This window comes from Gopherus evgoodei, chromosome 16, assembly GCF_007399415.2.
Source record: "Gopherus evgoodei ecotype Sinaloan lineage chromosome 16, rGopEvg1_v1.p, whole genome shotgun sequence".
Classification (NCBI taxonomy): Eukaryota; Metazoa; Chordata; order Testudines; family Testudinidae; genus Gopherus; species Gopherus evgoodei.
In genome coordinates, this window is record NC_044337.1 from 9,117,410 (window position 1) to 9,405,767 (window position 288,358).

A 288,358-nucleotide genomic window follows, 5' to 3' on the forward strand; every position below is an offset into this window, starting at 1 on the left:
CAAACACATTGCTTTGTTTGTACTTTGCACCCAGACAGGCCCGTTTAAGACACTCCTTGCCCCTCCTGTCCCTTTGAAATGTCTTCTCTCACCACCAGGATAATTCCTCTCCATCACATTGAGAGCACTGATCTTAGTACAGGTCCGACCCGACTCACATTGAATTTGCTCAGGCCATATGTGAGAGGTGTGTTAAAACAGGAACAAAAACTGTAGAAGGGGGTTTTACACAGGGAAAGGAGGGTGCGGGGGTGTTTCCTTTTGATGAAATAGGAGAGGGGCACAGAAAAGATGAAGATCCCCAAACTAAAGCCATTGGGATAAGAAGGAGAAATGACAACCTGTCTCCTTCTAGTGCCTGATGTCCCCTTACCTCCACCCCAACCCCACTATACTCTATCCTTACGCACAGTCCCAAGTCTGTTCAAATGACCTTGCAAGGAATCCGTAACCCCTGCAATGCTCATCAAATTTGCTGCTCTGAGCCTTAGGCTTTGTCTACACTATGCAACTTTTAGCGACACGGCTGTGCCACTACAGCCATGGTGCTAAAGGCCCCAGTGTAGCCGCTGTTTGTTGTTAGGAGAGAGCACTGCCACCTACAAAAGATTCCACCCCCAACAAGAGGCGGTAGCTTTGTTGGCAGGAGAGCACTCCCCGACAAAGTGCCGTTCACTCCAGCACTTATGGTCGACAAAATTTGTCTTGTGTGTGTGTGCGCGCGTGTGTAACACCTCTGAATGACAAAAGTTTTGTCTTTTACTTGCCAGTGTAGACAAAGTCTAAATCATACCGGAGGGAAGGTTTGCTCGATTTGTCTGACTCTCTTCAGCTCCCTTCCTTTCTTTCATTCTTTCTTCAATGCAAAATCAGTTTTCGACAAGAACCGAAATGATCCACAGAGTGATCTAATAGCTTCTGGGTTGGATGAAAATGGTCTCATATACCTAATTCAAACAGCTGGAATATATATCTTCTCAATGAGCTCTCAGTTGGAGGAGGAGGAAAATGGAGAACACACACACACACACACACACACACACACTCTCTCTCTCTCTTTCCCAAAATGTTCAGCAGGCAAGGACCGGGTATAGAATGTCAGATGGGAGCTGGGGGTAGTGGGAGGAAATATATTCCCCCGAGGAAGAGGCATGAATGGGGGTTGGACACACACAGACCTGCATTTTTAGGGGTGGTCAACAGAAGAAAATGTTAAAATATACAAAGAAAAGAAAAGCCCCACTCAAGAGGAGACAGCATCAATTAGGGTCTGCCCTTCTCTGGCAGTCTGCAATCAGGCATTGGCAGAGGGGGCTTTACATAGTACGTTCTTTGTAGAGGTCACTAGATTTCTATTCTTCCTGGGACTGGCAGTACCAGAAATGGGGGGGAGGGGAGAATTGCAGAGATCTGTGGGTTGGAGGGGAATAAGAAACAGCTCAAGCATAGATTTCCCCTTAGACCTTGGCAATAGACATGCATGCTGTCGGGTTGACTAAAGGTCTTTTGTCAGGGCCGGGGGAGGTGAATTTAAATCCCACATTTCAAGGCAAGATAACATATTCTCTAAGGAGTGCAGATTGTTTGCATTCCCTTTATCAGTGCAGGCTGGTTGGGAATGGGATGGATAACCTTATGCCCTGGGCAGCCCCTCCATCTTCTGCTGTTGACACACATTGGAGATGCACTAGGGATGAATCTGCGCTGTTTTGCTTTCCCCAAGCAGCTGGCTCTGTTGTGGTGAGGGTTTTTGCAGGGAAATTACACAGAAGGTTTTCTTAGGCATAAAACCCCACTTGAACCAAGCTTTGAAGGCCTGATTCTCCAATCCATAACACTAGTTTTAGACTGGTATAATTCCATTCTTTTCAGACCCCCAAATCAATGAATCTGGAACAAATCTTACAGGATATAACAGAACATAAGAACCTTCATATTATTTATTTTTTTTTTTAGCATATAACAAAGAACGGTATCCCTGCTCTAGAATTCTAGAAGGTTAAAGAAAAAAAAGCTACAGAAAGAACATCTCTCAAATTCCATAGTTTTTAAAAATAAATTTCTGCAAGATCCTATTCTTGCCATCCTTATTAAATTCAATAGTTTTCTATAAGGGGCATCCAGTATGCACCAGCAGCCAGCTAGGACCCTTTTCTATGCTTCAGCACCTCCTTCCAAAAGACCATCCCGATAGAACGTGAAAGTAGTGAATTTTGCACAGCCCTGGTTAGTAGCAGATTCAGCAAGACAATCCAAGAGCCCTGACTCCTAGCCCCCTGCTCTCACAGCTGGACAACAGCAGTTCTCTTACTGTTTATATTTCATCACATCATGCAAACTTTTAGTCCACTTCGAACCTGTGAATGTGAGAGTAACCTCAGTGGAATAATGTTCGCAAAGCCAGATCTTCAGCTGGTATTGCTCCATTGACTTCAACAACCCCATCCTGAAAAGCTGGTCTTGAGGGGACTGCAGCAGAGAAACAGAAGTTTCTGATTATTATTCATCCCTTCTCTCCTCATCCCCTTATTTTGCAGAGACAACAACCGCTCCTCCCAGATTACTCCCCCCAGTAAGCAGGTACTCTAATGAAACATTGCCTAAGTATCAGCGGTGGCTCCAGGCATCAGCGCTCCAAGCGCATGCCTCGGGCAGCAAACCGCAGGGGACACCCTGCCAGTCCCTGCGAGGGTGGCAGGCAGGCAGCGTTTGGTGGCTTGCCTGCAGGAGGTCCACTAGTCCCATGGATTTGGCGGCAATTCGGCGGCGACTACGCCAAAGCCACGGGACCGGCGGACCTCCCGCAGGCATGTCGCCGAAGGCGGCCTGACTGCAGTGCTTGGGGCGGCAAAAAAGCTGGAGCTGCCCCTTCTCAATATGAGACTGAAAGCCTCTGCACATTTATTTCTGTTTTCCTACCAAAGTGTCTTCTTCCACTGTCTCCCATTTGGAAGCATCTTTCTGCCAAATACCCCCCTTTCTCAAGGTTCTGGAGGTGGAACATGAATGCAGGTAGCTCCATCTCCATATAAAAATGTGTCCTCCCCAAACTGGAATCAGCAAAGCACTATCATGAGCACCTCATTCCCCTCCCTGCCTGCAGCCAAACTCTTCTTTCCAGTTAGCCCCATCCACAAGATGGACTCCTGCTTTCCTTCCACTCTTGAATCCTTCCTCTTCCTCCCCACCAAGGTGGCCCAGGCTGTGTCAGCCAGCAGTAACTGGCTATGCCTTGCAGCGCAGCCAGCTACGCTGTGTTCATTCTATCGGAGCCCGATATAACCATGGGATCCTTGTCCCAAGGATCTCCCCAGGCTTCTGTGCTCTACTTCTGCCTCAGGCAAAGCTTCAGGGCTTTATCTAGTCACATTGCTCTCATGCCTACTTGGAGCAAGGCAGGAAATAAGCAGCAGGCATCTCCAGTTTTACTAGATGCTGTGACACTTTTACAGGAATGAATATCAGTTTAAACTCATGATGACTGGAAAGAAGATATTTATATCCTGAGAATAGCCAAAGCTGTTTCCTCCGCTTAGTTATTAGGTCTTCAAATTGAGATAATCCATGTGTTGCATAAAAAGACTTTATTCCCCTTGGATTTGGTCCTTCCTGTTGGACAATGACAGCAGATTGCACCAAAAGGCGTTCTAGAACCCCTGGTGCAGTGGCAACCACCACTCCGTGACAAATGGATCATGTGCAGTTGAAGCAAAGTCCAGTAGGGTTAAACCTTGACAGTTCACATAATGGAAAGAGACATAACAATCTCAGACTCAATCTCCTGCAGTTCAGGAGGGTGACAGTTCTCGGAGATGGGAGAGCCACTCTGGATACAAGAAAAATCAATCTGAACTTCACCCAAAGCTAGAATCCGGTCGTTTTCGGAAAAGTTAGGTTAGCATTTGCCTCTAATTTTTTTCCGCATTTTTATGTTCTTCTTCAGCTCTGGCTGGAAGTGGAAAAATCCACTTAACTTGTATTTGTAGCTCATCATTGGCCTGCTGATTGTCCTTGAGCGAGTCATTTCATCTCTATGCCTCTGTTTCCCTATCTGTAAAATGAGGATAATGATACTGACATCCTTGGCAAAGTGCTTTGAGTGCTACAGATGAAAAATGCTATACAAGAGCTAGGTGATATTATATTAATTAATGGAATTTGAGCTCTTTTGTAAGTCTAGCCCCAGTAATGTTTCAGGCCCCTAGTTTTCAGTTTGATCCAGGATGAAAATCATTCCAGAAGCTAACTCTTCTCCCATTTAGTGAGCATAAACACAATGACATGTAATAAGCCACACTGACTATGACTCTCTTTCCCCCCCACGTCACCAGGGACCTATGGTTTCTAAAATTTCCATCAGAAAACATTCCCTACTCTCCCTGTTGCATCACATTCCCAAACAGCCTTCATGCCTAAGTTATTAGAGCAACAAATTTATCACAGGCCATCCTCCACTCTTGGTGAAAGGGGAATAATTCCCTGGTTCATTTCAAATGCGTGAGGCATCTTTAGTGTGTTTTTGTTTAGAGGAAATACCTCCTGGACTGAGGACATGCAAAATAAGATACAGCTAAATCTTTCGTGAAGACATGGAAGGAAGAATTCCAGCCATTTGTTTTGGCTACATAACAGGGGCATTGTTTTAGAATCATAATAATGGACATTTATTTGCATATAGCAGCACCTTTTATCTGAAGGTCTCATGATGTTTTAGGTTATGTCTACACTAGCACTTATTGTGATAAAAACATATGTTGCTCAGGGGTGTGAAAGAGTCACCCCCCGAGTGACATAAGTCACACCAACCTAAGTGCTGGTCTGGACTTAGCTATGTTGGCAGGAGAGCTTCTCCCATCAACACAGCAACTGCCACTTGTAGGGCTGAAGTAGTTAAGCCGACGGGCGAGAGTTCACCCATCGGCTTAGGGTGGTTACATTAGAATAGAGAGTTTACAGCAGCACAACTGCATGACTGTAGCTCCAATGCTATAAACTCTTGTGTAGCCGTCGCCTTACCAACAACCTGTTAAAGCCTCAAGGCATGGTAAGGGTAAGTGGTTAGTAGTCGAATATTTTGCATCCAACATTTTCCATCAAAACTTTTGAAAGAAAACGTGGTGTCTGCTTTTCTCAATCATTTTCATATTTCCATTGGAACCCCCCCCCCCAATCTTTAGTGGGAAACCAAAATTTTGCTGAGTTTCAGCAGAACATTTTTTAGTTTTTAGCAATTTTCAGTATTTTGGTAAAAAGTTGAAATTTTCAGTGGCAATAATAAGTAAATAAATAACTTCTAACCAGCTCTAGTGTTTAAATAAGCAGTGATTAGCCAAGAAGCCATCACTTGACAGAACCTTGTCAACTATGACCCTGTCTTCAACTTTCCCTTGATAGGAAAAGTTGTTTTGACATTTGTGGTGGCACAACTCTTACTTCCTCTGACTTTGGGCTTCCCTACCATTCTGGTTTCCAGCCCAAGACTGATACGGAGAATGTATGAGCACAGAATATAGAGATAGATATGTAGCATAGTGTCTTGGCCAATGCCCTAGAGATGGACAAAGTGAATGTGTCCATATTAATTTTCCCAGATCTATCAGAAGCTTTTGATACTGTTTTGCTGACACACCTGCAGACATTGGCTGTGGTGGACAAAGTAATTCTTTGATGTCTAACAACTTTTTTTAAAGAAGCAATTTCATAGAGTGATGCTGGAAATCATCTTTCTTTATACCACCACCTTTATCTACATATACACTAGAAACGCAACTTACTCCTTGTCTAACTTCTACCCACAAATGAGAACAACCATCATAGCTGGATGGATCCCACTTCTAATTTTATGCAAAACCAAGTGAACTTAGACAATGCAGAATTTTGCCTGAACCATTTTAAGCTCAAGGAATATAGGATACTATGCAGACCATAACTTTAAAAAAATTGCAATCCCAGTAGAATGTGAAACTGATGAGTCTTGAATAGCTCTACTTACGTAACAGATTCTGGAATGGAACCCAGGAGTCCTGACTCCCCCTCTCCCCCCCTCTCTACTGACTAGAACTACACTGAAACTCTTATTGCTCACTTGGTATAACAACTTCCTGCAATCTTTTAGACAACTCCAGAGCTGTGAGCACTAGGGTAAGTCCAGTGGGAAAACATCAGAAAAACCATAGGGCCAGATTCTCAGCTGGCATCTAACAGTGCCACTACACTGACTTAATTTAATTGACACCCTCCATTTACACCAGCTAAGGAGCTGGCCTAAAAGGACATTCCCCCCCCCCCCATGTTGTTCTGCAGCACAAATTCCATTAGCTCCATATCATGAGAACTTATAGTGAAACAGCCGTGCTATAAGAATCAGAGCAAATTAGTGCAAGAGAGAGAAGAACGGCTGCCAAAACAATCTTTGCAATGCGCCTGTTATGTGATTTTTGGTGGTGAGATGAGGACTGTTGTACCACTGCTCACAGCTTCACATGGTGTCAAGAGAAAAGATTAGCTCTTCTTTCAGTGACAGACAGGAGCTTGGCCCATGTTTTTTTTCACAAACATCACCTTTCCCCAGGGAGAGAGAAATTAAACCCTTTTCTGTCTGAACCAATAAGTGTCAGTCATCAAATGCAAATTCTCTGCCTTCTAGTCAGCACTTCTCTAGAATGACAAGCAGCTGGAGTGAGAGCAGCACAATAACCCATTGAGTGTAAGAGGGGAGAAAGTTCATTGCCACAGGGCAATGTTACAGGTCATGCTAAAGTTTAGGAAAGGTAATTAGAGGCCTCATATAATCTGTTCCTGTCACGTCTAGGGTGTAATGGAAAACGGGCCTGCATAGCCAAAGAAAAACACTTGCTATAGGAGTTTAATATACTCTCAGAGACCCTTGTTACTTCAGAACAGGAGACATTTCCAATGTAATCACCCGATCATGAAGGCTGTGAGAAATGTTCACAGTTCAAAACCTGTTCAGCATGCAGACTTGTGCCATTTCCATTGCATAACAAACCTGTGAAATGTAATGGGGTTTTTTTTTGGGGGGGGGGGTAAGGGAGGCATAAAAAACAACCCATTTTGGAGAAAAAATGGACTCGTGTTCACTTTGAAGCAATCCTGTTTCCAAGCAAAGTAAAAACTCGACTTTAAACATATTCAGAGATTGATTTTTGCGCTAAAGAAATAAGACTGGTACATTTGGCTGTCGGTGTGCTGGAGGAAAATGTTGTGGATCTAATATTTCCAGGAGCAAAACTGTGAATATTTTGGCAAAAAAATATTTGCCAAAAATAAATAAATAAATAAAACAGTTAAAAAATTTCACACACCCCTTATGCTCAATCCTGCAAGTCCTTCCTGGGAGTCAGAACTCTGCACCCCTGAGTCGACAGACATGGGTTGAAATCTTCCAAATTTGTCATTTTGATGACTTTTTTTCAAAATCTTTTTGTGTGTGGCATGTTCAAGTTTTGAAACAGTCAAAATTCTCATAAGTGTCTTTTGTGTTTTTTTTTCTGGACCAGGTTGAAAAAATTAGAAGTTTTGATGTCATTTTTGGTTAAGATTTCAAAGTTTGACCAAAAAATAGATAAAATGTTCATGAAAACATTGATCCATTTTCCAACCAGCTCTGCCCATTGATTTCAATGGTATTCCACACAGGTATAGGGACCCTCAGACATGGAGTTCATTGCAGGATCAGGGCCATAGTTCATAGTTGAAGGCCCAAAGGTACCTCCAGATCATTTACTCTGACTTCCTGTATATCACAGGCCAGCAACACTACCCAGCCACGTGCACACTAAAGCCAGCAATAACATTAAACCAAAATATTACAACCCTCAGATGACTAAACTATTATTACTGTACAATTAGGGTTCTGGTCTATTTGTTGTCATAGCAATGGCAGTTTTTTGGGTTTTTTTTTGTTTTTAAATAAGTGAAGACAACAGCCGGAGGTGTTATATAATGGAGAAGTGATGACGATGGAGGTAACCCAGCAATGCTGAGAGAGATTGTTATTCTGGTATTATGGCCTGCTGTGAATGTTTGACACATGCCAGATGCAGCGGGACAACAACAGACAAGCTTGTTTCTTGAACATGAAGATAAATGGAGAGAATGTGAAGAAAACCAGAGAGTGAAAAGAAAATGGGTCTGGATTCCTTATCTGCCAATAAAAAATGGAAATCAAAGACTTGTTAAATGCCGGCTTCTTCTCAAATACTTGGTGTAAAAATAATCATTGTTTTAAAAATTTCGTTTCCTCTTCAGGTAGTGTGTTTTCTCCACATAAAAAGTAAATTATATTTGTGTATTTGGTTGTTGTAGTAATAGAATTTTGTTGTTACTGTGGCAACCGAGTTAGATTATTGGGGAATAGCCCAGCCGATTTTGGCTGGTTGTTGGTTAGTTGTGTGTGGGGGATAAAAATGGCTGCTTTTCAAGGTTTACAGCTCTCTGCCTCTCAAGTAACTTCTTCCTAAAAGTGGATGGGTCATTACACAAAGTAAAACTATTACCCCATGTTTATTTCCGCCCCCTGCAATGTTCCTCACACCTTCTTGTCAACTGTTGGAAATGGGCCATCCTGATTATTGCTACAAAAGGTTTTTTTTTTTCCCTCTTGCTGACAATAGCTCACCTTAACTGATCATTCTCGTTAGTGTGTGTATGGCAACACCCATTTTTTCATATTGTGTGTGTGTGTGTAAGAGAGAGACACACAGACACATCTTCCTACTATATTTTCCACTGCATGTATCTGATGAAGTGGGTTTTAGGCCACAAAAGCTTATGCTCAAATAAATTTGTTAGTCTAAGGTGCCACAAATACTCCTTGTTCTTCTTTCTTCCTAAAATTGCTGGCCCCAAGGATATGACATTATAGTAGCACATGAAGGCCACAATTAAGATCTGGGTCCCATTGTGCTAGGTTCTGTCCAAACACATAGTAAGTGACAGCCTCTGTTCCATACAGCTTTCCGTCTAAATACACAGGGCAGACAAAGCATGGAAGACAGGATTATCCCCACTATACAGATGGGGAACTGAGGCATAGAGTAATTAAATGACTTGCCCAATGTCACACATGAAGTCTGGTAGAGCCAGGAACTGAACCTGGATTTCCTGACTCTCCATCCAGTAGTCTAACCATCCTTACTCTCTGTGATGAATCCTTTGTTCCATAAATGGACAGGATAATTAAAATTATCTTTATTGCTCTCTAGTCGGTGTATATGTGTTGGGAAAGAGATAGGGAGAGATGAGAAAGAAGATGAGTGAAAGGAGAACAATGGAAACAGCTGAGAAACATCAGGACTAAAACCATTAGATTCCTTGTTAAAGATGAAACTTCCTTCCATCAGTCTATAAAGGCTCTGGGGGAGTGCAATATCTGAGGCAGATCTGTATTTCTTGAGGAAATAGAAAACAGAAATTATTTGAAGAATATTAAGGCATGCACTGTGTAGCAATGACAGAGTCTGCTTTTTAGAGCAGAGGACTGTAGTCATGAGTCCTGGACTGTATTCCTGCCACTATCAAATGACTTTGGCTAGTCATTTTGGTCAACATTTTTAGAAGTAGCCACTAATTTTGCCATTTCAACTGAAGACACCTAGGCGTCCAAAACAGGACAACCCAAAATGAAGACATCTAAAATCAGTGGCCCCTTGTGACTATTTTGGCCTTCATCTCTCTGTGCCTCTCTTTCCAAGTCTCTCCGAGAAAGTGAACATCAAGCATGGAATTAGTTGGCAAATCTTGCACAGAGCTACACTATTCTTTCATGCAGTTAGCAAAACAAAAACAAAAAACCATTCTCTCGCTTTCACATTGTAAAGGCAGTGACTCGCAATATTAAATAAGGTTATGAAGGCTAGGAATGCAAGCTGTTCCCATAAGCTGGAATTCCGCTTGGTAATAGTCAAGACACAGAAGCTATTGTGCATCATATACAAGTGTAGGACATTCATTGAGGAATTCTCCCCTCTCATGAGTAGAGAGGGTAAAGCATGACCTCCGAGTCAGTTCAGAGAAACCCCCCTCACTAAGTAAAGTAGGATCTTCTAGGCTAAAGGAGATTACAGGGAAAGAAGCAAAAGGCCACTACATCTACATAGAAAAAGGAGGTTCACATTTTTTTAAAAAATAACTATATTTTGACACCAAATATAGCCATTATTTGCTTTCATAAGAAATTTCAGCCATCAGAGCTCCAGCAATCCAAGAGGCCGAATACGGGGATTGACATCCTGACAAATGGTCTCAAAAATCTTTGATTTGAATCTTTAATGGACTGGGTTATCAGCGCATAACTGACGAGAGGTGGCACAGATGGAAAAAGCCAAAAGAAAAGCCTTCTCCGTCTGAACAAGCTAGCTAAGTCCAGTTCTGATATTAGAGCTGGTTGGCAAATGTATTTTATATCCAATGAAAAAGCCCCAAAGAGAATGAAAAGTTGTTGGAATTGTGTGGGGCTGTTTGATTTTTCAATTGAAAATAACTGAAAAAAATGTCAGTTTCAAAAACTAAAACCAACTGAATTAGTGATTTCTGGCTATTAAATATAAATTAGATTTTGGATTTTTCTTCTATGAAAAGTTTGAGTGAAAAAAGGCATTTAAATTAAAAAAAAAATGATAAAACAAAATTTGCGCCAGGAAGAGCTAATCTGAATGTAGTTACACCGACCGCATCCAAGAGGGCTGAAATTTATAAATTTCTAAAACCATGAAGGTTAGTGTTGGAGACCTGTTTGCCCTTCTCCCTGACAACACAGGAGTGGTCCCTACATAGTGTTTTGACCAGACTGGTCTAAAATATTTGCTTTTGCACGAAAGCCTGAAATACTCCATTTCCAGCTGAAATATTAATTGAAAGTCAATAGCTTGGAGTCAATAGCTGGGTGTCAAGTTAACAGTATGTGTGAGTAAGTGGCATTTAATAGGGTAAGACCTTGTATAAGGAGCAGTCTAAGGAGTAATAAAAAAAAACCTACATATGTGCAAGGGATACATTAATCCTTTGTGTTGGCACAGCCAAGGCTGAGGGCCACATCTTTTGCAATCGATGGAATTTTGCCCATTTACACCAGCTGAAGATCGGATGGTAAAATTTTATTCTGATCCATCTAGTCTCGGAAGTAAAAAAAACCAAACACTTTCCTCCATGCCATCCCCCTACCGCACCCCACTTGAGATTCCCTAGGCTGCTGGAAAGTGGCAGGAAGGCAAAATGCCATAGATTGACAAGAAATGGGACACCATGTCCAGTGACAAGAAAGCAGTCAGAGGGCAACAACCCAAACCAATGTTGAATTAAAACGAACTGAGTATGAAATATTATATGATTTTGTTCCTTCATGCCTCACTCCACTGATCAGACCCCAGATATGTTCTTCTCTGTCCCTCTGATCCTACAAGACCTGAAGCAGCTGCTGAAGGCACTGATCTTAGAGAGGAAGCCTCACCAATGCATGGCACGACTGGGTCCATTATGTGCTTTGGCTAACTGAAGGTTCTAAGGATCTAAATACAGCCATGCAGAAAAGAGTTAGCTTGTTCAGTCTTTTCTTGAATGATGAAATCCTTTGCTCAAAGATATGAGGCCTGAATCTGTTTCTGGTTAGAAAGAACTTTACAAAATATTTCCAATTAGTTATATGTTTGCTGTATTTTGTCTCAGCAAACAGCGTGCAGAGTACTTTAGATCTCATTTGATTAAACACCTTCTTCTGAACAAAATCCACATATCCCCTTTCCACTCTTAATTCTCAACACAAGTGGAATCTATTAATCAATGCCAGAGGCAAGGAAGCCCAACACAAATTAACCAGCTGCATGATAGAGCATGTGAGTGTGCTGCACATAGGAGAGGAGCTTCTCTTGCTCCAGGCGCTCCTGATGAATTCGCTTTATCATGACAGGCAGGACTTCAGTTGATTAAAACCGAGAACAAATCACAACTTTTCCCCCTCCTCCCTAAAAGATTAATGTAAAGTGCCTTGGCATTTATTTGCATGGAAAGCTTGATATAAAATAATCGGTGTAAATTACTTGTCAAATGTTGTTCTTTGAATAGCTGACATCTCCTTTAAAACCTCTGCCTTCATTGGTATTCCACTCAGTATTGGAAAACTGGGAAGTGTCAAGCTTTCTCAATAGGGGCTCAGTTGGTGCAAATAAAAAGGAATCTAATGCAAATTCCGGTAGGTTTCGGACATTTAACACTTTCCCTTGTTAACACACTAACTTCTTCCCTAACAGATACTGTCATGGGGATCACCTAATTTTTGGAGCTGGCAGATATGAGACTCCATAGGGTGTGGTATATTGGCCTAAGCAGAGGAAAAGATGTCCGAGACTCAGACCCTCAAAGGTGTGGAGGCTTCTGATTGCCACTGATTTTAATGGCACTCAGGCACCTTTCAGGCTCTGAGCCTGAGTTCTAAGTTCCAGATCTGACTGCTCATGTAAACAGGTGCATCTCTGATCTTAAATGGAGTTTCACTCATTAACATGAGCTGATTATTTGGCCCATTAATCTGTGATCTTGGAAAAGAGCAGATTAAAACCTCATTTATTCTGGTGTCAATTAGGAATAATGCCACTAAAATAGTAGAGTTAGCTCCAGTTTACACCAGCATAACCGAGCTCAGAGTCTGAAATTCAAAGGGCTAATCTCCCCATCTGCAAAATGGAGATAATAAATAGTATTTACCGGCTGTAAATGAGGTGCTGTGAAGATTAATTTGTGTTTGTCCAGTGCTTTGAAATGTTACAGACTAAATCAAGATAATCTATGTATTCTTATTGGCCCAATTCATCCCTGTTATAATACCACTGACTTCAAGGGAGTTTAACCCAAGATAAATTTGTTTTTTTTTTTTTTTAAAATGGGCTGGTGAACAGAAGTTGCTGAAGAGCAAAATGGCTTCCTACGATTCCTACTCCTGCCAAACACAACACAGATGGTTTCTCTGGCACACAGCCTGCCAGACATGGGCTTCTTACCTGGTAGCAAAAGCCTCTGTCAATGCAATGCTCAGCTCGTTGAACATATCTCTGTACAAGCAAGCAACTTAAAACCACTTGGAACCAAAAGCAAACTGCCTTTCCATTCCCATTTGCCAGCCGACAGGAGCAAATCACTTTTGCTTCAAGGCCTGTAATTATGGTTTCCCATGTACAGCTGGACTGTGTTAGTGCTGGAGCTATTAAGTCTGCGAGGCACCTGTAGAGCCAAGGACTGCAGACATTCATCACAAGGGGAAATGTGCCATACTGGACAGTGTGAGAGACCCACCTTGTGGGTGAGGTTCATAGGAGTGCAGATGCTTGTGTGAAAACAATATACAGGCACAGCAGCAGCGAGCAGCTTTGGGGTCTATACAGAGAGTCATGAGTAGCAGAAACAGGACGAGGAAAGATGGACAACTAATTTGGGCATTCTCCTTGGATCTAGGACATCATACTTTAATCTCCAGCATATGTAATTCTCTTTCTATAATGCAACAAGATAAACAATGCAACAGAGTTACTTACATTTTGGGAGGGAAGAGACCAAATAACAGATGCTGCTATCTGAGGTACTTCTACGGGTCCTATTAAAAAGGTATCTCGGCATCGCTGACATGCCTTAAGAGGTAGGGTGGCGCTATTGTAACCCACACACCTTCTGGGTGTGGTGTTCTGTCCCATCTAGGGGCACCAAGACCACTTAGAGAGAGTGATTAATGAGTCTGTTAGCTAAAGCCATAGAACAGGCATATGGCTTTTAGCTCATGCAGTAGAGGCTCACACATTAAGGTCCCAGGGTTCAATCCTGCCCTCCGTCAACCAGGGTCTGTCGGTGGTACACTATCATCCCCGTTTTACCAATAGGGGCTGAGGCACAGAGAGGCTGAGTGGCTTACTCAAGGTCATACAGGGCTGTGATCCCAGGTTTTCATAACCTTGGATCAAAATACCCCTCAACTCAGGGGGAATTCAGATCTGAATCTAGATTCAATGCTCACAGCTGGCCTCTCCCTTTTTTCCCCTCATGAGAAGGAAAACTAACATGTTTGGGTGAAAATAACCAGAAACCCACATAGTCACTGGGAAGCTGTAAACCTGAAAGAGAAAAAGGCGAATAGCAAATTAGGCAGGAATTTGCGATGCAAGAAGGTCAATGCAGTTTTCAGCAGCATAGGCAAAGACACCACATCACAGAGCAGGAATTACTGGCGATTAGCCAAGATGGTCAGGGATGCCACCCCATGCTCTACACGTCCCTAAGCCACTGACCACCAGATGCTGGGACTGGATGATACAGGATGGATCACTTGATGATTGCCCTGCTCTTTTCAATCCCTCTGAAGCACCTGGGATTGGCCACTGTTGGAAGACTGGATACGGGGCTGGATAGACCATTTGTCTGACCGAGTATGATCATTCTTAGGTTTTGAAGATTATTGTCCTTGTTGGCACTGTCCTGCTATAGTTCTTCATCTGCATTTATCTCCTTCAATGCACACCTTGGACAGTGTGTAAATGAGCCATGAAGAAGGGCAGAGAATCTTCTGTTGAAGGGTGAAGACAAGACATATTGAATAACTTCTTTGTATGCTGTACACCAGCCAGTGCACAGACAGTAAATAAATTTAAGTGGGTAATCCTATTGGGATCTTCACAGGATGGAGCCCTCTATAAACCAGAGTGGGAAGAAAAAAAATTGTATATGGCTAACATAATTAGCACTGTATCATTACAAGCCTGCCTTGGTACTATATGGATGTACAGTGCTTAGGACAATGGGGCCTCCAGACCTGATGGCAGAGCGTAAATAATTACACAATATAATTAATACATATCATGGACACACAGAAGAGGGAAGAATTAGGGTTGCATCAGCAATAGTCATTCTGGCATATCTTAACTTCTGAGTTCTTCACTTTGTAGCCCTAACATGCTACCAACCTAACATCTTCCACAGATTTACTTATGTGGTACCATGAATGAACCCAGTACTGCACAAACAGAATGTGCCAAATAGTAAAACTGGACACGAGGAAGTTGGACAAAATAACGAACAGGAGAAAGGTGGTAAATTGGGCCCTTCTATCCTCCCTCCCTGTTAGACAAGAACAAAGCGACATTCAATTTAATTGAAAGGCAGCAATGTAAAACTGACAAGTCCCATGAGAGGATTATGCATTGTTACCAGGAGACACACTGAGAGCAAGCACTAAGTATGATTTAAGAAAAAGACAGGACCTTTACGTGGATAACAAGGATATGTGGAGTTACAATAAGAAGGATTTTTAACAGTACAAGTGGTGTGGAAGAGTTATAAATCCTTATGCTCCAGGGCACATGCCACCCTCTATGACAGGGGCAGGCAAACTTTTTGGCCTGAGGGCTGCATCAGGTTTTGTAAATTGTATGGAGGACCGGTTAGGGGAAGGGGGTGGTCAAGGGTCAGCCTCCCTGGGACTCCTGCCCCATCAACCCCTCTGTTTCCTGACAACCCCCTAGGATCCCTGCCCCATCCACACAGCCCTGATCCCTGTCCCCTGACCACCCCAAGACCTTTGCTGCCCCCTCCAACTCCTTCTCTCATTCCTGGTACCCTCCCCTAGGACGCTTGCCCTATCCAACCATCCCTTCTCCCTGTCCCCTGCCACCCCATCCAACTCCCCCCTCCTTCCTGACTGCCCCCCCGAGACCCCTTCCCTCATTCAACCCCCTGTTCCTCTCCCTGACCGCCCCAACCCCTATCCACATCCCCGCCCCTGGATCACCATCCCAAAGTCCCCTGTCCTTTATCCAACCCCCTACTCCTCCTAGGCTCCCTGCCCCCTTACCATGCTGCCTGGAGCACTGGTGGGTGATGGTGCTACATCTGTGCCACCTCCACCACCATGCAGCACAGAGACCATGTCAGGCTGGGCTCTGCAGCTCCACTGCCCCCGGAGCTCACAGCCCCACAGCGCGAGCGAGCTGAGGCTGCGGGGGATGGGGAACAGCAGGGGAGGGGGCAGGAGCTGGGCAGGATGGTCCCACAGGCCATAGTTTGCCCACCTCTGCTCTATGAATATGTCTACACTGCACCTGGAGGTGTAGTTTCCAGCTCAGATAGACAGACACATGCAAGCTTTGATTGGGTTAGCCCCCTAAAAATAGCAGTGTTGCAGTGCACTGGCAGGTAACGGTATGGCCTAGCTGCTTGAGTATGTACATAGGCTCTCGGATGGGATTGTAGTTGGGTGGCTAGCCTATCCCATCACCAATGCAGCTGCAGCTTCTCTGCTATTTTTTGCACAATATGCGTCATAAAAGTTATGTCTACCCAAGCTGGAAATCACCTGTCCAGCTCCCATGCAGACAGACTCTGAGTAATGGAAGTTAAGATGAAACTTCCCCTTAGGCATGTTGTCCCACAATTATCCTTCTGCAAGGTTTCTTTTTAAGCACCTGGTATTAGCCATTGTCAGAGACTAGACTAGACGAACCGGTGGTCTAAGCAGGTCTGACAATTGGTACATCATTCTACTCAATACTTTTCTCAACATGAAATTTTAAAACAAAACAGAATTTTATATTTCAAACTCAGAAGAGACTCTCCCCCCTGATTTACACACAGCCTGAGGTCAAATTATGTCCCCAGTATACTTGGTCGTGTCCCCTTTCAATGCAGGATTGTTGGTGGTGCTAATGTCTGAATAGGAACAGAAATGAGAAACAGGTTTTGCTGGTCATGTGAAATCTTCAAGGTTGAGATCATTGCTCACAACAAACCCTGCCAAGACTCCAAGGAATCGAGTTTCATTTTTGGGAATGGTTAATCCAAGTAGGGTGACTGGACAGCAAATGTGAAAAATTGGGATGGTGTTGGGGGTGGGGAGGGTAAATAGGAGCCTATATAAGGAAGACCCCAAAATCAGGACTGTCTCTATAAAATTGGGACATCTGGTCACTCTAAGTCCAAGACTCCATGGTACTAAGCCAAGATCCATGTGCTGTTGATGCAATGTCTCTGCCCACTAGAACTTTCCACTGCACATGGCTGTGGCATGAAAGAATCTCATCTTTTCATGCAGCTGTATTGCTTCTGCTCATGAGAACTCTTTCCCTCTTATCTAGACCTTCTAGCAGGGCTGCTGTTCACCAATACGGTGCTGAAACCCTGGGAGAGAAGAGGTTTGTGTGGCACTGAAGGGCAAAGTGAGACTTGCACAAACATGCTAAGTGACTGGTAAAGTAACGTCTTGCTCTGAGTGATGTTCGCCTTGTGGTAGACAGTGATCCCTTCTCTTGAGTTGTACAAGACTCCAGCTTACTCATCACACTTTAAAAATAGCACCGGTCAAATAAACCCTGTGTGTTTCCACTAATGAACCCCGAAGCCAGAGAATATCTGGATGTATCTGCCATCCTGGAGGAGATCGCTTGCAAATCAGCAGCAGAAATTAAAACCTGCATATGGAGGAAATATCAAGCTAAGAGTTGCAAATGCACTTCAGGGATCTGAAAGTCCTATTCCCAGCCAAATCCCATTCATTGTAATGGGAACTGGGTGTCAAAATCCCTGCACTGGCTTTGAAAAAAATCTCCACTGGGAATGATCAATCTGGGAACAAGAGGGCTTTTTTTTTAAGATGATGCTTTCTAAAGACAGTCTGAGCATCTGTAAAAGAGATGTGAAGAGACTCCCGCAGAACATTTGGGAAATATATGTATTTACTGTAAGAGATTACAATAGCAGATCACAAATTGAACATGAATCATCAACATGATACAAAGTTGCTAAAAAAGGGTAATATTCTGGGATGTATTAAAAGGACTGTTGAACATGTAAGACATGGAGGAGGTAACTGCTCCATTTTACTTGGCTCTGGTGAGGCCTCAGCTGGAGCACTGTGTCCAGTTCTGGGTGCCACACATTAGGAAATATGTAGATAAATTAAAGAGAGTTCAAAGAAGAGCAACAAAAAGGTCTAACATGATCCAATGGTTGGAAATTGAAGCTATTTTCCCTTCTGGGCCAAGATCTTTCATCTCTGATGATGTACCATGCAACTCTGCCAAAGGGAAATCCACACTGCATTATGAGAGAGGTAACTCTCCAGGAAGCCAAGCCTTTAGGAAGAAATAGGTGCCAGAGCTGCAAGTCCCATAAGGCAATGCAACATAATATTTTGTTGAACTGACCCCAAAATGTTTTATTTTGAATTGGTTCAACAAAACAAAAAAAAAATTCTGATTTGAGTTGAACCACCTTGGAATTAAATGTTTCATTTTGATTTTCTTGATGGAAGAATCAACATTTTTCAGAAAAAAACCCAGTTTTCCCTTGGGAAATTTTGATTTTTCAGAAACTGCATTTTCCATCAGAGAATTCGTGACAAGAAATACAAATACCATAGGTTGCCATGGTGAGTTAAACATTTCAGAATGTCTGCTAGTCTGTGCTCAAGAGAAAGCAAGGACCACATGACCAGATGCTGCTCTTGGTCAGGGAACATCTAGAGCTGTGTAGAAAGCCCAAGACTAGAAAATCAGGAAATGCTGTAGATCAGAATCGAAGGGTATTAACGCAATGCGGTAAGAAAAGCTTGTCCAGTGCCTGACAACACTATAGATTCTAGTCCCAATTATATCAATCAGCCTTTTGAGCTAAGAGATATCAGAGTGATGCAATAAATAGGCCATAGGATTGGGAGTCAAAGGATGTGGATTCTGTACCCAACTGTGATCCTCATCTGGCCCCATTGAAGTCTATGGCAAAAATTCCACTGAGCTCAATGGGGTTAGGATTTCACCCTATGCATTATTATTTTTGCTATATTGATCATGTTACGAAAGAGTTTCATGTTTCTGAGAGGCTATTAGTACTAGCAGCCCGATCTGTGATAACCAGGTTTCAGAGAAGGACAGATCCCCCAACACTAGTGTCTTGGAGAAACAGAGCATGGGAAATCTTGTCAGTTAAAAAGAAAAAAAGACAGAGTGTTAGATCTGGATCAAATTGATTACACAGTGCTTGGTTACCATTGCTGAAATTTGAATAAAATAAATACAGATGTTGCTAAGAGGCTGACCCAATACAAATGGATCTTTTCAAGGTAAAATAGGAAGGTTATGAATAATGTATGTTAAGATTTGTATGGAAAGTTCATGAACGTTCATAAGAACATAAAAACTTTACAAACAAGCGTAGAATGATTTGTCCACAGATTCCCTTCTATTTTCTTATCACACTCACTCTCACTATTTTATCAAAAATTCAGCTTTGAACTCAGCCTTTTATGTTTGGTTGCATGCGCTTCTAATTGCGACCACCAAGGCTACCTTTCAATGCAGTATCAATAATCCAGTTGCTTATACAGACCGCTGATCGGCCTCTTGCTTCTGTGCCTCCCGATAAAAGGGCTTTTGTCATGACATCATTAAATAGTCCTCGTGAGTTAACACCACAAACCCCTTTTTTTCTACCCCTTAAAGATTTTTTGGCACCACTTCAAGGGGCTTCAAAACAAGAAGCAGCCCTCTAGAGGCTTATATCATTTAAACAAAACATGTCTGGAGAAACAAAATAGAGATTCCGTTTTTTCCCCCTCTCTTAAGGAAAGCAGCTTAATCTCCAACTATGGCAGTTGCCTCAGAAGCATCAGAACTCTCTTGACCCAAGCTTAAAGCGCTGCAATATTGACATCAGTATTATCTGTTATTGTCCATTCTGGAGCTTCTCTTTTTAGACTCCTTTTTACATCTTAGCTGCTGGCCTGAATGAATTTCAAGCATCAACCCCTGCACACAGCTAATCCAAAAATCCAGGCTTCATTTAGTAAATATTGGCCCTGATTCACCACGGTCTTACTCTACTGTTATGCCGGTTTCAGTAGCCCCACTGATTACAATGGTGAATCGGGCACAATAAATGAATAAAAATGGCCCTGCTGTTTTCCTGAAACACCTCACGTTTTCTGTCTGCAAAAATGATTTTCCTTTTGCCACTCATTGGGGTACTGAAACACTGCTCTCTCTCTCTCTCTCGCTCTCTCTAATAGAAGGGTCAGTCCTGAAATCCATCACTCGCATAAGGTAAACTTCTCCCTTGTTCAGAGGGCCAGAACAATTGCTAGATGCCACTTAAGTCCCGCCTATGCCCTATATTTAAGTGGTGCCTAGAATTTTGTCTGGAACTGTGCACAGGGGTGAATTTCACCCTTGATGTCCTGTCCTGTGCCATGGTGGTCAAATGCAAGTTTTGACACTGATTTAAAAAGAGAAGAATTATGGACTGGTATAGTTTCAGTGAAGACAATAGGCTAGATCCTCATCTGGTGCAAGTCAGTGGAGTTCTCTTGAAATCAATCATTTCCCCTAGCTGAGGATCTGGCCCAAAGGGATGACTAGCATGCATAAAAGTTTTCATAAGTAAGTCCACGCTGGGTGAGTAAGGACCAAATTGTGGGCTCAATTTTGTGATGCTGAGCACCTGCAACAGCCATTGACTTCAGTGTGACCTGAGATTCGCAGAAATCAGAGATGTAGATACTGGGGGAGGCAGTGGGACACAGTGGACAGGGTGCTAAACCAAGAGTTGAGAGACATGGAGTCTGTTCTGGCTCTCCCACTGATGTACTGCATGCCCTTGGGCCTCCAGCTGTCTGTCCCAGATATGAATAATGAGAGGAACTCCTTGGCAAGATCTACAAGCGCTATATATTAATAGGTCTCCTAGTCCATCTCTCTGCCAGTGCAGAATTGCTCCCTATGGGACACTTTCTAGTGTTTAGTTCAATCTAGTTTGAAATGTTCCAAGTGATGGGGCTTGTAAGAGTCTATTCAACAGCCTCACGCATCTCATTGCCAGGAAGCTTTTCCTGATAGTCTGCATTTTCTTTCCTTCATTTCACCTCATTAATACTAGTTATAACCCTGGGCATCACCCAATATTTTTCACTACCCCTTTTGTTTACAGTCTTCAAATATCTACAGGTTGCTATCATGTCCCCCTTACAAAATATGGCCATGTGTATTTATCTCATCTTCTCTCCTCCTGCTCACTCTTATTGTTCTTGGAACTCCTTTCAATATCTTTTTGGTAAAGAAGTGCCCAGAGTAGGACAGAATATTTTGGATGTGGTCACACCACAGCCATAAAGCCAATGATAATAAATGTTAAGGAGAAAAATCTGAGAGCAACTATACAGCAAGACGAGCTATTTCCTGATAAGAAATGCTAACTCCTCATCCACAAATAAATTGGCCCCTTGTGTACATTCTGTCCACACTATTTCAATGGGCTTTAGTCCAGGCTCACAACAGAACTCTTACTAAGGAAACTTTACTTCCATAGGGATAACATTTGTGGTTATAACTAAATATCCATTAGGACCCCACACATACACCAAAGCTCTTGTGGATGCTTTTTTAATACAGTGTTCCCTCAGTGGGATTTTTGAGCTGGGTCATATTTTCCAAAAGCTGCCTTTGCCACGGAGCATATTAAGTAGCCAAACCATCTCAGTCAGAAGGTTCATGATCAGCTATGCAATTTGTGTTTTTTTATAGACCTCTAAAGTACTAGGAGAACTCAAGAGTTGTCCCTAACCAAGGAGACAGTTAGGGCACCCATTCAGGGAGACCTGGGGGCTTTTAAATAAAGTGCCCTGTGGACCCCAGGGCTGGAACCCTTCAGGATGCAATTACATCCTAAGAAACTTTACCAGTGGGACTCTTCTTAGAGAGAGGAGACCTATTTACTGATTATACGGCAGCAGCTGCTGACTAAACTGGACTTAACAGAAAGCTAGGACATATGCTCTTTGCAAACACATTCCAAAAGAGTGGTACAAGAACATCCCAATATCAAGGATGGTGCAAAAATATTCCCCAAAGATAACAGGAACACATTGACCCCTCCTAAAAGGTAAGGTCAGGATGACAGTATGTAATAGAGATGTTTTGAACGAACCAACAAGTACAAGGTAATGGGTGATAACTAGCCACGTCAGGGAGCAGTAACTAACTATGTCAGAGGGGCAGTACTAACTTGTTTGTATCAGGGTATAAAGATGCATCTCAGAGGGAGTAGTTTGTCCAGCCGAGGGGGCAATGGAAAGTCCTGCCATTCACTGAGCTGCATCCATTATCACAGGCATACATGTCTTAGTGCATGTCCAGACTAACCCGCGGCATCGGCGGGTTAAAATCGATTGCTCGGGGATCGATATATCGCGTCTAGTCTGGACGCGATGTATCGATCCCCGAGCGCGCTTACATCGATTCCGGAACTCCATCAACCCGAACGGAGTTCCGGAATCGACACGGAGAGCGGCGGACATCGATGCCGCGCCGTCCAGACGGGTGAGTACCTCGATTTTAGAAATTTGACTTCAGCTACGTTATTCCCATAGCTGAAGTTGCGTATCTAAAATCGATTTTAATACCTAGTCTGGACGTGGCCATAGTATCCTCATAGAGTCTTCCAGGTGCTATTACTGTGCTTTGTCCACAATAAGCTATTACTGTGCTTTGTCCACTGTGCTTTGTCCTACACAGCCAGGGGTAGTGAGCCTCCCAGCCTGAGTCAACAAGACTCTGGTTAGCAGGGTTCACACTAGTGCTCTGAAAATAGCTGTGCAGACAGTGCTTTGAAGCTCAGGCTGGGCTGGGGGACTTCAAATAGGTCTACAAATTCATGCAGTGGTTTTTACTGGTTTGAGAGAGATTCCTGTTCTACCAACAGTCCCCATTTTAAGTAAAGGGAATTTTGCTCAGACAAGCAGAATCTTTCAAAAGTGAAGCAACTTTAAGAGAGAACACTTGACCAAAAAGTGTATTATTCATTTTTGTTGATGGAAGTTTTAAAAGAGGAAAAAAAACAATGTTTAGTCATGGAGCAAAGACAAAACCACCTGAATTAGAAGGCTACTCATACAAAATGAATAACTGTAGAACGAATAGTCAAAGCAACAGTACGCAGAGAACCTGAAGGCTGAACAATTTGTCAGGGCTGAACAACTTCTAATTCACACATGAGAACTCCCAGGAACAGTCAACTGAAATCCATGGGACTACTCAGATCTACCTATTCAATTCCCTGGTCATTGCAGGACCCTCAGGCACTGGTGGCATCTTGGTGTCTCTTGTTCTCTGTCTGTGATACACAACAGTTTAGACTTCAGATAACTAATACATGCCCAGAAATCAGGGCTGGATTACAGACAATTCATTTAGGGGGAGTTAAATTAATAAAGAACATTATTCAGAATGAATAACTGCATCAGCTCTAGATGGAACCATGATATTCATCTCACATCTGACCTAAACAAGGTCTTTATAATGTGTATAGCAGCAACAGTATACTAGGCTCTCTACAGATTTGAATCTAAGGTGACAGTCCACTGTGGCAAACTAAACCAGCAGGTCTGGGATATTTATTCATTTATTAAAGAAAGTTGAGACACACCACGGAATTCAGTTGGAGCCGTTCCAGTCTTCTTGCTCCGGCACTCTCAGTCACTAATCAGAACCAGAGCAAGCGGAGACTGACTGCACAATTCTGACTCAAATCCTTGGCATGTCAAAATAAATAGACAAAGTAGCACTTTTTTTTTTAAACCAAATGTTTGATAGACACGAAGCTTTCCTAGCAAGCAGAAAGGGGATTTCAGAAGGGTGCGTGTGTGAGAGAGAGAGATCCCGTGTTGCCTAGGAAAGAGGAAACATTATGTACATTATACGGGAGAGCTGTAGGCCTATTTCTTTTTACGAATTGTCTAACTATGTCTGAAGTAATGATTTGTCACAGTTTTCCATATGGGGAGCCAAGTTCAACCATGATTCGTGTGAAATACGTGGGGTAAGAGACGAGGAGTTAGACACCAAAGACCTAAGAACAAAAGGAAAATAGTATTGGTACTTAGGTGCTGAGAAGAAAACTCCTCAGGCTTTGTACAACTGTAAAGTAGTCCTCCATCAAAAGAGAAACATTTCCCCACTTGAAAGATCTTCTGTTCCCTCCCCCTCATTAACTCCGTTTAGTATGGCACTTTTGAGCTCTTAATTAGAGTGCATAATGAATAGCCTTTAAATTCACTACAGAAAATCTGTAATCTCGTGGCACACAGAGCACTCAAATTTCAAGATTGGCTGGCCCTTTGAGCCGTTTACATCAGTGCTGGTCTAGCCACAGAACGCAAAGGGAAGGGTCCAGAAAGGAAGCAGGTGACATGCAGGGGCTGAGATGTGCTATTGATGCACAGAACTCTGTCTCCAAGGCATTGATTCCCATGATCATTAATTCTAGACAGGAACAAACAGGGGGAGCCCTGGATCTGAATCCCCCAGAAGTTCAGGGGTGTTGGGTTTGGACCACTGGACAACTAAGGGTCCAATATAAAATTCACATCAGGTTCAGATTCGGAATCCGCACAAAATTTGGGGGTGTGACAGTCCCAGGTGTTGTCAGGAGCCCATCTCTACTAATAAAGGTTTCGAAGGACTACACTTGGGTCAAACAAGTCAAAGACATGATGTTCTGTGTTGTGCCATCAGAAGGTGTATCCCAAGATGAGTGGGGGAAAGAAGATTTGGAGCCATCTCTGTGCCTGTCCTATTCTGAGTTGCTGAAGGGGATGGTTTGGTCTCTGGTGTAATGCAGCACACCCTTGACTGAACACCCACTCAATCCCAGGCTGCCTATGGGCTGCTGTGTAGCTTGTAGCTGCTGAAAATCTCCATAGCTGGATGTGCCGCCCTATGCTAACATGCATCTTCCACCAGGGCTTGTGAAGGGGCCTGCACAGGGAAGCCTATAGCCCCTCATGATAGTATCTCTGCTAGGGCAGTGGTTCCCAAACTTTAACAACCTGTGAACCCCTGTCACTAAAATGTCAAGTCTCGAAAATCCCCTCCTAAAAATGAATATTTCCAGGGATTTTCTCTTTTACCTGAGTATAAATTATAAAAAGCAGTGATCTTGGAAATATAAAATTTGTTTTTATTACATGCTCATTACACATTATTATTATTTAGCAATACAGTATTTTTATTACATTATGAAAATGGCAACACTCTTCCAAGATCTGACTTTTGTAGCTTATATCACTTTGAATAAGCCTGTTATAAGACAAGGCTCCTATGTTTCATCAAGGAGTATTAGATTTGAAACAGCATGAAGGCTTTTAAGAAGCCAACTCAAAGAGTTCCTCCTACACAAGCATCCAGGTCTTGAGCAGTCCAGGCAAACAATGCATGTTACAACAAAGCTTCAACCTGTTCCTCATAATTTATAAAACTATACAAGCTGGCTATTTAATTTTAAAAACAGCAAAAAATATTCACCTCCCTTTCCATTTCTTATAAGGAGTCTTAAAGTTTATATCTCCTCATTGTAATAAATACGTTTGCTTGGATCTGCTTAGCTCTTGGAAGTCCAGGGGCTCCGGCCTGCAGGCCCCATGCTGCTCATGGTCCCTAGGGACAGCTCTGTCCGCCATTAGGGAATTTTTTCCTGAGAACGCCCTGTAACATTTCATGAACCCCCAGGGGTTCACGAACCCCAGTTTGGGAACCACTGTGCTAGTGGGATCTCCCTCAGCTGGAGAAGGGTCTGTATAGGCCCTTCTGCACCATTTGAAGGCACAAGAGTAGTTGGCCCAAAGCTGTATATAAGATTCCAGGGTTGTCACTCTGTGTGCGTCACCCTGAAGCCTAGAATGTCTGTTGAGTCAGTGTGAAGTGATAGAAACGGCTACAAGAGAATAGCACCGTCTGAACCATCCCTAGGATTCACGGTCTGTTACCGTCCAATTTAAGTACTCAGCCATTCTGCCAAATTTTACCCATTTGGTGCAGTTAAGTATGTACCAGTGCCATGCTAGGAGTCCTAGATCACTGTAAGAACAGAAGTAACTCAATCAATTGCCGCTCTTACTCTACATCTAATTTGCATGCAACAATTTCATTGGTTGTATGAGGGAAACTGCACCTATGTTGGATTACATGGCCCAAGTTCCACTTTCAGATACTAGGAAGATAGAATGGAAGAGAGAAATATATTTATATACTAATTTGGGATTTTTTTAATGCAATATAGCCAATGGTAATTGCTCCCTCCCCCACCCCCCCATCATGAGATTTAAAAACAACCTTTTGATTTTTTTTATTTGTCTGCTGCTGTCGTAGCCTTTAGAGTTCACATTTTCTAGCTTTCTTCCACAAGCATGAGAGCTAAAAACTCTTTAAAAAAAGAAAGCTGAGATTCTCATCTGATCATAGGAATCCAGTAGCTGGGACTTTAAGAAAAGTAGCAAATATCACAAGACTCACAATGGAATCAGATCTAACTCATAGCTGCATAACACAGCTCTGACTCCTGAGAACTGCAGTCAACACAGACTCATGTCCGTGAAACCTAAAGCATTATGAATTGTCACTATGGCATATATATCTGCAACGTTGCTGTAAATGTGTTGGTCCCATGATCCGAGAGAGACAAGATAGGTGAAGGAATATCTTTTAGTGGACCAGCTTCTGTTGGCATATACATACATGCACATGTGGACATGCACACACACACACACCCCTCCCCAGTGTTCATTTGTCTAACAAGGTGAAATATATAAGACCATGGAAATCTCCTTCTGGCTGAGTCTTTGCAGGCGCTACTAAGAAATTCAAGGCACTTTTTCTGGCTCCTGACTGGTTTCGATGAGCAGGGAAAAGTTCTGAGTAATCTTTATGGCTCTCTTTCAGCCTGGCAGCCTTCAACCTTGGTGAAATAAAGACTGAGGTAGGTAATAGCAGTAGGAGAAGAGCAGTTAGTAAAGTAGGCTGAATAGCTGGATAACTCCTTCATTTCTCCCACTCTCCTGGCTCCCATTCCCCCGCCTCCACCATTCCCCAAAATGCAGAGTAATTGTTCTGTGGTTGCCAAACCAAACCGCAAAGCCCCAGTTGACTGCCCTTCTAGAATCACACACGCTATAATAACCCCAGCAAATCTGGAGTCTGCAGTGATTGGATATATCCTAAATATAGTACAGACTGTGGTGGAAAACCCTGGGGTTTTGATTTTTTTCCAAGCGAGGAAATAAAGTTTTCATCGGTCTGAGATTCCATTTCTATTAAACTAAGGGAGTGTCTTTCATTCACTGTTGCCAGTAAAGTCTCAGGTGTGGCAAAATGTTAAGAGTTCAGCAGAGACGTGGATGAAAACTAAAAGACAAGACACAGCTTTCGGAGCAGGAGAGGGTTGGGAAGGGTCTGCCATGAATAATTTGTCCCGCTTTGATATTTATAATTTGCATTCCCATAGCATCTAGGAGCCCCTGTCATGGCTGTTCTAGATGCTGTACAAATACAGAACTCAAAGACCGTCCTTGCCCCAAACAGCTAACAATCTCATCGCCTCAGTCCCAACTGTTCCTTCTGAACTTAAAGCGCCCTTCTGCACATCGCAGGTCACAGAACCTCACCCACCCACTCCTGTAGTAGAGCCTCTAACCTCCGGTGGAGTTAGTGAAGTCCTCAAATCATGGTTTAAAGACGTCAAGTTACAGAGAATCTAAGACAAGAGAAACGGCTGGATATGAGCAGAACGAAGGGAGAATAGAAAGTTGTTCTTAAATTCAGTAGAGTTACACAAGTGGGCCTACAGCTCAGTAGCACAATGGGATGAGACATGGCAAGACTGAGAATGTCTGATGGATGATGTTTGGAAGCAGTGTGGTCTAGTGCAGAATTTCTCAACCTGTGGATTGGGACCCAAAATTGGGTCACCAGAATGTTTCAAAAGATTGCATGGCAGGTCCAGTGGCTCCTGTCCCATGGGGCTGGCTGGGCTCGCCCCGCTGCTGCAGCCACTGCAACCTCTGGGATCCCAGCGCTACTCAGGTTTGGCCCATGGTCATGATGGGAGTACAGGTAGGTCAAATTTGTGTGAGTGGCAACCCCACGAGCCAGCTCAGAACTCCAATCTCACAAATTTGGTCCAGTCAGGGGGATGGGGCTAAACCTGAGCAGCACTGCAACCCCAGAGGTTGCAACTCCCAGAACACAGAGTCAAGCCCAGCCAGCCTCACAGCACAGGGGTTGCAGGAGCCACCACTGGAGGATGAGCGCAGGGCAGGACCCAACCTCCCCCTCCAGGGGGGCAAGATCTGATCAAAACCACTCTAGGGTCTCCACCTCCAGACTATTTACTGCAGGGGTGAGCAAACTTTTTGGCCCAAGGGCCACATTGGGGTTCCAAAACTGTATGGAGGGCCAGGTAGGGAAGGCTGTGCCTCCCCAAACAGCCTGCCCCCAACCCCTATACACCCCCTCCCACTTCCCGCATCCTGACTGCCCCCCTCAGAACTCTTGACCCATCCACACACACCCTGCTCCTTGTCCCCTAACCACTCCCTCCCGGGACCCCACCCCCTAAATGTCCCCTGGGACCCCACCCCTTATCCAACCCCCCTGCTCCCAGTCCTCTGACTGCCCCAACCCCATCCACCCCCACCCCAACAGGCCCCCCCAGGACCCCACACCTATCCAACCCTCCCATCCCCCAACCACCCCCTATAACCTCTGGCCCATCCAACTACCCCCTGCTCCCTGTCCCCTGACTGCCCCCTGGGACACCTGTCCCTTATCCAACCCCCTAGCCCATTTACCATGCCGCTCACTCAGAGCAGCATGTCCAGCTGCCATGCCGCCCAGCCAGAGCTAGACACGCTGCCGCTCTGTTCGGTAGGAGCTCACCACTCTGGCGCTCAGAGCGCTGCCTGCATGGCAGCAGGGGAAGGGGAGGGACAGCAGGGGAGGAGTTAGGGGCTAGCCTCCCTGGCCAGGATCTCAGGGGCCCAGCAGGACGGTCCTGTGGGCTGGATGTGGCCCGCGAGCCATAGTTTGCCCACGTCTGGTTTACTGGGATGCAACAGGCCATGAAAATTAACAAATGGGTCCTGAGCCAAAAAAGGTTGAGCACCCCTGTGCTAGTGGACAGGGCATTGGGCTGAGACTGATGCTTTGGCTTTTATTCCCTGCTCTGTGCCCTCCAACAGGTCACTTCACCTGTCTAAGCCTCTACTTCCTCTTCCGTCCGTCTTGTCTATTTACACTACAAGCTCTCTGGGGCAAGGACTATCTCTTACTGTGTGTTTCTACAATGACCAGCAGAATGGGGCCCTGATATTGGCTGGAACCTTTAGGTTCTAGAATTATACAAATAAAATAAATAATAATAATTAATAGAGACATCAACAGAACAGCAAAAAGTTAGGAGAAGAGATGTCCCCACTCATTCTCTCTCAGTGGTCGTGTTTATGCTAAGCAGCAGAAAGGGCAGTTTTTTACTATTCTGTCCATCACTGGAAGGGGAGTATCGCTGAATAGAAAGCAGTGTTGGATAAAGCAGAGATCAGCAGTTGTCAATCACTGAAACTGTGAAATCAGAAAAAACTTACAGTAGAGCTGTGCAACATTTTTTGGAAGAATAGTTTATTCACTGAAGAATACACAGTTTCAGATTGACCAAGAACTATTGGCAAATTCAAGTCAAATTCAGCAAACAGTTTTGGCCAGAGAGAAAAAAAACATTTTCAAAATGAAACATTTCGACTTTTCATTTGTAAATGTATCTATATTTGATAAGAGTGGAAAACACCCCAAACAAACTAAAGAAAGAAAGAAAACTCAAATAATTTTGGGCCAAATAAAACGTTTCGTTCAACTTGAAGCAAATTTTGTATGGATTTTTTATGTGGCCCACAGTGTGTAATAAAGTTGAAAACCACTGACACCCTTGCACTGAGGGCCAGCATGAGGCCTATGCTAAAACATAAGCCCTTACGTTCAGCTATAGTGTTGTGTTACAGGGACACCGGGCAAAATAAGTCAGTTCTTATTTGATGAGAACAGTTTCACCAGGTCTAGGCACCTGTGAGCCAGCAAACACCCTGGCATACCCCAAGCCCATTACACTATGGCCACGCAGTAGAGTTAAATCCCAAGACATGATCTTGTAGGCCTTTTCCACATGTTAAGTTCTCATTCCTCTTTATTAGGAAAAGCCCATGCTGAACAGAGAATTGATCACTCTGTAGCACTGAAGTGAGGTGCTTAATCCAAGTCAGGGTTGACCTCAGCAAAGAGAAGAGATGAGGCTTGACCTGAAACTCCAGCACTCATCACCCCCAAACTTTGGGAAGATTTAAGTCCTGCTGCAGCGTGTCTCTATTACTACTGTACAGGTACATCAGAAGGTTCCAGTTGTACAGATCCATCCTAGGAAAACCCTAGGCCAGATGAAAGTCACTTGATGTCATTACTCTCTGGATCTCAGCCCAGGTTTCCCTGTTGTGGTGAGGAACTTGTGTGGGGCTAATCTTAGTTTAAAGCTAGAATACACCACTGAGCCATAAGCCCACTTTGGGGCCACCCCATCCTAGGGGGAACTCAAGGAAACAAGATACCTCCAGATCTTCCAGCTATGCAGAGAAAGCGTGCCTGCTTCATTGCTCCTCAGAATGATACAACATGCATACCTCTCCCCTGTGCAGCTGATCCAAATCCCAATGAAATCAACAGAAAAATGCTCAATAACTTCAGTGGCCTTTATATCAGGCCCCTGATGGCTTCCTCTAAGCACCTCCCTGCATTTCTGCTTAGCCAGCAAAGATCATCCTTATGCTCTAGAAATTGGAGGGACTACCATGGATCCAGAGAGGCAGCAGTAGGAGGTGGGGGAATCCCACAAATAACTTTCATTAAGACAACTCATGCGAGTAAACCTCAAGCCCTAAGTGGCCTCTGTAGTAGCTCTGAATAGCTCGCCACTAATGTTCTGTGAGCATCTCACCACTTCCCTGGTAGAAGCCACACTTGTGAAGCAAAGCAGATGGGCCATGCGGCCCCTTGCCCCGTAGCTGGCTTCCGCTGTCAGCAAATTTTCATTTCTAGTGCTGGCTGGAGACCAGACCAAAAACAAAAGCAGGATGTATTCCCCTTGCTGCCGACTGTTTTCTCCGACTGTTCCTTAACCTTACAGATATAAACGTTGTACCTTTCCTCCACACCCCGCCCCCCATGTTCAATTTCAATTTCATCCTAATGAGGTTTGGCTAGCTTCTGTATTTGCATTTACTTGGATTTATTCCCACTCTATGTCTAAGATGTAACAGGGTGATGGAAATGTTTAAACGCACATCAAAACTCATTGGTTTGGCATGTTGTTTGAATTATTTCCTCCGATAACTGAAATGAAGTTGATGCACTTTGGAACATCCTTTCCCCCCATTGCAGTTTTGAATGTAGGGTGACCAGATGTCCCGATTTTATTGGGACAGTTCCAATTTTTGGGTCTTTTTCTGACATAGGAGCCTATTATCCCCCACCCCCTGTCCCGATTTTTCACATTTGCTGTCTGGTCACCCTATTTGAATGTAAGCATTGTCCTTTGCTGAGAAGCTGCCTGGGAATGGAACATCTGTGAGTTTGCCTCGAACAGGAAACAAGTGCCTTACAAAGAATTTTTTGCAGAAGACTGGAGTAGCTGCAAGCTTTCCAGAGCCTAGTACTCCCATACCATTTCCTATAGTGACTCCTGCTGAGAGAGGCTGGACAAAGCCTCAATGTAGGGATCCATATAATTGTATGCACCTATATCATTCTCTATTGTGATTCTTGCTGGTAAAAACTTGGACGAGTTGCTCTGAAGCCCCATAGACAGCACTCCTGAGACATTCCCTGCAGCGACTCCTGTTGGAAAGGCTGGGAGTGCAATAGCTGCAAGCTCCCCCACAGACAGTGTTTCACCATTCCTTATCTCGGTTCTTGTTTGCAGAGCAAGTTATCCTAAAAGGATTTGCACCAATATCTGCTTTTCTAACCTTTTCTCGGTCTCGTATTCTCTTAGAGCGAGCGTGACACTTCCTTGGTGCTATTCTTACTTTTCTGCATTCCAGTAACAGAGGGGCCCCGTTGTTCTAGGAACAGTCTGAACAAATCTAACCATAGAACCACAGGGATAGAAGGGACCTCAAGGATCATCTAGTCTAACTCCCTGCCAAGATGCAGGGATCTATTGAGTCTAAAATACCTCACTCTAAACAGACAAGACAAAGGGAGGAGGGGAAAGCATGTCTCCAGAGTTGAAAGCCACACTCCTAGCCACTAGACCACATTGCCCCACAAACATGCTGTAAAAACTCAGACATATGGGCACTGTGTAAAAATATAGCCACATGTCATACCAGAACTTCCATTTCAGAGGACATTGAAAGGGTTATCTCCCTCCTCCCACCCCGCCTTCTCTGGATAAAGCAAAGGATGAAAACCAGAGCCAATCTGGTAGCCACAAGGCAAAGCATATATTAAGTACCAGTGACAATTGGTCCCCTTTCTGCTAGTTGGCTGGTTCTCCTAACCATAATATCATTTCTTCTCATATTTTCCATGGAACAGGGATTGAAGTTCCAAAGCCCAAGTTTCTTGGTTGTAAGTTAAAAGTCAGTGTCATGATCCCACTGAGTTCCTTGTGTAACTAATGACCAGAGTAAACCCACTTGGAGCAAAGAAATCCCAGAGCTTTAAGAAAACAACCAACTAAATAAAGATAGGGGCCTTTATTCTTCATGTATAAGCAAGTAAATTCACTCTCTTCTGCTAGTGTAACTCCATTGACTTAAATAGATACTCCTGATTTAACCAACCTAGACGAAAACAGAGTAAGACTGAGAGGAAAGTGAGGATGTGGACAAGATGGCAGAGCTACTGTTTCAGTAAGCAGATGTGTGTATTTGTCACAGACTTTAGCTCTTACACTTTATCACAAAAGAGTAAAGCTTGCTTGTGCCAGAGACGGAGCCTTCTCAGGAGCTGGTCCCAGATCATCACAAACCTCACCATCTTGCACTCCAAGTACAAGGCGCATTGCTTTGCCCTTGTCTTCTCCTACATAAATACAGAACATGCACATTAAAAAGAGAAAACCCTACTAAAAACACTCCACTGCACACACAGTTCTCTCTCCGAAGAGAGGGTGAGAGAAAGAACAAGCCACACATGAAAGATGCTAGTCACATCATTTAATAGCATAACTGGAAGGTTCTCAGACACTAAAGAGATCAAGGCAGGATCAAGGACCTATACAGAATAGCACAGAAAATACAGTCCAGGAGTGTTTTGAGAACCTTCTTTCCTTATATGCATCCTACAGGATAGCTCAACACCACCACCGTCACCACACCCACCCACCCCATCCCAGAACAGATTCCAGACTTTAACTTATGCATAGCCTGTCTCTGAAGCTCATTGCAGGACCCATGTCTACAGCAGGATTCTGATAGCTTTGGGAACAAGAATTGTTAAAATGACTACTAAATAAATCACAAAAACAAACAAGAAAAGGGCTCTGCTGAGAAGCTGCGTGGGAGTGGATGCAAAGTGTGCGTGTTTGCATGTGAATGCATGCATGCGCCATAAGCAGGCAGAGTTGAACACCACACAAACATTTTGATTAGCCCTAGAACAAAGCCCAACACAAGTTTCTGCAAAAGGTCAGTAAATTTTCTACCCTTGCACATGATTCTAGTCGGGACCAGAAGTGCCAAGATACTCCAAAACAGATTTTGTTTTGGCCCAAATCCAGCACTCTCATTAGCTAGCTGGGTCTCCCGATATTTTCCTGTTAAAGTTTGCAGACTCAACAGGTCTGGATAAACACACAGCGTATGAAAAGTTTGTTCTTCAGCTGCACTGATTACAAGTTCCAAACTCATCGCCATACCAAAGCCACCATACCAAATGCAACTCTTTCTGACCGTGAGGAGTGCATTCATACAAAAGTTATAGCTAGCTGTGTATTCTTTCACTGTCCACTGTGGATTCTTTCCCGTCATTTAAAAATTGGAAACACACGAGGAGAGGGAAATGCAATGTTAGCCATATGGACAAAAAAAAACAACCCGTTGTCCAAAATAGTGAAATGAACAATGGAAAGTAGCAAAAATAAAACTACACTTGGAAGTGTACCTTTAAACAACATGCTGCAACTTGAATGCAAATCATTTTCTCTTTTCTACTGTTGTTAAGGAAGGGATTGGGCAGCAGCTCTTCAAACTGGTGTTTTTCCATAAAACAAAGTCAGTGTGATATAAAATATCTAAGCCCTTTGGAAAGAATTCCTCCCCTGCTCCACCCTGAGTTCCGCAAAATAGTACAAAAGACAGATGCCGGGGCTTGGGCGGTGTTGCATATGACAATAATGCATGTACCAAAGGCTGAGACTTCAGAATTGGAATATAAAAGTGGAAACAATTCAGAATTCCCACCTTTGAGACAGTCGCTTCTCTCTAGAAGTAGCATGTAAACTGCAGTAGGGTCCCTTTCTCCTTTCTGTTCTCACTCCTTTTCACAAAAGATCATTCAGCTGGTACTAAAAAAATAGTCTTAGGGAGCAGATCTTCAGTTGGGGTAAACTGTCATCATTCCATTGACATCAACGGGCAATGATCATTTACAACCTGAAAGGAGCTGTGACAATTTACACCCACTGAGGATCAGTCCCTTGATGGTCCAATTGCTATCCTGGTTTTCCTGAGAGTACAGTCAGCGTTTGAAAGCCAGTCTATTCCCCAGCTACTCTTGGTTCTACACTACCCCCTCAATCTTTGCAAGCCAGCTTGTGATTCTTAATCATTACCAAGCGCCCAGATTGTGGCTTCCAAAGCCACCCAGTTATCTGACGCCGTTTCTCTCACCAGTTATGATTTAATAAGAGCTTTCTACTGGCACCGACATTTTAATAGCAAGCAGCAATTTTTATATTTTCTTTGCTGGCTAGGGTTCCAGCTTCACTGTTCTGTGTATGCTCCATTCATCTGTGCCTCCATTCAGAGTGCTTCTAAAACATGGGATGTGGGAAGAGAGAGAATGGAAGGCACATATTCAGCAGACAGTTTCAAAGTTTTGGAAGGGTAGCAATGCCACTGAGAAGTAAGTTACTTTTCATTCAGCGCTGCAGAGTTGCCTTGCTTAACCCCTGAAGTTACCTTTTCCCAAGTGACATAGTTACATGAAAAAAAATGGCACCTCTGTGAGAATAACAGTGTCCACATGCAGGGAGGGGGAATATACTGGAAAAAATATATTGGTTTAAATTCATACCTAAGGTTAGACCAATAAAGCCTTTCCCACGTAGCTAAGGTCTTAGGTACTTGGCCACTTAAGTCCCATTTTCACTTTTGAAAGTTTTACACCCAGTCTCTTCTGAACCCCAAGTGGGCAGAGATTTCTCCATTTAGAACAGGTTAGAAAATATGCACAGAATAATTCACTTGAGATTTGATATTCACCAGTGTGGTGATCTTTTCCCTCTTTGCCCAGTCGTACCTGCATCATAGAGAAAAACCCACCACAACTCTATGTGTAGAATGAGAAAATGGGCCTGGTGTCAGAGAAAGTCAGAGCTTAAAGCCAGATGGGACCACCAGATCACCTAATGGGACCTCTTGTACATCACAGGCCACCAACACCCCCCAGCACCCTCACACTAATCCTAACAACCAAAATGAGACCAAAGTAAATGAAACTAGACTAGCAGTTCTCAAACTGTGGGTCGGGATCCAAAAGTGGGTCATGACCCCCTTTTAATGGGATTACAAGGGCTGGCTTAGACTTTGAGGCCCGGGGCTCTGACCACCAGGGCTTTGACCCAGCCTGCACAGGGCAGTGGGGTTTGGGCTTTGCCCTCGCCCTGCGACACCCCCACACGCACACCTGGAGCAGTTGGACTCGAGTGAGCTCAGGCTTCGGTCCCTGCTCCTGGGGTCATGTAATAATTTTTGTTGTCAGAAGGGGGGAGGGGTCACAGAACAATGAAGTTTGAGGACCCCTGAATTAGACTATTACATGTCACAGGCAGAGAGTAGGAGGGACCGGTGGGCACCAGTGCCTGAGGCCCAACAATGGCAGGGAAATAACTCAGTGAAATATACCAGATAATTCTGGTGAGGGACCTGCACCCAACTCTGCACAGGAAGCGCCCCACCCCTACAGGTCAGTGATCAGTTAGAACCTGCACAAATAAATAAGAACCAGCCAGCCAAGCGCATGAGAGAGAGAGAGAGAGAATGCTTAGTGTCACCTCAGAGCCCTGGCCCTCTGTGCAATGTCCCATCTCTAGCAGTGGCCATCCTTGATGCTTCCGAGGAAGGAGATTTCAAAAACACCTAGAATGCACTAGAGGGCTAAAATAATCCCTTCCTGACCTCTGCCATGGCCAGAGAAAGCCTGTAGCATGAGTTTTTAGGAATATAAGGCATAAACTGGAAGTGAGCCCCAGGGCCGCTGAGCCCTGCCCCCCCACCATCACAAGCAACCCCATTATACAACTGCACACACAAACTAATTAAATTGTTTGCCCCCACAGCTCCTATATGGAGGCTGTTCCAGAACCTTACCCCTCTGATGCTTAAAAACCTTCTATTTCCCAGCCTGAATTTGTTCATGGCCAGTTTATATGCATTTGTTCTTGTGCTAGCATTATTCTTATGCTTAAACAGAAAAAAAAAACTTCTTTACTTGCCCTGGCATTTACTCCCTAATGTATTTATGGAGATGGATCCTATCCCCTTCTTTTTACAAGACTAAACACGCCAAGCTCTTCCAGTCTCCTCTCATAAGACAGGCCCTCCATTCTACTGATCATCCTTGTCATTCTTCTCTGCACCTGTTCCCATTTAAGTTCATCATCCTTTTTGAACATGGGTGACCAGAATTGTATACAGTACTGCAAATGAGGTCTTACCAGTGCCTTGTACAATGGCATTAATATTTCTCTAGCTCTACCGGAAATGCCCTGCTGGATACATCCTAGGACTTATTTGCCTTTTTCATTGCCACATCACTGGTGGCTTATAGTTATCCTATGCTGGGTGTATACACCCAGGTCTCTCTTCTCTGTTTTGCTTCCAACTGATGAACCCCCCAGCTTGTAGCAGAAATTCTTATGATTAGACCCTAAGTGAATGACTTTTCACTTTGTACTACTGAATTTCATCCAGTTCCTGTCTCTCCAATTCTCAAGGCCATCACATTCTTCCTGTAGAATATCTCCATTTTCTTCTGTATTGACAATGCCTCCCCACTTTGTATCCTCAACACGTGTAATCTACTTTCTGCTCCAGCAGGGCTCTATGGTTTGGTCTGGAGCGGGAAAGCTGACACTGCTAATGCCTATGCTATACCTGCTCTAATGATAGAGGATTTTAATTCATTAATGATAAGGGAGAAGTGTTACCCTCTGTAGCATAACCGTACTCTATATATGGTTACTGTAAACATGGACATCTCATTTTGTCCACGGGAGCTGTGTCTTTCTGAGTCTTGTCTTACTGGTGTAATGAAAAATCTACTGAGTGTCTCAACTCTTCCCATTATATTTTTAAAAAGAATACATATGGCAATTTGTGTTACAGATTTTTCCTCTCCCAGAGACACCTACCAAAACCCGCAGAGTTGTTCAGCCTCCTCGGGTACAGGGTTTGCATGGAGTTAATAGCACTCAATCGATTCTGAGCATCAGCGAGAGCACTGTTGTCCAAGACTGTAGAAATTTGGAGCAAAGGTTTCAAACACGTTAGACTCATGGTGAAATCCTGGCCCCACTGAAATCAATGGGAGTTGTGCTATTGACTTCAACACAGCCAGAATTTTGCTTATGGGTGAGACTTTCAAAACTCTCAAGGATGTGGATGCTTGACTCCAATTAGAAGTTAATGGGATTTGGGGATCCAGATCCCATTATCTGCTCTGAAAATGCCAACCCTATATTGATACCCATATTTACATATCTATATTCAAGTGGCTTGATTGACAAAGCTGCACAACCTTTGCAGTGAAGTCAATGGGACCTCAGGAGCTCAGCACCTCTGAAAATGAGACCATTCCCATTAAAGTTAATGGAAATACTCCCTTAGACTTCAGTGGAAGTTGGATCACGCACCAAGTTGGAAATCTTTGACCCGGGGCCCAATCCTGCTCCCCTAGAAGGCAAAACTCCCTGTGATTTCAATGGGTGCGACCTCAGTCTTCAGGGTTACAAATGGGATTATTGTAGGGGTTGATCCTGCCTCGTGCTGAGCACCTCCAAACATCTGTGAAGTTCAGCAGGACTTGAGGATCAAGAGGCACTTGGCAACTCTCAGAATCAGGTCCTTTGTTTCTGGAGACACTAAACAACATTACTAGTAACGCACAGGCTTGGGAGGGAAGAGAGGGGCTGAATAACCCTCTGTATGTGGAACGCTCCTCTAATGCAAACAAATTTATATTTCCTTCCTTCCTGGCCTGTAATAGGAGGTGGCCAGCAAAGACTTTCCCAGAGAAAAGATCCTTTGTAGGGACAGAGTCATTTATCTCCTCTTAGGGCTCCAGGACTATCACGGCACAATTTATAGTTGGCCGTAATTGAACCTGGTGCCAGCATGCTCCTGAGACAGCTCTGGCGGGCCTGCACCATGCATTGAAAGCCGGAGGCTGTCACAGAGCTGGCACTGAAATACATACTGGCAAATCTCTTTGATCCAGTCTGTCGAAAGCACACCTGGATTCCTCCTGTAGCAGCCTGTTACTTCTGCAGCTTGGTCAGATTCCCGGAAGCCTCATTTTATTGCATTTGAATTGTCTTCCCCCTCCTCACCCCTGCTTTGTGGAGCTTAGCCAATTTTCCAAGGGCTGCACTGAAGAAATACAGCCGCTTGAATGCAAACAAATGAACTGAATAAATGAACTTGCCCCACACAACTCCTCTGATTCCCCACCCTTATTTGGAGCCCCAGCTTCTATTCCCTGAGTTACTTTACCTTCTCAGAGACTTTCACTTTGCTAACCAGACTAAACTGTTTGACTGGGCAGCCCTCCAGTGCTTTTGCCAGCATGCAATTGCATGAACCTGTGTAAGCCTTACTGAGTCCTGCCACTTCGGCTCACTGGCAGGCAGACATGCTGAACAATGTGCTTTGCTTGGGGTGGAGTAAGTGGCAAGGAGGGGGTTCAGTCACCTTAACTACTCTGGTTCAGTCAGCCTCAGGACTTCTGTGCTCTATCTCCACATGCCCACAGCCCCAAGCATCTGTTCCAGCAGCCAAGTTGTGCCAAAGCATGGGGATTCACTGCCCCCTCTTTACCCCTAGGAACAGAGCATCATAAGGAGCGTGGATGGGGATAGCCTTGGAGGTGCTACAGAAGCTCTATACTACCTTAGAAGTCCCCAAATGTCCCCCAGGATACTGAATTACAGTTTCATTGCTTCTTTGCACTACCTGAACAGAGTTAAGTAGCCGGGCTCTGGCTCAGAGTCTGGGCCATACTTTACAAGCTGATTTTTTTTGTGTTTCTCCCCTCCCTGCCCACCTTTCCTGTGACTGTCACTGCTTCAAGTGAGACAGGAAAGGGAGATTCTGCCCTAGGTAGCTGAACACTGCTATTGAGTCCTGCAGCAGCATCTTGTAGGGATCATGCCCTTAGACCCTGCTGTTTTCCCTGCCTTGGTTCATGATCTGGACAGCTCTAGGATAAAGGGTAAAGCTAGGCATTAGTGTGAGAGTTTCAGCTGAGCAGATGGTAGCTGTTGAATGAATGTTTAGAATAAGGTTGCCAGAGATTGCCAAATCCTCTTTTGTGGCAAATCATTTTTGTTCCAGGTAGATACCCAGCTCTGATGGGAGGTAAGCGTTGTTGAAAACCCAATGGCTGAAGATGGTGGAACTAGTGAAGCAGTAGGAGATGGCTCTTGTCACTGAACCAGTACAGAACCTGGGGCCACTTTAACTCTTGTCCTGGGTGAAATGCTACATGGGAGGAAGGATGTCTGATGGTTAGGGTGCTAGAATTGGCATTGGCAGGCAGGATTCAATTCCTTGCTTTGTGCAGCCTCAGACAGATCACTTTTAAGGCCCAGATCCTCAAAGCTATTTAGGTTTCTAACGGCCATTGAAATCAACAGGAGTTAGGCACCTAAATGCGTTTGTGGATCTTGGTTTTAGTCTCTCTGTGCTTCAGTTCCCCATCCATAAACTGGGGCTAATAGCACTGTACAACCACACAGGGGTGAGGAGGTGCCCAGATACTATCGTGAGGGGAGGAGAATCGTAATTTCCTAGATAGATTTGAGGGATTATATTAGCAGTGGTTCAAAGTCAGGCTAGAAGGGTATAATCAAGTCTGGTCCCACAGGTATCAGTCTTGGGTCCGGTTCTGTTCAATGTTTTCATAAATTTAGACAATGGAATAGAGAATACACTGATAAAGTTTGCGGATGATACCAAGCTGAGAAGAATTGCAAGTGCTTTGGAGGATAGGATTAAAATTCAAAATGATCTGGACAAACTGGAGAAATGCTCTGAAGAAGCAAATAGGATGAAATTCAACAGGGACAAATGCACTTTGGAAGGATCAATCAGTTGCACACATACAAAATGGGAAATGACTGCCTAGGAAAGAGTACTGCAGAAAGGGAGCTGAGGGTCATAGAAGATCACAAGTTAAATCTGAGTCAGGAGCGCAACACTGTTGCCAAACAAAACAAAACAAAACACAAACAAACCCCCCCCCCCCCCCCCCAAAATGCCCACATCATTCTCGGATGTATTAGCAGGAGTGCTATAAGCAAGACACAAGAAGTAATACTTCAGCTGAGGCCTTATCAGCACAGAGTAATGCAGGAGCACTGTATCTAATTCTGGGTGCCACATTTCAGGAAAGATGTGGACCAACTGAAGAAAGTCCAGAGCAGAGCAACCAGAATGACTGAAGGTCTAGTAAACATGACCTCTGAGGAAAGATTGAAAAAATTGGGTTTGTTTAGTCTGGAGAAGAAAAGACTGAGAGGGGACATGATAAGTTTTCAAGTCATAAATGGCTGTTACAAGGAGGAGAGAGAAAAATTGTTTTTCTTCACCTCTAGGGCTAGAACAAGCAGCAATGGGCTTAAATTGCAGCAAGGGCGGTTTAGGTTGGACATTAGGAAAAACTTCCTAACTGCCAGGGTAGTTAAGCACTGGAACAAGTTGACTAAGGAGGTTGCAGAATCTGTTTGAGAACAGGTTAAACAAATACCTGTCAGGAATGGTCTAGTTATTACTTAGCCTTGAGTGCAGGAGACTGGACTAGATAATCTACTGAGTCCCTTCCAGCCCTAAGCTTTCTATGATTCTACTTGCTGCAAATAGCTGTAGTTGTGACAGATAAGAAATGTCAATGAGAATGGCACAGCTTCTCCTATTGCATTAGTTCCAGCGAGCTGGTTCTTTGAGGGATGGGGATGTGGCAGTGATTCTCAACCACCCTGCTATTTGAGCCCACTGTGACAATCAGGGGCCAGACACCACTGGGGGGAACAGGGTCTCTGAACGCTCAGGAGTAAGCAATGGAACCAACTGGTTGTAAACAGTGGTGTTGTGTATTAATAGACCTTAAGTAATGCCTTTTATGAAAGCGTGCAGGGTGCTGAACTCGATGGTCATTGAGGCAGCTGGGTATGGATTACGGTTATGAATGTACGTGTAGAACACTGTACTTGTAACTAGGGTGCGAGTACCGCATCACCTCCTCCCAGCAGTGTGGTGAAGCAATCAAGCAGTAAGAGGGGCACCTTCCAGGGTAACTGTTTACACAAAACTAACTCCAAGCACCTAGCTTCCAACAGCCCAGGAAGAGACAATGGAGGACCATCACAGTTAATGGAAAGGCATTCAAACAAGTGATGGAACACTAAAGAAGGAGGGTGTTTCCCCCATTCTGTCTACATATAGATTACCATAGTCTAGAGGCAGGAGGACCCCCACGGTCTGCAAACCCTGTTCTCAGGGAAGGGGTTTGAAGTGCAGACTATCCAGAAACAGAGTGGGTCCCCTCTGTGACAGAGAGGAGATTAGGGAACTGTTAAGAAACAATACGCAACTTGCAATAGAGAAGGGAATTTAGCTAATCTAAAAGTAGAGAACACGAGGTTGCGTCTTTATGTCTTTGTGCTTTCTTACAATTTCATCTTTGAATCTGTGATTTTTCTATTAAATCAGCATTGTTTATTTTTTTACCCTAAGCAGGTCTCTGGTGCGCAATTCGGGGGCAGGGGGTGAGGTACTGTGCAGCCCCCAGCAGATTAACTGAGGGCAGGTTTCCTGAGACATGCTCTTCAAGGACACTGAAATAAACATTCAATGCTTTTTAGTGGTTATTACTCAGTATGATCGAAGGAAGTCAAGTGGTTACAGGGAAAGGACTACAAGCCAGTTTATGGGATGGCCTTCCTGAGGAGCTGAGCATCTCTAGCTCCTATTGGTTTGTTTGGAGTTGAGAGAGAGAGAGATGAACAATTTGGGTGGGGATGGGGCGGGGAGGTGGAAATCAGATCTTGGACGCTATAGCCAAGATTTTAAAAATGAGAGGTTAAATTTAGGCTCCCAAATCCCACACTTTGTAGAGGTGTTTGAAAGACAAAACAAAAACGACTGTGGAAAAAAAAAATGTTCAAACTGCCAAAGCTGTTTTCATTTCAAATTGTTCAAAATAGAACTATTAGTAGTCTTAAAATATACCATATTTGTTTTACCAAAATATATCTGTTTACTGGGGAAAAAAAGATTTTTCATATATGAAAGTTTTTCATAACCATTTCAATGGGTCCAATTAGTATTATTTTTTTAAAGCATGATCTTAAAAAACCCACACATTGTGAATATTGATTTCCACGTCGCCTCCCAAAATTGTTTTGGGAGGGAAAAAAGTCCTTTTCACTAGCAAAATTCCAACCAGTTCTACTATTTATGCATCCACTGAAGTCAATAGGAACTGCTAGCACCACAGAACATTTGAAAATCATTCTGAATTTTTGAGCGTCTGAGTACATGTCTACACTAGAAAGTTAACTACGCCACTACCTCGATATAATGCCACCCACTATAACACAAATTTGGATATAACATGGTAAAGCAGTGCTCTGGAGGTGGGGAGGGGGCAGGAGGGCTGTGCACTCTGGTGGATCAAAGCAAGTTCAATATAACTCTTTCACCTATAATGTGGTAAGATTTTTTGGCTCCCACGGACAGCGTTATATTGAGGTAGAGTTGTATATGAAAACTAAGTGGTACAAACCCCTTACTGTGGGTATAGTTATAGCAGTATAAAAGTACATTATACCAACACAGCTAGTTCCTGTATGGGAAGGGGAATCACTATGCTGGTATAATTCACTTTTGTTCTAGTGTTATTACATCCCTGCTAGGGATTGCACTGGTATAACTATGTTGGTTTAAAAAGAAAAAGCCACCCCCAAATCAAATCAAAACATAGCCATACTGGTAAATCCTTTAAAGGAGATAACTCAAGTTCACTCTGCAAGGACATCTTGGGAGAGTGGATAGAGAAGTCTGTCTTAGTCCTGGTGATTCACCCAATAGAGGAAAGAAAACTTTGGAGCTGGGAGACAGGCCTGCCAAAGCAGGAGAGTGGCTCTACACTACAGCCAGAACAAGAGGTTTCCTAGAGCAGCCAAATGTTTGAGCTGTTAGCATGTGATTGACTAGAGGGATGGGAGAGGCAAACATTTTCCAGTTTGCTGAGGGCAGAAACCCCAGAGCCAAAAGCCACAAAGGGAAATTTGATCTCGGCCTCAACCACCCCATTCCACTATATGGGTCTGTATCCATGAAATTACTGTACTCGGGTCTCTTTGCAAGATGTTCAGATCAACTGAGCAAAGCTATGGATGGTTTTCTGGAGACGATGAGTCACAAGCTGTGGTTAAGGACTTTGAAGAGCCATGAGTGTTTCTCCAGCTGTCAGATCAAAACTCCAAATTTATTAAGCGCACTCATGCACGCGCGCACACACACAGAGTCTCCATTCACTTCTTGAGCTCAGATTTTCCAGTCAACATGCAGTAAGAATGAGATGGAGTTTTACTGTAAGCATGCTGTTTGGAGACACCTCTTATACAAAAAAGAGAAAAAAAGAATAAGACCCCCCCAGGGCAGATCATTCAATGAAGCAGAGAAGTCCAGCCCAAGCTTCTGTTCCAGGGCATCTGAGACTTGAGGAGAGGAAGTAGGAGCCAGATCAATCGAATCACAAGTTCTTTTTAAGAGCAATGGGAGAACGGATGCCAAAACTGAATTCAGTGAACGGCTTCTCATGCTAAAGGCGTTTTTATTTTCCCCATACAGAAGAACTTCATTATTGTGAATGTCCTGCAGTCATTTTGCAAGCAAAAATTCTTATTGACTCCACTGGAAGCTTGGCTGAAGACCTGCAGGATTTGACCCTCTAGACAACAGTTTGTCTAAGAGCAGAATTGTAACTAACCTAGTACATGACTTTCAGCAAGTCACTTCTCCTGCTCTCCCCTCCCACCTTTTGTCACTCTTGTCTAGTTACACTTGAAATCCTTTAGGGCAGGAACTGTTTCTGAGCATATTTCTGTATAGAGCATAGTGCCACCATCTCCTAACCTGGGCTGCAGCTTCTAGATTCTAGTTCCATAATAATGCATTGCAATAATTCAGGAGATTCATTATAGAGGGTGCTTGATCACAGCACCTTCTTTGTCCTTTAATCCCAGCCAGTCTCATCATTTTGACTGGAATGAGTGGTTTGTTCTTATTAGCCATACACAGGCCTTAACTCTTGCCTGCACTACATCCCTGTGTGCTGCAGCACCGGTGCAAAGTGGCCTTAAACCCAGTGTACATGTCTACTGGAGGATCACCCATCCATCTGGGGATCCATTAGTGCCCTAGAACTGGCATAACAGCTCCTCCCACTTGCTGATGATGTAGTGTTTGTGGGTGGAGAGTCCCTGTGTGCATTCTATCCTAGGTTGTTACTGGCACCAACTGTGCAGTTTAGAGAGGCCTTTCAGATTACATAGGGGGATTGGGCCAAGACACAGCCTGCCCAGCACGTGCACAAAGGTATTTTAAATGCACCATTATGCATGCTGTGAGTTGCACTGTGCATTCTTCAGGTGCTGCTCAGGCTTAGAGGCCTGGTGTGACAGCTCACATGCATTGCCATCTGCCTCACACTTGGCAGCACGCTATGGCAGTGTCCATTACCGAGAGGCCTCCACCACAAAATTCAGATCTGTATTCAAAGTGGCTGTGTAGCTCTGTGGCTTTGGTTCCGGGTCACACCGAAAAGCAAGGTGTGAAGAGTGGAATTTTTTGTCTGCAGTCCTCCGTTATTGTCATGCAGTTCCCAATTCAGAATGGGGCTTTTTGATTAATAGAATGGCAAGCACCTATAGACTAGCAGCAGTTGTATCTTTCACTCTTAATTTTGTACAGCTCTTTTTTCTTCATATTTCTGTTACAAATTCAGTGCAGGATATCAAAGCATTTTGTAATGGTAAATTTACAGATATCTTCATTCTAATTGATCGGGAAACTGAGGCACTGAGCAACAAATTGACTTGCTGAAAGTGTAACAACGTCAGTGGCACAGGCAGGAGTTCAGCCTCCATCTTTCAGGATTCCCAGTTCTGCGCTTTAATCACTAGAAAATGGGTGAGGGATGGAATGAATAAACCCTGCCACTGAATTAAATGGAAAGTACTTTACATGTGTCATAAACAGATAGTTAAGGGTTAATGTCTCTTTTACCTGTAAAGGGTTAAGAAGCTCAAGTAAACCTGGCTGACCCCTGACCAGAGGACCAATAGGGGAACAAGATACGTTCAAATCTTGGTGGAGGGAAGTCTTTGTGTGTGCTTTTTGTTTTGGGGGTTGTTCGCTCTTGGGACTAAGAGGGACCAGACGTCCATTCAGGCTCTCCAAATCTTTCTGAATCAGTCTTTCATATTTCAAAATTGTAAGTAATAGCCAGGCAAGGCGGATTAGTCTTATTTTTGTTTTCTCAACTTGTAAATGTTTCTTTTTGCTGGAAGGATTTTTACCTCTGTTTGCTGTAACTTTGAACCTGAGGCTAGAGGGGGTTTCCTCTGGGCTATATAAATCTAAGTACCCTGTAAAGCATTTTCCATCCCGATTTTACAGAGATAGCTTTTTTTTAATTAACGAAAGAAAAGGTAAAAATTTTCTTTTTAAGAACCTGGTTGATTTTTCCTTGTTTTAAGATCCAAGGGGATTGGATCTGAACTCACCAGGGATTGGTGGGGGGAAAAGGAGGGGGAATGGTTAATTCCTCCTTGTTTTAAGATCCAAGGAGTTTGGATCTGTGTGAAGCCTCTCAAAGCAACCCAGGGAGGGGAAAGTCAGGCGGCAGGGGGACAGGGAGTGCGCCAGACACTGAATTTCTGGCTGGTGGCAGCATTACCAGATCTAAGCTAGTAATTAAGCTTAGAAGTGTTCAAGCAGGGCCCCACATTTGTACATTAAAGTTCAAAGTGGGGAAAAGAAACCTTGACAACATACAAGTTCCCTATAAGCTGGAAGGAATACACATAGCTATGCAATATATGGAACCTATCCTACCCAGAAGTCTTGTCAAGTTCCTCCAGCTTTCGAAGCTATGATGGCAAAAAAATCACTTTTTGCAGAACACAGGGGAGGGGGATTGCATGTTTAAGTTATCTGCAGTCACAAGAGGAAGCAGCAGCTTGGAGTCTACTGTCCAAAGCCATTAAGAACAAGCAATCTGTTTTGTGATTTTAAAAAAGCAGCATCAGCTGCATTTCCTGATGCCCTGACAGGATATTGGCAATGAGACTCCAGCACGCCCATGACGCACCTTTTAGTAACTCAAGCCCAGCCATTCAAATGAATGAATTAAATTTGTAGCCTGGGGCTTCAGACTGGCTAGTTTCCAGCCCCCACCGCTCTTCTAGCCTACCTGGCAGGTAGTAATAAATGAACAATGGAATTGGGGAGGGAAATTTAGTCTTGGGAAGAGCATGCATATGTGAATAGGTGCATCCGTCTTCAGTAATGGTCAGTCGGAGTCAGGGTGAGAAGCATAATCTTCCAGCAGTTCAGGCATTTCACACATGGGCTGAGTACTACCACGCTCATGGTAGATGAGGAAACCACTTTAGGACTTGATTTTTCTTTATGGCCTTCCTAAAGAGGGAATCGCATCCAGTCTAATCTCTCCCCAACCAAGAGGTGGGATTAAAGTTCCAGAAATTGTTAGAAGAATCAAAATCCTTTGTTCTGGTTCCTGGCTTTCAGCAGCCATGATAACTGGTTTACACGTTGAAAAGAGTTTATCCAACCCTGACAGCAAATCAATTACTGGCTTTCAAGACGGGATGATATTTTTAACTCAAGGATATTGTCTGCAAGACATTTGAGCAATGCCTTTTTGACTTTGCTCATGAATGATGGATAGCCATTGAGGTGTGAATGATTTTATTTAGCAGCTTGGAGGTCATGACATGGGATGGTTCTTTGAGAATTGAGCTAATTACACCTATTGGAGTTTGCTACATGCTCAGGCCCTGATCCAGCCAAGGATTCTGGCCTATGCCTAACTTTATGCATTATGGCAGGCTCACTATCTGCAGTACGTAAAATTCAGCACATCCTTAAAAGCAGGGCCAGTGCAAGGAAGTTTCACACCCTAGGCAAACCACCTTGTGCCACCCCAGCCCCCCCAGTTAACCCCACTCACCGCGGCAGCTAAGCCATCCCCCCTCGCAGCAGCTACCCCCTTGAAAGTCCCCCCTCCACGGCAGCTAATCTGGCCCAGGGAGCCCCTCGCAGAAGCTAACCCCGCCCAGGGAGCCCTCCCCCCCGCAGAAGCTAACCCTGCCCCCTCCACTGTAGCTAACCCCACCCAGGAAGCCCGCCCCAGCTCTCCTCCACTGAGCACACCAGTGCTGCTCTAGTTCTCCTCCCCTCCCAGGCTTGTGGCGCCGATTGGAGGAGACTTAGAGCAGGGGCTGTGTGCTCAGCGGAGGAGGCAGAGTGGAGGTAATCTGGGGTGGGGAGCGGTTCCCTTGTGAGCCCCCCCCCCCCCGTTACTGCAGGCGGTCCCTCTCCTCCCCCCCGCCCCAGTTCACCTCCACTCCACCTCCTCGCCTGAGCAGGCTTTTAGGTTCCCTCAACCACTAGGCACCCTACGAGGCCGCCTAGTTTGCCTAAATGGTTGCACTGGCCCTGCTTAAAAGGCCTTTTAAGATCAAAGCCTAACACAGTGGAGCATGGTGCAATGTACAAACACATAGGAAAATGATTCAGGACCAGGAAGTGCTTAGTGTGGGTGCAGAGTTAAGCAAATCATTGTCCGTGAAGAGGGTAAGAGGACGAAGAGGAATTTGAAGGAGATGGGGAAAGTGCTAGATACAAAGGAACTGGGAGATTCTTCCAAGTATAAGAGTGAGCATTAATGAGGGTGTAAAAATGACGGTGGGAACAATGAGGAGAGGCTGTACCTGGGTGACAGGGGCCAACATTATTTTCTGGTGTAAAATCAGTGTCGCTGCATGCATCAGATTAAGGGGTGCACAGAGAGCAAGAGAAACTGATGCATGAAGTGACGTAGTTGGGGTGAACTTCTCACATGGTGGGTGTCAGAATGGGCATGAGATATGCCACTGTGAGGCTGCTCCTTCTCCTCCCACACAGCCAGGAAGTCGGTGTGGCCAGGACTGGCGCTAGGGTTTTGAGCGCCCTAGGCGGAGGGCAATTTCGCTGTCCCACGTGCTGGTCCCGCGGCTCCGGTGGAGCTGCCGCAGTAGTGTCTGCAGGAGGTCCACCGGAGCGGTGCGAGCAGCCAACCGTCCGCAGGCATGACTGCGGCAGCTCCACGGGAGCTGCCTGCCGCCCCCTCCTTACACCCTGGGCTGTCGGCTGCCGCCGGCAGCTCAGACTCCCTCTCTTGTCCCAGCAGCAGCAGCTGCTCAACCATTTAAAAAAAATTGGGGGGCGCTTTTTGGCGCCCTCAAATCTCGGCACCCTAGGCAACTGCCTAGTACGCCTAAATGGTTGCACCGGCCCTGGGTGGGGCCCACAGACTGGCAAGCAAAGCCAAACCAGAGCAGAGTGGGAAGGAATCAGATATTGACGGAGCAGCAGATTATCTTTCTCCTGGAGCAAAGAAGGAACCAGGGAAGGAAACCCAGCTCTGAGTGAGTGTTACAACCACTTTCCTGGCCTGCTCCCGGGATGCTGCGCTACGTGCTGCTCTTCACTCAGAACACACTGCAATGTCTGTTCTCCCTCTTCCCTCTGACAGTCTGTTAGGTCATACACGTATATGAGAATTCTGCGGTATCTTGTAGGAGAGGAAAGGGCAGGATGAATTGTGAATAAAGCTATTCATTGAAGCCTATGTTAGGCATTCTTTTTACTTAAAGAGCAGCCAGACTCTCCAGTGCCGACCACACAGCTGGGGCTTGGCCAAAAGAGCTGATGAGAAGGGAAAAAAGTAACTCTTGGATGACGTGTATTTGGCCAGTCAGAGTATATGCCCTTGTCAGAATCCACAGTCTCTAGGATAGGTGCATTAGACGGCTATATGCATCCCAGTGGTACACTGAAGAATAGATAGCCTTTACTGTTCAATGTTTCTGCTTCGCTGCTTATACGATCTCCACCATTGTAGCATCTGAGCACCTACCTCAGTGGTCTCAGAGGTGGAAAAGAAATTGTGAATCTTAGCATGTGAACAGGACAAGAGAAAGTGATCCCCAACCATTGTTGATTGGCGCTTCTCTTTTCCTCCTTTGTACATTTGCTTTTCTCCAAGGCACTAGGAGCTTCTTTATGATAAAAATGAAAATTATCCTATTTTTAATTGACTTCTTCCAAAGGAACAGCCCTATGCAATAGCCTTATTCTAGTCTAGTTACTATGGGTGAGGTGAGGTCTTACAATAGAACTTAAATAAGACATCTGTAGTAGGACTGGGCTGACCCTCTGCTCCAGGTGAATTTCACCAGTGCGTGATCGGATTTGCACAGCTTTCCCTAAAGTATTGTTAGATATAATCACACACATACTCCAGCCAACAGCATCAAAATAAGTGATTAGATTGCACTGTACTTCCAGCAGCACTCAACCACTTACTGCACAGTATGTTTTCACAAAGCAAGAGCTACATCTGTCTTGTAAGCAAAGAATCCACAAATGGTGCTCAGGGACTTTGGGAAAAGCAGTCCAATGTGATGTGGGCCAAATTAAAAACCTAGACAGATAATGTTGCCTTTTTCAAAAAGCTCAGGGCCACTGTGCTCAGCTCCTTCACTAGTCTGGTGATTCATTTGGTGCCTATACCGAAGCTGAGCAATTTTGAGGCTCTGAGCCCCTTTGGCAGTGCTAAACCCATGTGAAAGTTCCAACCATAGAATGCAAATCTCCAAAAGCCACTTTGACCCAGATTGGTAGAGCTGGTTAGGTGGGTCTGTGCTCAGCATCACAATGCATGAGTGATTTAGGAGCCTAAATCCTGTTTTCAAGAGTGGCTAGCCATTGCCACACTGAACACAGCAACACGGCAACAGATGTAAAAACTGGGCTTTAGTGACTTACGAACACTAGTCCTACTGAAAGTCAGTGTGACAAAGTGATTTAGGCGCATGCGATCATCTCACCTGTATGGTCTATCCCCAGTTCACTTGTGGCCATGCTGCATAGGGCAATGGAATGCAAAACTTACGCAGGCAAAAATCCCACAGGCTTCAGTGGGAGACTTACTGGAACAAGCTCAGGATGAAGGCCTGAGAGAGGCATAGATGACCCCTTACTCCTTTAATGCTGCGCCCTCCTTTTTAACAGCAAGAAGCTGGGGGCAGTGATTTAACATTTGTAAGGGCTGACAGAAGCCTGCAGCTCTGGAAGATTCGAGGACTTGAACTGTGTGAGTGGGATTTCTTGTGACAGGCTCCTGGAGAAGGGTTCAAGAGGCCAGGACACATTAACCTGCAGAGAAATAAACCCATAAGAAAGAGGAGTTGGGAGGTGACGGAGCTGGGAATCCCTGTGCTGAACTCCGCAGGCTGACTCTCTCCCAGCACCAGAGGGCTGCTCAAGGCCACTGAGCATCCAGAGCAGAAGCAAAAGGTCATTTTGTCACCAGGCTCCCTAGGAGTCACTCCTGCCCACTGAGCTGGTGCCGGTTTCTGTGCTCCAGGGCAGTCAGCTTTAATTAGCACAGCCCCGATTCCCACAAGCCTCTGATTAGATGGTTCATGACCCAGAACACCCAGCCAGCTCTAACTAAGAACTAATTCCACTTCAAAAGGCAGTCCCTTTTAATGTGTTTATACAAGACCCTGGGCTAAAATTACCAAACATTATTGGCCCTGGAAAGAGGAAGTGAAGTGGGTAGGTGAAGTGAAGTCTCTCTCAGCAGAAGTCCAGCTAAATTAGAGCCAGAGTGCTCACATGGGCACTGTTTGCCTGCTAGCTTGGAGCCTGCCTGACAAGTAGCTGCAATGCACAGGGATACCCAGCTGGAGAAACATGAAAAAGCAACCTTCAGACTCCAGTCTCACAGCCGCCACTTTAGAAGCTGGATCTGGAATCAGGTGATGTTTTAGGCTACTGGAAAGGAACAGGCAATTTTTAGCCAGCTGGAGCCTTCACAATGGAGTCAGGCAGAGGCACTTTGAACCAACTGAAACAGGTGTGACTTTAGGGCATGAGCCTCCACTAGGGTAAAAAGGAGGTAGGAGTTCAAGGTTCTCTTCCCTGCTTTGCATTGATTTACTGTGTGAACTCAGGAAAGTCACATGCCCAGCCCTTGCCTCAGTTTACTGGTCTGTTAAATAGGGCTAATAATAGCTGATGCGGCAACTCATGGTGTCAGATGCCATCAGGTGGTCAAGGGACATTTACATAGAACACATCACTGGACATGGGCAATACCAGGAGGATGAGAAGCATAGTTGGGAAAGTAACTCATACTTTCCCAATGGACTGTTTTTCCCCCTCCCTCTAAATGGACAACCCATTTGAAATTCTCAATTACTGAGGGACAATCTTCACTCATTGATATATTTTGCTTCCCACCACCAACTCTCAGTATAACTTTATTCATGAGTAATGGATCCGAACACAAGGATGCTAGGTATCTAGACTATATTCTTAAATTCATTCACCTAAAAATCTAGGTTATTGCTGATTATGCAATATACGTATCTTATGACTTTAAAAACAAACTTTATATTTCTGGATAATCTAAGCACTATACCCAGATGTACAGACACCTTTCTCAACCTATGTATTACATATTTTTTTTTTAACATTAGCTTTAATAAAAAATTTAAATCTGTTCCAAACATCCAAGTGATTGGGAGCCTTAATCAGGGATTTGGAAAGTGATTTGAAATCTTTGGATGAGATCTGCAAGACCCAGAAAGAGTTACTAGCATTATTATCACAGTTACTGGATCAAATTCAACACTGGTACAAAGCCAGATGGCACTCTGCTGAAGTCAGTGGAGTGGTACCACTTCATTATCTAGCCTTATTTGCTTAATCTAGATAATGAATTTGTCAGATATTCATAGATTCTAGGACTGGAAGGGACCTCGAGAGGTCATCAAGTCCAGTCCCCTGCCCTCATGGCAGGACCAAATACTGTCTAGACCATCCCTGATAGACATTTATCTAACCTACTCTTAAATATCTCCAGAGATGGAGATTCCACAACCTCCCTAGGCATTGTATTCCAATGTTTAACCACCCTGACAGTTAAAAGCTTTTTCCTAATGCCCAACCAAACCTCCCTTGCTGCAGTTTAAGCCCATTGCTTCTTGTTCTATCCTTAGAGTCTAAGATGAACAAGTTTTCTCCCACCTCCTTATGACACCCTTTTAGATACCTGAAAACTGCTATCGTGTCCCCTCTCAGTCTTCTCTTTTCCAAACTAAACAAACCCAATTCTTTCAGCTTTCCTTCATAGGTCATGTTCTCTAGACCTTTAAGCATTCTTGTTGCTCTTCTCTGGACCTTCTGCAATTTTTTCACATCTTTCTTGAAATGCAGTGCCCAGAACTGGACACAATACTCCAGCTGAGGCCTGACCAGCACAGAGTAGAGCAGAAGAATGACTTCTCATGTCTTGCTCAAAACACATCTGTTAATGCATCCCAGAAACACGTTTGCTTTTTTTGCAACAGCATCACACTATTGACTCATATTTAGCAGTTATGTGTGCATCCATTTAGTACTGGAGGGAAGATTACTAATGAAATTCAAGTTTCATTCCCAAGCAGATAGCCTCTGTTTACTTAACTGGTACTGTTTAAAGCATCTTTCTTGTCATTAAAAGACAAAAAAAGCAAGGCAGCAAATGAGTAGGAGTGATTTGTTAGCTATGGTGTTTATCAGTTGCCTTGGTAATAAACCATGCCATTTCAGGGAGAGAGAATAAGATGGAAAAGACAAATTGGAGAGAGACTGTTCCTGGATCTGGTGAGCATATCATTTCAATGTCAACTTCCTTAAATATTTGTGTTGAACATGCAGTTAGTTTGCTGTGCGGATAAAGAAGTTTCATTATCCACCTGCCCATAAGCAGTTTCCTTCCTGGTGCAGTGAGGGCTGTTTGTAGGGGTGCCAACTTTGTACTCGCACAAAACCAAACACCCTTTCCCTGTGTGACAGGTTGGGTCACAGAGATCCCCTTGGGACTGTCACATGATGTGCCGAGACTATCTCTGAGCCTGTTTTCCCTCTGCCAGCTTGGGACTTCAGAACCCTGCCTTGTTGAGCCAGACACACCAGTCTGCTCCAACACAGATCCAGGGTCTGAGCCATATGCCCCAAATCTGCAGACTTAACTGAAAACAGTTTAAGAAGTGCTCCTGTCTCTAGCACCCAGCCACCCAGCTCCCAATGGGATCCAAACCCCAAAATGAATCCACTCCATCCAGAGCCACCAGGATCCCTTTTAGACCTGGTGTTCTGGTCAAAAACTGGACACCTGGCAACCTTAGCTGTTTGCCTTATGATGTAAGGGAAGTGGAGGATTAGAGAGGACCTGTTGTGTGAAGTGGATTAAGTCCACCTGAGTTCTTCTGAGCCATCTTTATGGAAGCTGGAGAGACAAGGTTTGGCCCATCAGAGTTGCCTTGTCAGAAGGAATACCGGGGGTAATAAGTCCTTGAATATAGCTGCAGAGGATGGGAAGGGGGAAGGCTTGTTTTCCAGCCTTTAGCACCATAAATATTTCCATTCCCACTTATTCCTCACAAATGATAGAATTTCAGGCCCAGCAATACAGGAGAGGCAGCTGAAATAGGCAGTTGGAGAATATACTTCTTGATGCTCCCTCCTAGCTCCCAGTGCCTCTTTTCCTCACCAGGTGGCTTTTCACCACCTTATGGATTTAGTGCAGCCCGTCTTCTTCTCTGGGCCCTGAGAGAGTTCAGTCTCTATCTTTGGCATCTGTGCTGGGACTGCCGACAGAGAGTTCTTACCAGATGGGCTAACTTGCTGAAACCCAGCACATAAACCAAACAGTTAGGATGATCTGACAGTCACAACTTATCTGGACCAACTTTGAACTGGAAACTCTAAGGAGAAAAATCGCCATGATCCTAATCTGTTTACACTACCTACTTGCATGGCCCCTATTACCGTAGTACCTGAGCACTTCACAATATCTGTGAAATTTCTCCTCATGGTTTTGTAGGTGATGAACCAAGGTACAGAGAGACTAAGGACATGTCTATACTTACCGGGGGATCGATGTCGGATTGATGCATCGGCGGTCGATATAGCGGGTCTAGTGAAGGCCTGCTAAATCAACCACAGTTCACTCTCCCGTCGACTCCTGTACACCACCTGATCGAGAAGAATAAGGGAAGTTGATGGGAAAGCATCTCCCATCGACATCACATTGTGTGGACCCTGTGGTAAGTAGATCTAAGCTACGTTGACTTGAGTTATGCTATTCAAGTAACTCAAATTGCATCGCTTAGATCAACTTTTCCCAGTAGTGTATACAAGGCCTTAGTAACTTGCCTAAAGTCACACAGGAAGTCTGAGTGTGAACGGAATTGAACCCAGGTCTTCTGGGTCTCAAGCTAGTGCCCTAACTGCAGGGCCACCCTTAAACATAATAATGGCCATGGTGGGTCAGACTAATGGTCCATATAAACCCAGTATCCTTTCCTCCAACAGCAGCCAAATGCTTCAGAGAAAATGAACAGAACAGGAAAAGTACCAAATGATTCCTCTCCTGCTGTCTATGACCAACGTCTGGCAGTCGGAGGCTTAGGGACACCTAGAGCATGGCGTTGCATCCTTGACCACCTTGGCCAATATCCTTTGATGGACCTATCCTCCGTGAACCTCATTCTTCTTTTAACCTGGTTAGGCTTTTGGTCTTTACCACAGGCCTTGCTCTCTTTAAGCACCTGAGTAGGGCCACTGAAATCAATGAGACTACTCACATGAAAGTTCAGCATGTGCTTAAGTACCTTACTCACTCAAGACCAATATTTGTTGTATTTTCTATAGTTCTTGTACTGCACTCACTGTGGTGCCTGCAGCAATGTTTGTGCTCTCATATCCACAGGATCAAACTCCAGCGAGCTGTTCCTTCACTCACAACATGGGCAGCCACATTGTAAAAAAACCACGTAAGGGCAAGGCCAGTCCCCTCCTCCCCCGTATCATTTTAGCCATTTTGATCCAATTACAAAACATCTGCAGGGGACAGAAGCCAGAAAGGGAGATGATTTTCTTGCAAGGCATTATCATGCTGTGTCTCTGATCGACAAGCAAGCAACACACAATGAGCTGAAGTAATTCACTGTGAGCTGTCAGTCCAACATGCACATTTTTTTTAAATCTATATAAAGCACATGTGTTTTCCAGGCTGTTTCTCACTGCTTGCAAGCCCACATCTCTGGGGTGATTATTTACCAAGACAAAAGCAAAGTCAATACTGGCTCCTGCAGCTTTGTCCAAACATCAGCTCTGAGCTACATTTTTTTATTTAACTGGGAATCTAGATAGCTAGTTCTCCCTCTCTTCCTCTGCTTCGGCCCCCCTAATTCACTGAGTGAGGCAGACCATTAAAACAGCCCAGGGATCTCCTCAGCCTGACCAACGGATAGAAATGCTGTGGAGTGTAAAAGTCTTCAACCCATCCTAGAAGCTGGAATAGGACAGTCAGGCAGACATTCTGGGATCTCCGCAAAACTTGGAGGCAAGAGGTTTCCATGACTCTCATGGTCCTTTTTGGGGGTGGGCGGCTCTTACCATGAAACTAGGAATTTATTTTGGAACCCCAAAAGATAACATTTGATATTCTGTCTCAGGGATGACACCTGAGACCAGGGCCCTTTATTAAAGCACCTCTCACCCTGATGGAAAACATGCATGTGACATAGGAGCAAAATTGTCAGCGACATTTTATCTTTTTCCTCTTCTCTCTGGGTGAAATTTTTAGCCCTTATGCAGAGGGCCAGCCCAAGACCCATGCACCACTTAGATACCACCCTCATCTCTCTGGTGAGCAAGGGTCACAGGAAGAAATGGGGAAAAGGGAATTAGAGGGGGAAGCACCAAGCAAGGCTCAGATCCCACCTTCAGTGAAACACACACACACACACACACACACACACACACTAGAGAGGAGCCAAAAAGCCACAAACACTCTGGCTTGTTGATTGAAGCCATGCAGTTGCTGAGTAAAGCTGGCTGTAATATCCTCAAAAACATCTTTCTTAAAAAGGATATAAAGCTAATCTTTTTGGAAAGAAACAATTCTTAAGATATACCTGTTCTCACTAGTAAATTTGTCTTTATGTGAACATGTATAGTATAGAACAGTATATATATAATACCTGGTGTACATCCGCACACAGTTTTATGGGCCTGATTCTGTATTGTCCTGCATGTTGGGTAGTCAGCTGTACAAAAGGAATGCAAAGTGTATATAAAGTGTTTTGTGTTTCACACCCACTTCGCACTTGTGTAACATGGAGAACCAGGTCCTTATACTTCTAATAGTAGACTTTTCCCTTGTAGGGCAGAAATAAGCCAGCTATACTCACGTGGAATAAAAAAAGCCTCAACTCCTTATATACAGTAACCATTATGATGACATCACCTTGGACTGGTTTCTAAGCTCCACAGCTGCTGCTTGTTATAGAATCCACACTGAAGCAAATCCTTGATTGATATCACATACTAGAATTAACTTCAAAGGCCTGCAATATCCATAGCTCCAAAGCACAGAATAGCTTCAATAATCTGCAAAGTTGCATAACCAGACACTCAGCATCCAGAGGGCTGTCAAACTCTCCAGCCACCAAACTACAGAGGGGTGTAATAGCTGTGTGCGCTTTGCTGAACCTGAGACACGGGTCCATTACTCTGTCTGTATTTACAATCAGAGTACTAGGCCCATCCAGTCTGATGCTCTCATACAGAGAGAGTGGGGTTTAGTGCTAGGAACTGGACTTTGCACCTCTACTTTTCTCCTGCTGCAATATAACCTGTGTCTGCTACAGTCTCCCCTCTTCCTCTAAGCACCATAGTCCCCTGTGGTCAGGCCCTCATGGAGGGCAAGCATCCTAACAAGTACAAATCCCTACTAGAATGCTGCATATTGAACTTTAATCAATCCAATCATCACAGTGGCATATGCTATATTCCCCTGGGCACTCTGTTCCCCTTAAGTGTGTTTCTTAATGAATAATTAAGCTCTGCAGAATCGGGAAAGAACTTTTTTAAAATTAGGGTCAGATTGTGATGCCTTTATTCAGAGTGAGTAGCACTTTACACCGAGCAGTCTCCACTGAAGTCAGTAGGACTAAACTATGTTAAAATCTTGCCCATACATTTTGAGTACTCCGGTTTATCTGCAAGAAGCAGCTTCAACCAAAGGCATAAGAGTTCCAGTGGCTTTGGGGGGTGCACTAGTAGCTCACAGTAACATGGAGCCATCATTGTAGATGGATATTAAGATTCTCAGGGTCCTGAGACACCTTGAGTTTTCAAGGGCACTTTAATTGGGCAAGTATTAGAGGGTAGCCGTGTTAGTCTGGATCTGTAAAAGCAGCAAAGAATCCTGTGGCACCTTATAGACTAACAGACGTTTTGGAGCATGAGCTTTCGTGGGTGAATACCCACTTCCTCAGATGCATGTAATGGAAATATCCAGGGGCAGGTATAAATAAGTGTGCTAGCAAGCAAGCTGGAGATAACGAGGTCAGTTCAATCAGGGAGGATGAGGCCCTGTTCTAGCAGTTGAGGTGTGAAAACCAAGAGAGGAGAAACTGGTTCTGTAATTGGCAAGCCATTCACAGTCTTTGTTCAATCCTGAGCTGATGGTGTCAAATTTGCAGATGAACTGAAGCTCAGCAGTTTCTCTTTGAAGTCTGGTCCTGAAGTTTTTTTGCTGCAGGATGGCCACCTTAAGGTCTGCTATAGTGTGGCCAGGGAGGTTGAAGTGCTCTCCTACAGGTTTTTGTATATTGCCATTCCTAATGTCTGATTTGTGTCCATTTATCCTTTTCCTTAGAAACTGTCCAGTTTGGCCGATGTACATAGCAGAGGGGCATTGCTGGCATATGATGGCGTATATTACATTGGTGGACGTGCAGATGAATGAACCAGTGATGGTGTGGCTGATCTGGCTAGGTCCTGTGATGGTGTCGCTGGTGTAGATATGTGGGCAGAGTTGGCATCGAGGTTTGTTGCATGGATTGGTTCCTGAGCTAGAGTTACTATGGTGTGGTGTGCAGTTACTGGTGAGAATATGTTTCAGGTTGGCAGGTTGTCTGTGGGCAAGGATTGGCCTGCCAACCAAGGCCTGTGAAAGTGTGGGATCATTGTCCAGGATGGGTTGTAGATCCTTGATGATGCGTTGGAGGGGTTTTAGCTGGGGGCTGTATGTGATGGCCAGTGGAGTCCTGTTGGTTTCTCTCTTGGGTTTGTCTTGCAGTAGGAGGCTTCTGGGTACACGTCTGGCTCTGTTGATCTGTTTCCTTATTTCCTCATGTGGGTATTGTAGTTTTGAGAATGCTTGGTGGAGATTTTGTAGGTGTTGGTCTCTGTCCGAGGGGTTAGAGCAGATGCGGTTGTACCTCAGTGCTTGGCTGTAGACAATGGATCGTGTGATGTGCCCGGGATGGAAGCTGGAGGCATGAAGGTAGGCATAGCGGTCGGTGGGTTTTCAATATAGGGTGGTGTTAATGTGACCATCACTTATTTGCACCGTGGTGTCAAGAAAGTGGACCTCCCGTGTAGATTGGTCCAGGCTGAGGTTGATGGTGGGGTGGAAGCTGTTGAAATCATGGTGGAATTTTTCCAGAGTCTCCTTCCCATGGGTCCAGATGATGAAGATGTCATCAATGTAGCGTAGATAGAGAAGGGGTGTGAGTGGACGAGAGCTGAGGAAGCGTTGTTCCAGGTCGGCCATGAAGATATTGGCATATTGTGGGGCCATGCGGGTGCCCATAGCAGTGCCACTGATCTGGAGATATATATTGTCATCAAATTTGAAATAGTTGTGTGTAAGTATAAAGGCACAGAGCTCAGCAGCCAGTTGTGCTGTGGCATCATCAGGGATAGTGTTCCTGACAGCTTGTATTCCATCTGTGTGTGGGATGTTTGTGTAGAGAGCCTCTACATCCATGGTGGCTAGGATGGTGTTTTCTGGGAGGTCACCAATGCATTGTAGTTTCCTCAGGAAATCAGTGGTGTCGCGGAGATAGCTGGGAGTGCTGGTGGCATAGGGTCTGAGTAGAGAGTCCATATATCCAGACAGCCCTTCAGTGAGAGTGCCAATGCCCGAGATGATGGGGCGTCCAGGATTTCCGGGTTTGTGGATCTTGGGTAGTAGATAGAATAACCCTGGTCGGGGCTCTAGGGGTATGTTGATTTCTTCTGGTGTTAGTGTAGGGAGTGTCCTGAGTAGATGCTGTAGTTTCTTAGTGTATTCCTCAGTGGGATCTGAGGGAAGTGGCCTGTAGAATTTGGTATTGGAGAGTTGTCTGGCTGCCTCCTTTTGATAGTCAGACCTGTTCATGATGACAACGGCAACTCCTTTATCAGCCTCTTTGATGATAATGTCAGGGTGGTTTCTGAGGCTATGGATGGCATTGCGTTCTGCACGACTTAGGTTGTGAGGCAAGCGATGTTGTTGTTCCACGATTTCTGCCTGTGCACGCCGGCGGAAGCATTCCATGTATAGGTCCAGGCTGTCATTTCGACCCTCAGGAGGAGTCCATGTGGAGTTCTTCTTCTTGTGCTGTTGGTGAGAGGGCACCTATGTATCAGTGCGCTGTTCAGTGTTGTCCTGGAAGTATTCTTTGAGTCGGAGACGGCGAAAGTAGGCTTCCAGATCGCCACAGAACTGTATCATGTTGGTGGGGATGGCAGGGCAGAAAGAGAGTCATTATCTTTGATGACATTATCATCAAAGAGGCTGATAAAGGAGGTGCCGTTGTCATCATGAACAGGTCTGACTATCAAAAGGAGGCAGCCAGACAACTCTCCAATAGCAAATTCTACAGGCCACTTCCCTCAGATCCCACTGAGGAATACACTAAGAAACTACAGCATCTACTCAGGACACTCCCTACACTAACACCAGAAGAAATCAACATACCCCTAGAGCCCCGACCAGGGTTATTCTATCTACTACCCAAGATCCACAAACCCGGAAATCCTGGACGCCCCATCATCTCGGGCATTGGCACTCTCACTGAAGGGCTGTCTGGATATATGGACTCTCTACTCAGACCCTATGCCACCAGCACTCCCAGCTATCTCCGCGACACCACTGATTTCCTGAGGAAACTACAATGCATTGGTGACCGCCCAGAAAACACCATCCTAGCCACCATGGATGTAGAGGCTCTCTACACAAACATCCCACACACAGATGGAATACAAGCTGTCAGGAACACTATCCCTGATGATGCCACAGCACAACTGGCTGCTGAGCTCTGTGCCTTTATACTTACACACAACTATTTCAAATTTGATGACAATATATATCTCCAGATCAGTGGCACTGCTATGGGCACCCGCATGGCCCCACAATATGCCAATATCTTCATGGCCGACCTGGAACAACGCTTCCTCAGCTCTCGTCCACTCACACCCCTTCTCTATCTACGCTACATTGATGACATCTTCATCATCTGGACCCATGGGAAGGAGACTCTGGAAAAATTCCACCATGATTTCAACAGCTTCCACCCCACCATCAACCTCAGCCTGGACCAATCTACACGGGAGGTCCACTTTCTTGACACCACGGTGCAAATAAGTGATGGTCACATTAACACCACCCTATATCGAAAACCCACCGACCGCTATGCCTATCTTCATGCCTCCAGCTTCCATCCCGGGCACATCACACGATCCATTGTCTACAGCCAAGCACTGAGGTACAACCGCATCTGCTCTAACCCCTCGGACAGAGACCAACACCTACAAAATCTCTACCAAGCATTCTCAAAACTACAATACCCGCATGAGGAAATAAGGAAACAGATCAACAGAGCCAGACGTGTACCCAGAAGCCTCCTACTGCAAGACAAACCCAAGAGAGAAACCAACAGGACTCCACTGGCCATCACATACAGCCCCCAGCTAAAACCCCTCCAACGCATCATCAAGGATCTACAACCCATCCTGGACAATGATCCCACACTTTCACAGGCCTTGGTTGGCAGGCCAATCCTTGCCCACAGACAACCTGCCAACCTGAAACATATTCTCACCAGTAACTGCACACCACACCATAATAACTCTAGCTCAGGAACCAATCCATGCAACAAACCTCGATGCCAACTCTGCCCACATATCTACACCAGCGACACCATCACAGGACCTAACCAGATCAGCCACACCATCACTGGTTCATTCACCTGCACATCCACCAATGTAATATACGCCATCATATGCCAGCAATGCCCCTCTGCTATGTACATCGTCCAAACTGGACAGTCTCTAAGGAAAAGGATAAATGGACACAAATCAGACATTAGGAATGGCAATATACAAAAACCTGTAGGAGAGCACTTCAACCTCCCTGGCCACACTATAGCAGACCTTAAGGTGGCCATCCTGCAGCAAAAAAAACTTCAGAACCAGACTTCAAAGAGAAACTGCTGAGCTTCAGTTCATCTGCAAATTTGACACCATCAGCTCAGGATTGAACAAAGACTGTGAATGGCTTGCCAATTACAGAACCAGTTTCTCCTCTCTTGGTTTTCACACCTCAACTGCTAGAACAGGGCCTCATCCTCCCTGATTGAACTGACCTCGTTATCTCCAGCTTGCTTGCTAGCACACTTATTTATACCTGCCCCTGGATATTTCCATTACATGCATCTGAGGAAGTGGGTATTCACCCACGAAAGCTCATGCTCCAAAACGTCTGTTAGTCTATAAGGTGCCACAGGATTCTTTGCTGCTTTTAATTGGGCAAGGAATCACTAGACAAATATAGGGACTGTTTTCCCCCAACTATTTTTACTCTGTTCTTTCTTGGTTTTGCCCCCATGGGAAAACTAGCTAGAATACAGCAAGATTTGCATATCTGTTATGTACAGATAACCACCAATTTATGACCATGGATCTGAACAGCACAAAACTATGGGGAAGTTTGGGTCTGGTTCTGAATTGGGCAGCTCAGGTCCATGGCTGTCGATAGCCAATAAAGTTATAGGAAACAATTGTGATGGAATCAGAAGAAGAGGCCTTTGTTACTAACTTTGTAACTAAACTTGGGGTGGATTTCCAGTCCTTTGCTGGATCTGGAGCAAGTTTAGAGCCCAGGAGCTGAAAATCGTCTGAAATTTGATGTCACCTGTTTCAGCCTGAAACCAGGTGAAGCTTAGCCTTTCACTTTGTAGTGAAACGGGCTCATTTCAACCACAGATTCAGAGAGTGTAAATGATTCCACGTGAGCTCAGATTAAAAGAGGCAAAGCATGGAAGCGCTGAGATAGGCACTGCCCTGTGAACAAACCTTGTTGCGTCATAATTTTGTGCTATTAATACACCTCTGCAGATGCATACTAACTATATTGGGGGGGGTATCATTTGCCTGCTCTCTCCATCCACTATGTGGCTTTCACAAAGACTGTGCAGTTCAAGTTTGCTTAGAGAATTGCAAGAATTGTTCTCTCTTCTCCTCTAAACGCTGACTTGTTTACACAGCTCACTGCAGCGCCACCTTGTGTTTCATCATTTCACCGGTGCAAAAAAGTTGCATCGAGAATGCAAACAGTTGTTTTTGCTACATCTCCTATATGAAGACCGTTACACCACACACATACACACCTGCGATATTAAAGCACAGCACAATTAACAGCCCTAACTCCCTGTTCTTTGGCAAATGGAAGTCAGGCTCTCAACAGTCAAATTCTGCTGCTGACCACGCTGGGCTGCTCAGGGTGTAAACTGGGAACAATATTTGGCTTGACATTTTTAGTAAGGGGTTAAAACACCTTTAAAACAAGACGTGGAGATCAAAGATCTATGAGCATCATGGCTTCAGCAGGACATTGTAGTCACGGTGTAGGATGGAAATGCAGAGTCCCTGGGCCAGACAGGCAGATTGATCTGCCTTATTAGCAGAGAGAGTGCAGACTAAATGCATCATTTTTACAATCCCTCTTACTTCAGTGGAGTTACACCTGGTATAAAATTCAGTTCATTATTTCTAGGTTTAACCATCTCCCTCCCCTGCCCCATGGCGAGACTCCCCTGGACTTCAACAGAGCCAGGAATTCACCCACAGTCTGCAAGTATTAGATGTTTGCCATTTACAGAAACCAACATGCAAACAAATGCCACATGGAGAACCAGCTGCAGTCAGCGATAGAACAGCACCTCCTCCCTGCAGAGGGAGAATTATTGTCCGCACCTGCTGAAATCTGTTTCACTGAACTTTCACTGGAGTAGAAGCTAATTGCCAATGATACAACTTGCAGGAGCCGAAACTAGAAATGCTAATCCTTACTTTGAAGTGCAGCCCCCCATTCCAACCCAGTTCTTAAAGATACAGTGTAGAAAGGTCACTCACCACCCAGTGCATCCCTCCATGGCCATGCATGGTGTAGCAGCCTCTTCAACTCCACCACTCTCTGTCACCAGCTCCTAAAGTGGCTTGCTCCTGCTTACAAGTCAGCCCTCTGGCCAGGTCAATTATAGCCCCATTCTTTCCAGGGTAATAAAGAGTCCAGTAAAGCAACAATGTAATGACCTTATCCCAGGCCTTCAGCCCCACCTTGGGCTCATTAGTCCTTGTACTCCACTTACATCAGGGGGGTTTTACATTCCCTCAGGGTGGGCAGGGAAATCCAGGCCTTCTGGGTTGTGACCCAGGGACCTTGTATTAAGCAGCCATGGTCTGTGTCCTCAACTCTGCTCTTTCCCTAGATTACTTCCTAGCTCCGTCCACCTCCAGGCCCCTTTCACAGAGTGACCCCTTCATGCTCTCTCTGCCTGGAGGTTCCAGCTCCATCTGCTGGTTTGTGCCTGAGGCAGAGGCCTCTCAGGCACCCTGGCAATGTGTAGCTCCCTACAGACTGGCCTCCTGCAGCAATTACCCAAAAGCTCCTTTTCCTGGGAGGGCTTCTGCTTAAGAGGCTCTTTTCTGGAGGCACACCTTCCTCCAACTGAGCTATTGTAGCCTTTTATCAGGTCCAGCTTGTTAGTCAATTAGCTGCCAATCAACCATCTAGTCAGTTCATTACTTCCCAGGCTGAATTGGGTAGGGCCAATGTTAGACTAAAAAGAAAAGAAAAAAAAGAAAGAAAAAATAATGAAGATATACCTATCTCCTAGAACTGGAAGGGACCTTAAAGGGTCACTGAGTCCAACCCCCTCCCTTCACTGCAGGATTGAGTACTGATTTTGCCCCAGATCCCTAAGTGGCCCCCTCAACGATTGAGCTCACAACCCTGGGTTTTGCAGGCCAAAGCTCAAACCACTGAGCTATCCCTCTCTGCCCACCTGCTTTGGTATGATTTATTTCCACTTTTAGAGATTCAGTTACTGCACTACTCATGACATTTACCCACAGTGAGACCGTAGTGATAATGTAACACAGCTTTGCAGAGCACTCTGTGACATGGGGACTGGAGCAACTGCCCTGCTTGCTACCCCCTAACACCCGCCCTGGAGACGGGTTCATACTCCTTAAATAAACCCATCACAAGTAAAGCGGGCCCTGACTCCCCTGAAAGGGGCCAGCCACCCCGTGAAATGTAGGTTGAGATTTTCAAGCCAGGTTATGGGATTTAGGCACGCCGCTCCCATTCACTTCAATGGGTGTGGTGTGTCTAAGGGTAGGATTTCCCAGAGGGCACACTTACCCATCCTGTGGCAGTGAGCCTCCAAGGCCAAGTCAACAGGCTGGGGCTTGTGCTACCATGCTAAAACTTACTGGGTAGACACTGCAGCTCAGACGTGCTGCCCCTTCCACGTGGCAGCCCCAAGCACCTGCTTGCTGGGCTGGTGCCTGGAGCCGGCCCTGCTCCCAGAGTGTTGGTCTGTAAGATATGTAAATAGTAGATGGTGGGGATAGGCATGAACAATAAAATAGCACTGTTGCATGTACTTTGGAGCGGTATCCAACTGAGTTTGTAGAGGGGCTGGGTGCAGGCACCACTACAGGCAATCTGAAAATCCCACCAGAAAATCCTTTACTCAACTTTGAAAAAATCACAGCCATGGGTTTTACTTTTCACTTCAAATCCCCTGAATTGTTTTTTTTTGCTTTTTGTTGGGGGGAGAGTGGGAAAGGAGGAAGATTTTTGGAAGCTATTTTTAAAACCACTAAAATACTGAATATTCTGTTCCTACGTATTAGAACTCAGAACCGTATTCCAAGCCAGTTCACGTTAACCCGTGTGAATAGCACAGCATTTGATTTTTGTGTTGTTTATACTGCTGTAGGACCTAGAAGCCCCACCAGAAATCAGGGCTCCATTGTGCTAAAGAAGTGATGTTTTTTTACCCACAAAAGCTTATGCCCAAATAAATCTGTTGGTCTTTAAGGTGCCACCAGACTCCTAGTTATTTTTGTGGATACAGACTAACATGGCTACCCTCGATACTAAACACAGAGACAGTTCATGCCCCAAACAAAATACCGTTTAAATAGACAAGACAGACAAAGAGGGAAAGGAGAAAGAGAGGCCCAGAGGCCCATAGCTACAAAGGTATTTAGGTGCCGAACTCCCATTGATTCCAATGGAAGTTATGAGGCAAAATCCTTCTGAAGATCTAGGCCAAAGTGACTTGCTCAGGGTTATACACAACAGGACAGTGGTACAATCCAAAATACAAGCCAACTCTGAGTCCTTGTCTAGTTCCCTATCCATTGGATCTCTGTTGTATTTGGTTATGGTAAACTTAAAGTAGTGTCTTTAAGAAGTATAAGACAATTAATTCTTACAGCTTCCCAGCTCCCCACCAGCTCTGTTTTGTTCTGCTTTCTCACTCCCCACCTCTCAGAGCTTATTCAAAATCCTCTGCCTTTCCCATTTGGAATTGGCCCTGGTATCTGAAGTTGCATATTTTTTTAAATTAAATCTTCCATCTTGGGATTTTATATCCAAAATTGGCCTGTTTGGGTAAGAGATTAAGAGGCTGTTTTCTTTCACTGATGTTCACTTTCTACTGGGACTCACTTCAGCCTTTTATTAACTCAGCCCAGAGTGGTAAAAAGTATTAATAATAGCAAGTGACAGGAGAAATCATGCAAGTCTTTTATTTATACTCATGCCCAGACCTCATTATTTAGTAATGACTCTTTTGAAAAAACATTCAGAGAAAAGGGTTCATTTCCTAAACAAACTGTCCAGTAGCATAAATACCCTCCTCCTTTTAAAGTGCTGCAAATGATCCTCAGTTTTGATTCTGAGATAAAGCAACACAGCTGGTCCCATTTTCAACTTCTCCCAGTGCAAGTTATAGAACAATATTTAATCTGTCGTGCTTCAAAACTGGTGCTATTTCCATTAGGATCCACGCCCAGCATCACTGGCTTGCACACTGCCCCCAACTGGAGACTTGCTCAGACACCACAGCATGAATAGAACAGTGTTACTGATTAGGAAGTGCAGAAAATTCCAACTCATCAGCATAATGCTGAGAGATGCTAGGGTATTCGACCTCTGTGAAGGAGGTGGTGCTTTCTAAAGTGCTCCATGACAGAACCAATGATGGCCTCCCACCCAGCAAAGGGAATGGGCCACAAAGACACACATCATCTAAAGATGTGGGTGAGCTGTGAAACATAGGGACAAGAATGGGGTGAGAAGGGGACACTGTGCAGCAAACCCTGGACAACACCCATTGCTCTGACATGGTGTCAAGTGAGGGAGTTAGCAGAAAGAGCTGGTCAGAAAAGTGAGCTTTTCTCACCTGTGAAAAATTGAGAATTTGGAAGAAAAGAATTGTCCCAAGTCAGTAAAAAAGTTTCTCACAAAATGACATTCTGAACAAGATATACAGATAGATATAGATATATATGGAAAAAAAATGTTTTGACTGTTCGAAAACATTTTTCCAATTTTTTGGGGAGGAGGGAAATCATTGGAATTGATAAAAATTTACAAAATAATATATTTTAATCAAAATGGCATTTTCTAATGGAAAACTGTTTCCATGAACATTTTCCTACCAGCTCTGTTAGTGGATTACAAAGCCAGAAGGGACCACTGTGGCTATCTAGTCAGCCCTCCTGTATAAACACAGGCTATAGAACTCCACAAATTCATTCCTAGAGCTTATCTAGGATACAGCTCAGAGGACTTGGGGATGCTAGAAGGCAGCACCGAAACCTGAAAGTCCCTATCATAAGTGACGGCAGTGCAAGTTTTCCCCATGCAACTCTGCCTTACTCTTCTCCTGGAAAAATTGCGATCGATTGAGTCGTCATTCACCTATTTGAACATTCGACCACCCACAGAATCACCATTTATACCAATGATGGGTTGTTGGGTTTTTTTGAAATCTCAGTAGAGATTTAATCATTTCATGTATTCTCCTTTTCACTGTTCATGGACTGTCCATTAGTGGTTTATGATTTTCTCAAATCCAGCTGTTCTTTGAAAGTACTGAGGAAAAAAAAGGTCTGTAAATGATCCTCTTGCAGTAGATGGTTGGGCAGTTTGGTTCAGGTACATGATAGATCAGAAATTTGACCTGTGCTGGTTAGTTTTGACTGGACACGGTTTTAAGCTTTTAATTTTGGTCACGGAAAAATGTTCTTTATGAAAACATTTTGGCCAGTGTCAATTAATAATTTCTGCTAAGGAAAGGCCAAACAAGAATGGCTGTCCAGGAGTGTTCAGGTCAGGTCAGCAGTGAGGTACATTTTCAAATGTGTGGTTACCCAACACAGGACATACCTGAAGTACTTTAGCATGGCTATACAGAGTAGCATAGCTTGTACAGGAGTGATCTAAACTATGGCTGGTGTTCACTGGTTCAAACCAGTACTTTCATGCCTTAATTTTCTTTGGCATAGAAAACTTTCAATAGAATATCCCAGTTACTTTTACCATGACCTTCAGCAGAGAAACTATACACTAGAGTGACATGAAGCTTGGAGGTTTCACTTCACAAGAGGTAGGTGAGATTGTGAAAATCTCATTTCACTTTTGACTCCCATGGGCTCACAACCCATTAGCTTTGAACCTCAGACTGAAAACAAATAAACCTCCTTTGAAACTGCTACATTTCTTGCTAAAACCATGAACTGGTCCAGGAATTCAGCCTTAGGTCTTCTCAAAACTTGTCCCCAGGTTCTCTTGCAACTCAAGGGTAGGTTCCATTGAGACTTACAGTGCACTTTGGAGGGAGTGAACCCAATACAAATTTGGGATTTGAAATGGAATCTGACATGAACTGTGTTTCATTACAAAGATCCCTAAAAGGCAGAAATCGGTAACCGAAATAGGCAGGCAGAGATAAAGTAACATGTTTGTATGCAGTTTCCTCTAGTGGCTGGGACACACCAAGGATAAGAATCTACTATTTCTACTGGCCACAAGTGGTGCTTCTTTAGCTCAAACAGTAGAAGCTCATGCTTCTAGTTGTGAAAGTCCTGGGTTCATATCCACTTGACAATCCATGGAAGAACAATGGTTATAATACAACTCCACTTTCTGAGATAAGGATCTGTATGTATGACACAAATCAAATCTGTGTGCTTCAAGTGTAAAACAACAGTGAGTGACTCACCTATTTTCTAGTCACTCCTGGACTCCTCCTTGGGTCCCTTTCGTAACCTAAAAGCACGTGGAAAGGAACACACCTTGATTTTAAACAAAAGCAGTACAGAAGAGGGGAAGCTACTTATTTCAGAATAAGGTAACAACATTAATTTTAAATATTTCCATACTAGTAGTTTTTATTTTTATATTCATTTTTAAATTGAAAATAACATTTAAAAAAAATTGCTGTAAGGCACTCTGTGGGGGTTGAATTATGGTGTAATAATGCACACATTATGGGCAAATAGCCCTGGTCTCAGTTCTCAGGCCTAGCAGCACACTTGGCCTGACTTCTAAGCCTAGTAAATTAAAAGTGTATAATTCACACCCTTTGGTTGCTTATTGCTCAGCTGGTGTTTATTTCAATCTGAATTTTATAGAGTCCATTTAACGGGGGAGGGCTAGCGAAAGGAAAAATGGCTGTGGGGATATAATGCTCCTGAATGGTGTCAGATGAATGCCCCCAAAGACTGAAACCCTTTGTTTATCCACAGAACAGGAACAGCATGGGCACTGAGCATTAGCAATAGAAACTTCCTCATGCTGCTTCCTCCTACTGTTCTTCTGGCTTCTGAGGGACCATCTCTAGGATGAAGAGAGGCGTTCAGTCTCCATGGTCCCTTCTCTCATTCACTCCTCTGCTCAGGCTGCCAACAAATGTCCGGGGTGGTGGTTTTTTGATACTCTTTCACTCTGAAATGGACTGAGGTAACAGGCCCGTTCCACACAAGCTACTGAACCACCACCAGTGTGGGCTGAATCTGAATCAGCTCTGAAAAACTCTGCATATCCCATTATCAATCCCCTGTGCAACTGAGGCCACAGAAATAGATTTCATGTTATTGAATAAAATGATGGTAAAAAATACGTGACTACTACAAGATAAAGATAGAAGTTGGGGTAACATAAGGAAAGAAATTTAATACATGCAGGATAGCTACAGATTTACTGGCAGCTGATTTGAACCACTATTCTTACTGGGCTTTCTGTGATGTCTCCTCTGTCAGGTGGATCTGCTAAATATGTACCACTCACAAGAGAGTCCTGCTAAATAATCTGAATTAAAGCTGCTGTTATGTTTTGGGTAGGGATGGACTCCAGCTCTATAATTCTGATATGGATTCTGATATTCAACACTCCACAGTTTGGGAACTTTAAGCAGCTGGTTCTGGTGAGGAGGATTAGCTGAGAAGTTTGGATCCTTAAAAAATGAAGGGTTTTTGGATTTGGGGGTTTGCTTTGGATCCATGTCTATTTTTTACTTCATGGTTTGTATAAACTGGGTATTTCTGTGGAACTCTCATGGCCTCAGGATGATTTGGAGTTTGATCGAGCCATTCACTCAGCAAAAGACTCTGAAGGCCAGATTCTCAGCTGATGTACATCAGCGTAGCACCACACAAGTCACAGGGGAGTGTCCAGGGTGTCTTTATGCCTTGGTGATACCCAACTGCTGGAACGGCCCCACCCACCCATGAGATGTAGTGAGCCATAGCTCCAGGATGAGGATCAGGCTATGAGCTACTTTTGCACCCTGCTTCCTGAGCTATGCCAAGTATTCCCAATCTCAGCCCAGGGTCTTGGCCAAAATATCCAACTGGGAGCATCTGGTCTCATCCCTCAAAATTAATAGTGAGGAATCCAAGAGAAGGTCCAGGGCAGATTGGCAGTCACAGCAGAGCCGTGAGGGGCATTTTAAGGAGCTAATGTGCCACTTAGGTTAGTTAGAATGCCCCACTTAAGTGGTGGACCCAGGTCACCAGGGAACATGCTCTTCAGATGTGAATGAATTTTGCCATTCCATTGCCATATCCTAGGTGTATCAGCACCACCCAAGCACAGCTCTGTATATGTGCACGACTACTAGCCACCTAAGTGCAGTGCAAGAGGGGGAGGAGCGGGGGGTGAGGGGCCTGTGGATGCCCCTTCATGCTGTTATAACTGCTCCTTCTTCCTCTTTAGCAGGAAGAGTGGAATGAATTATTCCCCATAGCAAAGGAACTTCACTTCCTCGTGCTATTTACTTTGGGGGCTGAACACTGGGACATTTTAACTATCCTGCTAAGAATTCCTAAAGCAGCCGCCGCTAATGGATCTGCCAGACACACATTCATAAAAACAGGGTTGTGGCTAGTTAATGGAAACTCCAGCCCTCCTGTCCCTGTTATTTGCTACATATATTAAAAGTATCATTTCATTTGTGTTAAGCATAAAAACACCCTGTCCCTCCACTCACATTTCATTTAATGCCAGATCTCCAGTCCTATTTGTGGACCAATAAATTAAGCATTGAGCAAGCCATGTTACATTATCTGCTAAGGAAACATGGGTGTGAAAAAACCAATAAGTAAATAAGGAGTCAGGTGTTCTGAAATAGAATTCTGTTTTCCCTTTGATCAACTGTATGAATGAAACTTCAGCTTTGGACTTCCGTCAACTAAATGCAGCTATATGATCATATCTTTGTGTTTCTTAGGGCTGAATTAACTAGTTTGGATAGAATAACACCTGAGCTGAACCTTCAGCTAAGATGCAAGCCAATTTTTTTTTTTTAAAGTGCAGATAATTTTTTTTCTGCACTATTTTACCTTTTCACGCACTTCTGCCAGGCTGGTCCTAGAAATGCTGAAATACCATGGGCCCCATTCACCACTCTATAATACTGGTTTTATGCTCACTTTTGTTACACCGATGTGCCGCTGACACAATAGAATGCAGAATTAGGCTACATGAGAAAAGCTGCCCTTGCATTTCTGGCTTGGAACCTTCACAAGAAACCTTCTTCCAATAAGATCTCTCCCCCAGTTTTGCAGATGCAAGAAGTTTGCTGAGTGTAGATTGGGCATCTGAAATTTGGGGGACTTATCTTACGCACACTGGATCACCGAACCATTTTAAACCTGCTAATTAACAGATCTCCACCGATTATTGGAATATACTGTACGTTCGCTCTCCTGCACTAAGAATTTAAACTGTGGTTACTTCTGATGTCTAAAGAAGCATTCATACAAGATCCCCAAGCTTTAAGGGACATGGGTAAAAGAACTGGAAGTGCTAAGTGTACAAACCGTGAGTATGAAATCTGATTCAGATCATTTAGATATGTTTCCTATTAGAACAGGACCAAAAGTGGAACCTAGAATCCAGGCCCCTTTTTGGTTTTGAGTGCGACTTTAGATTCATATCCCTTGATCCAAACTTGCTCTTACAAACTTTGGTTCTGAGTCTTATCCAGAACTCAAAAGAGCCAAGCTCTGCCCCTTCCCCTTCCACTTTGACTGCGGCTGAAACCTCACAAGAAGAACACCTTAACTAATGAGATCTCTGCCACTCAGGCCAAAATCTAGCAAGCACAACTCCTGAAATGTCACTGTGTCATAGAAGCCTGAACCTTAACCCTGGTTCAATCACAAACCCAAACTGCAGGTATTAAGCAAAGACCTTAGTCTAGTTCAGACTTTTGAATGCTCATCCAAACCAAACCTCTGAACTTGTGTGCTGTTCACCCATTGCTAATTACAAACCTACAAGGGGTATGTAGCACCTCCACTTAGAGCATAACAACTTTTCTATCCAGAAGGATACCTCTCATAATTGAGCAGGGGGGGAAAATAGTGAAACCCATGCAATATCCAGGAACCCTGAATAGTCTTTCATAAACAACTAGCAGTGGCTATTGATGAGTCTACAAACTCTGTTGGGTTGGATCCATATAAAGCAAACCTTTTGACAGTTGTATTAACAATCCCAAACCAGCGGAACACGGCTGGGTGAATTTAGTTAAGCTTCCTTGATTGCTTGTCCTGGCTGGAGTCCACTAAGGATCCACTGTGGAACAGCTGAGTGGTTTGTGCCCATGTCCTGGATGATATTACTTGGCAGATGAGGAGGCAAAGCGGCAGCTGTTAACATATTTGCAGCTTGCTGGAAAGCATCAGATCTGACGCAAACTGTCCCCTCTGATCCAGTAAAAACTTCAGGCTAAGCATGTGATGGTCTGCCTCATCTCTGCACCAGCTTCCTCATCCCAGCCAGCAAACAGAGACGCTTGTGATTTCAAAATCCAGGTGAAGGAGTGCTCAGCTTGCTGGGGTGTTAGAGAAGTGTCCCATCTGTGCTTGGGACTGCATCAAGGTTATATAGAAGTGAGGGGGAGATGAACACTGACAATGGCTCTCTTGAAACCACTGTGAGAGGGCAGGCAAATGGGATGGAAAAGTGGCATAAGCCTTTCCACAGTGAGGATGTGAACAGTGTTTTCTTATGTCATTGGCCTTATTAATCATCCGATTGCCTGGAGCACAAGGGCAGACCTCTCTCCTTCACCACATTGCATGTCCTGCCACTCACTCTCTTTTCTGAAGTCCTATTCTCCCTATAGAGGATACGAGTAACTTCCCCTGAAGTCCATGGGAGTCACTCAGACTCCTCGGGGGGGGGGGGGGGAAGGGGGGGCGGGAATACAGATTCTAATGCTTTGTTAATGGCTGGTGAACCACAGAGTTTTCCAGGGTGAGGAGAGGAAGGTCTATCCACTTTACACTCCACAATTCTTTCTTTGCTAACTGTCGCCCACCTTCACGTGGAGCTATTGTGCAGATCACATGGATCATAGCACATGTGTCTCCACCATCCCTCTTTTCCCAAGATAATGGATGGCCTAGTAGGATCTGACATTAACAATAGCACCTTGCATCCTTCATGATTGTAAAGCACTTTACACACACACACACACACACACACACACACACACACACACACACACACACACACAAATCATATCACTGACCACTGAAACGTAGTCACCTCTGGGCTGGAAGGCAACAGCTCTTGAACAGTTCAAGACAGAATTTAAGACACTAAATTTACAAATTGTTACTAGTCTTTTTCTCTGTAAAATGCCTAGCACATAGCTGAAACTATGCCAGTAATACATATTAATAAATAAAATAAATATAATAAATAATAATAAAGTAATATAATCAGTTATTAATTATTATTATTATTATTATTATTATTATTGATAGAAAGCATAGGACTCTGTACCTAATTGCAATGACAGTGAACACACATGGATTCAGAATGTGGTTACCCACATCTGGAATTTGCCATTATTTCTGGGCCAACACCTGAAAAATGCCATGAGAATCTTTACAGGCCCTATGGTCAGAAAGTTGGTTTTACACCTGCCACACAAAAGGCAACCAAGATGGCTTGATTTAGCAGATCTCATTCTCAAGTGCCCAAGCCTTAATCCTGACCAGTGCCTGCCTTTTACAAAGGAGAAAATAAAAAGAATTTAAGGAGATCTGGTTCATTTCCCTGTTCTGCCACTTACTTCCAATGTGAGCTTGGGCAAGTCACTTAGGCCCAGATTTTTAACGTTATGTAGGCATTGCTGCCCTCAGTGGCTCAGTGCCCAACTGATTTAGAAGCCTAAATCTCATTTTCAGAAGGGTTTTAAGCCCTTTGGAGTCTAAATTCCACTGGTTCCCAATTGATAAAAAGTACTCTTTTTTCCCCATCCTTTGTCTGTCTTGCCTATTTGGACTGTAAGCTCTTTGGGCTCTGGGCTTTCTCTCACTGTGTGTTTGTACACCTCCTTGCACGATGGGGCCCTGTTCTTGGATGGTGCTTGTAGGCGCTGCTGTAATACAAATAATGAGAGGGTTTTGTTCAGTGATCACGATGCGCTGCGCTATTCACTTTGCTCCCATTGGCTGGAGACCGGCACACGTGTTCCCAGCTCTTACAGTAAATGGTAATTGTTGCAGGGAGCCAATGTTACCCTCATTCCTTAAAAGATGGAGGAAAACATGATAGGACTTGCCAAACTCCGAATCTACGGGAGAAAACAACGAGACACATTTTCTCCATGGAGATTTCTGAGAGATCGCACAAGGGCCATGCATAAAACTATCTCAGAGCGAGTGCAATTGGGCTTGTCACGGAAGGGACTGGCTTTGGCTGGCCCACTGGAAAGTATTTACACTGTACGGAAACACAAACACAGCCACATGCTTTATCAAAGGAAAATCTAAAAAAGAGGAGACTGTTTCAATTCCCTTTTATTTTTGTTACATTCCTTCAAATTAACTGGGGTGATAAATTTTCTATATTTAGCAATTACGTCTCTTTAATTAAGACACTCACAGGCAGTCAGCAAACAACACCCAATATGGTAACCTATGGGATGTCGAGGATGCTGGGAAAGGCACTAGGCAAAAGTTCCACTAGATTTTGTCATTGTGTCTTATAAACCACCAATAAAAGTAAAATCTCAAGCCCCCATCTCCTGGGGCCTGTTCCCTTGGAAGCCCAGAATATCCTGTCTCTGAACTGCAATTTGGGTCACTTGCAGGCATCACTGTTTCTCTCATTTGAAAGATGTACCACATCCAAAGGAGCAGAGCAGCAGCTGCTGACGGGAATGGCCACACTGGCCACACAGAAAAAGAGAACCAGCCCTAAATTTGGTTTAAGAGCTGAAAATTTGATTATTTCCATTGGTTCCCCCCCATCACACACACACACACACACACACACACACACACACACACACACACACACACACACACACACACACACACACACACACACACACATCTTTGTACCTGTCTGCTAAAGATCAACCCACGCAGAGACATTTAACCTAATCTTAACACGAGTCAGACTCGCACACGAGCCCAGCCTGTCGGGTTGAGGTTGGGTGCACAGTTGTGTTGAAAATGTCTGGAAAAGACCTAGCTGTAATCAGCGAGGTTAAGGGTTAGTATTTACCATACGTAAAATTAACAACATCAGAATGTAAATAAAATTACCTGCCAGCTTGGTCCAGTTCTATGACCCTGAGTCTGCAACCCGGTCTTACCAAAGCAGCCCTTCCCCAGAACACCTGTGCAAAGAGGAGGGGAAGTGCAGTTGGTGTATTCACCTTGTTCACCAATGATAAGGTAGTACTCCTGCACTCTGTTAGAGCATTGAGCCGAAGGGCAGGTTCGAATACCACCAGACTTTGGGCCAGGTCAGTTCCCTCTCTGGGTTTTGGAGTTCCTGCATTCTGCTGGCACTGGAAGTGAAAGTGACAAAATACCTCGGTGGAGGCCCACCTGCTGTGATTTTAGGCTTCACTGGAAACAGGAGGAATTGTTTTATTATTAATTATTTGTATTACTGTAGTGCCCAGGAGCCGTAGTTACGTGTCCTTGTGCGAGGTTGTGAAGGGGTTCACTTATCACATGGCCAGGCAGCTCTCGCCCTGCATAGCGCCCCCTGCCGATGGTCACTCCATCTCTTGTGGGGGGGGTCTCCCTTCTCATAACTCGGCTCTCTGGCCAAGTCACAATTCAGTTGTTTCCTTCTGGGGTAACAGAAAGTCTGACATAAAACAGTCTAATGTCCTCACACAAGAGCTTTGGCCCCAAATCCAGGCTTATGCCAGTTTGCCAGTGGCTGGTAGGGGAACACAGGCCCTCTCACTACACCAGGTTCCAGCCCAGGGCTCCTATACCAGCAACCAAGGTCTGTGCAGCCTCATTCTTTGCTGATGCTTCCCTGGTCTCTTTCTCTCCAGCAACTTCTCTAGGCTGAGCTTTCTTTCAGGGCTAGGATCCCAAAGCTTATCCTCCCTTGGGCTTTCTCCTCACCGCTGCTCGGTTCCCAGGGCATTACTGCAGTCTCTTTCTCTGCAGCCCCCATCTGCTACTTCCTCTCTTTATACTAATCAGCCTTCAACTGGTCTGATGGACTTTATGATCAGTTAAGCCTGGCTCTTCCTCCAGGTGCAGCCAGATAACATAACTGGCCCCCCAGGCCTTCATTAACCCCATCACATAGATGCTAAACCAGGGTCCCCAAAGAGCTTACAATCCAAGTATACAACAGGAGACAACAGATGGAGACAGCCTGATTGAGGAGGAGTACAAGGAGACAATACAGGTCAGCATGACAGGCAGTGGTCTCAGCACACCAGCAGCCGAACCACTGCCAGATTTTAAACTGACATTTTAGCAAATGAGAGCTTTGGAAGAGGATTTTTTTGCAGATTTTTACAGTGAACCTCTCCCAAGCACAGATACTTTCTAAAGCACAGAAAACTGCAGAAATAGCTGAAAGCATGACTAAGCACCTGAACTACCATACTGAACCTGAGCTCTTTCTGAAGTTCACCCATCTCTGGGTTCTTTGGACACTGGAGTACACCCCTGGTGAGCAAGCATCTCTAGGTCATCTCAATCCACGTGGGCCTGGCCTCAACTGACAAACACAAAGGAAACAAATTCCTCCTAAGGAAGCTGATGTGGGAGGTTCAGTGAATCAGCAACCATAAGGAGCGACAGCTGCAAGCAAAGCCAACAGGGAGCAATTAGCAGGTGGGCAGGGGGAGAATGAGACAGAGTGGGAGGGTGTAGCATATGCCACAAGGCAAGGTGGTAAGGCAGCAACAGATGCATCAGAGGAAGAGACTGGGGGTGAAGAAAGAAGCCCAGGTGTTGTCTGGCTAGTGGGTGGGTTGAGCAGTGAGCATAGACATTACTCACTAATGCTGGGTGAAGCCCAAGAGGACCAGAGAACTTCAGGTGTTCAGATGTTTATCTGAATCTCGGGGGTCTACACAACTGGCCTATAGATCCCACGTGAGCAAGTGTCCTTGTAACATGTCTCGCAACTCCTCCATCTGACTTGGACTGACCACAAGACTAGCACTGCAGCTTCTGGTCCTGGTTGGAAGCAGGAAGGACCGATGCAGTGGTGGGAGAACTGAAAATGATCCCAAACAATCCCTGTATCAGCGAAAAGCAGTGGAATTGCTGCCCAGTACTGGTCCCTCTGGATAGGATGGGAATCTTCCCAAACTAACTCTGCAATCAATGTCTCCACTCCACTTGCTGTGGGGCCAGTTAGTTTAACCCTTTCCAAGTCTCTTCTTTGTATGTTCAAGCATCCCCACTGCAGGAAGGTATGAAATCCCTTCCTATGCTGTATATCCTCCCTTACACTACCCGTAACTGCAGAATCCTCCTGATGGAAAGAAACCATTGGGGTGAAAATGTCCCCCCAAGCAAACCTGGTATCTTTCATAGGCAGGAAGTCCCACCTCCAAGCACTTCAACCCCCAACCTTGTGGATCCTAGAAGATTTCCCAGTGGATAGCACGGGCAAACCCAGATGACAGTGAAAAAACACAGCCTGAAAACAATTGGTTTCATCTGTCTATGTTCACTTGCTCTGTGCCCCTTTAATATTTCAGATGCTAACCACTTTGGACTTGTTTTCCTGGGCCAAAGTCACCACCACACCTGTGATAATGAAGGAGATTTGAAATAGAGCCCATTGCTTTAAATATGGGTTAAAACATACAATAAAGGTGGGGATTTTCAAAGGAGCTACCACACCCAACATATAAACAGCTTCTTTCCATCCTTTTGTTATAGATTTCGTTCTAAATACAACCATTTTCTCTCTGCTGTCATGAAGAGGATACTAGACTAATATAGACCACTGCTCTGATCAAATCTGGGAATGCCTGTGTTGTATGAACACAATGGACAATGTCTGGACATTGAGATCAGGTGTTTCACTTAAAAACTAGACCCAAGGTTTATAAAACACTGAGCTTAAAAGAATAAGTGTTGGCCTGCTAAACCCAGGGTCGTGAGTTTAATCCTTGAGGGGGCCATTTAGGGATCTGGGGCAAAAATCTGCCAGGGATGGTACTTGATCCTGCTAGTGAAGGCAGGGGGATGGACTTGATGATCTTTCAAGGTCCCTTCCAGTTCTATGAGATAGATATAACAACAATCACAGAGCATAAAGTTATATATCTACATGAGAGACTGGGTGTCATCTCGGAGCACAACCACATGTGGACCTGAAAGTACCCTGCCCTCAGCTTCCTCCTGATTCTCCCACTATCTTATGCATGGCCTGAGGTACTTAAAGTAACATCCCTCTACTTGGGGTCTACTTTACTAAGTCTTTATACAATACCATCTTCTTTGGCAACTTCATGCTTAAACACATGTCTCTTGGGGCTTACAGTTCCCGTTTGCAGAATATTCAGTTCCTTCCCCTTGGTTAAGGGAGACCACAATTCTCCTGGCTGGGCAGCAGGCTTTTCCCCTGCCTTGTTCCTTCCCAGACTGCCCCTTCTCTGGGTCCTTGCTTTGCCGGAGGCTCCCGTTTGTATCTCCACTCCAGAAGGCCTGATTTTAGCCACATGATCTGCTTGTCAAGTGGCTTTGTTTTCCTCCATCTGGGAAGGCAAGCTAAGTGTGTCGCAGGTGAGGTTGAATCTATCACACCTTATAAGGCCAGTTTCCCTGTCTGTCTTTCTCTATGTATATCTATTAGAGCCACAAAACTGTTAAAAGAATATTAAAGTTGCAAGTTGAACACTCTAAAGTTAGGAAATACCAAAAGTAGCATTGCTTGTGAAACCTTCTTTCACTCTCTCCCCTCTTCCCCGGTGTGTGTCCATCATGGTACAATCTTTACTTACATGGTCACATGTACATGAATGAGGATTGTCGCAGGGAGATATCTGATACCAGCATGATGGTTCTGCAAAATTTCAAGCCCCTACTCCAACACATGGAGGCACCAGAGCTTCTCAACTAAATGACAGTAAAAGTTATTTAAGCACAGACAAAGCAGTGTGTTTTCCCCTAATCTTGACCTCAGAAACAGGTGAACTATTTTTGTTGCCACTTAAAAATATTAAAATAAAACACATCAGACTGAGGCAGATACCCGGCATGGAAGATTCAGCCCAAATGGTTAAAGATGTCAAAGTAATAAGCAACTGAAAGCAGGGTCAGGAAAACCAAACAGTGCTACCAGCTTTGCTTATAATAATGAATAAATACAATTAATAAATAATAGTTATTTTTTCAGGATTAATTATCATTATACTTTGTATTCATTGATCTTTTTATATTTCAGTGGCATTAGAAATATCCTAGCTACTGTAAAAAAACACACAGGAAGACAGAGTCCCTGTCTTGAGACTCTTACAGCCTAAACAAACAAGAAAAATAAAAGACGCAGGAATGCCGTATACAATGCCTTATACAAGTACACCGTGTGAAGCGAGGGTTGGCACTATTGTGATAATTGGGCCTATAGATTTACCCCAATTGTGACTTCATCTTCAAAAAGTGAGTAGAAGTCCATAAGATATCACAGTAAGCTATAATCACAAATGTTGATGAGAAGAGGTACAAGAACGAAACAGACTAAATTAGTCCAAATAAAAAGGCCTCCTATCATCACTCAAGGACTTTCTTAAGATCATGCTTGGTAAATAAGAAAAAGTGTGGAAACAGAAACCAATGATCCAAAATTGCTGCGTTGGAAATTAGGCCTCATTGGTGGGGAAAATGATGACGGGATGGCATTCTCTTTGTGGGTCCTTAAACAAAGAGACTTTGGGGAGAAAAATCTGCTACTAGAGTAAACTTCACTGTCATGGCTGCTACCATCAGCACCACCTCCTGGGGTCCCATTATCCTGATCCTGACAGATTTCCTAACAAGACCAGGTGAGGGAGGGACCCAGATGATCTCACCACTTCTACTGGCCTCCAGGTGAATCCCAAACACCATCTGGCATGAAACGGCATCAGACTTTAACAACAGCAGCAAAAGCAACAGCTCCAGTTTATCTTAACTAAATTCTCTTTCCCCCAGAAGGACAGTTATCTTTGTTGCCATCTAAGAGACTGTCAAACAAGGGGGGATTTCTTCTAATAACTCCCTCTAGGAAAGGGAACACGGGAAGTTGTTAAAATAGAAGCTTTACATTTCAGATGCTTTAGCTGTTTTCCTACTTTTCTTTATCTTTCATACAAGGTTGAAAGGAATTTTAATGGTGCATTTGCCATGGTACTAAGCAGGCTGAGGTCTCTGTACACAAAACCCTGAACCTAGTTTAACACCATTTAGTGTTGGACAGTTTCAGGGTCCCAGTAACACCACTGATTTTTTTGGGCACCTATATTCCATCTAAATGTAGTACAACACTTTTGGCATTCCAACATGGGACTCAAAGAGCTAATACACAGCCGGCTGGCACCTCGGTAAACAAGTAATTGTTTTCAAAGTTAGTTTAAAACAAAAACTTGTTTTATAAATATTTAAATGGGTTGAGCTTTTACAGATAAGCATGCAAAACAAGCTGCTAATGGTTTTGCTTTTTTAAAAAAAGAGAGATGGGTAACAATTGATTTAAAGTTGCTTTTTTTAATCTTGTAACAAATGCTTTGTTTCATTATTTCTCTTTTGAGTTTTGCTAGTTTCAGTCATTAGTAATCATTTTGAAGGCTTAACGAAAAGGTATTTTTAAGAAAAAGGGATTCAAATGAAATTTTTGACATTGTTGAAAGTTAAGATGCTAAAAGAGACTTTTACTGAAACATAAAACTCAGGTACCCTCTTCTTAACAAAATGCTAGCTTCATTCATGCAATGTTACTGCATTAACTGTGAATTAAACCTCAATGTGTTCTTTGTTGTTGTTTTGTTTTTTAAATGTTTTTTCCTTGTTGCTTTTGCATCATGTTCCACCCCCACCCCTCTGTTTTATTTTTGGTGTGATTGCTTGTTGTCATTATTCTGTTTGTGAGACAGAGTAGTTCTAGTGTTGCGGGTTAGGTCCCCATGATGAGCTAAGGTACCATGATGGCCATGCTGACCCTGCAAATAGTGGTGGATAGGTCTGTCATAAAAAAATTGAAGGCATTTTTAGTGTATCACCTTGGGTGTTGCAAAAGGCTCATGAATGCAGAATAGGTTCTAAAAGAATGTTGTCTTGTTGCTTCTTTGTAGGAGAAGACAACATGCTTGGGTAGATTTAGGGGGTTGGTTTTTTTCCCCCTCCAAGTAAGCAAGCTTAACCACTAATACGTAATATTTCAATCGTTTATGCAAATGCACAGCTTTAACTGGGTAAACAGCAAAAGAGAGAGCATGTTTTTTTTCCAGCTTTACCCATCCTAGATGTTCAGCCAAAGAAGTGATAACAGTTAGCTTGTTCTTTAACATCTTATAAACATATAACAGTAGGAGGAGTTTTAAGTTTTGTTTTAGCTACAAATTTGAGTGAGTTATAAATTCTTAAGCTTTGTTAAAATCTGAAAGATTTAACTGTAATCCTTGTAATATTTGATCAAGTAAAATTTGTAAATCCCACTTTTGGGATAAGAAATTTGCAAACCTTAAACTATAACAAACTATTTTCCCTCCCCTGTACCTATCCTCCAAATGCTTAAACTAAAATAAAGGTTTTCTTTGTAATTGTGCTTTTATGAATATATGCCTGATCCTAGGTAGAATTAGTTCACAAACGAGAGGGATATTATAACAATTTGACCTACAAATTTACACTAATTGTGAGATGAACTGTAAAAAGCGAGTATAAATTCCTAAGATGTCACAATAATCTATAACAACAAACATTGATAGGAAAAGATGCACAAGGGAAACAGAAAAAAGCTTAATTAGTTCAAACAAAAAGGCCTGATGATATAACACAAGGACTGTGTTAAGACAATGGCTGGTAAACAAGAACAGAGTGAAAACAGAAACCACTTTTTCTTATTTACCAAGCATGATCTTAAGACAATCCTTGAGTGATGATAGGAGGCCTTTTTATTTGGACTAATTTAGTCTGTTTCGTTCTTGTACCTCTTCTCATCAAAACTGGGGTGTCAGGAACTAGGCCTAATTGGTGGGAAAAATTATGAGAAGATGAGCTATTCCACCCACCACTCTTTTTGTGTGTCCTTAAAGAAAGAGACTTTGGGGAGAAAAGTTGGCTACTGGAGTGAGCTTTACCATCATGGCTGCCACCACCATCATCTCGTGGGGTCATAGGCCCTCATCATCCTGATTTTGACCAGGCCAGACAGAGGGACCCAGATGACATCACCACCTCCACTGACTCCACGTGAATCCCAACCATCACCTGCATGAAACAGGATTGGATTTGAACAACAGCAACAGGTCCTGCCTATCTCAACGAACTTCTTCTCTCTTCCCCTAGAGGACAATTACCATCATTGATGCCATCTCAGACTGTCAGACTAAGGGTTTTTTTTTCCTTCTAAAAATCTCTCTCCGGCAAAAGTAAAGGGAAGAAGGGATGTTGTTAAAATGGAAGACTTATTTAATGCTTTACATTTCAAATGCTTGAACTGTTTCTCCTCCTTTTCTGTATCTTTCATTAAAGGTAAAAAGAATTGCAATAGCGTGTTTGCCACAGTACTATGCAGGCTGAGATTTCTGGATACCAAACTCCAGACCTCATTTAGTGTTGGACAGTGTCAGGGTCATGGTCACAACACTGACTTTTTGGGCCCCTGTCTTCCATCTAAACTAATACAACAGCAAGTGTCTTGCCAACCCTATGATATTGATATTATAATCAACATGTATTTATTTTACTTTATTAGAACCACAGTGGACTGAGTCTGGATATTGTCTGTAAGGTAGGGGAATTTAAATACATATGAATTGAGACAATGCGGCCCAGTGAGATAATGCCAAATGTCAACCAAAGGGGAAACCATCCAGTCATGTGGAAGGGGAATGATCCTTCAGGGAGAGATGGTAATAGATTTATAGACTGGTATTACAGCTTGGCTTGCTGGCCCCGGTGCCTCAACTTACTTGGGAAAATATTCTTTCCTGTTCTCACTGACATACCTGCAATTGAAATCAATGACTCTGAAGGAGAAAGTGGGGGAAGGAGGAGGGGGAAGAAAGAGAAAGCCAGTAAAGAGAGAGAGGCAGAGGATGGGAACTAACAGAAATAAAATCCAAGAAGTCATATGAGGCTTTAGTGTGTAAAGATGTTACTTTAAGAGCTAGTGAAATACCTGGCATGTGATGAAGCCATCTAGTGGTATTCGCTGGGTGTGAAAAGGACACTGTAGTACTACAAATTATAGGGATAGATCCTCAGTTGTTGTAAATCAGTATATCTCCATTGACTTCAGCACAGCTATACCAATGCCCCAGCTGAGGACCCTAGCCCATATATTTTGGGGACCCAATTTTGTCACTTGAGCTGTTAATAGCAAGTTAGATGATTAACAGAAGATATTTAAAACTCAAAAGGCCCAGTTATCAGGGCCCATCGACTATGTGTGTAAGGGAGAACAATGGGGTGCATAAGCGGCTTTCTATTATACCAGCTCCTTACCTCATCTTGTGAAAGGGAACTTCCCAGCTGTCTACCAGCTGAGCAACAGAAGAGGGATATGGCCCACAGAAGAACCAAGAATTTGCATTTCAGTGATGTCTGTTTGTTGCAGTTTACTCATCCTGGACTAGAAAACAGACTCAGAAGTTTCACCTTTGTTTCTGATCAGTTTCACTTTCTGGTTCCCACATATTAGGGTGACGCTGCCCTGTTTGGATTGTAGCACCACTTCAGTGGAATGTTTATGCACATATTGTATCTAAAGAGCACAAGCCTGACTCGCCATTGCTTGGCAGCGTGTGCAGTCATTTACAAATGTGCAAAATGCTACCACGTCAGAATGTGTTTTACGTCCAGTTTACACTCACTTTGTGCCATTGCAAATAACTATGCTTGTGCTGGCCCTTGGCATGGTGGTAAATATTACCCTGGAAGCTTCTGGGAGTGAATGCTGCTTAAAGTAATACTGCACTATTTCTATGGCTGCCAAGCAGATTTAGGGTGACCAGATGTCCAGATTTTATAGGGACAGTCAAAATATTTGGGGCTTTGTCTTATATAGGCGCCAATTACCCCCCACTCCCGTCCCGATTTTTTACACTTGCTGTCTGGTCACCCTAAGCAGATTTCATGCTCCTTCCGCAGCTCCCGAGGTCCTCTTGTTTGTGCAATGCTCTACCTTGGCACAATAACATGGAGGGCTGTTGACAGCTATGTTGTGTGGGTGGGTGCTAACGTATAGCACCATTTCCCCAGAATTTCTGTGATTTTGTCCAGTCCAGTCCATGCCATGGAGAAGATTACTCAGAACCAGAGATGGTCAACAGAGAGAATTACTGGAAAAGGTTGATTTGCACGTTGCTACAGTAGTAAATTTAGACTCTAATGGAAAGACGAGAAGAGATGAGCGTTGTGCCAGACACCTTCTAAATATCTGGTCAATTCTTGGAAATATCATCCCTTCTTAGGAGTAAAGCAATACAGATACCCCTTTCTACTTTTGCCTTGGGGCAAATGAAGCTCCCTGGAACCACTAACCTGGACACACAACCTATATCATCTAATTTCTCTTGAAACTTCTTGCTGTGAATTTAAAGGAAGAGTACAACAACACAGGATAAAGCAGACTCAATCCGGGGCTAATGATATCTTATGCACAAGATACAGTTGATTTGCATTTTGTTGCATTGCTGAAATTTCTCCCTAGTCTAAGAGAAATTAGTGTCTGGAGCGCTGCATTTAACAGACTCACAGAACAAGATTATTGCTCTTCTAGATTACGGGGCAAAAAAATTCTAAATCAGTGGAGTGACTTGAGCACCTAATTTCCACTGACTTTCAATGTGATTTAGGACTTAAGTCACTCTGATTCACTTGAAATTTTGTATCCACTGATCTCAATGCTTGGTGACCTTAGTTGGGCCAGATCTCCAAACTGATATAGCTCCATGGAAGTCAATGGAGCTATGCCAGTTTAGAGTAACTAAGCCTCTGACCCAGTTGTTTTGTGTCTCAATTTTGTGAGCCTTACAGCTACATTTTTTATAGGGTGGTCTTTTTTTTTTCCAGTGTGAGAACAGTTTGCACCTGCCAAAACTACACTCATATTTTTGCACTCACAGTTCAATTGTGGATGCCGTTCTAAATAGTTTGCTTCTAGCTATCTGATTTCAAGCACAAAGGGGATAGGTAAATACATAAGAAGAGTATTCAGCCTGGAGCCCACAATTCATTTTGGAGTGGCAGTTCTGTCAGGGTCCAAGTCTTCCCCCTTGCTTTGACTTTACTGGGACCTGTTCCCAATGTTCAGCCCTTTGCAGAGGGCCAGCAGAAGACTTTTGAGTCACTTAAGTCCAACTTCAACCCTATCTGGGGGGCATAAATGGGAGTTAAGAGTTGTCCAGACCTGGTGCTGGCCCTCTGCACAGAGATGAATTTCATCTCTCCCCCAGAGTGGTAACTAGCATTGCTTAGCCTCAACTGTGAGAAAGCTCACAAGGTTAGAGTTACAATACCCAGCACTCACCAGGAACCTTGTAAGGAAGCTTCTCTTGCTACAGAAAACTGGCCTTGATTGTCAGTGCTGCGAAGCAACTCAGACTGCATTCACAGCTGACTTTGGGAGGTGACTGATAAAGAGCTCAGAGTGATGAACTGGAGCTGGATTTGGTGGGGATGGTTGGGAGGAAGGCGACATCTCCTGTTAGTACTCCTGCCATCAAGTGGATGGTGAAGAAGGGTCAGATAGAGTGACATAATTAGAGAAGAACATGTAGAGACAAAGCATAGAAGATTGCTAGCACAAGTGTCTGCAAATAGCCAAGCAAATGGGGTGGTGGGAAATTGATCTCCAAGAATGGGTTATTTTAATATGAAACTGACTGGCAGTTCATCTAATATTGAAACATCTCACTGCCTAAGGAAAAGGTCCACTTCACCTGCTGGCGTGATTAATCTATTGTGTGTAGGCCAGGAGTGGCAGAAGTGCCCTAAAAGTGTGTGTAGGGGGAGCAGAGGCACCCAAACTGTGGCTCCACTCCCCATGCTACACCATTCCCGCTCTCCCACCCCCACATCACCCCTTCCCCCAAGTTGCCACCCCCATGCCCTCCATTCCTCCCTGAACCTCTGCCCCCACACCGCCCCTTCTCCCTGAGCCCTCACCCTCATGCTCCCCATTCCCCCTGAGGACCCAACCTCATACCACTCACGGCCCCCCGACTCCCTACATTCCGGCACCCCTGGTGTAGGCTGAGTAGACAAGAACCAAATAGGCTGTGGAGAGAGAGTCCTTAAAGGAAAAATCCAGTTGTTTATACTGCTGCTTTCGGTGACTACAGCCATATTCACTTCGTGCCAGATTCTGTCACTCTAATTCATATAAGAAAGTACTATATGCCCAGTTCCACAAAGGGACTTAGGTACCTAAACCTCAGTTTTAGCTTCCACTGTGAGCCACAATATTCCAGCTCAGTTGCCACCTAACCCTGTAGACCCTGTGATGAAATTTCAACTGTGAATGTTCTCTAGCTATCTAAGTTTCTGCCTCTGGGATTGCACACTGCTGCCTCACTCTAGGTGTCCAGGTGCCTATCTCCCACCTAAGCCACAGTGCACACCATATACTGGGGAGAAACAGGCGCTCCTTCACTTCTCCGCAACCTCTAGGTCCCTCTGTGGAGCCACGCCTTGCTCCTCAAGTGGTCCCAATAAAACCAGCAGGACTACTGATTGGATGAGATGCTACGCAACATGAGCTGGGTGGCAGAACAGACCTAGAATATGACTTGAGCTACATGCCTAGACATGGGAGCAAAAAGGAGCAAGTATCCCCAGCCCTTGGACCCGAGCACAGGCTGTGCAGACGTTGGGCTAGATTGTGATTTGGACTACACTTCCACTACCTCCTGTCCAGAGCAGGTGGCTGGGAAGTAGGCACAGAGGGACAGACAATGAGTGGGCCTTGACCCTGGCCGCGCAAGATACTGTCCAGTGCAGCTGAGCTACTGTAAGAAATGGTACCTATTGCTACTGGTATAGGCCAGGAGTTGCTTATTACTTCCCTTCTTCCTCCTGAGAAAAGGAAGAGACGGGAGGAACATGTATCTGAGAGGAAGGATTCTGAGGCTGAAACTCCTGGAATGGTGCAGCCTACATACCACCCACTGCTGAGGGCTGCCCCAGCATCACAGTCTATCCCAGACATTACCATTTAGCGCTGGTTGGTAAAGTTAGCATTGAAAAATATTTTTTAATTTAGGGGGAAAATGTTTGATGTAAATTTTCTAAGCTCTTTAAAGTTTTTTCCTTCCAGCTCTGTTACAGAGAGCATTCAGAAACGTTGGGGATGTTTCAGAATCTACAGGAACAGGGCAGAAATGTAATCCTGGGAAAGGTGAGCTGCTATTTTAATTCCAGTTCCAATGGGAATAGCTGATCAATCACCTACATCAAGTCAGGAGGATCTGACCTGCAGTCAGAGACACAGGAAGCTGCAACCTCAGCTAAACAGAACAGGGGGAGTTTTCTGTTACACCCCAGGTTAGCGGGAGCTCCTTTAACCAAAGCAGTACGTCCTCACTCCTGTGAGGTGCTGAGCACCCTCAGATCCCATCTGGGATGCCAGAATGGAGAGGGTAAATGAACACACTTGGGCACATTCCATGTAGCAGAACCAATCATGAGCAGCACTGCTGCCTGCATTTGTAATTAGCCAAACTCTAGTGTAGCAGCTAGTGGCCAATTAAATCCCATCCTGCAAAGGATCAGCACTTTCACATCCGCTCCCCTTCATTGTATGTGAGTTAAGTGTTTACAAAAAGCTTTGACATGCCTTAGTTTCCCCTTAGTAGTATCCTCAGACCCCTAAAAGGCAGGCAAAGAAGAAAAACACTCAGTTTATGGAACTGTCTGGGGGACCTTCGAACAAATGGGACAGATCAGTAACAAATTACCAAAATATGGCTGCACATTCCCATCTACTGTTTTATGTAATGTGGAAGGAATGAAACAAGAGTGTCCAGAAAGGAACAGTGTATGAAAACAGATCTCCAGAGGGGGGGAAATGTTCTTAACGCTGCCTTTGATGAGCAGTAGACACAGCACATTACATTACAGCACCACAGTAGCAGATGCTATAGAATCATAATTTAGAGAGGGAAAGGACCTATTAGATCATCTTGTCTATCCCCCTGCAAGGCTGCAGTTGCCAGCATTTGAATAGGAGCCTCTACTGGAGAAACAAAGTCCAGGGAACATGTGTTTCCTTCCCTCAGCACAGCACAGCCACTGTTTTGTTTCCTAGCTGGCCTTCTGCAATTCTAGTTGTACTGCCCCAAACACATGCAGGCTTAGTGGTCTGAGCACAGGTGTTTCAGGCTCCCAATTCCAGCTTTGATACCAAAGGCTGCCCTCCCATGGTTTTTGAACCCTGGATCTTAGAATGAAAAACCAGACCTTTTAATGTTTTAGAAGTAGTAGCAGAGTCATAAGCTTCTACATGTTGGCTAGCTGCTAAAGGGTGACAGAGCTGTACTGTGGTTTTGTGGGTGACACAAGCACCTAATTTGAGATGCCTCTTTCTGAAGGACTGTGACTAAGCGCAAGAGAGTTGGTTTTGTTATACTGGAAACCTGGCTTCTCCTCTCACTTGTGCTTGAAATGACCTTCTTAAGAACTCATTCATTTTACCTCTAATACGTGAAAGGTCATTATTGGCCGGGTACAAAGCCTGGGTGGTGAAGGCTGGAGAAATATTATCAGTAGAAGAGCTGATACTAGAACTTATCGATTCTGTGCTTGTAATTCAGTGAACTTTTTTCTAGGCTACCAGGCATAAAGCAGCCTTTCTAGCTCTTAGTCTCATTTAGCATAGAATCAGAACTGGATGGGATCTCAAGAGGTAGGCTGACCGGACAGCAAATGTGAAAAATCAGGACATGAGGTGAGGGGTAATTGGAGCCTATATAAGAAAAAGACCCAAAAATCAGGACAGTCCCTATAAAATCAGGACATCTGGTCCCCCTATCAAAAGATAATCTAGTCTAGTCCCCTGCACTCAAGGCAGGAATAAGTATTATCTCTAGACCATCCCGGACAGGTGTTTGTCCAACCTGCTCTTTAAAATCCCCATTGACAGAGATTCCACAACCTCCCCGGGCAATTTATTCCAGTGCTTAACCACCCTCATATTTAGGAATTTTTTCCTAATGTCCAATCTAAACCTCCCTTGCTGCAATTTAAATCCATTGCTTCTTGTTCTAGCCTCAGAGGTTAAGAAAAACAATTTTTCTTCCTCCTCCTTGTAACAACCTTTTATATACTTGAAAACTGTTATCATGTCCCCACTCAGTCGTCTCTTTTCCAAACTAAACAAACCCCATTTTTTTCAGTCTTCCTTCATAGGTCATGTTTTCTAAACCTTTAATCATTTTTGTCACTCTTCTTTGGACTCTCTCCCATCTGTCCTCATTCTTCCTGAACTGTGGCACCCAGAACTGGACACAATACTCCAGTTGAGGCCTAATCAGTGTGGAGTAGAGCAGAAGAATTACTTCTCATATCTTGCTTACAACACTTTTGCTAATACATCCCAGAAGGATGTTTGTCTTTTTTTTTGCACCAGCGTTACACTGTTGAATCATATTTAGCTTGTGGTCCACTATGACCCCCAGCTCTCTTTCCACAGTACTCCTTCCTAAGCAGTCATTTCCCATTTTGTATGTGTGCAACTGACTGTTCCTTCCTAAATGGAGTACTTTGCATTTGTCCTTATTGAATTTCATCCTATTTACTTCAGACCATTTCACCAGTTTGTCCAGATCATTTTGAATTTTAATCCTATCCTCCAAAGCACTTGCAACCCCTCCCAGCTTGGTATCTTCTGCAAACTTTATCAGTGTACTCTGTATGCCATTATCTAACTCACTGATGAAGATATTTAACAGAACCGGACCCAGAACTGATCCCTCCGAGACCCCTCTAGTTATGCCCTTCCAGCATGACTTTGAACCACTGATTACTCTCTGGGAATGGTTTTCCAACCAGTTTTGCTCCGGTAGTTCCATCTAGGTTGTATTTCTCTAGTTTGTTTATGAGACGGTCATGCAAGACAGTATCAAAAGCTTTACTAAAGTCAAGATATACCAGGTCTACTGATTTTCCCCCTATTCATAAGGCCTGTTACACTGTCAAAGAAAGCTATCAGGTTGGTTTGACATGATTTGTTTTTGACAAATCCACATTGTTACTTATCACCTCTTTATTTTCTAGAATGTTTGCAAATTGATTACTTAATTATTTGTTCCATTATCTTTCTAGGTGCAGAAATTAAGCTGACTGGTCTAATTCTCTGGGTTGTCCTTATTTCCCTTTTTATAGACTGGCATTATATTTGCCCTTTCCAAGTCTTCTGGAATCTCTCCCATCTTCCATGACTTTTCAAAGATAAGTGCTAATGGCTCAGATATCTCCTCAGTCGGCTTCCTGAGTATAATAGGATGCATTTCATCAGGCTCTGGTGACTTGAAGACATCTAATTTGTCCAAATAATTTTTAATTTGTTCATTCCCTATTTTACTTTCTTCTGATCCTACCTCATTTTCAGTGGTATTCACTATGATAGATGTCCAATCACCACGACCTTCTTGGTGAAAACCGAAACAAAGAAGTCATTAAGCACCTCTGCCATTTCCACATTGTATGTTATTATTCCCCCCCTCTTCCCCTCCCCATTGAGTAACGAGACTACTCAGTCCTTGGTCTTCCTTTTGCTTCTACTAAAAACAATGAGGAGTCTGGTGGCACCTTAAAGATTAACAGATTTATTTGGGCATAAGCTTTCATGGGTAAAAAACCCACTTCCTCAGATGCATGGAGTCTTTGTAGAATGTTTTCTTGTTACTCTTTATGTCTCTAGCTAGTTTGATCTTGTTTTCTGCCTTGGCCTTTCTAATTTTGGCCCTACATACTTGTATTATGTACAATTCTTTTTGTATGACTTTTTGTAGGACTCTTTTTTTGATTTTTAGGTCATTGAAGATCTCCTGGTTTAGCCAGGGTGGTCTCTTGCCATACTTCCTATCTTTCCTATGCAGTGGGATAGTTGTGTCCTTAATGATCTCTCTTTGAAAAACTGCCAACTGTCTTCTATTGTTTTTCCCCTTAGACTTGCTTCCCATGGGATCTTACCTACCAACTCCCTGAGTTTGCTAAAGTCTGCCTTCTTGAAATCCATTTTTATTTTGCTATTCTCCCTCCTACCCTTCCTTAGAATCATGAACTCTATCATTTCATGATCGCTTTCACCAAGGTTGACTTCCACTTTTAAATTCTCAACCAGTTCCTCCCTATTTGTCAAAATCAAATCTAGAACAGCCTCTCCCCTGGTACCTTTCTCCACCTTCTGAAATAAAAAAATGTTTTCAATACCTTCCAAGAACTTATTAGATAATTTGTGCACGGCTGTGTTATTTTCCCCACAGATGTCTGAGTAGTTGAAGTCCCCCATCACCTGAGATTTGGATTATTATGTTAGTTGTTTAAAAAGAGCCTCATCCACCTCTTCTTCCTGGTTAGGTGGTCTGCAGTAGACCCCTACTATGACATCACTCTTGATTTTTTACCACTTTTATCCTTACCCAGAGACTCTCAACAAGTCTGTCTCAACCTAAGTGCAAGTGTATACATTTTTAACATATAAAGCAACACCTCCTCCCTTCTTTCCTGCCTGTCCTTCCTGACAAAGCTATACCCTTCTATACCAATATTCCAGTCATGCATATTATTCCACCAGGTCTCTGTGATGCCAACTATGTCATACTTGTGTTTATTTACTAGCATTTTGAGTTCTTCCTGCTTATTTCCCATACTTCTTGCATTAGTATATAGACATCTAAGATACTGATTTGATTTCCTCCCACCCTAGTTCTGTCTTGTCTCTCCTTTATCCCTGCTATAACAGCCTGTGCTTCCACCAAATTCCAAACCTTCTCCCAGGTCTCCATGTTCTTGACTTACCTGCGGGCTTTGGTCACCTGCCCCCTTCAAACCTATTTAAAGCCCTAGTTTAAAGGATCAGAGAGAACACTACCTGCATGCTGAACTCCTTCATCTGTACTCCCAGAGCCCTGTAGTCACTTCTGATCTGCTGAGGGTCAGACCTTGCCCATATGGGTATCATTAGTGCTCAAATGGATGAGTAGCAGGGGGTAGGTGTTAGAGGCCTGGATGATCCTCGACAATCCCGCCGTAACATCTCAGATACTGGCCCCTGGCAGGCAACATACCTCCCAGGATGCCATGTCAGGGCAACAGATGGGTGCCTCCATCCCCCTCAGAAGAGAGTCAGCAACCACCACTACCCTATATTTCCTCCTGGGAGTCATCATGAGACTGCCTTAATCCAGGCCCCAGCTCCTGCTACCTGTGAGACATTTATGCAAATTGCAGTTCCTTCCTGTTGCCCAATCCGTCTTCCCCTTGCTGCCATCCCATCAATCCAGAACCCAGTTGAGGGGCCATTTAACTGTTCTGGGCTCTTTGGAGAATTGGGCTACAGAGGCAATGCAGTCTAGTAGCTTGGTCAAGATAGGCAGTTGGGAGGCCTGGCTTTTATTCCTGGCCCTACCACTGACCCACTTGTGATCTGTACAGTGCGCAGCACAAGCGGGCAAAGATTTATGGCTGGTGCTTCTTGGCACAACTAGAATACCAATAATGAATCATAAATGTCAGGCTGTGATTCTCTGATTATAAACAATAAAACTTATTGTAAATCTTAGTACAAGTCTCAACCACAAAATGAAGAACAGGACAGTCTTCCTCAGCTCTTGCGTAAGTAATAACGAGGATGAGCTGTTAGAATTTTGTACACTGAAAATCTGGGTTGTAATAATTTATTGCTAAACCACTAGACAGACACACAATCCTATTGCACTTGCTTTTTTGGGTCCTCGGTTGGTTTCAATTGCTGGCACCTGCCGAGCACAATCTTCCAGATTCCAGAATGTTGCAAGAATAAAAAACAGCAGGGAAAAAAACTTAATGGCTTTGAAAAAATGTACTGCGAATAGCAGTACTGGCAACTCAGGGTGCTCAAAAAGTGATGATAGTGACTTAAAAAATAATAGAAACGTGGTTGCTTTTTAGTAACCTTTCAGTCACTGAGCCTTTAAGTGCATTCAGATACCATATTCTGTCTTGCCCCACAGCCAGGAGAGTGTCATGAAGTCCACTGACAGCACCTCCTGCTTGCCATCCTGAGAATTAGCTCTGCCAGCTTGCGCGCTACCTCCGGTGGCATCTCCCCCTCAATCCAGCCTCGGTCTGCAGCCCTGCTCATTTCCAGATCTGCAGCCTTCTCTTCATGGCTTGGCCTGCCACCCAAGTAACTAAAGTCCTCCCCTTTCAGGGAATTCAGAGTCTTTCCAGACCTGCCGGCTGGTTCCTCTAGCACCCTTGCCATTCCCAAGTGGTGGGTAGGGGAACCCAGGCTTGCCCTCTACAGTAGTTTCCAGCCCAGGAACTCTATAGCAAGCAGCCACTGTTCCTGCACAGGCCTACCTCTTGCTGCTGTTTCCTTGGGCTTCCCCCCTCTGGATTTGCCGGCCTCCAACTTCCTCCACTCAAGGAGTGGCTGCAGTCCTCATGCCTGTACCCTTTCTCAACATCCCCCCACTTTGCTCTCAGCTCCTGGGCTTTATAGGCCTTGCCTATTCCTGCTCACCTGAGCCTCCTTTAATCAAATCCCTGCTCTCTGGCTCTTCCTTCACATGCAGCCTGAGAAGTTAATTGGCCTACCTGGTCACCTTAACCCTTCTAATCCTGTTTGTGGTGGACACCCCATCACAGAGAACTAGAAACATTCATCGTGACTGAAATGAAAGCTGAGATTCTCATTTACTGCCTCCAGGAGCTGGGGATCTAAGAACATCACCCAATCAATTCAGATTGAGTGTGCAGTGGGAAAAATGGAGATCTGAGGTGAACTGAACATGGAACAAAAGATTAGGGATGCACTTTGTTCGCATGGGAAAATTATATATATCTGAATTTACAAGGGCCCCAAACACTATATTTGTCCAGGACTTGTTGTCAGGAGTCAGAAACAGAATGAAATGCTCAGGGAGGATCTCAACTCAATAGCAGAATGAATTTTCCCTTGTTAGGTCCTAGCCACTCCCCTTCCCACAATAAACTTCCTCGTGATCTGATAATCCTCCATTAGGTGGCCAGGAAATTGAAAACATCAGTTCACATCAGAAACTCCCACCCTAAAATGGGAGAAAGTTACGTCAGGTAGGATGATCTCATCACATGGCCACAGTTATGCTGGAGGCTAAATTCCGCTACCTTGATCTTATTGTTCTTCAGCTACAGGGTTTTTAAGTGCTACATCAATCATAGTGAAGTTGCACCAAGAAATGGGGCGGGGGATGGGGGAAGAAAATGCATTTTACATCATCCTTCTGCTAAAGCCATTCCCTGGGACATTAATCACAGCTTAGCTTGGCCTGAGGATTCTCATTGTTTATATTATGAACAGTTCAGACTGCTCAGTGCAGTGGTGGAGGAATGTTCTCTGCAGCAGAGGGTTGCTGGGATCTGTTTACTAGAAAAGTTCAGGTGAAGTTAGGGTAACCAGATGTCCCAATTTTATAGGGACAGTCCCGATTTTTGGTCTTTTTCTTATATAGGCTCCTATTATCCCCCTCCCCCTGTCCTGATTTTTCACACTTGCTGTCTGGTCACCCTAGGTGAAATGGAATCACTCACATTAATAACTAGACAGTCTGTCTGTACACATCCATCTCTGTCAGTCTGCATTTGTCTGTCTGAACTCGGTGCTCTTCTTTTGCTCTTTGTCTGTCTCCACTTCCATTTGTAGTTTCCTAATTATTGATATATTTACTAGCACTGTTTTGCTTTGAATCAAAAAAGAACTCAAACCACTGAATGAATGAGTCCAGCCTATTATCTTCAAAACAATTTACCAAAGGTTGTGGTAGATTCTCCATCACTCCCTCTTCAGCCAGCAATTTTTAAATCAAGATGTTTTGCTAAAAGATCTGCTCTAGGATTTATTCTGGGGAAGTTCTATGGCCTGTCTTATACAGGAGGGTCACACTAGATGATTACAGTGGTTCCTTCTGGCCAGCTTGCAAATCTATGAAAATGACAGAGGTTAGTTCAAATTTTTTTTTGTGCCTGCAACTTATTCATAGAAGGTTTCTGCAAGCCTCTCTCCTCTGCATGCATTGCTGACAACTTTGCTAGGTTGCTGGTCATGTTGCATTTCAAGTTTGGGACATGTCACATGGTAGATTTCACTTTTTTTTTTCCTGCCTGAGCCTTTGTTTTTCTAAGCTTGTAATTAAGAGGGTCAGCCCAGTTTAGTAACAGCCATTTTGTTTTCATCTTCTCTGGTTACTCAGAGAAAGGGGCTGCATTTCAGTTGAGCTCTCTGAGCAAGCTGGCAAATACGTCAGGAGATGTGTTTCACTAGGACTGTTGTGTGCCTGAGCATGGCAGGGCTTGGGCTTAGTATGTCACCTTTTCCAAACACTGGGGACGGTGATAGTGACTTTTATTTTATATTTGCATCAACAACTTATAGCCATTTTTTCCACAGGGAAATTTGTTTCCCTGGTAGTTGAGTTATCTCATTAGGTCCTACAAAGTCTTAGAGCCTGACACCCGACATTTAGACCTGTCTGTTTTGATGTGTTCTGTGATAGACCTAGGCCATTTGGGAACAGCAGAGTAGTAGAAGGGAGATGTCATCAGGAGGAGGGAGAAAACTTGTTCACCTTAGCCTCCAATGATAGAACAAGAAGCAATGGGCTTAAGCTGCAGCAAGGGAGATTTAGGTTGGACATTAGGAAAAAGTTCCTAACTGTCAGGGTAGTTAAACACTGGAATAGATTGCCTAGGGAAGTTGTGGAATCTCCATCGCTGGAGATATTTAAGAGTAGGTTAGATAAATGTCTATCAGGGATGGTCTAGACAGTATTTGGTCCTGCCATGAGGGCAGGGGACTGGACTCGATGACCTCTCGAGGTCCCTTCCAGTCCTAGAGTCTATGAGTCTATATACTGGCCACTGGATAAGCAGTTTTCTGTTCCAAGTGACCAGAGCAGGGGCTTCTCCAGGCTAATGAGAACACCTGACTCCAATTAACCTGCTAAGAGTCAGGTGAAGCTGTTAAGCACCTGACTCTAATTAAGGCCCCTCTGATGCTATAAAAGGGCTCACTCCAGTCAGACCAGGGGGAGCCAGAGGAGAGGAAGTGTGTGTGAGGAACTGGGAGCAGGAGGTGTGTAAGAAGCTGAGAGTGAGTAGGCATATTGCTGGAGGACTGAGGAGTACAAGTGTTATCAGACATCGGGAGGAAGGTCCGGTACTGAGGACAAAGAAGGTGTTGGGAGGAGGCCATGGGGAAGTAGCCTAGGGAGTTGCAGCTGTCACGCAACTGGACCAGGAGGCACTCTAGACAGTTGCAGTCCACAGAGCCCTGGGCTGGAACCCGGAGTAGAGGGCGGGCCTGGCTTCTGCCCAAACCTCCCAACTCCTGATCAAACACATGAGGAATTGACCTGGTCTGTGGCTTTTACCTCATGGGAAGGTCTCTGGGCTGTTTCCTGGCCCACGGGGTGAATCTGTGAGGTGAACAAATCTTCCAGTAAGCACAGGACCCACCAAGGTAGAGGAGGAACTTTGTCACAGTTCGTGTTCCAGACTTTGCACTCCCTTTTGCATAAAAGTAAATGACGGGGTTCAAGGCAATGCAGAATGAAACCTCAAGCATTTTACTTCTGTGCCAAGGCTCATACATATAACATACTACTTTCATTCTTCTACTTAGAGATTAGTGTCATATTACTTTTTGTCCAGAGTACAGATTTAAGAATGAAATCCTAGGCATATCTAAACACGTTATTGGAGGAAGTACGTGCTTGATGTAGTCTGTAAGCATTGGTACAATTGTGGTATTCAGGTAATACTAGGGCAATCATCACCTCAGAATCTGGGGGCCAGTTGTACAAAAGTGAAGGTAACAATAATTCTGTAGAGAGAGAATCAGGACTCTCCCCCTCCCTCCGACTATTAACGTCAGTCATTTATATTATGATAACACACAAAGGATCAGGATTTGGCCCCCATTGTCCTGGGTACTGTGTAAACTCAAATGATGAGACAGGTCTTTCCATGGCGAGTTAATTGTGTGAAAAGAGAATTTACAGGTTAAATCACATGTCTAGGAGGAATCCATAGAACTCTGTGCAGATACAAAATTTATATCCACATCTGATCCGTGAGCCGCAAACATGGTCCACGGATATAAAGTGGATATCAGCAGATTTGCAGAGCTCTAGAACTCAGAACCATCCTCAGTCTCTCAGATAGGACCATTCTGTCATCCTCGGCTCCCAGACGAAAGAAATGAGTCTTGCTTGCTATCTCAAATGCTGTAACTTAGGTAAGATTCTGTTTGCCAGTAGTGATTTGATTAGCACCACAGAGAAGGGTTGGGTTGAGTTTCCAAAGGATCAAATGAAGATGTGATGGAGGGGTTAAACAGAAGAGGAGGTTGTACAGATAGCAAGGTCTGCTCTCATTTAAGGCTTTAAAAATAAGGACCAGGGATGTAAAATGTCATGGTACTGGATATACAGCAAGTGCAGTATCTGGCATTTTGATGTGACATGATCTCAATAGCCAGTTTCGCTTTGAGGGATCAACTCACATTTGTAGGAAGAGTCCAAAGCAGAGCAGCCATTGAGCCTTGAAGTGATCTGTCAAGGTCTGCATATTGGGAGGTCAGGGCACAACCACTTGGCTGGCTGGAGATAAAGCAGCCTTACTAGCTTCTGCTGCTGTCTTGGCATCCATGAGCTGCAGTGAGTCTAGAAGAACCCCAAGACTGTGCACATCTTTGACCATCAGAAGGCAGATTCTTTCTACTGAAAGTGAGGGCATTCCCCCTGCCACCTCCTCAGACTGCTTGCCTCTTTCTGCCTATCAGGTTCATTTCCCATTATTCCAGGATTGTGTTGGAATCAGATGCTTCTTATCTGGGTCTTTAATTCCTTCAGACACTGGGTCATCAGGAGAAGAGCCTGGCCATGCTAGATGTAGAGGAGACAAAGGAGTGGGTGTCCAATTGAATACTGAGGTGACCATAGTGTTTCACAACATGTAGTGATCAAGCAACTGACAAGACTAAGGCTACAAGACCCTACTGCTGAACAGAAGCACCTGCCCATCTGAACCTGCCAGGGTCTATCCAAGGGGCAAGACCAGAGCCACATTAATTTCCTCAGTCTCCCTCAGCCAGAACGCACAAACAGGGCAAGAGCTCCTCTTACTCAGCAGGGGAAAGGTTACCAAGGGATTTAAAAACACTAGTGTTACTATTTATAACCAAGCAATTGAGGAATGACTGCTAACCCTCCTCCAAGTCCAGCAACCTCTCTCCTGCAAGTCAGCATTGCACCATGTCCACAAGTGCAGACCTGTGCACTCAAATGAGAACAAGATCTTGTGTTTACACAAAACTTAAGCCATTTATGAAACTGCGGCTTTCAACTCTTTTGTGACTCTTTTGTAATGGAAGAGGAAGGTCCCAGAATGCTTTGGAAACCAGAACCAAGGGAGTGATTCACACATTTCTACTACTGATCTATTTAGTCAAGAACATTTTCTTTCTGCTTTCCTATCCTCAGAGTATTGTCCAGTCTTGTCAATCTACACAAGTGCAGGGACTGTGTATGGCCTGTGTTAGGAGTAGTGCTGGCTGGGAATTTTGTTGACAGAACTTTTTTTTTTTTGGTTGAAAATGCCAATTTCTCAGATCCAGGATGGAATTTCTCGGGTGTGTGAGAGATAGAGAGACCCGCTCTCAGAGATGTTCCTGCTCCAAATCAAGCACAGCGAGGATGTGAACCTGTTTTTCCTGTATCCTAAGTGAGTGCCCTAACCGCTAGGTGCTATTCAGGGCAGGGAGCTAGTGTCTGCTCTCATAGATATGTACTTTTTCATGAAAAATTTGAAATTGTCTTCATTTTGTTCCGATGTGAGGTTCAAAACCTCAAAAGTTTTTTGCAAAATGGAATTTTTATAATTTGGCCAGTGCTACTTAAGAGCAATCTCCAGCCTTTAAATACAGCTTAAGTTATGATTTACACAGAATATGATTGATTAGATCTGAAGTGGGATCCTTCGGATAAACACATGGCCAAAACCTTTTGCTATAAACACTTTGGGGCTTTCTGCCTGTTAGTCTTCAAAGCCAAGCTTCTTTATTTAAGTGCTGGGTGATTCCAAACCTCTGATGGGACTCACCCTTTAATTAAAAAAAAACAAAAAAACACACCAGATACACCCAAATGATGAACATATTGCAGTCTCTGCAAAGAGGGATCTGTGGGGCATAGTGTTACCAGATGATTCTCCCGGCTGACAGGGGACTTGTAGACAGTAGCCGCTTTTGCTGTAGCGCTTTCTGAAGTGGATAAATCCTCTAATCTTTTTCAGAAAATTGGAAAGGGTATTCAACATTAAATCTGTATTTCACACCTTCCCTCCCCAACCTTTAACTTATTGCTGAACATGCTAAATGCAGAAGCCAGCATTGCAAACTGAATCATGAAAAGTTAAGCGCCTAATATCTGCATATCCGCTCTTAGGCCTTTGCAAGTCTAAACTGGGTATTCAGTGGAGCATTAAGGCCAGATTCTCAGCTGCTGTAAACAAAATGCTTCAAGCGAACGGAGAGGCAGAGACAAAACCGAGCTAACTTTACAGTGACCTTAGTCTGAGTTTCAGAAGAACCTGAGCTGAATTTTGGAAGAATCTCAAGGATTTATTAGTTTGGGTGCAAACAACACAAAACATGTTCCTTTCAGTGAAGCTTTTCCTAGAGTTTTGGTGTTTGGTTGGTGTGCAACCCAAACTAAGCAAGCTCCTCCATCTACAATGCTGCTGAACTGTGAATACACAGCTTTGAAATTTATTCGCAGCCAGTTTTACAAAGAATTATACTGTTTACTTGGTAGCAAACACCATAGGTCAAGATGCAGAAAGTTTTTCGTCATAAACATTGTTTTCATTCACAACTTTTATTCAGTCTGAAATTTTCATATCTCTGTTTCTGTCTTTTTTTGTTTTGTTTTTTTCCTTTGTCATTTTACATTTTGTTTTGGGGGAAGTTGGAGGAAAATCCCTTAAGCCATTTTTGAGTTATAAGTGAAAAAAACAAAAAGACAATTGCCACACACTTTCCGCTATGCATATAACTCATAAACACCTGCAACGTGTCAACATAAATCTTGGCACGGCAAAAGCCTGTCATCAAATCCCCTCTTGGTTTTATGTATGTATATGTCCTCTGTGTCATAGAAATAGAAATCTGTTTTGTGCCTGTGTGCACTGCTCTTTTTTTCTGGCTGAAAACTCCCAAGAAAGAACAGTCATACCTGGAAGAGGTGAACTGGGGAGATTAAAGTGAAGTAAAATAAATAAAGAAAAAGAAATAGTGTCCCAAAACTCAAATGAAAATCTTCGGAATTGATTCAGCAAGATGCTGAGCTGCATTGTCTACTATTGACTTTGAAGTTTGCCTTCAGTTAAGTCATTGGGGTGCTTAGAAACTCACAGGATTGAATTCCTACATTAAAGAAACTTTGGATCAGCACTACAGAGGTGCACACATGTTCAGGTCAGATAAGCCCCCTTAACTTGCACTCCTTTTCCCCAACCTTTAGAGGTTGTTCTGTCACTAATAAGTACCCCCCGCAACCTCCATTCCTTTATTATAAACCAGTTATGGAGGATGTGGGGGTATTTCATCTAGTTGCTGCCTTTCTGCAGATCTTATGAGTCCTGGACTTTTCCAGGAGACAGAGGGACAATCAGGGGCTGCGTAGCACTACTACTCAGCATTTTATAGGGAAGAGAAAATCATAAGAACATAAGAATGGCCATACTGGGTCAGACCAAAGGTCCATCTAGCCCAGTATCTGTCTACTGACAGTGGCCAATGCCAGGTGCCCCAGAGGGAGTGAACTTAACAGGCAATGATCAAGTGATCTCTCTTCTGCCATCCATCTCCATCCTTTGACAAACAGAGGCTAGGGACACCATTCCTTACCCATCCTGGCTAATAGCCATTTATGAACTTAACCACCATGAATGTATCCAGTTCTCTTTTAAACGCTGTTATAGTCCTAGCCTTCACAACCTCCTCAGGTAAGGAGTTCCACAAGTTGACTGTGCGCTGCGTGAAGAAGAACTTCCTTTTATTTGTTTGAAACCTGCTGCCGATTAATTTCATCTGGTGACCCCTAGTTCTTGTATTATGGGAATAAGTAAATAACTTTTCCTTATCCACTTTCTCCACATCGCTCATGATTTTATAAAATCCAACCTCTTTCACCCTAATGAATGTTGTGGGGAACCTATGCATGCAAACTTCCTCTCCAGAAGCCTCTCCCATGACGTTTTAAACAGAAGAGGATGATCTGAGGACTTCTTATCATAAAAATACTCCCACTCTAACAAAAAAGCTTGCAGAAATTGTGACATATTCCAATTTCTGCAAAAACATAAAACCGTCCTACTGGTTTGCTTCAAATTCTGGAGGAAAACAAAATGCATTTTTTGTGTGTGCCTTAAGTAGAAAACAGCCTTTAATCTCTAGATGAAACATGTCAGTTTTTTCTTTCTAGTTCTCTTCAATCCTAGAGTAGAATCAGAAGTCAAATAGATCTATACTTTTTCACATTGGTGAGTAAAATGTCAGTGTTTTGCTGCAGAGACAAAAATTAGGGGACGATCCAGCCAGGTGCTGAACACATTGATCCATCAAATAATTTACATAACTTGATTCACATGAACAGTCTAATTGGCTGAGGCTTTGATCCTTCAAACACTAATACACATGTATAATTTAACATATGAGTTGTCCCTCTGAATTCAATGGTAGGATGCAAAGGCAAAATAGAGTGAGTTTTAATGAGGAATTTGAAGGAGATAAATGAGGACGGTGAGTGTGAAGAAGGAGCAGTTTGTTTGAGCCATAGGCCATCATTAAGGACAGAATGTAAGCATGTCCTTAAAATTATGCACATGCTCACAGTTAATCCTGTGTTTAAGTGCTGTCCGGAATGAGGATGTTTTCCTAAGCGTGCACCATAGGAAGACCCTGAAAAGAGATATGGAAGGAGAGAGGAGGGAGATAACAAAAGGGAAAAGGTGCAAAATAGCTCAGGGGTAAGGTGGGGAAGGACAGGAGAGGAGAGATGAGACGCAGGTAGGAGCAGAGCTGGGTAGAGCATTAAAATGAAGAGGAAGAAGTCTGAACTTCCTGCAAATAGATAATGCTCCAAGCAGCACATGAGCTGGGCCTGGTAGTTGGTTCAGACATGAAATTAACAATCTCTCTGTATTCTCTTTGTTATTCCAAAGAGGGCAATACTACCTAATCACTGTCTTCCTGATAGTATTTTGGGGTACAATTCACCCCTATGTTCACACAACATTTATGGCCACGAAAGGGGGACTTAAGTAGTGCATCGGCCTGGCACTTGTCCTCTGCACAGGGATGAATTTCAGTTTCACGCTGGGAGAATAAAATTTATGGGCAGCTGAACTGGATGCTTTTACATGTTCTCTCTTAAGCCACCATTTCTCTCTGAAAACACAGACACAGCTTGCTATATTGTATATTCCCTGACTCTTGCCCAGCCTTCTGGGACCCAACTACTGTCTCAGCCACAATGTGAATAAAGAGACATTCACTCAAACAGTAAAGCCGTCATGATACCTTGACTACAAAGCATCACTAGGAACTGAAATCTGGTGTACATCATGAACTCTTTGGTGGGAGCGGATTGATACCACAACAAGCCAAATATTTACAGTCTATCCAAATAAGAGACAAGGAAAGAGGCCAGCTGGTCTCCGTTGAGTCTGGTAGAAGATCCGCAATGGTGCGAAAGCGTCAGAAACAACGTAGCTCTTTGGCAGATAGAGCTTTAGGTACATAGTTGTCACTTTTGGTTTTCAGTAGAAAATACCCACACTCCATTCTGGGGATACCATAATTGGTAACTGGGTTTGAATTTTGCAAATGGTCCCTGTTTCTGTAACAGGCTGAAACAAAACCTTGATCTAAACCACCCTGAACTTCGTGGGAGCAGAGGGATGAGTATGTAGTTTAACATAGGAAGACCATCTTCACTATTTAGTGAAAATGTTGGGGAGTGCCAAATATACCACCCATCACGTTTCCTCAGTTCCTGCTCCAACTCCCTGCCAGAACAAACCCTTCCAGCACTGGGTCACGTTTGTAGCCATTTCTGGGTGCATCTCTTGGAGTCCTCTGGACCAAGCCGCACCCCTCCACAGAAACAGATTGTGCTGCTCTGTAAAGGTTACTCCAAGTGGAAACAATGCTAAAGGGAACACATTCCTTTGGAAAAAAACAAGCAGATTTTTCCAAGCTGCATATAGCATTAACTGGAATATTCTTTTTATTTTTGGCACCAAAGCCAGAATTTTGTGACTCTCTCAGCCAACTCTTCAGTGTGCTTAGGAAATTCAAGGTTTTCAGTGACATGGATTCACTTCTAGAGCTTTTTTGATCTCATCCACATCATAATGGGAAAGGTTGTTTCCCTAAGCCCCGGTAAAGCAGCCACCATCATTCTTGAGTTCAACTCTTCTTTATGATTCCCAGAAATCCCTATGAGCTCTGACTCTCAGATTAGCTCTTTGGAAGGGCATCTGCACCTCCCTGGGCATCTTTCCAGAGCAGTCCCTCCCATGTTGGAGAAGATACTATGCCACATTCCAAGACACAAGCACAATTATTTAATTTCCCCAGTTGGTTATTATTAATAAAAAGATGCTGGGAGTAAATGTAAATGTTCCAACATATCAGAGAGACCACGCTGTTAGTTTTCCATCCTCCTCTGTAGAAGAAGAAGAAAACAGGCTCTTTGTTTCTTATGTGCTCTACAAATATCTTCCCATTTTCAGAGAGAAAGAGGGAGCAAAAGCAGCACTGAAAAGAAAACTGAAGGCAAAATATAGTCCTTGTTGGGTCATTTTTGTCTTCAAGGCCATGAAGTCTTCAGCTGTATATGGCATTTGAAGGATGCCACATGAAAAGTGCCCAGCAATGGCTTTCCTCATGGTCATGCCAAATCCCAAAGAGATGTTGCCTTCTTGCAGATCATGCATCGCAATGACTTTGTCAAAGGGTAAATAAAGACACACATTGATTTAACCAGAATCATGCAGCCCACTTAATCAGAATACAGAAATATCATGTCTTTGGAACCAGACACTTGAGCTTTCTGTTTTAATAGCATTGTCTTTGTTAAATTGGTGCATCACAGGCCTTGGGGTGCATTTAACCATCTGTGGTAGGGTTGCCAACTCTCTAGGACTGTCCTGTAGTCTCCAGGAATTAAAGATGATTTCATGTGATGAAACCTCCAGGAAAACATCCAACCAAACATGGTAACCCTAATCTGTTGATAGTTATTATGGGTGTCAGAGAATTTATTCCTCAGCTCAGTATTACCTTGTTACCATCATTCCCATGTTATATTTATCTATATTCTTATTTTGACACCTATCACTAGCATCGTAGGACATCCCCATGCCCCGGAGTTGTGTAGACTGGTATTCAAAATATCCATTATATCCACAGGCTACCAATTATGTTTGGATGCACCTCAGCTGTTGCCTGAATGTGATCCACTCATTGCTGATCTCAGCTGTATGAATAGAGAGCAAATTATATGTTGTGTTCTTCCTCTCCTGTTTCTGCACTGGGCTATACTATGCAAATATTAACATTGGCTTTCCCATCTTCCAGCCTGCCAAGCTTGAAGAAGCGGATGCTCATCTGGGAAGAGACTGCAGGTAAGAATAATGCAGCAGCATTTCAGTGGGCATGGATGGAAACACAACTTTTCTAGAGTTATTTCCAGCACTGGCAGCAGGAACTGCTGCCATTCGACTTCTGGACTCAGCTTAAGCAGCACCAACTTTTTATCACTACCAGGCATTCAGAGACTGACACTAAGTCAATGGAACGACTCCTGTTGACCACAGTGGACTTTGAATCAGGCGTTTGCTCCTGCTAAGTCTGGAGGTCAGAGCAAAAGCATGAAAAGTCAGAACATCACAGTTCTATTCTGCCACTGGTTTGCAGTATGACCTTGGGCAGGTCATGTAACCCCTTTGATTCTCCAGAATTGGTATAGTTAAACTTACCTACATCATAGGGGTGTTGTAAGGCTTATTTATAATGTGTTAAGCATATGGAGAGCCAAGGGAAAAGGTCTTTTTTCTGATGGCTACAAAACTTGGCAAGGAATCTTGAAGGAAACCTTCTCTCAAGAATGTTACAGTTTCTAGTCATACTAATGTAGACAACAATTCCAGCCAGCAGTGACACAAACCAACACATATGACCAGGGGCTGGATGGATTATCTTGCTCATGAACTCCCTTTCTCTTCCAACCTGGCTGCATGACTCAGTCCAGTAATCCAAAATCTTTGGCTCATCAGGTTCCTGAGTAACGACTTCATCTTTCAGTGTTGCAGAAAACAGGGAGAGGAAGTTCATACAGCTCTGAGGAACTTTCATTCTGTTTCCATCCTTTGGCAAATGCCTCTGTTTGTTAGGGGACACGTCATGAAGAGTGGTTACTCCTTGGTTCCATCATCACCTCTTACTCCAGTGCAGCCCTGACACCGTGGTGTGGAGAGATGTCTGTGGTCTCCCTTAGGGCAGGGGTGAACCCTTCATCATTACTGGTTCCTTGTTTCCCATTTTCCTGTGCTCTCCTCTAGGTCGCTGAGTAGAGCAACACACTCGGCCTAATTTTTGGACTGTTCAACAAAATATTTTAGCTCTTGTCTACATCTCAAAGTTAATTCAGATTCATAGGTTAAGGTAACGGGTGATTTTAAAGTGCAATAGCTATTCAATAATAAATCCATGTGTAGATACTCTTAGGTCTGGTCTACACTGCGGGGGGATCGATCTAAGATACTTTGCGTCCTCACAGCATGGGATCGACGGCTGCCGCTCCCCCGTCGACTTCACTTCCGCCTCTTGACATGGTGGAGTTCTGGAGTCAATGGCAGAGTGATCAGGGATCACTAGGTGTGATAAATCAATCCTCAATAGATCGATCACTACCCGCCAATCCAGCGGGTAGTGTAGATGTACCCTTATTTTGGAAAAAGAATTCCTTGTTCTTATTTAGCTTAATCCACTTGCTACTCCAATAGCTATTTATTAAAAATTCTCTGTGTAGGCAAGTCCTTATTTCAAACTAAAGCTTTGTAAACAGGATCTCAGCAAGGGGTGGGTGACCAAGGTCAGCAAAAACAAAGATTGTCCGTAGTAGAGCTGCTTAAATAATGGAGCGTGTGCATCAATTATTATTCAATGGGGGAAAAACCCCATCAAAATTGGCTACAAAAATTAGTCTCAGTGGAATATTCGACCAGGTCTGGTCTTGAAACTTCAGCCCAACCCAAGCCTAACTATAAACTTTTATTTAAAAAAAATGATTAAGTTAAAATGTATAAACTTATCATGCATCTCTGATTATGGCCAAACAGGAGATAGAAATATAAAAATAGCACAAAAAGACATCTTTCTTGTAGTATTTCTGATCACATGAAAACCAGGTAGTACTGAAAATCTTTCAAGGAAGCCTGGCTATATGACATTTTCAGTGTCATTTCCTGGTCAAACAGATTTGGCTTAGCGTCCAAACTTCTGCATTCTCATCTGCACTAAACAAATGTTCTGAAATTGCTGTTAGTCTGAGATCAAATCTGATCCACCTCTCAAATGATGAAATAAAATCCACTGAGAAGGATATTAAATAGAGCTGTGAAATCTGTTTTTGATGTTACCTGAGTCTCACTGAGAAAAGACTGGGCCCATCTTTCAGTACCAACCCAAAATGCTGCCCTGCAGTTCTCACAAACATTTGGGCAAACTTGGATTAGGGATGAACCTAGGTGGTTTTGTGGTTTTCACTGCAGCCTTGGTGTTGAATTTAGAAATCAAAGGTAGTCCAGACATTAGGGCACTTGCCTGGGACTTAGAAGACCTTGGTTTAATTCCCTGCTCTGACAGAGATTGTGTGTAACCTTGGGCAAGTTACTTAAGCACCCTTGAGAGTCTGCACTAGGTGCCTAACTCTCATGGGAATTAAGTGCCTAAATACCTTGGAATATCTGGGCCTTAGTCTCTCTGTGTCTCAGTTCCCTAACTGCAAAATCATCACAATAGCTCTTCCCTATCTAACAGGGGTGCTGTGAGGAATCAATATATTAAAAATTATGAGGTGCTCAGATACTACAGTAATAGAAGCCATATAAGTATTTAAAGTAGATTTTTGGCTCAAAATCAGACCAAAAAAAAATCAGTTTCATGCCAGTTTGGCTTAGAAATTTGGACTTGCTAGAATCTAAAATCTCTGTGAAACATGGATGTGAGAAGTATGATGTGAAAACAAGATGTCTTTTCCTTTCTATCCACTGCACCTTAACATTTCTGAGCACGCTCTTTTGGCCAAATCCCCTGACTCCACTGAAGCCAGTCGAATTATATATAGGATTGATTTGCCCCTCTGTTTGCATGGAAGCCACTTTTGCTCTTTCTGTGTTATTGATCTTTTTCTCATTGCTGTTTTTTTTTTCTCTCCACGTTAAAGTCTGCCCAGATTGACAGTCCACGTTTTGCTTGTTGGGTACAGAAATGCATGTCATAAAAGCAAGCCCATGGAAATCTACAGTAATGAAACCTTGCAAGCCAAAACTGCCGAGCCTCACAAAGACCTCATTGTATCACTAATCCCTTCAATCTGAAAATAATAATAAAATTTACCAGATTAATGTGTTTTTTTGGCTCCTGCATAGCTTCAAAAACAAAACACAGTTTATAAAAGGGAGATTTGGCAAACATGTTGCCCATAACAAAATTGAATCACTTTGAGTAATATTAAGAAGTATATTGAGAAGTATATTAAGAGCTATATTGTTTCCTTTTTAATCTTCATGCTCCTAATGATAATGAGGATGTTTATAGCCTTGGAAATTAATGTCTCTTAACTTGTTCCTTTGCAGGCAGCTCATTCTTCTCCCCTGTCCTGGAACTGAACAGCAATTGCACAATTGTCACTATTAAAGAAAAAGCCACATGTGATTTGAGTTTTGTTTAAACTCTGCCAGTTCTGATTTCCTAAGTTTCATTAGGTGTTGCCATTCTCTTATTCAAACCCTGCAGGGGAATGAATTTGGTAATTTGAAACAGATTCTTCTCTCAGGCTTCTTCATGCTTTTTAACTTTGTTCTCGCTTTCAAATTCAACTAGTCCAAACCCTCCAGGGAGATGGCTTCCAGTGTTTTTTATCTGGAATAATTACACATTTCTAAATGGCTCCAGGCTGGCATTAAGTGCAAAGCAAGATGTATTCTTCTCAACATGTGTTTGTCTATAAACGGTATGAACTGCTTCCCACAGATCTGTTTGCAGACTTTAAATTTCTAATGGATCACAGAGTCAAAATACTTGGCTTATGGATCTCAACAACCTAGAATGCTGCCAGTTAGAGAGTGATGGACCACAGAGATGGACCACTAGAATACGGGATATGCAGGATTATCAGCCCCAAGAAAACAGATAAGTTTTTTTTTAAAGCTTCCTGATGAGCAAGAAATCTAGATACTCACCTTAGGAAGTGGAAATGTAGCAGGAATTGATGAACACAGGGAAATAAAGAATTCTAACAATGGAAAGAGCTAAGCATTCAAGCTCTGCAGAAGTCTAAACAAACTGTTTTAAAATTTTATTTATTTTGTATTTGGGCATGATTTTCATGGGCTCCCCCCCGACTGAGCCATTTCTGTAGCAGAACAACATGAAATCTGGTCTTTCTCCCTTATCTCCACCATTCAAGAACTGAAATACAATGTAAAGACCAGGTCTTGGGCAATTTTGTCTCAGCCAACAGCTCCTTGAAGCATTAGAAAAGCCCTGTGCAGGAAGGGGTGGAGAAGAATAAATATGAATGAATACAAAGAGTTGAAACAAACTGTGATGTTTCACTCCATATTCTTTATGAAAATACGTTTATGATATGAATATGACAGAACTGAGATATACTTCATGCAAGATGGGTCTTGTAAGGTATCATTGGAAAAGTTATGATTTACTGAATGTGATTATCCAATTTGTATGCATGTATCATTTCTGTATCTAAAGTTAGAAATCTGGACTATGTAACAATTACAAGTGGGTGTGTATTGAGAAGACACCCACCAGAGGACAGGCCATCAAATTTGATGAGCCATCAGGAAGGAACGAAACCATGAAGATACTAATCTCTCTCCCTCCTGGGACGAATCCAGGGATGTAACTGTGACACTTCTAGGCCAGGTGGTCTTGTCATCCAATACTAAATATCACCTGGGACGTCGTGCATCTGACAAAGTGGGTATTCACCCACGAAAGCTTATGCTCCAATACATTTGCTAGTCTATAAAGTGCCACAGGACTCTTTGTTGCTTTTTCCTGGGACTTCTTGTAACTTTCCACTGGAAGGGAAGGGGGGTCAAGTTTGGGAAACAAAGGATTCCCATCTTATGTATATCCTACTTAAGGGTGGGGAGGAAGGCATATGGGACTCCTCCTGTCCATGGCCTGTCTGCCCAAGAAGAAAGACTGCTAAAGCCACGTAAAGGGAAGGCGAGGGGAAGGGGCAGTCCAGACTGAGACAGGATCCAGTCTGAAAAGAAATATAACTGGAATTCTGAACCACAGAAACTTTTCAACCTGCCTAAAATAATATTTAGGGTAAGGAATTATATTTTGTAACCTGCTTCTTAAATATATTGAGTTTAGCTTGTGTACTTTGTTTTCTTTGCTCAGTAATCTGCTATGTTCTGTCTATTATCTCTTATAGTCACTTAAAATTCACCTTTTGTAGTTAATAACATCTGTTTTGCTTATTATTAAACCCAGTTTCTGTAATTTCTAACTGAAGGAGGGGGCAAATTTTATAAAACCTTTGGGTTTGTACCGCTTAAAGGGACTGGACATCAGGATGTTGGGGCAAGCCCCTAAGGATGAATTTTTCCAGAGCGGATCTCTGTCTCTCTGTGCAGCTGGGTATGGCCCTGCCTGTGTGCTTGACCGGAAGAGGCTTGTGAACTTGCCCTAGCCCAGCAAGGCCAGGTAAAGGGGACTCAGGCTGGCAGAATAGGTAGACTCAGTGGCTCTCCAGCACATCAGATGACACCCCAAAGGGCCCACGCCTGTCACACACATGCCAATAGGAACAATGGAGCCCATTCACATTCCTAGGATGGGAAAATTCCCAAAGGCTCAGAGTTTTGCCATTCATGATCCTTTCAGTATTTCCGTGTTTATCTTCTTTTGCCCTTCCTCCAATAGCATCCTTCTCCCAGCACAACCAGGAGTTCTTTTCCTTCCTCCATTCCTCATCCTTCCCTTCTTCATTCTTACATCTTATTCTGCTGGACCTCAGATAGCTCCCAGGAACCTCCCCACTGCACCATCCAGTTCCTCTGCTGTGAAGTCAACAGGTGCTCCGGTCCCATAAAATGGCACCTACCTTTAGTGATACTCATTCATGGTGAAAGTAACGGAAGGTACTAAGCCTTTGCAGTCTCTCCCATGAAAAGAAGCTAACAATGCATTTATGCTTTCCGAATGTTACCACATGAACAATTGCCACGGTTGCCATGGGGATGCTATATGATAGCAAATGGGGAGGGGGGTTGGGACCCTTGTGCATAGGCTATTTCCAAGGACGCAGTTAGCCTTGGAAGTCCAAGTGAAGTGGCACCTCATCCTGGGATACGCATCCCATTCCACAACCAGATTATGACTTCTTTTTACTGACAGCACGTGACTACAGCCGGAGACTCCCTCATGCTGCTTGTGGCTGTTCCTTCACGATGACGGATGATGATCATGTCTAACATATAGCAATCATCTTTAGCCTCTAAGTAGAGCTGGGTTTGATTTTCTAAATATAGGGCAGGTAGCTGATAGATCCTAGAACTTAATCAAATGAGTTACAGCTCTCAGTGCAGTGCCATCACTGTGGTTACTTTGCCATCACAACCAATGAAAGCTGAACCAGCCAGAAGATGGAGAGCCACAGCTAACGTCGGAGTCCAGTTCTTGGTGATGGGAAAGCATTTTCTCTGTTCTCCAACTCTTTTCCTGTAGCAGAGCATTCACAGGGATACCTTCCGGCGGCAGTATCAATAAATGAGATTCAATGAAAAGAAGTGTTCTCCTGCAATTTTGTCCCAATCAATTCCCTATTTGTCTCGTGTCTTCACGCGTCTCCATGGATCACCATTTACAGGGCAATATTCTGAAGTTCATGCGGTACAGCTTCTACTAACTGAGGTGTGCAGAGCAACATGGCCACTGCTCTGGGAGCATGGAGCAGCAGATGTAATTTCAGGCACACTATTGAACAGAAAAAGAGAGAATTACCAAGTGAATAGTTAATACTGTAAGAAGTGGAGCCACCTCCAAAATTAGGAAGAATTGTTGTAAGCCAACCTACAAATGAAAAGTGTTATATAAAGTTAATAACTTACAGTCTCTGTTGACTGGAAGCAGGGGATGAGGGAGGGAGCTCAGCACTCAGCTCAATTCCCTGCCTCTAGAAACAGAAATGATGCGCCTACACCTCCCTGAACAAAGGGCAAAGGACCATGCGGAGACTTGAACCTTGATTCCTCACCTCCATTAGCAGGAAGGATAATCTCCTTCCCTTTCTGAACCCAAGAAAAAAGAACAATGATGGGACTAGATCTTAAGTCTCTAGCTACAGAAAAAGGTAGGAGGATGTTCCCCCATGTGCTGACAAGGGAGTTTGGTACTAAGTCTGGGATTCCCTATGCGGCAGCTCATAATTTTATACCTAGACCATATTCTCCTTCTTAATGCTTGATTGACATCACAACATCCTCCTCTTCCAAGGTCACAGTCCTGTTGAGGGGGCAAAAACGTTGAAACGGCAGATGTTCTATGAATTTGCTAAGATGCAAGTTTGAATCATCTCATGATTTCTTAGAAGAACAGGCAGCTTTCCACACACAGCCCGAATGCAACATTTCACTCCGGACAAGGTCCAGATGCTTTCCATGAGCTTATCAGCTGATTCAGGAGCTTGATATTTTCAAAACATTGTAAAGGAGGCCAGAAAGTCTCTCCTGCCTCCTCCTCATATACACACAAGCACCAGTATTTCTTGTTTAAAATAAGAGAGTATGGTTTCCATGTGAAGTAGTGGAAATCCTGACATCATGTATGAAACTGCTTTTTAAAAAATCCTTTCCTGTTCTAATTGCATTTAGATTTCCAAAGTTTAGGAGTAAAATATCCTTTCTGGAGAGCAAGGGCGATCTCCAGGGGCTACTGTTTGTCTGGGCTGATGATGACTCACTGTGTTCCCTTTCCAGTTCATTGACAGATTACAAGAACCAGGAGCTGGGAACTTACAAGGCAAAGGGGGAAAGCGGGGAAAGTAAGTCAACTGGCGGCTGAGGGAGAGGGAGAGAGACTATTTATGGAAAGTTCAAGGAATGGTTCCTTATTTTTATATTGTATATTTTCCTTAATGTTTTAAAGGAAATGGTTTCTATAGCACAAATGACTCATTCTTTGGACATTGCCAATTGTGTGTTTGCCAGTTCCATATTACGTTAACCTCCTTTTATCTCAGTGTGTCACAATTGGGGGTTTTCCAGATTAGTCCAAGGGGCCTGCAGGACAATGGAGGGGAATAATGGAGTGGAGGAAAATACATGACCCAGGGGATCAATCTCAATCTCACATGCTCTTGTAGCTGCAAATGGAAGTTGCTCAAATTATCCTGAGCTGGATGTCTAATGGCTTGATGCTGAAAGATGCTAAGCACCCTCTGTGACACTGGCAGACCAGGTGCCAGTTCATGCCAAGGCCCTTAGGCCTCAAATGAGTACCAAGAAACACACAGCTGAATTAATCTGGCTCACATGTGGTAGCATTGTTAAAATAAATGTTAAGTTTATAAAAAGGTGTTTAGACTTTATGAACTGCTTGTAGGATGTTGCATGTATTTATCTGTTCTTACAACCTGGGATAAGGTGATATTAAATGTTTTTACTGCAATCTTCTGTAATTGTGTAAGTCATGAAACAGGAAAGGAGAATTAATGAATGTATAATGCTGGCTTCCTACAGAAGGTTTTTATTTCCTGACCCCCAAGAAGACCTTGTGAATGAGCCCTTGTGAAACATCAAATAACAAAGACTTGGTTTAATGCATTCATTCCCCCATCCCCAGAAGAGGAGACGTATATGTGAAGTCATCCCATCAGCGTGAACTTAGGAGGGAAAGGAATAATAGTTTCTCCTTGACTTTATCTCTGATGCTGCTTGAATTCTGAGGGGCAGGGATTACTAGGCATAAACAAAAGATCCCCAGTGCTTGGCTTGAGTTAGCCCTAAAGAGACATATACAATTTGCTTATTATAGAAGCGTCTATTATTCTTTGAAATTTAAGATTGAAACTCATTTGTGTGTATATGTGCTTACCTGCTTTAACCTTGTAAATAATTCTTATTTCCTTTACCTACTTAATAAATTTTTGGATAGTTTATTACAGGATTGGCTACAAGTGTTGTCTTCGATGTGAGATCTAAGGTGCAACTGACCTGGGATAAGTGACTGGTCCTTTGGGACTACCTGAATGTTTCTGTTATCTTTGGCTTAAGGGACCATCTAACACATGTCAGCTTACTTGGTTGGCAGGAAAGATCAGAATAACCAAGGGAGTTCTCTCTCATCTCATGTTAAGACTGTTATAGCAATTGAAGACATCACACTTGATTGGTAAAACTGAAGCATAGAACTCTGAACCAATTTTGGGCTTGTGCCCTGCTTCTGAACAGGTCACCCTGAGGTCAGTACTCATGCTCTTGAGCTGTTGCAGGACAGCTTAATACCCTCCACCCCTGCTGACTTCAGTGGAGGTTGAGCATGTTCAACACCATATGAGATCAAGATCTCGCAACTAGCTGCAGTAGCATGTCATGTATACAGGGCGTGGCAGCTGTCTCTGTGCCCAAACTTCTCTAATCCTGTGCCACTCAATCCAGCCTTGAGGGCACAGGCTGCCCAGTGCATGCTCCTATAGCCCAAGGGAAGCCCAAGCATCCCGGAGCAGAACTGAGCCCTCTGCTTACTGGGGGAACGGGGAGAGGAATCACTAGCAGAGGGGGAGAGAGTGAGGAAGGAAAAAAAACCTGAGAGAACAAAGACAGCAAAGGACATGAAGAATAAAATGGATGGGAAAGAGGAGGGGAGGTGACAGAAACAGCAGGGCTTGATGTGAGGAACTACAACACAGAAGCACCACACCATCCTGAAGAAGGGCAAGGGGGGTTGAGATCCAGCAAAGAAAAGAATTGAGAACCTCTTCTCTGGTGAACACTTCACACCAGGCTGGTTTTTGGTCTGATGCGCTGGAGACAGCTCCATTCTGAAAGGTTTACCACTCCACTTCCCAAACTCAGCAACAGCAGTGGTGCTGGATAATTCAAGGTTGTGAGCTATGGAGCTTTTCACCGCTAGGTTACTAGATCAAATCCAGCCTATGTTACCACTGACCCAAAGCTGCCTGTTTGGTAAAACGAGCTTGTGTTCTAAGTCACTTTTGAAAATGCAACTCAGGCTCCTAAGGACTAGATCCACAAAGGGACTTAGGAACCTAACTGCCACTTTAAGCACCACTGAGATCCTCAACATTCCTGCTCAGCTGCGAGCTAACCCTGGAAGTACCTACATTTTCTAGGTGCCTAAGTCTCCAGCAGTAACGTCATCTAGGTTTGTAAATTTATCCCAGTGTGCATGTGCACAGCCATCTAAGTCCTGATGGAACCTCGTTTATATCTAAGACCTAGCAGGGTTCACAGAGCTGGTATTCCCCAACCTCTCCCCTTCAGGACCAAGCATGCCAAATCCACATCAAGGACAGTCAAGAAGAGGTACCTTCCATACCCTATAGGCCAGTGGTTAGAGCATTCAACTGGGATATGAAAACTCAGGTTCCTAGCCTCCCTCTGCTGTATTTGGTCAAAGGACTGGAACTCAGTTCTCCATCCTCTCAAGTGTATGCTCTAATCACTGGCCTGCAGGGTATTCTATAGTGAATCTCTCCTGTTGAAGCTGTTCCACTTTGTATAGTGCACTTAAATATTCATTGGAGCATGAAGAACTTGGGGTCTCACACATCCCAGCTGAGTGCTCTAGCCCTTGGGCTACAGGGTTATATGAGAGGGAGAGTGGGATACCAACTCTTCTCTTTTGTTCTTGAAAAAGGAGCAAGCAGGCATAGGCAACTAATTCTAGGAGAGGGTTCACAACTGTGAATCCCCACTTGAGACAGGCACTTATCTTTGAAGAGCTGGGCCTAAGCTCTAATCCCCTAGTCCGCATTCCCTATTGGCTAGCTTGCTGGCTTCTGTGAATCCCATACTTTGGTGCCTAACTCTCTCCATTGCATGGGGAGTCTGGGCAACAAACACAGGGCTGAGGATTCCAGCAGATGGCACAGCAGCTAAAAGTTAGGCATTGCAACGTTGAGTGTTGCAACACTTGTTGTGACTCTAACCCTAATTCATTTCAGCTCTTTAGAAAGGTTTACCCTAAATTAACTTTAATAGATGCAATTCTCCATTGCTCTGCACCTTGTGTGGTCAGTCACGCCAGTACAAAGCGGGTGTAAAACCTTACCCATCTTGCTTTGCCCCCGCCTGTACTGCTGTAAAATCACTACATATAGGGCACTGGCGAATCAGCCCCAAGCTCTTTTTTGAAATACGAGACTGGATAAAATCCATTGAATAGGCTACAGTCCCAGGGGCTCCGCTATTACTGTGCTAAGACATCACCCATCTAGGATCGCGCACAAATAAACACTGAATTGTTTTATCTAAACCATAAAAAGAACTAAATAGAAGCAGTGCGTGGCTGTAATTCAGTTATATTCCTGGAGCCAATGCATTGGGGGTTTTGTTGTTTTTATTCGATGGAATGGAAAGTCAAATGCTCCTTTAATAATGGCTAGGGAAAGGCTAAAATGAGGGATTATAAATAACATTCAAGCTGACAGTTCAGCTCGGAGGTTACAGGAAACAATGAAGGGAAGCTGCCAGAATGAATGCTCACTGGAATCTTAAGGGAAACCATTAAAAGACTTTTTAAAAAACTGATATTGTTATTTTAAAAGTCACATCTGAAGGCCATTTGTTTTTATATTTGATCTACAAATTCAAAATATTTTAAATTTTATTTTAAAAAGAGATTTCCTAACATTCTTTCCCCCTTCCTCCGAGGGGCACTGGAACAATTTGTATTGTGGGGGTGCTGAGAGCCATTGAACCCAACTGTAACCCCTTTATATGATGGAAACCGCTTCAAACCAGGAGGTGCAGCAGCACCCCTAGTTCCAGCACCTATGCCTCCACCCCTACTTTCCATCTCCTCCTCTTCCTTTCTTCAAATTCTCTACAACAGGGGTAGGCAACCTATGGCATGCATGCTGAAGGTGGCATGCGAGCTGATTTTCAGTGGCACTTCCACTGCCCAGCTCCTGGCCACTGGTCCGGGGGGCTCTGCATTTTAATTTAATTTTAAATGAAGTTTCTTAAACATTTTAAAAACCTTATTTACTTTACATACAACAATAGTTTAGTTATATATTATAGAAAGAGACCTTCTAAAAATATTAAAATGTATTACCGGCACGCGAAACCTTAAATTAGAGTGAATAAATGAAGACTCAGCACACCACTTGTGAAAGGTTGCCGACCCCTGCTCTACAGTGATCCCTGAATGCAGGTTGCAAGTGAGACTGTTTACTGCAGATTCCATCCTGGCCTTGGCAGATGAAAAGATTTCTAAAGAATCTCATTGTGCCAAATTCAGCCACTGTAGTTGGGAGTGCTCCCGGCCATTGGTTCTGCGTGCCAATCCTGGAGTTTCTTTAATTAAAGAAGCTGGAATAGAAGCACTATTGTCATATGATATACCGTCTCACTTGTCCAGGGGCAATATTGGCACTTGCCCTACTTCTTGAGGACAATCTCCCTAACAGCCTTTCGGAGCAGATTTATAACAATTTACAGGGTTGGGAGCACTGAGGCAGAACCAGGCATGGGAAACATGCCTGAGAAATTTCTCTGGAACAGTAGGACAGTCACCTACAGATTTCTCTCAATCTGGCCCCCATCACTGTTGTATCTAAGCATCAGAAAACTAGAAGTGGCTGGGAATTGTTCCACAAAACATTTGTCAGAAAAATTCTGAATTCCTCGACAGACTTTCACAGGGAAAGGGTTGGGTTTGACAACACATTCATCAGGGAATGGTTTCCCAGGTCCAGGATGGAAGTTCTGGTCAAAAATGAGAAAGAGTGAGAGGCCTCAGAATAGCCCAGAGCCTGGTGATTAGAGTATTCATATGGGATGTGGGAGACTCAAGTTAAAGTTCTTGCTCTAATTGGGGCAGAGAGAAACTTGCACCCATAGCATTCATATCCCAGGTGAGTGCCCTACCCATCAGATTAGTTCTGGGAGGTATTATCCACTTCTTACACATAGGGCCCTAGATTATCCACATGTCTATAGAGGGTCCTTTTTTGTTCTGGGAGAAGAGCTGCCTATGGCAAGGCATGGTGAGTTGGTGCATGGCAAGCCAGCGCGTGAATCTACAGTGCAACAGCTTGCTGTGCACTACCTCACCTTGTGGACCCTGTCACTGTGCACTGAACCTCCCGTAGTGATCTTTGATGTACTCTCGTATCAAGCCAGTGTACTATATAGATTCACACCCTGGCTTGCTGCACACTAACTCACCCTGTAGGCAAGCTTTAAGTTACTTCCGCAGTTCTGCCATCCAAAAACTAGCCAGTGTGCAGCACATTCCAGCCCCAGTGTGACATGACCAGCCCCACCCTCAAAATATCCCTTCAAAGAGCTGGCTACCGGATTCTCCTGTTGTAGGGGGGAATCCTAACTTGCCCTCTTAAGGCAGCTTTCCAGCCACTTTGTGTCCCTGAACAAAGGATATGGCCCTTTAAATTGTGACTATAAATTGCGAAATCCTGGCTCCCCAGAATGCAGTGAGGGAGGGATAGCTCAGTGGTTTGAGCATTGGCCTGCTAAACCCACGCTTGTGAGTTCAGTTCTTAAGGGGGCCGTTTACGGATCTGGGGCAAAAATCTGTTTGTGGATTGGCCCCCCTTTAAGCAGGGGGTTAGACTACAATAACCTCCTGAAGTCCCTTCCAACCCTATGATTCTATAAACTCTTGTTGACTTCAAAGGGGCAAGAGTTTTGAATACTTTCACTTGACTTATATTCAGTTAGAGGCAGGGAGAGTGTTTCAGACATGTTCCACTGAAGCCCATGGAGCTGTGCTGATTTACAGCAGGTGAGGATCTGACCCACAAACTTTCAGTTGGATAAAGCCTATTATAAAACAAATGCATAGTTAGCTTGACAGAAAATCTGGATGGGTCTGTCTCCTCTTCATGGGCTCCAGGCAATTTTTCACCCAGCTCTTCATCATTCAATTTTTCTTTGGACTTTTCCCCCCAGCAAGTTCCAAGCAGATTTTCCTTCCTGAGACACATATGTTTCTCCATTACTAGGAACACTCAGCTTTCATATGCATTAGACCAGTGGCTCTCAAACTTTTTTTACTGGTGACCCCTTTTATATAGCAAGACTCTGAGTGCAACCCCCCCATTATAAATTAAAAACACTTTTTTATATATTTAACACCATTATGAATGCTGGAGGCAAAGCAGAGCTTGGGGTGGAGGTTAACAGCTCACAATCCCCCATGTAATAACCTCACAACCCTCTGAGAGGTTCCAACCCCCAGTTTGAGAACCCCTGCATTAGACTAAGACCTTTTATTAAAACAGGAACAGGTCCCCTTATTTTCACCTGTAGGACCCATATCTCAGGAACTTCTTAAAACCCTGTAATATAATTTCCCTTAGTTCAAGCAGGTGCTCCTCATCCCAGTGCTGGGTGGCCATAGGTCTTTGTTTCAGGTGATTCTAGACAGTAAGAAGGTGTTTCCTTTCATGATGCTGTTGCACAGTTCATTGACATGCTCCACACTGTCTTCCTCCTAAACTCTAATGGTGCAATCTGTTTTTGTGTCTCATTTCCAGATGGTTCAATGCTCTTCCTAGCAGCTGATCTAGCCTTCAATCAGAAGTATTCAATAAGGACCTGAACCTGCTTGGCTGTTTCAGAAAAAAAATGTTTGGTGAAGTAGAAATATGCTCAGGTCACTCATTCACAATGGATGTCTATCTCTCTTCAGCCTTAAGTGCCAAAGATCTGACTCTCAATTTTTCACTTGTTCTGGTTTAGTTTTGTTTCATGCAATGTTTGTGTCCTCTGGAGAATAAGCAGTTCCCCTGCCTTACTGAAGGCCAGTGAGTCTGTCTTGGCTAAGGTTCTTAGGCTATTAGGAAGGGTATTATTGTCTTGGTAAGGGTAGGAAACAAAGCAAAGACGACATTTCCAGGTATCAATAATGCAAGGTGTCCTTAGGGAAGTAAATTGGGTTTATTTCCACTGGGAAAGAGAAAGATTTTTAGGTGACCAGATAAGCATTGTAAGATATTTAGTAGTGAAGGACTGATACATTTATCTAGGTAAAGTCACAAGTGTTCATTTTGGTAAGGCACTTGGGAATGATGGGCCTGCTTTCTCAGAATCATAACACCTCAACCTTTGTACATTTCCTTAAATCCCTGAGGTCAAAACCTCAGGCTTTTCCCCACTGATAACTTCTATAAAGTGATTATGCCTCAGCAATACAAAAAATCTGTAGCATATTGCAAACAGTCTCTCTCTCTAGATGCAAATATATTCATCACTGAAGCACCCTAGCACCTGACAAACATTAAGAAATTGATCTTTACAACATATTCACCTCAGGTGAAACATTATCCTCATTGTGCAGATTGAGAATTGAGGCCCAGAGAGGTTCAATGACTAGCTTAAGGTCACATGGGAAATCAGTGTCAGAGCTAAGAACAGAACTCCGACTTCCTGAATCCCAGCCCAGTGCATGAACCAAAAAACCAGCCTTCCTTCCACTGACAGCATGGAGACAATAGTAAAAGAAAATTTAATATCAAAATAATGAGGAGTGCTATGAAGCCCTGGAGACCTGGTACTGAGGCGCAGGGAGGATGTTTCAAATGGCATTGTTTTGTTCTAAACCTCTGTTAACAAAGAGAGTCCTATGAAGAGAATTGCAACTGGGCCACATCAAGCACGATTTCACTTTTCCTGTTTGGTGGATCAGCTCAACAGATTACTGTATTTGAGACCTACCATACAAAGGGTGATTGGTTTCTACCTAATAGAGGGATCCGATTTTCGGGAGAGCTCAATATCCAACAGCACCCAATTATAGGCACCTAAGTGAAGAAGCCACATTTTTCAATGACATGAGTTGCAGCTGCTGGGTTCTGCACTCTACTGAATGAAGCAGCTGGATTTTCAGTTGACTACTCAACTTAAGCCTCACTTGAGTCCTCTTGAATAAGAGGGAAATGAATATATAATATGAAGTCATGAAATACCTACCCTCTCTGACCTGATTTGCTCTCCCCTGTATCACTGTACATCTTGAACTGTAATAAATACAGACTGTACAGTACAAAGAATTCCTGTCACTAGACTGGTACAAATCCTAGATGCTGATTAATCCAAAAGTGATAGCTTTCTGGCACATGCTTGTTGTACTTATACGGATCCAATTATTGTTTTATTTATTAAACTCTACTGGGAAGCTTTGGGGATCTTTACAATGTTTTTTTAATTAACTTCTTTTTTTGGAAGTCTCAACTTTGCACATCTTGTCACAACTAAACTTATAACACTATAATATATATTTCTCTCTCTCTCTCTCTCTTAAAAAAAGAAAATAAAACAGTTCCAGAGCCCAAAGACTTACATAACCTGACAGGATTTATTTTACATCAACTAGGAGTCTGATTCCCTTGCTTCCCTGGGGATACAACAGAAGTAAATGTATTTGTGTCTTCGGAATAGAACTGTAGGCGCACTCAACCCAGCAAAGGAATAGAGGTACAAAGGTGGCTTTCAACCTTCCTAAACTCAAGGCCATCCAATATCAAGCTAGTCCCCTAGGACAACTCAGAGAAACATGAAGGCTGCTCCAACTTACATGAGCTGTCTACAAGCTTTTTATGGAAGTTTTCTATAATCGATATGTAAATACGGCATATGTAAATTCAGGTGGTGAGATACATATATGTAGCACCATCTGCTGGCACATAAGCATATGTAGCATTATTCACAAGCAGTAGGTTTAATAAAGGTGGTGATGCTATGCATTACTAACAGTTTCTCTGAGTGCAGCTCATAACAGCCCCTTGGGCCTCGTCTACACAAGAACATTAATGTAACTATGTTGGTTTAGACATTAATTCAGTTAAATCAGTGCAAGTCCGCTATTTTAGTTAGAAGATGCCTTCTATTGATTTAGGCTAACTCGATCCCAGTGGCCAGGATGCAGGGACCTGATATCCTTGGATATGGTTTACGTGGATATGTTTCCCGTGTTAGTCTCCAAGAATCAGGGCATCCCTAGCTCTGCATGCAGGAGTTATCCTTTAAGGGTTGGATAAGCCAGTTTAAAGCACCATTTTGCATCTGCAGAGCCCCAAAGGTGCCATTGCACAGGGGAACTTCTGGTATAAAACTGTTCACATCCATGTAGCACCACAAGAGCTAAGTGAAGTCCTCTGCACCTTTTACATTTTGCTAATGACGCCCTTTCACATTAAAACTCAGATTATAGGTTTCTAGCTGCATCTAAGAACAAGCTTCGCTGTTCTGCGCCTCCTGCACGTGGTTAAAAGAACAACTGCAGAGGTGACCATTAAGGATGCACAAAGAGGTGACTGAGGCTAGAAATGGCCAAATACCTCAAAACATGTCCCAGGAATATTCTCGCAAATAAAATATTTAATTAACATCAACTTTGTTCACTGACCTTCTGTGTTCACTTCCCAGGAATAGCTAGTTACAACGTACTATACGGAACAGTTTCTTCCTGATCCCCTGCAATTGGTCCGTGCATGCCTTGCAGCAGGGGGATCGGTTTCAACAGGTCACTAGCTGAATTTACATCAGTGGAAACGAAGCTTTCATATAAATTAGGGTTCCAGTAGAACTCTAGGGAGTCCCAGTAATATAGCTGTGACCTCCATTGACTTTAATAAGAGTTATTCCCATGCAACTGAAGGCAGGAGTTGATCCTTTAGGTCTTTTGTGGACCACGGGACAAATTCATCCATGGGGTAACTTGACTGACCCCAATGGAGCTACATTAGGAATGAAAGTAGGGCGCATTCTGCTGTCATGCCAGTGTATATAAGGAATTAGTCCCACTGATATCAGCTGAGTTAGACTGGTGTAAAACCAGCATAAAATAAGACCTTAATAGGAATATTGAGACAGACTGCCTGACTCGATCAGAGCTGGAGTCCATCTACACCAATATCCTGTTTCCAACAGACCAGAGCCATCTTATGCAGGAATGGTGGGAGGGAGGGCACCCTTAATGATGACTCCATCAGGCAGTCCCCTTTGTTTCATTCAACATTCTTTACACTTTTGGGGAAGCTAGTGCCCTGAGAGTGAGCAAGAAAGGAGAAATCCCTGCACTCAAGGTAGCTCAGGCAGGGGAGTGTTCCTGGGCCTTGTGAAAGGGAGAAAAGCTGAGAGAAGACTTCTTGATCCCCAACCCATGCATGGATCTGGCCTTAACATCACTCAGCTGTTCACATCAATGGGTTTCAAGATTTGACCACATGGCTTCTCTGCTCCATTGTCTCCCCATGTTTTTGTCAACATTTTCAACACTTCAAGAGGTCTATCAGTGCCAGTGCAATGTGGCTTGCTGAACAGAGAAGCCTTCTCTGGAATTTGCTCACAAACAGCAAGTCAATCTGCTCTCCTGGATGATGGTAGACAGGGAATCCCTGAAGTGCACTCAGCTATCCTCTAGGGAAGATCTTGTTTAAGACTAAAATAAACTGACGATTCTGCGGTTTATGATATCATGCAAGTCTTCTTTCCTATGAATTAAAACAGTTACCACTGGATGATGTGGTCATCTTTTAATCAACTCATGAGTTGTTTTTCTTCCACCCAGGTTTTCTAACATCCATATACATGTCACCTTCTGGACCCTCTCAGGTTCTTGTGGACCCATTTAACTCCTTCTACTGTGATTTTAGGGATACTATGAGAGACTGTGGGCTCTCTTCTTCTAGACACTCTATAGTAATATGCATACAACTGTGAAAACACCCCTGACAACTGTTGGCTGTCTGATGCTCCAAGCAGAATTAGCCAGAAGGCCTTGTCACCCAATTTTAGAGGAGGTCTAGCTGCATATATGCCACTTGATGTGGGCCAGATTCTGGCTTGCCCCAGCACCAGGTTACCAGGATCCTTCCTTCTCTTGTTCTCCTTGTTGGGGAGCATCATCCCCACTTTTGACTAACTGCTGGAATGAAGGAGAAGGGCAAGTCTATGACTCAACCCCTGATCCAAGCTCCACTTTCTCATAGGGCGATAGATCTATTGTTCTAGCATGCCCTTCCTAGGAACTGCCCCCGGGCCTCAACACACTCCATCCAGCAGGTAGAGGGCTCTTAGGCAGAATCTTGTCCATAGCCTCGATGTGACCCATGGATCCTGGTGGCCAGTAACTGGTGCCAGACCTGTCCTGCCAGGGTGCAGAGAGATTCTCCTGCAGCAGAACCTGCTGGATGGCAGAAAGAGCTCAGAAGCTCTGCAGTGGGCCTCTGGCAGAGGCCGCAAGAGAGATGACTATACGTAGTGAGCCCAGGAAGAGGCTGGGAAAGACCTTACATCATACTGTCTTGGAAGTGGTCTGGGGAGGCAACAAGAGGTTGGCATAGTCAGACTTTGGATGCTCTTAAAAGGGATTGTGGACCAGAACCCAGAGAAGGAGGGATGGGGCTTTCCTAGTGGCCCACTGAGGAAGGCGATGTGGAAATTCTCTGAGATGAGGGGCAAGGGCTACTGAAATCCCCCATACCAAAGGCAAAGACTAGTGAGTCTAGAGTCAGGCTGAAGGCTGAACTTGAGGCTGGCAGATGGTTGGTCTCTTGGTTTACCCCAGAAGGAGTGGGACTGTGACACCCAGCCAGAAGAAGAGATGAACCACCAGCAGGCCTAAGTGGTCATTTGACAGAGACAACTGAGAGAGACAGCCCAGCAGCCCCATGCCTGGCCATAAAGGGGAGCTCTGTGAGTGAGTCAAACTCTCATAGTCCCCTTTAGGGTTTCTGGCACCATCTCCGGAAGCATGTGGTACTTGCCTCTCTCAGAGGCTTAACTGTGGCAGGGTTGAGCCCCGGCATCTCTAGGTGTGGCAATTCATAACCCCAGCATCTCTGGGCTTGCTGCATCAGTTATGAAAGTTAAAAAGTTGCCCAAGCCTCAGCACCCAATTAACTGCTTGATCCCCGGCACATCTTTCATTACAAATTAAGCACAGGGGACAATGCAGGGCTATATAGAGCACCGCTCTGACTCGGTGTGTTAATTCTTGTGTTTTCAGGGCAATGAGCTGGTTGGGAGTTATCCAGCCACTCTCCCACTAGTAGTACAGTTATTCCATTGTACTCCTCCAGGTTCCCACTGTTGCTTCAGGATGTTTGTCCACATATTTTTAACATTAGCGTTATAATCTAATAGTCTTTCTACCTTCTGGTATCATTTCAGCAAAGACTTAGAAGAATAGCTTGATTTATTCTTTTTTTCCTAGGGTTATCACTCTGGCACTTCATTGTTCAGAGATAATTAGAAAAAGGCAGAATCAGTTAGCAAAAGCGTAAGCAGTTTTCCATACTGCTGCATTATTTACGTACTCTGCCTTTTCTCATCTGCCATTAATATTTAGCAATTCAAAAGCTGTATTGGTTGGAGGAACCGAAGAACGTACTCAGTCTCTTACTGTCTTAAATGGGTTACAGGCCTATTTATTTTGTCACTAGTTAGCATAGTTATTATGCCCAATTCTCCACTCTTACACCAGTTTTATGCCAGAATAACTAATGACATCCACAGAAGACCTTGCCATCACCCAACCACTCAGACACTCACATCTAGGGACAGTTAGCAACATTCCCCCAGATCTCAAACTGTCATGTTAATGCCCAAGACGAATGGGAGAAATCCTATCTGTATTTGGGAAGGGCTCTTAAGCATGAGGTTAAGCATATACTTTCATGTTTTCCTGAATCAGGGCCTTTGGTAGTCGGGCAACAAATCCAGTAGTGTTCAGTGGACTATTCCTGGAGGACAGAGCACTTCCACATCTACAGCACAGTTATCTGCTGCAATACTGCAACATCTGTCATTCTTCATTCAGCAGCACCTCCTGTGTAGTCGAATACAGGACTCTCCTAGTTTACAGAGGCTGGGGGTTATTTTTAGACAATCTACACTGAAAAATAAACATCTTTTTACACCTTATGCAGTTGATTCATTGTCCATTCAACTGTGATCAAATGTGCAGGTGATAATACCTACTGTTATATAGTACTTTTCAATAGGTAGATCTCCACCATTTCGCAGCTGAGGCAATGGAGGAACAGAGCAGTAAGTGATTTGCTTAAGATCACCCAATAGCATAGCTGGGAATAAAACCCAGATCTCTTGAGCTCCGGCCATTGTTCTATCCATTAGGCCACAGTGCCTCAAATCTCCCTTTCAAATTCCTCCTGCTAGCAGAGTAGTACCCTGGGGCTTAGTCGTGATTCCACTCATTTCCCTGGGTGAAAGGAGAACAATGAATGTGGGTTTCCTTTAAACAGGTATGAAGTTGTGAATGCAAGCAGATCTTCGGCCTACCACATAGTGGGATTGTGACTTTCCTTTTAAATCCCCCTCTTCTGAGGACCCTACAGGGTAATTTAAGGTTGCATGTGATAATACAAGCACAGTATGAAGTCCAGGGCATCTGTACAACAGCTTCCACTTTTAGTGTGTCCATTACACAGCATCATGTGGCTGACTCATGGCAGTAACCCATTCCTCCAGAATACATAAATCAACTCCTTTGTCTCACGGTAGGTGTAAGGACCAAGACATGGGCAATCATGCTTAGTGGTTAGACCCAGAGTCAGCCTCAGGATCTCTCCGAGGTTCATGGTCAGATCTCACACTGAGGGTCAGTACTGGAGTCAGACATCCATGCCAATGGTTGAGCCGCAGTTGGGGAACAGTACCAGGGTCAATCCAGAGTCCGGGTCCAGAACACCAGCAAGACAGAAGTAAACTCTGACAACTTCCTGTGCCTACTTCTGACTTAAGTAGTGTATCCAGGCCAATTGGTGGGGCTGGACACCTGTTCTGATCAGGAGCTTCATGGGTGGAGCCTCTGGTGGGCCACAGTTCTGCTAGTCTCTTTTCCTGCTGGTTCCAGAGAGCAGTCAGCTGGCAATCACCTGGTCACAGTTTGGGCACCCCTTGGGAACCTGTGGGCCAGGGTTCGAGACCTGCAATCCTTCATGCTAGTTTCCTAAAAGGGGACTGATAAGAATGTGCCTTTTCCTGTCTTTGAGATGGCTGCAGATATTCCCATCTCAGTGTGTTCAAGAGGGGAAAAAAATCTGCTTCAATTTAAATGCTAGGCAGCTCAAATTCCACCAGATAAGAATGTCTAGGGGGTGTCTCTCTGATATTGCAGTATAAACTGAAGTAAACAGTGTCTCCTTGGAGAACCATTTGGAACACATTTTAAGTGCAGAGGCTCCCAAATGGCTCGGCTTTAAAAAGTCTGCTTAGGCAGTAGCTGAAAGGGCAGCTTGGGAAAGAGAGAGTTTGTTAGCATCCTTTGGTAGCAACACTTCACAAATAATGGTTTTGAATGATATATGAGGTATGACAGGTCTCAGGATCCTCCATTAGCTGAGATTAGACACTCTCCATGTGCGAGGTCAGGTAAATACTGAGCCATGATGAAGCCATAAAAATGCTGCACAGGCTTGGAATAAAGAGTGTGATGCTGGCAGATCAGGTGCCAGCTCATGCCAAGGCTTCAAGGCAGAGGTGGGCAAACTAGGCCTACGGGCCGCATCTGGCCCATTGGACCGTCCTGCCCAGCCCCTGAGCTGCCAGGCAGGGAAGCTATTCCCTGGCCCCTCCCCTGCTGTCCCCTCTCCCCTGCAGCCTCAGCTCACCATGCTGCCAGCACTCTGGGCAGTGGGGCTGCAAGCTCCTGCCAGGTAGCATGGCGGTGTGGCTGGCTCCGGCCGGGTGACATGGTAAGGGGGCAGGGGGTTGGCTAAGGGGCAGGGAGTCCGAAGGGGTCAGTCAGGGGACAGGGAGCAGAGGGCAGTTGGATCGGGTGGAGTTTTGGAGGGGAGGCATCAGGGGATGGGGAATGGGGGGGTTGGATAGGCATGGGAGTCGCAAAGGGCTTGTTAGGGGGCAGGGGTGTGGATAGGGGTCGGGGCAGTCAGGGGAGTGGGAGTGGGGGGATTGGATAGGGTGGGAGGTCCCAGGAGGGAGCGGTTAGGGGATAAGGAGCAGGAGGGTTGGATGGGTGCAGGATCCTGAGGGGGGCAGTCAGGGGGAAGGAAGTGGGAGGGGGTGGGGTCCCAGGGGGCAGTTAGGGCAGTGGTCCTGGGAGGGGGTGGTCAGGGGACAAGGAGCAGGGAGGGTTGGATGGGTAGGGAGCTCTGAGGGGGGCAGTCAGGGGGCAGGAAGTGGGAGGGGGCAGACAGGCAGAGGGGGCCAGGCTGTTTGGGGAGGCACAGCCTTCCCTATCCATCCCTCTATACAGTTTTGGAACCCCAATGTGGCCCTCAGGCCAAAAAGTTTTGCCACACCTGCTCCAAGGTCTCTACTGAACACTGGCAAGTACATAGCTGCAAGCAGCCTGGCCCACCTGTGTGTTACTATTGCTAAGATAGGTATAAGAGTTATAAAAAGGTGTTGAGTCTTTAATGCATGCAGCAACTTGCAAGCATCTCTCACTTATAATAGCCACAGCCCATGTTAGTTAAGTGTTTGCTCCAACTGTAAATCACCAGCCAGGAGAGAGGCATTAATGTGTGAAATACTACTTTCCAATGGGAAGTGTTATCTCCTGCCCAATAACGGAACGCCCATCAAAACCAGACAAACCACTGTGGAACATCAGAAGACAAAAGACTGTTGATTGCTCCCCCCATGCCGTGAAGAGGAGACATGTGACTGAATTCCTCACAACAGCTGAATTAGCAACTCTAAGCAGAAGCAGGAAGGAATAAAATGATCTAACAGGGAAATCTGTATCTCTTCTGCTGCTTGGACTCTGAGGAAATGTCTACACAGGAGCTAGACACTCATGGCTAATTCTGGTTTGCAAGAATGGGCAGCAGGTATCATAGGCCAAGGGAGGCTAAGCCTCCCCCCTAACCCACGTCATGGCCCCTGTCCACAGCCCAGCCCTTGGCCCATTCTGGCTTCACCTCTACCCTCTCCCCCCGAAGCTGGCAGCTGCTCAACTCGGGCTGCTGGCCTGGAGCTGGGGCTCATTTGCCAGTCCACCGCTGGCTAGGGGTGGCCCAGGGTCAGTCCAGCACTCAGATCAGCCCGGCACCCCAGGGAAGTATGGCCAGGGCTCCTCCGGCTGCAGTGGGGGTGGATGCTTGAGTCTCTGGTGGGCGAGGGGGAGCAGAAGGGGCAGGACCGAAGGGGCTAGCCTCCTCAAACAGGGTGTTCACACGCCACCCATGCTTGCAGGGATGTTTCACTGTTTTGTAGATGTCTGGGCTTGGGCTGGAGCCCAGACCCAAGGACCCTGTGAGGTGGGAGGGTCCCAGAGCTCAGGTTTCAGCCTTAGTCCAGAAGTGTTCACAACAATGAAACAGCCCTTCAGCCCAAACCAGAGCCAGCTGGCATGGGCCAGTCATAAGTTTTTCTTTGCTGTGTAGACATACCCTGAGTGGCAAGGATTACTTAACATAAGCAAAAGTTCCCAGTGCTTGGCCTGGGTTAGCCTTAAAGGCCATATAGAGCTTGCTTATTATAGAAGCTTTTATCATCTTTTGAGATTTAAGACTGGAACTCATTTGTGTGAATATATGTTTACCTGCTTTTACTTTTTAATAACTCTCTTTCCTTTTCCTAAGTAATATGTCTGTATTATTGTATTGGCTACAAGCTTCTTTGGTGTGAGATCTAAGGTGCAATCAACCTGGGGTAAATGACTGGTCCCCTGGGACTGGGAGTAACCTGAATATTGCTGAGATTTTTGGAATAAGGAACCATCTATCACAAAGGCAAGCTTGCCTAGGTGACAAGACAGATCAGAATAGCCAAGGTGACTGACTGTGACTCCATGGTTAGGCTGTTATGGTTCCTGGAGGTGCTCACACTTGATACTTGGTTGGTGAAACCTAATATAGAATTCACAGCCAATCTGGGGTTTATGCCCTGCTTCTGAACAGTCTGTTCTGAGGTTGGTACTCATGCTCTTAAGCCACTGCAGGACAGCTTAATAGAGGGTGTCCCTAAGAAGGATCTGTGTGGAAACTGAGCCTCTGAAGAGCTCACCTGATTACTATGGGACAGCAAAGTCTGGATAGGACTTGTTCTGGTTATGAGGATTGGTGTAAACTAGAAGTACATGGGAACTGGTCTGAGAATGTTTGGGCAACTCTGAACACAAAGTTACTAAGAGGCTTTTCTGTGACTATGTCAAGGTACCTTTGAACTTTGCAAAGTTGCCATCTTGATTTATCCAATTCTGGGAAGTTTTACCTTTGAAAAGGGACATCATATGCTTAGAAGGTGGTGACTGGCTCATATTCCAGTGTCAGATCTTCTAGGGCCAGTTTCTGCTTCCCCTTATTCAGGCTCAATAGTACCTCTACAAACAACCCCAATAAAGCCAAGGAGGTTACTTATGGAGGAAGGTGTTGCACAACATGAATAAGGGGATCAAAACGTTCCCCATAAGTGGACAATGTGGCTGAAGTGCAAATAGCTGGAATCCACCAATCTGACACTGTAATGCCTGATTACAGGAATTATAATAAAAAAAAAAACATAGGCAGGACTTTTTAAAACTAATACAAGGTCTCCAAATGTTCATGTCAAGGTCTTTTAAAAAGTGGATGCTAAAGGTGTATTGTTTTCATTTGAAAGTGAGCTCAACCAAGCGGTAAGTTACAGGAAGGGAGATATTGGATTTGCTGAAAATTATTTGGGGAGATTGAAAGAGGCAAGTAAGACGACTCACCAGTTAGGAATGCTGTGGCTGTCATTACAGCCACTTCATTAATGTTAACTGGGGTCTTTGAAGGAGGGAGTTAGATGCTCAATTTTCTTGGGCTGTTTTATAAGTGACAACCATTATAACCACCTCATCTCTTCAGCACCAACATATTAAGAGGCCACTTGTTACCACCAGAGGTTATACAATCTACATCTGTGAGTTCTTGACCTCTGGGCTGGTCGAAGGTAAAGTTTTACTATGTTTGGATTAAACCAAATCATCTGCATAAGGCTTTGCTGTCATATCAGTGCAGAAAGGACCCTGCAAACATTCAAGCTTATTTCTCACACAAAGAAATAAGTCAATATTTGTCTCACACAAATTGAAAGCGGTTACAGTAAAGCATTTCCTTGGATGCTACAAAGTTTGAATTGCTTCTGTATGGCAGGTAATGTTTGGTACCCATCTTCTGCACTGTGTGATGTGAATTTAAGTAAGGTTCTGTGCACAAAATAGATAATGCAATGCCTGCACTCAGGTCAAAGAGAATCAGAACCAATTAAGTTCTCATATAAGCATGAAAAAGAGCAAAAATTGCTTTCTACCATTGCCTTACAATGAAAGGTGATTCATAAAGCATCAAACTAACCGGAGCAGTCACGTGTTCAGTGAATATCACTCTTTGCTGGGATGAAAGTGACTGTCACCAGGAAACAAAGTCATGCAGCACAGGGCAGCCTGCCTACTAACCAACAGTGTAACACATAAGCACATCATGTCAGTACTCCACTGGTTACATATTCCTAACCGGCTGGATTGGAGCTACCTCCAAGACAGCTATGCCCCCCAGCAGTCCTTCAACGAAACTAACCCATGAGTATGACTGTTGAGTGCAAGAGACAGAGCATTTTTAGAGGCAGGACCCCAGCAGTGGACGGATTCCCAAAGGAGATGAGTTGGAGTTTAATTCTGACCACGTTCTGGTTTAAATGCAAGACCCACCATCTTGGAAAGGCCTTTACACAATAATGGCATCTTCTCAGGACTCAGCCAATATTGTGGCAAAGAAACTGAAGGCAGGAAAGGAAGAAATAAGAAGAAAGAGGAAAAAGACACGGTAGTATGTACATTGAGAACAAATGAGGCTGTGAGAGCACTGCTGAGAGTGCTGTCTTTGGGACCAGGTACAGCAAAACACAGAAGTCTGTGTTTTTAAGCCCATCTCAATACAGCAAAGCAGTTCAATTTGTGCTTACTGTTAGTCACGTTAAGTCCCATTTAAGCAAAGGGGATTTAAATATCTGTTTAAACTTATTTTTGAATGATATACGAGGTTTGACAGGGATACTTTCTTGAATTGGGACTTAATTGTTCCACACTTACTCAAAAAACAAAACAAAACAAACCCTCACACACACCCCGACACATCCAACCTTAGACTGACAGAATCTTCTCATTTGCGCAGGCATCAGGCACACACTTCCTGGTTTGCCTAGGATAGAAAGTCCATGCCAGTTGGAGATGTTATTACTTGTAGCCATATCTGGGATCCTGAGCTGATTTAACAAGGCTTTGGCTAATGAGCATCATGTCTCAAAACTCTGAAGACAGAGTGTTTCATGTGATCCAAGGCAGCCCACGGATTTATTATAACTACAGTTGGATTTTAAAGGCTTCTTACTACCTTTCTGTGTCTCATTACTTGTGTCTCTCAGCTGTGCCCCGTTAAGTGATTTCTGATAGGTATGGGTACATTTTAACCTGCATCTCAACCTCCACCTAACAGATAGGCTGGCGTTTGATCCCCTCTGTGCATGGGCCATCTCTACATCAGCACAGGGATATGAGACACACATTCAAGTGCTTTTGTTATTCAGAACTGAACAATGAAGAACCTGCTAATCCTATCCTATTGAAGTCAGGGGAGAATCGCCCTTCAGTAGGAGTACGATTGAGGGCAAAAGGAGGAAGATTTCTCCTTTCAAAACAAAATAGGTCAAGTCTTCTTAAGAAAGGCAGGGATGTGGGGAAGCAAAGAGGACAAGACCAGGAATAATTTAATAAGAATGTAATTCATTGTCCTTCCCAGGGAACAACTGGCCCTTCTTGGCTGGGTAATTGGCTGGCTAAGGATATTCTCATACATGTTCTAATTTGGAGAATACTGTTATTTCACTACATCTTAGGAAGCCGTTATGATCTGTTCCACCAATACAGATGCCAGTCACCCACACTAACCTTACGAGATTAATATTTGATCTTAATATTTAACTGGGGGGGAGCGTGGAATTACACCTGCCCCAGTAAATCACACTTTCAGATGAAGGAACTTCGCCTGTTTTTCGTTTCGAAAATCCCCACAGTCTCTATTTTACATTATGGACTAATGAGCTGAGACATTTCCAATTTAGAAGACTGGAAGAGTGATACTGCAGTGCAAAGATAGCTGCCTGACACACTGATTTCTGGAGGTTCTCTCACTAACTCCTGAAGATCCCAGCTTCCATCCTTTACCAACTGATTTCTGAGCTGAGATTTGGAGGAGAATTTAACGGCCCCTATGGAGCATAAGGACTGGGCTGTCCCTTCTGTTTGATCCTGCCTTTATCTCACACTGCACGCAATATTAAAGTAAGGAGACATGAATGAACATGGACACCTCCTTGGAAATAAGTGAGCCATAGTGTCTGTGACAGATGCTGTGGATATATGGACTATGCAAAGACTATTGTATCAATCTCATGTGTGTTATAAGGGTCCTTATGGTCTAGAGGGTGTATTCTAGCTCAGTGGAGAAGTTACAGGATTTCCTACAGGAACCAAAATCATTAGGGGCTGGGAAGGGATAAGAGTGATTAATAAAAATCTCTAAGCAGGTAACAAGTCTGAATAAGCCCCATCTCCTGAAGGAAGCTGCATAATCTGGTTTGACTTGATTAAAGAGGCCTAGCAAACAAAGAACTAGAAAGTATATAAACCGACCATCCTGAGGCAGAGACAGTGCTCGCTCTCTCTCGCTCTCTCTCTGAATATGAATGACTGACCAGAAAGACAGGTCTTATATGAGGGCCAGAAAGACTTTGAAACCTGAGAGGGTCTCCATGTGGAAGATGGAGAACACCTGGTAAGTCAGACAGTCATATAAGCTGTTTATTGTTTGTAAGACGTATTTTCTCTGTAATGCTTTTGTTCTGAGGAACTACTCTCCTTTATCAATAGACTGGAAGGATTAGATTTTTAATCAGTAAATGTCAATAAATATCAATTGCATTGTACACACACAAACATGACAAAATATTTGTCGATCATCAAAACTTACAGATAGCATTTTCCTTTCTTTGCCTGCTTGAAAACTTTAAAGTTTGAATTAAGACTATTTAATTTGTATATTTTGACATGCGATGTTGACAATTTGCATGGTAACATTTATAAAGCTTTAACTTTTTGAATTTCAATCTCAACTGTCACTAAATAAATTATTGTCAGAGTTCCTCATTGCCTCATGCCCCAGAAGTTCCCACAACCATAAAAATTCAAAGTCAATAAAAACTGGAAACTCATACATTTAAAGCCCATGATTTTGCACGTGAAATTTTAATCGATAAAAATTTAAAAAAGGGCTTAAAAGCACACAGATATTTTCCATCAAAGTTTAAAAAAAAACAACCACATTCTGCCAAGCCTATTTATGAAGGCTGGCTGATCACTAGTTAGTTCTGTCATTGCCCTGAGAGAACAAAATGGCAACTGTTGAACTAAAGACAGACTGGCTGAGGCAATCACACTGAATTACAGGAGTCTGCAAGTCTCAAGTCTTGAGAGCATGAATAGCAACAGCCTGCTCCTAAGAAGCTAAGTGGGCTTCCCTCAAGCAGGCCAGGAGAGGTTCATAAGGGAAGTTATCTCAAGAACTGTGACAGCTTCAACCAAGGCTAAAAAACAGAGTTAAGGAACATTTGCACAGAAGAAGAGATACAGTAACTAGGTGTCATTCTGTGCCACAGTGCAACCCATGGTACCTAGTACTATATGTCCTGGTATTCAACATATCTGCATAGCTGCTCTGAGGGGAAAGAAGAATGTTCTGGCCTCTTAGAAGAAATTCCCAATAAAGGAAGTCAGTGAATTGAAATTATAGTGGTTTTGTGATGTGGGGCAGCAGTGTGTGACTGTCATAAATTGTTTATTCACCCCCACACTTCTTTCTCTCTGTAAAAGGAGCCAATTTCTGTTCAAAAGATATTCTGTACTAAGAGTAGTTAATTTTTTTTTGCCAAAATGGCACCAATTCACAACAAAAATGTGACAAAGCCTGAATTATGAGCAATTTCCTATTTCATTATGAATATTTTGCACATCCCTAATGTGGATATATTTCTACTTAAAAACAAAAAAAAAAAAAGTGAGATCATGTGATAGGGCACTCACCTATTGAGTGCCTCTAGCAGCTGGGTGTGTACTGCAGCCCTTTTCTTGTCTCTGGTGCACCCTGTAGGTGGTCAGCTGACCGTGGTGGGTTTTCCATGGCTTGGCCAGAAGGCCACACCGAAGTCCAAATGAACCCCTGCCAGGGTGATACAGAATCCAATAAGCCAACAGTCCCATTGCCTTCACTAGGGTCTTCAGCCTGGCTCTGGGCCCTTTAAATACAATCCTTTCCTCAGGCTCTCAGGTGGTCCCATTCTTGGGGTTTATCCAGTGTGGCCATGGGCCTGCCCATTATTTGAGGCTCTAAACTGACACCCTACACACAGCTGCCACATGCTGCTCGATTTCAGTTCCTTGCTGCTTCTTTCCACCAAGCCCCTTTTAGCATCACCTTTAGCTCAGGGTTAAGGTTCTTAGGTTCCTCCGCCCCCCACCAGCCCAGTTTAAGTAAATGCAGTCAGAAAAACTCTGCTTAGCCCACAAGCACCTTTGGCCAGAGAAAAGCTCTCCGTCCCTGCACTGAACTGACCTGCTAAGACCCAGCAGCTCCTTTTATCTGAGCCTGCTGGGCTGTGATTGGCTGCTTCCCCGAGGCCTCCCTAGGCAGGCCTAGAGGACCCACCTTTGCTGCTCCTTTCCTGTCACTTCACTGCTTCCTGGGAGTGGGTGTAGGAGGACTGCAGAGCCTCCTGTAGAGAGCCACAAGAGCCAGCTACACCCCCTCACAGACCAGCAGCTCATCTTAGACAGGCTGCAAAACAGCTATCAGCTGATTACAGCTTTTAGTGCCTCTCCACCCAGGGTGAATTCAGTGAGAACAGAGATGAAAGCCCCTATATTTTATTAACATTTCCATGCGCTGCATGGTGCTCCCTTTTCATATCTGATAGGAAGTTTCTTCTTGCAAGGATGAGGGAAGACCTTCTGTTCTTCTCCCTAAAGCCCTCAGGGCCTGATTCCATGGCCCTGTATCTTGTGTGGTTTTACACCAATGCAACATGAAGTCTTTAGAACCCTTCTGCTTTCATAGTGTTTCATACACCCTTTGCACTCCCTTTGGAAAGGGCTCCAGCTGGTGCAGGGTCGAGGATCAGAGACTCACTAATTTTTTTGAGGGCCCCCTTCTCCTTCCACTAGCTTTACTGTGGAGTTACCACTGATTTTAAAGCCCTGTAATTTAGAAGAGAATCAGGCTCTCTTAGATAGCTATGCCTACTTAACATGTGCAGGCATTATCCTTACATATATCTTAGTGTATACATACATCATATCCACATAACCCATCTGCCACTGTCTGGAAGTGCACAGGGACTCTTATCTGCCAGAACAAGTAATCTTGTCATAGGATTATAGTGCTTCACTCCCCTAACCTCCAAATCTTTTATCCAAGAGATGCAGAGCCCCAAGAAATTATTTTCTAGGAGACATCTAATCACTAGGGTAATTTGCATTGCATATACTCCCCAAACATCATTTTCATATGGGTATTGGATGCTGTGGTAAACTTTCCAACTGCCTTGGGGGATATTCCTATATTCATCCAGATACAAGGCCTAAAATTTGGGGGATTAGCGGTGCTTCAAGTTTGTTCCTCATTTGTACTCCAGATAAGAGAGAAACAGAAGGAGCATGCCATACAGGAAGCCTGGTTTATGTATAAGCTTTATGTTTACATTGTAAACTTGGCAGTAGAGGACTCTGTCTTCCTCTGTCCTTAAAATCCCACACCACATAGTACAGCATAGCACATATCGCACTCTAGTATTTTCTGCCATCCTCTAGGCTCTGTATTGGTCCTCTACTGTCCTTCTGCCAGGTCAGCCACCCCAGCCCTTCCAACTGGCGTGCCCCCTGCTCTTGCCCATGGGAACCTACTAGACACTCTGCTGGAAGTCCATCCCCACCATAGGAGCATCACTCATTCTCTCTGGCCCTTTTCCTGTTCCCCTGGGACCAGCTTTCCAGCATGGAGAAATCAGGGGTAAGCTCCTGCCTCCAACCCTCACTGGCCATGGCTCTTTGGCTCAGGGAGTTAAGCAGGCTAGCTCTTCCCCTGGCTTCCTAAGTATTCCCCCCATAGAGAGCTTTCTGCAGCTTTCCACAGACACTTCCTCCAGCCTTTTGACTCTCAGGCAGCTCTCTCCAGCCTTTTTTCCTGTCTGAGGCACCCTGCCCTCAGGCACTCACCCATTCACACAGCCCAGGTGCCCTCTCTGAAAACCCACCTAGGAATAAGGTTGGCACCTGTCTAAGTTTTTCCAGGATCATCCCTTTTTTGAGGTAGCTGTCCTGGGAAATCTGTAAGTCCCTTTTTTGGTACCTCAGTGGTGGCAACTCTAGTTAGGAAGGAACCAATGAGTCAAAGTTGCAGTGACCTCTTTCCTCTTACAGTGTCACCCTGTGACAAGATCCCTCTGCCCTTCTTGGGCCAGTCCTCAGACCCACCCCAAACTCAACAGTTGTTGTGCTAGGGCTTTTTACACCAGTTCCTTGGGGTAGGTAGGGGAACCCAGACCCACCCTCTGCTCTGGATTCCAGCCCAGGGGCCCTGCATTAAGCAGCTATGTTCTGCTCCTTTAGATATGATGCTGTTTCCCTGTGCCACTTCCTACCTCCAAGCCACTCCTTCTACTATTTCCCCATAGCCTGTAGTTAATGCAGCCTCTGCTCTGGTTCTCAGGCCTCTTCCTGGGTCCTCTCTACTCCTTGTTCTTCTCCTGAAAGGGCAACCCAGGTTCTGCCTCTTGCCCCTTTTCCAGGAACTAATTCCATCCATCTAGCCTAGCCCTTCTTACAGAGGAAGAGAAAGCAAGCACTACTAACCTCTTCTCACATGGGTCTCCTATGTTCTCATCTCTCTGTGTGTAGTTCTCCCTGACTTTCCACAGCTGGGATCACTAATTGTAACTGAGTCCAGATCTGGGTCAGCTGGGAAAGTTAGTGGCTAGATCACAGACAAGGCTCAGCTCTACTTCCCTTAAAGGGCCAGCTGGTGTGTGACATACACCTGATCTGCTTACCCGACCAAAAACAAATAAAATAAATAAATACATATCTAAAATGAACAAACCAACCAACGAGAACAAACTAAAAATACCAAAAGCCACATATTTACTTCCCAAAGGGTGAAATGCCATGATCTTCATGAGGAGCACAAGGGGCTTCCCTGTTGCTCTAGATTTTACAATGAAGGCACTCAGATGCTGAGGTGGTGGGGAGCTGTATAGCACCCCGAGAGAGAGAGATCTAGATATGATAGGAGACAGCCACAAGCAGTGGGATTCAAAGGGCTTTATTAGTATCTATCTAAGTGGCAATCAGGCTGTTAGCCCAAAAACGTATAGGAATCTTTTTTTAAAAACTTTCTAAGCTCAAGAATAGCTATTCTCCGTGACAGTGAGAAAGGAAAATGTATAAGCTAAAATGAGCTCTCGGCCTTTTCTCCTTAACAATTAGCACTGGACTAAAGTTTCACTCAAAATTTGGCAGCCTGCACCATTTATCCTGAAATCTCAAAAGATGATTTCCAGACCTAATTATTTCTGTCTGATCTCTTAATAGCAGGGGGAAAGGCAGCATTCTATCCCACCCACCTGTTATTTTTTCTTCATTTTCTAATAGGGTCCTTGTGGTCTGTATTATCCTTGCATTCTGCTTTTTATGCCTATCATACATTTAGTAAGAGGGACAATCTCTGAGAGGCATTGAAAAGGCATTTATTGCAATTTCAGATTAATTTAGGAATTTGCACATATGCCGTATTTATTTAGTGTGACCAGCACTCATGTTTGGCATTTAATAACTGAGTAAATGAGATGTATCTATGTTGTAGCAGCCAGGCAAGGTACTAACAAACTTCAACAGGACTTTATTTTTAAAGTGGAAACCTCTTTACCGAGCTGCTGCTGCACCCTCTGTAACTCTCACTCTGCCTTCTCAACTCCTACCCCTCCTTCCTGTTTCCTGTCCTTTCAGACTCCCAACAGCCAGGCTCCCACTTCTAATAATTACAAGCAACAGCTAAACACCACAATCTATTTCCCGCCAAACACCTGCCTTATGGCTTACCAACCTAGTAAGAACTACCAGGTGTATATTGGATTGTCTCTGGGATTGTATTCCATTGCTCTGTTATTTGGGGTTCTATACACAATAGGTAAGGACTTTTATTCTTTAGGGTTTATATTGTATTAATTATCCAGAAAAAAAATTGATGACACTAAAGGTTAAGGCTTGACTTGCATTTTCAACAACAAAAAAACCCAGATTGCCCATATCTAGTAACAACGTAGCCCTACAGTCCAATTTAATAACATATGCTGCCAGCTCAGATGAACATAAGGGACTATGAAGGCCCCAGCTAAGATGCAGGCGTTTTCCACCCTGCCAGCCAAAGGAGTGAGTGGGAGGATGTATATACCTACAGCTGCCGCATCCAAAGTAAATTCAACCTCCTTCATAGCCCCTCTGCTTCCAGGCTGCATCTGCGCTGATGGTATTTCACACAGCAATCGGTAGCCATAAAATCACCTTGTGAATATCAAAGGAGACAGTGCTGCACATTTTTCTCAAGGAATGCAAAGTATAGCAGAATATCCTGAAAAGAAAGACCAAGATAGGACTGTGAGGTTGTGGCTTGGAAACTTGGAATCATACTTGTGGTTAGTGTCCATTGCCAATGTTTCCACATCTGTGAGGATGACCATTTTTGTCTGAATTCTTTTCAAGTCCCTAGATGTAGCAGGCAATACAGCAAGGCTCAGAAATAAATGAGGAATGGAACATTTAGGGCCATATACTGCTCTTCATAAGCAGTGGAACTCCCAGTAATATTAACGGTAGCTGCATGTGTAACCTGCTGGAGAGTGAGTTATAGGTCCTCCTCTGTGCCAATACATGGAGAAGATGAGTTGGTACAGCACTTTGATCGTTTAGCTCAAGCTGTAGCAGCTCATGTGTTAAGGTCTAGAAATTCCTGGGTCATATAGTCATAGACTTTAAGGTGAGAAGGGAAAAGCAGCAAAGAGTCCTGTGGCACCTTATAGACTAACAGACGTATTGAAGCACGAGCATGAGCTTGCATCCGACGAAGTGGGTATTCACCCATGAAAGCTCATGCTCCAATACGTCTGTTAGACTATAAGGTGCCACAGGATTCTTTGCTGCCTTTACAGATCCAGACTAACACGGCTGCCCCTCTGATACAAGGTCAGAAGGGACCATTATGATAATCTAGTCCAGAGGTAGACAAACTACCGCCCGTGGGCCACATCCGGCCCACGGGACTGTTCTGCCCGGCCTGCGGGACCGTTCTGCCGCCGGCGCAATGCTCTGGGCTCTAGGGCTGCGAGCTCCTGGGGTAGCACAGCAGCAGAGCCCGGCCTGACCCGGTGCTCTGTGCTGCATGGTGTGTGGCTGGCTCCAGCTAGGTAGCATGACTGCCTGTCCCAGTGCAGCCATGCCACCAGCCACCGGTGCTCCAGACAGCACGGTAAGGGGGCAGGGAATGGTGGAGGGGGGTTGGATAGAGGGCAGGGGAGATCAGGGGGTGGTTGGGGCCATGGTGTGGATAGGGGTGGGGGCGGACAGAGGGCAGGGAACAGGGGGATTGAATGGGGGTGGGGATTTCGGGGGCAGTCAAGGAGAAGGAGTGGTTGGATGGGGCAGGGACCCTGGGGGGCAGTCAGAAGGAGGGGGTGGTTGGATGGGGCAGCGGGGGGCAGTTAGGGCTGGAGAGTCTGGGGGCGGTCAGAGGACAGACAGCAGCGGGGATGGATGAGGCAAGGGTCCGGGGGGGGGGGGGAGCTATCTGGAGGCAAGAAGCAGGGAGGGATCAGATAGGGGGTGGGGGCTGGGCCACACCTGGCTGTTTGGGGAGGGACAGCCTCCATACAATTTCTGAAACCCTTAGGCCAAAAAGTTTGCCCGCCATAGGTCTAGTCTAGTCTAGTCTAGTCTGACCTCCTGCACAACGCAGGCCACAGAATCTCACTCACTCCCGCAACAAACCCCTAACCTATGTCTGAGCCACTGAAGTCCTCAAAACATGGTTTAAAGACCTCAAGGTGCAGAGAATCCTCCAGTAAGTGACCTGTGCCCCATGCTGCAGCGGAAGGTGAAAATCCCCCCAGTATTCTGCTAATCGGCATGCCCTGGAGGAAAATTCCTTCATGACCCGAAATATACGATTAGCTAAACCCCGAGCATGTGGGCAAGACTCACCAGCCAGACATGCAGGAAAGAATTTTCTATAGTAACTCAGATCCCTCCCCATCTAACATCTCATCACAAGCCATTCGGCATATTTACCACTAATAGTCAAAGATCAATTAATTGCCAAAATTAGGCTATCCCATCATACCATCCCCTCCATAAAATTATCAAGCTTAGTCTTGAAGCCAGATATGTCTTTTGCCGCCACTACTCCCCTTGGAAGGCTGTTCCAGAACTTCACTCCTCTGATGGTTAGAAACCTTCGTCTAGTTTCAAGTCTAAACTTCCCAATGGCCAGTTTATACCCATTTGTTCTTGTGTCCACACTGGTACTGAGTTTAAATAATTCCTATCCCTCCCTGGTATTTATTCCTTTGATATATTTATAGAGGGCAATCTTATCTCCCCTCAGCCTTCTTTTGGTTAGGAGAAACAAGCCGAGCTCTTTAAGTCTCCTTTCATAAGACAGGTTTTCCATTCTTCGGATCATCCTAGTAGCCCTTCTCTGTCCCTGTTCCAGTTTGAATTTATTGTTCTTAAACATGGGAGACCAGAACTGCACACAGTATTCCAGATGAGGTCTCACCAATGCCTTGTATAATGGTACTAACACCTCCTTATCTCTACTGGAAATACCTCACCTGATGCATCCCAAGACCACATTAGCTTTTTTCACAGTCATATCACATTAGCAGCTCATAGTCATCTTGTGATCAACCAATACTCTCCTCCTCTGTTACTTCCAACTGATGAGTCCCCAGCTTGTAACAATAGTTCTTGTTATTAATTCCTAAATGCATGACCTTGCACTTTTCACTATTAAATTTCATCCTTTTACTATTACTCTAGTTTACAAAGTCATCCAGATCTTCCTGTATAATATCCTAGTCCTTCTCTGTATTGGCAATACCTCCCAGCTTTGTGTCATCTGCAGACTTTATTAGCACACTCTCACTTTTTGTGCCAAGGTCAGTAATAAAAAGATTAAATAAGATTGGTCCCAAAACTGAAAGTGTAAGAGATTATCAGATCAAGGTGTGACTATTAAAATTGTTCTAACCTGACAGAACTGTACTACGTTGATGCCTCACAAGCCACTTCCAGACTTCGACCTCATCACCTTGCATACCTTAGAGCATCATGCTTCTCCAAATCCACCTGTCTGCTCTTCATTTTTTACCAGCTAGCTTTTGCCTTCTCGCTCTTGGGAGCTGACAGCTATTTTTTGTGTGTGTATGTGTGTCCATTTTGCAGCTATGGGTTGTGGTCTTTGATGTTCAGGATTTGGCGCTATTTAAGATATGTGTAAGGCTTGCTGGAATTCTGCAAACATGGCCAAAGGAAGAAGCGAGGCAGCTAACACAGACAGGCTTTTAAAAATGTTTCCAAATCAGCACTGGATCCAATTGAAACACCTTATTCCGCAACTCTGGTGCCATTGGAGACCAAAAGGTGCAGCCTTGGAGGAACAGAAAATAGTAAGCTGGAAACCTCTTCTACCGCCTCTCCCTATCTTTAAATGCTACAGTGAAGCTGCAGCTACTCAGGCTATTTTTCAAGGTCATTTCATGGTGATTGACAATAGCAGGAAAGCAAGGAGGAAGCTTTGAATGAAAATTAAATCCTTTATGATGATGCTTCTCCTGAAGAAAATAGCAGAGATGAAAATGAGCGGAAGAGTCTGTCAGACTAGCACCCTCACCCACTGCAGTTCATCTTCACCATCTGCCTGTGGTCATTCCACAGTTGTCTACGATCACTATTAACTAAAAGACCCATTGTCCTCAGCATCGTAATTGTGCACAGCTGCGGCTATATCCTCAGCCTACTTCACGCATTGATGCAACCAGCCTCTTACATCTGGCCTTACTCTTCCTTTGGTGCCTCACACCACTGAGGGTTAACCAGAGGAGAAACGTCTATTTGAATGTTAATACAAGCATGAGAAAACAATTCTTCCAGCATAGCAACAAGAGTGTGATCACCATTGTCTTTTTTAAAAAGAATTGATTATGTTTTTGTATACTAAGAAAGGGATTAAAATGTAATTAGTGAGTAATTTGGTTGGCAAACTGGTTCTGAACTGCATTAAGCATTTCAATGACATTTCTCATTTGATAGAGAGATGCTTTCCCTAGAAGCTGGAAAACGGCACAGCAGTTCCAATGGAAAGTAGCAACTGAGGAATGATTCCCTGAAGAAACCCTCAAAACATTTGCTTATGTTGACATTATGGCAGTTGTCTGGAGCTGCAGCGATATGAGGTCATATGGACTGAGTTTGGTGTTGAAGTGTTTAGAATCATATTTCTTTGGAAATCTGCTAATTACAGCACATTAAACATTTTAAGAAAGAAACATTATCAAGAATAAATTCTATTATTGTGGGTTCATGGCATTGTATTAATCATTATTCACAAGGATTCCAACATCCACCAGGAATTTGTGAACATGTTCATGCATCTGGAGAGGGTCACAATGCTTAACACAAATGTTATTCATCCAAAATTTGTTATCCTGGAGATTCTTTTCATGCCAGGTAGCAATGAATCCACGTAACATACCGAAACCACAGCCATCAGTGAGGCTCCAACCCAAAACCCTCACCACCAGCCTTTCCCTCTGGGGCTGAAAGAAGAACTGTGAGATGGAAATAAGTCACAGGCTCTTGTCTCATATCCAGGATGCAGCCACTACAGAGAGAGATCTTGTGTAATGCTCTTGTCTGCACTACAAAGTTAGGACAATACAAGCCACCTTCTATTGATTGGCCCTTCAAACTCATCAGATAGCCATTCCACCCCAGCGGCAACTTTTCTCCTTTTGCTTCACAGAAATTATGAAGGACAGAGCAGGCAGGTATAACCATCAGGATATTTTTCTCACTGAGAGCTAATTTTGTGAGTAAACAGTGCCAGTGTCCCTTCAATCTATGCATTGAACTATTATTCTGCACCTGCTGATCCAGTAGCTGACTCTTTCCTTGGTACTGTCAAGGTGGCCAGTGGACAGCTTCATGATCCGGGGAAGAAGGGGTAGGCTGAGTCCCCCAGGATCACTACTGGCTTTCTACGTTGTCAATGGTAATCTACCAGTTGGGAAAGTTTTCTGCTTGTAACTTTCTGAACAGTTGCCTGTTCTTAAAAATGTGAGAGCCATGCACCTTCCCTGACCAGCCAACACTGATGGCAGTGATGCGTCCCTAGTGATCCACCAGTGGTTTCATAACCACAGAAAAATAGCCCTTTCTGTTGATGGATTCTCCCTTCCCAGGCAGGAGCTCCTAGGACAGGCTGCTCTCAGAGCTCCCCCTCACCGTCCTGGTCCTGTGACACCACAGGGGAGTCTCATCCTTTTAGAATAGTGGGGCCAGTCAAAAAGACCTTCAGTTTAGTCAAACAGCTCCCTCCCAGGCCACAGTCTCTACCTCCCCCTACCCCCACTCCAGGAGAGAGAGGGAATAGAAGCCAGGAATCCAGGCTTTCTCTGGGAAAATACTGCCCAGCTTAGATTCAGAGGGTCCCATTCATATGAAGCACAAGGTGCCTCTGTTCCCATTCATTTCAGGGGGGTTGTGGGTGCTCAGCAGCTCGCAGTCTGCCCCCATCCCCCAAGGATTCTTCGCTGGAGAATAGTCTCCTACAAGGGCAGAGATGGGAGCCCCATTACTGGGATGTTTCCAAGCACACTGGAGATGACTCTGGAGAAGACCCTGCAGGGAACCAGGCCCAGGGAGCTGTGTCTGGAAACAAGTGTGAGTTGTGGGAGATTCTGCCTTTATTTTTTTCCTCCCTAGACAGAAAGGGGAAGTTGCTAAGGAAACGCTAAATGCCACTCACATCCTCCAGATGATGGAGTGCTGGGGGCGGATGTGCAGCATGCCTGTCCTTCATACTCCTCCTCGCTCTCCAATACCAGCATGGCCTGGAGAAGGTACTACACTGGCATGTTACATCCTCGGCCCCCAAGATGGGGTATAGACAATGGCTGTGAAAACAAGAGCCAGGCTTATTGCCAAGGGACAGTTACACTTAGGCAGCAGCAGGGTGTCCAGATCACCGATCTCCCAGCGCTTTACACACATTCAGGAACCACCCAATTGGGAAGTTGGGATTGGGACCCCAACCCTGCTGCAGCCTGGACAGGGGATGCCATAAGTCATGCTAAGCATGAGTGACAGAGACAGGATGGAGCCCTGGACTCATTATTTCTAGGCCCCTCCACTAACCACTAGTCCGCACTCCCACTCAGAGCTGGGAATTGCAACTAGGACCTAATTTCCAATGGTTTTGAGAAAGAATGTGATCTGGTGTAACAACTGGGGCACAGGACTGAATCAGGACTCTGTGGTTCTATTGTTTGATTTCTTACTTGTAGGAACTTCGACTAGTCACTCATTCTCTCTGTGACTCAGTTTCCATGAGCACAATAGGGATCTAATACTTACCCACTATTATAAAATCCTGTGAGTTTTTCAGGAAAAAGCTACTCTGTAAGTGCTAAGCCATATGTGACCATTGAAGGTCAGATACAAATTCCCAGAGTGTGGAGTGTTTGGATCTGAAGTATCAGTTCAGTCCAATTCAGAGAGAGGGGCCCCACCATGGAGTTTGGATCCAGAAGGATCAACTCTTCTTAAGTAGGAAGATGAATTAACAGGACTGTCCATCTCTAGTATCTAGGTAACTAAGAAGATATCCATAGCTACTAGAAGGAATAGGATCCAGGAGTCCTGCCTTTCCACAGAAGAAAAATCCCAACCTCTAGGAGGAATAGGACCCTGGCATTCTTTTTTCAAATTAACCAACACTGCTCAGATTTCATACATCCAATGCTCACAGTAAAGTGCTCCCAAATGAACTACTAAGAATTGTGCCTATAAATTATTCCATAAGCATTTTGGAAGAAATAGTAGATTCGAGAGAATGATGAACTGCTCTCAGCCAGCTAATGGAGAGAAGACAGTAAAATTAATCAGATAATTGATTTGTATGAATGACTTGCTTGGTGTAAAAAGAGGAAAACAAGGACTGGAGTCTCCTTGCTGTTAATTAATTAATTAAAAATAATAACAACAACCCCATGCTCTGCCAATCAGCATTGAGACTCAGGGGCTGAAGGCCATGAATTCACACCAGAGGGCTCAAAGGACGGTGTTCTACACCAGAGGGAGGATCACAATAAGAGCATTGTCTGGAGCCACCTCTGTGTGAGAGCCCCCCCATATTGAGAGCTGAAGAGCAGCTTTGTCCACCATATGGAGGGAGGGAAGCAGGGAGAAGAGAAAAAGAAGCAAGAAGATAAGAAGGAGCGATGGAGGGAGAGAAAGGAATAAGAAAGGACATCCTCCAACACCTTCTGTGATTCTAAGGGTCAGGGTCCTAGGTAGGACATGTTTCTTCCATCTTAACCTAGTGTTTTCCTTGCCAAGAGTTCGGCTGGCAAGAGATGGATCAGAGTGAACAGGTTCCAAATCCTCAATGAAGCTCTTACCTTCAAAACAGGAGAGGGTTTTTTTTCTATCAAAATCAGTAGCAAGTAAGAAGAAAACTCTTAAGATTCTCCTTTGTAACATGCAGGTGTGTGAACCTGGACTCTCTCTAAGTCCTCCAAGAGACTTGAGAAAGAGACTTTCCGGGACAAGGCCACGGAGCTCTCAGAAGCTGTCCCCTGGCCTCTACACCTGTCCTGCATGTCTGCTGTTGGGGTCCCTCTGAGGTCATTGCCACCTCAGCATCTTTACTTGACAGGCTGAGGACCTGCCAAAGGCCACTGTGATATCACTGCAACACTCGACTCTCCCCTGCAGGGGTGATATCCTGCCCTGATCTACCACTCTGGATATTTGAGCTATTCCCCCTGTATCCTCCCGATCACCCCACTCATTCACTGTTGATTCCGGGGAACAAGCAGTCTACATAGTAAAATAGCAGAGGTTGCTCCCCATGCTACCCTGAGTTTTTCATAGTTTCATAGTGTTTAAGGCCAGAAGGAACCCCTAAGAATCTAGTCTGAGCTCCTGTATAAAACTGGCCCTTAGCTTTCTCCCAGTTATCTCTGGATTAGGTTCAGTAGCTTGCTTTTGACAAAGACTGTCTTCTAGAAAGGCATCCATTCTTGATTTGAAAATATACAGAGATGGAGAATCTGCCAGTTGTTTGTTCCAATGGTTAATCACCCTCACCATTAATTATGTGTGGCTTATTTCTAATTTGAATTTATCTAGCTTCAGCTTTCAGCCATTGCTTTTTCTTATGACTTTCTCCACTGGATGAAAGAGTACCCCCTTAGTACCCTCTATTTTCTCTTTCTGAAAGTTCTTCCACACTATAAGCAACTCACCTCTCAATCTTTATGATAAGCTAAAGAGCCGTGCTCTTTACAGCATTATCTCTAACCCTCAAATGACTTTTATGGCTCTTTTCTGGACCCTCTCCAATATTTCAGCATTCTTTTTTAAAATGTGGACATTAGGTCCTCTTTGCTAAATAATGTTATAATGGAGAACTTACGTTTCTCGAGAACATGCTCATACATTTTCCAATTTGCAAGTATGATGTTTAGACAGCAGCTTTGCTATCCAGGTATTCCAACCACATTTGCATGCAAACAACTTTGAAAAATTTCCCCCCACTTTCTAGCTATCATATATCTTATGATTTTATTTTGATCAAAATTCACTAAAGCCCAGGTCTGCTGATGAGTCCTGGAAGGGTGAAATTTGTGGCTGCTGAATCAGCTTGTAAGATGATGCGGTCTGGTAGGAAGGCGACTAGAGTGGGAGTCTATAACGGCTGATTTGACCGCTGATTAAGGCCTTGTCTACACTACAGAATTAAGTTGACCTAAGTTAGGTCAATGTTCAGCCACCGCAGTAATTAGTGCAGTAGTTCATGTGTCCACACTGTGCCCCTCTGTTGGTGGTGTGCAATCTCAGCAGGAGCTTCCCCTGACTTAACTATGCGGGGCACTGTAGGGCACTGACAGCTAGAGTCCTGCCCTGGGACTGACAGCCCAAGCTCAGCCCCATGTGGGGCTCACAGCTGGAACTGCTTCCCCCCACCCCCGGACTGACAGCCAGAGCTCTGATCCCCACACAGGGCTAACAGCGAACAGACAATGTAATTAATGCAGTGTCTACACAGACACTGCGCCACTCTAACAACATCAACCTAAGTGCTATGCCTCTTGCGGGGGTGGAGTTGTTAGGTCAGTGTAGTGGACAACTTAGCAACACTGTAGTGTAGACACTTACAGAGTTAGGTCGATGTAAGCTGCCTTACATCGACCTACCTCTGTTGTGTAGACCAAGGCTGACTGTAGGTCACTGTTCTTCACGGTTGTGTGCCTCAGTTTTTTTCTTCCTTATCTATACAATGGGGATAATGATATTAGCCTTCCTTATTAACATAGTTGGAGGAATGCGAATGAATAGCTCATGTAAGAGCAAAGCAGTTCTATTCCTGTAGTAGTAGTAGTAGTATACCAGTGGCTACTTTTGAAAATGTTGGCATATATCCACGTAATGCAACTCAGCATCAGGCTGTCTGAAATAAGTAGGTCTACGTCTTTATCTTCAATTTTGTGTGAAATCAGAGTTTCTGAGAGCGGAGTAAGGATGATGGCCTATTTTTAAGTTGCCTGGCTCTGACACAAGAAAATCAGTTCTCGTGTGACCTTGGGAAAGTTACCTCCTCTCTCTGTGACTCTTTTTCACTTGCCACCTCCCTTTGTCTTTCATGTTTGTTTGTCTCTCTGAAACGCTTCAGGGCAGGGGTTGTGATTTAATTTGTGTTTGTACAGCCCCTAGCACAATGGTGTCCTCAATTACAGGTGAATTTTTTTGGGTGAATAGTAAACTCACTGAAAAAAGTGCATTTCAGGGCACCAAACAGAAAAAAATAATCAATTATTTCCTCAGCTTTAGCCCTGATCTCAATTGAGTCCACTGGGTGCTACTGTAATATAATAAACAAGTAACTTCTTAGCTGTGCCATGTATACAGAACCCCTTCTAAGCTAATTGATTAGGCAAACATGTTCCTCATTCCCCAGGGATCTTGGAGACGTACTTCACTTCTATTACAAGGAAAGAAAGGGCAAGCATGCGATCTCTAACCCACCCTGTTTTCATCTGCACCCAAGGGTCTGAACAGATGGAGTAATCAGAACAAAGCCTGTCACCCTCCAGAACAAAGTCCTAGGGAATTATCACACAACACATTCTTCTGTGTATGAGTTGTATTGCATTCTGTTCTTTTATCAGCCGATATTTATGGCCTTCCAGCATCTCCCCCTGAACTGTTGGCTGGAGTTTTACAGCATTCACAAGCCTCTACTGATGTTTGTCAGCATGTAGAGTGGAACAATTAAGCAACAACTTTCTAAGCCAATTCATTTTCCATCCTTGAAAGCCTGTAGGGAAAAAAGACACCATAGCTGGGTTAGCTTGTTCAGACAGAATAAGAGTCAAACTGGTTGAAACTCAGGGTGCAACCTGGGGCAGCAAGGGGCAATCACTGAGTTTTCTTTTGGTTTGGTCTAAACTCTTTCAAACATCTCTAATAAAAATCCTCACCACAAATCTCTGTCCGCTATTAGAATCAAACTGCAACCCAACCTCTTCCAAAGGAAGAGCCTACTAATCTCATTGCATTCAGAACTAAGGGCCAAAGCCACCTCTTTGCCTAGGCTTTCCCTCCATGGAACCCTCAGTCTCACAGATTCACTGGAAAAAAAAAAAGACACCAAAACCTCCGAGGCTGCATCTTGGTCTCTAGGAGTCAAAAAAAGGCAATAGTACATAGTTACTTTTTAAATAATGGGAGGCACTCAGATTCTCTGGCGATGAGGGCTGTATCGATGGATGGATGGAGAGATATGACAGATATGACTAAAAGGGGTGCAGTAGAGAAATTGAATTGCTCTCTCTTTTATTTAACTATCTCCACCTCTTGTTTACTCTTCTTCCCCACATCACAGTCCTCTCCATAAGTACCACCCATGCAGAACTGCAGTTCCGGAGCCACATGGTGTTGGAGGCAACTCTGTGGGCATTGACAGAAGGGAGCTGCTCTAGACTGAGTGGAACATAGTCCAGCCAGTGCTTGAGGGAAGGGGTTGTTGTGATGGCAGACCTGGTGACTGAAGTCCTCTCTTTATCCAAAATACAGGCACAGCATAATTTCTGCTAACAGAATTTTCTTCCAGCGTATCCTCAGACCCCAGCATCCTGTAACCCTGGAATCAGAGCTGGACTGAAACACCAGCAATCTAACAGCAAAAGACTCTCTCTCTCTCTCTCTCTCTCTCTCTCTCTCTCTCATTACAATCCAGTCCATTTTGTCTCTTCAAGACTAGCTGTATTCTATTTTTGGAGACATGAAGGAGCTGGCTGGCTGTGGCAATGGAGATCTACATTCAGGACTTGAACGTGGTCCTTTTTGTGTCTTGACGTCTCTCTCTCTCTTTCTGCATTAAGGAGTTTCACTGAAGTGACGTTCACAGTTCCAGGAACAATGGGCGAGTTTGTTCTGCTGTCTGATTCTGTATTAGTGAATCAGAATTTGCTCCACTCTCTGACCTCACTGCAGCAGGGCCCTGGAGGATAAAGTGGACAGGTTTGCAGGCTATTGAAAGAGTGCCCCTTCAGGGGAGACAGAAGCATTTCTCAGAGGGAGTCAAGGGAGAGAAGTATTAAGAAGAAAAAAATGTTCCCTGTCATGATGGCTTTGGGGTTAAATCCACCATGAAAGGCCTAGGACTGGCTGTCATGGATGGCAGGTCATTAGGAAGGGGTAAACACACAGGAAAGCTGGCATGCAGAGGAACCTCAAGCTGGCTGCAGGTAGCCAGCCAAACAAACAAATAGCAACATTGATGGAAACTGGCCTAGAAATATAGCTATAAAAATAGCCTGTGATTTCAGTAAGCAAATTGCTTCTTCAAGTTATTCCTCATGCTAGCTGCATTCTTTAAGTGCCTGCTCATTCTCTCCCATATGGATACGATGTTCTGTGTTCCACATACAGTACGTAACTGTACTGTAAAGCCTGGAACAGTCAAACGGGGCCACGGTTTACAAGAAGCAGTACAGATGCAGCATTTCAGTCTATAGCTGACGGCTCAGCACCAAACCTGAGGCCAGGGCGCCATGCCTGGCTGAGGGGTAAGCAATTTGTCGAGCCTCACCTCGCCATGTGCTAATGCTTCTCTTCTTTCCCATTATGTCATCCCTGGGTCTCTCCACAGCTGGACCCCAGAACATTCCTGCATTCCTGGTTGCATACCACAAGGAAATGTGTTTTCACGGCTTTATTGAGAACTACTGCAGAAGACAAAACAGAGTATATGTGCTTTAGTGTGGGGCTAACAATAACTTCACACCTTTCCAGCCCAGCCAACTTCTGTTAGTGACTGGCAAACAGCACTGCTGGCCTCTGCCTTTGAGATAAAGAGCCATGCTCTGCAGCCCCAGTTAAAAGTCACAACCTTCCACCAGGAAGGGAATCACTCAGGTTGTGAGCTTGATGTCTTCCATATTGTCCCAGCATATCCCCACCTAACACATGGGCACACACAAGCTAATCCCTGGACCAGCCAGCATGCATTCCAGGTTGGGAAAAGTGCAGACGAGATGATGTCATATTTCTCAGCCCTTTGCTGAGCCTTTAAATTGCTGGATGACATCCTGAATGAGTAATGGATTGTTAAAAAGGGGTTGTGTCAATAGGTCTCTCTTGCTGCAGCAGGATATGCCAATGACTCAAAGAAAGGCAATGGATTATTTTTCTGAGTGAGTGGTGACTCACTGACATCTGCTTCTTTCTGTTTATAGAAGTGAATTCCCTCGTTGACTTGCAGATATTTTTAAGTTTAATTTCATCCCTCCCCCCACCCTTGCTATTCTGTTTTAAAGTAAGATTGTTTTTTTCCCACTCCTTTAGTCCATTCTGGGCTTTTTACAGGCATCTCTTCTTCTGCTGTTCTCTTCAGAGGATCCTGCCAGGAGATGCAGAAGTGTAAACTTCCCTTTATCTAGTCCCCCATACCACTCTCTGCAGCCAGTTCTGTTGGGAATACCGTAGCCTTGAGCTCCTTTGGTACCAAAGTGCAAGGTGCTGTATATCTTTATTTAGAGCAATGATTCTCAAACTTATTTGATCGTGCCCCACTTCTTTGTGTCTGTAGTAGTTTACATCCCCCCCGCTCTCTCTGTGTGTGTGTGTGTGTGTGTGTGTGTGTGTGTTGGACATGCTTCACTTGAATCAGTTTTGGCTTCATTTTTCACTGGAGTTGGGTTTTTTTTCTGTTACATGAATGATCCAATGGTCCATTGTAATAAGAGCAAAAGCAAAACTGTGATTGTGGTCGATGCTTGCAATTAAATGTGCACACTGCATTGTAGCAAAATGGATTAACATACAGATGGCAACGACTTTGTGTATTGCTATGCAAGCGTAGCCGAAATGCACAGCCTGATATGTCTGGAGGAATCAGCTTTGCTAATTATTCATTGCTGTGGATAAAGTATTTTTCCCCCCTAAAGCTTCTCACACCCACCCAGAATACATTCGGCATCCCCCAGCCCCCTAGTTTGAGAAACTTGAATCAGAGAAATTCCTGTCGGGACAAATTGAGCGAGTGACAGCTGTGAATCAGAGCTCCTGAACCTTTCCCTACAATGACTTCTACTGGCAGAGGCTGGGAGAGGAGTGACTGAGAGCTTCCGCAGCCTGTGCTCCTGTAGTGTTCCTACAGCAACTCCTGCAGGGAAGACTGAGACTCTAGGACAGGTGTCAGCAATCTTTCAGAAGTGTTGTGCCGAGTCTTCATTTATTCACTCTAATTTAAGGTTTCACATGCCAGTCATACATTTTAACGTTTCTAGAAGGTCTCTTTCTATAAGTCTATAATATATAACTAAACTATTGTTGTATGTAAAGTAAATAAGGTTTTTAAAATGTCAAAGAAGCTTCATTTAAAATTAAATTAAAATGTAGAGCCCCCCGGACTGGTGGCCAGGACCCGGGCAGTGTGAGTGCCACTGAAAATCAGCTTGCGTGCCACCTTAGGCACGTGTGCCGTAAGTTGCCTACCCCTGCTCTAGAAGCTGAGAGTTTCCTCACAATGACTTCTCCTGGGCTGAGCTGTGATCTCCTCCAGTCAGAATTACAGTACCTTTCCCTACAGCATGTCCTGTTTTTTCCAACAAACAGCCAGCAGTCACGTTTCCTTACCACCACTAGACATCTCAGTGTGAACAACTGGCCACTCAAGAGCACAACTGTAGTGATCAATGTGACCAGACAGCATCTTTCTCTATCCCCTGCCTCTGCCAAGAACATGTTACTAAATCAAAACGCCCCCACCTAATTCTAATTAAGCAGTGGATTTTTGAGTTGCTTTCCTATTTACTGGCTGAGCGCTGGTGATTTTCTTTAATTACAGGCTCAGTGATTTTAACTTGTCAGAGTACGTTTGTTGCACTGCACTGTACTCTGCTTCCATGAAATGCTGTAGTATGTTAGGGCTGGCCTAGGAGGATGCTCAGATATGGGGAGAATACGTTCTCCTTTCCTGTGCCAGTGTAACTCTTAGACTGTCAGTCATCCCTAGGTGGATCTCACCTGGAAACTGAGCAGTCTGAATGCTGGGAGAAGGTTTGGACCTGCAACCACTCACCAGGGATTTGTATTGTCCTGACATCTGGGAGGTACATCAAGCTGAGCTGCATATTCAGCAGGAGGAGTGGGTGTCTTACAGGTCCCCCTGCATTTGGCAATGGAACCTGGAATTGGGGTGAAGGAGGGAACCAGTATTTTGGACAAGGTCTGGTAGAAACAGGAATAGAAGAGGGAGTTGGATGGAGAGTGTATATTGGGAGGGTGGAGAAGAAGAGGAAAATGGCATCTGAAGAGTAGGAGGAATGGAGGAGATGTTTAACTGACCCATTTGGCAACTAGGAGAGAGGTCATGATGGAATGGGACTTCCTGACCGGGACTGTGGGGAATTTGGACAATGAGGAGGCATTTGGGAAGAGCTGGTGGGAGAAATCAGCAGCCTCATGTCCTAAGTACACTTGTCCACAATGTCTCCATGTAATTTATGGGAGATGAGCTTGCTGGTCCATTGTTCCCATGTAGAAGGGTTCGGCTGGGTTCGTCCCTCTCCAGAGGGCAGGGAACCAGAACGCCTCGCTATGTCCATTGGGTTATTTTGTGGAAACTAGCCTGGCCATGGGGTTTCATGCCACAGCATGGTAGATGTCAACAAATAGCTCTATTCTGCAGACCCAGGCCCTAGTTCAGGGTGGGGCAGTTGAGAGTCTCTGGCTCAGGCCCTTTGCAGGGGCTGAGCAAACAAATGAGTTCAGGAGGCCCAGGCCCTGGCTTCGAATGGCCTGGGAAGAGGGGGAGATTGTCACCCACACACTGGGTGGAGGGGGGACACAGGCCCACCCACTCCACTGCGTCCCAGCCCGGGGCCCTAACAGCGGCAGATGACCCACTGCTGTGTCAGTGGGGATCCTGGCCGCAACACGCTGACATTGGCTCTGGGTGTGCTGCAGTCAGACTAGGGTTGGCTGCCCCCTGGGTTCCTTCCTACCTTCCCCTCCAGAGGTACCTGTGTCTGGACGGCGTCCTTCACGGAATCAAGCACCATGGGCTATTCAGGGTACCCGGCGAGCAGCAGGCTTCACAGCTCCTGTGGGTAATTGCCACAGGCAGGCTTAACAGCTTCTCTGGGGTCTGGCCAGTCCTCGGGTCGATCACAGACTGCAGGAGTCTCCCCACCAGGAGATAGGCCACAGGAGTCTGGCTTCTCCAGTGGCCAGGCCTCTGGTGAGCTCTGGGGTTGGGCTTTTGTACTTTCTGTCCTGCGCCCTGACCTCTGGGGTGCGGGCGCAAGCTCCACTGGATCCGCCCACTTTGGCGTCCGGAGGGGCTCGTTCCCCTCTGGGGCACCGGGGAAGCAGACCGCCTTGCTACATCCCCCATTCTAAAGTTTATAATGCTAGAGACCTCACAATAAGATTCTCTATACCAAAGAGGTTTATTTGCTCATTGTATCTCTGTTCCTCTCCACAGTGAGCACTTCATGTGTAGATGCGGGGTGTTGTATTAGCTAAATGTTCCCCTTCATTTTCTTTAAGTCTCCAAAGACTGCCCTGTCAGTGGGGAAAGGCAGCCATTTTGGGGCCAGTCCAAGGCCGACTGTCTGACAGAGAAGCGGGCCCATTGTGTAATCTCTGTCTCATGGAGACTTGACTTTTGCTCTCACTTGTTTTGTCACCTTTTTGGGGCTTGTCTACACTGGTGAGGTTCAGCCACTGGGGTAGCTATGCCAGTGCATGCCCCTAAAGCTAGATCCTTAGCTGGTGTAAATCAGTGTGGGGCCACTGTAGTCAATGGCACAACACCTGGCTGCTAGCATAGGCATGGTACATATCTGTAAACTGTAACTTGCACAGGGAGGTAAGCTGAACCACTGCAAGTCAGTTTAAACTGGTGCAGCATGTCTACACTAGAAGTGAACGCCACTGCAGCCACAGCCATAACTAAACCCCCAGAGAGGACAAGTCTGCAATTTAAAATGAAGAGGATTCTGACTGAAAGTGTCTGCTTATTTGTATATAGGAAATACATCACAGTCTGCACTGGGGGTGAAGCGACAGTTGAGAAAGGAATTACTGAACTCTAAAAAGCAACTGCAGAGAAAAGAGCCTTTCAACCTTGGCAGTATCCCTCAAGGGTTGTTGTCTACCTTATTCTTCTCCCAATAAGAATAGTTTTTGCGGACAAAATTTATTGAGGTTGTAAGAAACCATTTTACAAGCTCTAAGGGAGGAATGCTCAGATGGAATCAAAGCTAGTACGAAAGGCTCCTAGTGATGGTAAATATTTCCTTGATTTAAAATGCAGCCTTGATACTGTAAATCATGGTTGGTTTGCATTCCTGTGGGCACAAGATCAGTGGTTTGAGCACTGGCCTGCTAAACCTAGGGTTGGGAGTTCAATCCTTAAGGGGGCCATTTAGGGATCTAGGAACCTCCTGAGGTCCCTTCCAACCCTGAGATTCTATGAAATTCATATTTTTGCCTGCTACAGTTTGAAAACTGATCATCTGAACAAAATTCTCTATCTGCTAACAAAAAAAAAAAAGTATTTAAAATTCTGGAGGGATTTGAGTACAGGGGGAGGAACCCAACATTTTGCAATTTCACAGCATAAGAGAGTTTGCAATGAAAATCAAAAGCCTTTGATTCCTAAGTTGCCTGGGTCCATTGCAAATATTTCACAAAGCCTTAAGTGAGGCACCAAAATGAAGTAAGTAAGTAAGTGGCGGGGTGGGGAAAGCTTGCACTGCTCTTGTGTTGTACCTGTTGCGTGCCTAAATAGGCAACTTCACATTCAAAGGTTGTCACTCAAGCAGCAACTCACCCCCACCGCCCTCCAGAAGGAATAAAATCTTCCAGGATACCTTGGAAATAATAGCAAGGCTAAAGGGCAGTAGTGCTGCATTATTATAGACACTAAGGGCCAGAGCCTCAGCTAGAGTAGATTGAGATCAATGAATAGACCTTGATTTACACCAGCTGGGGCTCTGACCCTTCAGGCCAGGGATGGAATAGAGACGGAAGGGGACGTGGCCAGAGAGGCCTTGTGCCCCAGCACTTCTGCACCCACACAAAACTCCATTGGGCCAACTGAAGCAGGGACACAACTCAAGGCACCACTTAGGGTTGCTATCACTGTGCTGGGAGCTTCACTGGCTCCTGGACCCCCTCAGTAGGGGAGGCACAAAGCTACTTCTCTGTTGTTTTTGCACTGGCACTTGTGCAGGGATAAATCTGCCCCTCTGAATAGCAATATTTTTCTCCCACTTTGCACAACTGTAAATGACTCCATGAGCTGTAGGGCAAAAGTAAAGCAGGTCCTTAGGATCTGATCCTCTCATGCCCCTGATTTCAAGAGAAGCCAGCTTACCCTTTAGCCGTCTATCCCAAAAGCTTCTGAGCACTTTCTGCGGCTGCTGACTTGAAGTGGAATGGGGATACCCAGCCCCTTTGCAGGATAAAGCCCCAATTTCTTACATGGCAAAAGGGAAATCAGATGAAAGGAAAAGCCCCAAGGAATGCACATTCCTCATCTGTCTCTTGCTACAAAAGCACTGCACACTAAGCCAACCTGGAGTCCAAGTTTTGTAGAAATGAGATGCTATTTCCCCTGCCACTGTTTATATCATCGTTATGCAATGGTGTCGACAGATAATGTAAACCACATCTCATATCTCATGACTCCGCCACTATGTCCCTCAGAAAGCAAGCAAACCACAAAAGAATACAAAGCTTGCCTTTTCCTCTGCCTCATTCCTATATGGATTTCCTAAGGGGGCCCCCAACCTGCTCCAGCAGGAAAGAGAAGGGGCTTTGTTTAACTTCATTATCTGTAGATCTGAGGTCTGCTGTGATCTCATAGCAGATGCCTTCATGGACAAGCTACAAGCATTCCTCTAACCTTAGGTTTTTTCCCTGAACTAAAGACGTGCTCCCACCATCCACAGCTAGGCAGAAAAAGAAATTGTTTCCAATCTTATCACACTGAATTAAGGAGCTCTTGGAATGGATGGTTTTGCAGGAGATAAATCAACCCCTGCTCCTAATGCTGAAGCATTTCCTACACATTGGGAGTGATGACTCCATCATGCCACCTGGCTTTGTGCATCAACTAAAACCTTGGCTTGCCTCTTCTTTGGGAATATCATTAGATAGAAGGCCATCTCCTCAGCTGGTAGAAATCACTGTAACTCCATTAAAGGCAATGGAGCCAAATCCATAGCTGGTGTAAGTCATTGTATGTCCAGTAGAGTCAATGCATCTATGTTAATTTATACCAGCTGAGGATCTGACATCAGAGTTCCAGATTGATTTTCAAAGGTGGTTTCTGCCACAGAAGAAAGAAGTGGGGTCGGGCAGGATTTTCACCTAGGTAAGAACACAAACACAACTCAGGCACCTTGAAAAGTAGATTGAAAGCATCTCTGACATAAGCAAGTTGTGTGAGGATTTAGGAAAAGCCCTTTAGGGGAGATAACTCATTCCACTCATAAATCCTGGGGTATCTTTCATGAAAGACGTGATAGGTCTGACTAGAGCCAGGTCACCGCAACTAGTTCACCACCACCCAACCACCTTCTTGCAGCCTGTGTTGGCTCGGTAGCACCCTGCCTCAATATCCACTTCTGCTCAGGGCCCCTTAAAAACTTTGTCTAAGACAAAATTCCCTTTCTCGGTTTCTACTTCATTAAGTCCAAATAGAGCTTCCTCTACACAGACTGCAGTACTCCACCATTACTCCTCACCAAGTAGAGACACAATCCTACCCCCTGGCTGTACAGATTCACATACGTTCCTGCTCCTGGAGGGAGCCTTCTTCACTGCAGTCTCAGGTAGGGCCCAGCCCCTCTACCCCGTGGGACTATCTGTTCCTGGTGTCTGAGCAGCTGGACAAATTGCTGCCACACACACTGTGTTCTCCCAACTCTAGGTTGTAGCTGTCTACTAGCCTGTGTGTTTTTACCCTCCCCAGACCTGGCTTAGTCACATGACCATCTCTCACTGGACTTAATTCCTTCTCTTCACTTTGGGTGGTAAAGCAGCTGAGTCACAGGTGGGTTCAGAGCTATCTCTCTTTAAAGGGCCAGACACCCTCTGACAGAGCAGTCAAATTGCCTCAGAACCCACCATTGCTATTGGAATTGCTTGACAAGATTGTTCGTCCCGGTTTGAACTAGCTTGTGGATTGAACTCCCTCTCAGTTCCAGAAGTGGCCCCTTTAGGCCATGGTTGAGGCTTGCTATCAAGGCAGTGCTGAGAAACAGTGCAATGGCACTGCCACAGGGTTATGTGGACTGTGGATGAATACATCTCGCATTTCCAGGACTGTCGGTCCAGCACCCTTCCCTAGCAGTGACAGAGCCGTACTTTGCTCCTTGTGACCTTCAGCCCAGTGGTTAGGGCACCTGCCTGGGATATGGAAAACACAGGTTAAAATACCCATTCTGGAACAGACCAGAAGTGAGCAGACATATCTCAGTCCTGTCATCCACAGATCCTTATGTACTTGACTCATTTTAAAAACTGACTGACAAATTACATGAGGAACCCTCCACTGAAATGCAGGTGCCCCTGGTGTGGAAGATGGCGGCCTTTAAACAGCATATGACACTACACAACAGTTCAGGACAGGAACTGATGGGCATACCTTATCTAGCTGGAACTGAATGGGTATCTTAGACAGAATGTAAATACCCAATCAGAATTTGGCCAGGACACCCCAGTCTCTGAATTTCAATGGAATTTAGGGATCCAGTTCCCTTGGGCTCCCTTGAAAAACCCAGCCTTAGTGATCATAGGGAAGTCAAAAGTTCAACTCCTAAAAGATGGCACTTCCAGCAATACAGAGCACTCTGTCTCTGTCCTGGCAGAGCACTGGTGTTGTTTACCCTCGTAGTCTCAGATAGAGAGACACCTGCTTTTCCTGAATTTCATTCTGGCTTGGCACATGCTGTACAAAATCATCTTTATCTCCATTTGGTTCCAGTTCAGGGCTTTTTAGATTTCTTTCTATTCTATATATTCATTATTTGGGATTAAGGTAACTAGAGGGATATTTGCTTCATTGCAAAATTTGCATTAAGTGATTCAAAGGGAAGGTAAAGAAATCCCAAACAAATTGCTCGGTTTCTTCAGGCAAAGAATGCTAACTGGTTGGAATTGCAGAATACACATGCACATATTGCTAAATCTCAAAGTGTAAAGGGGAAAAATACTTAAACCCTCAGAGTGAATTAATTTATCTCCTGTTTTGAATTAGTTGTTTTGCTTTGGCAAACATGATGGTATTATCCAGATATGTTCTTCTCTAAGCTGATTGCAGAGATAGGTTGCTGGGGAGCATCAAACACACAGAAACTCGAAAGAGAGAGAGAGGCTTTTTTATCAGAAGAAACTGTAAACTCTGTGGAGTGCCTCTTCAGGTACTGCAGGCTTTCAAAAGAGAGGGCAGGAAGTTAACATTTTTGTATATTCAAACTGTTTATGGAGTTTTATGAGATATTTTACAGGAAAGATAGGACAGGCCAGATCCTCAACATAAATCAGTATTGTTTCATTGATTTCAATGGAGCTAGGCCAATTTGCACCAGCTGAATTTGTGGCCCAATGTCTAGTGGTGGATGGACCCCAGAATGTTCCAAGGTTCCATTTGGAGAAGCAAGTTTTATGTTGACACATACCTTTTCCAAAGGGTCCAATCTCCTTGGGTGTGGACAATCAGGCACGGAAGCTCACAAGTTTAGGATTTTTCTATGATTTCCTGCACGTCTTGTATCCACTTAGGCTGCAAACACCACAAGAAAAGATTCTCAGATGTAAATTCAGTACTTTTTGGTCCAGCACAAATCAGATCCAGGGATTTCAGACACTCCCATGAAAATGAAGAATAATAGGGCAACATTAATCAGGCATTTCTGAGCCAGTTAAGGCAGCCAAAGAACCTGGATATGTCAAATGAACGTGAAAGTTGTTGGCCTTGATACTAAGAAGTGCCTGCACTATGTCGCTACTCTATGGATGTCCAGACATATCTGAATTTGAAACATTCCTGGATAGAAAGTCAAGCTGCTATAATGCATTTTAATTTCCATTATCCCTCTTCTTTATAGTTTACAAAGCATGTACAATGTATTTTTTATTGGTAGCACTGTCCCTTCAGGCAAGAAGGGGGTAGCTTGGATGCATACCCAATGCTGATCTTCCAGCAAAGGAACTAAGGGAGTTGACATGTTGCTGAAGGTGCCATCTTTTTGATTAGATGTTCAGTGGGGCTGGATCAGAGCACAGGTGTGCTGGCAAAGCTCCCTTCTCTCACTGAAAAAAAGATTTCTTTTGTGATTAAAGAGTTATAGGTTTACAGGTAAAATGTAGTAACAGTAAAACTAGAGGATCACTCAAGTAATAAAATTCAGGTCCCAATCTATATGTGAATCCAAATGTGTCCAAAATCCAAGGATGTTCTTATCTAATCTATCTATCTATGCTGGCACATAAAGTCCCAGATTTGGTGGTGTGATTCAAGATAAGAGTTAGCCACAGTATTTAGATTTGAATTTGGCTCTGGATCCACATTTCTCCAAAATGTATTCAGACCCAGATTTTTGGTTAAGTCTCATCTGTTGGTAACACAGGTTCTAATGGCCAAGAATGTGCTGAGTGCTTAACATCCTCCTCATTAACCTTATACAGTCATTACCCCACTGGTGTCTAATAAATTGCATTGTAAAGCATTTTTTGGTACCTCCAGTGTGAAAGACATTATATAAAACTAAATAGTGTGGTGCTATGTTATTGAAGTTCTGGAATCTGGGCTCCGAAGAGCTGGTCTCCGAAAGATGCAAGTCACATTGTGCTTGCACATGATTCATGAGTCTCAGAGATCTGAAAAATATATTAAGAATTCTCTGCTTGGAAGGGTTTCAGTCATTGTAAAATAAGCACAAGCTGGAAGAAATATCTCCCCTGGGTCTTTCTTTCTCTCCCCCGTTAATGTGCAATGTAGTCCAGATGCTTGCTTGACAATGACACTCATATACACATGAGATTTAAAGGGACACTCTCTGGATTCTAGGCTTGGGTCCTTTATGGCAGTTTGGAACCTGCAAAGGCGATCTCTAATCTCGTTGGTAGATGCACATATACTTTTCAAAGTCACTGAGCCAATGAAGATCCCAGGAACAATGTATCTACTCATATTGCTCTTATCTCACACAGAGTACCACTGAAATAAAAAGTGGCTAACATAAGCCAGTGCTTGCAGAACCTGCCACTATATTACTAGAGATAGGCACTGTAGCAGGATGCTTGGGGGCAGCCAGGTGTTTTCACTGATCGGGTGCAGTGGAAGGCAGGGTGGGGGGAGGGAAGAACAGGTCTTCCCTACTGAGAACTGGGCTGTCCATAAGGAAGAGGGGGGTAGTGGTTTGGGAGAGGCTGTTTGACACCCCTCAGAGGAAAGAATCCTGCAGGAGGCCCTGAAGCAGGAGAGATTGCGAATGACAAAAGGGGGCAATCCCCTACAGCTGTAGCTCAGGGCGGGCTGAGGAACAGTGTTTGTGTTTTGTGTATGTTAGAAACAAAATTAAGAAAAAATAAAACTGTGGGTGGCAGTGGGTCCTTTGTGGCCTGGGGATAAAATGGTCCTCAGAGGCCTGAACTCAAACTCCAGATCAAATGCTCTAGCTCTCTGGCGAAGGCAATCTTGAAATCCTGACTGAACCCTGATCCATATTCTGTGCTTCAGCTATATCCCTCATTATTACAACTCCACTCTGTTCACTTGAGCTGTCCCCAAATTCCACTGATGCCCAGACTGAAGCCAAACGCTAAAAGAGGCTTTGGGGAGGGGTTAGTTAAGGATACAAGAGTGAGTGGTCTCCTCATGGAGCTCCATTTCCTTCCGTCTTCAGTACTTTCTCCCAGTCTTGGACCCCACCTTGCACTTCTAGCAAAACACTGGCTATTGAACCCATCCCATATTGGCCTTCCTGTTACCTGCGAAGATCTGGCTGCTTGTTTATTAAATAATGGGTACAGTGACTGGAATTTCACATGCCCCAGCATCCTGTGCTGCATGGGACATATCAATCCACCTGACTATCATACATCAAAGCTCAACCAATTAAACAGAAGCAAAACCTAGGGCTCACCAGAGATGCAGCCTGACCCTGCTTTGTATCTTCAAAACTAGAGGGATCCGGAGGACTAGAGCAAAGCCGTAGAAAGATAAAGCAATGGGCTTGAGAAAGCTGAGAGTCGGGAAGAGATGTTATGGCTGATGGGGGTAACCTGATGGAGCTCCTTAATCTGCCTCAGAGGTCTTGGCAACAGCTGCTGTTTTAGCTACCTGGATCTGCAGAAGTACCTAATTCCAGATTTGGGATGGCAGGGAGCTATGGCCTACTGGAAGTTTTTCAGTAGTTGTAGAAGTAGGCTTGGGACCCAACTGAATCGTCACAACCTAGCCCAGTTGAAGCAACTAGCCAAACTAACCCTAAGCCACCATTAGGTCATCTAAATGGCAGAAGTGACTCAAGCCACAGAGTTCAGACATTAAACTTCAGGCTACTTTGGTTTCATCCTTTATATAAGTAGGGAAAAGTTCACATCTGGATCTGAACTTCCCCCAAAGTCTTCAGTGGTGGTGCTACAAAGTAGTATGTTGAACTGGGCTCCAGGCTGCTGTTGTGTAAGAAAGGTCTGGTGGCTTGATTCTGTTAATGTAACCCACTCTGGGAGCATGAGTCTTTAGCTACCTTGACCAGCTGGTGCACATTAGCTGCTAATAATCTGCTACAAGTACTACCTCAGAAAGTATTCTGGAAGAACTGGCACTCAGCCTGGTAAATGTATGCTTTCAATAGCGAAGGTATGGCCTTCAAGTCCCACTCACAGTCCCTGCAATTGTAACCCCTGGGTGAGCGTGTGTTAAGAGTCCTCATCCACAGAGGATATGATGTTCCAGCTCGCAGATTTAAAGGACTAACTCTTTAGCCCATGTGGTGGCAGGTGATGCTTTTACATTTGCAGGTCCCTAGTTCAGTCCCTGGTGTGATGTTCATGAGACCAGCCATCACACAGTGATTTGCGCTATTGGCATTGATGCTGTTAAACCAATATACTACCGGTGTGAAAGCAGAGCCAGCCCCTGAGAACCATTATTCAAAGCTATTTTATTGTAGCTCCAGTTTGCCCATCCTGGGGCTAACCTGAAAACATAGCCCAGGACCAGACTTGGCAAGATGCTCTGAGAAATGTGGGTGGTTTTTTCCCTCCCCTTGTTGTTGGCTGTTTAGCAATTTTGGTACAAGGGCAGATGAAATAAATCCTCCAGTGGCAGCTTTGTGACCAAGTCTTTTCTGGTAACTACTATTTCTTTCTGTTTGATTTATTTGCAGGAAACCCAGAACTGGTCCTATGCAGGGAGCATGAGGAACAATTTGCTTCACAAAGTGCTATAAATCTCAGAGCCTGTGGTGCTACTGGGCAGGTTCTGCCTCAGGGATTTTGTAGCCTTCTCATGAGGAATTTCCAGCCACGCAGGGGCTCTGCTCTTTGATAGCACCAGTGATGTTAGAACACATGGCAGAGAGGCTAAACTGGCATCTATATATCACCTTCATTGAGGTGGCATATAAGCAAGGGGAAACAGGGGTAGAGGGGAGCACACATTAACTCTTACAAGCACTATTTTGTTTTCCCTTAATGCTTCTTTCTCCCCTTCCCTCCCCTCGCCTCCCCCTCATGCACCCCCTTTTGTTTTTCAGTAGCCAACGGGAGTGGTAGGATTTCAAGGGGCCAAGACAAACTGTTAAACATTCTGATTCCTAACGGTTCCTCTCAGAAAACTGCTGACAGATGCAGGACATGAGATCAGAACCGGAGAGGTTGCCAACCTGAGGCTCACGGCCAGCCATTGATTCAGTCTTTTTATAGTGAAATCTAAATCTAGGGTAGGTATCCCAGCCAAAGACTATGTGTTGCTTTCTCTTGTCACCTCCTCTCCCCACCTTCCCCTCCATTCTCCCTGTCACGCTTCCCCCTTTCCCCCACCTCCACAAATTTCTTGTCCTCCTCTGTCTTTTTGTATTTACTGTCATTGTTTTCTTCTCCTTTTCCTCTTTCTTTTATTTTTCTGTTTCTTCATTTCTTTCTCCTCTTCTCCTCTTCAGCTACCAGAATACATGGATGCCTTCCCGGCGAGAAAGGAGAGAAAGAAAAGTACAGGAATTTGACTGATGCAGCAAGTTTCTCTTTTCTTGGAGCCTCTAATTCACTATACGGCCCATTTGTGTCTTGAAATAATAGATGGATAGAGCATGTGAGAGGGATGAGATGAGGACTCATTCAGTACTGAGGTCAGTTGGGGCCTTGCAGAAGGGGAGAGAGGCCACTTGTCAATTTAGAAAGGGAGTGTGTTGATTCCAACCAAACAGGTAACAATACTAATATACACACTGGCTGACCCACAGCTTATGCCTAAAATATACCCAAGGCCTGCTCTTCAATCCTGGCCACTCTCACTATGGGTGAGGTTCATCCCTCATTTATTATTACCTTCTACAGCTCTAGGCTCTACAGCTCATTGTGACAGTACATTCAAGGTCAGGAGGTTGTAGAAGTGGCCTCCCTACTGCTGAGGTAGGGGGTGCGTAGTGAGCCAGCATCGTCCAAAATGTGGGTGACACTAGCAGGGGAAGGAACATAAAGATGGAGGGGGAAGGTGCTCTCCCCAGGAAGAATTTAAGAATTCTGGGTGGAATTTAAAGCTGTCAGTACCTGAGGTTCTGGTGAAAACACTGATGCCAAACTCCAGGGACTCATCTCCCACCAGACCCTCTTAGAAGCATAGAGGCTATATCGGTGCAGGGAGGTCCAGTGAATGCAAAGTCAGGCAACCCAACGAGGGCAGTAATTATTGAGGGCTGTGTGCACAGAGGCTGGTGTTTGAGTGCTGGGTCGAAAATGCTGACATAACTGTGAAATGATTTGAGATTGCTCATGGGTAACCAAAACATGCCTTTTTGGGTGACTTGTATGCAGACTGGTATGACTTCGGTGATGAGTCCAGGATGGACAGATAGACAGAGTTCGCTTCTTGAAAATATTTACAGTGAGAAGCCCAATCTAGGCATGTCTACGTTCAGACAGGAATAGAAAGCATAACCCTTAAAGCTCTCCTCTGGACTCCTCAGCCTTCGTCGCCTCTCCTGCCAGCCCCATCAAAGTCTTCCCAAGCCGTAGACTGCTACAGTCATTCTGAGCTGGAGCAAGTGGGAACTGTTTAGCAGTACACTGCTTATCCAAAGCCTTCCTTCCACCCCTGCAGGAATCAGCACATCAGGAAATTGTTGGCAGTAGATCCCATTTCCTGCCTGAATGGGGCTCTTGTGTATTCCCGGATGCTCATCTAGCAAAGGAATGTCAGAGGCTGAGATCCATCTGCCAAAGACGTGGATCCCCTGCTTTCCGGCTGGCAGTGTTAATGGCTGTGCTTGCACAGTATTTCCTTATCTCATTAGCAGCTGTCAGCACTCCTCAGGGAAGGTTTCTCATTTTGACTGGCAGCCATGGATGATTAATACACAGGATCCCAGAGGCATTGTTTCTTCTGGCTACTGATGTTTCATAATTAGAACATTAATCCCCAAGCTGGTACTTGGATCCTATTCATAAACGGATAGCCAAGGATTGTCTTTAGAAGGGGTGCAGGATACTGCCATATCACAGAGGTTGTGATGCTGGGCGACTGAATTAAAGCACGGCTCACAAGCCCTGCAGATGTTGCACCACCATCTCATTAGGGTTATTTTATATAGACCCTATAAATGTCATAGCACCTGCTCCTTACCATTGCAGCCTGTGGGTGTAGAGGGATATCAGCTCTTCACAGGAAGCATTCAGGCATTTGCAGGATTGGGACCTTCAAGTATTATAGGGACTTCATCAAAAAAGCTTGAAGTCAGCAATCAACGGGTGGAATGGACACTCTCCTCAGAGTTTGAGGAACATCATTTCAGTGCTGGGTTACTCCGTGAGAGAGCAATTAGAATAGAAGGGAAACCTGATTGCCAAAGTGAAGATGCAGGTAAAATAATACAGAAATATTTCTGCCCCTATGCAATAGCTGCATCTGACTTAGTGAGAGACCAGAGGAGTTCTTACCTTTTGCTAGGAGGGAAAGTTGGCAGGCTACCGGAATTCTCCAAGAGTACCACCCATAGCCGTCTGGCTGTTTATGGTTTACCAATGAAATACAAGCGGCTGGTCCACTGACCTGCTTTTGATTCACTGTCATCTTCAAAAAGTACTACTAAAGAGCAGAGAAAAGCAGACTCCAAATTGCCTCTGTACCAGAACCCTGAGACTAACAGGGAGCATGTAATATTTTTCATTTTGGGAGAAGATCCTCTCCCACATTCTGGGCAGCTGATGGAGAGATCCACTATCCTTTGGGGCGGTGGGTGATGAGAAGAGACTGCTAACTATACAACATCCTTTTGGTGGGTCTCCTCGGGGCTATGTTTCTCTTGGTGTTACACTGTTCTCTGGAAGGCAGATCTGATTATACAAGGTCACAGTGGAGAACCTGTATGTGGAGGGAGCAGGAGAGGGTCACGTGCATTTAAATCCAACAGTTGGCATGTGAGTCTGCCACAGTCATAACCACAGGTCACCAACTAACACCCAACATGTGGGAATAGGACTCATTCCAGCAGTGAAAGTCCAGGCATTTACTCAGTGAGCCAAAGAGATGATTCCACTAACCCTCCCCATAAAAGAAACCAATGATGAAGATGTGAGCAGGATTATTTCATCCAGCAAAGAACAATGGCAGAATAGCACCAGCACACAAACTAGTCCATGATACTGGCTGATATTGTTCTTAGCAACACATTATTTAGCTGTTTTAGTCAGTGCTGAGCACACTAAGTAAATAAATAATAGTAATAATAAAACTAGTACAGGAAGTCAAACAGAGGTGAATATGTTTATGCCTACATTGCTATTGCTAATTATCTGTATTGCAATAACCACCTAGATGCTCAAATGAGATTGGGGCCCCGCTGAGCTAGGTTCTGCACAAACCCATAATAAGAAACAGTCCCTGCCTCAAAGATTTTATAGTGCAAATAGACAAGAAGGAGGAGAGAAATCTCATGCCCAAGGTCGCACCACAAAGCCACCAAGTCCCAACCCGATACGCTAGCCATTGGTCCACCCTGCTTATCTAGATGTTATCTAGAGAGAGGTTTGTATCTAGAGGCTGGAAAATATAACATGACTTTTCCCAGTAGCTCCACGTTTTTTGCATTGACTATAGTTGACCCAAAATGCACTCCCTCTGCTGAGCTGGGAGGCTTGGGTGTGTAAATGAGATGAATGAAGAAGCAAAGAAGAAACACAACACTGAAAAGCAAAGTGTTTGTATTATACAACAACATGGTAAAATTAAGTCAATCTTTTTATGTTCCCTCTGATCTGATACATTGTCAAGGACTCCAAAGACTTTGCAAAGGCCACCTAAGGGGCGCTCACAAAGGAAGGTGACTGATAATGGTGTCCTTCCTTTCATGTGCTTTCTCTGCCTACAGATATTCCTTGCAGAGCTGATGAAAGACAGCTGCAAAAGCACGAAAGGCCCAGAAAACATTAATAATACTGACAGTCCCCACACAAAGTGGAACAGCTTTGCAACTGCGAGGAACTAACTCTATAGATTAGGACCTAAGAGACTGTCCATACTTGAAAAGCGACCTGTTGTTAATAATGGTTTTCAAAAATGGGTTCCCACCCCTGACCAGGATTTAAAACAGATTGGCCACTAGTGTGGATAAAACCAAACTGTAATCAATACCTGTTACAGAAAGCATGCAAGGCCCCTGGGCGAAGAAAGTTTCCATAGAAGGGTGCTGAAAATGATCTGACCCTTTCTGTCCTGGAAACCAAATTATTATCTATTGAAGGTGACAGGAAGAGGACCGGTTGCTGACATCTGTTGCCAGTTCTGGCTCAAAACCACCCGTAACTCAAAGTTACAGGTTTTATTCCTGCACAGGCCCTGATTCAGATCTTGCTTACTCTGCAGAAGAATAGCACATGATCTGGGGAAATTGCAGTGGTTTAGAAACACTACCAGTGAGATTAGAATGAAGGTTCCTAATCTCCATCCCCTGCCTATGTTTTTGGCAGCTGTAACAAAATAGAGGGATACATATTGTGACAGACCCAGGCCAGTGGCGTACAGGAGTCTGGTAGATGGCAAATATACTGGTCACTGGCTGAGTAGTTTTCTGTTCCCTGAGTGACCAGAGCAGGGGCTGCACTAGAGTAATCAGGAACCTGCTAGAACCAATTCAGGCAGACAGACTGATTAAAACACCTGCAGCCAATCAAGGCAGGCTAATCAGGGCACCTGGGTTTAAAAAGGAGCTCACTCCAGTCAGAGAGGGGGGAGCCAGAGGAGAGGAAGTGTGTGTGAGGAGCTGGGAGCAAGAGGCACAAGGAGCTGAGAGTGAGAGGGTGTGCTGCTGGAGGACTAAGGAGTACAAGCGTTATCAGACACCAGGAGGAAGGTCCTGTGGTGAGGATAAAGAAGGTGTTTGGAGGAGGCCATGGGGAAGTAGCCCAGGGAGTTGTAGCTGTCATGCAGCTGTTACAGGAGGCACTATAGACAGCTGCAATCCACAGGGCCCTGGGCTGGAACCCGGAGTAGAGAGTGGGCCCGGGTTTCCCCCAAACCTCCCAACTCCTGATCAGACAAAGGAGGAGTTGACCCAGACTGTGGGGAAGATCACTGAGGTGAGCAAATCTGCCAATAAGTGCAAGACCCACCAAGGTAGAGGAGGAACTTTGTCACAATAAATACAAAATGTGAGCATGTGTGAATATCAATCCAGACAGCCTGTACTTTCTGTCTGTCCCTTCCACTCTTCCCTGAGTTTTACCATTGCTAATGCTGATTTATTCAGATGGAAGAGGAAGTGGTATATTTTGGACCCCTGAGAAAACTTTGTTGACCTAACCTCTTCTGGTCACATGACTGGACATAAGTAACTAAGCTTCTAGTCAAGGTCACGCAACCCAGATTCAGCAAAATACCTTCTAAACTCAGCCCTAAAGCATGACAGAGGTAGTTAGAAACCAAGAGTACACCTATCAGAGGTGGTTGAAATTATTTGAATGTTCAAAATGTTGACATTAGAAATGTCAACATTTGAAAAAAGGGAAAATTTTGGATGACATTTTCAGAACATTTCCACCTGCCCTTCATACCTTGGTTTTTTCACCAACTTCAGAACTGGTCAACATTTTTCAAATTTTTAAATTAAAAAAATTTCAAATGTTGATTGCCCAGATTAAAAAAACAAACAAACCAGGAGAAATATAATGGGGGGGGGGAATCACATATTTTCCTCCTTTTTTCAACCGGTGCTAATAGATACATCAGAAAATATCATTGTTAATAGTCTGTGGATATTTTGTCAAAGTTTGGTTACTAATAACCCAAATCCACCTGCCCCAATACAGGTTGTTGTTTTCCTTTTCTAGATTCTGGGGGAACAGCTACAGAACTGTTAGGGATGTAGGAATGTCCAGTGGTCTGGGGGCTAGTTAGGACTTAGGAATTTGGAGTTCAAGTCCCTGCTATATCACAGTCTTTGTATATGACCTTAAGTAGTAAGTCACGTAGCCGCTTTGTGACTGAGTTTCCCCATCTATTAAATGGAACGATAGCCCTGCTTTACCTGTGAGGATCAATATATTAAAGACTGTAATGGGCTCATGCATCTTGGTAATAAGGGGCCATATAAGTAACATGGATAGTTCAAAACCAAACCTCGGAGAGGGGCAGAAATAATGAGTTTGCAGTTCTGTATCACCTTGGACCCAGGGTTGATAACAGTGTCAGCAATTGGTCCCACCCACTCAGACTGGAAAGAAGATGATTTGACTGCTAGTACATTAAAAATGTTGCTTAACAAAGCTTCTCAGCATCCTGGTAAAATGAATATGTATTATCCCTATTTTATAAGTGGAGAATAGAATCTGAGATTGAACTGAGCAATGGTCTGCACTAACCACTAATTCCCTTCCCCACTGTTTTCCTTACAGTGATAGCAAAGGATTTATGGAACTCCAGGTGGCTCTCTCAGGAACAGATCCCAGGCCTGGGAAGATGGCAGCAGGTTGAGATCATCTGGCTTCTGACAAAGAGATGGTTTCAATCAATCCACTCCAGGGAGCCGGTGTACGTGAAAATTCCACGACTTCCAAATGGATGAGGAAGATTCTTTATGAGCCCAGCCAAGTGGGGTGAAAACAACAAGTAGTTAAACATGAAGCTCAAGGCAGCAATACGCAGAGGTGAGATGAGTTAGTGCTGTGGTGGGAAGGTGAGGAAGAGAAATCCCTCGTTTTTGATTGTCACACACTTTAAAGGGGGTGTGTATTGATTGGCATGGTGGCATTTTATTTCCTGTATCAGAGGCTGAGAAGCTGAGATGGGGGGAGAGTTTAGATGCAGTATCAGGAATGAGAGAATTGGGCAGAGGGGCTCAGTTATGCTACTAACATGAATTGGGGATCAGAGCTTAGAAAACCATCGATGTTTTGAATCTGTAAAGCCACATATTAATGGTTCTCTTAAAACCACTGGGAGTCCCTCAGTGGAATCCTGCACCCTGGCCATTGTTTCATAAATGTGAATGAGACTTTGAAGGGTAGAGGGAAAAAAGGGAAGGAGATACTTTACGGAAGGGACACAAAAACTTTCCCATAGAGGGCTCTAGTTTAGTTATGTTAACTATGAGACAAACCAGCTCAGAAGATGTTCCCCAATGGGGTTAGGTTTTCTTCTCTTGTTAAGAAGATGTGACATTATAATTTATATCCCAGTAGCATCCTAGGGCCCCAACTGACATTGGAACTCCAGTGTGATAGGCACAGTACAAACATATGGCCAAAGATAGTCCCTGTCCCAAGGAGCTTACAATCTAAGGAGACAAGAAAGACAATGGGTAAGAGGGGAAACAGAAGCATCATGCAGTGCTGCCACACGTTAGTGACAGATTCAAGACTAGAGCCCAGGCTTCTGGAGTCCTACGTTAGCAGCCCAGCCACTAGACCACGCTGCTTCTCAAGGCATTCAGCCATTGGTTATCCTTATGCATCTAGAAGTACCTTGCTAGAACTCCACTCTGTTGCTGTAGCCACGTCAGACCAAGTTTATATGATCATGCTGCAGATATAACCTGGTGTACGCAGGCTGGGGTTTGTATTTTCCTTCCATGGCTTTGAGTGGCACACTAGGGCTCGTGCCATCTGTACGCATGCTCCCCCTGTATTTGTCAAACTTCCTTGATATAGCCAGTAAACATCCTTTCTTCTCTCCTAGGCTTGCAGTGCATGTGTTTATGGCGAGCACAGTACAGTTAATTATAGGTCCAATCCTGAAAGCACCTTGAATGATGACAGTTCAAACATGAGCCCTTACTCATTCAAAGAGTGCTATTGGCTTCAGTGCTCATGTGAGTAAGGATTGCTCTGGCCAGTAAGGATTTGCAGCATCAGGTCCTAGTTTCCTTGGTATTATGCTGGTTTTTCTTTTTAAACCTTTCCTGATTTCACAGTCTATATTTGTGAAACAGATAAGAGTTGGGGATGAAGTCTTTGCAATGATCATGGGGAGCTTGCCAGCTAGTGGTCGCTAACAGAACTGCAGCTGGAGGGAATGTCTCCATTACTGACGTCTGGCTCGTCTTTCCAGCATCTCCCCATCTAATGTTCGTGCCTAATTAGAGACCAGGAAATTAATGAGTAAAACGAAGGAATTTAATAAAAGTCTCCAATGCAGATGGATCCCATTAGCTGTTTCTCAACCTGCAGTAACTTTCCACACATCCGCTCCTGTGGCGAAAGCTGTGAGGTCAGTCTGATTAGCAGACACATGTATTTGTCTAGCATTAAAATGCAGCATGGTTAGAGTTGGGGCACACACATATCTGGACATCTTAGGAAAAGAAGATGCTCTTGAGAGAACCTCTATATTAGGAATGAATGAACAGGTTCAAACCTTCCACCCAAATTCCAACAGAAACTTTTTGCAGACACTAACTTTTCTGACTTGTTTTTCATTTTTTTGCTTCACTTTCAGGTTCTCTCCAAAATGTTGGGTTATTCATGGATTCTTGTGAGATTTCTGTCCCATCCATATCTACTGCTTATGGGATTTCATGTCCAGTTTTGAAGACACGAGAGATTTGATTAAATATATGGGGCCAGATCTTCAATTGGTATAAATCAACACAGCCCCACTAAAGTCAACGGAACTGGGCCATTCTACACTAAGGGAGGGCATGGTTCTTGAGGAGTGCTTGTTGAAACCAAAACAAAACTCATGGCCTTCCAGTCTATCTATGCCTTTATGTGTCCCTCATCCTCAGTCTCTGAGCAGCTCACAATCATTACATGTATTTATCCTCAAGACATCCCTATGAGGAAGGGAAGTGCTATTATCCCCATTTTACAGACAAGGAACTGAGGGCCAGAGGCCCAGAGCCTCAAAAGTATTTGGGCACCTAATTTCCATTGAAAAAAAGTGGAAATTAGGAGCCTACTACTTTGAGGAGCTGAGCCTCTACGCCTAAGGCCCAGATCTTCAAAGATATTGCAGTGCCTTACTCCAAGGGGAGCTGGGTGCCTCAGTTCATTAGGTGCATCAATACCTTTGAGGATCTCAGCCTAAATGATTTGCCCAGGGTCACACAGAACGCTTGCTGCTGAACCAGAAATGGAACCCCAGTCTCTCTAATCCCTGTCTAGTAGACCATCCATCCTACCTCTGTTGGCTTGCTGCTGGTCTATGTCTTTTTAAGCAAGAGTCAGACTTGGTTTACAGAGCCCTGGGATGTTTCAAAGCTAGAGGATTCTTTGGCCTGGCAGATGTTTTTAGATACTCAGTGTGACACAACCAAGGAAAATACTCCTCCAGCAAATCCATGCCAGGGGTACACTGAGCACAATGCATGCTGGGACAGAATTCAGGACATTTGGTGAGTGCTGGTAGATACCGGTGCAGTACAGCCAGGGTTAATAATAAACCTTATAGTTGCATACCTTCTGACCACAGCTTAGTGTTTGTATTAAAGGAGCTTCCACTAACAGGAGACAAAACTTCATTTGTCTGAGAGAGCTCCTTAAGTCTTAAGCTTCTTTTTTGTTATAGAGCAAAACTCCGTTAAGCATTTTCCCCTGGCCAGCTGCATGGAAATGAGTATCTACTCTCTATACACCAAAGTGGCTGAGGAAACAGACAGGGCAGAAGGCTTCAGCTGGGGCTGACACATATCCCTTTTCCCCTTGCTATATACGCTCCCAGGCATCATTTATTAGTTCAGTGTTTGTCTCGCAAATTGCAAAGCAATGCCTGGGGCTTGCCCTGCATTCCACACCAGACCCTCTCAAGTAAAGTACAACCATTTATAGCCTCAGCTGAAAGATGCATCCACAGGATGAATCAGAGCAAGAAAAGTGATGGCTATAGAAATAACACCAGGGAATAGTGGACATGCCAGAGATTAAAGTATGTTCCAGAGAGAGAAAAGGAGAGAGAGATAGAACTACAGAAAGGAATAAGAAACACTGGGTACGTGACAGCTTTGGGTTATAGAACCTCATATATCTTCCAGGCAAAACTCCGCTGTCAAAGTACCAGCTTTCAGATGTCAAAATCCTTCCCAAAGATCTCACAATTTAGTCAAGATGAGCTCTCGCTCTCTTTCCAGGGTGACACATTAAGGTTGGACCTAGAGATCACAACCAAGTTCACTTCCCTCCTGTGCTCACAACTGTTTACATGCTACTTGGGGAGTTGTACCCTGGAAGGTGGTGACTCTGAAAAAGGATTTGGGATCATAGTGGAAAGGCAACTCAAAATGAGGTCTTAATTCAATGCTGTGGGAAAAAGTGCTAATGGGATCCTTGGAAACATAGACAATATTAGTGAGTAGAAGTGATTTTACTTGTGTGCACGACATTCGTGAGAGTGATGCCAGAATACTGCATCCAGTTCTGGGGTCCACATTTCAAAAAGAATGTTGGAAAATTGGAGACGGTGCAGCTAAGAGCCATAAAAGTGATTTGAGGACTGGAGAAAATGCCTGACAGTGGGAGACTTAAAGAGCTCCATCTGTTTAGTTTCTCAGAGAAACTATTGAGGGGGGAATAGAACACGGTGTATAATCACCTTCATGAAGAGAAAATACTGGGCATTAAAGGGCTCTACAGGAGAAAGCAAAACAGAAACCAATGAGTGGAAGTTAAAGCCAGACAAATTCAAATTAGAAACAAGGTACATTTTTTAAGAGTGAGGGTGATTAACCATTGGGAAAAACTACCAAGTAAAATGATGGATTCTCCATCACTTGGTGTCTTCAGATCAAGACTGCCTGCCTTTCTGGAAGACACCTCTCAGCATGGAACTGACACCATTTATATGCCTCTGGTAGGCCAAAGGCAGAGGTGATGGATAAGGGCACGCAAGTTTCATGACTGAATGTGGGGCTGAGCATGAGAGGATCTAACTGAGGACAGCTGGGAGATGGTGTAAGTGACACAAGTTTTGATTCCCTTCTCCATCCACACTCCCAGCCAAAGAACAAGCCTGCACCCTGAAAAGTGAAAACAGGCAACCATGCCGTGCCCACGTGAACAGGCCTGAAAATGCCCCCTAGTCACATTCATTAGTGAATGTTTGCATGGTCCTTTAAAGGGCTGTGTCATTCAATGTGCTAGGGCAGTGATAAAGTATTAGTAGAAGGAGTAGCCCTCCCTATGTGGGATTGAGGGGGGGTGGTCTTGCCTCCTGAACGCCTCAAATGAAACCCTTAATAATGAATAGCCCTGGGTACATCCAGTGCCCTGCAGAAAGGCATGCTCCCAGTGTGTTCTCGAAAGGATCTTCACAGCCCCGCAGGCATCCACTGAGCCATTGTTTTCTTTTCATTTCTTTTTATAAACTGACTTAAAGCCAGTATAAATATTTATTGGCAACTTGGGAAGCATTTTGCTGCCAGTTATTTGTACATTCTGTTTCCCTCTCGCTCTATATGGGGCAATTAGTAATAAGCATATTTTCAAAATGAATGAGTGGAACATTAATTTCCCCATAGCCTATGCCCTTAGGCCTCCTCCTGCATGGAACACTTTGCATGTGTTTAGGCTCAATGTGGTGGTCAAAGCTTTAAGCTCCAGTCCAGTAAAAGGTTTCACAAGGCGTCTCTGAGGATTGCTATTTCTGAGACTTTTGTGCCAGTCATGTTCTTCTCTTTAGCTCTTGAAGGGTGGATTCTGTTCCTCAGGGGCCGTGATGGCAGAGTTTTCTCACCTATATTGATCTGTTAGCTCATATTGAAACATTGGGAGCATACACCATAAAAGCAGATGAGATGACTATATGCTCAGCTTAGCTGCTACCTTACCAAATATCTACTACCTATCATTATTAATTATTAATTAATTCATTATCATTATTATTGTTGTGTTACCATAGCATCTAGAAGCCCAGTCATGGGCCAGGACCCCAGTGTGCTAAGTACTGTATGAACATAGAACAAAATGACTATTTCTCCTGAGCTGTGCTGAGTATCAGAATGCCAAGTGACATCGATTATTGGCATGGGGTAGCCCTGTGCTCTATCTCGACTTGCTGGTTAATTTTAGTCAGTGGGGGGAAGTAAGGACACAGAAGAAATCCATTTCCAGTCTTGATGCCTACACACTATCCATCAATATTAACCAAGGGAGTCCAGTGACAAAGTTCTTTCATAATAATTGAGTCCTCTGGGGCGGATGAAGTTGGAGGAAAAGTTGGTGAGAATGAGTCAATTCATTAATTATCACAAAGTAACTCAGCGGGAGACTGGATTTTTTCCTAAACACCCAGGCTATATTTTTTTATGTACATCCACCCCCACTTTATATATATATATATATATATATATATATATATATATATATATATATATATATATATATATATATATATATATATATATATATATATATATATATATACACACACACATACATGGTGTGTTCTTTCCATATCTCTGTTAAACTCTCACTGCTGCCAGTTACCATACTATGTTCTGGAGGAGAGGGATTTTGGTATAAAAATGTACCTAATTTTCTATTAGCCTATAAAAATCCTACACAAATTCTTCCTTGCTGGTGAGAGCCAGTGCCCTTGCATGAATCATGTGTAGTGAGAAGAGTTTGGTCACACACTGTGCTAATCATAATGGACAGAGTAAAATGGAAGCTACGACTGTATATAATGTTTATGTGTAGAATACTTTCCAGCTGGGGAGAGAATCCATCTTTATCTTTTCTTTATCATAGCAGCTTGGACGATGATCTCAACAACTCAGCAGGTCAGGCTTGGCTCTTAACTCTGGGACCTCCTAGAAAAGCCCAGAGTACTGTGGGAACCAGTGCTAGTGACTCTATAAGTTGCACTCTTCCATTTCAGCTTCTGAACTAGAGCTGCAGTGGAAAGATACGTGGCTGTGTGTATACCAACACCATGGTCATCATACGGGATTGAAGCAGAGCTTTTTCAGCACCAGAAAAACCTAAGCCCCTACCACTTTTCCTGAGGGAGAAACATCAATTAGCTGTAAGTAGTAGGCTCATATCCCAAGGGCAGCAGTGACACTTCCTCTCATAACCTATTGCTAGTATACAATAGGTGCTGTTCCACTTCAGAAGTGACTGCATTACAGCATGACGCGAAGCCATAGCCTAGATGCTCAGAGGTGTTTTGATAGGCAGCCTCTTTAAATTGCCAGGAAATGCTTCCTAGTTTATCTGCCTCTGCATGTGAAGTGACTCAGGCCTGAGAGGCTGTGGAGAGACCAGGGGGTGGATTACATGTTGGATTGATCTTATTTCCTCTTGTGCTCTCTCTCAGGCACTCAGAGTTCTCCTGAGAATGTGAGAGCTTCCCATTTCTTAAGGGAGGCCCTGCTCCTGATCTCATTGGCTTTTGCTATTGACTTACAGGGGAGCAGAATCACATCTCTACCCATGAGCTCTTTGAGAGTCCTCCAGGGACACCCTCAAGTGTTCTGTGATATTATTATTTCATCTTCAGTTAGCACAGCAGGGTTTCTGGGGCTTAGACCTGCATTATATATTGGGTCAAGTAGGGAATCCCTCATCATCTGAGCCAGGCCTACTCCTTTCCCTTCAAGTACCTGCCTTGGGGATAATCTCTGTGCACTCAGCCAATTGCCTACCACCTTTCAGCAAGCTTGCCAGCCTGTTGCTACCATCTGAAAGCCATACCCCAGACAAGGCACTGAGAATCAGGGGAGGGATGTTTGATTGGATGGCCAAAGGCAACCAAGGATGTTCCAACTACAAACAAATTTCCTCCTCTGTGGAGAAAGCATTACATTTTAGCCTCTTTAGCTAATAGACCAAAGAACAAGGGGGTGTTTCAATGGATTTTTTTTCTAAAATATTGTCCACAAATAGCATTGTTGCAGTTGCTATAGTAACAATGGGCATTTATTAGGTAGAAATGAGGACCAAAGAGCCAACTAGTCAGTTATCCATCTTTTTGGCTAGCTCCCCTGCTTCTCATGAGTGATAGAGACTGAGGTCGAAACCGGAACCTAGCATTCCAACCCCTTTGAATTTAAAGGGAACTGGTGTTGGATTTAAAGCCAGGGATCCAAATTCCCCTTTATACTAATGTGTTTTCTGATTTTGGTTTGGATGCAACTGAAATCACATGAAAACCCACCATTTTCATGAGATTTTGGACCAAGATGGCCAAGACATCACATGATCTGAAGAGCTCAAGAGTTTTAGACAATCTGGTAAGGACAGTTGGGAAGATGTTGGCACCACCAAATCCCTTTTGGAATCTGAACTCCAGCTCTGATTTGTTCTTCATCATGAGTGCCATCCTGAACCCATCTCCTGTATTAATATCAATGATGGCTAGACTTCAGCAGGCTCATTGCTTTGGTTCAGATAAACTCCTAAACCATTCAGTTTCTTATCCAAAAAATTATTGAAACCTCCTGATGCTGCAAAACTGGGCAGGAGTCCACATGGAAATGGGCTTTCTGGTGAGCTTACAGGTACTGCTGTCTTCCTCTGGAGACAGAATTACCTTGATGAATAGCTCTAAACTTGGTATTCCTGCATTTCTGCTTCCAGTCCCAGTAAATATTCATGATAATTTTTCAGAGGCTCCAACAGACCACATGATATCAAAGTTTATATTGTAACATGATGACTAGACAAAGAAAACGTAAGGTCCTAAATTTAATCCCACAAACCCCAAGAAAAGTCACCCTTCATCATAAAAATTCCAGGCTGACAGCATGGGCTTTCCAATAGCAGAATGTTAAACAAAGGGCTCTCAGACCTGCCAAACATGGTGAGCAAGCAAAAGAAAACACCAGGTAAAAAGATAAATTGCTTGATAAAACAAACCACGGGGCACTGCGAATACATACACATATCCATAAGTACACAGACCTCGTAATGATCAGTAGAATAGTTACAAGTGATTTCTTCATGGCAGAATACAGAACTTGAGCTGGCTGACCAACATGGAAACCTGCATGGATGGCAGACTATGTGGAGCCCTATGAGTTACAACAGTCATAAAACTTCTGTTACTGATTTCAAACTCTTTATAAACTAAAAGGGGACAAGTTGCCAGGGTCAGTGCAGACAGCACCTCCATCAGTGAGTGGTGCTGTATATTCACTTTAGCAATAAGTTGTTGTCTTGCTTTGATACTGTGTTCTTGTCGTGGTACAGGCTGGGGCAGGGAGAGGCTAGGAAGAAGTTATATCCTGCTTATGTGTGCTAGATACCTGCAGTGTTCCAATAAATCCTTTGATTTCTATAAATGAATATTACAACCGCCTTCCTCCACTTTCTGCATTTTAATTCAGTTTTCCTTTCCCCCCATCATATGGATGTGACTCAGCAAATCAGTCTAGGATGCAGGAAACTCCCTGGTTTTGTGTTTTCCTTTTTTGGACTGTCCTAAGGGACAGATTCTCATCCTTTTTACCTCCCACATGCAAACAGCATCCTGTCCCTTTAGCACCAAGAAGCCTGCACTGCCCACACCAAGGCTGGAGAGAAAGAATCTTGAAAGACACTGAGGTCTCTCATGCTGACTCATGCTCATGACTGAATCTTTTCTCCCAAGTGTAATTCTCGGAGCTAATAACGCTTACATATCATGTGAAAAAGAGTTGGGAGATTTTAAAGTTAATTTAGTGCCGGGGGAAAAAAATGCAAGATGGATAACTCTGGAGACTGGAGCTTTCTAGTTGTCTACAAAACAAGCAATAGTGAAAATTCATCATCTACTGCCCCACCCAATGTATCTCAGCCCTGACCTGTAGGGACCACTTTATCTAGGTGAGAGGATCTCTGCATTGGTTCTTAAACCTGTGTCAGGCAATGAGCCAGAAGCGGTTCTAGCCAGAAGCTCCAGAGTGAAGTAGAGATACGAGCACACACGTAGTGGTCGAGATGTTCAAAACTAACTTGTGATTTTTGGGGTGTCTCCAATTTTGTAAGGATGACACTTTAACCCTTTAACTGCTGAACCAGCAGTCCCCTGAAAATCAGGCCTCTTTAAATCAGGTGTCTCAGACACTCAAAAATCACTAGATAATTTACAACAGAGAGTCCTGTGGCACCTTACAGACTAACAGACGTATTGGAGCATAAGCTTTCGTGGGCAAATACCCACCTCGTCAGATGCATGTAGTGGAAATTTCCAGAGGCAGGCATAAATATGCAGGCAAGAATCAGTCTCTTGCCTACATATTTATACCTGCCTCTGGGAATTTCCACTACATGCATCTGACGAGGTGGGTATTTGCCCACGAAAGCTTATGCTCCAATACCTCTGTTAGTCTGTAAAGTGCCACAGGACTCTTTGTTGCTTTTTACAGATCCAGACTAACATGGCTACCCCTCTGATACTAGATAATTTACATTACTTTGAAAATCTTGATCATTAGCTCTAGTCATAATATTGTTTTTCTCCTTGTAATAAAGTTCCTTTTTTGGGATAACAAAAAATGATTTTTCAACGTTGTTATATAATAGTAGGTGAAAGAAGAAAGCGGACTCCATGGCCCATTCATCCAGTGATATCTCTAGTGAGACTTCCGGCAATGGGGGACTGGGACAAGTTAGGACTCTTGTTTAAGCAATAAATTCAGAACACAAGCCTTATCCTGTGAGGGGGCCAAACCACCGTACCGGGTGTGGTGTGGTTGTGATGCAGATAGCTGTCCATTACAACCTAATCTCATATCGCCGAGAGATTCCACATAGTTCATCACGCTGTCATCAGATAATGGCAACTGTAGCCTTACAGGACTGTCCACCAGCTTGGAGCAGAACAGTCGGCCATACTATTTAAAAAACATCCAACCAATTGTCACCATTTTTCCAACCAGCTCTGGAGGGTATGTTGTGAGCTTTTCAAGTATGAGTAATAATGATCTGGATAGGCATAAAACACTCATCAGTACGGGCTTTCATTAATTGTCTTGGAAATAATTGTATTAGATTGTATGCTCTCCGGGCAGGACCTATGCATTCCTGAGCTTTTTGAAAGTGCCTTCCATGTGGAATCTACACTGTGGAAGTTCATATGGCAACCAACTAACTACTAATAATAATATCAGCATAAACAATTCTAAAGCAGACTTCCTAGACATGGAATGCAGCTGCTTTGTCACAACCAATGCCATTGGGTTACAGTGGGTCTGATTCTCCTCTCTCTTGCATGAATGTACACCAGGAGTGATTCCATTCATGCCAGCAGAGCAATACCTGTGTAAATTGGCTGTGAGAGCAAAATGCAGCCCAGTCTCTGTAGCTGTAATTCGTCCTCAGCAAACCATACCACCAACTCTGCCTTTTGTCCTCAGCACCTTTGATGGTCACGAATCTCCTGGGATTTTTTTGTTTTGTTCTTAATATTTAAGACACCAGGGATGGAGAGACAATTAATTTTTATTATTTATTTGTACTACCCTAGTGTTTAGGGACGAGAACCCCATTTACAAGGCCAACAAAACTCTTCCTGGAACCTAATTCAGAGCTGTCCTGTAAATCATTTCTTAGGTTTTCAACAAATATTCTCTCTTTCCTGCTCCATATGACTGATGAAAGAAAAGCTGAAATGTTCCCTCTCCCACAACCATCACTCTCTTTCCTTAACCGCATTATACATTACTGGCAAGTCTCACCTTTCCATCTCCTCCACTTGGCCTAACTCCCCCCTGCTTTTCAATTCCTTGGGGAGTGTGTTATCATGATGAGGGGGGGCAGGAAGGAGATTACAAAAATAGCATTCTGTAATATTTTATGCAGAAATCAAATCCTCCCTCACTATGAAGTCATTGTTTCCATGCATAAAGTTCACTGCACTTAGGAAATTAATTTCAATTACTAGATTAACTTTTTGTAAGGGCTAGATCCTCAGCTGGTGTGAATCCACATAGCTCAGCTGACATTCATGGAGCTTTGCCGATTTAAACTAGAAGAGGCTCTTGCCTTCTTTCTTAGCCAGTTCCAGAAAATACAAGTTGATATAATCAGAAATTAACATATTTTCAGAGTCAGATTCTCTCCTGCACTGAGATCTGCCCGATGCAAGGAGAGAGGGACTGCTAGGTAATTAATTATGGACTCACTGACTCCCAAGCTATCGTAGGTCCAATTTAAACTGGGGACTGGACTGACCGTAGGTCCAGCCTTGGCAACAGTGTAAATTAGAACAATCTAGGGCCTGATCTAAATTAGAGCAGCTGCAGATCTTCTCTACATTGAGGTAGGGAATCATTACCATAATAGCTAGCTCCACTGGCCCGCCCGCCACTAAGCTGAGCAACTGCAACTAGATATCAGTCCCCCAAATGGCATGAAAGGAGGCCACCTGCGGAAGACCATGGCCCAGAAGATAATATATATGCCACACAGGTAGCTTCAGTGTAACTATGACAGCTGCCATCATGGCCAGCACACCAGGGATTAAACTAGGGCTCTCCAGAGCTAAACACATCAGCAGCTACAGTTTGTGGGGTGGGGGGGGTTGGCTCTTTAGCTCACACACACACACAGCTCAGACTGCGACAGACTCATCTCTTCAGTGGGTCATACACAGAGAGGGACCTGTAACATCTACTCTTCAGTGGGTTACCCAAGCTTCCCTCATGCTGTCTTGCTGGCCTCAGCTGGACTGGTCACTGCATGGGGGGAAAGAAAGGGCGGTCTACACACCCTTTTAGTTTGCTAATGAACCTGGCAATTTTACATGTGATGTGGCTGCCAATTAATTAGGAAAAGGACTTAGGCCCAGATCCTCAAAAGGTATTTAGGTACCTAACTCCTATTGAAAGCAGCAGGAATTAGGCACCTAAATGCCTATGAGGAACTTGGCCTTAGACTACAATTAATTTGCCATGAGCTCCATCAAGTGACAGATGCTTTCAGTCAATACCACCCTTGGACTCAAACCCGTCAGTGCTAAGCACCCTCAAACCCCTTAGAAATCAGTGAGGGGAAAGGGAGGGGCATTCAACACCTTGCAGGTGATACTGAGCATCTTGCAGGATTGTGTCAAATATGAACGAGAATGAAAGACTCCAGGCTGTGTTCTGCTAATATCCACAAAACCCCCCAGGGCTTTAGATTTTTCGAAAGAGCTCAGGGCTCGGTTCTCAAGCACTCAGTCGCCAGCAGCTCCTATTGCAGCACTCACAAGCAGACCCAAGGTGCAGAGCTCCTGGGACATTCTCACAACTTATTGAGGTGCCTAAATGGCAACGAAGCTCTTTGAAAAATCTCCTGGATTGTATTTACTGAGTCCTTCTGAAAACTCCCCCTCCCTGATTAACTTCGAGTATTTGTTTTCTTCATATGTAACTGTTTGAAATAAAATAATTTTACTTTTTTTCTTTTAAAAAAGGAAAAATATTTACTATTAATATCGCTGCTGAGCAAAGACTATCCTGATTCAGCAGATCCTCAGCTGGAGTAAATGGCATAGCTCCATTAACTCAAAGCTGCACCAGTTTGCCCCCGCTGAGCATCTGATGCCAAGGCTTTCAACGACAGACTTTAGAACGGGTGGCTGAAATAATCTCGGCTGAGTTTAAATGCATTCTCTTTTCATTGTCAATTTTGTCAGTTTACAGTAGTTGAGAGAGCACTTTCCTTCAGAAAGATGAGTGCATAAAGCACTGCTGAGAAAAAAAAATCAATATGGAATAACCCTTGTAATTGTATTTATAGCTCAAGGGAACCTGTTATTCTTTTAAATCTATCCAAAACCAAAAGTCTGAGAGGCTGCCTATTTGTTGGTGTTAAGACAAATGTAGATAATGAAATCAGGATATGTTGACCCATTCTTTGCTGTAGCCAAGCTGTGCACAGCAGTGCTCAATTTAAGGTTGGTTCTGCTTGTGCAAAAGTGGCAGAAAGCCATCTTTATGCATTTCATTACTGATGTCAGTCCAGTCCCCAGTTTAAATCGGAGCAGTCTGATTCTTTGTACTGTCTCTACCTTTCTATCTAGGAGCTGAGATGACTCTAGCAAGGCCTAAAGCTACATATTATTCTCACAATTGGAAGGAAGATACTCTCTTTGGGGGTATGATCAGCCCAGTTAGGTAGAGCGGGATGCCAGGGAGGGAGCTGTTCCATATATCATGTTTTGTAGGCAGCAGGGGCATGCCCGGTGACTCTTGGCATGGTCAGAATCTGAGCTAGTGCCTCAAAATGTTTCCTCCTCCTTGCCACCATCATTTCCATCTTCCTTAGCCGGTGCTTTCAGGGAGCTGGTTTCATTCATGTCCAGGTGTTTCTCTCTTCCACGTGCGTATTTCTTCCAGGTGTAATCTGCCTCATGGCATTGACACTGTCAGCTGTGAGGGACATGTGCCTTTGGATATCAGACGTGAATTGGCAGAAGGGGTGGAGGCATGATGACAGTGGCCTCTCCCAGGTGTTTCCTGTATGCACTGAAAAGCAGAAGGGATCTCTCCTCAGACAGGGGCACCAAAGGATGAGAAGTTGTTCTCCTCACCACTCTGTTTGAAACAATTAACAGAAGCCAATTTAGTACTTTGCCTTCTACTCTCACTGCAGCTAGTATATAGGTCAGCAGCAATTTGAGTCCATCTGGGTCAGAAACAGTTCACAGGCTTCACAGGAGTCATGAGGTTTCTATCCACAGTCGTCAGCACAGCTAAAGCCATCAACAGTGTGCATCCTGATTGTACAGGGTCTAGGAAGCTGATTGAATATAAACTGAACTCTAAGGGTGATTTCCACAAAAGCATTTAGATGCCTAAATTCCAGATTTAGGTGCCTAAGTCCCTGTTTGGATCCACAGAACTCCACCAACTCTGTTGGTGCCTAAACTCACTTGATGACTCAGTCTCTCAGGGTAAAAGTTTCCTAGGCACCCATGTTTCTGCTTCTGGGCATGTGCGCTGCTGCCTCTCTCTGTGTGTCCAGATGCCTATCCAGAGCACGTCACAAACCAGTGCAAGACAGGCGTTTGGCCACCTGAGCTGCATACTGGGCCTGATTCTGAGGGCACCCAGCACATCGGATCCCAGCTGAAATTCAGCCGGGGGAGGTCGTGGGGCCCAACTTATAACTTTCCACTGAGTTGCTAGAGCACTTGCCTGGGAGGTGGAAGACCCAGCTTCAATCTCCCTCCCCACTCCCAGAATGTGGAAAGAAAGGATCTGAACAGGGGTCTGCCCACCACTCAGGAGCATGCTCAAACCACTAAGCTAGGGGTAGTCTGATGTGGGGCTCCCTCTGTCTCTCCTGTGGAAGCCGTTCCATTGTGGATAAATAACAAAAGAGTGACTTTAGCAAAGGGACCGGACCCCACATCTCCCACCGGGTTGCCCTGACCAGTGAGCCACAGAGTCATTCTCATGCTTTCTTGCTAGCCCCAAAATACTTCAAGCATCATTGGGACAGAGAGTGAGTCAGCGGGAACAGATGTGACAGGAAAGGGAGAGGCAGAAAGGCCTAGCAGGAGGGATAAGAAGCCACCCATGTGGGACTCTCTCCTTCAGGGTCCAGAAGACGCTGGTCTGACTACACAGCAGAGACATTGCTTGAGGACTTTAAGTTTGGGCGCTCTCAGTCAGGGTCCTGAGGTGAGGACCTTATGAACTGATAGTTATCATGGCTCCTTCCCTGAACTAGACCTGCCATTTTGTTAGTGTGTGTTGGCTTCTCTTTGCCCAGTGAACTGACTGATGCCCTGCTGGGTGGGGAAGAAAGCGGGACTCGTGCATTACCACAAAGGAGTGTGCAGGGACAACCCAGAGCATTTACAGGAGTGTGGAAGAGTGAAGAATGTGGATGGAGGAGGGAGCTCTGCAAAGGAGGACAAGAAATAAGCCCAGAGAGTAGGTTTTCTTAACCTTGTATTACATGTGATTATGCACCCCCAAGCCCTCGTAAAGCCTGTAATAATATCTCCGAGCACCTCAGGCTCCACTTCTGTGGTCGGTGATGTCACCAGAAGCCCTGGCTGGAATTCCAACCTGATGAGGTAGCGCGGGAGGCAAGGGGGTGAGTTATTCCCTAGATCATATTATATAGGAAGCAGGGACATGCTATAGGGGTGCTTGAAGTTGTGTTTAAGGGAACACAATCCACCTTGGAGTGAGTGTCTTGTCAATATAAAAAAAATGGCTGGAATGGTAAAAACCTCGAAGCTCTGCCACAGCTACTCACGCTGGGATCCAAGAGGAAATTCATTCTGTGGCAGCACCAGCACCAGCTGAGCTGTGGGTTTTTTTTTGGTTTCTTTTGGTCAGACATCTCTTGTTTTTGTTAGCTCTGTTTCTTGAATGCCGCCTTCATGAGGAAAAGTCAACAAAGCCAGAGCAGAGGTTTCGCAGCATGCTGGCCTTGAGTCCATGATTGAAAGCTCTTAGTGGGTAAGCCTGACCAAGGTCATAATTACTGACAATGTGTCACTTTCCCTGTTTTATTAAGGCTATTTTCACACTTTTAGCTGGAGTTTCTACTCAGTTTGCTTATTTTTCCACCAAGGCCTGGCTTTCCTCAAAAGTTCAGATCCCTTTTTTAATACATTTTTTTCACATATTCTGAACATAAGTGTGTGTGAAAAAAATGAATGTGCTGTATGTCTTCCTGTTGGCTTTTGGTGTTGCAACACCCATGTGCCCTGAAAGACTGCTGTGAGACATCAATGTGTCATATCCAGAATGAGGGTGCAATAGGTGGCAAGTGATCTCTGTTCATAGAATATCAGGGTTGGAAGGGACCTCAGGAGGTCATGTAATCCAACCCCCTGCTCAGGGCAGGATTAATCCCCAGACAGATTTTTACCCCAGTTCCCTAAATGGTCCCTTCAAGAATTGAACTCACAACCCTGGATTTAGCAGGCCAATGCTCCAACCATTGAGCTATCCCTCCCATAAATGGCTCATGTGGGGGGGGAGGTACTGGATGGCTCTGGGGAACTGGTAGTTGGCCACAAAACCTGGATTGCCTTTTTGAGTCCATCCCAGTTTGCTAGGGACCATTTTTGTTTGTATTATGGTACCCAGAGGCCCCAACCAAGATCAGGGGCTCCATTGTGCTAGGCACTGTACAAACACATACATAATGAGAGACAGCCCTGGCCCTGAAGAATCTACAGTCTAAAAAGGCAAAAAGGTTGGAGTATATACAGGTGCAGAGAAGTGAGATAACTAACCCAACATCACAGGACAGGTCTATGATAGAGCTGGTAATAGATCCGAACTATCTGACTCCCACTCAAATGACCTAACTGCTAGAAGGTTGATTGGAGTAGGACCTGTGTGAAATGAGATGGTGACCCTGTATCTAGTTCCCAGCTACATCAATTTCATAACCCATGGGTCCCAACCCCAGGTCCACAGGACATTGTCATGGTCCAACCCTCCACCTGATTGTTTACTGGTATTAGCTAGAATCAGAACTTGTTGGAGCCCACCTCAGATTAGGCAGCAGCCCCCATTGGCCCTGACTAGTGGAAGACATAAGAACGGCCATACTGGGTCAGACCAAAGGTCCATCCAGCCCAGTATCCTGTCTACCAACAGTGGCCAATGCCAGGTGCCCCAGAGGGAGTGAACCTAACAGGTAATAGTCAAGTCATCTCTCTCCTGCTGTCCATCACCATCCTCTGACAAACAGAGGCTAGAGACACCATTGCTTACTCATCCTGGCTAAGGGCCATTAATGGACTTAACCTCTATGAATTTCTCCAGTTCTCTTTTAAACCTTTTTATAGTCCTATCCTTCACAACCTCCTCAGGCAAGGAGTTCCACAAGTTGACACTGCGCTGTGTGAAGAAGTACTTCCTTTTATTTGACCAGATGAGAGCTCCTGTTTGTCTCCCCCCGCCCCACTACTTAATCCAGAAATGGAACAGGAAATTGTCTGTACAACTGGGCTTCATCCTGCTTTGGACTGTTCACCCAGTGCTACTGGCTCCTGTCTCCTGATCCTAACCTCCTGGTTTCCTGATATCTGATTCTCATTTCCTGAGCTCCTGGTTCTGAACTCTGGCAGGTGTAGGGACCCTGCCCTGTGATAACCAGTAGTCCCAGCTGCCTACCTCCAAGGCCTGATAACCTGCCTTATACATGACTGAAGGTGGTGACACTTCATGAGCATCTGCTTCCTCCACAATGCCATTGCTCTGCAAAGAGAATGCTGAAAACGTGGCTGTGCAGCTGAACATTCTTCCGAGGTGAACACAACGGGCTGCAACAATATTCAGGGACTGAGCACCAGTTCCTGAAAGTCTCTTGTTTTTGTATAGGTCTGGGTCTACTCCACCCTCCAGTGTCCAAACACTGTGGAACATTAGCGTGCTCAAAATCCCAACTGGACTGTGTTCGCTCAAGTCCATGTCTGCTTAGTCATTCTCCCATTAACTAAACACAAAAGGGCAAATGGATCATCCTGGAGACAGTCATAACAAAGGCACAGGGTCTGGGACAGTCACTTCTATAGCAGAAACCTTGCCCGAGCTAGAGCTATTCCATCACTGACACGAGAAATCAGTCACAGATGCTTTTTTTAATAATTCTCTTTCACACACCCTTTCTCCTCCGCTCCATGAAAAGAGCCAGACACAGTTTCTCTCTGTGTCTTTCGAATGTGTGTAAATGAAGAGCAATGTGAACTGACAGCATGCCACCTTCTGGACAATTTTGAGTAGTGTGGCTTCCACCGAAATTAAATTTAATTGGGGGAAACATTATTTTTAAAGAGAACCCAGTCCAAACAGCAATGATGTGAGTTCCAATGTATGTTCTTGCTTCTCAGGAATAGAAGAGGGGGGAAAATGGTAAAAGGAAAAGCAGTGTTTCACTTCCCAGCATTCTTAACCCATGCCCCAGAAGTCTGTGGGGTCAAATCCATGGCTGTTTTCCCTTCCCTTCCTCTTTTCAATATTGATATGGAGTGTTGTGCTCATGAAAATAGGGACCATCTAGAGACACATATAGTGCATGCAGGTGCTGTGCAAGCAACCTGAAGGTAGGCCTGTCACTGTAGTTCCCTCTTTACCTGTAACTCCTTTGGCATCTCCATCCCTGTCCCTCCACACATCGTTCCAGCAGTTCACGTCAGTCCTAATTTGTAACACTGCCTGATCTTCCAGCTCTCAGACTCCACACAGCTCTGCAGCTGCACCTCACTCCTAGTCTACATCCTTTTCTGGTCCACTTGTACTAAATGTGCTGATTTGTGTCAAACCCTGTGGTAGTTTTGTGAGAGACTGAGCTGAAACCTAGGGCTTTCTATACTACCATGCAGGGTTGATCTAAGATGTGTAGCTGAAGTCGACGTACTTAGATCTACTTACTGCAGTGTCTTCACAGTGGTAAGTTGACAGCTGATGCTCTCCCATTGACTCTGCTTGCGCTCCTTGTTCTGGTGGAGTCCCGGAGTCGACGGGAGAGCACTCAGCAGTTGATTTATTGCGATACATCGACCTCTGCTGGATCAATCACTGCCCAACAATCTGGCGGGTATTGTAGACAATCCCCTACAGTGCAGTACAAACAACACAACTATCAAGCCCATTTTTATTCGCAACTTCAGGTCACACTGGAGATGAAAGACCATAAAACTCAACTACTGTATCAAGGCTAGTTCGTGGTGTTTTTTACTCTGATCTAGAGTTACCAAGTCTGGTTGAATGTATTCCTAGAGGTTTCATCACATGACAATCTTTAATCAAATATTAATTCCTGGAGACTCCAGCACAATCCTGAAGAGTTGACAACAGTACTTTGACCAACAGGGGGGAGGGATAGCTCAGTGGTTTGAGCATTGGCCTGCTAAACCCAAGGTTGTGAGTTCAATCCTTGAGAAGTCAATTTGGGGATTGGTCCTGCTTTGAAGAGGAGGTTGGACTAGATGACATCTTAAGATCCCTTCCAACCCTAATAGTCTATGATCAACCAATAACTCTTCAGCTGGACAGGAAGGTATCCTGTCATCAGAGCAGGCATACAGAGTGCTTGCAGTGAACCATGTAATCTTTTATGATCATAAATAATTGTTGTAAAATCTCCTGCTAATTACAACCCAGCTGTATGGGGATGTAAGCCAAGACCCTTCAGTACTAGAACCAGAAACAGCCACTGCTTGAGCTACAGGAGAAACTCTTCTTGGCAGGTGCTGCAGTAGAGTGTTATAGAAATAAAGGTCTGGACCGGGCCTGAAGAGATCATGTAATCCATTCCCTGTGCTGATGCAGTATTAAGTATTCCCATAACATTCCTGAGTCATCTGTCTAATCTGTTCTTAAAAAAACAAGGATATGGGGATTCCAGAACCACCCTAGATAACCTATTCCATTGCATATTATCCCTATTGTTAAAAGTTTTTCCTAACATCCAACCTAAACCGCCCTTCCTGCAAACTAAGCGAATGACTTTTTCCTCCTTCCCTCTCTGGACACGGAAAACAAGTAATCACCATCCTCTTTATAATAAGATATTTGAAGACTGTTATCATGGCCCCCCCCTCGGCCTTTTCTTCTCTAGTCTAAATATGCCCGTTTCTTTCCACCTTTCTTCATAACTCATGTTTTTGAAACCTTCTATTTTTGTTGCTCTCCGCTGGACTCCCTCCAGTTTGTTCATATCTCTAAAGTATGGTGCCCCAAACTGGACACAGTATTCTGCAGAGGCCTTACCAGTGCCGGATAGAGCAAAACAATGACCTCTCTGTCTTACATACAATACTCTTGTTTTTATATCCCAGAATGACAATTGCCTTTTTTTGCAACAGCATCACACTGTGGACTCATGTTTACTTTGTGATCCACTCTCACTCCCAGCTCCTTTTCTGCAGGACTGCTGCCTACCCAGTCATTTCCCATTTTATATTTGTGTATTTGATTTTTATTTTTCCTTCTTTCATGTAGTATTTGTCTTTATTGCATTGTATCTTACTGATTTCAGAGCAATTCTCCAATTTATCAAGATCATTTTGAATGCTAATCCTGTCCTCCAAAGTGCTTCAGAAGGGTCATTTGCAAATTTTATAAGCATACTCTCTACTCCATCATCCAAGTCATTAATGAAAACATTGAACAGTACCAGACCTTCACAGGACTCTACTTAGAATCATAGAATATCAGGGTTGGAAGGGACCTCAGGAGGTCATCTAGTCCAACCCCCTGCTCAAAGCAGGACCAATGCCAACTAAATGATCCCAGCCAGGGCTTTGTCAAGCCTGACTTTAAAAACCTCTAAGGAAGGAGATTCCACTACCTCCCTAGGTAACCCATTCCAGTGCTTCACCACCCTCCGAGTGAAAAAGATTTTCCTAATATCCAACCTAGACCTCCCCCACTGCAGCTTGAGACCATTACTCCTTGTTCTGTCATCTGCTACCACTGAGAACAGTCTAGATCCATCCTCTTTGGAACCCCCTTTCGGGTAGTTGAAAGCAGCTATCAAATCCCCCCTCATTCTTCTCTTCTGCAGACTAAACAATCCCAGTTCCCTCAGCCTCTCCTCATAAGTCATGTGCTCCAGCCTCCTAATCATTTTTGTTGCCCTCTGCTGGACTCTTTCCAATTTTTCCATATCCTTCTTCTAGTGTGGGGCCCAAAACTGGACACGGTACTCCAGATGAGGCCTCAACAATGCCAAATAAAGGGGAATGATCATGTCCCTCAATCTGCTGGCAATACCCCTACTTATACAGCCCAAAATGCTGTTAGCCTTCTTGGCAACAAGGGCACACTGTCAACTCATATCCAGCTTCTCGTCCACTGTAACCCCTGGGTCCTTTTCTGCAGAAAAGGTACCTGATACGTCTTCATATGTGGTCCAGCCACTAGTACAAAGGCCTATATTCTCCTATCATGGATTAAAATAACAGTGTTCAAGTGGTTGTACTAAAAAGGGTGTTAAATAATCTCCATATCCACATCTGAAAGAAAACCAGAAAATAATTTTCCCTTATTTATTTTTCCAAGGAGCCCATTCTTTGCTCTACGAGCCTGGACAAATGTTTGAGTGACCTCAATCTAAACAAATAGCATAGCATAGGTCAGTGCTTTTCAAAGTTCAGGTCACTACCCAATACTGGGTCATGGCATGTAAGACACTGGGTCGCCTTGCCCAGCTCTGGTCAGCACTGCCAACTGGGACATTAAAAATCCCGTTGGTGGTGCTGCCCAACTAAGGCAGAGTAGGGCCTACCTATTCAGACAATGCACTGCACCCCTCTGCCTAGGAGACAGACCTGCTGCTGGCCGCTTCTGGGGTGCAGCATAGTCCGCGGTACCAGGACAGGTGGGAAGCCTGCCTCTGCACCCCAGCTGTGCTGCTGACCGGGAGCCACTGAAGGTAAGTCTGTGCCCCAACCCCATGCCCAATCCCCTGCCCCAGCCCTGCGCCCCCCTAAATCCACAACCCCTTCCTGCTCTCCAAACCCCTCATCCCCAGCCCCACTCCAGAGCCTGAACCCCCAGCCCAAAGCCCTGACCCCCTCCCACACTCCAGTCCAGAGCCCTCTCCCACACCCTGAACCCCTCATTCCCAGCCCCACCCTGCAGCCCTCACCCCTGCACCCCAACTCTCTGCCCCATCCCTGAGCCCCTCCCACACTCCAAACCCCTCATCCCCAGCTCCGTAGGATCATGGACATCAACAATTTTCTTTAACTGGGTCCCCAGAAAAAAAACTTTGAAAACCACTGGCATAGGTTACATTTGGATGACAATTCACAAAATGCAAAAGATCCATAGTATTCTCCAGGCCCACCAATTTACACCCCCAAATCCTCCTATTACACCCACTCAGTAACCTAGAACTTTCCACAGGAAAAGGCCTAAAGAAACAAACAGACTTTGTCTCCATGGTGGCACCATATATCAATATGTTTGTTGATCGAAACATTCTTCCAACAGCCTCCTCGCACTCCTCTGTATGTATCTGATGCTTATTGGTTTGGATAACAGTAATGTATCTATGAGAGAGGCTTCAGCCACGGATGCTGAATGAAACTCATTGCCAAACTGAGGTTGCAGAGTAAAATAGGAATAGAAATCAAAGACCTTATGTCCATAAGCAGCCTTATAAATGTGCATGTTATAAGTAAGTAGGAGCAGGGTTGCATCAGGGGATGTCCATGATTCTGCAGACTGTAAGATGCCTTCAACTTCCTTTGAAAACAATGGACATTGAAGGTTCACAGCAGGCCACAGGAGACTCATTTTTTGCTGCTGCTCAATGTGTCTGCTTACTTGCAGGGGTATTCTGTCGGCAGCAGCTGCACCTTAGAAATTATTACAGACTCATGCAGTGAGCAAACTTTACTGGCGACGTGCCGACCTGTAAGAGAATTGCACCACAGCTAGCAATCTCCAAGATCTAACTGCCTACACATTTGCTTCAACAGAACTTGTAAGGCTATATACTATAGCACCACCTGGTGACTCCCAACAATATAACAATAGTTCTCAGAACTGGAGCCATCCTATTTTAGTGCATTTTTGCTGTATTACATATAACAATTTCATTTCTCTGATTAATATGAGTGAATATTTTTCTTGCTTATTAACTTGCATAGCTGTTTCTCCCCAGAATGGAGAGATGGGGCTCTCTGGTATTCAATCAACGTGGCTCAAATCAGTTCTCTGCTAGGCCAAATGGCGGAGACTGCAGCAAACATTTAGGTTTTGAGCTGAGCCCAGTGCAGCTATCCCCAGTGAGAAGGAGGTCAGAAAGACCTCTGGACCCAATCCAGTCTGTTATATTGAAGCAGGCTGCTTTGCCCTTGAGGTCACAGATGCAGGAGCACTGCAGTGGCCTGTGCCAGCTAAACAAACTCCAACCACAAGTTTGCATTTGGGAAACTGAGCCTGTCTCATATACAAACATTCACACTGCCAGTCCCCAGGGGAAGACCACCCCTCATTGCCTCCTAGAGAAAAGAAAAGGCTCTTTTTATGTTTGCTTGTACTTCAGCAGAGTCTGTTCTGTGGTTGTAGGCATGCCATTGTTTGTCTGTTGTATAGGTGTATACATGCAGCACTGCTTTCTTCCAAGTGGAATCAGAAATGTGTTCCATAGCCCCAATACAGCTAACTGCAAACAGAGATGCTCTTTTATCTCAGGGAGCCTGTGCTTCTAGAAAAAAGTTTGTTCCTCTGATTTTAGAAGTGGGATGTGAACTCTTGTGAAGCCAAGCACTCGAGAATGACCCATGTTAAACTGGTGGGTATGTAAGGAACAGGCCAGTAAGTGCTCCACCACTCTCAACTGTGTTTCATACGCTTTATATCACTAACAGCCAGTGGAGTTTCACCTTTAAAGTAGTACAGGGTGTGTGCATCTGGAGTAGTAGGATCTGAATTCTGTCCTCTCTCTTACTGTGAAGCTTGGAGTGGTTATGATGTGTAACACAGTAACACCCAGGAAGTGCCTATATGCCTATTGAGAACACCTTGAAAATGTCAGTTACCCACCTTACAGCTAACGGGATCAGATATTTGAGATAAAAACGCATTATGCGGGACAGGGCTGCCAGTTCTGAGATTTTATCCCAAAGAACAAACGTTATCATATGGACGTAGCATGTTTGAGTGCCACATGATGATGTTATGATGCGCCATCAACCTGTTGAATCACGGCACCAACAAAGGACACTGCATCAGAAAGTCAGCTTACCTTCTGAAAACATCAGCACATAGGAGCATGGCCCACGTTTCTTTACCTAAAGTAGCTGCTTACCTAACAAAATCAGGACAAGCCCACAAACACCAGATCTGGTGACAAATGGACCACTACTGAAGTTCCACCAGGTGAACTGTGACTTAGAAGAAGAGTACAGTATTCCAAGGCTACACCGGTGCTTGCAGCACAGTCCAGCGTAGATGCAGACAATGCCATTGACAGTAATATGTGCCAATGCCCCCAGTGATTAATAGTAGAACAACTCCCTCCCCAAATTCTGTTTCTGCTTGGTGCATTTCACTTACTGCAGCCTTGTTGGAGCTGTCTTGAAAGTTGCACTGATTTTTTTTTTCAGAACTATTTTCCATCTAGAATGTATGTCTTTCTATTTGTGAGAGTGTGAAAGAGAGGAATTATTGTGCACTGATTGGATAATTTGGCCTAGCTAAAGTACTGGCATACTTAGTTGTGAGTACGTGAGATAAAACTTAGCCTGAATGAAGGATGTCTTGACATTTTCCACAGGCTGTGAAGATGCCGGTCCAAAATCCTGCTATTCCCATTACATCCCTCTTCAGAACCCACCCATCTTAAAATTACCATTAAGACCAGCGCAGACCTTGAGATGCTAGCCAAGAAATGTGCTACTGATATTTTCACCCCTCCACTTTCCAAACTCGCTTGGTGCTGTGTGATTGAAAGGGCTCCCTTACTGTTTTCTGAGATTCAGAAGTGCTCTTGTGAGCTGCTTGGGCAATACTCAATATTGCAAATTGTAGGCAGCAACGGATGGAGAGTGCTGCCTTTATGAATATATTAAGTTTCAAAATGCAGACATAGAAAGGTCACTTTCAAGTACTTTTTTAAGTGCCTGTAATTTCTATGCTCTGGTAATTTTTGCACCTTGTTGATTGGTTAACCTCTTTCTCTCTGATCTCCTCATCTCCCATCTCTCTCCCCTTCCCCTGTGGCCCAAATGTGGCTGCCAACTCCTTTCTGACCATATCTGTCCTCTTCTTGCAACTCTGGCCTGGCTTCCCCACTTCTTCCACCTACGGATCAAGTTCCTCTTCTTGCTTTCAGTTCTCCTCATAACTCCAGTCCTGACTTGATCTCAGCCCTCGTCTCTTCCTGCTTTCCCATTGTGACTCTAGCCCAGCTAATCTACTGACACCATCCTCTGTCTTCTTCCCCAGTCCCTGACTTCAAGCCACATTCCTCACCTCCTTCAAGTTTCATGATCTCTCTCTTCCCAGCCATGTCATGCACAGTTGGTGCATAGCGTTCTACCCATTCATGCCTGTATATTTTAAGTAGAGTGGTTAAAATGTTTTGGCCAAACAATGGGCTTCTCTCTGGAAATGAACATATTTATGGAGGAAAAAAATCTTTTGAAATATTTCATTTTTGATTGGGAAAAAATCCCAAGCTTTTTTGAAGTGTTAAAGACTGAAAACAAACTTCTAAAACTGAATTTTTTTCCAGTTTTTCAATGAAAAATTGGTGCATTTCTGCAAAATTTCCAGGGGGGGGGGGAAATGGAGAATTCCTATCAAATTTTCCATGGAAAATATTTTCCAGACAGATCTAATTAGGTATCGAGGCCAGGCCCTTGCTGGCTCAAAGCTATGGAACTCCCTTTAATTGAGTTTCAAAACTGACTTGCCCCATCTCACAAAGGTCACCATGAAATGCGGTCTCTCTCTTTCTCCACATTAGCTGTTCCCCAGAACAAGCCTAGATATGGCCAAGAAGTAAATAAATAAATAAATAATCAATCAATCATGTAATGACTAGGGCTCTTAAGTAATTAAAAAAATTGTGATTAATTGCACAGTTAAATAATAGAATACCATTTATTTAAATATTTTGGAGGTTTTCTACATTTTCAAATTATTCATTTTAGTTACAACACAATACAAAATGTACATTGCTCACTTTATATTTATTACAAATATTTGAACTGTGAAAAATACTCTTTTGTTTTTTAATTCACCACATACAAGTACAGTTTTTCCAATCTCTTTATCATGAAAGTTGACCTTACAAATGTTGAATTCTGTACAAAAAAATTACCCCATTCAAAAATAAAACACAGTATAAAACTTTAAAGCCTGCAAATCCACTCACTCCTATTTCTTGTTCAGCCAATCGCTCAGAGAAGTTTGTTTACATTAGAAGGAGATAATGGTGCCCGCTTATTGTTTACAATATCACCTGAAAGTGAGAACAGATGTTTGTATGGCACTGTTGTAGCCGGCGTTGCAAGATATGTACGTGCCAGCCAGATGCACTAAAGATTCAGATGTCCCAACATCTTCAACCACCATTCCAGAGGGTGTGTCCAGGCTGATGACGGGTTCTGTTTGATAATGATCCAAATCAGTGCAGACCGATGCATGTTCACTTTCATCACCTGAGTCAGATGCCACCAGCAGAAGGTTGATTTTCTTTTTTGGTAGTTCGTGCTCTGTAGTTTCTGCATTGGAGTGTTGCTCTTTTAAGACTTCTGAAATCATGCTCCACACCTTGTCCCTTTCAGATTTTGGAAGGCACTTCAGATTTTTAAACCTTGGGTTAGAAATCTCACATTGGTACCTTCTTAAAAATGTTTAGCATTTTTAAAGTGCAAATATTTGTAATAAAAATATAAATTACACTTTGTATTCTGTGTTGTAATTGAAATCAATATATTTGAAAATGTAGAAAAAATCCAAAAATAGTTAATAAATTTCAGTTGGTATTCTATTGTTTAACAGTATGATTAATACTGTGATTAATAGCAATTCATTTTTTTAATTTGTGATTAATTTTTTTGAGTTAATCGCATGACTTAACTGCATTTAATTGACAGCACTAGTAATAATCACTCTGCTTCTGCTGAATGAGTGGAGAATGAGGCGGCCCATTGATCAGGTAACAGTGGTAGAAGGACGCACCAGGTCTATTTGTCGTTCTTCCAAAGAGATGGATGGTGGGGACTGGTTGCTTGGCTGCTCCTCAAAGATGCCAGGAATGAGAAAAAGCCAACCACACATCCCAGCATTGTCAGGACATCATGCAGGGCATACACTCCCTCTTGAAGGCTATTTAAGATAAGTGGCCTTTGATGCTAAGATGACCAGGATAAAGAAGAGAATCCAGGTCTGTAGGGAGGTTCAAGAATATGGACACGGTCTGGATCCCTTTTTGCACAGGCCTTGATGAGGAATGTCGAAGCCAGGGGTCGGCAACCTTTCAGAAGTGGTGTGCCGAGCCTTCATTTTTTCAGGAAGGTTTCACGTGCTGTAATACATTTTAACATTTTTAGAAGGTCTCTAAGTCTATAATATATAACTAAACTATTGTTGTATGTAAAGTAAATAAGATTTTTAAAATGTTTAAGAAGTGTCATTTAAAATTAAATTGCAGAGCCCCCCAGACCGGTGGCCAGGACCCAGACAGTGTGAGTGCCACTGAAAAATCAGCTTACATGCCGCATTTGGCACGCGTGCCATAGGTTGCCTACCTCTGGTCTAAGCCTAGACTAGAGAGGCTCATGAGACTCTGTGGCAGGGGCCCATCCCATAGCAGTCACCCTTTTGGCTCCACATGGCCTTGCAGGCATCAATTTTTTAGTTTCTTCCTAGTTCTCCCAATAATGTGTTCACAGGTCAGCCACTTAGTAATGCTTCCCTTCCTGGGGCTCAGCTTATAACGTCTGCAGGAAATACTGCCTACTTTGGCCTTTGAGGCCCAAAACCTGCCCTCTTGAGGTTTCCAGTTTGCAGAACTCTTGTCTGAGGCTTCTTGAGATCATTTTCTTGGCTCATGAGCATGGAGAGAAACAGGCATATGGCACAACACACAGCAACTCATTTCCAAAGACATTTCTTGGATCCAGCAGTGTGTTGTTGTGTTTTGATAAAACAGCTGTTGGAGAAGACATCTGTCCTCTTCTCTCTCTTTCTCCTTTTCATTAGAATAATGTCTGGGCTGAGCTTGAATATGAAATAAACATAAAGAACAACAGGAACATGGGCAGAAAATAAATACTGTGCCTCTGATTGTCCTCCTACGCCAGGGTAAGCCCATGGGCTTCAGAGGAGTTATTCCTGATTTACTCCAGCGTAAGCAAGATCAAACTCAGCCCTACAGAGTCACAAATAATGGTCAGCAAGCTCAAGGTGTATGGAGCTTAGTTGATGCCCACTTACCAGAGTGCTCTCTTTCACCCTGAAACGTTTTATTTTAACAAGGGAAACCTTAATCCTTCCCCAGCTCCATTTCCACAACAACTGGCTGACAGCTATTGATACAGCAGATCATTCCTTGCTTCTTTGTCAAACGCACCAAAATAAACTTCCACTAGGTGGCACCAGACAATCAGCTTTGGTGTACTGTGGACAATGTTAGAAATTCATAAGCTGTCGGTAAACATTAGAAATTTAGGCTGAGAATTTCACTGGCATTTCAATGTCTTAATTGCCTTAAGAGTCTTGGGAAAAAATCCCATAACGTTCCCTGGCCTACAGATTGTGATCTACTTGTAAATGGACCTGGAGCTTTCAAATCCCTTTGGGAACTCTATAACATGAATACAGGTTGGGTACCATAATTTGGTCCTCTGGGAGTGGCCCCATGAAAAGTAGGAGGAATATTTGCAATGCAATACTTACCTTCTGAAATTGGGCCATAAATCAAAGACATACTGTAAGTCAATGACTAAGTGGAAACAGACTTCTTTGCTATTCTTTGTATTACAGTAATACCTAGAGGCTGGTAATGTGCCGGCTGTTTCCCATGCACCTTCTCATGGCCTAGAGTCAAATTTCAGTTGTTACAAGGAGGAGAGAAAAAAATTGTTCTCATTCACCTGTGAGGCTAGACCAAGAAGCAATGGGCTTAAATAGCAGCAAGGGCTGTTTAGGTTGGACATTAGAAAATATGTCCTAACTGTCTGTGTGGTTAAACACTGAAACAAGTTGTTTAGGGAGGTTGTGGAATCTCTGTCTTCAGATTTTAAGAGCAAGTCAGAAAACACCTGTCAGGGATGGTCTGGATAATACTTAGTCCTGCCATGACTGCAAGGGACTGGACTAGGTGACTGCTCAAGATCCCTTCCAGTCCTATGATTCTGTGATTCAGCGGGCCTGCCTAACCTTCTCCTCTTGGACTGTTCAAATAAACTTCACTTCAGGCTTTTTCTTAGTCAAAAGATACCCCTCTTTGGGGACTAGGTTTACTAATATAAACTATAAAAACTCAACCCACCTAGAAGAACATCCATTCATAAGTCTCCAGGACACCAGGTTTCTCTTCCTTCTCCAAGACCTTTCTGTCTAGGACCTCTCCCAGGCATGGAGAGCTTTCCTCACACTCTGCCCTCTTGATTGCAACTTCCTGTTCCTTTTACACTGGACTCCCTTGATTTCTCTCAGATGAGGCTCATTCGGTAATCAGGACTGGTTTAGCCCCAGACTTTCCAGCCTCCGGGGAAAGCCAACCAGGATATGGGCCTCACTGTGCTAGGCACTGCACATATATAGTATAATCTAAGCAGACAAGACAGAATACTACCTCTACTTTAAAGATGGGAAGCGGAGGCTCTAAGAACAAACAACTTGCCTAAAGTCATGCAGAAACCCTGTGCTAGAGCTAGGAAGTGAACCCCCATCTCCTGGATCCCAGCACAGTCTTCCAGCTATAAATCTAGTTGTTCTTTCCTGTACCAAGGCATCCTAATTTCCATGTCCCTGCTCCAGCCGCCAGATTATAGTCCCTGTATTCTGCACCCTTTGTCTGTATCTGTGAAGCACAGTCTAAATTCTCTTCCCTTCCAACAAAGGGTAGGCCATGTCCATATTCCACTGCAGCAGATGCGGTACATTGTTGTTTTTTGTGCAGCTCAGAAATGGGATTTTTAGGCTTTGCTGCTGGATTTTTTTAGTGCTAGAAAATTCTTTAAGTAAAACAGCAAAACCCAACATCCAGAAAAAATCAGCTGTGCCGGCTCCAGAGCCTTCATTTCTACTCAAGGATTGAGTAGATTTTATTTAGAAGCCAACCTTGTTCCAAGCAAAGTGCACTGAAAGCTAAGACAAGTGGCAAACATTGCAATAGCACAACTACAGGCAAGTGCAATTGGTTACTTGACTAATGCATCTGCTGGGTCCATAGGAGAAGCCCACATCTCTCGTTCATCATCTTCGTTTAATTAGCAGAGGTGTTGACCTTATGGGTAAATGAAATATGTAGCAATGCCACTGACGTTTCAGCAACTTGCTACACAATCAGAGAAAGCTGTGTACAGTACCAGCTAGTTCCTGTCAGAGTTCATGGATGTAGTTTTTTTTTTTAAAGGAAGAAAATTACAACTGACAGTTTATATGGCACCTTCAATCCAAAGATCTCGATGGACTGCCTCACTCTGTACAGGCTAGATTGCAGGTTGTGGGTACAGTAGCACACCTTGAGGATCCAATGGAGATCAGGTACAAACCCATAGAAATTGTTATGGCTATGTTGCAATCACAATGTGGGACTGCAGCTTGAGAAGAGGAACCTGACCTAGCTTTTAATCTAGCAGCAAAGCAACAGCAGGTGAACCAGCAATTACCCAGGGTTCTGGGTGGACTCACAGGGCCTGTATTGAAGCACTGCTTCATGCCTACAGTACCTATCCCAGCCAGATTAAAGCTCATTTGGGTCTGACTACTGTACCTGCAGTATGGAGGTGTCCTCAGGAGGCAGCCCCAAAGGGCTTTGACAAGATAGACTTGCCCAAAGTCATGCAGCATGTGGCTGAGCCAAGAACAGAGCCCAGCTCAGCTGGTTCTGAAGGCCAATTGCTACCACCTGGCCTGCTCTGCCTCTTTACAAGCTGACTGGAGAAATAGGGAGCAGGTAGCTGCACTGCTCCAGGACCACATCCCAGAATAACCTGTCACTCAGCCAGCTACAGTCCCTCCCTTGCTAGCCACTTGCTCTGAGTGAGGACCAAAATACTGCATGCCTTGGCAAGCTGTTTACCTCCCACTTGTGAGTCCAGCCAGCTGCCTGGTCAGCAAGTATCAAGTGAGTAATGCCTGCTCTCTCCAGCAGCATGAACAGAGTCAAAGCCAGGGGGGCAGTGAGTGGGAAGGGGCTTAATCCCCTTCATTCCCATGTTCCAGAAAGGGCTTTGACAGACTTTTATGCCCACAGGGGGCAATACTATACCTGTTGAAATCAGTAAGAGTTTTCCCATTGCCTTTGACAGGCATTGGATCAGACCCGTAGGAAATATTTTACCAACCACTAAGATGCAGCCACTTCTGGAGCTGAGGAGAGAAGCTGCTTAACAGCATAATGCAACACGATGTGACCGTTTAGGACACAAGATGAAGCAGAATGCCACAGCCAGTTGCAACTGCATGGGGAATCTATCACTGTTGACCATTTAGCTGTAAATGAGAGCTTTACCATGAGCCTGATATAAAAGGCAGAGTTTTGGTGCCCTGCCCCCAGAGCAGCTGACAGAGAAGAGAGTCACAGCTGGATTCCCAGTTTCCCTCTGCTTTGGGTGGCAGGGGGATGCACCCTGTACCATCACACCACCTGACATAGCAAAGGTGCCTCAGTACACTGGAATGGTTGCACTGTTTGGAATGCCAGGATGGAGCATCTGAGGCCCTTTGCATAGGAGAGGGTGTAGGGGCACTTACTGTTATCCTCTCAGTGCTCCTATTTATGAAGCTTACTGCCCTGCATGTAATTTGGCCTTTACAGAGAACCATACATTTTCAAACTGCTTTATGAATCTGGACTAGGATACTTTCCCTGCCCCAAAGAGCAATGCAAAGTTCAGGGGTGTTTGGAGCTGGGGGGCTAACTAGGGCCTATGCCATTTAGATAAACTTTAAAGAACATGAAGGAAAGAAACAAAGATTAGTGTCCATAGGCATGGCAACTAGAGGCATGGTGGGGGGGGGGTGCTGCAGCACCCCCAGGTTTTATGTGAAGTCCTGGCCCCACGCCCAGGGCTCTGCTCCCGGTCCTGGGCCCAGGCTGCCTGCTCTGCACCTGCCGCCAGCTGTGACCCCAGCCTCAGCCCCCTTACTTGGGGAGGGGGGAGGCGGCAGACAGGAGTAAGGGGGCTGGCTTTCAGCACCCCCACTATAAAAAGTGTTCCCACACCACTGTTAGTGTCCCCAAATCATACAGTGTTCTAGTGATTGGAACCGAAAACTGGGAGTGAGGCATCCAAAGGCCTGTTCTCAGCTGACTGCATGACCTTGAGTAAGCCACTTAACCACTCTGTGCCTCAGTTTCCCCATCTGTGAGATGGGGATAATACTTCTCTCAAAGTGGTGCTTTACATTTTAGCAGGTAGGGCTTTGAGGCCCTTTTATGGGAAATGTAAAATATTGGGCAAAAACCCGCATTTTAAACTCCCAAGTGTTTCATGGTTTGAGCTTGTTATTTATTTTGCAAATTTCTAAATCAAAAAATGGTTTGTCTGTTCATTTTCTGTGAAACAAAACTAGCGTGTCTCTCGTTGGAATTTGCATGATGTCAGCTTAAGTAACCATTGTACCAGATCCACCCAAAATGTATGGGAGCCACATATGTATGCAAGGACCTGTCTGTGTATTCATATATAGCTCCAAGTTTTAGGGAGAGATTGATTTTTATAATAGATTAGTCTTTTCTTGGTTTCTGGCCTGTACGTGTGGAGCCACTCAATCTGTTGTGAGCTCAGATTGATTAGAGCTTTTGAAAAAATGTGTAGCAGATTGCTCCTTTAATGAAGATAAATCATGCTGATGTCTCATATACTAAATATGGTATTGCAACGGGGCTGTTTGCATTATGCTATTGCAGGTGGGTTATCAATTCCATTCTAAAACTTCTGCTTCCTTCCATAGGCAACATTGAGAATTTGAGATGTGGGCACAATGGTGTTCTCAAAGCAACAGGAAAACACAAAGCAGAGCTCAGCTGGAACGAGAAGTTTTGCATGGTTTCCACCTGAAGTCACCCCAGGTATGCCTGATGCCCACAGGGCCTGATTCTCCAAGGCCTAGCATCTTCTGTCGTCCTTATACCGGTGCATAGTGGAGTTAAAAAAAACCAAAATCCTCTTCTAAGCAGAGTTTTGTCCCTGAAAGGAGAGACATACCAGCCATGGTGCAGCATAGCTTGAATGCATTCCGGCTACACTACATCTCTGTCAGCCCCTGCAGCCTGGGGGTGAGGTTAGAGAACACAGGGGTGGGAAGATGGGGCTAGAGGAGTGTTGGGGTGGAGTTAGTGGGCCAGGCTGTTAGGGAGATGCTTCAGTTAGGACTCCAACACTGCATGCAGAGATATCATGAAGTCCACCGAGGACTTGGCTGTTGATGTTGATTTTTGGGTGGAAGGTGCTTAGATTAGTACAGTGATGGACGGTGTCTAAAGCCCTAAGAAAGACTGATAGAAAACCCTAGTAAATCATAATAGTAGCATTTACACCCCCATTGCACTGACATAAATGGCTATATATGAGATCCAGAGCAATAGAGAATCAGACCCCTAGAATTGAAGGTCAGAAGGGAACATTACAATCATGCAAGTCTGACCTCCTGCCTAATATATTACAGCCGAGTAGGAAAGAATAATTTCCTCCGATGGAGGGATCACTGAGTGAAAGTCTATGGCCATGGCATTTCATCCAGTGATTCCCTACCATGTAATACTATGCTGTGCTAAACAGGGTTACTAGGACTATTCACTATCAGCCCAGGGGCATTCCAACACTGGGCTTATAAGAGGAGGCTGTATGGTCAGGTTTTGTTGGCAAGAACTCCCAGCCATCTCCTGGAGCAGAGTTGTCCCCTTGATCTCATCCACGACAGCGATTAGCCGTCACTGGTATAAGGAGCATTGTCCATTCCCCCTGTCTCGGGGAACACAAGGTTCCTTAAAGGTCAAAGTGAACAGGCTCCGTTCCCAGGTCTGCCCCCAATGCCATGTGTGACCTTGAACTCGTCACTAAGCCCCCTGTTTTCAGTGTTGATCAGGAGCCCAAATTCACCACCCAGGCATCTAAGCAGAAGTTACGTTATTTTCAGAGCTGCTGAGCAGCCAAAGAGGCTATTGACTTCAGTGGCAGGGGAGAGCGTGGCGTGCCTCTGGAAATCAAACTAACAGTGAGGTCTGTTCCTATAAGGGCCAAGGGGCTTGGGGCCAGCCTACCTTGTTACCAGACTCAGCAGGGGAGGAGCTCAGGTGAGCCCTGTAAAGGACTGGGAGCAGGAGAAGGTCCCTAAAAGTGTGTGTGTGTGTGTGTCGAGAGGGGGCACCAGCACCTGAAATATGCCCTTTTGCCCCCACACTGCCCCTTCTCCCTGAGGCCCCAGCCCCTGCTTGCTCCTCTCTGCCCCCTTCTCCTCCCCTGTCGCTTACTCTTACTGCTATTAAAAAGTGGGGAGGCTATGCCTCCCTGGCCTTTCCTGTCCCAGTGCCCCTGACAGAGAGCTGCCAATAGCTCATCTCAATTGATTGGATTTTTCCAGTTGGTATGCATACTTTCACCTTTTCATGTTCTCTGTATGTATAAATATCTCTTGTCTGTGTGTTCCATTCTATGCATCTGAAGAAGTGGGCTGTAGCCCACAAAAGCTTATGCTGAAATAAATTTGTTAGTCTCTAAGGTGCCGCAAGTACTCCTGTTCTTTTTGCAGTTGAGGAGAGTTATAGAAGGGCTTGTGCAGGATGGGGGGGTTCTCCTTTCAACACTGAGAAAGGCAAGGGAGAAGCCTCTTAGAGTATGTCTACACTGCAGTTAAAAACCCACGGCTGGCCCAAGCCATTGGACTCAGGCTCGCAGGGCTCAGGCTAAGGGGCTGTTTGCAACACAGATATTCAGGCTCTGTCTGGAGCTCCGGCTCTATGAGCCTGCAAGGTGGGAGAGCCCCAGAGCCTGGGCTGCCGCCTGAACCTCAGCATCTACACCACAATTAAATGGCCCCTTAGCCCAAGCCCCAGAAGCCCAAGTCACCTAGTCCAGGCCAGCTGTAGGTATCTAATTGCAGTGTAGACCTACCCCAAGAGATGCAGCCTTGGGTGAGCAGAGGAACTGCTTTTGTTTAGTCTCAGTTCTCTGTTTGAGGAATAAAACTGTGCTTGGAAAGTGTAGTACAGTCCCCTTCCTGGGGAGGCCAGGCAATCCCCTCTGAGCAGGGGGGAAACTGAGGCAGCAGCTAGCCTGAAGGCAGACTAAGTAAGGTGGCCCTTCTACAATGACTACTTTTATTTAGGTGCCTGCATGTGAATGTAATGCTCTCCCTCTCCACAACACGCCCCACCTGGCCACAACACACGCCCCTAACCCTAGTCCTGGCATCTTTCACCACTAAAATGCAATGGCTGTAGTGAAATATGGGGACTGCTAGTAACTCCCCGAGACAGGAGACAGTTAAACTAAAACAGAGCAGAGCAGAATGCAGAAAACCACTGTCCAGTTCAAACTGCAGAGGCCCTTACTTGGCTTGGGAAATTGGTTCATTACTGACACAATGATATCACTTCCTCACTTATCAGTTCCTATAGCAACAAGGGTTTCCTTGGAGGTCTCCCCCCTGCAAGCGCTGGCCGGGCCTGGCTTTGGGCAAGCTGATAAAAGCACAACCCAGGATGGTACGAATACAGGCACTCTGCGCTGAGATGTAGGAGAACCATCTTTAACTTTGCGGGGCACCTCAGATACCTACGAGCGAGGGGTGGGCTGTATGTGCAGTACTGGAATGTCCTGCATAGCCATGAGTGTGTTGAAGAAGGGTGTTCATTGCTCCTTTTCCCCTGCTTCTCGTAAGTGAGAAAAGTGTGATGTTTGGTAACTAACACAGAGAGTGAAGAATTTCTCCATGCACCAGGTTTTGCTAGACTTATTATTATTATTATTTATTTTATTACTACTGTAGCCATTAGAGGACCAGCCAACACCAGCATCTCAATGTGCTTGGGGCTGTATATGCACATATAGTAAGAAACAGTCCCTATCCTAAAGCACTTACAATCTAAACCGCCAAGACAGACAAAGGATGGGGGAAAGGGAGAGGACATACAAGCAGAAGACTGGGATCTGAGGTAGGGAGAGTAAGGGTCAAATTTTCCAAAGTGATCCATGCCTAGGGTGACCAGATGTCCCTATTTTATAAGGACAGTCCCATTTTTTGGGTCTTTTTCTTATATAGGCACCTATTACCCCCCACCCCTGTTCTGATTTTTCACATTTGCTGTCTGGTCACCCTATCCATTCCCACAATCTGTATGCTGGGCCCTGAGACCTCTTGAAAACTATCCCAATGGGAGCTGAGTATGTCTGAAAATCTGGCCTAATTGAGGGTGCCAATGCCTTGAAATCTGGCCTCCAGAGTTCTACACTGAGCCATGGCACAGCCACAAGTTGGATACAGATCTGAGTCCTATACCAGAACTGTAACCCCACAACCACCTTCCCCATTCCCATAAAATCTTCTCCTGAATGGAGCCAGGACAACACATCATTCTAGTAGTGATCCATGTATGAGGTGGTCTTCCAGCTTGCTGCCCCTCTGTAAATATCATTGTAAAATGTCAGAGCTCCTTTTCCCAGGACAACCTCTGTTACCCTGCTCTGCTTTACGCTTCTTCTTTGACCCCATATACAGGCTTTGCTGTGGCACCACTTTGCTGGCCCCTGGGGATTTGACTTAATGCTGCTTATGACGTTACATTAGTGAAATTACCTGAATGATGCCTGCAGCCTTGTTCTCGCTGGAGGGTGGTTTTGCCCTGGCGTTTAAAGGAATGATTCATTTTGGCTTCACTGCTAGCTGTCACTTCATGCCTAAGGGTCAGAGCAACATTTAGCAATGTCAGGCCTGGAAAACAAACAGTACAGACAAAAACTAATTGAGCCCTAAATGCATGCACCCACAAAGTGGTAGCTAGGGAATATTGTAGTTCTGATGTTAACCTCTCAAGAATGCAATCCCAGACCAGCTTGCTGCCATCTCCCGCTTTCAATCTTAACTCCCCAGTTTAATAAAAATACCTAGCTTTTATCAGCAGATCTCACAGTGCTTTACAAAGGGGGTAAGTGATACTATCCCCATTTTTATATTTGGGGAAACTGAGGCCTGGGAAAGTGAAGTGACTTGCCCAAGGTTATCCAGCAAACTACTGGCAGAACTAGGCATGGAACCCAGATCTCCTGCATCCCTGTCCAATGTGCTATTTGCTAGGTCACACTGCCTTTCTAGCTTATTGTGAGGAGTCAGAGCTATAGAACTGGTGTGATACTCTGTACAATAGTGTGGATTTCTAGTTAGTGGGCTGGTAATTGTCCCCTAATGAGGCTGACTATAAATAGAGAGGGTAGATAATAGGAACATGGCAATTGCCCTAATATCAGATGAGACCCAAGGTCCACCTAGTCCAGTATCTTGTCTCTGACAGCAACCAGTGCCAGGTGCTTCAGATCCTGGGTGCTGGAACTGGGGGGTGCTGCTGCACCCCCGGATTGAAATGGCTTCCATTATATACAGGGCCTATCATTCAGTTGAATGGCTCTCAGCACCCCCACAATACAAATTGTTCCAGAACCCCAACAATAAACGTCATGGTTGTCTTTCTCCATTCCAAACACTTTTGGCCAGTCTGTCCCATTGCCTGGTGGGATCTTTGGTCGTTTCAGACCACCTTTTTATATTAAAAGGATGGCAACAGGCCCCACATCCCAGAGCGCTTTGGGCTGCATTTGGCCAACAGACTGCACTCTGACCTGCTCTGTGGCCTCTAGTTGATCTAGTCTTTGTCGAGTTATTTGTGTATGTGCGTGACAGAGAGAAGGGAATCTTTGTTTTACAGACCGCTTGGATTCAGGAACTCCATTCAGCTGGTGTGTATCCGGAAATCCCCCAACCTTTGTTAACATCCTCCAATGATGTAGACAGACAATCCCAAAGGCAAGGAGCAGTCTCAATAAAACTTCTGGCCGAACTGGCACATCTAAGGTGTGCCAGATCCTACCTGGGCGGATGAAACAAAGTGGGAAATGTCTCTCAGAAGAACTCCACTTTTAAGGAAACACTGCCTGCCTGCCCGCCCCTTACCCACCATGGCAAAGATAAGGAAGGGATGGCCCAGGGAGGGACTTTTCTGTTCCCTAGCCTCATACTTTGACTCACACCAGAGTTCTTCTATGTCAGGGGTTCTCACGCACAATCTCCAAGTGCCAAGGTTACAACCACCCAACCCTTTCCATGAGAGGAGAATCCAACTAGATCCTGGCTTGGTGGGGGTGCCTAGTATGGTAAAGGTCGAGAACCACTGATCTGTGGAATCATCTTCCTCATGCTCTAGGGCCTCTACAAGTTTGTCTCTGGAGCACTGTGGGCATTGTGGGGCCAATGAGAAGGAAACCCTGGAAAACAGAGGGTGGCTGTGGTGGCACAGGATGCTCAGAGCTGTGTAGTTTGCATAGGGTGGGGAGCATGACCTTGTCCTTGTCTTTCCTGATATTGCCTGCTCGTTCTAGAAAGTCTGGCTTGCAGTGAAAAATGTACAGGAAAGAGATGAGCTGTGTTCCTCTTCTCCCAGGTGCATCTACTGGCATATTTCTAGCTTGCTGGTGAGGTAGGTGACTGAGAGAGTATCCTGCCAGTCTTCGTCTGCCTGAGACAGTTGGACAGGAGACACCGAAGTAGATGTAAAGTCAAAAACCCAGCTTCCCTGATGTCCACAGCAAGTGCATCCTGTGAGAGTGCACCATTGTTTACCATCTACCTCCCTCCATGATAGGAGCGCCCAGGCCCTTAGCCACATTAGGCTGGAGAGGTTTTGATTGGCGTTTCAGACCAAGGCAAGGAAAATCCAAGGGCCAAAAGGATGTAACAAGGAGGTAAAAGAGAAAGCAGGGAGGAACCCTTTCTCTACCTCGTTTTTTACTCCTGTCCCAGCTCATCCCTCTTTCTCTTTATCCCCTTCTTCCTCTGTTTCCCCTCTAGTTGCTAATGTAAGTAAGAATTTAATACACTTAGACAGAAGAGAAAGTTGTTCCATTAGCTCCAGACGCACAACACATCTTCATTAGCTCCCCATGACATTCAAAATAGCTGGTGATAAAGACAAAGTAAATTTGGAAAGACAAATATAAAGAGTCGCTCCTCCCCTTTCCCCTCATCTCCGCACAGTGCACCCCCCTAGGGCATGCATTCGATTACCAGAGATGAATGGAGCAAAGTGGTTCAGCATTTAGGATTTTTTATATATATGTTGCAAGCTTCAGCCAGCAGATGGCTCCCTACTTCACAAAATAAGCTCCCTCCTGAAAGGCAGATTGGGCGAGATACTTGTAGAAGTTCAGGTTTGTTTGCAATTACTCTACTCGCTTGGAGGCAGCCAGTGGGGTCTCAGTTCACAAGCACTTGCACTTTAGGTTTCTAGGATATTCATTTTTTTGACTGGGGAGAGGAGGGAGGTGTGGTGAAGTGTAAGGTGGATGTTGCTACATCTCTGCTCAAAGCCAGACCGCTTGGCTTCCTGACCATCTCCTTCTAGGAGCAGCAGAAGCTTCTGAGTTGCATACCAGTGACATGGCAAAATGTTTTTACTAAGCCTCCAAAGGGCAGAGAACATAAGAACATAAAAATGGCCATACTGGGTCAGACCAAAGGTCCATCCAGCCCAGTATCCTGTCTACCAACAAGTATCAGAGGGGTAGCCGTGTTAGTCTGGATCTGTAAAAGCAGCAAAGAATCCTGTGGCACCTTATAGACTAACAGACGTTTTGGAGCATGAGCTTTTGTGGGTGAATATCCACTTCGTCAGATGCATGCATCTGAAGAAGTGGGTATTCATCCAAGAAAGCTCATGCTCCAAAACGTCTGTTAGTCTATAAGGTGCCACAGGATTCTGTCTACCGACAGTGGCCAAAGCCAGGTGCCCCAGAGGGAGGCAGTACGTTCACTTGATCTGTTTTTGCCAGATCCTGGGCCTCTGTTGTCTCAACCTGCTTGAGTTGTTGCCTGTCTGAGACCCTGATCTCTCTCTGTTTCCTGGGGTCTGTAGACCGTATCGCCTATTGCTCAGTAATTAGTGTGGGGTGACAATTTCCTCAGACCATGGGGCTACCTACTCTGACCTCACTGCTTTTTGCGACCATTGGTTTCCATTGTAGAGATGCAATGGCAGTGCCTGGGTTTAGCATGCAGGTGCTGGGTGCCGCTGGTGGCTAACGGTATGTAAGAGGTCAAACTATATGATCTGGTAGCCCCTTCTGGCCCTAAACTCTATGACCCCACATCAAACTCTGTGTGTGTGTACACGTGCTTTGTTTTGCTTTCCCTGTCTCTTGATACATCTGCAGGTCCCCAGTGACGTCAGTTTCTAACAGTGCAGGCATTCTTGTTTCCAGTTGAGCAAAATGTCAGCAGGTGACAAGCCATGGTTTGTTGGTGCCGTTCTGTAATTTAACAGTGTTAAATATGGATCAGAGTCTGACCGCAATGTTCTGCAGTAGGCGCTTTATTATTCTGACACAGTTTTCCACCGATCCATTAAATTGGAGATAACAGGGACTAGCGGTTACCTGTCTAAACCGGTACTTTGCTGCAAACTGCTTAAACCTCTACCTTAGGGCAAAGGGAACTTTCCTAAAGGGGTGAAATATGGGGTGGTTAGGCTCTTTCAGCTCTATTTTGAATCCGAAGAGCTTCCCCATCCCCTGGAAGACATCCTCAAACTCTTCCTCAATTGTTTTGGGCCTCTTCCACAAAAGAGTGCCCCTTCTTGGGGCTGCAGCTCTAAGGGACAGTGCAGAACACCTCGACACTAATTGAATACTGTTAGTAAGTGTAGTCATTAGGTTTGTGCTGTGTATTTGTGTGTTTGTTTTGACTTGAAATGGAAGATGTTGTATTAGGAGTTGTGTCTTTAACGGCTGAGCTTCCCAGACAGAGAATTTGGGAAGGGTGCTGTGAAGCTCTTCTTGTTATGCTCAGCCAGTTGGAACCAGGCACAGAATAAAGCAGACTTCTTGCAAGCTTTTTAACCACTGAGTGATCAGTGTACGCCATGCCCATCTGTAAAAGGAAGATAGTAATTCTTCCTTTCTCTGGCACTTTGTCTTGTCTCTATAGCATATAGCTCAGGCCCAGGCTTTAGGCTGAGAGAAGAGCTGATGGTATAGCACAGCACTGCCACAGAAAGATTCCCCATGGGGAATTCACACTGGCTGTGGGATCCAATCCTTTTCAGAGGAGTAATTAAATGTGCTGGCTCATTTCTGGTACCCTACTAGCCAAATAGAGAGCTCTCCAGTTCCCAGAGTACTAGAAAGAGATGGCCTTCTTGAAGTCAGACTGGATAGGAGTAGGGAGAGAGCCAGAATCTACACAACAGCTGACAGGCCAAGGAGCAAGCAGCTGGAGAGATGTGCAGAGACTTTATGGGGCCAGCAGTAGCTACAGCAGGAAACAGGATAGCAGCCAAAAAGAGGATGGTGTGGAGTGGTCTGACTCCTACAAATCGTCTTACTTCTATACCTGTGTGCAACCCACTGGTTTGGGAACTGCTGTCTTGATCTATTGGTTATAATTTAAAGGCAGGTATTTGCACCTTCATGTTTCTGGCAGCCGTAGTAAAGCAGTTATGCATTACACGGTGTGTGCATAAGTTGATGCGACCCCATGCAGCACTCCACCAGACACCTAGAGGGCACTGGAGAACTACGGCCCTGCTCAAAAAATTTCTGTCTCAAACTGGATTTTTGACAAAAAGCGAGAACTTTGTTCAAAGGTATCCATTTTCCTCTAGATTTTTCAATTTTTCCTTGGAAAAACAAGCTCCCTGCCTCCCTTCCTTTTTGGTTTTGTTTTGTGATTTTTTTCTCTTTCAATTAAGAGTCAGATTTGTTTTGGCAACAAATGATGAAAATGGGGCAAATAAATCATTTCCAAAGAGCTCGGATTCACTGCCCCACGTTGCAGTGGGGTCTGGCACAATATTCATTGTTGTATGCTCCCCTAGCATGTCCCTTATTTGTCTCCTGTCTGAACTAAGCGGAAGAAACCTTTTCAGTCTTTGCTTACAAGGAGGTCTCTCCACATGGTTCCTCACATTCTCAGAAACTCTCCTGTTTCTGCTTAGACCCCTGGTGGTGAGTCAGGGTGCCCAGAACTGAGCACAGTATTGCAAGTAAGGGGTTACCATGGAGGCATTATAACATTGCCAGTATTTCTTACCTAGTTCTTTGTACATCTTAACTTTTTCCCTCTCTCCTTTGGGTGACACTGCGCACATCTCTTAAAAACTCTATGGCTCGTTTTCCTGAATAGTTCAAATGAGCCCTTCCAAAGTGCTTTATCTTGCATTTGTCGACACTGAATTTCATCTGCCTTTGCGCGGCCCATCCAGCTAGCTTTGTTAAATGTAATTGAAATTGGGTTTGCAGAGCTGGGGATGATGTGGCAGAATACCAGAGTTCTCTGCTGCAAAGGCTAAAAAGTATCCTCTGACTTGCTGTGGTGGTTGATTTCTGCTAAATCCAATCACATTAAGATTGTAATGAATCATGGTGTATGTTTGAAAAGGAAGGGGGGGCAGAATCTTTGTTACACTAGGTGTAAATCTGGGATAACACTTCTGTGGTGACTGCAATCTTACACTGCGTAACAGAGATCAGCATCAGGCCCAGAGACTCCAGCAACTGCAATTTGGTCGTATTAAGATGGGCAAACTAGAGTGTGTGGCATTAAATGAGGCTATTGATAGATTCATAGACTTTAGGTCAGAAGGGACCATTATGGTCATCTAGTCTGACCTCCTGCACAACGCAGGCCACAGAATCTCACCCATCCACTTCTATAACAAACCCCTAACCTATGTCTGAGTTATTGAAGTCCTCAAATCATGGCTTAAAGACCTCAAGATGCAGAGAATCCTCCAGCAAGTGACCCGTGCCCTATGCTGCAGAGGAAGGCAAGAAACCTCCAGGGCCTCTGTCAATCTTTCCTGGAGGAAAATTCCTTCCCGTCCCCAAATATAGCAATCAGCTCAACCCTGAGCATGTGGGCAAGACTCACCAGCCAGCACCCAGGAAAGAATTCTCTGTAGTAACTCAAATCCCACCCCATCTAACATCCCATCACAGACCATTGGGCATATTTACCTGCTAATAATCAAAGATCAATTAATTGCCAAAATTAGGCTACCCCATCATACCATCCCCTCCATAAACTTATCAAGCTTAGTCTTGAAGCCAGATATGTCTTGCCCCCACTACTCCCCTAGGAAGGCTGTTCCAGAATTTCACTCCTCTAATGGTTAGAAACCTTCGTCTAATTTCAAGTCTAAACTTCCTAGTGTCCAGTTTATGTCCATTTGTTCTTGTGTCCACATTGGTACTAAGCTTAAATAATTCCTCTCCCTCCCTGATATTTATCCCTCTGATATAATTACAGAGAGCAATCATATCTCCCCTCAGCCTTCGTTTGGTTAGGCTAAACAAACCAAGCTCTTTGAATCTCCTTCCATAAGACAGGTTTTCCATTCCTTGGAGCATCCTAGTAGCCCTTCTCTGTACATGTTCCGGTTTGAATTCATCCTTCTTAAACATGAGAGACCAGAACTGCACACAGTATTCCAGATGAGGTCTCACCAGTGCCTTGTATAACGGTACTGACACCTCCTTATCTTTACTGGAAATACCTTGCCTGATGCATCCTAAAACCACAGTAGCTTTTTTAACAGCCATATCACATTGGCGGCTCATAGTCATCCTATGATCAACCAATATTCCAAGGTCCTTCTCTGTTACTTCCAACTGATGTGCCCCCAATTTATAATCAAAATTCTTGTTATTAATCCCTAAATGCATGACCTTGCACTTTTCACTATTATATTTCATCCTATTACTATTACTCCAGTTTACAAGGTCATCCAGATCTTCCTGTATGATATCCCGGTCCTTCTCTTTGTTATCAATACCTCCTAGCTTTGTGTCATCCACAAATTTTATTAGCACATTCCCACTTTTTTTGCCAAGGTCAGTAATAAAAAGATTAAATAAGATTGGTCCCAAAACCGATATAATAGACATCACAGAAACTTGCTGGAATGAGGACACAGTACAGAATATATAGGAATGAGACAGAGTAGGTCACACTAGTGAGGAAGTGGCACTATTTGTGAAAGAAAGCATAGAGTCAAATATAGTAAAACTCTTAAATGAATCAAACTGACCCCTAGAATCTCCACGGATAGAAATTTCATGCTTGAATAACAAGAGTACAGCAGTAGGAATATACTACCAATCACCTGACCAGGAAGGTGATGGTGATTGTTAAATGCTCCGGGAGATTAAGGAGGCTATAAAAATAGAAAACTCAGTAATAATGGGAGATTTCAGTTATCCCCATATTGACTGGGTACATGTCACCTCAGGACAGGATGCAAAGAGAAAGTTTCTAGATACCGCTCATGACTGCTTCTTGAAGCAGCTAGTCCTGGAACCCAGAAGAGGCGATTTTTGATTTAGTCCTAAGAGGAGCACAGTATCTGGGAACTCCACAAAAAAGAGGAGGCTAGTTAAATAGCTAGGTCTGAGCCAGTATGGCTCTTCTTATGTTCTTATATTTCAAATAGAAGTAGGCCCAAGAGCAATATGTGGATTCCTAGCTGGATTTTGAATACGTTCAGAAGTCAGAGGTACAGATGGTCCATTCCAGCTCGGGTAGGGGTGTTAAGCTCAGCATTTTGGTTTGGACCCACCTCAAGTTCCAAGGGTTTAAATCATGCTAATTCACAGAAATGACTTGGCAAATAATTGGGAATAGTGAATGCCTTGAGTAAATTGTAAGCTGCCAGTGGGTAACTGGCAAACAGGAAGAGCCTAAGTTAATAGAATCATAGAATCTCAGGGTTGGAAGGGACCTCAGGAAGTCACCTAGTCCAACCCCCTGCTCAAAGCAGGACCAATCCCCAACTAAGGTGCCTGACCTTAAAAACCTCTAAGGAAGGAGATTCCACCACGTCCCTAGGTAACCCATTCCAGTACTTCTCCACTCTCTGAGTGAAAAAGTTTTTCCTAATATCCAACCTAAACCTCCCCCACTGCAACTTGAGACCATTACTCCTTGTTCTGTCATCTGCTACCACTGAGAACAGTCTAGATCCACCCTCTGTGGAACCCTCTTTCAGGTAGTTGAAAGCCATCAAATCCCCCCTCATTCTTCTCTTCTCCAGACTAAATAATCCCGGTTCTCTCAGCCTCACCTCATATGTCGTGTGCTCCAGCCCCCTAATCATTTTTGTTGCCCTCCGCTGGACTCTTTCTGATTTTTCCACATCTGTCTTGTAGCTTGGAGCCCAAAACTGGACACTACTCCAGATAAGGTCTCACCAATGCCAAATAGAAGGAATGATCACGTTGCAAGTTGCAAAATGAAAGCCAGAAAGTCAGGTGTCAAGGGGCAGAGTTCCACCAAGGAACTATGAACAGGAGCTCTGTGGGGTGTTATTTGTAATCTGCGTGTAGGTTGGGCAGAAAATTGTGTGTAACACTATCTTGCTTGGAGCAAGAAGTCAGTTAGGGTGAAGTTCAGCCCTGTGCAAAGCTAGGGAAAGGTCTATGCACCACTCAACCCTCCCCCCCTTATGCCCCAGAGTTTAATTGGAACTTGAGTTATGCACAGACCTGGTTGGCTCTATGCCCAGGGGTCAATTTCATTCTTAGTGAAGAATAGATTTGTAAAAATGTTGTTGTGTGATGCAAGATCAGGTGCCCTGTCAACTTGTGCCTATATTACTGGTCTTCCAATAAATAGTAGTTCACCAAGATGGGGGAAATTGCCACGGGTTTAGGATCTGATTTGTACAGAAATGATAACCGATGATGCTCTTAAAATCTCTGCCTGTCCCTTTTAATCGGAAGAGCAATCAATAGATGTTGAGTTTATTAACTGCGGCATTGCGGCAGGAAGAATTTAAAGGACAAAAGAAACACCTTCCCAAAAGTGTCTCTCTCCTCCTAACCTTAGTGTGCAGTCACAGCACCCGTAAATTACAATGCACAGCAACTACAAATTACCCTTTGCCTGAGCAATCTGAGGATCTGTTTTGCTCAAAAAATTAAGGCTGGAAAATCAACTGTGCCAAAAGGAATTAGGTGGTGAAATTCAATGGGAGTGGGAACCTAACTCTCACTGTGCTCCTTGAAAAATCCCAGCTTAAGTCTCTCATGCCTTACTATCAAATAGAGCCATATTATCATCCCTGTTTGACTGAGGGGAAACTGAGGCACAGATCGATTCTCTGATTTGGCCAAGCAGTGATAAAGCACGGTAGAGAACCTAAAAGGCCTGACTTCCTTGTTCTATGCTCTAAGCACTAGACACGTTGCCATCATCACAAAATCCTGCTACTGTTCGTCCCCATTGCTATACCTTTCTCTTTGGGAGTGCCATGTGGTCCTGTTGTACAGTGCCAGGAGCCTCTATGTCCCAAATATTCCTGCTCCCTTTCATGGCATATTATTAATACAGTGATTTCCCTGCCCTCCACCCCCTGTGGTTCTTGTGAGATGCACACAATGATTCCACTGTCTTCGAAAATGATCAGCAGTTTCAGGTAACCTTTAGCAGCAAATAAATAAGATTTTTCCTTCTTTGCTGAAGTATGACTTTAAAAAATAAAGCTTTATTTTTTAATGAAGGAAAATGCATGAGGCAGGAAATTTAAAGGGTTCCTAAAAGTATATTTTAAGAAAGGCCAAATGAAGGAAATAGACCTCCCAGGAGATCAAAGATGACCCTGCTGTGCCAGAGCCGAGGAGCTACCTTTCTCCCCCTCTGGCCACAGTGATTCAAAAGCAACTGTAGAAATATGCTTTTCTGAGGACTGGAATCCTTGGAAACCATATGGGGTACATCTACTGTGCAAAAATAATAATAATAATATCCCAAACCCTGCAGCAGCAAGTATCCAAGCCTGGGACTACAGACTCGGGCTTGGGGGGCTTGCAGGACAGGGCTAAAAATGTTCCCTTGCAGACTCTGAACCCCAGCGTGGGTGTTGGGTCTCAGAGCCTTAGCAGGAATGTCTATGCTGCTAGTTTTAGTCCTGTAGCATGAGTCTATAGACCCGGCTCTGAGGCTACGTCCAGACTACCCACCGTGTCGGCGGGTTAAAATCGATTGCCGGGGATCGATATATCGTGTCTCATCTAGACGTGATATATCGATCCCCGAGCGCACTTATATCGATTCCGGAACTCCATCAACCCCAACAGAGTTGCGGAATCGACAGGGAGAGCCGCGAACATCGATCCTGCGCGGTGAGGACGGGTGAGTAATCTGATCTTAGATATTCGACTTCAGCTACATTATTCACGTAGCTGAAGTTGCGTATCTAAGATCGATTTCCCCCCGTAGTGTGGACCAGCCCTGACACTTACTGCATTGTGCCTTTCTTAAGAAGCGGATAGACCCACAGTGTTAGAGTTCGAATATCTGTTTCCTACTTCAGTCACTGCAATGACCCCTACTGGATCAGGATGGGATTGGTGTATCTCTGAGCTTCCCCGCAACCCGCACTCTCCCCATACTCCTTGTAGAATTTCCACCTTAGGCTGTGATATTAGCGTTCACAAACTAAGCAGTGTTGGGCCTGGTCAGCTCTTGGATGAGAGTCCAATATCTGTCACTCCTGGCTCTTAATCAGTACGAACTTATGCCCTACCTGCTTGCAGCGCCACAGTATTGCTCAGACTGGCTGAGGGGATCACTACTGTTAATGACTATTATTATTTATTCGTAATAATTAAATACTTTTGTGGATATTAAAATCTCAGGGCCTGATTCTCCTTTGCACTCTGTACACAGGGGCATTGGGCCCTGTGCCTTGAGCAGTTTTTAACTTGGATAATTATCCAATCTAAATCCCTCCCTCCCTCTCCTTTGCTGTAGGTTTAACTATTTATGGATCATCACTGCTTGTCTTAAATGTGCTGTGTAGCATTATTGTTAAGCCACTGCCAAGTTTATCCAGAGGCCCTGCATTTCAGCAGTCGGCAGAGTGACTGCTCTGTGTTTGAGAAATCAAGGGAGAATAGTTGTAAAGTGCTCTGGATCCAACTGGGATGAAAACATAGTGCTGAAAAGTATAAGATGTTGTTATAGGGATCCCTCCTGGGTGTCCTTGGGTTAGCAGGCAGTTCACACCCAGCACTTCTGGTCCAGTTCTACTGCTCCTTTCTTTACCAGAGCTATAGGTTTAAAGATACTCTGGGCCTGATTCTCCATTATGCTACAGCTCTTTCATGTCACTCTGGTAATGTAAAGGGGTTTTAACATGGCTGGGAATGGTCTCCTGAGAAAATCCTTTGCACAAGGATTTTCCCCAGCCAGTGCCCATCTGGTGTAAAAGGTGTTACACTGGTCCTGCTCCAAGCTGGCTATGTGGGGGTGGACAAAGGGCACTATACCATGAGCAGAGGAACGATGATCCAACAATTAGGTCACTAACCTGGGACTTGAGCAACCTGGGCTTAGTTCCCTGCTATGTCAGATGTTTATTGTGCAACTTTGGCCATGTTCCTTAGTCTCTTTGCACCTCAGTTCCCCCTCTGTAAAATGGGGATAATAGCACTGCCCTACTTCACAGGAGATGCTCAGATACTATGATAATGAGGGCAGTATAGGTATCTTCAATAGATATGCCTATTCTCTGCTTCCAAGGGACGATAGGCAGTTGTTGGGAGGAGGTCATAAACTAGAGCAGCCTTGAGGCTGCACTAACATATACACTGTGGGCTGGGCAGGCCTCTGCACATCCGCAGAACACAGAGAGCACAAAGGTGTTATGAATTTACCTTTGCCAAGCCCTTCCTTCCCTAACTCAAGCACAAGAAAGGAGTAGAGAAGGGATTATTCTATTTCCCCCATCAACTAGTCCTGCACACCCAGGGGAGACGGAATTGGGGGGAGACACTGATAAGCACCTGGGTCTGAGGAAGTTATGGAAACACAGAGAAGCTCTACAAATTCCATTTACCTTAGTTCAAAAAATATGGAAATAGCAATAAGCTGTTTTAGGACCTGGAAATGCTGAGTACAGGTCATGTATGGGAAGTTCCATTCATCATGGAAACCTAACTGAAGGCTTTTATTTGTAACCAAATTTTGTAGCCAAACGCCCCACGCCCCAGATTTTCCATTACCCATGTAATCTCCTTTTCTGCGAAATGACTGGATTTATTCAGCGTCGGTCTCTGTTTGTTACGGATTAAAATGGGGTGGTTCAAATTTGTCAGGGGCTAGCTCCGGTTTCCCCTCTGCAGCTCATCGCTTGCCGCCCTCACTGAGGTCCCAAGGCTCTTGCTTCTCAAGTATTTCTCTGGGTATTTTAGAAGAGACTAAAAACTACTTTGCGTATGGCGCCTGACACACTCTTAGCGTCCCAGAGTGCTAATGAGGAACATATTGGCAGGAAAGCAGCTGAATAGGCCAGTAGAGCAGAAACAACAGCTCACATACAACCTTGCTTATTACACGGTGTATATTATTAAGAGAGTGTGTCAGCCTGGATTGGGTCGTTCACCGAATCTTCTCAGAACGTGCCTGGAGATCGGCTAGTGAGCCACTGGAGGGAGCTTAAGTTTAAAAGCTCATCGAAAATATTAGCTGTCATGCCCTGGGTCGACACGGTGACTGTAGAGTGATGCACAAGCCCAGGGCCTGACTTGACATTTTAGGGCCTGGTTCTCCTCATGTTTCTCAGTGTAAGTCAGCAGTAGCTACAATGAAGTCAATCGAGCTGCATTGGTATAGAATTGGTGGAAGCTGGTGGAGAATCACATCTTCTGGTGGAGAGGTGATGCTGATGCCAATGGAGATTGTCACTTTGGTTGGAGGGTAATTCTCTCTAGGCCAAATCCTGCATGCCTTCCTGAATTCGTACATGGGAAAAACTCCCACTAGCTTCAACAAGAGTTCGCTTGAGCAAAGACTAGGTAAAAACTGAATGATATAAGCACACAACTTTCAGTGAGAGATGCACATAAGAAAGGCTATATTGGGTCAGACCAATGGTCCATCTAGCCCAGTATCCTGTTTTCAGACAATGGCCAGTGCCAGATGCTTCCGAGGAAATGAACAGAACAGGGCAATTTTGAGTGATTCACCCCCTTTTGTCTGGTCCCAGCTTCTGGCAATTGGAGGTTTAGGGACACCTGGATCATAGGGTTGTATCCCTGACCATTTTAGCTAATATCCATTGATAGACTTAACCTCCATGAACTTATCTAATTCTTTTTTTAACTCAGTTATAGTTCTGGCCTTCGTAACATTCCCTGGCAATGAGTTCCACAGGTTGACTGTGCATTGTGTGAAGAAGTTCTTCCTTTCATTTGTGAGAGTGGGACCTGATTTTAGGATTTGGCCTATTGCTTTTGAATAGGACTAGGGCTGAGGGAATAACATTCACAGAATGTTTTATTTAGCGGGAGGAGTTCTGTGTCCTACTTATAGCTGGCATAGCTCCCTTTCCAGTCCAACTGACCCCTTCTTTTCTTTCCATACCCCGTAAAAGCAGGGTGACCAGACAGCAAATGTGAAAAATCGGAATGGGAGTGGGGGGTAATAGGAGTCTACATAAGAAAAAGACCCAAAAATTGGGACTGTCCCTATAAAATGTTGACATCTGGTCACCTTACATGAAAGACACACTTCACAGTACCCCATCCAGAGGTGATGAGTGGGGGGGCATGTGGGGTCACATTCCCCCCACCCACCCACTCCCAGATTTGCTCCTTGTCTTTACTGACTACGCTCACACAGACTGAGCATGCTCAGCAACACTGTTGAGGCTGGCTGCCCTCACTCTGCCCCCGCCCACTATGGGGCAGGCATGAGTAGTCTCCATCTGCTTAGCAGCACAGGCTCCCAGGAAGTGTACGTAGTTTAGAGCAGTTTATTTAGAGCCCCACGCTGGCAACACACAGTAGCTGACAGGAGTGACAATAGCCATGGGTATTTTTAGCTCAACCATTTTTCAGTCGAACACCAGAGTTTAAAAATAAACTCAATATAATTTTCTGTTGTAAGATTCTGTGTTATTAACAGGCTCAGTTGATTCCAGTGGAAGGAGGCTGATTTACTTCTGCTGAGGAGCTGACCCGAATATCTGTGTCAACTGTACATACCAATGTGAACCACCCTCCCGCTCCCTACCTAGAGATGAGCTCACAGCTCGATGCGTCTCTTGCAGGCATTGCCGTGACATAACATGGGTCTCGTTTTCAAAGGGGCTGTGCCCCTGCAGTTCTCATTGCTGTCTCTCTGAGATGAGGGCTCAGCATGTCTGCAAATTAGGCCTCGGGCCATCAACGGAGCATGGAACCACAGATTTCAGGGAGCCCTTGCTCCTGGTCACAACAGTGAGAGTTGGGTCATTGATTTTAGCATGAGCAGGATTGGGCCCAGAGGTGAAGAAGACTGATAAGGTCACATCTTCCAGGAAGGGCTGGATTTTTCTCTATAATGGTTGTTCCTGTGCTTTGCCCGGGTTCCAATGTCATAAACAACACAGTGCCAGTCCTACGGTCTACCTGGGAGTGATTTCTTTGTGCCGCATTAGATTCTCTGCACAGAAATGTTTAATTTGCTTCTTTGTATTTTATTATTTATAAAGATAGAGGGGAGAAATCCCTGCGGCCCTGAGACTCTCTATAGTAAGGAAAGATGGTGGGTTTGGATTCAGACAGATGCTGTGGGAACAATTACCTGGAAGAAAATAGAGCGGGTGGCGGGTGGGGGAAGTGCCTCAACTGGAAGAGATAATGAATCGCCTAGGGATTTGGGAATCAGCCTTCCAAAGAACGGAGGACGGGGGCGGGGGGGGTTGCAAGGGCTGAGAACTGGAGCTTGCAGCTGCAGTGAGAGCCAGGCCCCGTTTCTCTTGGGGACGAAGGAAAAGGTGACCTTTGGGCACTGTGACTCATGCTCCGCCAAGGTAGAGCCCCCCTCCACAATGGCGTAGTCTGCTCATAACACTCCTTTGGCAAGCTCAGCTGCTGACTGCAGCCCAGCCAAGGTAAACAGCACTTGTGGGGGCTGCAGCGGAGAGATCGGCTGGGCCTTGGTGATCCCAACTGCTTGTCAGCAGAGAGGTTCTTTTGTGCTAGATCCAAACCAGTGTGAACTCTGTGTGGACCGGAGGAGCCTGGAATTCCAAAACTGCAGCAGGGACCCTGGGCAGAATCTTTCAGCTGAAGATTCCCCAGGAGCGAGGGCCCCGTGACCTTGAGTGAATCCCATTTTTCACTTTCAGACTCTGCGTGGGCCTGTCCTGTGTACAGTCTACACTCCCAGTAATGTAGCTATGTGGGATGAATAACCCAATTTGGGTTGCTGTCCCTGCCCTCCCTGAAGTACAGTGTCACTTCTAGCTGCTGCTGTTCAGTCCAGTAAAGAAACAAGGATCTGGATACATCTCCATTTCCACAAGCAGGGGTGTGCAATTCGAAGCAGGCTGTTGCACTAGATTATGCACTGGAATAAACAGCCCTAGTACCACTTACAACGTAGGAAAGGATAGGTCAGACTACATTAAAATAGGGCACCTTAATTCTGGCAGCTGAATTATTCCACTCCCATCTCTGAACTCTTATCACATGTTGGCCCCTAGTCGTGGGCTGACTTATCACTTCCAGCCTGCCAGGCCCTCATCTTCCCATCTTTCAAGCCCCTCCTAAATACACATTATACAGAATCCCATTTGCATAGCAACACAGGCTGCCATGAACAGGGCTCCACTCTCTGCATTAGCTCCCCATTGAATACAGAGTCTAGCTCAAGGGGTGTCTCCTTATATTCAAGCCCTTTTGCAGGACTCTGTAGAGCTAACTGAAAGGTTCTCCTCCCCATGATCATGAATCTGTCAGCCAATAGGGGAAGGTGATGGAGATGGACCTGGATTCACAGATAGATGAGACTGTAACTCTTGGGGCAGGACCAAATTTCTGTTCTTTGTACAATGGAATCTTGACCCAGGACTGGGGCTCCTGGGTGCTAGAAGAAAACACAAATTATAATAATGTGATTAGATGCATCGGTGAGACCATCACATGGAAGACATGGGGAAAAAATAAATTAAGGTGGAGAATTATCTAAACTAATTGCTTCCTCTTGATCTGCAGTGTGATTTGTTTTGTAGAGTGTAAGATCTCCAGGGCAGAGATCTTTGTCTTCTATGCTCTGAGCATACGTTTGGCATTTAGTGAGACCTGAATAGCAATAATTCATTGCAGATTTACATGCTATCCGACCCAAGCTTAAATCAAGAGGATTGCCTGGTTTTTAAGCCAACACATAATTCGGCCTAGTTTTTATATGGTTTCTATTTCCTTGTTTTACATATAAGCAAACATTTAGGAAGCAATATCAGCTGACGAAAAAAGGATGCACAGGGGGAGGTGAAGCTATCATTGGCAATCCCTGGGGCTCAGACTAAAATGTGTCCATTTAGCAGTTTATTCAGTGAGCCCAGTGTATATCAGCAAAGATTTGAAACATCTTTGTTCATTATTTGTTATTGTTTCACCTGCTTTTGAAATAGTCATTGCAAGTGTTTTGATTCACGGATTAGAATTTAGTTTCAATTGTCGCAAGTCCTTTGTATATGCTGCTGAACTGACGCTTTGTAAATTCCTACTGCCGCACTCTGATTCATAGCAGATTCCCTCACACCTTCTACAGCAACAATACACTCCTGGGGCAAAGACTGGGGGAGGGAATCTTTCTATTTAAATGAGAAGCAAGAGGAATGTATGGTAATCTTGTCCCACTTCTCCTGTGAGTGAGTGTTTAATACATCATGGGTTTAAACATCTTGGTTGTAGAGCTTTCAGATCTGGAAAAGAATGGGCCAGGTCCTCAGTAGGAGTAAATCAAGTAAAGGAAACTATGTTGATTTATGCTAGCTGAGGCTCTCGCCCCGTGAGTTTATTTTTTCCACCATTCACAGGTGTCTGTGGCATACTACACATGTGCATTCGTGTGCATTTCAGTGTCCTTGTCAATGTCCTGTGTTATACTTGGGTCAGACAAAATGATCACAACTATGCCTGGAAATCTATTAAATGTGACCCATGTAGCATCAAAGCCAGATCTAATACAGGACAGAACAGGCTGCCAGGTAAGGCAATGAAATGTTTAAAGGATGGTTTGTTTTGAGATTGGCTGTGGGAGGTAAACTCAATCTTTGTATCTTTCTTTCGATGTATTTAGTGTGAAATTTCTGCTGGCGACAGGTGCTTATTGACAGTGCCTGGAGGCTGATGTTCCCTCTTTATCCAAAAATCAGGTACCACCTGGGTGGCAGCAGGGCAAGGTTCCCTGTGCTCCTCTGACAACAGGCCTCAGTTCTGAGCTGAGGAGAAGCTGCTAGAGCTGCGAAGTTCAGTCTGTTCAGTCCTCTGTGCTAAGTCTGCCAGCAAGGAGGCAAGTTAGCCCTGGCTGTGGAGATTTTTGTGATCTGAAGCCTCATCCGCTGGAAGTGGGCTAAGGCCCAGCACACTCAGACCACACAGGCATCTAGCAGACAGAGGTGTGTTCATGGCCGGCTTTAAGTCGATTCCCCTGATTTCCCCGGAATCGGGCCCCGCGCCTTAGGCGTCTTTTCAATTTATTTATTTATTTATTTTCACTCACCCAGCGGCTGCAGGGGGGTTCACTCCGGGTCTTCAGTGACATTTTGGCGGGGGGGGGGGTCCGCTCCGGGTCTTCGGCAGCATTTTGGCAGCGGGGGGGCCTTCAGTGCCGCGAAAGACCCGGAGCAGACCCCCTGCTGCTGAAGTGCTGCTGAAGCCCCAGACCGCCACCAAGTATTTGAATTGGGCCTCGCTGTTCAATGCATAAAATTAAAACCATTGTTACATGTGATAAGTATAAAAGCCCAGGAATATGGGTGAAATTCAGCCCTATTGTAAAGGCTCATTTGAATCCCATGTAAGCTCCATTCTGAGGCATTTTAAGTGGTGCATAGACCTTGCCCTGGCCCTCTGCACATGGGTGAATTTAGCTCATAAGCGTAGACATAAACACGAGGGGCCTCCTTGGGTAATACTATGAATGCAGCTGAATCAGGGTAATGTTCACACCTCACCACAAGGGGGAGCAATAGGTTAATAAAATCTATATGCCCGAGAGTTTATGGTATCAGGCTTTGTAAGTGCGAAGGCCAGTCTCTCTCACCAACAGAAGTTGGTCCAATAAAAGATATGACCTCACCCACCTGGTGTCTCTAGTATCCTGGGACTGAGATGGCTACACCAACACGTCATACAACATGCAAGTTTGTCTCTTTGCTGAGGCTTGTCTAACCCACTTAACGTCCCATTAGCTAACGGACTCTTAGCTGCGTGAGTTTTCCTTGTTATTTTCCTAGTCCTTTTCGCTCGGGGAGTATTTTCATAATTACGGGAACTACATTTGGTGGTGTGTTTTGAAATGCTAGTTTGAAATAATCAGACCTGTTCTGGAATTAGAAGCCCAGGAAGTCATAGCTCTAGTCCTCTGCATTATAAAATCAAAACCCAGCCTTGGTTTCCCGGCTCCTTGGATGTTTTGTTAGCCAGATCACTAGCTCTCCTGAGGCCTCCTGTGCCAAGACATCCCCCAAGAAAGCAATTAGTCTCTATAAATAGAACTGCAGCATCAACCGTAACCAGAGAGCACCACTGCCAGATGCTGCCGAAATAACTTTGGGACTTGCTCACAAGGGAAATCCCCTACTCGGGGGGAGGGCGGGATCCTAGCCATGATCCGGGACACCCCCTTGTTTGTGAACTCCAGAAAAGCTGTTTTGCCACCTACAGATGGGGTCACAAGAACATTCCCATGTTTCTCAGCTTCTGGAATTGCCAGCAAGTCCTTCCAAAGTGCGTTGTGTGTGTTTACTACAGGAGATCAAGCCTCTGGTTTGCTCTGTTGCTTTCACCCACAATCACTGTATGAATAGCAGTAACTCCTCTCTGGCTAATTGGCTCTAGCTAGGGTGCAGCAATGGTTTCTTTAACAAGCACACCAGTGATTTAGTTGCCTTCTAGTCTTGACTATCAAGAGACAATCATGGGAAGGGGGCATGTTTTGTTCCCTAGAGGATTCTTCCCCCTCTCCCTCCTCTACTCTGAGCAGCTCCCAGCCTCACTCCGGTAACATCACTTTCTAGCCTCTCAAAGCTCAATGTTCCAGCACAGATGTATATAGTGGTTACTTATATTAGAGCGCTGCCTAGAGGCCCTAAGAGCTCAAGACTCCATTGTGCTAGGTGTTTTACGTGCAAAATACAAGAGAATCCTTTACAATCTAAATACCCAAGACAGAGAGAGGCAAGGAGGAGAGGAAGAAGCATTATCTCCTTTTTACAGAGGAAGTGAAGCACAAATTTGAGACCCTTGTTCTCATTAAATAGTGGCCCATTGAAGTTAACAGGACTGTTTGGGGTGGGGTGGGGATGGGGGTAGTCTACATGAATAGTTACTGCATGGCACACTGGGGTGCAAATCTGCTCAAGTGGAGGGCCTGGATCTGGTGGGCAGCCTCTAAGCACACCCACTGAACTGGGCCTGGAATGCGAGTTAGGCGGCTAAACCCCCATTTTCCTGAGTGTAGTCGAGTTACACCCCAATGTGGCATGTACTGACTGTCTGGTGGCTCCTGTTGCTGTGCACTAAAGGTTCCCAAGTGCCCTTTGTGTGGGTCAGAACCGATGAGAGTACTTTTAGTGCACAATAGCAGGGCTCGGATGGACAGTTAGCAAGCAGCCTACTGACTGTTCATCTAGACGTACCCTGGGAGTAAAGTGGTACCACACTGTGTTCATTTTGTGGGAGTTTGCCAGGTAAGGACCTTAGAGAATTGCTCAAGGTGACAGAACTGGGACTTAAACCCAGATCTTTTCAGTCCTCATCAAGTGTTATCTCCCAGGATCCCGGAGTAACTCAGCTGTGGAGTCATGTGAAATCACTCTCCTGCCAAGAAGGTCTAGGGAGGATGCCCTACATGCTGTTCTGGAAGGGATACAGAAAGGTTCCTGTGCCACCTTGTGCAAGTCAGGTAGGATCCAGATTCCTGAAGGTCCTTAGGCACCAAAGCTGGGGCTTAGTCTCTGCTGCCGATGGACCTGTAGGGGCCTAAACTCACTCGGCGCCAACATTTTTGCAGTAACAAGTTCCTTCAGCGCCCATGTTTCTGCTTCTGGGCATGCTCAGTGCTGGCTCCTCCCTCGCCCGCACAAACCGGGGAAGATTGGTGGTTAGCAGCCTAACTCCCCTTCAGGGCCCAGTCCAGTAGGTGTGCTCAGAAGCTGCCCACTAGATCTGCCCCCCCCCACACACACATGAGTTCACACAAAAGAGCTGGGGGAGGGGAGGAGAAGGCTGACCTTCCTCATAACTTTTAGCCCAGTGGCTAGGGCACTCATCTGGGGCACAGCAGACGCTCGGTTCGAGTCCCTGCTTTGCCTGCTGGGGAGAAAGCATTTGACCAGCATTTGATCTCCCACCTCTCAGGAGAATCCCTAACCATTGGGCTATGGGGTATTCAGACTGGAGCCCCCTCTGTCTCTCCTGTTGATGTCTTTGTCAGGTCTCTCATTGGCTAGTTTAGGCAGCTCACTACCCAGCATGCTGGCTTTGGTGTCACTAAGCATAACCCTACGTAACTCAAAAGAGTGAAAGGCCACAAAAGTATAAAGCCTTCCTGGTTTTAGGCCTCAGCAAACAAGAGTCCCTCCATGTTTAAACTTTAATCAACCTAAAAGGCCAGGTGTAACAGCTGTTATCAGTTGCAACAGTTCCAACTGGTCTAAAGCAAAAATAATAAGGCCTGTGCACCTTTAGCAAAAGGACAAAATAACTTGCAGAAGGAAAACTTACTAATAAGCTGCCACGGCCAAGATTACTTAATGCACCTGCGCTTACGTAATTGCTACAGGGGAAAAAAAAAGAAGGAGGGAGGGAAAACAAAAAATTGCTAGTCAGTAAAAAAAAAAGTTCTCATAAATATAAAAAAACAAACTGCTTGTTTTAGGTGTGCTTAATCTAAGTCAATCTCCCTGCACCGCTTTAAGATCTCAAATAAACTTGGTTTGCTTCTCCACCCTGGCGTGTTTATTGGCGCGGCACACCAGGCGACAAACCCCCCCGCTGTTGCTTGGCCTCAGGCAGTTATCTGCCGGCAACACTTCTGACTTTCTAGGCACCTAAACGTGAGACACTGTAGTGTTCAGCATTGGCGTGCCTAAGTCCCTTTGGACCCATGTAGTTAGGTGTTGTGACACTCAGTGTTGCAGTGCCTAACTGATTTAGGAGCCTGGCTCTCATTTTTAAAGGGATTTAGGCACTTAAGATTCTAAATACCATTGACTGTTATTGGGATTTTGACTGCTAAGGGCCTAAATCCCTTTTGAAAATGAGGCTTGGTCTCCCCAGTTGGTTAGGTGTTGGAATGCTGAGCCCAGTCACAACTAAATGCCCCTGAAATATCTACCCCCAGAAACCCACAAGATGCCAGTAGCTGCCTAGTGGGATTTTTCAAAAGCAGGTTAGGCTTGTAACTCCTGTTGAAATCCCATAGAAAGCAAAGGGAGGCAGGCATGTCACCTGCTTAGGTGCTGCACTAAGCACTTACCTGCATCTTTGGCATCCTAAATACCTTTGAAAATCTTACCCTCAAGTCTTGCTGGCCCAAATCCTCAAAGGTATTCAGGTTCCTCACTCCCACTGAAATCAACTTCTGTGGATCTGGCCTCTGGGCCTAAGTTACCCCCAAGTAATGTGGGGATAGTACCACTTCCTTGTCTCACAGGGGTGTGCTCTTATTAAATACACTAACGATGGTAAGGTGCTCACACTATGGTAGCGGGAGTAGCCAGGAGTGGGTTGTGAGAAATTGTTCTGCTCTTGGGCCTGTTTTTGGAATCTTCTGAACTCAAACACACCCCTCCACCACCCTTCCTATCTGCATGCTCCCAAACTCTTGGAAAGTGCTGATACAGCTCCACACTTTGGGAATGTGGGCCCATGTCTAGTCCTTACAGAACAGAACAAAGTTGCTGCTATTTTGCAAGTCACTCTTGGCTTTTAAGAACGTATTTTGCTACATTTTTCATTCCAGCAAGAATTCCTATCATTCCCTGGCTGATGTCAGCTCTGTCCTAACCAACTACAATTTTAAGAAATATCTGAGAGATGATCACGTCAGTGAGAAACGCTAAAGAGATCACTTAAAAGGGAAGATAACAATTTTCACATCACAAGCTGTTTTGCTCAATAAGACCAAACAGCTGAGGCTACCTGGTTCATAGCACGGTTCCTGGTAGGGTGGTAACATCAGAGGTCCAGAACATCCCAAGTAACTGCTGATCATACACTGCAGGACATGTAAACACATTACCACATGGGTGGAAATATTTGGGTAAGCAACATTATTTGCTGTCCTTAAATATATGCAGTACCAAGCTATGACTTCTGTACTTTACTGTCTGCAGGAAATGTAGCAAGAGGCTGAAGAAAATAAAATGGCTTTCAGCAGAGACAGGACTGCTTAAATATATCTGAGAAAAAAACCCTTAAGAATACCAGTCCCCCTCTTCGAGCATTTCTGGGAAGATGGTTTCAGTAGAAAGTCATACTCGCTTACTCAATACCACTGTTTTCTGTGGCCTATTCTACTCCTCTGAAACAAACAAGAGCGGGAATGGCCAATCTGGGTCACCACCAAGTTCCAAGTCTTGAATTAACAATCAAACCATTCTATCTCCCTTTGCAAAGGGAGATAATACAGAGCCGTGTGCAGTGCCGATTAATACGTATGAGGGAAAAGAGCTTTAGGAGTCAGCCTCTCTGAAACGGTAGAAATAAATGTGATGCTTGGAGCTGGAGTCTCCATTGCCTGGCCCTTGTGGAGTCATTTACACGAGTGCAAACTGTTGTTTTTCTGATTTAAGTGGTTTTATGCATTGTGGCTGCATACCCCTTATGGTGTAGCATGGAACAGCAGTGGTTCTGTGTCTGTCTTCTGTTGCTATGTCCAGCATCTTCCATTGTTGAGGCGCCAGTTAGCCAGCACCTGAGCTGAGCTCTCAGATTTTAGCTTCTCCTTCGAAGCCTGACACCAGGTTCAGGTGTCAGGGGGAGGGGCTGACTGGGCCTCTGCAGCAGCCCATTAATCCTTTCCTGACTTGTGTGGGGCTTGCACACGCCAATGCACATCCACTTTGTACTGATGTAAGTGACTTTGCAGGATGAGTGACATGGTGCATCAGGCCCAAGTACAGATATAGACCCTACTTCAAGTCAACATGTCTGTTTGGAGTGGCCTGGCCACACTATAGCTTGCACCAAGCTAGTCAGACATGGAAAGTGGCTCAAGCTGCATTTGTTGGATGCATGTTCACATTTCAAAGTCCTCTGTCTGTCAGTGTCTAAGTACAAGAGCACTCATCAGGATAGCCTAGAAGGGTGACATACAGGGGTAGTTAAGTGGCCATCACAGTGGTTTTTGCTCTGTGCCTTTCAGTGTTCTAGGAAGCTTTGCTTGTGTGTCAGCCGGAAAGAGAATGCATGTGTGAAGAGACAGTATGTTGGTAATTCCTTGTCACTGCTTATGGCAGACATCCTGTAGCAAACGAATGGACCCTGTTCTGCAAATGGAGAGAACTTGGTTCAGGCATACGTCAGTTCTGGGTTTTTGAGCTAATCCCATATCTAGATCAAAGAAACCTACTCTGATGGTTAATTGTGCATATCAATACTCTGTCGTGGATGGGGGGAAAGCATAACTTCTTTACAACTCTCCTGTATTTCCCCATCCACTGTTCCCGCAGATCAACTTGCACTGAACACCAGGGTTCGGAAAGTCCGTTAGCTCATATCTATCATTCGTATTAGAAGTAAAACTCAAGGCAGCCTCGTCTGTCCTGAGCTGACATCATAGTAACGAGAGGCAGAGTATTTGCAGAGTCACCAGTTCCCATCTTCCTTTCTCATGACAGTCTGTGATCTTTTCACCCAGTGACACTTCAGACCACGTTGCAAACTGCCACCTTAGTCTTCTCTCACAAGCAGCTTATTACATACTGGGCCACAGTCTACTCTGGTGCAAGTGGGAGCAACTATATGGAAATCAGTGGACTTGTGCCAGGAATGAATTTGCTACGTTTTCACTTATCTGACACCTGTGATACAGTAGTTTATAAAACATAAAGGAGATTGGACAAGACTGTTCCCTGCATTCAGTCAGACTACAGGAGCCAGCCTTTGTGCCCCCCCCCCCAGGCTACAGAACATTTCTCCCACTTCTGAAGGCAAACGGCTTACACAAAGCACAAGTCTTCAGCAAAACACCCATTACGTAACTGAGTATGCAGAGCTCTATTTATCCTACTCACCCCCTCAGATGCACTGAATCTGTCTGGCTGCACTACCTGTTTTCCTCACTTCTAATATACTCGGCTACTCCCCCTCCTGTGCAAATTATTCCTTTTCTGGCAGCCTTCATCCCCCTTCCATTTGGACACAGAATTTGTGCTGATGGAAACAGAGCAGTAGGTGACTAAAGTTTCTTCTAGCCTTCTACACCTCTCATCTGCCCGTTCTAATGTGTCCATATAATTTCTGGGTCAGACTCTCATGGTTACATCCCTTCTACTTTCTCAGTCATGGCTGTAGGAGGTAGAGTTTTCTCTCCTGTTCTTTCAGTTACTGAATCTCTTGGCACTGATCTTAAAGTGGAACAAAAATCACAAGAGAGTAGCATGTAATGTAACCCCATTTAAGTGAGCTTTGGTTAATCAATACGCCTGGTTAACTCATGATTGGTCAAGTCCCCCATGACATCCATCTACTCCAGGAGTTCTCAAACTGGGGGTCGTGACCCCTCAGGGGGTCACAAGGTTATTACATGGGGGATTGCGAGCTGTTAAGCCTCCACCCCAACCACGCTTCACTCCAGCATTTATAATAGTGTTAAATATATAAAAAAAGAGTTTTTAATTCATGAGGAGGGTCACACTCAGAGGCTTGCTGTGTGAAAGGGGTCATCAATACAAAAGTTTGAGAACCATCCATTATTCTGCCACTTATCTTATGCCCAAAGGTTGAAAAAGTCTTCAAACCATTTGGACAAATAAGGTTTCACTGTACTCAGGACCCTTTTACTATACTAAGTGTCCTCGAAGCATGTTAAATATATACTATGGGTACTAAAATTATTACATATTCCAAGAGAAGCCCCCTCATTTCTGTATCTTTATTATGCACCACAAAGCAATTGTAAGGCCTGTCTTATGTTTAAAAAAAAAATGCTGAAGACAAGCAGCAGGCAGATTTCTGCTTATTATAGGCTGGGATCCCACCCAGTGAAGAGGCCCAGGATGAGGCCTGTGCATCACTTCTGTCCCCAAGTTAGGGCTTCAGTAGGATATAGAGGGTGGTGACACAGATCTGGCACTGGCCCAACGTACAGGGGTAAATTTCAGTCTCCAGTAGCAGCAGAATTTCAGCCAGACTGTGATCTGTTCTAGTCACCGAAGCGAGTGGAAAAACAACATCACAAATATTTCATCCCTTTTTTTCAGTTTTTTTTAAATCTAAATTTGAAATTTTGACACAACTTGGTGGTTGAAATTTGAAACGGTTTGACAAGCCCCAAGAAATGAAGCTGGATAAGTGGAGGTGCAGCATGGTATCGACTTGCAGTGAGGGGAGCTGGGTTCTGTTCCCAGCTTTTCCATCGACGGGCTGGGTAACAAGACACTTGGCCATTGGTTAAATGGAAGCCGCTACATACTCAGTTGCTCACTGAACACTGTGGAGAAGGGGGAGAGAATAATGAGAGATTCCTCGTTATGGGTAAAGTCACTTCACCTCTCTGTGCTTCTCCTGATAAGAACATAAAGACGGCCATACTGCATTAGACCAAAGGTCCATCTAGCCCAGTATCCTGTCTTCTGACAGTGGCCAATGCCAGGTGCTTCAGAGGGAATGAACAAAACAGGTAATTATCAAGTGATCCATGCCCTGTTGCCCATTCCCAGTTTCTGGCAAACAGAGGCTATGGACACCATTCCTGCCCACCCTGGCTAATAGCCATTGATGGACATATCCTCCATTAACTTATCTACTTCTTTTTTGAACCTAGTTATAGTCTTGACCTTCACAGCATCCTCTGGCAAGGAGTTCCACAGGTTGTGCATTGTGTGAAGAAATACTTCCTTTTGTTTGTTTTAAACCTGCTGCCTATTCATTTCATTTGATGACCCCTAGTTCTTGTGTTATGAGAAGGAATAAGTAACATTTCCTTATTTTACTTTCTCCACACCAGTCATGATTTTATAGACATCTATCCTATCACCTCTAGTTGTCTCTTTTCCAAGCTGAAAAGTCACAGTCTTATTAATCTCTCCTCAGATGGAAGCCGTTCCATGCCCCTTTTCTGAACCTTTTCCAATTCCAATACCTCTTTTTCTGAGATGGGATGGCCACGTCTGCACGCAGTATTCAAGATGTGGGCGTACTATGGATTTATATCGAGGCAATATGATATTTTCTGTCTTATTATCTATCCCTTTCCTAATGATTCCCAACATTCTGTTTCCTTTTATGACTACCCCTGGACATTGAGTGGATGTTTTCAAAGAACTATCCACATGGCTCCAAGAGCTCTTTCTTGAGTGGTAACAGCTAATTTAGACTCCTCCCACCTGTCTTCTCTATTTCAGTGATAAGCTTTTGGAGCCAGGGACTGTCTCTGATTACATGGGAGGGATAGCTCAGTGGTTTGAGCATTGGCCTGCTAAACCCAGAGTTGTAAGTTTGATCTCTGAGAGGGCCATTTAGGGATCTGGGGCAAAAATCTGTCTGGGGATTGGCCCTGCTTTGAGCAGGGGGTTGGACTAGATGATCTCCTGAGGTCCCTTCCAATCCTGAGATTCTATGATATGTGTAAACTGCCCCTAGCGCAATGGGGCTGTTATATTGGTGGGGGTCTCAAGGTGAAATTGTAAGGTAAAAAAACTATGGGTAAAATTCACCCTGGAAACCCCATTCTCAGAGTTCTGTTTATCCCTTCAAGGAACAGAAATAGCTACATGGCTGGTCAAAGGGGCCCAGGCTGCAAATGTTGAACACTTGAAGCAGTACTGATTACAGTGAACAGATCTTGAGTGAGTCAAAAGCTGAATACATTCCCATACATCCTCTAGCTACTCAATGCGTAAAGTGCTAAGCGGCCTTAAAGCAAAGGAAAATTCCTTTTGCCTAACAGGAACTCCCTGCTGGAGAAAAGCCTACAAAGGCAGTTTCCACACCAGTCATGCCCCATCCCTGGAGTAAAAGGAGGAAGAACGTTCAGAAGCAAGGCCTATGCAAGTCAGTAAGAGACGGAGCCATGGTAGAGCGTAGCTTTGATTCTCCACAATTCTCCATTGACATAAATTAAAGCTGCTCTTGTGTCGCTCTCATTTACCCTACGGCCAAGTGGCTGAGGGTTAGGAACCAGCAACTGGCTCCTGGAATTCCCCCCACTCCACTGCACCTGCAAGACAGAGGTGGAGAATCTGCATCTTTATGAATACATTTGCACAGCAGAAATATTCCTTGAAATCATGATCTTATCATGAACCATTTACAAACAGGAAAATAGTACTTAATCCAATGGCTAAATCGTTTGCTGGGAGACAGTTCATCCAGCTCAAGTTGGCAGCAGTACAAGAATATAAGCGGCAGGCCGCTTGCAATGATAAGACGTTTCTGAGTTTGTATTTGTGGTGTGTTTGAAAGGCACTGATGCAAATTCTGTTACACTGGTATGAATCTGGAATATAACTCCATTTACTTTAATGGATTCATACTCTGAGTTTTACACAGGTGTGACTGAGGAAGGAAACTTATGCACAAAGTGGATAGGCGGCGGAAGGAATCTCTCAATATTCTCCTCCCCTCACAGTTTTCAGTGAAAACACTATGTAGGCAGCAGCTCCCATTTTGCCAGTGCAAACTGAGACAAATTAAAGGGCATAGTAAGTAATTATTTTAACGTCACGGTAGCGAGGCTCCAGACCCGGTTGCAGAAGGCATTCCATTATCAGCTGTATTCTTCACAAATACCTTTTAATTGGTTATATATTTGTGTCTAAATTAAGATCGGAAAGGCTCCAGCCTTTTGTTTAGAGTCATTAAATAAATGCTTCAGTGGGTTTGAATTAGGAGGAGAGGGAGAACCTTTACGGTGATCGGAACAGATGGTAATGTCCCACAAGGGGGACATTTATAAGAATTCAAATTCCTTTTCAGATCTCACAGTGGGGTATGATTTAGATACATGTTTGATAAACAAACGATTCTGGATCTCTGTGTTGGGGATATGGGCGGTGAAATGCACAGCTGGTAAGTTAACTCGCATCATGATGAACTTTTCAAAAAGAGGAGTATTCCAAACAAGAGTCCCATATTACAGCTAATCTAATAATACGTATATAGCCCCTTCTGAATATAGCTGCAATAGGAGGCCATGAATAAATTGCACTTAGAGTATGTCTAGGCAGAAGCTAGACGGTGTAATTCTCAGTGCAGGTAGATATACACGCGCTACCACTGCTTGACCTAAGGCCTAAAAATAGCAGTCTGGCTGCAGTGGTACATGCAACGGCTAGGGCTGGCCTGTCGAGTATATAACCAAGGGATTGGGCAGGATTGTCCTCATGGCAGCTCCATGAGTACACTGCTATATTTTGGTACTAGGTCCATCTGAACTAACACGTGTTCATCTGTCTGAGATGGTAATTACACGTCTCAGATGCTGTGTAGACATTTCCCTGGTATCCTTGCATTTGAATCACAGTGGGAGATTTTACTGACGTAGAGTGAAATTCATTGCTGTGCTGAGAGCTTGGGCAACACTTAGGGCTGGTCTACACTGTGCGGGGGGTTCAAACTAAGATACGCAACTTCAACTGCAACGTCCTCACGGTTGCGAGTCGACTGCGGCGTGCCCCCGTCGACTGCGTTTACTCTTTCTGCCGAGGTGGAGTACGGGTGTCGATTAGCTAATCGATTTATCGCGTCCAGATGAGACACGATAAATCAATCCCCGATACATCAAACACTGCCCGTCGATCCGATGGGTAATATAGACATACCCTTAGGCACCACTTAAACCCTCAAAATAAGTATTTAGTGAGCCTTAATGGCAGCTAGGGACTGGCCCTTGGGTATGTCTTCACTTGGAAAACCACATTTCCTTACCACATGTTGGCTAACATGGTATCTGAGATCAGGTATACACTACAGGTGTCTCCTGGTCTAGCTGTGCTGGCCAGGGGTGTGATGGGGTGTGATCTCTGACCAACATAGCTGTGCTGACAATAGCTCCTAGTGTAGACACAGCTATACTGGGAAAACTGTTGCCAGTATATTATGCCTGCATCAGTATCCTTAAACAGGTAAAGTACACCTAGTGCAGACATGGCCTGAGATGCTAGTCTGGGATTCGAGAGACCTGGTTTAATTCCCTGCTTTGCTACAGACTTCTTCTGTGACATTGTTGAGTCACTTGGACTATGTCTCATCAGAGTCACAGGGTGTGTTTGCAATATAGACATACCCTTAGTCTCTCTGTGCCCCAGTTCTTATCTCTAAAATGGGCATAACATCACCGACCTCCCTCCCAGAGGTTGTTTGAATCAACATATCCAGGATTGTGAGGTGCTCAGGTACTGCAGTGGTGGGGCTATATAAATACCTAAGAGAGATAGTAATGAACACAAGGAAAAATCCTATTGAAGACAAGGTGGGTGTAGTTATTTAACATGAGTTGCAGTTTGAAACAAAGTTTATTGGGGAGCCTAGGGCTCAGGGCCGCCCGGGGAGGGGGGGCAAGTGGGGCAAATTGCTCCAGGACCTGAGTCCCAGAGGGGCCCCGTGAGCCCTGGCCTGGTGGCGGTCCGTGTCTTCGGCGACATTTCAGCGGCAGGGGGCCCTTCAGTGCTGCCGAAGACACGGAGTGACGGTTGGGCCCCCTACTGCCGAAATGCCGCCGAAGACCCAGACCACCGCCGGCTGAGTACAAGCGCCGCAGCTCCCCCTGCTTTGCCCCAGGCTCTCTGAATCCTCTGGGCGGCCCTGCTAGGGCTTTCCTTAGCCTGCTAACTCAGTGGGAGCTGAATGCTAATTAAAGATAGTGAAATCTTCAAAGAGGAAATTAACAAGAAGAGGTAAACGAGAGGTAGGGAAGGTGTGGGGCAGACACCCTATTTTGACATGAATATCAAAGGTCTGTTTAGGAGTGCAGAGAGAAACCCTGGCATCCTTCACCTAGGAAATAAACTGACAGCTGGTTTTGCTTCATGAAAGAGATCTCAGCCAAGCTGGTTGAAAATACCAGGGAAAGAAGTTGGAGTAAGCTATCTTATAGGAGATGAGGGAATGCCTTGTGAGTTAAGTTTAGTGACTAGAAAGCATGTTATGATTCTGTTTTACATGTTACCGTTTGTTCTCATCTCTCACACTCATTACCTACTGAATAATTTATTATCATGAAGCAACTGTTTCACATCCACAGGAATGTCCATGTGTGGCAGAAAAATTATTGAAAGTGTTCTAGGGTGTGAAACCCGTGCCATTGCACAGACTCTTAGAGTGAGATTTTCAAAGTCATCTTGGGCATTTGGATGACCAGTATCCTTTAATTTTAATGAAACTGGGTGTCTGAATTCCTTGAAAATCTTAAACTCTGCGTTGTCTTACCAATTGTAGCGTTTGTTTTCATGAGCGAACACACTCATTCATTTTGACTGGGTTATCCTCAATGGACATTTCCACTTGTCAGTGTTCAAATGTGGGACACAATTAATAACAGAGTCCCAAAATGAGGGCCACAGAAAAATTATTTATGCAGCAAATTTTGCAGATCAAGAGATAACGTCCAGTAGCATAACACTCTCTCTCTCTCTCTCTCTCTCACCTCCATCTCATTTCTGATGTCAACAATGTTCAACAGTCACAGTGAGAGGGCACCAAATATGTGTGGAATGTAGATAATATGGGTTGAAATGAGTGACGTGTCTGAAAATGAGGGACATTTGAAAGCCATGATCCTCAGCTATGCAAAATTGAAAGTTTTGGGTGGGATTTGCAGAATCACTCAGCGTTAGCCTAACACTGTTCCCATTGAGCTCAATGATAAAACTCTTTTGGTTCCAAGTTAGGTCAGGGCTCCATACTTGGAAAAAAAACCGACCCATATCATTAGCATCTAAGGGTTTTTCAAGCAAGAAAAAAAGAAAGAAAGAAAGGTGTTCTTAACCCAGGTTAAAATATTAGTTAAGACATAGCAACTCAGCTTTTGATTCAGATTACCAGCTCAAGTAAAAGCCTATATGGGAGTTTGGGGTTAAACTTGAGCTGTTAACCCAAGTTAGAGGCCGAGTTGTTGTGTCTTCATTGCTATTTTAACCCAAATTAGTTAACCCATGTTAAGAATGCACCTTTTTTTTAGGGTGAAGACTGATCCTGCCCAGTCCTCTTTGTTTCTGGGGAGGTGCTAACCATCCGCAGTTCCTTTTGGGGTCCAGATGCTGAAGTCAGTGGAAGCTGAAGGCTATTTTGTAGTTTGCAGGACCAAGCTGCTAATACTGTAGCCCATCTGTACCCCAGGGAGCAGTGCAGAACAGTTTTCTACCATATATTTTGTAGCATTTGTTCAGTCCAGTTCTAAATGTTGGCTAGCAAGAGGGTGACTTCCTTGTTGAAGGCTATTCCTCAGTTCTGCAGATCAATTGGCTGTATAGTTATTCGTCTGCTTCCTTTGCAATCAACCCACATTGACTCCAGTGAAAAGGAAGTTAGGACAGTACTTGAAAAAGTCCACTATGACACAAAGGCCTTTTTGGTGGTTCACTGCTATGTTCACAACTCTTGTCAGACCTGACATGCTCAATACACCTAAGACACTGACATCGTGGCATATGCACAAAAGGTGGCCCGTAATGTATCACTGAAACATGCATCTTTACACCAGATGGGCACTGGCTGGGGAAGATCCTTGTGCAAAGGATTTTCTTAGGGGACCATTCCCAGCCATGTTAACACCCCCTTTACATTACCAGAGTGACATGAAAGAGCTGTAGCATAATGGAGAATCAGGCCCAGAGTATCTTTAAACATATAGATCCAGTAAAGAAAGGAGCAGTAGAACTGGAGCAGAAGTGCTGGGTAGGAGCCGCCTGCTAACCCAAGGACATCAGGAGGGATCCCTATAACAATATCTTATACTTATCAGCACTGTATTTTCATCTCAGTTGGATCCAGAGCACTTTACAACTATTTTCCCTTGATTTCTCAAACACAGAGCAGTCACTCTGCCGACTGCTGAAATGCAGGGCCTCTGGATAAATTTGGCAGTGGCTTAACAATAATGCTACACAGCACATTTAAAACAAGAAGACGTTCCTGCTAAGGCTCTGAGACCCAGCACCCACACTGGGGTTCAGAGTCTTCATGGAAACATTTTTAGCCCTGTTCTGCAAGCCCCCCAAGCCTGAGTCTGTAGACCCAGGCTCGGATACTTGCTGCTGCAGGGTTTGGATTATTATTATTATTATTATTATTATGATTATTATTTAATTATTTTTGCACTGTAGATGTACCCCATGTTGTTTCCAAGAGTTCCAGTCCTCAGAAAAGCATATTTCTACAGTTGCTTTTGAATCACTGTGGCCAGAGAGGGAGAAAGGTAGCTCCTCGGCTCTGGCACAGCAGGGTCATCTTTGATCTCCTGGGAGGTCTATTTCCTTCATTTGGCCTTTCTTAAAATATGCCTTTAGGAACCCTTTAAATGTTCTGCCTCATGCATTTTCCCTCATTAAAAAAAAAAGCTTTATTTTTTAAAGTCACACTTTAGCAAAGAAGGAAAAAAATCATATGTATTTGCTGCTAAAGGTTATCTGATCAAACAGAGGGAGAAACAGATTTTCCCTCATACTGGAGGGAAGATAGCATTGTGGAATCAGAACAATAGAAGCCCTATTTACATATGACTCACCAGGGGGCTGGGAAGTCCACAGGAAGAGAAGAACAGCATGAGGTCATCTTGAGTCTGGGGACAAAAGGATGAGTTTGGGAAGGTAATATGAGCAGAGAAAGGAAGCCATCATGCCACCCATCACTGGACAGATACAAAGGGTCAGAACTCTTGCAAGCTGAAAAAGATGGGCCTTCCAACCAAGGGGGTCTCTCAGAACTGAACATAGGTGAGATGCCTGCTTAGGCAAAGATTTTTTCATCCAAAAAGATAAGGGAAACCAGCACCTTGTATTTCTGTGAAAGGTTCTGACTGAGAGACAGCAAGTTGCTTGAAGGAGAAAGATTAGTAAGAAATCTACCTCAAATTAAGTCTTAGCCATTAGAACAGGTATTTTTACCCTTGTTTGTCTGTAATTCTTTGACTTTATTCCATCTAGTTGGTATCACTGAACCTATATTTTTGTGTTAATAAACTTGTTTTATTTTTACCATAAACTGATTCAGTACCGTGCTTGAAGGGAAGGGTGTATTTACCCAGTTAAGTTAAATCAATGTGCTTTTGTCTCTTTAAATGATCAAAATAAACATTATTATGTTTCTGAGTTATCCAGGAGAGGGCTAGACACTTCAGGGCAGATAGTTGGAGGAAAATTCAGGACTGGGAGTCTGTTGGGGTCACCCATCAAGTAGTAACCAAGGCTGGTGGAAACCAGGGTGGAGCTATTAAGTTGTAAGCAGGCGGATGGGGTCAGATCGCTGAATCTGGGCTGCAGAGCACACAGACCCTCAGGGTACTGCATGTTTGTCTGGCATTTGTTGGTGTCCAGGCTGGGAGCCACAACAGCAATGCATTTTAGGCACCCAGTGTTACAGGGCAGGCAGTGACACAATCCCTTACTGCTCTGCATTGCGTCCCAGAATGTGATACCGACTCTTGAAGTTCATCAGGTCATTTTCTTCTTCCTGGAGCACTCATGCTGGCTTTCTGCTATGACAGAAATGGCTAGATACCTTCCAATGTCCAAACCTTTCTTACTGATGATAAGGTGGACATACCAGTGCTGCTGGGCTGTTAGATCCCAGATTGTGTTTTCAGAGCCAGCTGTTAGAAAATCATCTATTGACTTGTAAGCTGAGCAAACTAAATCTGGAAGTCTTAGGGAGACACATTTAGAACCACACAATGCCATGTTTAGATGGTCTTTTATGTGCAAAATAATGTTGAATAGGAAAACACCGCAGATCACTGGACTTGTTTTAAAGGCTCTGAAAGTCAGGGTCATGTTTCATGTTCCTAAGTATGGATTTAGGTGGCTAACTGTAAGCATCCATGTTTGAAAATTCTGGCTTTAATAGACTAGCTTTCCAAGGCCTTTAAAAAAAAAAAAGCATACCGATTAGGTGGAATTCTGTTTACCTGTCTGGCAGCCATGCAAGAAGTGGAATAGGAAAGCCACAAGAAGAAAGAAAGTTTCCATGATTCTGAAAGTGACATTATTTGCAAATCAGTGAGTGGTCTCCAGTTACTTATTCACTACTTTATATATGGAGTTCTTAACAATTGTGTCAAACGGGGACTTGAAGCAATGTGGACATTGTCCTAGATGATAAAAAATATATCTGTTTAATCATGGGACAGAAGTGTGGTTTCTATTGTAAAGGGTGCTCTACCTGGTTGGGTATCACATGACTCAGGCACTCAAGTTAGCATCCTCACTGGATTTGGGTTTTTTAATCAAGTATAGTTTTAATTATGTGTTCTATTCCAGCTTTGCAGCTGGCCTGCTGAGCAATCTTCAGCAAGTCACTTCACTTCTTAGGGCTTGGCTACACTTGCAAGTTACAGCACATTAAAGCAGCCCCAGGCGCACTAGCTCACTCCCTGTCCACACTGGCACATAAAGCGCTCTGACTCTGCAGCTACAGTGCTGCTGATGAGTGGAATAAAGTTTGCTGCGCCCCTGCTGGAGCACTGCATTGCCAGTGTGGATGAGGTGTTGGCTGGGGAGTTCTGCTGCTGTCTGAACTTACAAGACAGCTTGCTGACATGCTTTCAGTCCCCCCATTCTCTCTCCCCCCACATACACACAACACACTCCCTGTCACACTCCACCCCACCACCCCCATTTGAAAAGCACGTTGCAGTCACTTGCATGCTGGGATAGCTGCCCATAGTGCACCACTGCCAATGCTGCTGCAAATGTGGCCATGCCACTGCACAAGGAGCTGTCAGTGTGGGCAGACTGCAGCTCTTTCCCTACTGTGCTATCTGACAACAGGTTTAACTCGCAGCACTCTATATCTGCAAGTGTCTCTGTTTAGTTTCCCCATCTTTTGTCTATCTTGTCTCATTGTATAGTAAATTATTTAGGGCAGGGACTGTCTCTCACACTGTGTGTATACAGTGCCTAATTCACTGGGTCCCTGATCTTTAGTTGGGGCATATAAGCATTATCATAACACAAATTAACAACAGTAATAATTAATAATGAATAGTATGGGGAAAAAAACTCCAGAACTTCTGGGGTCTGATTTTCCATAAGTAGAGAACATCAACAACTCCAGCTGAAGTCATTGGATACTGGGGGAAGCTTAGCCCTTCTGGAAATCAGGCTCCCTGTTCCTATACCATGATATAGATTATATTGATCGAATGGTGCAAAAGAAAATACCCTAATTTTAAAAAGAAATCACTACCAACATAATGTGTTGAACCTCAAAAACGCTTAGAATCATGGTTCAGAAAAATTAAGATCTGCAAGTTTGGATGCTTATTTGAGCCCCTTTTAAACCTCTTTGACTTGACAAGCTCACAAGAACAGTACTTGATTTTGACGGAAAAAAATTATCTCTGTTGTGGTGCACTGATACTTCTGCTCTGATTCCCAAAACTGCAGATGGAAAAGGCTCATGAAAATGAAGAGGAGTAAAGAAATAAAAAGCTGCATGAACTCAACTGAACCTGTAGGGAAAAAAAATATATTAAATTCATTCCAAATTTGGGATGATGGTTCAGGTCTGTTCTTATTTTATCTCTCCCTCATCACAACAAAGATTGGCCACCATATGCTCTTTATGTATATAAACTGTGTATATAAGGGTTTATATTGGGGTGAACTTGGGGGTATGATGTTCCTGTTCATAAAGCAATTAATTTCATATATGTTGCAAGAGGAAAGAAGGAAAAAGGAGAGGTCCTTTGGCTAATATTTACCATTCCAGTTCTCATGTGCATAATATAAAATGCTGGCTTCACACCATGCAGCTTTTTCTTTTCTTCCCCTCCCCCCTTCTACAATGGTCTTCAAAAGCTGAGAATAGTTTATCTTAGAATTTGTAAGTTTATTTTTGAATGTAATTACAAGGTCCATTATGTCAACGTTGTGAAAATGTTGAGCCCATTGTCCTTAGGAAACCAAAGTTGTTATCATTGATTTGGTTAGTTACACGATTGTTTAAATTATAATAAGTCACCCTCATTGTTTCTTATGTCCAGCTGTGTTTATGGGTTAAGATCTTCTCACTCAGATGTTTATAGTGTTCCAAACATCAGGAAAACATGCAGTACTGGGGGTCTTCCATATGCTGTTTCATTATGACTGAGAAAGCTTTCCGTCACAACTGAAAAAGGTCTTGCTTCAGGAAGAATTTAAAAGACCCTATCAGATATTGTTGATATCTATCTATCAATGGTGTCAACACCCACAATCAGGGACACATTTTCCAAAGAGATCAGTATGTTGTGTACATATCTGGTGCGGAGCTGCTTTGAAAATCTAGGCAAAAATCCTGGCACCATTGAAGTAAATGACAAAACTATCATTGATTTCAGTGTGGCTGAGATTTCCCCCCTGCCTGCCATTCATCCATCAAGTTTTAATTACTGTTTTTTATGTGCAGCTTATGTTTAATATCTAATTCCCAGGAGAGTGTTTGTGTGTAGGTGTGTAATTACCTTTGGGTCACACTTGAAACTGGAGTAAATTGGAGTAGCTTCACTGAAGTCAATGAAACTATGTAACATTACATTGTCTAGGGATTTGGGCCTGTTTGTCTAACGTCAGCTAAGGTTCACATCTTTTTTTTTCTTTTTTTTTTGACTTCCTTCTTGGTTCATTGGTCTCCCTGATGCTGAGAATCATATTTGATCATGGAAGGAGCTGAGCTGCATTTGTGTGGTGCTGAAGGTGAATTGAGGATCCACAGGATTCCACAGAATTGAGCCTGTAGGCTCCAGTTCAGGAAAGCAGCCTGTGAAGGGGTATATCAGACCCTCTGAGGCCCCTTGCTGGAGGCCTTGTGGCCCTGTCACATCCAGCCCCAGAAAGGGCAGTGGAGAGGGTCCTCCAAGCTGCCTAGAGTGGTTGTGTGAGACACAGCCAATCAGGGCCCCGAAGCCTAGTATAAGAAGAGCTGCAGGGCCAGTGGGAGTTCAGTTGCTTGCTGGAGCTGTAGGAGTGTGGATGGTGTGTGGTTGGCTGACAGAGCTATAGAACCCTGGACAGGGCAGTGCTACCAGAAGCAAAGGAGAGTGAGGAGGAGCCCTGAGCTGGTTGCTGGGACTCCATTAGGGCAATATCCTGAGGTAGTAAGATGGGGCAGGGCTGCAGTGAAGTTGCCCAGGGAATTGGAGAAGCTGGGCAACATAGTTAAAGGGACATGGCCAATGGCTGTGAACTACGGGGTACCTGGGCTGGGACCTGGAATAGCTGGGAGCCTGGGTCCCGCCCCCGCCATTAGCCACTGAGGGGAAGTGGCCTGGACATTGAGGCACCCCAGAGGGGAAACTGAACTGTAGTGGCTCAGCTGGAGAATTATAGCCAGGCAGCCCCAAGAGGGTGAAGACATTGTCTCCAGGAAGGGAGCCCTGGGGCACTGCTCTATCGCAGAGCAGGAACAATCTGAGACAGACAGTGTGCAGGTGGGTGCACTCGGCCAAAGGGGTGCTCACGAGAGGTGAGTGCACCCTATTACACAATCCCATGCTGGGAAACACTTATTCATATGCTTACGTCCCATTGAAATTCATAGATTCCAAGGCCAAAAAGGACCACTGTGATCATCTTGTCTGGCCCTCTGTATAACACAGTCCACAGAATTTCCCCAGATAACTCCTCTTTAAGAAAAATATCCAATCTTGTTTTAAAAATGGTCAGTGATGAAGAATCTGTCATAACCCCAGGTAAATTGTTCCAAAGGTGAATTACTCTCACTATTAACAATGTATGTCCTATTTCCAGTCTGAATTTGTCAAGCTTCAACTTCCAGTCATTAGATTGTGTTAAACCTTTCACTCCTAGACTGAAGAGCCCACTATTAAATATTTTTTCCCCATGTAGATAGTTATAGACTAATCAAGCCACCTCTTAACCTTTTCTTTGTTAAACTAAATAGATTGAACTCTTAATCTACCACTAGTATATTTTCTAATCCTTTAATCATTCTTGTGGTTTTTCTCTGAACTCTCGCCAACTTATGAACACCCTTCTTGTTCAATGGGGCTTAGGCCTATGCTTAAAATTAAGCATGGGCCTAAGTGCTTTCATGAAGCAGAGAATTAGAACTTGCCCAAAATAGCTATTGCACAGTAGCTACCCATGTAGACACTTACTCCCCTGTTTGGAAGTGAATTAAGCTAAAGTGCAGAGTAAGAGCACCCCTATAGGGAGCCAGTATGGAATAATTATTGTGCTTTAAATTCACATCCTATTTATTTTGCAATGGCTTCCTCATGTAGACATTCCTACGTTTCCTGCAATTGAAGTCATAAGCTAACCTCAGACTGCTTGGGCATTAAGAAAAAACTTTCCCTGTGGGCCAGTTGTCCCATAAATATCACCCACATCAACAGCTGGGAGAACTTGATGGAGCCAGCAGTGAAAGGGGAATAATCCAGCAATGGAGGGGGATCCACTACGGGACAATAGGTAGCTCTTCCCACTGGGAGTCTCTGGCACCCATTGACCAGCTTGGGGAGAGGGATGCTCATTGGCCAGCATTCCCCAGCTCCCAGTATTTAACCCAGTGCTGGAGCCATGTAAAGCCTCTTTCAGCTCTATTCCAGCAGCCCACCTTATGTATCTGAGCTAGGAGTGGGAACCCAGCCTGACAAGATGCTGTGGATTTCTCATTGAGACATTAGGAAGGAATTTTATTTCTCCTGTGGGCCAATTGGTGAAGGACCGGGGAGTTTTTTTCTTCTTGGCAGCCCCTTCAAGCCACATTGAGTTAAGTAGGAACATGCTTAGTACCTAAATGAGGTACTGGGTGGAGGTTTTTTTGGTGCAACTTGCAGCTACTTTCCAGTGCAGTTAAGAGAATAAAATGAACGGTTCCCAGAGGTAAAAGACCTGGGATTTGGGTGATGAGCCTTGGGCTCATGATAGGGTGAGACCTTGTGGCATTCATGGGCCAAGTTCAGACCTTGTGGTCCTCATGGGCTGAGGTCCCCACTCCGCTGCACCCTCTGTCTTCTTCTTATGGGGGAAAAGGTACTTAGACCTGGGAAGAGCTAAATCCTCTGGGTAGGCGGAGGAGAGCTTACACACATTGTGGGTTATATGGTGAGGAGCCTTGTAAACCTGGTGCTTGCACCAAACTAATTAAATGCCTGATATAGGAGAGTAGGAGTGATGGGCAGCTAGTGCCCTTTGCCTGTGTGAAAGCTTAATAAAAGTTGTGTCCTGACACTTAATTCCATGCATGTGTCTGTCCTCGTGTTGCTGCTGTGGCCACCTCAATGGCCTTCTGCAGGATTTGCACCTTCCTTTGTAGCAACTGTTGTTGGCTAACGGTGAAGGGTACTGAACTTGATGGATCTCTGGTCTAATCCAGTATGGCTATTCCTATGCTCCTGAGAACAAAGGGAGGAGAGGATGTGAGAGCACACTGTACTCTTGCTGTGTCCCATTGTAAATAGTGCAGACTGGGTGGGGTGCTTTGATTTCATTTTCCAGCAACAGGGTTGTGGATTATGATGTATGGCTCATATATAATTGGCCAACTTGTGCTCTCAGTTCCACCCATCCAACCTCACTGTAGTCCATAGGTATGGATGTGATCTGAATTTATCCCTTGTAACATTAGAACTGTGCAAAGTTTTTATAATGAAAGCCAAAATCAGGAAGAACGTCATTTTATGAGGGAACCTGAGCTGATTTTTTTTAATTTCTAAGTGATAGCCAGTGAAACTCATCGTTTTGACCTAAAACTATAAACTAGGTAAAAATGACTAATTGATATCGGACATAGTTGTTCATTCACTTAGGCTCCAATTCAGCAAAGCACTTAAGCACATGCTTATGTTGCACTGAAATAAATTAATGTGCTTAACGTTAAAGACACATTTTCTGAAACAGGGCATTAGCGGTGTTTTTGCTTCATTAATAATGTTCTAGGGGCCTGGGATGCTTGTATGGGCTTGAGATTTTTAAAAAAATAACTCCGTTCTATTGTACATAGAGGACTAAATGTTATCCGCATGTGTGTGTGTGAAATTAGCAGTAATGGAAGCTAGGGAAGCTTAATTTTCCCTGTAGCATGCTGAGAACTCACCTCATTGTGTCTATCTAATTACAGGCTGAAATACAACCCCGTCTCTCTCTGTTAGTTGCTGTTAGCCATGGTGAAAATTATTAAACTAAAAAGTCATAAAGACAGAAGCAGGAATGCAATCTCTGTTTTTCCAGTCCCTTCATTTGCAATATGGAGACATTCTTTACTTCTAAAATACCACAAATCGCATTTTTTTTTAAAGTCAGACTTCAACCAAATTATACCCGCGTGTTGTTAAGAATACTTCTGTGTTTGTGGGCATGTATATATCATAGTGTTGTGTGGAGATGCACTGCATGCGTCTATAGACGCAATTCTGGGCGGCGTTGTCCCTATGATTGGGAATTTTAAAGAAGCTGAAAGCAATTATGGGCTCAAAATGCACTCAACTTCATCAAAACTTGGAAGATTCAACCCCATGGAGTCCTTTGAAAACCCAGCTGTCAGGGCCAGGATGTGGGCAGCCTGTGTGTACCAGTCAGTTACCAAGTTGCGGTCAGGGGATGAGTAGCAGGGTGAAGCCAGGTCAGGATACTAGGTTATAGGCAGCAGACAAGTAGCACAGTCAGAGTCAAGCTGAATCAGGTACCAGGTTATAGACAGGAGGCCAGGAATGAAGTCCGGGATGAAGCAAGCTCAGGAGCTAGAGTCTAGGATCCTGTCTACACTGCCGCATAAGTCGATGTAAGTTGCATCACTCAGAGGTCTGAAAAAATATCCTCCTCCCTCCCTCCCCCCTCAGCTTATATCGACCTAACACAATGTCTACACAACACTATGTCAGCGGGAGACGCTCTCCCAATGACTTAGCTTCTGCCTCTCAGGGAAGTGGAGTACAGAAGTCAATGGGAGAGCACTCTCCGGTTGACTTATCACATCTTCACCAGACCCACTAAATGGACTCCTCTGCATTGATTGCAGCAGCACTGATTAAGTGGGCCAGTGTAGACAAGCCCAAGGTTCAAGCAAGCAGGCAGTCTGCATCATTATTCAGACAAGTCCCCATAATGGCTTTCTGGTTTATATTCCTGCATGAGCCAATGAGTGGGCTCTGGGAGGCTACCACTCAGGAACTGCTGGGTGGAACTACCTGCAGCATCTAGCTTCACAGATTTCTCCAGCAGAAACCCAGCCTTGAGCTTCCAACATGGAAGTGTTGGCAACTCAGAAACTTCCTATGGCCAAGTCCCATCAGTTCTTACACCAACCTACTCTGCTTTGTTATAGGTGAGGCTGATAGTATCACTTAATATTAAGGTTGCCCAACATTTCCCATTTTCCCTGTTTTCAGTTTATTGTAACTTTGCCAAACTTTAACCATTTTAGCTGAAATTTTCCATGGCAGATTTCTGCCTCAAGCTCGGTATTTATTTATTGACCATTCCAAATAAAATGGCTTAGCTGTATCTGAGAATTAGGATAAGAGGAAAACAATATTCTTTTGCCCATGTCAAATATTTCTGACAACTTTTTGTGGATAACCTCTAGCGCCCCCATTGTTTAGAACAGGGTCTTGAAATTTGGCAAGGGTGGCCTTTGTCTCAGGCTGTACCTTTTCATGTCACTGTGAAAATCTGCCCAAATTTAGCCTCTGAAAAATATCACAGTTTGCATATGTAAGTAGAGACATAGATTTTAGCCATTAAATTTCCCAAAGAGTCCTTTCTCAATGAGCATGATCCAGACCAGGGCTGAACAGGATTTTCCTTGAAACTGCTGCTGTGGGCTGTGGTGGGTCCTGGGAGCTGGGGCTCTGTCTCCCCTGGGCTATAACCCTAAGCCTGGGCCGAAGCAGCATGGAGGAAGAAGTTGCCTGACAGACCTGGAGGGAGAGGGTGAAGAGAGGAGACTGAGAGGAACTGTGGGGACTGGAGGTTGGCAGAAGGAGAAGAACTGGTACAGAGAGCCAAGGCAGACTGGGCTTCTCTGGGAAAGGAGACTAGGACTGGAAGCCGGGGAAGGAAATGATGAGGGGATTGTGACCCAGTGGGTGGAGGAGAGACTGAGATCGGATGAGGAGCCAAGGGGAAAATTGGATCTTGCTGAGCAAAGAGACTGGGACTGAGATGGACCGGGGGAACAAGAAGGGAAGGGGGGAGTTAAGACAGGTCTGACAAGAAGCTGAGGTATGGGGCGAGAACTGGGACTGGTTGGGCAGAGACTGGGGTAAGGAACCAAAGGAGGATAGAGGGAGAGCGACTGTGATCGGATGAAGACCTTGGAAGGAAGATTGGGACTGGGAACCAGTAGCAATTGGGAATGTTGCAAAGTCAGGAAATGCCAGAATTAAGGCTGCCTGTGCAACCTTAATTTGTCCGTCTTTTGCATCTACATTGACACAGCAGCGATATTCAGACTGAGGCTCTCGAGTCGCAAGTGGCTCTTTAATGTGTCTCCTGCGGCTCTTTGCAGCACATGATATTAAAACACGGAGTGATTTAATTATTAACAATCAGGATGCTTTACTATGTTATTCCCCAATTATAGCTGATAAATTAATCCTTGGTCAATCATTTTGCTGTGAGTGTGTGTATAGATATATACACAAGCATAAACAAGTTCCTAGGGTTGGAATTTTCTGACAAGGTTACAACTGAAAAAGCAGGTGACAGGAAGATAAAATCTTAATTCTAATGAGCCCTGCCATGCCCACCATACAGTATACGCAGGCGATACACAGAAAGACAGATATTTTAAAACTCCAAGATCATTCTTGAGAACTCAGAATGTTTTGTATCAAGTTGTAGTGGATGACTATTTGACTGAAACTCAAAGCCGTCTCAGTGAATAAAAGACAGAAATAGAATTCATGGGAACCTTAGATGATCACATACAATGAAGCTAGTGATCTGTTATGTTTCTTGTTTAATGTGACTACAGAGGACCAAAAGTCCAGAAAACAGAGTCTGCCATCATACAAAAGGCACCCCTGTATAGAGAATGTACAAAATGTTCTTAGATCAAACTAAAAAAAAAGGCCAGAAAAAGCTAGTTGAATGCTCCCACAGCCTCACTCTTCACCTCTTGTATTGTTACATGCTCTGACATCATGCTGTGTTTCTATGGAGAAGTTTTTGGTGTCATGAAAAGGGTCTTAGAAGTCAGGACATTGTGACACTGAGAGAGAGCGTCTGTATATTTTCAAACATTATGGAAATTATTAGTACACGCTCCAAAACTGTCAAATATATACTTTAAAAGGCAAATGCTTATGTGGGATTAACTCCTCATGTTACATATGTTCTCTGGAGTGTGTCATTTCTCCCCACCCATCTCCCGAGCCCAATCCCGCAAACAGAATCTGACACTCTGCACCAGATGCTAAATTAAGCTATTTCCAAATCTAGGTATCTGTTTTGTGCTAAATGTGATCTTTCCAGATCCAGTTGTGTCTCCCCAATGTGTGTTGGATGGTTTGAAACCGCTCACCTAGTTAGTTGGACCAAAACAGACCCTAATGTGGGTCTCAGTGATGTTTAACTCGGAGTAGATTTCTTTTCCATGATCACCTTCCCCAAATGAAATGTCAGCTTCCTCATATTACATGCAATACCTCAGTGAACTGGGCTGTTCAGCCAGTGGGGATGCACGTATGCAGTATATTTCTAGGAAATGTTATGCAAACGAGTTCGAAGAAAAAAGAACCATAGGAAAACTATGTCAATATTATCCCTGTTTTGGAGATGAAATCCTTTCCATATGTTCCCTCTCTCCAGCTTTTTTGGAGTGGGGCAGGGGTGTTAATATTTTAACCATAGCAGCTGTTCCTTCTATAACTAATTGGCTCCACACATTATATCTAGAGCTGACAGCCCAAAATTGTTGTCAAAAATTGCTTTCATTTTTAAAAATTTTAATCAAATTTGGTCGGAAAAGGAATCAAGGAAATGATGGACCTTGTCCAGAGAACTTTACCTGGAAGGATGTGAAATGTTCCAACCTATGTGGGCATCAGCTAGATGAGAGGGGTTGGTATCAAAAGGTGAAGAAACAGGAACAGGGATTGTGAAACAAGAATAGGTTCAAAATGAGGGATCCAGAAGGGGACACTGCAGAGAATTCCATGTTGCTGCCATTGAAGTCAAACCAGTGTGAGATCAGATCCTGTTCAGAGTAAGGTTAATTGTGATCTTTCTGGAATGGGCAAACTGATTGCATCATATCTAGAACTGGTTAGGAAATAAAATGGTTTTCCCCTGAAATGTGTTTTCCTGGGTTTTAATCAAAACCCAAAGACCTGGAAATTTAAAAAAAAATGAAATTTCAGTTTTTGTGAACCAAATATTTAAGCCACTTGGGCAAAAATTGAGGGTTTTTCGGATAGAAAACACTGAAAAATGTCATTTATAAACAGAAATTCACCACAGATATTTCAGTTTTGGCTGTCAAAGAGAAGTTTTGAAAAAAAAGGTTGAGCAGCTCTAATAAGATTCAACCAAATCTTCACCCAAAACTAGAACTGAATTAGAAGCAAACCATTCTGATGCTTGAAAAAGTTCCAATACTTTTTTTATTTCCTCGTGCTCTGCACTTTCTGCTTCTAATGAGCACCAAAAGTGGAAGTGCCAAGATAACCCAAGAATGCCTGTTGCTATGGTGTTTATAGGCTGACCAAAAAACATGAGGAGCAAATGTAAATGTTAAGGTCAGAAGGAACCATTATGATTAACTGGTCTGACCAAGAAAGACCATCCAAGGAAGATTTCCAGCCTGAAGTTTCAAGAAGTTCAGATTTTTTGATAAGTTTCCAAACATTTGAACTTAAACTCTGTGGGCCAAATTTTGAGCTAGTTTAAATAGCCACGGCAGTCAATCTGAAATCAGTAGAGCTAGGCCAATTTATGTCAGCTGAGGATCTGGCCCCATTTTTTTAAGCTTCTTCCATTGTAAATACCCTTAGCATCTCTGAAACTTTCTCTAGGGTGTTGTCCCTATGGTACATGATGTCAAAGGATAGCTAGGAAACTTAGGATCTTTATTTCATGGACTACTTTACTGCCCAGTGTTTCCAGTTATTAGCAGGCAGTAATGGCGCTGCCACGCTGGCAAAGATCACTTTAGCTCAGACAAAGTCACAATCCACCCCAGAAAACTGCAAAGTTTGGATCAGAGCAGAAGTGTAGGTAATGTGATCTAGTAGTTAGGGCACTAGACTGGGCATTAGGAAACCTGGGTTCCAGACTTGGCTCTGATAGTGACCTGCTTTGTGGCTATAGATAAGTCTCGTCTCTTCTCTGTCAAGCTCTTATATAGGGGGGCAGTATCATTATCCCTATTTTATAGATGGGGAAACTGAAGTAGAGTGACTTGTCCGTAAGTTATTTGGAATAACGGTCTCTTAGAATAAGTTCAGAGCAGCTAGCACAGACAGGTCCCTGGTCTCAACTGCAGCTTTTAAATGCTACTGTAATAATAATAATTAATAAACAGAAGGGCAGGTCCAAAGTATTCTAACACCCACCCTCTATTGCACCCAACCTGGTGCTGCAGGAAATTATCCATATTAAATACGGCTTTGCCTGTGCACATCTGGCATAGTCTGCCAACAGATTTATTGTTGTTCTTGTCTTTTGTACTCTCTTATGGAGCCAATGTTACTATTACTATACTGCTTTAAAATGTATGGGGGCTGTTCATATGCAGGTGAAACTCAGGTGGGGGACATTTGTTTCAGCTTTTGGGTTTTTATTTTAAACTTGTTGCTATCAGCAAGTAATTGCCTATTGCCGCTTTGTTTTTGCAAATATTGTAGTGTCAAAATATTTTAATCATCAGCTTCTAATTTAAATTAAATAATCAAGAAAACAATCACAGCTTCCCATTTCAGGTAATTTTTGACTTAGCCAATAATTGTGGGATTTTATTTTTCTACTTCAGCAATACATTTGGAGAAGCAGCGCAATGTGATCAGATTGTTTGTTTGTAAGTGGCAGAGAGTGGGGCTCCGTTTGAAGCTGGGCGAAGGTAAGTGCCTTGTACAAAATTCTACCCTAGCAATATTGGATTCATTATCTTTGGCTGTTTAGCAAATTGGTTCATTAGAGAATAAATGCCTGCTGTTTGCTCCTGTCTCCAATTTAGTTTTGATGTGATAGCTGTGGAGGAGAAAAGCTGGAGAGCTGCTAGAGAGGACTGAGCTGGCTTTGAGGTTGGTTAGACTGCTGTTTTTGTGTCTGAGTTCCCTGACATGTCTTTCCCCCGCCCCTTAAACAAAAGTTAGATGTGTGTTAGTAATAGCCACATGGATTCTGCAGTGTGCTACAAAGGTCATACAAAGGGAAGGGAGAATAAAGGAGAAAGCGTGTAAGGAATGATGAGCAGAGAAAGGGAGATTGAGTGGGCAGAAAGAGGGAAGAACGGAAGTAGAAGTGTGTGTGTGACCAAGGTGGTGGGTATGGATGACTTTAAGGCAGGACGCTTGAGATCTAGACCTCGTGGTGTGAGGGGTAGCCCCAAACCTTAGGTGAGTCTGTGAAGCCAAGAGACCATCCAAAGGGGCTTGATGAGCAAAATTGTTCATGGTGATGTGGGAAGGATGATGAAGGAGCAGCAGTAATGTCAGAGGGCATGTGGGGAAAGAAATCCTAGTTCTTTGTTTGCTGGGAGGGGTAATCAAAATGTTAGCGGCTATGAGCCTTACTTAGACTTCTTAGGACAGGCAGGTGGCTGGAGAAGGGATGGAGGTACAAAGAGGGAAGGGAAAAAGACTGGGAGGGAATGGGGAGGAGGGCACTATTTTATGTCCTAGAACTGCAAATCCAGAAAATGTGGAGCCTTGATTCAATAAGGTATCTAATAACATGTAATGCTGAGGTACTTCATTGTAACAAGGCAGGTGCTTACAGAGAAGAGGTATGATCTAGAGGTTAAAGCAGGGGACCCCAGCTTATTTTCCCAGCTCTGCCACTGATGCTGTTTGACCTCAGGCAGGAGACTTAACTCCTGGTGCCTCAGTTTTTCCAGTTGTAAAAGAGGGATTTTTTTTCTTATCGCTCCCTTCCTGAGGCTTAATTGGCTAGTGGTGGTTATAAAGCTCTTCGACACCTTTAGCATGGAATGGAAGCCACTGTGGAAGTATAACTTTATTACTTTATGTTTATTAAAAGTTAAGGCCTACCCTGAAGAGGATGAAAAAAGCAGTGTGAGCATCACACAAGCTGAGGAAAACACTTATTTTAGCTCATCCTTTTCCTTCCAATGGCTGGACAATAACTGTAGGTTGAGGGCTTTTTTTAGAGCACCCTATTATGGGCTAACTTTTGTTCAGCCTCAACTTCCAGCCACTAGCTCTTGTTAACAATGCAACAGAGATGTAACAGATTGAGAGAATTTTTTCAGTCACTTTCTAAATTCACTTGGAGGGGAGCAAATACTGCTGGAAAAAGGAATTTGTGTATATTGCAGAGCTGAGGATTCTGCCTGGAAGGTTGGGGGTGGGGAGTGGGGAATGGCTTGTGTTCCTTACTTCCTTCTCCATATGTCTATCCCTGCAGGTTTAGTGACTCAGCCACATGGTTTAGACTAGCAGTTCTTAAAGCTGTCACTAGCACTGGTTGAAATAATTCTCTCTATCACACAGGATTTTTTTTGGTCAGGAATGACACCTTTCTAGAAAATGAAACATGCTAGGAAAAACTGTCAAGGTGATCAATATATTTCATTTTGTATGTGTGATGACGTCTACATTTTTAACTGGAATCTTTATCAAAAACAGTTTCAAAATCATCATAGAATGTTTTTGATTACCTGAAGCCTGGTTTTTTTTTTGTTTGTTTTTTTCGTAAGAAAATCTGGCACTTGGTAAATGAGAAATTTTGAGGAAATTTTGGTTAAAATATTGCAGAAAATGAGCAAAAAAACCAGACATGAATCCATTTTGACCCCTACAAAATGGAAGCACTTTGAATTTTCTTCCTTCTTTCTCCCAGCTCTACCTGCCATCTTTTTAAAGCCCTGACCCTTAAGTGCCTGAAATATTCTTTCTTTAATTGATGCTTTGTTTTCACCGTCAGAATGTTTCCAACTTTATCTGATGTATAATACAATGTAATATGATTTTTTGCCTCCTTCCAAATGGTTCTCAATGCGTGGTCCAGCCTGCCTCAACTCATCTGTAGGGATTTTATCCTCTCTACAGTTAAGTCCCTTCTCCAAATCTCTTATTGTTCTGCTTCCCCCGTTTGTCCTAGGATTGTGTGTTTGTTGGGGCAGGGACTGTGCCTTCTTGACGTAAAGTACTTAGCTCAATGTTGACATTGCATAGACTAATACTGCTCGATTCCTTGGACAAAAGATCTTATAACATATCTGCACCAAACTGGCTTCTAAAGATTGCCATGACTCTTATTTGGTCTCTCTTTGCCAGTGTTTCTAAGGCATTCATGAAATTAAATGGGGCGCTGCCCAGTGGCTGATTTTAATGCTACTATTTCCTTTCATTCTTGTCATTGCTGTGTGTTCTCTTTGGGGAACTGGGTTTACACATGTTCTGGAAGTGTTCATCCTTCAATGAATGGGGGTAGGGTTAAAATGAAAGTCAAAGACTTTACAACACGACCAACTAATGTGATTGTAAAGGTGCTCAACTGTCTATGCTAGGTGTCAAGGCATGTTTCGTATCATGTTAGCTAAATTTAATTACCTAACTATATTTTTAAAAGCATCTTTTACTTGGTCTAGACAGACCAAAGGGCCTTGATTCTCTATTCTGTCCAAGTTTGCAGAGCCGACTGCAGCTCCCTGATCCTTTGCCTCCCAGCCCTGATGGTCCCTGGCTGCTCAAACTTCCTACTTTAATTTCCGCCTTTGCTGTAAAAATCTATAAAAGACCTTCTACATGGGGGAAACTTCAGCTGGAAATCTCCATATAGCTTAAGGCCACGTCATGCTGCAGCAGATCAGCGAATCTAGCCCATGCAGACTAGAATAAGCAGGTCAAGAGGGGTAGAGTTGTGAAGGGTCTCAAAGGTGAGCTCAGAACTCTGAACTTACTTCCTGCAAAAAGTTGTTCCGGTCTAATGCTGAACAAATGTGAATGAGCATCTTCCAATTGTGATTTGATATTGTCATGACTTTTGACAGAGAAATCAACCAGAACATTTATATCCTGGCAATAACTCTGTGACTTTGGATGTGGTTCCATTAGAAAAGGTTTCCTATCATTGTCAAGGTAAGATTATTGGCTTTTTTTAAAATTCTCATTTGTTTTCCCTCGCTTCAGCTTTGCACGTAGAAAAGGACTACGCCATGATTTTTCTGTGTGGTTTTCTAGAGTGCCTTAAGCTATCTTAAAAAAAACATATATGAGGTGGCAGCAGCCAACCTAAGATGCACTGCAAGCCAAATATCTTAGATATTACTGCCTTTCTACTGGCATGTTCTCTTATTTATGTAGAAGTCTATTTAGGTCCCAACCTTTAAAAGACAAAGCATCTGAAACTTTCAGTAGACATTGCACAGCTCAATTGCTGGATTGCACGCTCTTTATGACAAGGATGCTGGATACTTCACCACACTGCAATCCAAATAGACATGGTTGATTCCATGACATTCACTTTGCATTATCAAGGCTTTCTTCACACCTATCACAGCTAGAGACCTAGGGTGAGATCCTGGCCCCACTGAAATCAAAGGCAAAACTACTATTGTTTTTGAGGTTGAGATTCACTTTTTTTATTTTTCAATGAAAGCTGAGATTCTAGAAAACAGAGGTGGTGTCATACCATACCAATACGTGTTTAACCTTGGCCTTAACACCGTGTCTTTCTCCAGAAAACCCACCAGCATAAATTGTTTGTAGAGTGAGAAATTAGTGTCCTCTTCTTCCTATGCTTCCCCATTTTCACCTCAGAGCAAAGCATATATGAGCTCATTTGGGAAGAGGAACAAGAGCTATTGGGGGATGGAGCTGGCCAGAGGATGACAACTCTGTTTCATGGCATCTTTTGAGGTTTTGGAATGTTTCTATTCTACCTTGGAATGGAAGCACAACCATTCGAACCTGTCAGTGAAAATGGAATTGTCAAAATGTCTGCTTTTCTGGATCAAAACCTGAGCTTTTCAAGTTGGGAAGACATGTCTATAGCCACAAGTCTAGGGACGTGGTCTGTGATGTGGGAGATCTAGGTTAAAGAGCAGAGGGTACTGTGTGCCTTTTTTTAAATCACTCTGAATCAGGCAGAGGTGAGACTCAAACTGGAGTCTCCCACACATTAGGGCCCTGGCCTGCTATACAGGCTCTAGAATTTGAGAGATGAGCGCTACTGTTCTCTAAAACCTTTTCCAATGAATATTTCCGCAAAACTGACACATCTCCACAAAACATTTTAGGTTAAATAAAACAGCTGACTTCTGCAAACTTTAATTTAATGAAAAATGTTCCAAACCATTTCTATTAGCAAATGCTTTGTAAAGACTCTTACTTCAATCCTTATATTTAAGAATTAATCAAAAATATTGTCTAAAACTTGAATTGAACATTTCCAGGAGCCCAATGAGGCTATACTGGGGGCAGGAAGGGGAGGGTTATCTATGTGCAGTGCTTTAATTTTATTGTGATGCTGCAAGCACCAGGACTGCAAATAACAAATGTTTAAAAATAACAGTTGGCTCCTCCAAGAAAATAAGATTTTAAATATATAGTTTTGGTTGTTTTTTATTTGCCTTCTGTGTTTTTTGAGCATCTAGGATTCACATGTCTAAGCTTTTCTTTATAACTGAGTACTTGGTTTCTTTCTTAACTAAGATTCTCATATCACAGGATTCCAGCAGCTGGGGCTTTAGGAACAATATCAAATATTGCAAGGCTAGCAATAAATCACAAAAGTTGGCACCACTGGAGTACTTTGTACATGCTGAGACATACAGAGAAGTTCTGGTTGGGGCTAGAAGCAGAAGTTCCAGAATTCCAGGAGCGAGGTGGTTTTTTACTGCAGTATTTTTGGCCTGGCCAAAAGTGAGGACTATCAGAAATCTCATGAGAAAGTCTTTCCTTATGTCTTTCAGTTGGTGCTGGCAGCTTCCCCTTCCCTCCTCCAACCCCAAGAAGTTCAGAACAGAAACTGAATCAAAAGCACATAGGAGAGTTAGAAATAGAGTTGGGGGATTTTTTTTCCCAGCAAAAACTTTAGTATTTGGTCAACCAAAACACTTCATGAATTCATGTTGATTTTGCCAAATTGTTTGGGGAGGAATAAAAGAAATAAATTAAAAAAAAATAAAGTTTCACCTTAGCATTTTCTAAATGAAACGATTCAAAATTAGCTTTTTTATTTAAAAAATCCTTCAATTTTTTACTGTTAAATAAGTTTAAAAAAACAACAAAATTTGAAAACAAAAGAGAAACATTTTTGTTTTGGTTTGAATCATTTCATTTGACCTGAAACATGTATGTTTTATTATTTGGTTGGTTCACGGAACACTTGAAAAACATTTTTGTTCTGGGTCAACTTGAAATAACTCCCTCCCCCGCCCATTTTTCAGAACAGTGACCAAACAAACAAATCCGTTATTCACACAGCCCTGTGTAGAATCCTACGATCAATTCTACACTTAAAGTTTCACAGGTATAGCTATACCATTGGGGGTGGGAAGGATAGTTCAGTGGTTTGAGCATTGGCCGGCTAAATTCAAGGTTGTGAGCTCAATCCATGAGGGGGCCATTTGGGGATTAAATTGGGCATTGGTCCTGCTTTGAGCAAGGGGTTGGACTAGATGGCCTCCTAAGGTCCCTTCCAACCCTGATATTCGATGATCACAGACCATGCTAGTGTAGACTCAGCTTTTATCAGCAAAAAATTGCTTTTGATGGTATAACATTTACCAGTTTGATGGTAAATAAACAATACCATCAAAAAGTGATGCTTTTGTGGTGGTATAACTGTGTCTGTTAAGGGTTTGGTAGGCATAAAAATGTCTACAAAAATCACACCTAACGGTCATTGCTATGCTGGAAAAAGTTTCTAGTGCAGCCCTAACCTTAATCCTGTTTTCAAAATCACTTAGGTGATTGTCAATGAGACTTCAGCTCCTATTCGGTGGGACTCAACCATCATTGAAGATCTGGGCCATAGACACTTTAGGAGCTTGAGTCTCTTTTGATAATCTGGGTCTAACTGACTTAAATTTAGGCTCCTAAATTGCCTGTGTCACTGTTGCTATGCTGGCATAACTCCATAATGTAGACCCAGTCTACACCAACAGAAGGATTTTTTCCATCTGTGTAGGAAGACCATCTCCCCAAATGATGTTAGGTAGGTCCATAGAAGCATTCTTCTGCTGACATAGCGGCATTTGCCCTGGGGGTTAATTGGCACAGCTACATCAGACTCATTGTAAACTGGGCCTAAGACTAGATGTTGCTCCCATTAAAATCAGTGACAAATCTCCAGTTGACTTAATGGCAAAAGTAGCAGGCCATACTTAGCCAAATTCAAAACACTGGTTGTTGAAGAATTTTATGCAGTGAATGGGGAACTGGAGTTTGGATCATTCTGTCCAAGAGCGTCTAGATAATGCTTAGTCCTGCCTCAGTGCAGGGGACTGGACTAGATGACCTATAGACTTCCCTTCCACTCCTACATTTCTGTGATTCTATGACTTACCAATATCTGTAAAGCAAAATTCTCTTTTAGATTTTGGGAATGGCTTAGGGCAGGGTGTGGTGGTGGTGAGATTTAAGGGAATATAATGACTTACAAATGAGCTGCACAAGTTCTATGTCTTTATTATTTACATCTGAGGATGGAAAATGTTTCCTTGGAATGTTATATTTCCATGTAGGTTGGGGCGGATTCTAACCAGTTCTGTGTAGGGTCTTTGATCCCTCTTGACTCCAGTCCCCCAGGCCTTAGGAAAGATCAGTCATGGTGTGGTAGAAAGCAAATGGAAAGAGAGAGAGAGATGAGAAATGAGAGAGGGAAGAAAATCAACAACATAAAACACTGTTTTCTTGTAGGATTTGAGGCAAGGATAAATTGCCTGTGGTCTCACTTTCAAGCAAGGTCAGTTTATTTGTACTGCTGCTGAACTGACCATGTTAGCAGTGGTTGCCTACTCACTTATTTTCAGGCCTAGCATGTTTGCTGTACTCCGGCATGCAAAGGGAGTTCCCCAGTGACATATGTTCGGTGTTTCCCCGGCTATCTGGGGCAGGGATCAACTAGCAGAGCTCAAGCACCAGGGTCCTGATCTAAAGCCCAATGCTGTCAATGGAAAGACACCCATTCATGGCAATGGCCTCTGCATCAGGCGTGCTTTGTGCTACTATGGCTTATATGGAAGAGATTAAACAGATCATAACCTAAATAAATTTAAATAATTAACTGGAGTGTGAAAATGCCATGAGATCAGTCTGTGGAATCTCAAACAGCAGGGCTTTGGGAAGACTCCAAGAAAGGCAAATCCATACCATATCAAGCCTTTCCTGTATGTATAATATTTTCATGGATGTTATGTCTCTTGCCTTCAGAAATTTGAGTGCTTCTTTTTTTTGAGTCCTAAGCATGGGCCCTAACCACAACACCTGGGTTCAATTTCTGGTTCTACCTCTGACTTGTGTGACCTTGTGAAGTCACTTCATCTCTCTGTGCTTCAATTCTCCCCCATTAAAATATGGATAATAATACTTCTATTCTTCTACCTAAATCCCTTCAAGATAGGGATCATCTCCTAGTATGTATACATGCAGTGCCTTGCACAATAGGGCCCTGACTTCAGTTGTGGCCTCTAGGTACTACTGTAGTGTGAATAATTAGTGTGACCACTGCTAGGACAAGCTGTGCAATCTTTGCATCTACCAGGCTGTCAAGGACCATGGTGCAGTCAGCTGAGTACAAAGAGAGGCTGTAACTTCCCAGAAGTCCATATAATCTGTTCCCTTTTCTGACTCTTGACTAAAAGTGGAGTTAGTGCAGTAAATCCTACCACACCAGCCAGTGCTCCCACGTCATTTGCTATTGTAACTTACCATCTGGGAGAATGGAGAATTTATGAAGCTTCTGCACACTCAGTGACCAGCCTTGGTAGGAGAATTTGGAAGCCACTCAAACATCTATCTACGCATCTTTGAAATGTTAATCTTTAAAACTTTGTGCTTTCTGAGCTTTTAAACTCAAGCATTTAGTAAATGTCTGTGTGGTGGTTAAATGAAGTGTTTCCCTCTGCCAAGTTACAAATCTCCAGTTTGCTCCAAGACTACTCCCCCCCTCCCAAAAAAATCTTAAAGTTGAAGTTTATTCATGGTTTTTGCAGCTAGTAAATCTAAGGAAACGAGACCACTCATTTTTATAGATGGGTACACAATATATGCACAGCATGATATTCAGAAATGCAACTCACTAATTTTAGATCTTGAGACCTTACATTGAGGACAGAAGCCTCCTTTGACAGTGAGCAGGTTTGGTAAATGGCTTGGATTTTATAAACCAAATAGATCATAGGGTGTGAATATTTTTTTTTAAATAGTGCTGGAGGCAAATTCTCTGTCAATAAATCATAAGTGGCTAAAAATGGACCTGAACCACTTTCTGAAGGAGCACTGGTTTGTAAAGGGCATATGATTGCTTGGGCAGGGCTCCATTTTTGGTCCATAATATTCTGTTGATAACCAAGTGGCATCCTGTAAATAAGCAGAAATGGTTCTGAACCAAAGCTCCTGATGGAAGTGACCCATAGGGTTTTTGTGTTTTAGTTTGTATTTTTTTTAAGCTGGCTCCCATCTCTAGGTGGAGCCACATCAAAAGTCCAAATCTGAACAGCTCTAGAACTCTGGGAAAGTTTTGATCCACTTCTAAATTTCTGAAGAAACAAATATAGAAGAAGCAGATATAATTTCCTATTAGTGACTCACTGGGACGAACTATAAATGTTTTTTTGATATCCAGAATAATCTAAGGCATGAGTTCTTTACCTATGAGGCAGGAGGTATTGGAGTGTGGGGCAGGAGCACGAGCAGCCTACCCTTTCTATATTGCTAAATGAAACTGGAGTCTTGGCTAGATCCTAGTGATGCTGTGGGAAGGAGGAAAGTCCCAGTAAAAAAAAATCTGAGAATCACTGATCTAATCACCTATGATGATCTAGCTGCATCCAGCATAAGATAGCTAGCTGCTAGTTCACATAACCAAATTGTACTTTAGTAGACAGAAATGAGTCCTTTTTTCTTTTTGTTTTGGTCTCACCCTGGTTCTCATGTCATCTTTGACCCTTCTCCTAGGGTTGCCAATTCTGGTTGGACATATTCCTGGACGTTTCGTCACATGCCCTAATCTTCAATTCTTGGAGACTCCAGGACAATCCTGGGGGGTTGGCAACCCTAGCTTTCAGAAAGGAAACAGATCATTGCTTAGGGGCTAGTCATCCTGTTCCCTAGTGTGACTTGATGCCCTGTAGCAGACACCAACAAGTACCCATCTTGTGCTCTGTCTTCAGGACATTGATCCATCCACATTCAAGGTCATTTGCTTCCAAGTTGTCAGTGATCCAGAAACAAATGTCACTTTTGACATAGAATGCCCCTCTCCTCCCCTTATGTTTGTATGGTGACATACACACTCATTTATTTATTTATTTTAGTTATTCTTCCTGATGTTTCTGCTTTGCAGACACTTCACATGTATGATGCTCACATATTCTAGAATATCAGAGTTGGAAGGGACCTCAGGAGGTCATCTAGTCCAACCCCCTCCTCAAAGCAGGACCAATCCCCAGACAGATTTTTGCCCCAGATCCCTAAGTGGTTCCCTCAAGGATTGAGCTCTCAACCCTGGGTTTAGCAGGCCAATGTGCAAACCACTGAGCTATCCACCAAAGAAATACCTTATCTAGGCAAGACAGATTAGTTGGGGATGGTGGACCTGCTCCTGCCTTCTTTAATGACAATCATATCTATCTTGTATCCGTCACTGTGTGCCTAGCTGAATCACTGGGAAGTATAAAGTTACATTATTTGCACCAACCAACTGTGCCCTTTTTTGGAAATCAAAATAGACTTGAAATTTCCCAGAAGGATGAACAATAAATCTCTCTCTCTCTCTTTCTAAATGAACCCCAGAGTAACACTTGTTCTTCTTAACAGCTGAATAGGGAAGGTTTAGGATCCCTTGGGCAAGATGTTAATGAGAGAGCCCAAGTTGGCCAGAGATAAAATTATCCATTTTTTTTTTTAAAACTACCTATGTGAAGCCAATCCTCGTAGGGTCAGACACACAGACCATTGAAGTAAGTGGGATGCTTGCCATTGACTTCAGTGGGCATTGGATAAAGCAAATGGTGAGGTATAGTGTGGGTGTGTTTCAGCTTCAGGTCAACGCAGCGAGGCTAATTTATGTCAGCTAATTTGGTCCAAGAAATGTTAAGTGTGTATAAAAATGGAAAAATAGAGGATGAGAGAACCTTTCTAATTTTTTAAGGAGTGGTGGTGAAATTTGAACTTGGGTTGGGGGCTTTTAGTTTTATTAGAATTGGATGACCCTCGGTCAACTGGTTCATGGTCTTAGGCACTGGGCCTCTCACATTGCTGGTGGTACAAATGGCATCACTCTTTTCACAAAATGGTTTCTGAGGTACAAAGAGCAGCTTGCAGATGAAGCAACAGTCAGTATTTTCGACCCCTGACGATTCCACCAGAGGTTCTTCTTTGGTTAGGACCTCCGTCTAGCCAGCCTGAGCAACTCAGTTTGAGTTTGGCAGCAGTCCTGTGTCATGTACACCCAACAAGAATGGCACTCTATGTTCCCATATTGCCTTCCCTCAAGAATCTCAACCAACATGAATTAATTCAACTTTACATCATCTCTCTATAGGAATTGTTATCCCTCTCATATAAATAGCGGGGGGGACCGAGGCACAGTGAGATTACTATCATGCAGAACATCTGCTGCAGTATGTGGGGGAAAAAAAAACAGGTCCCTAACTCTGTGCCCTGTTCTCACCACTCGATTGTGGTTTGTTCCATAAGTCAGTGAGTAAGTTGTAGGAAGAGGCGTTCTTGACTTAAGTTCACTGTTATGTCCATCTATGGGTTGACAGATGCACCAAAAAGCCCTCAGTGCCCACAAAAATGCCAATTTAAATTAAAATTTTATGACACTTTTTAACAACTTCCCCATCGGCACACACATTCCTCCTCTTCGTATCTCTCGAAGGCTAAATAAAATGCTGCAGCTTTCTTTTAAATAGCTGTCCTGCTTGCTTGCTTTCTAGAAATGCAATGTCCTTCAAGGTGTTAAGTAAATATGCCTACAAGTTTATTGGAGCCACTGTAGCCCCAGGAACACTTCAAGACTCTCGCATTTGAAATAAGCACAGACCCTAATATGCCGCTCTGATTCAAGGGAAGAAAATTGCCTGTAAAGTTCCCTCCTAATAAAGTGTCCTCACTTACTGTCTTTGGAAAATGAGCGAGTGTTTTTCCAAACACCACTGCAGCTGTGGGAAAGCTTCTGCTGTTTTGACTCATCGTGCTTATTCCCAAGTGCTGTCATCGCTTTTTCCTATATTTATTTATGTGAAATTGTTCTTCGCTTGTGTTTGGCAACCAAGTCTGAACATATTCAAAAGTTCTTTGAATAGAAAAAATACATTGCTCCACGCCCTTCTTGATCCCTGAAATATTTAGTTCATCTAATTTCATGCGGGTGAAAGATGCCTAACTGAAAGCTCTTCAGACCTCAAGTCTTCTGTCCCAGACCATGATTGATGGTATAAGTTACATACTCTGCTTATAATTAATGAAAAGACAAATAGAAGGTAAAAGGGACCTCAATGATCATTTAAACCTGAGTCTGTGTTTTTCTTCTGAATCTGTAACCATGCTGGGACCTGATTCTCCACTGCTCTGCATGGCATAGTCACTTACACTGATTTTGCACTCACTGTGCATTGGTGTAAACCAGGAGTTCTCAAACTTCATTGCTCCGCAACCCCGTTCTGACAACCAGAATTACTACATGACCCCAGGAGGGGAGACTGAAACCTAAGCCTGCCCAAGCCACACTGCCCCAGGTGTGAGGGCCAAAGCCGAAGCCTGAGGCTGGGGGCCTGTAACCTGAGTCCCTCCACTCAGCGCTGAAACCCAGGGGCTTTGGCTTCAGCCCTGGGCAGTGGGGCTTGTGCTTCAGCCCCAGGCCCAGGCACACCTAACTCCAGCCTTGGCGGCCCCATTAAAATGGGGTCACGACCCACTTTGGAGTCCTGCCCCACCCTTTGTGAGCAGCTGATATATTCTAAAATCAGAATGGCAATGTAACGCTCACTTTACACTAGTGCAAATGGCTGCACTACACCTGGCATCTGATTGTCATTTACACTGAAGGCTTGTCTGTGTGCCTATATGATGTGTTAGTATACACCACTGGTGTGTGAATTCTAATGTGCCTTGTGTACTAAGTGGCCCATGTAGACCCTGCCGGCATGCACTAAAAGTCCTCTTGTGTGCAGTAACCTAGTACTGTTTGAAAGGGGCGTATGTTAGTAAGCCTCTAGGAACTTCTGAAGGGGACTATGGAAGGAAGAGGGTAATGAGGGTCTACAGAGCCCCTATGATGGGAGAAGAATGGGGGGTCCTGATAATGGGGGGAGGGGAGAGTGGGAGGACACTCAGAACCCCTGTCTGGTGGGGGGGCGGAGAATGAGAGATCCTTCCATAAGGGGGAGGGAGAATGGGGTACACAGAACCTGTGGTGGGGGAAATTGGGGGATCCTGGTATGGGGGGAGGAGAAGGGAATGAGGGCCCTAATAGAACCTGGTTGGGGGAGTTTCAGGGAGTCCCTGAAGTAGAGAGGGAGGGTGGCACACAGGGAGTATGGGTGGGGAATGGAGAAAGCAAAGAGCCCTTGGGGCATACAAACAATAAGCTTGGCCTACACAAGCTATGAGGTGTGCGGCCCCGGCTAGTATTTATGCCTTCTAGAGCACCTTTTGTTTAAATGAGGCCCAACATACGAGAGCGTGAGGGAACCCTGGGTTACCATCATACCAGGCGCTCAGCATGGTTAAGACTCTTCCACCTAGGACACAACCACTTGGCATACAGCTCAGAGCTTCAAAGGTCCAGGGATCGACCCACTGAGACATCAGAAAGGAGGGATTTCTAATCCAGGCCCTCTGCTGACAGATGTTGTCAATCTTCCTGATGAGAGAATGATAGATTGAAAAAAAAAAAATTCCCAGCCTCAGAGCATGTAAGTGAATAATAGTGGGGAGTCTAGAGTTGAAGTATTTCACAAAGGTGCACATGAAAAAAGGTGTGGTTTTGTCTTTTTTAAAATCAGTTTAGTTTGGAGCTTGTATATATCTGCCCTTGGCAGACATAATGTAAAAGCATTAATAATGGCTTTCTGTGTGAATGGAATTGGAAACCTCATCGTATCCTCATTAGCTAGTAAATATTCCTGTCTTACCCAACATCTTTATTATAAAGGTTTCTTTTTATAACCAGATCCTTCTTACTCCATAGATCACTCCTCCCTGTGCAATTGAGAAACATCCTTCTCTCCCAAGCCAATGTTCAAAATGTCCCCTATTCCCCTTCCCTCACGTCCACTGCCCACACTCACTAATCACTTGCTTCCAAGCATGTATGTATATTTTGTAAGTAATGTTACTACTTCTAAGAAACATTCCTTTCAACCCGCAGTGGATATTTCTCACAAGCATGAGAACATTTTACCCTTTCATTTGCTTACCAGATATTGCATGATTTGCAATGGAAATTGGCAGGAACACTTAAAAAATAATAATAATTAAAAAAAAATCCATGACCACCTCAGAACTGAAAGATGATGTATTTGCTGAGATGTGCAGGGTTTTTAAGCAGGGCTACAGTAGTCCTTGAGAGAGAGAGCAACCAAGGATGAGTTTGGCACAATAAAATGAAAGAGAGGCAGAGTGGTCTAGTGGATAGAATGCAATGGGAGGAAAGAATGACCCTCGTGGCACATATTGGTCACTTTACTTTATGCACAACTGGAAGGTGCTCAGATGCTATGGTTATGAGGGTGGTATGAAACTGTCTATAGAACACAAATAGATGGAGGACTGGAAGTTAGGAGAGATGCCCTTGGAGAAGTTGCTTAGGCCAAGATTGTCAAAAGCAGCTACTGAGTTTGCCTGCTTCCATTTTTGGGAGCCCATCTGAAGACCTTGATCTTTCAAAAGTGCTGACCAATCATAACTCCACTGGAAATCAATGGGAGCTGCATGCAAGCTCTCAATACCTCTGTTACACCAAGCCAAGGTGTCTCTTAGCTGACTCTCAAAACTGAGGCACCCAAAAGTTAGTGGGAGTTTTAAAATAAAAAATGGTTATAAATCCTTCTGTGTCTCAATTCCCCAAGCAGGGTTGATAATTCCAGCCACCTTTGGGAAGTGATGAGCTCTTCCGATGAATACCCTATATATATATGCTGGAAGACTGAAGTAATATTGAACCTGTTGTAATTTTCTGCTGTTGGACCAACAGATAGTTCTTTAATGGAGGTGATTTTCTAAATAAAAGATGTTGCAGCTTTGAATTTGGTATTGGGATGGCCTGAAAAACAAGAATACCATTTCACAAAAAAATTGAGGGTTGATAATTTGGGGTTTGTTTCACATCAGAAATTTTTCAACTCTGATTTTTATTTTATTTTTATTTTTTCAAAAAAGATGGGGATGGGTGTGTGACTGGCTTAACTTGGAATGTTTAGCTATACTTTGGGATGGATTGGAAGTTGCTTAATTTTGGTGGTCTCTGGTACAGCTTTTGCTGTACATTTGAGCAGGAGAATGGCAAGTGCTCCGGAAAAGATGCACACCAGCAGGAAATAGCCCTTTTTGAGGTCACCAGCCAATGTGAAAATTGTGAAGTCAAGTTTTTGGTGGGCTTGGAGGGTTGAAATGTCATCATGTCAAGTTGCAAGGGGGCAATGTCCAATTGTGCAATGAGCACATTTTCATATAGACCAATGATGGCACTAGGCTACAGTTGTAGGAGGGGCAATGCAAACTTCTCTCACTGCAGAAGAATTCATTTATTAAGGTCAGTTTTGAAAAGGTCCCTTGGTACGTATCTGTATAATGGGTGGCCCACTCCCTCAATTGCTCTAGCTCTTATGGAGCCCCCTCAGGCAACCTTTGGGTTATCACCTCTATTTTCTTGTCACCATACATCTAACCTCACACCAAATTTTGTCACTTCTCCCTTTGTAACATTTCTCAGATCTGCCCTTTCCCCACTGTCCCCACTGCTAAAGGGGAGCAAGGCTGATCTGATTAAAGCACCGGCCTGGTACTTGCATATTCTGGGTTCACATCCCAGCTTCGTCACAGACTTCTCTGGCCTGGGACGAGTCATATTCCCTCTCTGCACCTGTGTTCCTCAGCAATACAGTGGGGATGGTAGCACTTCTCCACATCTCTGTGATGTAAGAAAAATGAATTCATTCACACTTATGAAGCACTAGGCCACCGTGATGAGAGAAGGTCACGTAAGTAATAGCGAGATATTGTAACCTCTTCTCCAACTCTCACATCTTCCCAATTAAGTCTACTCAACATTCAGCAGCTAAAGGGATGTCCCCCTGTCCTTCCCCCAGCCACTTTTCTGCCTTTGTCTCTGCCCACTCTCCCCTTTTGAGCCCATTGTGTGTTGCTCCCTTTGCCTAGAGCAATATCCCACTTCTTGTGAGCCAGGGATCCTCACTCTGCTCTATCCAACTCCTCTTCCAAGTCACTCTTTTGACCTTAACTTCGGCCATGGGCTTCTATTCCCATGATGTCTTCTTGGCCTACTTCAGTCTCTATTTTAAAATATTGGAATTCACAAGAATTGTTTACCATTGGCCTCATCCAGTCCCCCTTAAACTAAACGGCAAGAGTCTTGTAGATTTCAGTGTGGCTCCAATGGCTAGATAATGATTCCCGTAAGTATTATCCTCCAACCACCTCCTTTCCCTACCCACTTCCATTCTCTGGATTCATGCACTGTGTTTTAATCTTTGATCAGTAACCGTGTTAACAGCATTTGATGCATTTATTATAAGACTCAGGATATTTGCTGGAATTAGGTCGTCACCTAAAAATCTCAGCTTCCCTTTCCCTAGCGTTTTAATGGCTATAAAGCTTTAAGGACATTCAAGGATATTTAAGGATATTCAAAACGATTAATTGTCTATACCCCCATTGTGTGACAGCCACCCATCATTTTCCATGCCTGTGAAAATTTAAATTGTTGAAAACAAAGTGCTTTAAATAAACTTTAATATTATCTGTCAAAATTATTTAAAATAACTAATTCTGCCAAGACAGCATATACATGTATAATAATAGAAGAGGGTACACTGTATTGTAACTCGCTACATACCACTGGAGTGCATATCATATGCAGTGGAACAGCTGTCCCCACATAAATCCTTCAACTGGAAGGAGAATAGAGTGTTAAACCGACAGCAGTGAATGGAATTAGAAACATGATAGATGGATGTTAAATTAACAATTGTAAATGGCACATATGACAAAACTGACAGGAAGGTTAATTTATTTTGCTTTAGTTTCATTGAACTTTTTTTTTTTTTTCTGAATGAATAGTAACTGATGTGCCCCAAGGGTAGAACATCACTGGTCATAACAGGGTTGAAATGCCATCCTGTCATGATGCCAGACCAGAGGATCTAATTTTGGGATCCCATGGATGAAGTTGGAAGAGGAAGTAGAGAATTGACTGATAAGAGCTCTGTGTTCCGTGAGCCCAATCCCTAGGTGTGCAAAAAGAAGACCAGATGCTTCCTTCTCTAGCTGGTTCTCTTTTCTACAGTACATGGGCATAGATCGCTGGGGAAAGAGCTTTAGGCCCACCCCAGAAAAAAAAATAGGGATTCCATTATCAATGAAGGAATCACTGAATTTGGAACACTTTTTATTAAAAATGGACAAACTTACTCATTGTAGAAAACTATTCATTAAAGCATGCCTTTTAAAAACGCGAGTAAAAAGAATGACGTACACATTTGCAATACCATATACCAGCTGAGCTGTGACAACCCATTGTCTATCAAAGTCATGTTTAAAACAGCACAGAGCACTGGAATTACACTCAGAGCATAGGTTGCCATACCATCAAAATAATTCTTGATCTACTCCACCACTTCAGAAAAGATCTGATGTTCTGTTTGGCTGAGAGAACTGAAGTATTTCTGAACTGACCTTAATGGCCTTTCTGTAAACTGACAGCTGGCTTTCAACAGATTAAACTGAATAATCAGTTGATTATGGTGGAAAGTGGAACACCTGAAGAACAGTTTGAACTTGCATTTATTTTATGTTTATAGTTGAGAGTTTTTTTCAAGATTTTGAATAATGTCATAGCCTTTCTGTTCCAGTCCTCGCAGAATATAAGTGTTGCAAATCAATTACTGAGAAGTAGATGTACTTATAAAACTCCTTTGCTGAACTTGGGAAACTGAGTTCACCTGTCCCTATTTGCACCTTCTTGGGAACTTTTCTTTTCTTTGAAAGTTCAGCCATTTTGACTGTCTCCAACTTTAAGCTTTTCTGCTGGATTTGCTCCCAGAATAAGTTGTAAATTTCATCTGATTGGATGGACTGTAGTGAATTAAGAGTCCTTTTCATAAGAAATTGGCTATCTGTTGCTGAAACACCTTGCAATGTTTTGGACAGGTTGTCTACTGTGTTTAGGACCTTTCAACTTAATTCAAGACCAGAAAGTCAAACTTTTCCATTTGAATTGCTAAGCCTCCAACTCGAGCTCGCATTTCAGGATCTTTCACTGAATCCTTCACAACTTCCCACAATGCAAGGTCCCTCTCAGAAATTGAAGATGTGATGTGTGCAGAGTGCATCTTGCTGGACACAGATACCCAGTGATGTATTTAACACTTCATATTTTATGTCCTGAAATATAGCCTCTTGTTTGGGTGATTTGCTTAAAATTAATGTTGGGTGTTTTTGTAAACAGTTTCAAGAGTGTTTCTTAGAATAGTAGTATTTTTAATAGTGTCCTGCCATGCCAAATTCAAAGCATGCCCATAGCAATGAGTATATTACGCAGCTTGTGGTTTCTTCTGTTGCAATATGGTTGCTTTACCTAACACTAAATTTTCCATAAGCCAGCACCAGCATAGCTTTGTCGGTGACAGTTGTTGATCCTCAGATTTAGAGCAATAATATATTTTTAAATACTGATGCAATTACTCCACTTTACAGACTACATTCTGCAATCCATTGAACTCTCCATGAACATGCATATCATCCACATATTGCAAGCATAAAATCACTTGTTCTTTGTCAGAAAGGTCTGTTTCATCTACCATTGCTGTATAACACTTTCCAGAAACTCTCAGAAATATCCTTCGCAATTTCAAGAGCCACAATTTCCATTATCTCATTTTGAATAACTGGACTTATCAGTTAGTCTTGACCCTTTTTCAGCAACTTTGAAATATCAGGCTCATATTCTGCCTGGAAACAAAGCAGTTGAATAAAGCTCCAGTCACCCTCTCCACTTCAGGGCATGGCTTCAGTTTGTTAAATATAATGACCTTGCAGTGCATGTTCTTGTCTGGCACGATAACATATATTTAATATTTTCATTAGGATCTTCCTGTTTTCTTCTTTTTTCTGAATTCTACATTTTGCTGAAAATGTAACATATCACCAACTTTTTTTGTGGTCTTTTGAGGAAAATCAGCTATTTCGTGGTGACATGGAAAAGTTTGGTACCTCTCAAATCTGTCCCAAGGCTTCTTCCAATTAGAGAATGAAACCCTCTTCCGTGTACTTAGACAAAGGTCATTTGCACCCGAAAGCTTTGCAACAGAAGAAACAAAGTATGTACTCATTGGCTTATGAATAATAGAGTTATTGAAAATCATCAAACCAGGGTGAGCAGAAAGAACAGCCTTGTGTTCCAAAGTTACATACAGGGAAATATTTAAATGGTGCTTGATGAGGTATCTCAGAAATGCTGACAATAGCAGCAACTGGCATTTCATTCCTGTTACAGGCAAGGGAAGAAACAGCTTAGTACAAAAGCCAGTGGAGGTTGATCCACTTGTTGTTGGAAGTGTACTTTCCTCCTCTTTAATCTGCTGTGTTTTAAGTGATTTTATTTTAGCACTTTGAAAATATCCACTTTGTCTTCACTCAGTAAGAATGTCGCAGGGTCGCAGAATTAAAACATGCACAATATGCTGAGGCAAACTGAAATATTGATTTGGCCTCTTGGTTTTATATAGTCCCTGCATTCTTTGTAGAACAGTCTAGTATTTGGTAGAATGAAGAAAGTGTCTGCCCTACAATTTATCTCTGGATTATACTGAAAAATACTTGGTTTTTACATTTTGCTTCTGTAACCCTTTGGTCAGGTGGAGTTGGTAGCAACAAGGGCTGAGTTCAATATCTAGGGGTCATCTTAACAATACAAAATGGAACCGGTTCAAGCCCCTACCATATTAGTTTAGAAAACTAAACACCAACCTGAGGTGCCTTTTTAAGAGGCAAATCTTTCCCACTCACAAGCAGAGAAAATCCTTTTGAATTTATAAAGGGGGGGAAGAATGCAGCATTAATTTGGGAAAACACCACAACTACATTCAAAAGCAAATAACCCCCACAGTGTGTTGGACAAAGTTCTTTGTTTCAGTTTCCCACCTTGTGGTTTGAAAGTCCAAACAAATGTCCCCTTAACCTGGTCCTCCTCTTTCCCTCTGCTGCACCCCACTCACAGTTGGGTCCTTAGGCAATAAAGCCCTAGAGTTCAGAGATGCATTCACATGGGTCCACCTCCCACCCCTGAAAGTGTAGAGGGAGGAGGGCAGGCACTGAGCAATGCCTCCACTGCTGTTGCTGCCTCGGTTCACCCTGCTGTCGCTCACCTCTGCTCATCTCTGTCCAGCTATTAGCAATTTCTCTGAGCAGCGGAGGACCTCTGTTCATACCATGTCTAAGGCTTAGCCTCCCAGACCGGCTCATCGGTGCTTTCAGCTCTAGTAATCACTGAACAGAAATAAGGACTCTCTCTCTCTCAGTGGAGTCCAATCAGCGCTATCTTTAAACACTGCAGAGAAGAGTGTCAAATGGTGATAATATATAGGACTCCTTAGGCAGAGTCTGCACCACCAGGTAAGAATGCCTGTCCCCACCCCCTCCCATCTTCTGACATCTCTGCACTCTGCTTAGCAAATGAGGTTCAGCTGAGGGGGACACCATCAATCGGGGCATGCTAAGTAAAGTTCTGCTGCCATTTACGCATATGGTAAAGATAACTGCATTTCATTCTCACATTAAAATTTTAAATTTTTTATTAAAGTTAATGTTAAAATTATATAATACCCAGGTTAAGAAAGTAGTGTCTGTACATCTGGGAATAGTGCTTAAATTCTCCAAAAATACAAAATTTTTGGTTTAAAAGTCATAAAATACATATAGTATATAATTAGCAATAACCCAGATTTAGATTAATAAATCTAAAGATACAGTTTAGATATTAGTTTCCAAATATTTGGGTACATCACTCATGAAAAGTTTATACAGAGAGTTGGTTGTGGAAAGCAAATATAGCAATGAGTAAAGATTCTCCCTCAATGTTTTAGAAATGAGGATAAATTGTCCCTTAGAAAATACAATCCATCAGGGAAGTATTTCAGTTACTTTCCTGACTTCGTTTCTTATCGGCACTCCAGCTCATTTCTCCTGGTATTGCTGATGTCCGGTGATATGTTCTAGGTAGATGTCCCTCAAACACCTGATGGCATCCGACACCATGGTTGCCACATCAGCCGAGTGTAGTGTTGACCAATTCTGCATTCTCTTAACACTCACTCATTACTGGGGTCCCATGAGCCCAGGGCCCTGACAATCAGGGCGTGACTTTGAACCTTGTAGCCCCTAGTTCTCAGGGTGTTGGCCAGAGGGGTGTATTTCTCTACCTTTTGATATCGGGCATCACAGAAGGCTGGGGTTCTGTCCTCAGAGGGAACTATGACTTCCACCATGATGATCTTCTTCTGGTCCTCGTTAGTGATGACAATGTCTTGTTGCAATTAGCTGTCAGTTCCAGGGATGGCGGAGTTCACTGCAATTTTCCCCATGGGTGGAGGGGTGGCCCTGACTAAGAGATTCTGGATGGTGTTATGTCACAGCTGCCAGGCTCTTGAATGGGGCTTGCAGCTACACCAGAGGTAGGGTAGTGTGTCATTAGCATAGCCACACTTCCTGTATCGCTTGTCCCGATTCCCATGGCAGACAGCTCAGTTCAGCGGCATGCAGTTGAGCTGGGCCCTGTGGATGAATCTCCAGTTGGCAAACTGGGTGAAGCTGCCCGCAGGGAGGAAATGGTTGCTGGCGTCCCACTTGCATGTCACCTGAACGGCCTTGCCCTGGTCCAGCTTCCGCTTCAGGTTTTCCACATACTGCCACTAGATGGCATCCTTCCAGGTCCACTCCAGCATGGTTCTAGCTCTCGGAGTGATGATTGTGTGCTCTGTATTCTTTGAATTGTAACCCCAAACAATCTCAGATTGGCAAAGCAGGTGTGTCTGCTGAACACCTAGGCAGGTGTCCTATGTAAATACAGTCTGCTCCTGAAGTCCCCCACTTCCCCCAGTGCATCATTTGATGTGAGGTGTGACAGACCCAGACCAGTGGGGTACAGGAGTCTGGTAGAGGGCAAATATACTGGTCACTGAATGAGTAGTTTTCTGTTCCCTGAGTGACCAGAGCACCAACAGCACACCCTCTCACTCTCAGCTCCTGGCGCCTCTTGCTCCCAGTTCCTCACACACACTTCCTCTTCTCTAGCTCCTCCTTTCCTGACTGGAGCGAGGTCCTTTTTTAACCCAGGTGTCCTGATTAGCTTGCCTTGCTTGGCTGCAGGTGTTCTAATCAGCCTGTCTGCCTTAATTGGTTCTAACAGGTTCTTGATTACTCTAGTGCAGCCAAATCTGCCACAGTGGATGACTTAGTACGGGCATTGATACAAGCTACGGTGGCCCGGCAGGAGGCTACCCGTGTCCAGGCAGCTGCTTAACAGGAGGCAGTGCAGCTGCAGCAAGAGACTAATCGCACTCTTTCGCCTCCTCCCCCCCCAATTTTTTTTAACTGAAATTGGGAGATTTGTTGAAACTGACCCTTTCCCTCCAACTGTTCCAGTTTTGACAAATCAACATTTTTTGATAAAAAATCATTTTGTCAGATAACTTCCAACTGGTTGAGTGTCGGAGAACTGAGACCTCCTGGGCTGAAGAGAACAGGGGATAGTATTAAAAACTATTTTCAACAGCTATTATTTTTTAACTCTACATAAAGAATGGCCACACTGGGTCAGACCAAAGGTCCATCTAGCTCTGTATCCTGTCTCCCGACAGTGAACTCTAGCCTTTTCGTGTAAAGAAGTTGCCTATTGCTCTGAGGTATCATTGGCTGTAATGAGTTGGCATCAGGGGTACAGTGAGGTTAATGTTGTAACGCCACTGTTATCTCCTCTGTGGTTTGGGGTCTGCTAAGATTTGTATCCACGAGCCAAATTCTTTGGCTTAGCCACAAGCCATTAGCAAATCCTGAAAGAAATAATATATTTTTAAGAGTTACACTCACTCACTCGTAAGCCTCTGCTTCCAAGAAAACAAAATATTAGGGACCTGGAGGTGGCCCAGATACAAATATCTGATTCATGGCTTACAGCATACAACACCGCATCGCTCAGAAAGTCCATGCCATTGGAGACTTCCGCACACCTGGGTTGAAACGTTAGTGTCAGCAGATAGGAGTTCTTGCTTTGTGACATCTGCATTCAGCTGTTCCTGCTGAGTCCTTGTTTTTGGAGTTGTGCAGTGAAATCATGGGATCTGAAGAGTCAGGCATAGCCACCTCCCGACTAAGACAGGACATAGTGCTGCATCCATCAAGAATGGAGTTACTTCCCAACTTGATGTTAATGCTTGAAGGAAAAGATATGCCCCTTTATCTCCCCAGCCCTCTGAATAGGGAGTAGGATTACAGCCCAGGTGTGAAATCCTGGCCCTGATGCACATAGGCGCCAACTTCCTCTCTACCCACGGGGTGCTCGACCCCTGCCCAGGCCCTGTCCCCACACCACCCCTTCTCCCAAGGCCACACCTCCACCACACCTCTTCCTGCTTCTGCCCTGTCTCTTCCCTGCCTCTTTCCGCCCTCTTCCTGGAGCGTGCCCCATCCCCACTCCCCCCCCTCCCTACCAGTGCTTCCTGCATGCTGCAGAACAGCTGCTCTGCAGCAGACAGGAGACACTGGGAGGGAGGGGTAGGAGTTTATCAGCAGGGCTGCTGGTGGGGTAAAGGGGTGAGAGGTGTTGAAGGGGGGGTAACTGGCTGCCTGTGGGCGCTAAGCAGCTCAATTTTTTTCCCATGGTTGATCCAGCCCTGGAGCACCTATGGAGTTGGGGGCCTATGCTACTGTAGTCCATGGTAAAACTCTCATTGACTTCAGTGGAGCCAGGATTTCATCGGCTATCTCCCACAAACACTGATCTCTCTCTCTCTCTCTCTCTCTCTCTCTCGCTTTCACTGTGCGAGCTCAAACTCCTGAGGGACAGGCCTATTACTCCTGATACAGGCAGTAGTATCACATAGAGGCTTCTCTTCAGAAAAAGGCTATCAGAAGCCTAGTCCATGGTAGTTTAAGCTTGCTTCTGCAGAAGGATAAACTTTTGAATTGCCTTGAGTGCTTAGTCATACCAAGATATTACTCATAGCAAACCCTAATTCATCAGCTCACACAGAGAGCTTTTATGATGGTGGAGTCACCCGGAGTCAATTAGCCATTATCACATTCTTCTCATGTTCCACAACAAAATAGGAATGGCCACAAAAGAACAGACCAACAGTTCATCTGATCTTGTCGCTGAGGGTAGCTAACACTGCATGCATGAGAGAGAGAAGTGATACAACCTACATCTTGGTTATTTATTCAGTGGGGAGGGAAATCCTTCTTGACCCCTACTTGTGGCTAGTTTATATACTGACAGATGAGAATTAATTGCTTTGTAATGGTATTTCAGTTAGTGTTGCAATTAATTTTCTATACTTATTCCTCGCATGTCTAATCTTCCCTTAAAAAAAAAATCTTGCTGAGGCATTTGATTAAATTGCATCCTGTTGTAGTGAGTTCCACTGGTTAATTAGATGCTGCATTAAGAAAAGTGATACCTTTTAACCATTTTCAATCATTTATGTAGTAAGCCAACATTTTAAAAGGTAAATTTGTTAGGGAGCATAATTCATCTGGGCAGAATCTCACATTAGTGAGCAGACTTTATAAAACTGTTGTATTATATATTGTTAAAAGTGCTGCCTATTTGGCAGGTCCGTACCTTACAACGAATCCTCCATAAAAACATCAAGAATCAATAATATTAATATTGAAGATAATTCATGTATTGAAAGACTCTCTTGGCTAGCTGTAACTGGCGCAGCTTCATTGCAGTTGGGATAAATTTTCATTATTGATTTCAGATTCATCCCTTCGGTCCAATATTGCTAATCTCAGCTTTTTATAACCATCTTACTTTCCTACTCGGACATATTAAGTGGGCCTGATCTCATTGACATAAGTGCAAATCGGGAGTAACTACATTAAAGTCTGTGGATCAAATTCTTTTTGGGTCTCAAGGGGTAAATCTCCATTGAAGTCAATGGATATGCACCCATTTGCAGTTGCTAAGTATTTGGCCCAGTGGGATTACCAGGGTAAGACTAAAATCAGGAACAAATTGCTTGGGTTTCTTGCTTACTATAATGAACTGAGCTGGGCATTCCTATATAATTTATGCTACAATGTTTTCGAAGAAAGGGTGGGGAGGGGGTAAAACTTACATGGGTTTGATAAGATCTTGCATAGAATCTGCCCTTTTAAAAAACTTTCCGAGCAAAGTAGCAGCTAGCTAAAACAGTCTTTTAATAGCTTGCTAAATTCAGCCATAAAATTGATTTGATTGTGGGTATCCTGGGACTCCATCACTCTGATCCTTTTGTATGTCTGAATAGTGCTGTAATAGATGCAAACAAGGAACTCTTGAAAAGAGGGACACTGCCACTTAAGTATAAGGCTGCATTGAATTTTATTCCTCTAGTATTCAGGACGTCATGTACTTTGCAGAGTGTACTCTTTTTGCTCCTTATATTTTAAGTGTCTCCAGTATTCCCTGCCTAGACTACAGTTCAGTGGAATTGTGACTGTCTCACGGTCTTGCTTAGAATTGGTAGAAAAACCCAAAGTATGTCACTGAAAACATTCCAGATTGTGAGAGTTTTATTATTTTGGAGGGAGAAGGGGCAGGGGGAATTGAACATTTTTTAGAGTGGTCGTTTTGGATGAAAATCTAATACTTGAACTTCAGAATGTTTTTCAGCCAGCTGTTGTCTTGGTATATTGCACAATTTTTATAAATAACCACTTATGGCCCCTGATCATGCCCATAAATCTGAAGGTAAACCACATAGGCCTGCTACTATGTCTTCCCAGCCCCAGACATCAACAGCCATATTCTAGCGCCGTATGTACACTTTCAAAATCAGCTCTCAAAGGAAAATCTAGGGCAAACGGGTTGCATCTTCCAGCATGTCTTGAAGTTTTCTAAATCTGCACTCTGACAAGCCAGGAATGGAAACTTATTTTGGAGTGAATGATTCCTTGCGAAGAACACCCTGCCCCAACACACTTGTGTTTGTACTAGGAAGTGGTAGCCAACTTGAACATCTTCAGTGACTTTAATCCTTGTGGTAGTATACTGAGACAAAGCTAGTCTCTCGGGTAGCCAGGATTCAAATGAGGTGAGATGGTTTCCTTTCACTTAATGGAGCAGGATTTATATCTACAGAACCACCACACTGCTTGGTTGTGGACAAGGTCTGTGAGCCACTTCAGTGCAATTTAAACCCTATTCTGATGGCTAAAGTAGGACTGGAGGCTGCCGTGGCCTAGTCCTAACAGAAAACCACCACACAGGGGCAAACTTCATCCCTAAGGTATAGTGACCGTTCTGTAATGACTTGAGTACCTACTAGGATATTACCATGTTCTCAAAATATTGGTGATCAGAGCCCAACTCACCTTCCATACATTTGGACACACAGAAGATGTATGTTGGAGGGTTTAGTCATTGAACCTAGTACTGCCCTTATAACCCCCTTCTCTTCTCCAACCAGCCATGCAGTGGGATGAATCAAGCCTCTCATGAGAGCAAAAGGATCACTCACCTTTCAAGAAACCTATCCTAGTGGAACAGCCTCTCATCCATAATAAACACTAGGCATCAATGCTCCAGAGGTGCAAATGGCATTATCCCTTTGAAACCCAATGGCATTCTTGTATATAAAGAACAAATCAGACTGTTACAAAATAAAACTAACAGGGCCTTTCCCCTCTGCTGTTCTATATGAATTGTGAATACTCTGTTCAATGAGACACTTTCACATTCTCTTCTAATGGCTTTCTCAGAGATTCATTCATTTTCCCCTCGACCCTGGATTCTTCATGCATTTGGAGGCTTACTGATCCCTATCAAACCACATTGTGCAATTAAGTCAGTGTGATAAAAGTCTCACTGCCTGCTGAACCAGCAGGGAACCAGTGCTGGGAGGGAGGCAGGGAGGAATCATTTTTTCATGCCCTCAGAGTTTAAGCAGGGTGCAGGAGTTGGAAGGATGCTCGCCACACAGCTCAATTTCACCGAGTTAACCACAACCAAGGGAAGCAATGTCCTAGAGCCATAATGACAACCAGGTAGCTGATGTTTGCAGCCTGCATGGATGCAGAAGACCTTGCTCTCCTCTCATGTACACCTGTATAAATGTCATGACTTCCATGAATTTACTCCTGGTAACATCTGTGGAAGCAAGAGGATAATGAAGCCTAGTAAACTCTCTCAATGTAGGCCTCTCATTCTAAGGGGGGAAGGAACCATTGTTTGTCCCCAAAGGACCCAGTCCTAAAGGTCTGAGCAGGTAGTTTGGGCTGAGTAAGCACTGCAACATAGGTAGCATGCCTGTCTATGTAGTCCAAGTTTATACCACTCTATGGCTCCCAGAAAGCCAAGTGTACCCTTTGGGCAGGGTGAAAGGGAGAAAAATGTCAAAATGACATCAAATCCTTTTTGAAGAACACAGTGCATGTTTGCAATCTTTGTAAAACAACTTGAAGATGGACATGATCAGCAAAAGTGCTTAGTGACGCTCCATTCTATTCCAAGGGCAATGAAATTAAGCATGCCTCCTTGTTGCCTTTCCGACAGGAGCCAGGCCAGACTTTGTACATCAGCATCAATTATTGAAATGGGTCAATGCAATTCCCAGACCTCAGCAGACTTTCTCCTCTTGGCAAAGATGATGGCTTCAGCATCCAGGGAATAGAGCTGCATCTGCTCCTAACGCTTGGCAGGATGATGAAAACACACCAAGTGTTTCTGGAGGAAGAAGAGACAAAAGTGGCCTGAGTGTGAACATCCAATCTGCCTTCTGGGCAGGTTTTTGGTGATGCCTGAGGTAATAATAGCACTTCTTAGTCTGCAGGAGTCCACCTTTTTTAGCTTAACCCTGCAGTCTATGCTCTTACTGAAGTCAATGGGAGTAAAGGGTCGTCTCCCCCAACACACACACTTTGCAAATTAATTCATTTAGATACTTCACTAGAAGTAAGGGTGGGAGAAAGGAAAGGTATCTCTAAGTCACTTTTCTTCTCCTCTGATCATGTGGCTATCAAAGGCCATTTGAAGCTCTGGTTTAACTTAAAGCACCCTAAAGGCTGCTCTAAGTTACTAGGGCTGCATCATTCCCATCAGGCCACTCTGCCTGCTGAGGATCAGCTTCCATGTGCTCAGCCCCTGCTCTTTCCTACCTTTTAAATGCCACTTCCCTGTCTCCCCCACCACCACACCACCTATGTAGCAAGAGCCAGCAGGTAGCATAGAGCAGTGGGTCTTGAAGAGGTGTCTCGTGGAACAACTCAGGCAGCTAGTACAATGTACACTGTAGATAAGAGGGAATTTTGCCTGTAGTAATAGAACTTAAAAAGGTGTTGAGGGCTTGTTTTCATTCCACCAAGCAGTGACACGTTCTTAGATAGTTTTGAAGCTAGATCAAGTTTATATGAACCTATTTGGTCTAGGAAAGGGGCTGGGAATGTCCTGGGAACAGTCTTTGCTTATTATTTGTAGGGAGCTGAGGGTGTGCGAAGTGCCATATAGAGCAAAAGGTAGGGCATTGTCCCTCCTCCAAGGACCTTCCAATATCCAGGCCTGATACTACAGATAAGCACAATCTTCAGTGGGTAGGTATCATCATTAGTAATTCATTGAAGTCAATGAAACTCCTCATGGTATAAGCACTATGTCTCGTAGCAAGCATAAGGGTGGCAATCCCCACTCAGCATCATGGCACCAAAACACAAAGCCTGAGTTAGGTGCCTAGACTCCCTATCCAATGGATGGGGAATGCTAGGCCCCTTCCAATGTGATCCATAAAAGCCCAGAATGCCAGGCAGGGAACCGCGTAGGCCAACCAATAGATGTGCTAAAGCCCACCCCTTTCACAGAGATAGATGCTTAAGACTGGGCACAGAGACATGCCTAGCTCTACTTAGTGATCCACAAATGGGACCCTGGCACCTGGATTATGGTGGCTTGGGCATCTAAGCTGTTTCTTGCAGGAAGGAGTTAGCTGCTTGCCTTGCTTCACAATAACTGGAAGAGGAGGAGATGGTACCTTCTTTCTCACTTTTAGCCCACTGGTTAGACCACTTGCCTGGGATGTGGGAGATCAGTTTATTTTTTCACTTATGTGCAAGATTTGACAACATAATGCAATGTAGGGACAACCTCAGAAAGCTCAATTATGTGACCATAATCCTCTCTCTTCTGGCCAAAAAATAAGGTCTAAATTCTTGTCTGAGAGGATCTTTTTTCTTACAGATTACTTACAAAATGTATTCTACAAAATATATTCCACAGTCTGATGTCAAATTCGCTTAAGAGTTTCTTTCTGTCTAGTTTTAAAATTAAGATTTATTGTGAAGTTTGGCAGGAACAGCCATGCAATAATGTCAAATTTTAACAGGAATAAATCCTAAAAACCGTAAAGCCAAGTTCAATCCCCCTCTCTGTGCCAGAGGGGGAGCAAGGATTTGAACTGGGGTCTCCCCCTGTCAGAAAAGCACAGTAACCCCTGACATCTGGGATATTCTCACCCATAGTCTCTCCTGCTCAAGCTGTTCCACTGTGGATAAATAACAAGAGTGATGAGAGATGGAGGACTGGACCTTGGGGCTCCCACCCCACCACTGAGCTACCTAGTCATTCTCACATGCTATCTCATGCCCACTCTCTGTCTGAATGACAATTTAAGAGATTGAAGGAGCCCCAACACAGAATATCCATTGATCAGAGGTTAGTGCACTACCCTGAGAGAAGTGACAAAGAGTCCTGTGGCACCTTATAGACTAACAGATGTATTGGAGCATGAGCTTTCGTGGGTATTCAGCTTATGCTCCAATACATCTATTAGTCTATAAGCTTCCACAGGATGCTTTGTCGCTTTTTACAGATCCAGACTAGCACGGCGACCCCTCTGATACTTGATACCCTGAGAGGTGGTAGACCCCTGTTCCATGGCTTGTGCCACTTCCAGCAGAGGGGGGAATTGAACCTGGCTTTCCCACACCCCAGGTGAGGCTCTAACCACCGGTTGAAATGGATCCAATCTTATCAACATGCTGAGGGGCTGCCTACCAGATCGGGCCCCACACACAACTCAGGCAATCATCCTTCTGTCTTCCCCAGTTCACGAATGACTCTGGGGTTTAGGCAGGAGGTAAGTGTCCAGGCACCTAAGGTGAGGCAGCAGGTCCCATACCCAGAGGCAGGAACACAGGCACCAAGGGGACTTTTATCCTAAAAGCTTGGGTACCACATTAGTTCAGGTACCCTACAGGATTTAGCAGGAGTTCTGTGGACCATAGTGGAACCAAAAGTGGGGCTAAATCTGGGGTTTGGGCACTTGAGTACATTTAAGGATCCCACTCTAAATAATAATCCTAGTCAGATCTGATAAGATTTCAAGCCCATTTTCTAGACCAAAGGGGTTCAGATAAACTTGAGCAAGATTCAAATCAGCATCAAAACGTGTTGGTACTTATTGAAACCAAACAGTCACAGTCTTTTGTAACTTCCCCTATTATCACAGGCAAAACTTTCCTATCGCTATAGGCATGGTACGATCATTCTCTAAAGACCCACTTCCAAGTGCTGTTCCTAGTGAATCAAGCTGACTTGTAAAATTGCCTGTGGTTGTTCCCATCCCCTAACCTCTGTCTGCTTGTTTGTGACCTCCTTAGAATACAGACTGATCACCTTGAATGTTTGGTATGTGCCTGGCACATAATCAATGCTCCTATTAATACATAATAATAAACATTGGATTGCTCTAACATTGATACTTAAACTTCCAACTTTCATCCTGAGATGTAACACCCCCCACACCCCCCGGAAAAAAAAAAGAAAATCCTGAAACTGTTTCTTGCTGAGACTCTGTTTTGCGTAAATGCGAAGATTGCTATGTTATCTGAACTGGTTCATTCTATATATTAACATATTACATTTTACTTTCTTCTATCTGAGAAACTCTAGACCAGATTCTGATTACTCTGAATGTGCTTTAACAGCACTTTCATTCTGTAGTAGTCCCCATTGCAGTGCTGAACATGAGTTAAGGGTTAAAGGAGCTGGCTGTGTGGTTTGTTCAGCTTTGAAAAACTGCTGAAAACTTAACAGCCCAGGCACAAAAACTACTCACTTTCCTTTTGCAATTATAGTGAATTATAATGGACAAAACTAATGATATTTTAGTCCCTCATGCAAAAAAAATTACTCATCCAAGATGAGTGAGTGTGGACATTTTTTTGCAAGGCAGGTTGGAATGAAGGTGCCAAGTGATTGCTTTGACTAATAAATTCTGTATTGCCGTTCAGACATCTCCATCTCTAAGTGGTACACCAGGAAATGTAAAAACATTGTGCTCAGGGTAAAGATGGTTGGTCTTGTGAGAAAGCACTCCACCAACATTAGCAGAACATCCTGTGATGGTAGATTAGGGAGGATGAAATGATAAATAATGTAATGGCTGTTCGTGTACGAATTTGACATCCGAGAGAGATATTAGTCTGCTCCTTTGCACTCTTTATCCCAACAATTCACTTCTAAGTACGTCATATCCTCTTGCGTCTTCCCTTCTTAAACCCTCTTCTGCAGCCCTAACCCACTTAAATAGTCCCCACAATGTCAGCTGGATTTCTGGCATGAGTACAGGTTGCAAAACTGTTTTGTCTCTTGTGTTGCACATCTTAAAGACTAGGCAACACAAGGGATTGTTTGGGAGCGCTGCTGAAACTTAGCAAATCACAGGCCATCTCCAGCCCCCCTCACAGCCTGATCACCCCCTTCCAGAAATAAGAGTGGAGGAGAAGATAACTTACTGCCCAACCTTCCCACTCCAGCAGGAGAAGCAAAAAGAGATACAACCAAAGGCCCGATTTGCTTCACCTGCTCATGGCAGCTCAAGGTCCCTGTCTGATTTGAAGCCCCATAATAAATTGTAAAGGCAACCCTACTGTTCTATGCCTAGCAGAGAGGTCAGTGAGAGAGATCCTCAAGATTGACAGCCTTTCTTGAGAACCTTCACACGGTCCCTTTGATGCTCTCATGGGAGTAATTTCGGACGTAGTAAATTATCCCTGGATATAAATCCCTTTCTGGGAAATAAAGCTGCTATTCTGCACTTACTAAGTTTTACTTGCCTCAGAAAGAAGCAATTTTAGAAAATACACTTATCAGGCTCACTACAAGCAATAATTCAGACTCCCAAGGAAGATACCACTTATTCAGTTTGTTGTTGTAAATGGGATTAAAATTCACTAGCTTTTTATCAGAGTAGCAGGATCCCATAATATACAGCTAATCAGTAATACTTGACTGTGCATCCTGTCTGAATTGTTCCATTCGTGACTTCAGTATAGCTCCTTTTTATTTTTTAAAGGAAATCATGCTGCTGCATACTTGAATAAGTATCTGGAAATAAATGTGTCTGACACTTTTATTTCCTTGTGTCCTTTGCTAGCATCATATTTCACACATTTGTATTGGTTGTAACAAGGGCTTTCTGCTTTGCAGTTCAGCTTGTTGTGATTTGATTCTGCAGCGAATTCATAATCTTGTCTCTGTGATATCATCTGCTGATGCAGAAAAGTCATGATGTCACAGCACTATGATAATCTCAATCGTGTGTCATCAAACAGGAAGGACTGTGCATTTTAAACAGAAATCATTTCAGAAATTAGCATGTGATAAAATACATGAAAAATGCCTGAAAAGTGAGGGGCAGTAGTCTTATTTGTAGTCTGTTTACTTGCTCCAATAATCTGTTTATCGGTCTCTAGTGCTGCAAATCAAAATAGCATCAATTGCAATTCATAAATTGTTCTTAAAAGGTAAACAGGAGCTAAGACATGCTTTCTGCCTGGATTGTTCAGGAAGAATTTCCAATACCCACCCTAGAGTGAACCAATGTCCTCTAGGAGCTGAAGTTTCTTTGTTAAATACTGGAGATAAGCAACATTCCCATACCAAACCTTGGGCACTCTTGCATCCAGATCTACTGCCAAACATTGTAGTTTAGACTCATTACTACAATAGGCCTGAATTGCAAAATCTAATCTGAACAAACCAAAGCTTTGGGGAAGTTCAGATTTCAATCCAATATCTGTGACTTGAGCCCACTTCACCAGGAAACAACCTTTTCTGATAGCCATGAAATCAGATGGAAGGAT